This window comes from Phaethon aethereus (assembly GCF_964289735.1).
Source record: "Phaethon aethereus genome assembly, chromosome: 8".
Classification (NCBI taxonomy): Eukaryota; Metazoa; Chordata; class Aves; order Phaethontiformes; family Phaethontidae; genus Phaethon; species Phaethon aethereus.
Genome location: NC_138584.1, coordinates 5,746,669 through 5,978,963, shown reverse-complemented (window position 1 = coordinate 5,978,963; position 232,295 = coordinate 5,746,669). Strand labels below are relative to the sequence as shown.

Here is a 232,295-nt window from a genome sequence, read left to right as displayed (position 1 = left end):
CCCCAGGCAGAGGCAGTGCACGGGGTCAGACCGGGAGCAGCGCAGCCCGATCCACTGGGAATTGAGAGGACGTTTATACACCCAGGCAAGCTGCCCGCAGCAGGTTTTTTAAGCAGTGGTTTCCAGGCCATAATAACGCACTGGATGGGCCTGATTCCAGCGGCAGGGATGTCGGTACCGATCCGGTCTCTTCCAAGCGCTGTCCCAGCAGCCATGACCTCCCGCAGCTCTTCTGAGCTGGGTAAGATGATGCTTTTGCCGCTGTTTCAGGAGGAGCCAGGATGAGACCTGCCAGGAGGGGACGTGCCTCCCTCCGCCTTGGCTGCAGGTGGGTCACTTTACCCGCCAGCTGAATTTGATCCATTGGGACTTGAGCCCGTCACGGAGGTGGATTTAGGACTCAAGATCCCCAAGAGCCACCCCCAGGGACAGGGCAGCCCTGTGTCCAGCTGCCAGCTCATGGGCATGTGGGTCTGTGGGCAGCGGCCATGCCCCGCCGGGTTATGTATCGCCTCCCCTGCGCTCTCCAGAGCAGGATTTGGCCAGTGCATTGCTCAGCTAGTGTCAACGTGCCCGATGCTAAAAATCCCAAAGTCGGGCAACAACCTACCCCTGGCTGCAAGCCCGCCTGTAGAGGCACGATTGCTACCGAAACGCGTCGGGATGCAGAAACACGGAGCAAAATCCAAAGCACAGCCGCTCCCCGTTGCCGGGAGCCTGCCCCGTGGAGGGAGCGGGGAATAAGAAAAAAAAAAAAAACCCAAGACCAAAAACCAGCTGCTCAGACGGTTTGGGGGAAGATGCCCCTGCCAGGTCGCTTCCAGCCCCACTCCTGCGATGTGAGGGGTGCAGTGTCCCCCACGGCCGTAGAGGGGCGAGCCCCGGGGGGCTGCGCTGGCAGCGGCTGGGCCGGGGGCTCGCTGTGCTCTCTTACAACCCGGAGCAGATGGGGGGGATTCACGCCCTTCGCTGGCGCGTAAGTGATTGCTCCTGGATCATTCCCAACACATACATACGTGTCTGGTTTAATTTATGCACGCTTGCTTTGTGCGAAAAGACAGCAGCTGACCGGTGGTTAAGAAAACCGAACACCCCAAAAAGGTCTAAAATTAGAGAAGAAACAAGAGCTGCTTCCTCCGAGCCCCGGAGCTGCCTGGGCTGCTTCCAAGCGAGCCGCGGGATGAGCCTCTGCCCTCCCTTGCTCCGGCCCCAGCACTGCCCCACTGCTAAACCCCCCTCCTCGCCCGTTGCGGCTGCGGGAGAGCAGCGTCCATGCCCCCCAGCTCCCCTCCGTGGCCGTGGCATTGCCCCGCCGTGCCCTGGGGCAGGATGGACCCTTATCCCTTCGGGCTGTTTTCCAGGGGACAGGGGCTGGTAAAGTGCCAAGTGGCCTTGGGACCGTCCCCGTCCTGTTTACCCCAACCTCGCTTTCCTCCTTAAACACGCTCCCACCTCCCCATCGCCATCCTGGCTGCTGGCCCCTTCCCAGGGGGATATACCACACGAGGGGGGCAAAGGAAGGGGAGGCAGCACCCCCCTAAACGCCGGGAAGGGAGGTGACCTGGGACAAGAAACGGCGTCCCCGGAGCCGCTGCTGCCAGCTCGCGCAGCCAACGCCGCCGTCACGCCGGAGCCGCGGCAGGTCACGGAGGAAACACGAGGTATCGGCGCATCTCGGGGTATCGGCGCTGCAGGCGCCAAGCTGCCACAAGCACGCCAAAGCAGCGGCCGCCGCGACCCTCTGCGCTGAACCCGCGTCCCTTAACCAGCAGGTCCGTAACGGCAACAAAAAACCAAGTGCAGGCGAGGTTGAGGTGTGTGGTAATAGCTATGGCAGAATTCTCCAAACCCGGCCAGGCTTTCTGGGAATTTTTGGAAAGCCTGCCATAGCTGCGTGGGTTTTTTAACAACCTCTGAACCTTATCGAAGCGCACAAAAGGCCACAGGCTTCCTACTGGCACCGGCTGCGTTGGGAAAACAGCAAAAAAACTGCCAAACCTGGCTTGACCCTGCCTGGCTGGAGCCCCGCGCGGCGAGCATCCTCGGGGGGGTCCGCTCCTGCTGATGCCCCCACCGCCTTGCAGGGGACGGAGCTTGTCCACAGCAAGTCCGCTTGGTGATGTCCTGGGACAGGACTAGGTTAGGCTGTTTCTCCATGGAAGGTCTTGCCTGGCCTGGAAGGAACGGTGAGTCTCCGTGTCATTCCCTTAGGCAGCGGGGCTGAGCGTGAACCGTCCGCGGGGGCCGTAACGCACGGCTCCAGGTCCTGCAACCTCGGGACAGACGACAGGTTGGAAAGAATCGTTTAAAGCAAGTGGGGACATATCCCAAAGGTCCTCGTGCCACCGGGGCGGGGAGCAAGAGGTGGCACGGCGGCTGTGCCGGGGAGCGGCGGGGCTGAGTCTGTGCTGGGGGGTCCACATCTGTTCCCAGCCAGCCGCTCGGAAAACAACGGCTCCGGTCTCCGACTGCAGCCACGGGCTGGACACGAGCCTTTGTCCTCGTCACAGAAATTAGTCCTGGTGCCGCAAACCGCACGTGGGCAGAAAGTCCCCCGGCATTTCTCGGTGCCTCTGATCGATGCCAGCAGACCTGGCAAGGGTCGCCTCTACAGCCTGAGACCCCCGTCCCCCGCGGCTGCGGGGGGGGTCTCAGACGTTGTCATGATTTTATATGTCTGGCAGGAATTAGGTTAAAGCCCTTGCCCTGCTAACCGGGACCACGGCAGGGGCAGGGGCTCTGACGCCCCAGCTCACCCCCGGCGGGGCGATGCGGAGGGGACGCCGGGCATCCCCCTCCTCCGAACCACCCCAGCCTGCCCGGCCGGGACACGCCGACCTGCAGCCCCAGCCCTGCCCGCTCTATTTTATGGCCAAAACAAGCCATAAATCTCCTTCCACAGAGCTGGAAGGCGTAATTGCTTTTCTGCGGCGCAGGTTTTTCCTCGCACGACTTGTAGCATCACGTGAGGGAAATCTGTAAGTAAAAGTCGGGCTGGAGCCATTTGTAACGGCAGCGCCGCGATTGTGACCGCTGACAGCGGCAGTTACAGGCACTCCCTTCGATGGCTCCTCGCTGGCGGAGAGCGGAGCCAGCCCCAGAGCAGGGAAGGGGTCGGGAGCGGCTTTTCTGGAGCTGCATCCCCTCTTCCCGTGTACCTTGTGCCCCACAGGCGGTGCTCAGGGAGGGCTTGGGGAGGGATATGGGAGACTCCCCAGTAAAGGAAGGTTTGGGGAGGGATGCGGGATGCTCCCCAGTGAGGAGAGCTCCTTGAGCACGCCAGCTGGTGCTCACCTCCGTGGGCACGATGGAGGATTGCCCCAGGGCTGTGCAGGGCCAGACCGTGGGTCCAGGCGCTCGCCGGGGAGAAGTGCTGCCGGTGGCCCCGGATAACCCCGAGGTGGGCTGCAGGTGAGGGCAGCATCTCCGGCCGGGCACGGTCAGGCACGTCTTGCCGACACTACGGTCGAGATCTGCTGCCCGTGAGATGTTTGGTGCACCCAGGGGCCACCAGCCACAGCGGCCGGGGCGCTGCCGAGGGGTTTGGGAGCCGGGTACCAGAGCGATGCAGAGGACTTTGCCTGGGGGAGATGGAGAGCAAGATGAGGGACGTCTGTGGCCTTGCAGTGACAGGGCAGTGACAAACAGAGCCATTACTCGCTGTCTGCTGCCGTGGGGAGATGTGAGACAAGGGGGGGCTGGCAAGAGGCAGCCCTGCAGCAGGGGCTTTCCTGCCCAACGCCTCGGCTCTTTTGATTTCGGGAGAACCGAAACGTCCAAAAGCGAGCTACATTTCATAATTAGCTTAGGCGAAGACAAAAAACCCCTTAAGCGACTTCTTATTTTGCTGTTTTCAAGGAATAAGACCTAGGGTTTTGTTTCAAAACTCAGGGCTCTGCTGCAGTTTTTGCACATGCAGGAAAAAAGGTGGGAAAGGGGATGAATGGAGCTGGAGGCTGAATAAAGTGAAACAGAAATGAAGCTTTCTGTGTTTGTTTTACACCAAGCAAAACACCCTAGGTCAAACAAAACTGAAATTTCTTATGTTTTTTTCACTGGAATTCAGAAAACAAAATACCATGCAAAATTTCAGCTGACTGCCCCAAACTGAAAAGACTTAGTGGCGAGATACCTCTCTCCATGGAAAGATCCACTATTTGCTCAGCTCCGGCTGCAACCTTTGAACCGCCGGCTAGCTGCGGTGTTGCAATCACAGCGTGGCTGAGACCAGCCCAGCCCGCTGCCCGCGTTGCCCAGCCAGGCTTTGGGCACGCTCGGGAAGCGGCGCTTGGCACCCGGCAGAGGAGTTTTTCCATCAGTATTTAAGAGGTTTAATGATATGCCGGGGAGAGGGGAGATTTATGCACTTCTGAGGGGGGTTATGCATTCCTTTTCCATCGCGGCTACTGATTTGTATTCACCACGGCACGGGAATTTATGGAAGAAGGGAATCGATGTTTTATTGATACCTGAAAAAGCTATATGATGGATGTGCTAATTACATGCTTTTCTCCCAGATCCCCTTTATTATACACAAACAAATGGCCCTGGTGCTATCACGAATGCAGGTAAGATGTGCAACGGAGCTGACCTCCGCAGATACAAGCGAGGGAGACCTTGTTTATGCCGGGGCAGAGCCCTCAGCCCTTTGTTGAGCTTCTTCCCCATCCAGTATTGAATTTTGGTTTCCCGCTGCCTGTGATTCCATTTCCATTTCATGGAAATCACCTCCCTCGTCAGGGACAGGGGGGCACGGCTCTCACAGCCACACCGCGGGCTCCTGGCTGCTACGGCATCTATCAGCTCCCAAAAATATTGAGCAGGGTGTGCACTTGCTCTGCCTTGTTTGAGAAAAAAAACCTGCTCTGAGCAGGTTTTTTTTTTCCATCTCTCTGCTAAAGCGGCGAGTGTGTGGAGCAGAGGGGCAGCAGTGGGTGGTCATCTCCCCTCCTCCCTCTCCCACTGCAGGGGCGAAGGCGAGGCGGGTGCCATGACGTGTACCGCGCGTAGCGATACATGTAAAAAAATCCATATTTCAGATGTAAATCACAGCTCGAGACGGGCCCATGCCGCCCCGTCCCTGCCTGACGGGCTGGGCACCGTTCCATCCCGAGCCCCACGCCAGCCCTCCGCCTGCGGGTCCGGGCAGGGAAGGATGCAGGTGGGGCTCAACGCGGGGAGGCGGCTGTGCTCCAGGGTCTGCTTTCTGCACGGGGGACGTGGGGCTTGGGGAGCCACCAGTGAAAGGACCTTCTTGGCGCAGGACCCGGAATAGATGCAAGAGGTGGTAACACCATAGGAAGAGAGGGTGGGATAAAATACGGAGCCCGAAGCATGGCACCGGCATGCCGCCTGCCAGAAAGTCGCAGCACAGCTTGGTTTTTCACAGCGGGGACTTGGTGATCTTGGAGACCAGCAGAAAAGCTCTTGACCATCAGCCTCGTGTCCTGCCAAGAGGAGGCTTTGGTGGGCAGCTGCCACCCGCGCAGCTCCAAGCTGCGTCAGCGGGCAAAGCCTGGCCCAGCCTGGGGGTCCCTGGCTTTGGGGGGGGCTTGGCAGTGCCAAGGGGGGACGTGTGGCAAAGGCAACATGCCTGGGCTCCCCCTGCTCCCCCAGCCCCTCGTCCTCGGGAGGGCACACGCGTCCCCAGCCTGCAGCCTGCTCCTCCTCCATAGAAAGGTGTCTCTCGCAGTAAAAAGCACGGCCACAAACCGACCAGCTCTTAATTGCCTCCTTCTTCTTTTGTTGTGGAAAAAAAATAAATGTAATCATAGCTTAGCTCACAAGGATCCCTTTAGATGTTGCTTCCAGGCTGGCCAGGGTTTGGTGTGCGCAGTGGCCTCTGCCCTCCGCAGAGGGACAATGAGAGGTCTCCAGGCTGACCGGCAGGATGGATATGATAATTATACAGGGATATTTTTTCCCTGCTCGGCACTGCTGGTCACAGCCTGTTATTGTGCTTTTGCGATTGCAGCGCGGGACGGGGGGCTGACCCACACGCCAGCTTGCGCAATGGCCCTGCAAGATTTTTTTTACTGCTTGGTGCTCATAACGCTCCTGGTTTTGAGCACTTTGCAGCCAGGGGCTGGGAGAATTGGCCAAATTCAGCCCACCTCATACTGGGATGACTGGGACTCTCCCAGTCCTGTGCTGCTTCATGTTTGCAGGGGGTGGTTGGTGCATCCGACACACGGGCATCAGCACCAGCATCCCGCAAGCACCCGTCCTGCCCTCTCCCAGGCTGCCGGGGACCAGCAACCAACCAAATATCATCCCCCAGAGCACGCCTGAGCCCAGCATCCCCATCCTCAGCGTGTGCATGCCAGGCTCCGAACGCCTCCGCGGATGCCTGGCGTCACACCTGCTCCCACGCCTGCCAAAGCGAGGGGGTGGAAGGAAGGATCAGGCCCTCGGTACAGTCGCTTTTTAAAAAAAAAAAAAGGCAAGGAGAAAGTGAGAGAGATCTAGCAGAGAGAGAAGAAACCCAGCAAGGCAGCGAGGACTCTCTCACCATGGAGACGAGCCAGAGAGCACGTGGAGGCTGTGCGCTTCGGTTAATTTGCTGCGAGTACTTTTTCCAAGCTGTTCAGGGAGGGTCCCATCCCGCCAGGCTGCCCCTGTGCCTGTCCCTTGCGGAACGCCGCAAGGCTCAGACCAGGTGATGCTTCCCCGCGGCGAGCGGGGCTGGTCGGGGCGACACGGCCAGCTGGATGGAGCCGATCGGCTTCTGGTGGAGAGTGGTGGGGAGGACAAGTTCGCTGTAAATATTGCAGTCTGTTTATGAGGCTGGCTGTTAATCACGCACTGGAGAGGAGTTATTATTTTTTATTTGCAAGCAGCAGAGCCAAGCTGTTTCCATCTTTTGCCCCACTCCTGGTTCAAGCTGGGGCTTCATCCCCCCCTGCACAGACAAGGAGGCTTCGGGGGCTGCAGACCCGCTCGCAGGGCCCCCTCCGTCTCCTCAGCAGGCAGCCCCGGGCAGAGCGGGTGCTTGCAGGCACGCTCCTGGCTCTGGCACAGCTGAGCCCATCTTGGCTCTGGTACTGAGCAGACGGTGGCCACACCGCTGCTCTGGCAGGGGCTGGATGCAGCGGTCCCCTCCTGCTCTGTCCAGGGCTATGGTGGAGCTACGCTCCCACAGTTAGACCCTGACCCCCTTCTTGTATGCACAGCCCAAAAACGGGGACATTGCCATGGCTTGGTGGCCCTGCAGGGCCACGTCTATGGGCTCCAGTGATGCTCCAGCGTGCTGCCCTGGCTGTGTTGGGGCTTTTTGCTCCCCAAGCAAAACCTCCCACACCCAGTGAGGCAGGGAAGGGGCCGAGAAGGGAGTAAGAGAACAAAACCCAGCTTATTTCTGATGGAAGGTCTTTTTTCTACAGCTCCTGCATTTCCACCTACGAGCCCCAGGATGGAGAGACGGGTACGTGCGTTGTTCACAGGCTGCACGAGTGAGTCTGCAGCACCTGGGACGTGGCCGGGAGACCGCGAGCAGCCATGCAGACGGACCACGTCAGGGGTGCACCTTCATCCTCATCCTCACACCCGGGGGAGCGAGAGCGCATCCAACAGTGCTTTGGATTGAGGCAGGAGACCTCCAAAACCACCATGCAAAACCCCGGCTGGCTGCTTGCCCCTCTTTGCCTCAGCGTCCCCACCCGCGAGATGGGGTCACGCTGTGGGGCAGCCCCCCCATGCGACGCAGCGGGCCTGGGGGAGCAGCGCTCCCGGCCCGGGCGGCCGGAGGAGCAGCGGGTCGGGGCGCTGCCGGGGTGGCCGAGGTTTCCCCGCGGGACTCAGGGCTGCCATTTGCTGAGGCCGGGGGTGGAGGAGGGAGATGGACTCGACAGCTGTGCCAGGGAGGGGGGAACTTTCCGCCCGAAGCGGATACCGGGCTAAATATAAACCGCCTCCGGGCTGGCGCTTGGCCGGGACCCCCGGGGTGGCGGGCAGGGCCGCCACCCACATCCCGGGACGATGCTGGCCGCGATCCGGTGCCCGCCGTCCCTCCCCTGCCGCTACCGAGGGCCGAGCCCCCCGCCCAGCCCGTCGCCCGCCCGGCCCGGAGCCGCGGGCGGCCTGCGAGTGCCCTCCAGCGGCAGCGGGGGCGCGGCGGGCCCCCCCACCGGCCCGGCCGCCGCGGGAACGGTGGCACCGGCTCCCGGGACAGGACCTCGAGGGGCGCGGGCCCCAGCCAAGGGCCGGGGGGGGCTTGGGGGCGCGGGGTGCTGGGGCGGGGTGGAGGGCTCACGATGGGCAAAGGTTATAAAAAGTTTGAGGGTGCGGGCGGCCCCCTCGTCGGGTGTTTCTGTTTAATCGCATCAGCAGAGCCGCGGGCGGGGCGTTATAAAAGCCGAGTTTAGGGGACGTCTCTCCTGCTCGCCGACATGCCGCGCTTGCGCCTGCGGCCATCCCGGAACCGTCGGGCACGGCGCGCGTTTCCCGCCGGGCAGCCCGGCCGCGCGTACCGAGGCGTGAGGGGGACCGGCGCGGCAGACGAACTGGGCGGGCGGCGGGCCGCCATGGCGTCGCCCCCGCTGGCGGCGGCCGGCAGCGGCGGTGAGGTGAGTTCGGGCTCCGAGGAGACGTGGACGCCGCCGCCGGGCCGCGACCTGGCCGCTCTCTTCGAGCAAGCGGCCGAGCGGCTGCCGGCGCTGCTGCCCGCCGCCAGCAAGGAGCAGCTGCTCTACCTGTACGCCCGCTACAAGCAGGTGAGGCGGGACCGGAGCGGCCCGGCACGACCCGCGGCTTGAGCTCGGGCACCCCGCGGCCAGCACCGGGCTGCGAGTGGGGCATGGGGCCCGGGGAAGGAGAGGGGGCCGGGCCCGGGGCTCTCCCGGAAAGGGCCTGGGCAGCTGCCGCACAAAATGCGATGGTGCCATGGGGAAGGAGTTGTGTCAGGGGGTTGGGTGCCTCTGGCTTCGCCTGTGGTGAAGGTAGACGAAGCCTGGTGGGACAGTGTCCTGCTAAATTCATCACACTGGTTGTTGTTCCTTGCCTTCCCCCTCGCCCGGCGTGGGTAGCCCTAATGCCAGGCTGATGGCCTCAGCTGTGGAGACATGGGTTTGGCTTCGGGGCCTGCGCGTGGAGGATTTGGCCTTTGTCGTTGGCTGTGACAGGTCATGGGTGGGTTGGTGGCCTGTCACAGTGGCTGTTGAGTCTTTGCGGAGTTACGCGTCCGGTGTATGCGGCTGCCTGGCCTGCTGGGTGGTGGGACAGGTTGGCGAAGGTGAGGGCATGGGTGTGTGGTGCACGGCTTGCGCCAGTGCTCCCTCCCTGTTGGAGACATCTGGGACCTGCAGTAATGACCCAGGTGTGAGAATTAAATCTCTGGAGTTTTGATGTGACCAGGTGAAGGACGTGCCTGTGCAGATCCTCCTGTGGAGGGCCTTAGAGTGGACTGGGAAACTAAACTGCTTGGTTCGAGTTATCACATTAAATGTGATTCTCTTTCCCATTCAGTCCCTGTGAACTGGGCAAGCTCTAGGATGCATCCTGTGGGAATACACGGTGTAGCTTTTTTGCTGCTCCTGTGGGAGAATTTATGTAAAACAAACCAGAAAAAGCACTAATTGAGATACAGAGGACTGTAATAATCACCTAAGCTGGAGAAACAGAAAAATTGTGAAGTGTTGTTACACTTGGAAGACTAAAAAGTATAAAGGAGACTCAGGTGTGTGGCAAGTGGTGCTGCCTTTACTTGAAAACTGAATGTGGAACTGAATCCCATCTGTTTGGATTAATAGTCTAAGCTGGGTGTGTACATCTTCCCCATGATTCTGCTTCTATATGGAGTACCCTTGTCCTACTACTGCCACTTATAAGTGCTTTCATTTTTCAGTGTAATACTTAATTATCCTCTAAGCTCCTAGGCTGTAATTTGTGGACATTAATTGTATTAAAAGCAGATGGGCACGTGAGATTTTTCTTTTCAGATTTTTCTAGTGCTTAAATAGGTCTCCAGGTTTCTCTTTGCCTTTAAAAAAAAAGGAAGGGTAAAAAAAAAAATACTAGGAGACCTTTTAAGAACAAGAAGACCATGCCTAGGATAAGATGAAAGGAAAGGGTGTTTTTTTCTCCTCTGTAATTTTTTGTCTATATTCTCAGGAGACTTGTTGCAAATAACCTCTTCTTTTTCTCTCTGTTGCAAATGCTTTGTAATGTCCTAGGTGGAAATGGGAAGGCGTTGCTTGTGTATCAGCTTGCGATTGTCAACAGACTGCAAAGGGTTTCCTGGTGTTAGCTCTGTAAGACCAGTAAGGTGTTTAATGTTAAAAATTACTTATATCAGAAGCTATTTCACAACAGTTTTGATACAAGTCAGAAAAATATGATAATTACACTGTGTCAGCACAGATTTCCAGTTGCCTTCAGCTGAGAGGAACAGGGCACTTCTGTTCTCTTCTCCACTGTCCCTCTTGTCCCTGGCCAAGCAGGATGCAACAGCCTTTGTGCTCCTTGGTTTCAGGCCGTGCTTGGCTCCTGTGTTTCTGTGCCTTTGGCTGCCCAGTGCTGGCCAGAAAGGTGCTGTCCCTGTTACACAGTGCCTGGGAGGACAGCGCGGGAGGTGGGAGAAGCTTGCTAGCACAGCTACTGCAGCATTATGTTCTGCTAACTTTGAGTTTTGCAGTGTTTTGTGCTTTAAATCAAAAGGAGGGTGCTTAATGCAAGTTTTCTCTATTTAATTATAGCAGCTGTATCAGTATGCATAATGGGCTCCTAATATATTACTCCGGTGGACAGTAGTATTGCTAGCACACAAAAGGTGCTGACTCAGATCTGTCCACTGTTCTTGATTTGGCATCCTTGTCTTTCCTCAGTTTAGTGTTTTATGTCACTAAGGGCTTTGATTTAAGACACAGCACCATCATAAAAGAGGTGACAGTAACAGCTGAGCTCTCTGTTAAAATACTGTATATTATTTATTTCAAACTGTTTGGGTATATAGGCATTTTCCTGGAATTTTATTACCTTTTATTGGAGGCCATTTCAGGATTTTATTACTTTTCTCTCTGATTTTGTTTATGTGTCAGAGACTTGAAAATAAGGGAATTGCTTAGCTGTCATCTCCAGTGAGGTTTTTAGAAGATGTTGCTGAGTTTACGACTCTGCCCCAGAACAGGAGGAAGAACAGACTAGTTGGTAGGGCTCTGTCAGGAGGAGTATGTGCCAGCACCTAAGTAAATGCTGAAAGGTGCAGGCAAACTGGAAACGCAGTGCCACTGGCTAAACGAGGCTTATGGTGTCTGTGAGTGTAGGCTCAAGAATATCATCAAGAATATAATATAATTGCTTGTTCTTCCGTAGGCCCCACTTTGTCAGTTGAGTACAGGGCTTTCCCATGGGATGGGGCAGAGCTTTGGGCAGGAACGGGCAGGAATTCCTGTCTTGCCAAAGAAATTCAGCTTACTTTGGCCCATGTACAGTTAGAACTTATCCCTGCTGTCCATGGAGGTGAGTTCTGTTCTTCTTACTACTCCGCAGGGAGGTTGCAAATATGATTCACCTTACAAGATTTACAATTGGGTAAGAACATTTGGCTGGAACTCCCTGCTGTATAAATGTACTCATGGAAAAATGAGCAAAGAGCCTGTTTCCCTCCAATACCAGGGCCGGGGATCAGCTGTGGAGTGATGGGTAAGGAGAATCTCAAGGTTTACCATGCTCTGGACCAGCAGCTGAAGTTGTATGGGGATGGTATGCAGCGCTACCACAGCTCTGAGCGTCTGTCTATCCCAGCACCCTTCTGGATGTTGTGACCTTCAGCTCTCGGGTGAAGGCTTCATCCAAGGCTTCTAAATTTCCATTTTGGCCACAAATGGAGATGTCTACAGACACTTTCCATTTGGAGCTGCCTGGGTCATTTTGTACGACTCTGCATGCAGAAGCAATACTAGGAAAGTATTTAATGCATTCTGGTCTGGCTGTCTTTTTTTTTTTTTAATGCAGCTTATGAACTGTAAATGAGGAGAGCTAAGCCTTAAGTGAACAGTCAGCCCCTTGGAGACCATCAGTAATTATTTTGTGGACACAGAATGAGAAACTCTGACTTGAAATACTCATACGGGCTCTTGTCTTTCTGCTGCCTATGAAGAAAAACAGCTTTTGACGCCTTCCAGGGAAGTAGCAGACGGGCAGAATCCCTCACAAAATTCCTGCCCCCCCTTAGTATTTGCCATGAATTTGCCCTGGCATATTTAGCAAAAACCTCCCCTTCCTCAGCTGTCAGGCTCAGGTCCTCTCTAATGTTAGGTTCCTGGTTGGTTTCTGATGCATTATGGAGTCTTGCAGCAAAAAGAGGGAAGCCAAAACCTTTTGTTTCTTCTTTCCAACAAATCCATTGCAAGTCTTTTTAATATATCTCAAAATAGCAAACAGGGCATAAGTGCACTTTTTTTTCTCCTTTTGATGGATGAAATTTAACTATTGTTCCTTGATTTGTATTACTATCGATGTTACTAACAGTCTTTCCCGATGCTGGAACAGCCTTTGAATGCCAGATCTAAAGAGAGGAAACTGCTGTCGTGTTTTGATGATGGCAGTGGAAAATTAATATTAAAACAGATGAGATTTTTTTTTTATCCAACTTGGCCAATTTTTGCAGGTTAGATGTTGAACTAAAGAATTGCCCAGCAGGCATTTTCCCTGCAGATAATGAATTTGCATTTTATTTCCATGTTTGTTTTGTTTTTTAAAACAAGTAGTCCAGGCCTCTTCTGAGCACAGGGGAAAACATTTACAGTACAGCATGAATCATGACAGATTTATAGGACTTAACTGTTGCTAGCCCTTTCTTCTATTTCTCCATGAAATGCAATACGTTGTTTTAAAGGCCAGCTAAGATGTTCTAATTTGAATGAATTGCTCACTGGGAGACAGTCAGTTGTACAGAAAATTAATTTTGGTTACAGTCACTCATATCCTCTAACACTTTAAATGAAAACATAGTGTAACTAATAAATATCTCTCAGCATGGGCATGTTCTCTTTAAAGCCTGATTAATGATTCTGTCCTCAGCATAAAATCCCCACCCTGTTAAGGTGAAGAATTGTTAGTTGATTTAAGCACTTCACCTGCCTGAACATTTGAGCATATTTCATAAAACATTTGATGAATGCGGTTTGTTTTTGCTTGGCTAACAAAATGTTCAACCAGCAGCTTTTGCCCACCTGCAGAACAACCATGTTCTCTCCCTGGGATCTGCTTAAATACCCCCCAGTGCTGGGCTTCCTTTGCACTGGGCTGTGCCCTGTGTTATGGGGACTTGCTGTGATAACTGTTTCCCAGGGGCTGTTGCATTTGGAGCTGTGGTTCTCCTCGGGCTCCTACAGTCTTTCATCCATCATCCCTGTGGGATATATAACACTTCCATTTAAAAAAAGAAAAGCAAAAAAAACCCCAACCACCCATGTTTTGTGTAAATTCATTCCCTTGCAATGATCTTTTCATTTCGGGTAGGTTCATTTTTAGCACTGACAACTGTGTGCAAAGGGCTTTATTTTCTATGAGAAGGGGGCACTGATAACAGCCAGGTCTGGTGGGTCCTGAGCCATATTTGCTGGCTCACCCAGGCAGGGGCACATTCACTCATACATTCTTCTAAGCCAACTTCAAAAAATATCTCTCTCGCCCAAATCTCAGCCTGTTACTTGCTCTGTTCTTGAGGCAATTGTCAGCACTGGCCTCATTGCAGGAACGTGGCTGTGCCTTTGGAGCCCTGGGCAGGCATAGTCTCTGTCAGTCCTCTGCGTTGCCCTTTGTGGGTGAGCTTATGGTGGAGGAGATATGGCTGCTAGACCTCCCTGCAGTGAGAGGAAGGGCTTTGGCACGCCACCCCATGGAAAACTGCCTGAATCCCTCTGGCACCAAGTCCATTTTACACTGGCTATAAGATTTTTTTTTTTTTCCCCCCCATTTATCCATCCACCAATTCTGGCTCATTCCCTTGATTCCTTGTGTTCCTTATTTCTCCCCCCACATTTTAATTTGTGGCTTGTTTCTGACAGGCTGGTTCACCTCTGGCACTCAGGCCTTGACTTCTCTCACGCAGTGTGTCCTATGCAGCCAGATGCCTCGGAGCAAATTCAGAAGCTGCTTGGCATTCCTTTGCTCTGAGTTTGTCCCCTTGCCTTCCAGAGGATGTTGAAAATAATTAAGCAACGTCTGTTTACTTGAGCTTTCTGCGGAAGCAGGTGAATTTCTGCCTTAATGAATAATCATCTCTGTAGAAACCCTAATCAACAGAATTTTTCTTGATGCTGGTGGAGGATGAGGCATTTGGCTGGGTAATAAACATAACATTAAATGAGAAATCACTTGCTGGTTGGGTAATGCATGCAGAAGAAATGAACTGCATAACAAAATTGCTTTCCTTGCATCACGCAAAGAAAACACAGGCATGCAGAGGCGCTAATAACTGTGGGAACACTAAAATGAGGGTAACGTGGGGTTGAGTTGTGTCAGTTCTTTCCCTCAAAACCTCTTTCTTTGGCAGAAGAACAAAATTGCCCCGAAACCATCAGAACCCAGTACTTCCTTATCCAAGTCCCTTTGCTGTGTTCTAACAGAAGGAAATTTCCTTTCTTTAGGTGAAATTTGGAACCTGTAACACGCCCAAGCCAAGCTTCTTTGATTTTGAGGGAAAGCAGAAATGGTAAGAGGAAGTTCTTGTAATTCCTAGCAGTTTCTGGCTCTACATTTTGTTGCGTTTTGTCTCATCTGTTGACAAGTTATGGACCTAGAGGGTGTCAGCTCTGAGAGTCTGCCACTGAACTGGTTTTAAAATCCTTTGTTTAACAGGAAAATGTTTGCTGCTACGCCTGATGCAGACATGAAGCACCAGGCTCCTGTATTTACTTTGTTCATCCAGAACTAGCCTGCATACAACAAAAACTTTGAAAATACCTACAACTTTACCTTGTAAACACAAAGTGGTGATCCAGCCTGGATAAGGATCCTCTGAAAGATCGTTTCACAGCAGGATGCTGCACTAACAGTGGCCATGCACGGCTTCAGAGAAAAGTTGACCATTTCAAACTGAATGAGAGATGACTTTGCACCCCCTGAAAGTGTTTAGATGAACCTGTTCACTGTGTTCCACTGATGACACTATAAAAACATGTTGTGCTGTCTCTGAGTGGCTCGCTGGTGTTTTGCTCTCTCTCCTAGGGAGGCTTGGAAAGCCCTGGGAGATACCAGCCCTCATCAAGCTATGCAGGAATACATTGCTACAGTGAAAAAATTAGACTCCAGTTGGAATCCACAGGTAGGAAACATGAAAATATTGTTCAGAAAACAAACCAGCATTTGTGTCCTCATAAAGCTAACAACAGTTCAGCTTCACACAGATTTTTAATTGCTGCATGGCAAACTTCATTTTTGAGCAGATTAAAGTCTAAATTAATTTTTAAAACCTCTTCTTTTGTTATGACCGAGACATGAAGAGCCATCTCTTTCATTCATAATTATCCTCATTACAGTGAGCGCATGCACAGGGTTGGTTTGGCTATAGTGATTTAATTTGTTTTGCTTTTATTGGTTCATGCTGTATTTAGCATGTAAAGATACTTTTTTATCCTTTTCTCATCTTTCTCTTTTCAACTACTATTTAAATGTTGATCAATACAAAGTAATCTCCATGAAAGTGACATGAACTGAATGATCAATTCTAAAAATGTTTCCTTTTTGTTTCGGTGCAGCAAATTACCAAATCTGATTATGATTAGGTACTCCAACATAGCAAGTGTATTTCTAAGTCCTGTATGTGTGTGTTATAGGGAGACTGTACCGTCATTTTAATTAATCTGTCTTTCATCTATCAGCTTTATTACTTGATTGAATATTTAAGGATATCTCCCTGTTTGTAGACTGATTTTTTTTTTTAATATACAATTTTTAAAGAGGATTGCTCTTTAGAAAAAGTAGTGCCTTTGATGGGAGATAGAGTGGAGATATTTCACTAATAGCAAAATGCTGAAGGCAGGGTAATTTCTTTTCACGGTAGGAAATTGATTCTTTTTTGGTCCTGTGCTTTGGAAGCAAAATCCTGTGTGAGCACAAGCTTATGAATCAAGAATTTGATTCTCAGTTGTCTTCTGATGCTGTTCTGGAGACTTAAGAGTAATTGTTTTTTCTTCACTAGTTCATGTTTCATAGCGTTGATCCTGTTTTTGCAGCAAAGAAATATGGTCGTTTAGAGGAAACTCTTTTTAATGCCCTTGGGGAAAATAGTTTTATATGCTGTGCAGTGCTGTTGGCAATACGCTGTGAAGTGCAGTTAGCAAAAGCTAGCTGCCTGCTGTGTAAATTCTTGTCCAATCTAAAATTGTCATACAGAAATAAAATAATTTAAAAAGAATCCACGTACGATCCTGAATGAAGGAAGTGCCTAGCAGTGTAAAGTGAAACATATAAATATTTATTAAACAATAAATAAATTTGAGAAAAAAAAAAAAACACAAAACACCCAACACTTTCCTGAATTTTCTTGGGTAGAGCTTGTGTTTATAACAATGCTTCTCATGCATGGTGACAAGCTTATCTTTGTCCCTTCACTTTCTTGCCTCAAACAAATACTTATTGTCACAGGTGTGACCTTCAGGTTACGAAGCTGTCAGCTAGGAAAGTCCAGTAATCTGCTAGTTTAAAAAATAAAATATTTTAAAGAAACCATGTAGCAAGCAAAGAATGGTTTGCAGCGCTGTTCCTCCCCTCTTCCCCTAAGGTGAGGACTGAATGCGTGTGAGCATGTTTTTCCCACTGCTGTCCTTGCATAAGCCTGTCCCCAGGACTCAGCAGAAGCTAGACCGTGCTGGGTAGTGCTGTTGCACCAGCGTGTTTGCTCGTTCGTGCGTTGCTTCGCTATCCCTGTTCGAGTAGTTGATGCAAGAAGTGTGGGCTTGCAGGAGGAGAGCAGTGCTGGAGCCTGAACAGAAGGTTCTGTGAAGATGGCAGGGCTGAGTTGTCGGAGTCGTTTAAAGAAATGTGATTTTTCTTTCTTTAAATGCTTTTGTTGCAGTGCTGCAATAGATGTGCTTCTCTCACTCATGTAGCTGTGCATATATTTCTTGGCTTTCTGAAGGCAATGATTTTTTTTTTTTGTCCTCTGTGTGGTCTCGGTGCACAGAGCTATAACGTTGAGGAAAATCTGTGGGGTGTTACCTGGTTTACTGTCCCTGCACTGCTGCATGGGTGCCGCATTTCATGTCCTGACTCTTTCCTTTTCCTGTGCCTTGCCTGTGACTGAGCTAGAAACCTGCTAAGAGATCTGAGTGCTTTACATTGAAGGAATATGCTCAGGTGCAGAAAGGCCTAGCAGAGAAGTTACTTTAGCTGAGAATGTAATTTAAAAGTTTAAGTACAGGTGCCACTGCTTTCTTTAAAAGAAGCCACCTGTCCTTCCTACTACATCTTCCTTTTAATTCCACTTTTATATGGCCAAAATGCTATCAGGAGTCCTCTCACTCTTGATCTGTCTCATGGTGCTCTGTACTCTCTCTCCCCTTCCTCCCCCCCCCTTTTTTTTTTCTTTTTCCTTACCAACTCCACCTTCTGGAGCCACGAGAGGGAGCTCTGTTCTTTAAAATGATGGAGATGCATGTGTCGGGGGATGGAGATAAAATAGCTATTTTAGTCTTCAAATTTCAAATTGGATTTATAGAAGAGATCTGTGGGTACATTACAAGGTGCTTCATCACTGTCGTTGTGTCTCCTTTACATGCTCATTTGCTGGGTTCCTTTGAATTTTTCCTACATTCAGTAGATCATGAATGAAGTATTCCTAATCGTTGGTTAAAAGCAGTATAAAGTGCTTGGTACAAATTTGAAAAGTTCAGCTTTCAAATCATTATGAATCATAAATAGTAAATACAGTGCAAGGTGTTGAATTTCCTCATTGTGCAGCTTCATTAATTTTGCTATTGTAAAGTTTTCTCAATACTATCTACATATTTTCTCTTCCAACAGTTCATCTCCTCCCCTAAAGTTTTTCTTCTTTTTTATCTTAAATCCTCCTCAGTCTCCTGTTTCATATATTTGCAAAAGGTTTTTCATGTCTTGATCCTTTAGTACTAAATATGCAAAATTTACAACTTAAAATCACCTTCTATTTTTCATAGGTTCATTTTTTCCCAACAGATTTGCTGCTCTTCTGCAGCTTTCAGGCTGTCAGTATTTTTTAATAAATAGAATCTAACTAAATGCAGTATTTCTTATGCAGTCTGAATAGATCCATGTCTTCATTCCTTTTTCTTGATTCTTCATTGATTCATTCTCTCATATTGACCTTGTAGTTTCTGTATTAGTACAGACTGTAACTGCTATAATTTAGTAATCCTTGCTTGTTTTGGATGTAGGAAAAAAACCCAAACAAAGTAAAAGCATTCTGATGCAGTAGGAGCACCCTGAATTTCTGTTCAGAAGCAATGAGAACACCAGCAGCAGCCAAAATCTGACCTGCTGCTTCCTATTCCTGCATGGAGTTTGGAGTATTTGCACTTTATTAGGAGACAATGAAACATGGAGAGGCAGCGGCACAGCTTTTCTCTGCTCTCTGAGGCTGGTATGCCACTTTAGATAGTAGAGGCACAACTGTTGGCTCATCTCCATGGCTACTTCCAGTGTGTTTTAGTTTCTTCTTCACCCTTGTTGCTAGCAGGCTGTCTGATAGTCATGCCTAATCTTTCCTTTCAGAGCTTTGTCTAAAACCTGGAAAGAAATTATCATACTGCATTTATTTTCAGCAATTTTGTTCACTGGGAAATCTTTACAGTAGCAGATAACCTAAACGATATCGAGGTGAGATCCATTGTCTTTACATTCAGGAAGCTGCAGGAATCTCCTTGCTATATTTATCTTGAACCCAGAAGTCTAGAACCAAAAATCACAATTGCCTTTCTGGATGCTTTGCAGTTAGGTCTTCCTACGTTGGCATGGTCTTACTGTGTTTTGTGTCGTAGGTTTTTTTGTCTCTTATCCAAAAAGAGCGGTGAGTAGGAGGTCAGGACTATACTTTTCCATGCTTGTCTCCATTCTCCTCTTGATGCAGTCTTCCTTCGTCATCTTCTACCTTTTAGCGCATCTTTTGTTTCTTGTTCTTTCTTGTGAGTCATTCCTTTCAGTCAGAAGTTCCAGGCAGTGGAAAGGTAATTGCTTGGACCAGCTCAGCTCTATTTGCATATTTCAGAGACATCACCTGTCCTTCAAGTCTATTCACTTTTCCTCCAGAACAGAAAATAATTGATGAAGCAATTCTTTTGCGTTCTTTATCCTTAAACAGAAATGTTTCATGCCGTCAACACATCCCACTGCTTTGGGTCCTTTAGAGAGGTATATGTGTCCCGGCTGCTTCGTTTCTCATACGTTCACCTGTTGTCTCCTGCTTTTACTGGCAGCAAATGATGTGTTGCTTTCGGAGGCTTTTGCTGATGTGTGTGCGAGTTTGGCAATGATACTCATCTGCGCTCCCTGCCAGCCACCTGCAGCTTATTGCCTACGCATGCTCATCTGCCTGACCCCTCTCTCCCGCTGCTGTGGTGCTGTCCTGCGGTCTCAGCAGTGGGTTTGGTGATTTAGGGAGGTTCACCTTCACAAGCTGGTTGTCTTGCATCTTTATCCAATAACTTTGTTTTCATGTATGCTACAGCCTCTACTGTATAATTTGCCATGTCTAGTACTTGTGGTTTTTGAGACAGTCTTAGCAGCTGTATCTCCATTCCCCCACACGCACTCTAAAATTCTAATCTGTCATGCATTTGATATCACAAATCCCCATTGGCTTTACGCATCTGGATTTTTTTGACATAGGAGTTTGTGTCCGCAGGCACTGACCATCCGGCGGCAGGAGTGGGACAGCACGTCTTTGCTCAGCAGCACTGTACACATCTCTTCAACTGAGTTCATGTCATCAGGGACGTGGGTGGAGGTGTGTACGTGACACTGCAGTGAGGCGGTTCAGGAGCTGTTATTGATTATTTCTTAGAACAAGATGGCTATATGGCACAGCTTAAACAATAAAAATAAATAATTTAAAAAGCATCCAGATTTGCTCATCAGTTTTAGCCTTTCATTTGCTGATTACAGTTTTGGCATCTCTTGATTCTAAATATTTCCTTTTCCTATTTCTTATATTGCATATTTACCAGTTCCAATGTCAACACCTTGTCATGCTTCTAACTTCAGTGGCATCCTTCCCCAAACACTTAGAAGCCTTCTATTTGCTTTGACTGCTGAAACTTGTAGGAGGACTTAATGATTTTCTATTTCTATATTTAAAAATAAATAAAATTGGCATTTTAACTTGTTTGACTCAACTTCACCAGTAATGCACTTAAGATTTCTGCTGTGTAATGAGGAAATATGCGTATTAGGAATCTGAAGAGCAAAGACACATCTCTACGGCAAAGCAGGAAGAGAGCTTGATTTCAAAGAAAGTAGGCATTCACCAGATGTGTTTTTAAACTCTTAAAGGTTTGACGTTCCAGGCTGATGTTTGCAGGGGAGAAAGCTGCCCTTGTTTTTTTCAACTGCTGTTCTGTGCCTTGTTTGAGTAGAGGAGGATTTGTTTCTCTGTACGCTGGACCAAGTAGTCAATAGAAGTAAAATACTTCTATTGCTGTGTTGGTGTGGGAGCACCAAGTCATGCTGTTTGGGGCATCCAGGAGAGGACCCCTGGGGAACAGAGAATCTCATGAAAAAGAAAACAAACTTACAGGTGGATAAAATAGCAAATGCACTATTGCTGCAGGCTCAGAGCAGTCCAGTAAGCTGGAAAACCCGCAGGAATACAGCAAATTGATTTGTCCGGTGGGTGTTTTTGCAGGAAGCACTGCAGGGGGCAATATTTGATAAGGTGGGTGGCCAGGTATGCTGTGCACAGGGCTGGGCTCCATCCCCCCTTTTTTCTGTTGAAATAACCTTTCTCTATCACAGTTTAAATGCAACAAGCAAGTGAAACTGAAACGTGGAGAAGAGAACTTGCAATTCGAGGATACAATGAAAAGCAGGAGAAACAATTTCCAGATTTGCACGGGAACTGAGGTTGTGTGTATGCTTTTTGTAGGTTGCACCAGGTGTTGCTGAAGTATTTTAATGATTGATTTTTAAATTGATGAGCCTCTTGTATTTAAGAAGGGTCTCCAAGGCAACTTAAAATTTCTATAGTGACTGATACAAACTGTGTATCCAAGCATGTTAAAACAGGCATTTGGAAATCCAAACCTGAACTTTTCCTAAATTTGGATTCGTTGCTCAAATCTGGCCTGTTCACGTCTAGAGCAAGAAGCTTCGCTCTTTTGCAGTTTATAGGTTTTTATCTTTGGTCAACTTCTAAGAATTACATTAGCGAATAGTAAATGATACTGTAGTTTTAGGCTGAAATCTGTGGATTTCTTGGTTAGTACTGCAGGCCGATGGAATTTCTTCTGGAAACTAAGAAATGCTGTAGAAGAAAAAACGTGGTCTGTAAACAAAATGAGTGCACCCATCACGTTTTCCTGTTTTGTCTATCAGTCAAACAGATGTCTCCCTTGATAATCTGTCCCAGCAGCCACGGTTTGTGGTTGGGAAAGATCAGCGGAGTGGTGTGGGCAGGATTACAAGGGGGATGGGAAGAGCAGGAAGGGAAAAAGACCTTTTTGGGTCTCTGCCCGTCACAAGCAGCAGTGTGTTTGCATACCTACTGTGCAGTTTGGGCAAACGTCTCAATTTACGGCTTACCATACTGCGAGGTCAAAAACTTTGAAAATAGTGACTTTATTTCTTTGGTAGTATAAAAGCCATTTAATTACATCGTGTAAAGAGGGGCCTAATGGAATTATGGCTGTGCTCCTTAAAGCTCGCCTTCCTGTGCCGTGCTAGTGCCGCACGCTGGGGAGAGGAGCCTCCTGCGTTCCTGCGCGCTGCGCAGCAGCCCTGCCAGGGGCTCTGCTCGTCACTGCGCCCGTTTCTTTCTGGGTTGGTATCGATCCTTGGGTGTCAGTTCACCCATAGAGAATTTCGTGTTTGCCACTTGGATAAAAACAAAAGTGTCAATAATTATACTTTAGAATAAAAATGGAAACAAACCGCAGAAAACAAACTGCACTGTCTGCTATGTATATTTTGAAAGCTCTTATTTCAATGGATGACCCACATTGGAAGAAGCAAATCACTGAGATGACTGATGAACTGTAATCAGGCTTTTCTGCTTTACAAACAACAAAACCAGAAAGTCTCAGGTTTCTTTTTAAATTCTTTTAACACAAAAGGAAGCACTAGAAATTAAGAACAAAACCAAAAAACTGATCCACCCCAGGCTTCTGGCTTTGGGACTGCAATGTCCTCTGGGTTTAAGCAAACTGCAGAATTGTTGGGTGTTTTGTTTTTTTAATTTGTCAGCCATGCTGGGCTGTCGTGATAGTTTGGTTTACATCCTGAGAGGGATTACGCAGAGAGATTCTTCTGCCCTGCTGCCTTTTGCCAGCTGTGTGAGGGACAGCCTCTAGCATGCAAGCAGAGTTAGTGGTAGGTGCAGCCTTCCTGTGGGAAGATGTAATCTGTGCCGTGCATGGCTAACAAAAGCTTGCGGTTTGTGTACGCCTTACTCATACATGCAAGACTACAGGCAGAGTGACCCACCTTATTTTATCCAAGCTGGAAAAATGGCAATTGATTAGCTGCAGAAGTTAGAAGACCTTGAGTGTTTTGCTTTTGGAGCATGCTTTCAGAACCAATTTTTCTTATTAGCAAGGGGATGTTTTCTTGTTCCTGTTGTGTAAGACGGTAAAATATCACGCTACAAACATGAACTAAATTTCCCCGTTCTTCTGCAATAAAGGTGTTGCTTCCTTTGCTTCTCTGTATGCTCTCATGAGGAAAGCATGCTGATGCTTTAAGTACTTGATATAGGTCCTACTCATAAACAAAGCTGTCCATAGGTTATTTGCTACCTCTCTGTCCCTGTCTTTGCACATGTAACTGTTTATCAATTTTATTCCATGCAAGATAGCTCAACTCTGGCACATCAAGTAGGAGGTAGCGTGTTGCCTTCCTGCTTTGTTGTATAGACTGTTTTGCTCTGAGCAGCAAATAAAATTCAGTTTCCTATTTATACTTACTGGTTTTAAAAGCAACGCAGGCTTATGGGCAGTGCAAGTCCTCAGTACTGTGAAGATAACGCTGCCATCCCTTGGCCGCTCTTTAAGTGAGGGAGCGGATTAATGAAACAGTAATGTGTAACTTCGTAACGATGACAGCGTAGATGGGAGCTGGCGGAGCTTTGCCATGAACCTGCGGCCTGAGGATGGGGTTGTCAGAGATGTCCCGAGGATGCTTTGTTCTAGCAAGTAACTGGCATGCCAAGCGTTGGAGTGCTGTGCTGGTGAGGCTGTCGGCCATGGTGGTCTGTGATTTTTTTTTTTTTTTTTTTTTTTTGCCTGTGGAACAAGCTTGATAAATTTTAGGGCTTTTTCTCTTCTGTGGCTGCATTTTATTGTAGAGCACAAAACAAAATGCCAGATCCAGAGTGAAATTTTCAGGTTTTTTGGAGTTGTAGTTCTGACAAGCTGTGCAGAAGTGAAAAAGTTAAAATGAACAAGTGTCTCATACTAGAAATATAAACAGCTGGAATATGTGTCAGCCTCCCACCCCCTGGGATTCTGTTGGATTGTTCTCTTTGATTTTACATCTCCGCAGAAATTTATGGTCTCGGCTCCTTTTATTTATGACATTGCAATCCTCATTCAAGCGATTGATTGAAATACAACGGTGCCAAGCTGCAAGCCTGTATTTTAGAAAGGTTGAAGTTTAGAAAGCAAACCAGCCATGCAAACAGTTGTGTATTGAAAGCTGCACTGGAATCCTGTACAGAGGTTTCACATGTTTCTATGTTCTAAAACTTCTTCAAAGTGAAGAATTATCGTGACTAGGATTTATACCTCTTCTCTCTCCCTCCTTTTAAGCTTCCTGGTCTTCCTAAAAACATACTGTACGTTAAATATGCAGTCTTACTAGCCCTGCAAGGGCTAACTTGTGCTTGTAATGATGTTAGCCTCTGTTTTTCCAGCTCGGATTCAGCAGTGCTGATGCACTATGTTGTTAGTGTACTGTGGGCAGCATAATATATTCTCTCGCAGCTACTTGAATGTAGCAGTAGTTGTTTTCTGGAATTGCAAGCCAGACATTGGGGGGCTCATCATTTTTGGCTACCGATGCAGTGATTTTGGTTAAACATTTAAGCAAAGATGAAATATTTTTCCTTTTGAATTTGTCAGTAAATTAATTTTCATCATCTGGCACTAATTCAAAAAAATATCTTGTACTATCTGGAATGTATTCAGAAAAAAGAATAATTAGAGATGTAGCTCTGCCTTGCTGATGCTGAGTGTGCTGCTGCAGCATAGTGAGGTCTGTGGCATCCCAGCGTCACGATTCCTGGCGTACTGTTGGATTAAGACACTGCATACTAGCCAGATATACCAGAGGCAACTGGAAAAAAAATCAAGTTTAAATATATATATCTCTCTCTCTCAAACTGCTGGCATTCAATGATGACAAGATGTAACAGAATGAGGCAAGGTACTTTACCGTGTGACTTTCTGTGCAGCAAGGACCTAGTTGCTTTTTTCTTTTCCCCTTAATAGCTGTCCAGAAGTAACAGGTTTTGCTGCATGGCTGTAGTGCACAGGTGGCAGTCCCACAGCACCTGGTTATTCTGTGATCCTGCAGCTGTGGGATTGGAGGCATGGAACCCAGCTGAGCTCTGGGATCTTAGAGCTTCACTTGAGCAAGTGCTCTCCTAACTGAGAAAGCATCTTGGTATCAGAGAAGGACCACCAGATCAGGGTTAAGTTGCTGCTGATCCTCTGCTGAAGGTGGTTGCTGCTATGGCTGAGTTAACAGAAAATGGATAGGTGCTGATACTTCCAGGGAGAGCCCAAGATCTTGGCTTAAATGGAGATGGCAAGGTTGAATTTGTTAAGTTCTCAGACCACAAGCTGAACTGGCTGAGGTGCAACCAGGTATTGCCATCTGCCATTTCTGCCTTGAGATGGCAGTTTCCGGCCGGACAAAGAAGTGTTTTAAATGTCATGTGAAGTTTTCATTTGTTGCAGATTTTTACCAGCAACTCCCCAGTAACAAAAATGTGGATAACAGAAGTATTAAAAAGCTTGGTTTTATGAAGAGCTGAGTGCGGCTGGAAGCAGAAAAGAGCCGTGTTGTGAAAGAGCATGAGGAGTCACTCTACCAGCAATCAAAACTTTCCTGTTAGGTTTGTTTCTGTACTGAAACTCCACCGGCTAAAACATATTGGAAAATTAAGTTTTCAGTAGCGCTGGGCAACATTACAAAGTTGGGGCTTGGGGAGGTTGCAGCATGGGCTGACAGGAGGGGTGTGGAACCAGGCGGGATGCTGTCATGGGCTATAGAGACAGTGGAGATAAGCAGGCAGCGAGGTGCAGTTAGGAGCTTGGGGCAGAAGCAGAAAGCAGAGCAGGCTACGTGTCAGCCTGATCTAACAGGAGGTTTGGGAGAGGAGGAAAACCAAATAGGAAGATGCAAGGGGAGGTGGGGAGGACCAGGAGGGTAAGAGGTGCTTCCTCTGCTCAGCCTTAGCTTTCTGCTGGCCAGGTTGCTTCCCCAAGCAGTGGGGAGCCTCTGTGACATCTGTGGACCCCAATATTTTCCTGGGGTGCCCAGAAACCTAGAAGAGCCTGATTTAATGCACCCAAGTCCTGTTGCCCTGGATAGCAAAGCGAGGTGGCGAGGGTGGGAGGAGCGGGGATGGTCTCCTCTGCTTTGGGGTGGGGGGGGGGGGGGGGCGGGGGGGAGGTGGGTGTTCAGGAGGTGAGCTTTGAATTGCAATGCAGCCCACTTCGGAGCTGATGGTAGCCTCTCATCAAACTCTTGTTCTGGCTAGCAACCTACCAGACTGTGCTAACAGCTTGACTGTTTTAAATGGGGGAGGGTGCAACCTCTAATTAAAAAAAAAATCCAGTTTTTCAAAGGATTTGAAGCTGTTGCAGAACTTTCAACTTGCTGTCAGAAGCTGGTAAAAAAAAAAAAAGTCAGGAACTTGGGTAGAAACTATGGGTTTATCTTACTGTAGACTATGTAATGCCTTGATTTTTAGATGTGGAGTTGTAGACATTTACTTGATGGTATTCAGATGCTGGAAGGGTCCATGTACCCTGCTGCTTCACATGGCTATGTAAAGGCTAGTTTAAAAGAGAGAATGTGTTAGTCAAAAATAGCATATGCTGTTGGTTAGGAGAAAACAGCTGGGTTTTTTGTTATGCTTTGTGTATAACATAAGCTATAGCATAATTAAGCTGTTTCTTTAGTGAAAATACAGCTTTTCGTGTTAGAAAAAGGTTAAGTGGTTATGTTTAGCTTGCTCTTTACACGAAGTTGTCAAGGAGGTATTGAGTGTAATTACCGAAGATTAAGATTTTGTTTGGATGTTAGCTAACACATTGGTTAATGTGTTGTAAGAGCTTAGAGTGGAAAAAGAGTTATCCTTTAAAAGAGCACGTATTGTCTAGTACATAGGTACTTGGGCACTATTGTACCCCATTGCTCCTGTTTTAAAAAAAGATGGCACTCCTTAAATGTCTTTAGAACATGCTATAAGTATTTTGAGCTGAACTAGCCAGCACAAAGGTGTGTGAAGGCTCGGACACAGCATCAACACGCAGCACTGGAGGCTGTTTAGCAGGCAGCAGCCTCTGGATCCTGCTGCATCCTTCTGGCTGAGCCTGTGAAGGGTTACACCGTAACTTCAGAAACCTTCTGTTCCTACTGGGGTGCTCTGATCCTTCCCTTGCCGGAGTCTGTGGGGACAGGGACCAGTGAAAATCTTGTCATTCTGCCATTTCTCTGCCTGTAGAGCTCCTAAATCCACCCTCTGCCTTCGTGATCTAGATCTAAGGAAGACTTTTTTTTTTAAAGCGAGGGTGGTAAAACCCTGGCCCAGGTTGCCCAGAGGTTGTGGATGCCCCATCCCTGGGAACATCCCAGGTCAGCTTGGACGGGGCTCTGAGCAACCCGCTAGAGTTGAAGATGTCCCTGCTCATTGCAGGGTGGTTGGACTAGATGACCTGTAAAGGTCCCTTCCAACCCAAACCCTTCTATGATTCGTTGGAGGAAGCAAATTTCAGTGGTGCTGGTCAACCAGCCTTGGAGCTGTTCCTTTTGCCAATGGGGAAATTGGCCCCCGTGTCACTCCAGCAAACAGAGGATGAGTATGTCAACAGGTAGGCTGGGTGTGGGGGCTGATGTCTGTCCTTTACATCTCAAAACCTAAGGTTGCCTTCAGCTTTCAAGCCTCAGCTGACATGTTTCATCCCAAGCTACACAGCCTTTCAGTATTTCCAGTTTGGCTTGGAATGTATTTCTTTCTCATAGAAATGATAGAATCTTGTGTTTGCCACCTGCATATCTTTTTTTCCACTTAAAAAAAGCTCCACAAATAAAAAACTGTTGGAAGCCACTGCGTTAGGTTTTTTGAGCGATTATTTCATTCCATGCATATGTTAAAATGTATACAGTGAGTCAAGAAGTCACAGCTACTAGCAAGCATAAAACTTGCTCAAAATTATTTTAAGTGTTTTACATTTATTTCTCCTCCCCTGACTGTCTTTACTACTAATTTCCAACCATGATTATGGTGCAGTTAATTAATTTGTTACAGGTTAAATGAGTAATCTGCAAGGCCTTGTTTCAGATCACAGCAGTGTTTAACTATGACATTAATTATGGTATGTTTGTGTTTATTTTTTGAATGTAAGCTGGAAAATATTTTCCCTGTCTTACATTGTGTTTTTTAAGAGGAAATTTTGTGATGAGATTTAAAAGAACCAGAAAACTTTTTTTTAAATGTAGCCATTAATAGAATATTAACTGAACTGTGCCTGCAGTATTTAAAAAAAAAAAAAACAAAACCAAAAACCAAAAAACCCCCCAAAAAAACAAAACAAAAAAACCCAAACCCACAAACTAACCAACCCCACATTATCCTGTGGAGCGTACTGCTGTTTTTTATGGGACAGTTTGCTCAAATTGTACAGATCCTCAGCGGTCTCTTGAAAATGCTCCCAGTGCTGAGTCATGGGCATGCTCTCGCCGAGCTGCTGCTGGGAGCCAAGAAGGACTGTTGAGAGAGGAATATTAAAATAGTCTGTTTATGACGGCCATTAATACGGCTGGTGCGGAGGGTACGGCAGCCCTTCATGAAAGGTGGCTTTACAGCGGAGTGTAGCATGGAGGCTGCCCTCAGCCACGGTGTGTTTTTATCTTGTTTGGATGTAACTGGCCTCTGCTAGTCTGTAAAGAATGGTGGGAAGTGCTGAGCTCATACATTTCAGTCGAGAGGGGAGGATTTTATGAATCCTGCTCAAGTGTTTAATACAGTGCCTAATTTTATAGATGGTTAAAAAAATAAAAATTCCTTTAGTAGCATCACCTCTGAAGGGTTAATATTTACCTTCCCTCCTGCTACAGGTAGTGTGAAGTTCAGCTGAGCTGTGAAGTCGGAAAGATACAGGTGGAAAAAACCTTTGGAAGAGAACATTGTTTGTCCTCATTTCATGCTTCATTAGCGGCCCTGCCGGAGGACCCTCCCGCATTGTTACGGGGTCAGGAGCCTCCCGCCGTGCTGGGGGAGAAGAGACATCTCCCTGTCCAAGGGGTCTCATCTTCGGACCACCTGCGTTTGGGGTGGAGAGCACCCTCCTCCCCTTGGCTCTCCTGGCACTGGCCTTAACTAGTGAAGGAAAAGACGGCAGCAATTATGGCACACACAATTAACGAGCTTCTAATCTCCAGCCTTGCGTGTAATTGCTGCTGTCAAATACAATTAGCATCTGCCCAAGTTCCCTTCCCAGGGGGATGGTCGGGCTGTGGCACAGAGGGAGAGGAGGGGGGCGAGCAACTGAAACTTTAGGAGAGTTTACGTTTTCTTGTTGCCTCCCTGATAATCCTCACTTCTCACGAACTGTGTCCAGAAATGTTAATCCAGAGTATTAAGGGGACATGGTGGCCAGCAAAGCAAGTCTTGAGGTCTACCGTTGGGTTAAATCTGTGAAGTGTCTTGTCTAAAACTTGTCACCTGAGACTATACCAGCTTAATTACCATTCTATCAGCACACTTCAGGGATTTACTTTTACCTTCATGTGAGCCTGATGGGGTTACCTGCCTGTCCTGTCATGGCAGCCGAGACTGGAGCTGCTGATCACCTCCCAGGTGTAGTCTGGGGAGTTGGGACATAGGCCAGGGTTTCTCCTGCCCCTGCCAAGCAGACCTCTGTGAACATCAAGCGCTTGCATCTCCTCCAGTCTCGGTGGCTCAAGACCTTTGGTTGCACCCCAAAACCCTGCAGGCACCCTGTGAGGCCAAGGCAGATTTTGGTTGCTTTGGTGGCTGCTGAAGGCTGCCACGTTCCTGTTGTGCAGAGCGTTTCAGTGTTCTGCTGCTGTGTGTGCACCTTTTCTGCAGGCTGGTACGGAGCAAGGAAATGTGCGTGCCTGGCCCCAGTGCTGGGCTCTGCGGGGAAGCCAGGGAGTGTGCCATGCGGACACCTGGGGATGGAGGAATGGGTGAGCTGCAGGAAGGTGAATTATGCAGAACAAATGCAGATTGGAATGTGTGCTCTGGATTTGTTGCTGCGGAAACACTTGAAGTTTTGATTGTGGTAATTTTGTTGGGAATATTTCTTGTCTCCATCCCATAAAGCTAGATATAGCTGCTACGCTGACTCAAGTTGCATCAGGCTCAGTGGAGGAGAAAAATAATACAATAAGTAGCCTCTGAACATAACCTGAGATAACGTCTTCTGTACGCTGCAGTGGCTCGGGTGTGAGATCCTGATGCATAGCTCTCGTTTAAGGTGTTTCACTTCTCTGTTTCCAAGGTGCATGATGATGAAGAACTTAAGTCTTGAGCATTTTAAGGCATTAGCCAGTGTAACTTTGAAGATAAGTATTTTGATGAGATGAGCCTTTTTGCTAATGGCTTTCTCTTTTTCTTAAATGTATATTTACATGAAGCTACTTAAAGGTTTTGGGTGTGGAGAAAAGCCAGCGTGAGATATGAGGGAACTGGGGGGATGATAGATGTGCTGTGCAACACAGCCACGTGCTTTGCCAAATGGCTATTGCTGCTGTGTGTGCTGGGTGTCTAGACATGCAAACCTAGCCAGGCAGAGTTCTCATTTTGCTCTGGATAAAACTGGGATGTCCTACATTTAACCCATGCCTAGGATCTAGCCCTTTTGTTAAATCCAAGTTCTGGGTTTTTTGTTGTTTTTTAAAGCGTTACTGAAACTTGTGCTATTCCTGCTGTTTTGTCGTATCTTAGTAGGACTTCTCTGTACCCTTCCTTCTGTCAGATTCATGAGTCCCTTGCCCTACATATAAAACAACTGTGTACCATTTGGTCCAGTTCTGTCCCAGCTCATCACCAATGGTAAGTTCACTCGCATCTCTGTAATGAGTTCTGGCACATGAGTTTGAAGTGAGTTATCAGAAGGGCCCTTGGAAGTGCCATTTTGTTAAATCTGTTGTAGTCTGTTTTATGTATTGGAACAAAGCTTGGACTTGAAGATGAAAAAATAGTAAATCCCTGTCCTGTCTTTGGGGATGTAGCAGGAGGTTGGCCTACCAAACCAACCCCCAACAGGAAACTCCCGATCTTCCTCTTAAATTATTTTCATCCTGCTCTCCAAAAATGCAAGAAGAGAAATGGATCATGCTGTGGTCATGAGAGACTTTTAAGACCAAAATAGAAGGTGAACTCAAAACCCTCACAGAGAAAATGTTTGTCTCTAATTGTTTTCAGTTTCCATAATGCTTAGTATGACAAAACTATCTTCTCTTTCTCCTTTATTTTTCAATCATGATTAGACTTTAATGTTGTTAAACCTTATAAGTGAGTTTGAGCTACTGTCTCATTGAAGAGAAGATGGAGCTGAAATTGTCAGTGAGGCATTGGACAGGGGTTTTTAATGTGTCTGTCATTATATGTTAACCTCTGAACTGGGATACGACGTCTGTTTTATGGCTGACAACAATTTAAAGGTATACATCTTGACATCGTGGATAAAGGAAGAAGGGGGAGTGGAGAAAAAAATGAATTAATGATGTTAGCAAATATTAGTCCCTGTATTTCCATTTTGTTCAGAAAGTGCTTGTCAGGCTTTGAGGCCGTCTGGAGCAGCATTGTCAGTGACAGCCAGTCGAGATGCAATTGTACCTTGAATCGAGCCAGTCTTTTATTGACAAATACAGTGCACTGAGGCAGGGATGAGGATGCTTGGCTGTCTGTTCCGGGAGGAGTGTGGCTTCTCTCCTGGCATTCCTGGTGACATTTGAGAAGGATAGTTCTGGGCTTAGTGGAGTTCCCTGCGCCAGTCTGTGAGCACATCGGGAGTCAGGGGAGTTGAAAATGTCTCTTAATGAGTATGTATGCTGCATACCAAAGCAAGTATTTGCCTGTGATTTATGCTAGCTTTGGTAAACCAGATCCACCTCTAAAGTTAACTGTCAAGAGTAATAGTGACTTTGAGATCAGCCTTAATTGTACACGAGCAACAAAGAATTAATGGGCAAGAGTTAGGGAAAAACACAAGACATTCCAGTGCCTCTTAAGGCATCTCTTACATTTCTTTAGCACCTCTTCCCAGATCTCTTGCATGCCACTGCTTGTGCTTTGGCACCAGAGTGCAATCCTTCAAGGTTTCTTCCCGTGCTGTCACAAATTCCCCTTTATTCCCACAGTTTTTAACTGGCAGTTTGAGGGCTACCCCCTCACGCTTATGGAGCCCACAGTAATTTTGCCTTTTCTACAGCATCACTCTTACATGGTCCTGACTGCAGATAGCACTGCTGTCATCTCTCTTGGATTCAGGCTGCAAATTATGGGAGCCTGGGATCATGTTATTTCTTAGCTATCATTAGTTACATGTGTATCTGCAGTGCTTTTGGACAGCAGTGCCAACAGTGAAAGAAATTGAGCTGGCTTAATTGAGAGACACATAGTTAATTATTAGTGCCTTTTTTTAAAGAAGAGAGAGAATGTGCGGTGTCAGGTTTTAATTTCATTGTGGTTTGCAGGCTAATGTGACTTTAAACTCACTCATCATTATCTGTGTATACGTAGCATTTCCTTTATCTCTCCAGCCCTAAAAGCCCTTTTCTGCTGCAGAAATGTCAAGAGATTTGAGCAGGAAAGTGCATCTGCCTGTTACTCATCAGCTTGTGTGAGCGACAAATAAAAACACTGGTTCCTGTTAGTGCAATAGCTGTGACGTGGTTTGGAAGGAGCAACTGCTGTCCCCCACCTCTTTCATTACCCAGCTTAGTACGTCGTGCTCAGATACCGCGTGCAAGTCCCTGGCTGGCTGGGTAGTGTGGGCATTGGAAGTGGGCAGATGAGCTCATGGTGTGGGCAAGTTGTCCACGGCGGCTGGAAAGATATCGATTTGTATCTGCTTTGGGGCAGAGTTAACGTTTTTGGGGCAGAGTTAACGTTTTTCGGGAGAAGCGTTCCTCGCAGCCTGGACAGATTCTCCTTGGGAGGTCCAGTGGTGATGAATGGTGGAACCACGATGCTATCTTTCATGGTTTTGCAGCATAGAGGCGCACGTTAAATCCTGAGAGGATAGCTGAAACTTTTCCTGTATGTTTTTCATAAACTTGTTCTGCATATTGAGGGCTGCGAGGAAATAAGCTTGGTTCAACACTCATAAATTGAATATTGAGTTACCTATTCCTGTGTGAAGGAGATGAGATAAAAGTGACTTGGACGAAGTAACCTGTATATGGATTAAAAGCCGGAGAAGTTTTTGCCTGAGCATTTTTGGGAAAGCCGTTATCACTAAGTTTCCTGATGACCTTAGGTGTACTCCATCAACATGATTAATCTTTGGTAGAAATGCATTGGTTGTGCAAAGAAGGTGAACTTAATCCAAGAAACCCTTTTTACACTTTGTGCCTCTAGAAAGATGAAATGTATTTTCTCAAATGTTGTTTCTGACTTTGAAAAAAAAGCAACAAGCAAAAACTGTAGTGGGAAGAGATGAAATAATAGAAATTAAAATTTTCTTATAGTTTCTGATACTGGTTGAATGACCACTGTCCCTCAGTATTGAAGAAGATAGACTAGTTGTGCAGCACAGCATTTTATAGAAACAACTCTTGCATGTACTAGCAGATGATCTGAAATTAATTTTCTTTATAAGTGGTGTGGAAATAATTGATGGACAGTAAGGTTCTCTGCCAAATAATTTTTTAAGAGGTGCATTGCACTGTAAAGACTGAGGCCCTTTCCCTTCAGGAAAGGAGAACCTTGTGTCGCCTTTTACTCTAAATTAGGGAAAGCCTACTTGCCATAGACTAGTTTTCAAAGCCAGTTTCCTTTCCATTTTGTCTTATACAGAAGTATGCATGTGGTATCTGCAAACCCAAATATTACAGCTTTGGGCTGGTACGGGAGAGCTGAAAGGTGGAACTGATTGTCTCAAACTGGGCAGAATGTAGAAGTAAATGTATTACAGGGAAACAGTAAATTGATTTAAACCAAAATCAACCTAGGGAGCAGGAAGAAAGACAAATGTAAACGTGTTTTATTTAAATAAAAAAACCCAACATATTTCTAGGTACAACTCTGATGAGGCAGCAATACTTCTTGGTGTAATCAGCAATGTGTTGCAGCTACTGAGACTGCTAGAGGTTGGGACGGCTTTCCCTTTGCTTCTGCTTTTATTCACCCTGGGTGTGATAATCTCTCATCACAGGAAGCCACAGAACTGTCCGCTGACAACAGCACGTTGCAATTAATGGGCTGGTTTTATAAGGAATTACTGCTGCGAATTGCAAACCAGTTTTGACGGCTTACCTGAAGACCGAGATGGGAGATGCCCTGGAAGAGTTAGAGGTTCTGGTGCCCTGCACCCCCTAACAGGGTCAGGCTTTCAGACAGCAGGCACTTACGCCTTTCTGAAAGGCTGGCATCAGTGTAAAGTCAGCCGATTGAAGATCCCAAGCTGCAGGATGTTTTGTTTGGGTTTGGTTTTTTGTTTGTTTTTTTTTTTTTAAAGGTAGGCCTGAGGCTCCGTATCGATCAATCATTATTCTAATTGTTCATTTCTATTATGGTGGGAATCATTCAGAATCCTAGAGTTCCTGGGAGTAAATCATTTGGAAATGCTGCCCATTACAAAATTTAATTTTAAATCTATATTAAGTAGATTTATAAAGGCAAGCTTTGCAATCTAGTAACATTAGTAACGTAACATTATGCTACCTCACAGAGGCTCGGCTTTTGGGTCCTAAGGGGCCATGGCTGGGAGTGCTGTGGAGGCAACGCTTTGGCTCGTGAGCGGGGTGGCGAGGCTGCCAAGCCTACCTTTCGGGTGACCCTTCTGGGCCACCTTCAGAGGAGCATTGATCCGGTTTGCTGACAGATCCACCCAGCTGTTCTGGATGGATTAGGGTCGTAGGATACCGTCTGCTGTAAGATGAGGCTTCCAGAGGGCTGATCCCATCTCTGGGGCAGGGGAAGGGGTGGGAGATGGCGGAGGGGTGGCACAGGCTGGGATGGGATGGCAGCCAGGATGCTGGACCAATCTTTCTTTTTCTTTCAGGCAACCGAGAAGAGGGGAAAAGAAAACAAAACTGCATTTGGAGGCCCAGTTGTCAGCTCATTATATCAAGAAGAAACAATCAGGTGATTATCTGCACTGGACTTCAGTTAAAACCAGGTTTTTTTGACTGTAATTTTGTTAAGCTTTTTTTTAATATTGCACAAGTGTGGTGGCGACTATAACAGGATAATAAATGACAGGAAAGAACTTTTCAGGTCCATAATCATTTAAATCAATAACTGCCTGTATCATTGCCAGGTAGTAACCTTTCCGTAGCGCAAGATAGGGGGGAAGGGCAAGGCTTCCCATTTTTCAGTTATATGGCTAAAAACGGTAATATTGGATATTTTTAATAGAAAGCTATTCAGGCACTACCTTTTCAAATAGTTATTTCTTTACCAATACATTCATTAAGGATTATTCAGTGAAGGTTTTAATGTTGGACAGTGTTTGCCTTCAGGGAGAGTTTGTACCTTATATCAAATTAATTTTTTCTAGCTTCTGCAGCTAGCATAGCAGAAATGCATTTACTGAACTAGAATGGCTGCTATTTAAAAACTGTCAAGGTGCAAGTAGTAAGTGACATTAGCTACTGAATAAGGACAGCTGGGTTTTCTTGTTTGGTTGGTTTTTTACTGTTCCAGACTACTAATCATGAGTTTAATATTAACTCCAATACCGAAGTGATTACCTGGAGGATCTTTCAGAATACAGCATCGTATTTTTAGTTAAGATGAACGGTCAGGGAAGGCTAAATTTTTGAACAGTGTTTGCTGTCATGTTGCAGTCACCCGCTTATGTTTATGTGATCCCATTTGTTTTATTGAATGTCTTGCATCATTTTAGTCCCAGGAAATTAAAAGGTAAACACTGATTTCTCTACACACAACCTCCGAAGCTTACTGGGAACTTTCCTGAAGTGTTAAAACTCTAACATGGCATTTCTTTGACTTGTCACAAACTAATGAAAAATAAATCTTGAGCAGGTGCCTCAAACCCTTTGCAGGGATGTCAGGTAGAGATTGATATGGCTGTGTCCTGAGTAAGCAAAGAGGGTGGCAGTTTTGTGCTCGGCAGTAGTGCGGGCACTTCCCTCGGTGTTGTGATCCGCTTTATTGCGAGATGGAGCAGTTGGCCAGGAGTAGCCTTCTCTGCCTTGCGCGGAGAGCCAATGCATCTTTAACTCGCACCTGGACCTTGACCAGTGGTGGTCAGGTATGACCTTGGTTTAACACACTGAGGAATAGCACTTCTGCTAGCCACAAGCTCCTTTTTTTTTCCCTGCTCTGCCAAAGTAGGTCTCAGCCAACATCCTTGATCTCATAGTTTGACCTTGTGGTTTAAATCCTGTTCAAGCTGTTCTTTCAGGAGTGGAACATATGAGTGCCTCCCAGTGTTGGGTGCTAAGTATGTGCTATGCTTAGTCCTGCAGTGCTTTCAGAGTCTTGGTTATCCCAAGGCCTGTGCCCCTTGGATATGAAATACAGCACAATATACAGGAAAACAGTTTGCCCTGGTTGGCTTGAGTAGTCTAAATTTTCTTGTCATATTTCTGGTTTTATTTCCATGAGAACATGACTTGTGCAGGACTTGAAGATAAGTACAGCTCCAAATACTTTTTTTTTTTCCAAACATACCATGAGGAATATATGTGCTATATGTGTAGTATAGTATGGCTATACTGGCTGTAGGCAGATGGAGTCTCTGACATAGCTGGAATAGGGTGATTCTGCTGAAAGTGAGTTAAATGAAGTCTCCTGACTCTGCTGTCAGAATGGAAATTCATGTGGTCTGTTAGCACAGCTTGGCTTGCAGGCATCGGTGTCTTCAGTTGCAAGATAGCAAGTGAGCAAGTGTCCTCATAATCTCACCCGCACGCAGGTTGTACAGCTTCAGCTTTCTTGGTGCAGTTGCCCATGTATTATGGCTTTTGTCTACTGTTCATTCTTTCACTAGAACAGAGAACAAATGTGTGCAAGTATAGACACACTATAATGTATATAATATATATAATGATTATATATGTATATAATCATCACTCTAATGGTGATGATTATAATAGTAAAAGCATAGCCCTAACCAGCAAAATTGCACTGGTGCAAAATCTGCAAGCAGATGAGCCAAAGCAGGATGGCTCTAGACATTTGATTTGGCATCCAAGTTTAGCTAGAGCATGGAGTGAATTGGCTTGATAGTAATACCGCTCACCTGAGAAGGGTGGCTATTCTGAGGCTGTGGGTGGTTACTTACAAGAACACAAGATTCAGTAATACTTCAGTGCATTTCTAAATAGAATGTGGTCTTAAAAAAAAATAGTATTTTCTGTAGAGGAAGAAAATTTAAATGTTTAAGGGGAAAGGAAACTTAATAGCTTGAGCCAGCATAAACTTAAACACACTGATAGTTATGGGTAAGTCCTGTGCTGTATGTGTATGCTACCTCAAAACCTAAGATCTGAGAGAAGAAACTTTGATGCAGACTATTTTATTGACTCTTTGGTGGGCCTTCAAAAATTGAAATACAAATCAAACCACTTTAGTCTCAGTTTCCCAGGGCTGTTGATAGGGTAAGTATTTTCTAGTTATAGGATCATATTAAGGAAGCCCAGACTAAGCAAAAAAAAAAAAAAAAAAAAAATCTTATTTTGTGTACTTAAAAACTAAAATTGAGTCCTCATCAGCCCTGGGTTCTGACAGACCGCTGAAAGCAGTTTCTCAGCAGGCATTACTCTGCCAAACACAGCTTACTGTATGTCCTTTAGGATTCAGCTGATGCAAAGGCAGGAAAAGGCTGTGTAATTTTTACGGCACCCAGCTTCTTCACAGCCTCACCTTGCACCAGGAGACAGACAAGAATGCAAGTGCTGAGTTTTGAAGGTTCACCTAAGCAGGTTCACTTATTTTATTCTTACCAGAAGCTTTTGAACAGTTTAACAAGTTATTAACTTCCTCCAAGCTGCTGCTATGTAATAGGAAGATGAGAGATCTTGTTTTAAATAGTGTAAACCACTAGTTTACCATCAGCAGTAAATTACCAAGCAAAGCAGCAATGCCATTGCTTTCAAACCGAGAGTCTAAAATTATGCATAAATAACTCTTATATTCCCTTTGTGGAATGAAAAGCTTGGGGTTTAGGGTGCAAATCTGTAAATGTTAGACAAAGTGGAGTAACCATACCCTACCCTAAAGTCGGGTGGATCAGAAGGAGGAGGAACTGGGATGGTGCCAGGGCTGATTTTACCTTATCACAAATTATCTCAAATGTTTCTGCTTTGAGAACAAGATAGAGAAATGGTCAGTCTGGCTCACAGAAGTATGTTGCACTGATTCCAAATAAATTCAAGAGCATCCATAGGAACAGGTTATACTGATCTAATTAAATCAATTTAGAAAGAGATTCGGTTAAATCAGAGCAATTTGTGTGTCCATAGATCAATCCTCAAATCAGGAGAAGGTCTCTTGAGCTAATGAGGCGTAGCAGTTATTTACTTTGGGGTGCTGGGCACTGGTCATCAATTAGGAGTCATTAATAAACCCTGGCTCAAGTACCCCCAAGTGACTAATGGGGAGCAGTTGCAGAATGTATTAGCGTAGTGCTCTGCCTCTGTGTTTCTCTGCAAATCACTTACCTCACTTCGGGCATTACAGAAAAATAATGCGTGCTGGTGACTGATGATGGGCCTTGGAGGTTCCCCTGGAAGGAAGGATTTAGAAATTATCTGTGATTTCAGGCTGGGTGTAGTGGTGGGGTTTTTTTTTAACTGGTGTATAAAGCTTTATGTCTGTTTTCTGGTCTTGTTACCAGAATAAAAGCAGTAGTAGTTGAGCTCTTTCATGATCAAATAGCTATAATTACAGTTTCACAAACCTGGGAAGTAAGCAGCGATTTGAGGTCGACTGATGTGTCACCAATATAAATCTAATCTAATACACAAACTCAGGGAGATAACAAAAATACTGTAGCATTGGAAATTCAACTTTAAAGTTATTTTAAATTTTTTTTTTTAAAGGGAGGGGGCTAGGTTGTAAGCGTTTCCAGCAAACGAAAGCGTTGACTTGGCAGTTGGAGAATGTGAAATAATGCTGTCCTTGTCCCTTCCCACTTCCACTGGAGGACCCCTCCTGCACTCTGCCATGGGCTGCTTCCACGCGGCCTCGGCATGCCAGGGTGGGAATGACATCCTCCAGTCGGCATGGAGGCCTCCCTGAGCTGCGCTTTACACTTCTGCCATCCCGAGGGATGCTGAAGAAGCCCTTTTCTGGTAGAAACTTCTACCCTTTCCCATAACACTAGGGAGTGACCCTGGTCATAAGTGGGGCTCCACTGAGGATCGGGGCGTGGAGCGGGCACCCCTCATATTCGGGAGCCTGCCTGATGCCGTGTAATCTATCAGAATTGTATTAATCCCACTAACGCAGCCGCCATCTGGCCCCACTGCCGGGCCGGCTCGCACGAGCCCCCGTGATGGATGGCCTCGGGAATTGATTAGTTGTTGTGCGAGACAAATGAACTGTTTTGGCAGAAAATACCAGAGGTCGCTGCGTGTGGTCAGGCACAAAGGATGCTGAATTTTAAAGAGCTGCTTCCAGCATCCATTGCAAGGATGTCGCTTCAGAGCGGCGATGGCTTTTGAGACGAGCCCAATGCTCCAGAGCGTGGTTTGGGTTTTGTTCTCTCCCTCCAGCCCTGCTTTCGGGAACGCCGGCATCGGAAATGAGCGCAGCGCTGCAGAGATGTGGGAGCCGGCATCCTTGCCATGTTGGGAATTATGGGCTCGTGCCGGTATTGTGCGTGCGTTTGGGTGGCTGCGCCACAGACGTCTGTCGCTCGCCTAAATGCCGGGCTGTGCAGTCCCCGCGGAAGAGCCTTCCTGGTTGTGCGGAGCCCGAGCAGCCCGTGGCACGCTCAGCCGTGGCGTGTCTCAAACAAAACACCTGCGGGTCCGGGCAGATGGGGTTTGGGTTTTTTCAGGTCAGTGTTATTTAGAAATGGATGCTCTTCTGGTGATGTTTAGCGGGCAAGTCTGTGACTTCAAGATGGTTGCCAAGTTTATTGCTTCCCCCCCCTTTTTATTGTCCCTGGAGCAGTGACCCTTGGGGCTTTGCTTTGTTGTGCAAAGGGGCGGCTTGGCTCAGGCCTGCCTTCCCTTTGGGAGAGCCATCCTTCGGTGGCAGGTCCTATTTGGGATTTTCACGGCCGCCTCCTCTCTGGTGCTGCTGCTAATCTACCAAAGTGCGTGCGGCGGCGCAGCGACGGGTGGGGAATTGGATGACACATGTCTCGCTATGTCCCGGCTGCTCTCGGAGGGCGGCACGCGAGTGTGCCGGCAAGTGGGCAACACTTCCCCCGGGACGGCCTGCTGGCTCAAAATAAACTTGAGTTATGGATTTATTCAGCTTGTAAAACCTCAGCTGGCATAAATAATTGAGAAAGCAAAGGTTTGTCTGTGGTGCATACCTCAGGGACCCGCTCCTGCCTCCCTCCCTCCCACCACCCTTTCTTATGAAAATGATCCCAGTTGCACTGATAGATAATAACAACACCAAGCAATTAAAAGCTATGGGTGGCTGGAGAGAGGAGAAAAGGTTCAGTTAATGAGCTTTTCCTCTTCCTGTGCCCAGGAGAGCCTCAGAAGTGAGGAGGCGATTAAAGCGAAGAGATAATTATAGATTATGTGAAAATGGGTCCCTTGGGGGCCGAGGGCCTTGACATAAACAGTAAGTGTTGCGAGTGCCTCTGGGCTCCCCGCGCGCTGCTTGCTCCGCTCCGCCGCGCTCCCGCTCGCTCGGCAGCGCCGTGCCAAGCAGACGGGCGAAGCCACCTGTTAGCGGCACCCGCGGCCGCTCCGCAAGTGGGGCCGCTGGGACGTGGCGTGGACCAGCCCTGGGAAAAAGGGAGAGGACGCCCAAAGTAGCACCTGATCGCAGCCCTCTGCCCAGAGCTTTGTGCTGGAGGTAACCTGCGAGGGGGGAGGAAGGGGATGGGGCAAACCTGGAGGATGCGAGGGTAAAGTGTCTGAATTTCAAGTTCTGAATTTCAAGTCTCTTCTGTGCCCTTTTTCACGGCAGTCTCGGTGGCTGTTTAGAAAGCAAGGAGGTTTACAGCTCTCCAGGTAAGAAGGAAGTGAAGCCTGATTAACCTTCAGATCTTTTCTATGAGCTGTTTAAAAACTGCTGGTTCAACACATGTGTTTTGGACAGCTTGTGAAGGCGGCTTCTGACTCCCTCCAAGCTTGGAGGTTTAAGTTCTTCCACATCCTTTTATTCAAGGATGGAAAAAGCTGCTCGTGTTAACTACAGACAAAAGATCTGCTTCAGCCCCAGGTTAAATCAGAGTTAGCATCCCTTACTGGGGATGGGGGAGAGCAGAAAAAAATAGCTTTGGGGGTTGAACATGTGTCAGCAAGGGAGAAGAGAAGCCCTTCTGGCCATCCTCAGGAAACAGCTGTAAACACATTTACTGCCTTTACCGACAGTCAAGTGGTCGCTGACTTGAAAACTCTTTAGCTCAACAAAAAGAGCCGATGCTTGTCTAGGTGACGTGGAATCAGAATTGTATTTGAGTTTTCCTTTTAGTTAACAGGTTTTAAATAACTGTGCACATCTCCATTAGAATGAGTTTCATGGTCTTTCCCCTCTGAAGATATCTTCAATGCTCTATTTTTACTTAAATTGAGATTTTTCTGAAAATACTGATAGAAATGCTATGGGTTTTGTGTCTGGTCCCCCCTCCTGTCTCCCCCCCACCCCCCCCCCCCATTATCTGAGCAATGTCTTTGCAGTGTTGCTGACTTTTGTATTTCTGATGTGCTTCTGTCTGGTTTTAGACTGTTTCTGCCACTTTCTGGGCCTTGCTGCTGACTCTTAACCAGTCTTACGTGGAGTGGAGATTTCTGCTAGGAACCAATCTGATAAAAATACTGCATCCTTTTTGTTTTCTTGTAGCTACTACAGCAAAGGGATTATTCAGTATAGACACATGTGAAATAAAGGCGGGGGGGGAATCAAACCCTGAGTTGCAGGGTTTTCTAGCTATGTTTCTTATTTGTCCTGTGTGCTTTTGAATGCAAAGTGAGCAAATAACAGTAACTTGTCTTTGTTCCATTCACATCATTCATGTGGAGCTTTTTCCCTAGTATTGGTCCCTCCAAAAATGTGGTTCTAACTATTTTGTTTGCAGGTCAAGTGTCTTCATTATGACTGTAAGGACTTCCCTCGAATCTATTCAGGAAAGGGTTCATTTCTCTTTGTTAATATTTTTAGGAAAGTTGTACATAATATGTGCGAATCTTTTTTTAAAGGAGGCATCAGGAGCAGAGGAATGGTTAAAAGCTTGAGAAATAAATGCAGAGTAGACAGATGAAATTTCCCAAAACGTTATCTTCAGGTTGGGAAATTGCTATTCTGGATTAATTCCATTGTGGAGACTTCTGAAATAAAAGTGGTTTTTTGGAAGGAGGATATCTAGAGCATTTGCAGAGGTGATTATTCCAGAAAAGCTAAATCGTATCGGGTCATTTCCCCCTTACAGACAACAGTATCTTCGGGAACAGACTGTAGAAGTCTTGTCTGGAGGCTGTGGTAGGAAAACTGCCTGGTTTTGGTACGTCAGTGTTACCGTACCCTCTCCCTGCTGGCGCAGACCCTGCCGCACGCTGCCCGTGGAGCACAGTCAGTTGCTCTATGGCTGCTGTGTACCTTCTGGTACCTTTGGTCCTGCCGTGCCAGGTCCGGCAGGGCTGAGCTTCCTGGGCTCTGCGGCATGTGGAAATGCCGGTGCCCAGGCTGACGAGGTGGCAGCAGTGCCAGGGATGGAGGGCACAAGCCTGAGCTCATGGTTGTGACATGGAAAATCAACCAGGAGTAACTAAGGGCTGCCGTGGACTTCTCTAGTAAGGAGAGACTGGGCTCTGCTTTGGCGTTAGAGAGGGAGTGATCTGTGATAAGTGAAGTGTGTGTGGCTGTGCAATGGGGAAAAAGCTGCTGGAACCGAGTTACTGTACAGCATTGTCTGAAAAGCAGCTTCCCCCAAAAGGCTGCTTTTGGCAGCCGAGGGTGTGTTTGAGAGGTTGGACTAACAAGGTAGGACTGGAGGGACTTCCCGGCGTATCAAATCAGCCCTTGTTAGTAGGGGCAGGCCTTGTCTCATGACCTCCATCATGAATCTGTCAAGCTCCATCTTGAGCAATATAAGCTTTTGCCTTTTCTAATCCCAGCATGAGATTCTCTTTTCCACAGAATTCAAAGTAATTGCATCTAAAGCATACAGTGATCTGTTTCCCAGGAGCTTGTGTGTAGCGAGTGGACAAGACCTCCAACAAATGAGTTAATGAGAAACTGATTAAGATACTGGAAGACTCCAGTAATGTCCCTAGGCCTAAACATGCAGTGTGAAATCTTCTGCAGCACCCAGCCCTTTACTAGAAAGGTACAACTCAGTTGTTTGAAAGGACTGCTTGCATACAAAGAATAGGGGTGATGTCCAGGAGAACGGTGCTACTAAAGGAGGAAGGAGAGAGAGGTCATAGGAGGTGACTTCTTTGGAGAAAGCAGCACTGCTGCAGGAGCTGAGTATCAGCACTTTTTCTCACCTTTTACTGGCACTGAGGAAGGAGACAGATGCTAGAGTGTAACTTAGCAAGCTAGATGCATACCAATAAAAGACAAAGTCAAAAGTTGTGTCATGGAGCTCTGCCTGTCCTGATGGGAGCAGGGGACGTGGTCTTGGTGGTACTGGTATTTTTGGGTTTTTGGGACTACAGGTTGAAGAGCATCACTTTTTCTTTGTAACCCATTGCTCAAACATGCGAATAACATTTAGGTACTACTTTTGCTTGCTCTGACGTTCCTCAGCCTGTGAGGTTCAAGAGCAGTGCAGATGAATAGGAGAAGTACTGTTGCCTTTTTGCACCAGGGGATCAGTTATCAAACTGCCCCGTTGCATTGCAGAAGCTGTTCTCTCCTGCCTAAAAGGCCGGTGGCAGAACAAGTTCCCTACAGGGTCTGACCTGTTCCAGCAACCTCCCATTTTTATGAGGGATTTCCTTTAAGGCTGTCAGGTCTGAGTTCTGCTGAACACCCAGACTGTCTTAAGGGTGACTGAAAACCGGGGATGTCATGAGAGGCAACTACTTTGTGTTTAACTCTTGTGAAGCTGCCAAGTCCTGTAGCAACGCTGATAGGTAGGTTCATTTGAGCGACAGTTTTCATCTGGAAACCAGAAAGAGAGGGTAGTATGTGGGCTTTTGGTTTACTTCTAGAAAACCAATGACCTCTTTTCTTTCCTCTTCCTAGCAACACAGTCGTATCAGTGTATCTATACGTAAAGGCATTGTTGTAAAGGTGCCTCGTGCTAGTATGGCATAGTCCTCTTTCCATAGAAAAATTGGCTGTGTTGGCATAAGTAACTTTCCACTGGCATACCAGCATGGATGGTAGGAGAGTTGTACTTTCTCAGCAATACTGGTGCCAGTAACTTCCCATCATTAGATACGTGGGTGCAGATTTATACAGCAAGATAAAAATGTCTTGATTCTGCTCTGTCCCTTTTGTTAAAGATTCCTAACATTTGCTTTTTTAACTGCTACGAAGCGCTGTAGCTTCAGTCACTCAGACAAAGCTCTTGTAATGTTTTAAGAATCTGTGAAAGGTTTTAACTTCATTAGAGGTCCTGTTCGGCTGTCTGGTAGGAACAGAAGTTTGAGTGCGTCTGAAGCCAGGGTATTGCATTTAGCTGTGGAAGAAGCTGTATGAGTAACTCAAGCACCTGTGACACCACAACTTGATCTTTCTGCCTGCAAGCAGGCCTGAGCGAGCACGCACTGGCATCCTGGCACACACACGTGCTGGTCCCTCTGCACGCGCCAGCCTGCTGCTCTGAGCAGAGATCACCGTCCCGCTTTGTCTTAACACTGTCAATGCAAAAAGGAGGAGTGCAGTTGGGTCACCTGCAGGCTGCTAAGTAAAAAAAAATAAAAACGAATCCCTGAGATCAGATTCTAAGACAAACACCAAAGATTTCACAAATCTCTGGACAACTGCTTACCAGAGTACCCAATAATAGCAGGCACATGTTTTAAAGCCACCAAAAGAAAGTACTTTTCCACTGTCCACCCCTTCACACACAGAATTACTAAGTGATAGAGCTTGTCCTTTAAAGAGGTCAAGAGTGTGCATGGGTTAGAGCAGAACAGAGTGGAAAAAGGACTTGGAAAAGGCTGATAAATATGCTCACCTGGATGTAGCCTCTAGCTACGGGAATTCTTAAGCCAGTGAGGTTCTGAAGCTGGGAGGATCCAACAGGGATAGATTGCTTTGCGTGTGTTCTGTTTCTTCTGCTTTTTCCTCCAAGCCACCATTAGTGGCCACTGTCTGAGATGGATAGCGTCGCAAGGGTCTTTGGTCTCAACCCAGAAGGGCTGTTACAAGTTTGTATAGTAGGGAGAAGAGTTGTTTTAACCTTTTATCTTCTGTGGGATTGCAGTGATTTATACCAGGACTTGAATGTGGGTTTTGCTGGCTAACTTTATAGACTTCTTGTGCCAGTTCGCAGGAGTAAGCTGACTTTTGTCCTGGCATAATATTGTTAAAAACAACCTTTGTTTTCTGGGAAGCAGGATCTTCTGTATCTTAACTTGTGGAAAAAAAACCCCAACATATTATTTTGCATGTGCAATACTAAGTGTCTTTTTCAGTCTGGTGATAGTAGTGAAATGTCTGTAGCAAAGTAAGAGCATGTGATGTGCATGTGGCCTTTGTTGTGCAATAATGCGGTGCTTCTTTTGCTTCTGTTTCCTGAATAGGGAAGAGGACAAGAACATTTTTGATTACTGCAGAGAAAACAACATTGACTATGTAACCAAAGCCATTCGATCAAAAAAAGTGGATGTGAATGTCACAGATGAGGAGGTATGAAGAAAAAGATAAAGACTCTCAATCTTTTCATTGTTTGGTGTATGAATTCAGTGCCACTGCTTTTCAAAATTCCCTGGTTAGGATTGTTATAACAAGGTGCTACAATAGCTGGAGAAACACTTGGTTATTGAGACAGGGATAATCTATTTGAAAGTAGCTTTCACTGAATTTCTGGTAATGTGGATGTACTAACTGTGATGCTGTAGCATATCAGAGACTTACTTTCTATGTATTTTCAGCAATGCCAGCAGCCACTTGGAGAATGAGATCTGAATACTCCCCTTTCCTCACCTTGTACACTAAATATGGTCAAATAGAAGTAGGAAGTAAGGGAAATAGCTTTTTTGACCGATGAACTCTGTTTACGGGTGAAGTGGGATTTCTGCCACGGCATCAGCTTTTCATCATTCCCAGGTGGAGAGCAAAGGAGTGACACTGGCCTTCCAGCTTCACAGAGACAGTGACATCGTCCAATCTTTCTCTGCTCATCAGACTCAAAACACTGTTTCCCCACAGGGAGATAATACAGGCATTGTCAGAAACCTTAAGAAGATGATAAGCATCTAAAATTCTGAATTGGCTTGATCCTTTTCTTGGTAAATCCCTGGTGAGGACAGTTTTCTGTTCATCCTTCATGAAATGTAGCGGTACCAGCCTTATCACCTTGGTTTTGATGCTTGCACACTGCCACCTAGCCCTGCTCGTGGTCTGTTGTATGTACAGCTTCTTTTGCCCATTGCTTTCCAGCACATTGTGTTTTGGTGAACAGATGAAGTGCTTACACATTCATAGACTGAGACGCTACAAATTCATTTGGGTTCTCCTGTAGCTCTAAGCAGATTTCTGCCCTCTGAGCCATGACAGCCCCGGCTGGGGCTCTGAATGCTGATGGCAGGGCCTTTTATTATTAATCAGGAATTCATGTGAATTAATTTTCAGAGGAGAGGAGGGAGGGTGTTCACAATCAGGGTTGGAATTTCACATCATAAATTCAATGAACTGAAACTGTCATGTGCCACACAGTGGCTGCAACAGCACCATTACTGAGCTCCATCTCTCCTTCTGCCAATCACAGGTTACAGAAGTAAATGTCCAGAGCAGTCCCACAGAACACAGCTGGAGTCCTTTCATTAATAAAAGCTTATTTTTGGGACCACACGCATGCAATAAGTGTAGAATAGCATCATGTTAGCATTGCTTCATTTCCACTGGCAAGACACTCTTTCATAGTTAGCAGCATTCAGAAGGTTGTACCTTCCTTTGTGTTCAAGCAATAAATGTGCTTGCTTTCAGCCAGAGAAGTTTTGTTTTTTAAAAAAATCATAATATTTGGTGAAAGATGGCTGAAATATTTTTGTGCTCTAACAACATAAATGTTTAGACCCAGATCTGAAAACTGTCAGGTGACACCCTCTTTGGGAATTATCCATGAGTCTCTGATAGAAGGGAGGACTTATTTCTGACCTAATGGGTACTAGCCCATGGAATTGCTTCACCACAGATAGGAGCTGAAAACCCTGCCTACCTGTGAAGGGCTTGTAGGAAGATTCCCACTGGTGCAAAATTCCCCCCCAGATGAAATTCTCACAGCCACAGTGATTTTGGCTTACCCCAGCAAATGCTCAAACAGGGAAGTAAGAACCTTTTTTTTTGTTGTTGTTTTTGGAAAGTGGTGGCTTCCTTAGGCTTGACTCTAACTGGTCAAAAAAAGAAAAGTAGCATGCCAGAAAGAAAAATCTGAAAGAAACGCTTATTTCATGTTATGTTAAGGAGCTGAAACCATTACCAATGTTGTTCGGTATCCAAACGTGTTCTTCACAATCTGGAGGGTAGCTTATTTTCCAATATCATGCAGATTGATTGAAGTTTTAGAACCCATTTTAGACTAGAGATAACCCAGACTGAGCCTTTGGTAGGGTGGAGTGTATGCAAGCATAATCTTGTCTTTTTTATTAACTATTTTAGTGTTACTGTATAAATACATCCTGCCGTATCTAAAAGATGCTTCTCCTAGCCCTCTGAACATAACTCACGCTGTCAATCCTTTGATTTAAATGCATATAAATTTAAAATGGCAGCAGGAATACATACAAAGAGTTAACTTGTTATGAAACAAAATCTACTGAAGCACCAAATAGTTTTGTGCTAAACTGCAAAGACGCTAGGCTCAGCCTTGTACAATAAAGACTTGACTGAGGTTGTAAGGTATTCAGATTTTATTTCTGTGTGATGCATTAGTACTGTCTCTAATTGTCTCCCCTCATTTTGTGCAAACCTGAAATAAGTCAGTGAAAGGAGAAAAGAAATCAAGAATAAAAATGTAAAATGGGGACAAGCCAACTTAGTTGAAGCAAAAGGATTTTGGAAAGGGCAAGAGAATTCTCTGGGGTTTAAATAGATGCCCTTGGCAAGTTTCAAAGCTAAGTGGTCTTCTCCCCACAAGAAATAAAGATCTTGATGTACAGCATTCAAGGCAGCATACTTGCTAACAGTTTGGATATAATAAACTTCAATTTAGAATTAAACGAAGAATCTAATGACAATAATCATGTACAAGCTTCCATTTACTGTATCTAAATTGCCCAGAGTTCAACAGAATAGCTTGCATTCACTTAGAAGAAATAGCACAGACTAAAACAACCTGTTTCTCTTACGTATGTCAGCAGGACTAATGAAATAAGAAATGGACTGTGGCTGCGAAGTCACCACGGGCACATCCTGGTAGTGCGGATTGCTTGCTGCCTTTCTGAGAACAGTATTTCTTCAACTTTTAACAAACCAGAAACTGTTCAAAGGCATAAAGAGTTGCTTTTGTTATTGGTGCCAAGGACTGTGGAGGCTGTAGATAGAGATTTTTTTTTTTAAATTGTTGGAGAAATCCCAGTAAACAACCAAGTTACCTGTGTGCAGTATTTAAGCCCTTGCCAAAACTTTAATGAAAGGCATCTGAAATGATGCTCGCTTAGTCCCTGATCCTCATGCTTTAGAGACAGCAAGTGCCAAATTGATGCCAGCTTGCCAAGGAAAGGACAGGCAAAAAAATGGGTTTGAAGAAGGATCACATACTTCTGTATTTACAGGCTTGCTCCCATTAGAAAAACTTCACCCAAATGTTTCAGAGCTCTGAAAGTGATTGACTTCCGAATCAAATTTGAAGTTTACCTGTATAATTGCAACAATGACCCTTCCATTCGCTGTTTCTGCTGTCACAGGGCGATGCAGCCATGCTATACATTTCTTCTTAATTACTGGTAATAAAACACTTGCCACAAGTTAGAGTGGCTCTCATCGCTATACAGCCGTTACAACTGCAACCATCGTGCCTAGAAGCATAGCTTAATATTGTAGCACATCCTTTCAGGTTGGCTTTGTTCTTCTCTTTCTCTGCACTGGCTAATTGATGTGAAAATCATTCCCGTCCGTTTGTCTGCTGAGACTTGGTATATCCGAGACAAATCCCTGTCCTGTGCTTTGTTTGTGAACACCCTGTGACTTGGAGCTGAGCAAAATTGATGTGCTGTTGGCTTGAGAAACTGCTGCAGGAGCTGGCCAAGCTGGCAGCAGTTATCCAAGCAAAGCACAGAAGATTTAAGAGGTAGGGTTAGTGCACTTGGGCTATTTTTATGCTGGTTTTTTTTTTTTAGTCAATACTTCAAAGGCAGGGGAAAATGCATCCTCTCAAGTAACTTCTGCAACAACTGTTGTGTGTTTGAATTGCATGGAGGGAGCACAGTAATGTTTGATTGCATTTAGTCAAGACCTCGCTACTGCAGTGCTTTCCTATATGAAATAATCCATGTTGCTTTGAGTCTCTCACTGCTTAATGAAATAGTCATATGGGAAGTGTTTTGGGAAAGCACAATCTGCAGTCTTAAGGTTTCTCCCATGTTATTTAAACACACAGACAGGTATTACAGGCCAATACAAAGCAGCAGCTGTGCGGACTGAAGTTTTCAATGTGCATAAGTGATACCCATGCTGTACAGAGTTGATTGTACATTCAGTTTAAGTTTGTCTTATCACTAAGTTTTGTTTTAAGGAAGACATGGGAAACAAGTGGACTTTCTAGCTGTATAGCTGCCGACGTAAATTTAGCTAGAGCTCCTGAGCGTTTTAATTTGCCTGATACTATGCAAACAGTAGTGAATATTACCTTGTTTTTAAATACAAGTTTCTTAGTAATGCTTTTTGTTATACAGTAAAGCAGGTTGAGATTCTGCTGCAGGTAGTTTTACTTCCACATCAAATGGTGTGCTCTTGCACAGAAGATCTCCGAAGTCCCTTAGACCCTGTGTTCAGGGTGTAGCATGCTGCAAAGATGCAGACATTTCTTGGGTGGAACGTGTCAGCTTTTTAATAGTGCACAATTACAATGCAGAGCCTTTTAAGGCACTAATTGGAAAATATTGTATCCATTTAGAATTGCAGAGAAAATATATAGGTAAGCAGAGTGTAATTACCCAAAGTGGAATTGGCCCAAGACTTGAAATCCATACTCCTGCAAATAGCACAAGGAGATTTTTAATGACTATAGATGATCAGGCTTCAGTTTCTTGTCTTGTTGAAAAGGCAACATTTGCAGCAGAACCAGCCTTCCAGTGCCATGGGAAGGGGCTGGTTGCACAGTGCTGCAGTACCCCTGAGCTGACAGAATAGGCAGCACTCTCTCTCCCGAACTGTTGGTTTTCCCGCATTGATCTCAACCAAGTTCCACACCAATAAAATGAGATTCTGCTTGTCCAAAGGCAAATGCAAACCAGCATTAATTATAGCCACTAATCTGTAATGTGAATTTTGATATAGAGGATAGAAATGCCTCTTAATTATTCTTTCAGTTTAAGTTTGTCTTAGAGCTAAGGTTTGTTTTAAGGAAGACCCGGGAAACAAGTGGACTTTGTTAGGTAATTGCACAATAGTTACACTTGTGTAATTACAACAGTATTCCTCTACACATGTATAAAGAAACTGAAATCATCTGCTGAAGTATTTATTGCTATTGTGCATATTGCAGATAGTGCTTCTTTCTTTTGAAGTAAGCATCTGTGGCACAAAAAAGTTGGTATTTGTCCAACTGAAATCCTAAGTCTTAAGTAATTACCAGTCCAGAGATGAGTTAGGGATGCTAAATGTGAATTAAAGATCTTTCCATGTTTACCGATTGTTTTAAATTGTACCCTTTCCCCCTTTTAGACTTTGATAGTGGTGTTGAGTGCAAGAATATTAATCATTAAATGGCCCATAGATGTCATCTCTGCTTCTATAGAAAGTCATTGTCAGAAAATTCATTCTAATTCAAGGTTAATTAGTGTAACATTAAAATTACGTGTTACAAAAATTAATTACTTGCTGGGTCAAAAAGTGTGTTAAAATGCTTAATGCCTTGTGTCTGAGATCGCATTTCCTTACGCAAAACCACGTTCTACCTCTGCTGCCCTGCCCAAGAATGTCCAGCAGAAGCAGCGCGCGCTTCGGTTGCATGTGTCTTCTGCCCCTCCTGCTGTTTTGGCACCATGGTCAGGAAATCTGGCTCACCGTTCCCATTAGCAGATAAATGAGTTGCTCACCTTGTTCCTCACTGCTCTGTCGAGAGATTTATAGCCAGGCATGGGATAATTCAACTGATTTCATCTATGAAGTCTGTGACTGTTTTGTGTAGCATACTGGAAAACACAGGTCAGTCTGACTGTGTCACAGCTTGGGGAATGATTTCTTGGTTGTCTGTGGGGTGATTCCCAAGGAACCCCCTGCAAGTGTGCCACTTGCCATCCTAAATCAGGAGAGACTGATGCTAACAGTAAGTCTAACTTAACTATGTACATAGTAAACAAAGAAGAAAACCTTCCATCTCAAAGTACTTTGAGCTAACTTTCCCTTTGGAGTTGCTGATACATAAAAATCTATTATAGTTCATAGAAGATGTCTTACAGCTGCTTGTCAAAAGGCTCTGTTGCTGCTTTGAATGCATTTTTGCATTATAAGAACATAAGCACTCCAGCCTCAGTGCAGGCCTGTTAATGTGTGTGAAGCTATCACAGCTCTGCTGTGAGGTCCTGTTGCAAAAACAAGTGTTACCTTTCACAGGCTTGGCTGTTCAACGCAAAATCAGAGCAGCACCCCTGAACGCAACCCCAAAAGCTCAACTTCACTTCGCTACTTCCGTAGCCCTTTCCGAGGCCAGATGGGTTTTCAGATGTGTGTGTCAGCCCTCCGAGGGGTCCTGAGCTACTTCCCATGTCCTTGACAGGCAGGAAGATCTGAACTTCCATCGCATCCCCTCCCAGGGTGGCAGAGACTTGTAGAAAGGGGATGGAAAGAAAACTGCGGAGGTTTGGGAGGGGCTGGAGACATGGATGCAGCAGCCCGTGTTGCAGGGCTGAGAGGGGAATGGTCATGGGTGATGCCTGCCTCGACGCCCAGTTTTAATCTTCTGTTGCAGCAGAGGCAGAGCCCGTGGGTTGAGTGTTTCAGACCTGCCAGAAGAATGAGCTTCTGGGGACTTGGCATCCGGGTGACTTAGGCAGCATTGAAAATCTTACCCTTACTGTGTAAGTCATTGCTCCCAGAAACATCAGAGGTGTCAAAATCCCAAATCTATGTAGGAAAACAAATCACATCATGGCTCTTGCTTTTCATGCTTTGCTGCTTTACCCCTCTAAATTTTTTGCTAGCTTGTGGGTTTGATGCTAAATTAATGAAAAATTTAACTACATGTCACTTTTAACACTTCTAGCATTATTCTGTAAGTCCAAATCAGGAGCAATAGTGTGTTACATGCTAATATTACTGTAGTTCTTTTTAAAAAGTCTGTGTTAATTTTGTTATTGGTACTCAATGCTTAATAGCAAGACTGTGATTTTTCTGTGCTTTTTTTTTGGCTGGCTTTGTTAATTTTCTCCTGGATGTTGCAGGGCCGGGCTCTGCTCCACTGGGCTTGCGACAGAGGACACAAGGAGCTGGTTTCAGTACTGTTACAGCACGCTGCTGATGTTAACAGCCAGGTAAGAAAGGAATAAAAAGGTGAATTTGATTGATGTGTTATGTAGCTGCGTGACCAAATGTTTCGCACGAAACTGAATTCTTCTTCCAAAACTCCATAGCAAGTACTCTCAGGGCACTTATCGCAGAGAAGAACATCCAAAAAGGTAACCTGGGAAAAATAACAGAATTTGGTTGCATGAAATACATATACTCATAAGGGACTTTTTTCAGTTCCTACTGAAACTTCTCCACACAGTAAAGTTTTTTGATCACCTGGCTGTGGCTTCCAGTGTGACTTGTGGTACTGATGAGAAGAGAGGCTTCCTGCGTACGAGATGTTTGGTAGCTTCCTACATAAAGTGCATTCCCCAATGTATTTTTTTGTCACACTATGCTCTCAGCAGAACTTTGTGGACTAATGGAAAGAGAATCCCACTTTGCCTAGTGGAAAAGCACCCGATAAATGCACAGCACGGTGCAGGCATAGGTGATGCTGCGGGTCACAGCGTGGTGGGCATGTGACAGCTACAGTAAGGGTCTTAGGGCTGACTGAGGGCAAAGTCAAATGGCTTATGCCATTTCCATCCCCACATGCCCACCTCACCTCCCTGGGGGTCACAGTTTCTAGCACAATTTGTCTTAACGTAAAGCAGCTTTTTAGCCACTGCAGTTTGCAGCCCCCGTGTCTGAGCTTAACTAGCGGCAGTTTTAGGCTACCTTAAGAGACCAGGCTGTGAGCCGCGCGGGTTCAGCAACCGCTTTGCAAGTGGTTCATTCCAGCCAGCCAGCTTCAGTCTGCCTGTGCTCATGAGTCAGTGCTCCTAGTTTTGTCAGCTTGTTGTAATTAAGGGCTGACCTGTGTAAATGCGATCGTGTTCGGAAATAATTGTCCAACATATTTCTGTCAAATTATGATTGACTGCTCTTTACCAGCGTGGCACTTATTGGCTTTGCTCTCCTGCCCGGTTTGGACACAGATACACCTCTGCTGACAAATCTGCTAGCTCTTACTGGTGAGATCTTAAGCAGTCTTGCGATAAATGCTTCAGGAATTTGTAAGAGGGGGGACCTTAAGCAGAGTTGCATCTGAAGGCTTGTCAGCAGTCTTGCAGTGTTCACAGGCTGCAAACAGCTATGTTGGTATTTACACACACGTGAAATCATTGCAAAAAAGTCTTTCGTGCCCTTGCCTGGGCAGAATTGCGGGTGGGATGGGGATTAGGAAGCGTGGTTCTGCAGTACCTGGTGAGACATGCTTAAGACCTCGGGGATTTCACTTGTAATAATTTTGTAGGAGTTTTCCCTTGTGTAGAAGAGGGGCAGGGGAGCCAGCACAAATGAGGAGCTTTGCATGCCCCGCTGTCAGAGTAGACCGTCGCCTTTCAGTCAGAGCCGGTGAGTGATGCGTCAGGTACATATGGCAACAAATTTGCCTTGAAATTGGGGGGGAGTCGGATCAGACACCTGCCCGTCCCCTTTGCCCTGGCAGCCCAGGAGATGGTCCTGTCTGGGATGCTGTACCACTGCAGCAGTCTGAAAAGACGCTTCTCTTTGCTGCTTGCCTCATTTCTTTGCAGATGAAGTCTGACTCGTAGAAGAAAAGGCTGAAGGGAGAGTCATCTTATTTTTTCCCTGAACATTAATTTTCTGTTAAATTCTTCCTTTTTTTTTTTCCCTTTTGATGTATTGCACTTTTTCTAACCAGATTATTTTTGGCCAGTAACAAAAGGTTAATAATAGCCATAAAAAGAAAATCAATCTTTGGAATTTTTTTCCCCCCACCAAGGTAGTAAAAGAGAACTCTTTTTATAAAGGTCTCTGTTCGCACGTAGGTGTGCTCCCAGAGAAGGCAGACACATTTTTATTCTCAGCCATATATAAATTGCAATAACATTTCAAGACTTTGTGACCTGATGTTTACTTCTTTTTTTTTTTTTTTTTTTACCTTTAACCTGTAAGAATTCACATCCAAAGCAAGAGAAGAAGGGATTTTAAGAGCAACCAGAAGAAAAAGAGAGAGGGGAAAAACTCTGGCTTCCTAACAGGCCATAAACAGCGCAGCGCCAGCTATTATACATTACCAAATGCACTATCAGTTAATGTGTCGGCTATAAAGAGCGGTGGATTAAGCGTAAGGGAATTTCTGGTGGCTTGAATCAGTGACGCTGTTATTTCAGAGCGATGTGCTCTTGGGAGAGGTTCCCTTCGCAGGCTGCATGCAGCAGCTCTGCGACTTCCACCCGCTGCTCAGGTCTTCAGGTGTTTTTCTGTCGTGTTCAGTTTTGCAGCAGTAACTGCATGCAGGCAGCGTAAGAGAGAAAGAATAAAATAGGGATTGTGAGGGTTATGAGCAGGTAGTGAAGGAGAGAAATGTTATAGGCCAATTTTTTTTTTAAATTGCCTGTGTTTTAGTATGCTTCTAAAAAGTTAGTCAAACAGCACGACAGATTTATGCTGTCTTCCATTACATTTTTAATAAACGCTCTTCTATCTTGGCTCTCTTGGAGCATGCTAAAGGATTTAGCTGCCCTAAGCACACAAGGACGGTGGTGCTCTCCTAGGTGACCTGGAGCGACTCATACCAGTTCACTCTGCCTGTAGATGTGCCTCACTCGCTTTTTGCTGCCTTATTTTAGTTTTCTTTGGACTATCTATTGTCAAAGAGCTTGCAGTCTCTGGATCAAGAGTCTTGAGCAAGAGTCAACTTACTGCTCTTTGTTTATCAACAGCTTGGGAGCAGGAGGAGAGGGCGCCTGGCTCCGCTCGTTCCTTTAGCATACTCGAAACCGCTTTAATTCTGGGAATAACCACACACTCTTGGACTGCAGTGGTCCAGCGCTTGTGCTTTTTGTTTTAAACAGTGCTACTGCAGTTTTACAAGGGAGGTTCGCTAATGTCACTGAAAAGCTGCAGCCATTGAGTTCTCTGATTGTTCGTAATTAGCTCTAATAGCACGTTTGAAAAGAGGTGGTAAGCGCTTGCCATGGGCAAGGGGATACAGAAAGGCAACAGGCTTCTCTACTTCGTTGAAAAGAGGCGTTTTTAGGAATTACCTAAATCTTCAGAGCCAGAGGCCATTTCCAAGTGGGTGGTGGTATGGTATTTTGGAGCTCTGCTGGAAATACCCAGAGCTTGGGGCTTAGTCTGAAAACAGCCTCCTTCCACTGGAACTGTTTGCCTAAAATGTAGGCTTTTAATTGACTGATGAAGTGAAAGGAAGGGGAGTATATTTATAATATAACAGTTATGAAGGAGCTCGGCAACGTGATTATAATATCCATTTCTAGCTTTAAAGTAGATGAAGACATGAATAAGTTTTCCTTGCAGAGGATGAGTGACAAAGAAAAGCCGCCTTTTCCTAGGGAGAGTTTTTCCTTGCAATGTTTTCTCTGGCCTTGGGACGGAGGTTTTCTGGGGCCAGGGGAGGCACTGCAGCGGGATAGCTCTGGCTACCTGAAAGGGGGTTGTGGTGAGGTGGGTGTTGGTCTCTTCTCCCAAGTAACCAGCGATAGAACAAGAGGAAACGGCCTCAAGTTGTGCCAGGGGAGGCTTAGATTGGATATTGGGAAAAATGTCTTTACTGAGAGAATGAATTGGAACAGGCTGCCCAGGGAGGTAGTGGAGTCGCCATCACTGGAAGTGTTCAAAAAACGTATAGGTGTGGCACTTTGGGACGTGGTTTAGCGGGCATGATGGTGTTGGGTTAAGGGTTGGACTTGGTGATCTTAAAGGTCTTTTCCAACCGTAATGATTCTGTGATTCTATGACTGCAAGCTGTGCAGAATTGCACCCCAGCTCCGCGCTCCCCTGCGGCTGTGCCACAGTGTCCTCCGCGTTCCCTGTGCCAACAGCAGCGACTTTATTTGTCCTCGGTTGTACCTGGTGGTGCAGTGCCAGGGTGGAGGAGACAGCAGAACTCTGCTCCGCTCCTGGATGTGAGGTGCTGCCCAACCAGCTCCCAGAGGAGCAACTTTAGTGTGCTGAGGGGTAGGTTTAGGCACTGTTCAGTGCTTGCTTCAGTGCTCTTGGGTGGAAGAGCGCTCTTGGGGCAGGGTCTAAGTCTGGTCACCTCCTCCGGCAAGAGCAAGTAAGGCAGCTTGAAACGGGCTGGTGCAAAGGTCCCACATGATTGCTCATTCTGCACAGGGAGTGTTGCAGGTACACAAATTACTACTGCTGTTTTAAGAAAGATGAAGGGCATCGTGGTGTAGTAATTGTCCAATGAGAGAGAAAAGGACACACAGCATCTCTCATTTGTAACATCAAAACAGTAAACCATAGACTCTCCTCCTGGACTTGCTGTCACTTTGTTCCATTTGTGGGTACCCTTTGCTCCAAAATAATAATCTGCGTGTTAAGGGCGTGCCCTTGGGAATGCAGTGGGGAACCATCCTGGAGTGACTGCCACAGATCAGCTTACTCTGAAAAAGCTTTTCAAGCCTATCCAGCCATGTGAACAAGTCTTAAAATGAATATTATTAGTTTTAAGTAGAACTGTATCACTTGACACACAGGAAAATTAAGGACTGTGTACCTGGTGCAGCAGCCAAGTTAAAATTGTATCTAAATATTATTTTATGATTTTTGAACTACATCATTGTGCAGTTCTACTAAACAGCTTCTCAATGTTATGGTAATCATTTGCTTATGCTAAAATTGTACTATAATTGGATAATATAACTAAGGATGAAAAAAGCTGTAACTGATCTTCAGTTTTTATTTGCTGACCTTTCACTTTCCTACTAAAGGTGCAGATTACTGTACTGAGGTCTTAAACCACTTGTCAGCGAGTTCTCAGTGTTCACCCATGGACCCTCAGGGGTTTGAGAGGGGAACTTGAGAACCAAGGCTGAGAATCATCAGATTAGGAAATCTCTTGCTAGTATATGTGGATTTTTTTATTCATTCCTATACACCAGTAATTTCAGTGAAAAGCATCTAGTGTCTATGCTGCCTGCAGAGAGAGTTGCTTCCTCTGTGGTGCCAATGTTGTATCTGTATCTTGTACCAATTCACACGAGGCTGCGCAGCTCTCTGAAGCCGTACTTGTTAGCGTGTGATTTTGAGTTTGCTGGATTTTATTTTTCTGTTTTGTGTGAGGTTTTTTTTTTCCTAAAATGTATCTCGCATAGCAAGAGCGAACGTGGTTGCCTCCCCAGCTTGTCTTTTTTCCTAGTCCCCTGCTGCACACTTCTAGCAGGCAGCTGCTTCGCTCCTCTCTATTTGCATGCTAACACACTTGAGAGTCAGAGGGCTTCTGGACACAGGGATGTGGAGTAGCCGTCGCCTTGTAATACCTTCACTCACATCCTCATTGGGGAGAAAAAAAAAAAGGAAAAAAATCTTTTCAAATGGAGACAATACAAACATAATAAATGGCATGGAGGGTTCATCTCCCTCATGACTCAATCCTTCTCAAACAACATTATTATTGACTGGCCTATTGGTTGCCAAAAAGGAAAATCAATTGTACTAGAAGTAGTTGCTGGGCCACAGATCATGGTACTAACCCAGCAGAGACAGGTTGATTTTTATCAACTATCCAAAGACTAATTTCCACCATTAGCTAAAAATGAAGTAGAAATTATGGATATGTCGAAGATTGCTGAGATTGGTGGTCTGTTGGTTTTGTTTTATTTGTATGTTTTTCTGTTTTCCTGCCTGACTCTAAGAGGATTGTGTCTGTATAGGATAAAAAGAAGCAAGGAAAAGTCAGGCCTGCTTGCCTGCCTGTCACTGCCCGTTTTCCTTCTTTTCAGTCTTGTTCATTTGGATTTCACATTCGCAAGAATACAAACTGCTTCAGTCTCTGCGTGGGCCTCGTGTTGGGGGCGTTGCATAGACATTTAAAAATGAAGCTGGTCTCGGCAAACATGCATCCCTTCCCTGCCTCCTGCACCCAATACAGCTCTCGCCCTCACTTGTCTGTATCTGTAGGGAGATGTTGAAGAGATCCGTGTGGGCATCTTGACTGTTCTGACCGAGGACCAAAGGCCACAGGCTGTATCTGCAGAGCTTTCCCCCTCCCCGTGGGACGTGTGTGTGTCCGTACAGCCCACCACCTTTGCTGCAAGCTGATGAGTGCAAACACACTTGTAGGTAGGATGCCAGCTGCCAAAGTACTCTGCTGTTATGACTGTTCTCTAAGCCTGGCCGAGATTTAAAAAAGAAAATGTCTGATCTTGTGCCCTTGCAGTTAATGTCCCCAGTATAAATTTCCCCCTAAATATACTAAAAGCCTGGCTCATAAAGCCAGGAGGGACCCTGTCCTGGATCTGATGATTGCTGCAGAGGGTTTGGCATAGTTATGCTCGCAGCGAGCAGAGGATGTCGCAGGTACTGCTGAATTGACCATTGCTGCGGTAAGAAGGTACATTGGCAAACGGCTGAAGACACTAAACAAAGAAAAAGCAAAGCAATGAGAGCAGAATTATTAACCACAATAGTTTCCTTCTTTCCTTATACCCCCCCTCAATCCCTGTCTCACTATTTCTGTAGTCAGCTTTGCCAGGCAGATCTCAGAAGACTCTGCAGGCTCATACCCCTTCAGTCTTGACATTGTTGCCAATGGGTGTGAAAGCCATTAGCCAAAAGAAAGGAGAGATCTGCTTAGTGACAGAGGGTAGCTTTCTACATTAAAGCATTGACATGGTGCCAGTCACACAGTTATTAGAAGTGGCACAGCTCCATGTCTCTCCTGCGGGTGTCTCTGTGGAATGTAGATTGGCAGCAGGTTGAATGTTAAATGGTCACCACTCAGCAGATGCTGATTTTTACCTACTGGGAGAAAAGTCCCTTTCAGCAGAAACATTTGCAAAATATTTGCAGCTCTAAATATATGCTGGGAGATGCAGAGTTTTAGCCCTGGTTTGCTCTTCAGCTTCTGAAGGCACCTCAAACCTCATCAACGCAAACTGTAGGTTGTACAGACGGTGAGATGTTTTTTTTCTACTTGGACAGGTTGGGCTTTTTCGCATTGTTTCTTCCCATCTTCCAGCTTGCCATGTACCGTCTTTGTTTCTTCTGCTCCCTGTAGACATATGAATCATTGCTTCATTGCTGGTGCAGCAAAGCAGTTGGCACCCTTGCTGAGGCAGTGTGAGTGCAGCATTGCCTGCAAAGCAGGCTGACCAGCCGAGAAAGCAACTGCAGGCTTCTGTGTTGTTCCAGCAGTGATTTTGGGGTCCACACTGTCCTTTTCAACTGCTACGTGCAAAACCAGTGTTTGAAAAGTGAAATCCAAGAGCTAATCCTGAAAAAAACTAGCAGTGGTCTCTGTTGCTTTACCCTCAAAATCTAAAGCTGCTTTCAGGGTAATCAAAACACAGGGTTTAAAGCCAGGGACCGAGGACAGGAGCACGTTTTAGTGGATTGCTGTGAAATTGCATGGTTTGTGGGCATCATTTTGTTTTGAGGGCTGTGTTGTGCAGAAGGAGGCCAGTGCTGGTGCAGGAGGAATGCAATCCGGCAGTAGGCACATAGTTTTAGGTCAGGGAGTGTGACCACCTTCTGGATCAGGAAGCCTTGCGCCTGTTCCCATGCCTGACCAGCACAGCTATTTTGTGGTATGATGGCTGCAATCTCTGCCAATGCTCCCAGTAGACAGAGGCCAGCAGCAGTTGGCTTGGCGGTAGGTGCCGGTGGCACCATGGTGCTGCCGTGCATTCTGGTGCAGAGGAGAAACAGGTATCTTACTCCTCACTGCCCCTATATGTCTCCGCAGATGCAGGTAACAGCCTTGCCTTGAATGCCTCCCTGCGAGGACGTGGATGGTCCCGTACCCCTTTGTCTTCTGGTCCCAGGGTCATCTTTGAAATAAGCATGTGTCAAAATACCTGTAATTTGTGAAGTCATTGGTGGAAATGCTTTAGCCCCTCATTAAGGTGTTTGGTTAACTGCGCAAACAGGATACCACTGGCAGCTGAGCTGGTTTTTCAGGTGAACGCATCACCATAGGAATGGTCTCTAATCACCACAGGAATGGTCTCTAGCCTTGCTTCATTTCCTACAGCCTTGGCACCTCTCCCTGCCAGAGGAGCAACCTTTGCCAAGCTATCAGCTAGTCTTTGCTCAGGAGAGATGGTTCCTAGAACATCTCTTTTTGCATTCAGCTGCTTGTAAAAGCTTTCCCTGTTTTGAAGGAGTTAAATTCTGCCATTCACCTTCTCCCTGAGGACTTTTACATATGAGAACGTCTGGGTTTACTTTCCAAATGGAATTTTGTATTCATTTGTTGTCGGCAGTTATCTCTTCCAGTTTGCTTTAAAAAACAAAACAAAACAAACTCACACACAACAAAAACCAACCAAAAAACCAGTTCTGAGTGTATCCTTGGGGCATCTTGAACTTGCAGTCTTTGGTGTGAAGTACTTTTGTTTTTTTTTTCCTAAATAAGATTGTTCTAGCACTTTAAATGTCAGGGGGAATAACTCTTTATCGTTATTTTGTTTGTAGACTTTAAATGAGATTTTTGCTGATCATAGCTGTTTCTTGGCTTCATGGATTGTAAATGGCAAAATGGCACTCGAAATGGCAAAGCTAGTTTAGGAGGTTCCTGTCTCTCAACTCGTACATCTCACTTCTGCATCCATAAGAACAGCTGTCAGCGCAGGAGTCTTTCTAGCTCAGTATTGTGTCTCCAGTGGTGGGGAAGAGTGAATGCGTAGGGGACAGAGTAGGGTAAGCATACAGTGATAATTTCATATATTTTCCCAGAGTCTGTGGCTTGGAGGCTTCCTGAACCATGGGTATTATCTTTGTGCTCCTGGATTTTTCTTTGATAAATTTCTCTCATCCCTCTTTGGATTCCCAACCTTTTACGCCAGAGGGAGTTTTGTAGTTTAACTGTGCATTTGCTTTGCACTTGCCACGATCATTTCATGTGAGACCCCATCGTTCTTGTGTAATGAGAAACAGTAATTGTTCCCCCAGTTACCTTCTCTGTTGTGCTTTTGACTTTATTGGCCTCCTTGACTCCCCTTGATCACTTCTTTTTCAGACTGAGGAGTTTAATCTATTTAATCCTATCCCATTTGGAAACTGCTCCATAACTTTGCTCCTCTTTGTCACCCTTTGAATCATTTCTAGTTCTTCCTTATTTCCTTTCAGATGAAGGGGGTAGCACTTCTCTCAGTGCCCAAGCTGTACATGCAATATGAGGTTTAATGGAGCAATATAATGATGTTTTTTTATTTCCTCTTTTTGTTTTAAATGACTCCTTGTTGTTTGCCTTATATTAACTACCATTGAATACTGAACTGTTATAATAGACAGCTCTATTATAACAACTCATGATCTGTTTCCACAGGGGTAATAGCTAGTTCAGAGCCCATCGCTGTGGATTTAAACTGAAGATTGTTTCTCCACATGTGTATTACTGGTGTTTATTAGCACTGAGTTTCAGCTGCAGTTCTTTCACCCTGTCAATCTGAGATCCTTTTGTAGCATTTTACAGTCAGCTTTTGGTTTAACAGCCTTGGAATGCTTCACTCTCAGCCTCCTTCCCTTGTTCATTTGTGTGGGTTGAACAACCCAAGCCCTTGCACAGATCCCTCAGACTCCAGCGATCACCAGCAATTGTGTGAACTGGGCCTTTATTCCTCTTCAGTCTTTACTTTTGTAATCAGTTATCAAGCAGTGCAAAGACCTTCCCTCTTGCTCTGTGACAGTATCATTTAATAGCCTTTGGTGAGAGGATGTATCAAAAGGCTTTTGGAAATCCATGTGAGCAGAAATCCCCTCCGGTGAGGGGTAGCAGAGGTCTCGGTGGTGCTTGCCTGCACAGGGAACCAAAGGCTGGTGCTGTCCTCCCTCTGCCTCTCACAGAGAGACTGCTCAGTTGCTCCAAAACTTTTTTGCAACAAAACAAGTAAATCCTATCCTGGAGTAACCTTCTAGTTTATTTAGCAGACCAATTGGTTGTCCCAACTTAGTCATCCCATTTTGAAATGGGTCTTCTGTCTTCTTACGGCAATGCTCAGCTTGGATGGAGTAAATCACCCTGTCCTGAGAAGGGCTTCTTATAAAATGAAGGCCTGAGCCTACATGAAGGTGGAAGGTGTGTTGAAGTCTGCCGCATTTGTTCTTGGGTTAGGAATAGCTATCTGCAAGCTGGGGACCAGCATTGCAAGGATTGGTAAACTTCCATCATCTAAATCCGTTTCTCTGGTTCCAGCCAATTAAACATTAAAATGAGTGTGACAAGTAAGTGTTCATTTATGGGTCAGTAACTCCCTAGTATGTCTGTGACACGGCTGGCCGAGACAATTCATTTCAGTACAGTCCTGGGCAACCCGACGTCTCCAAGTATGTAATTGCTTTTATAGGGAAAGAGAAGCAATAAGGATAATGTAACTATCAGGCCCCGACTCACTAGTTCAGAAACTTCCCCTTGCCAATCAAATTTCTTTGGTATTCAACCCGTTTTAGGCTCGTTCCAAAGGCATTACTGTGATGTCAGAAAATATCCTGATGGGTATATGCATTTTCTCCAGTGTTAGATGTTACCTTCTTGAAGACGCTCAGTTTTGTCCACCAGCCAGTTAACTATCTGTATAAAGAGCCCTCGGTGCATGCTTTATGGCAATAGACAGGGTTGCCTTGTCCCTATCCTTTCCTTTCCCCCTCCCCTATTATATATATATTTTCTCTGCACTATTAGATGATTAAATGCTTAATGACTATTCCATTCCAGCTAACTATACTTTTGATGAGCTGCAGTAATAAAACTTTGTAACAGCAAAGTGTGTGTCTGGTTCCTTTATAGGAAGGGCACATTTGGGGAGCTGAAGCAATGGGGGATAAAACTCAATTAATGAATAGAAATAAAAAGAAGTAAATGAGGTAATCAAACTCAGAGAAATTAGTATTGGCAGGTTCTGAATGATGCTCTTGGATGAACAATCTTTCAAAATCCTTCCTTGTATGCTGCTGCCGTCTCTTTATTTATTATTAAAATAACATGATCCATGAGGCGCTCGGGGTGACTCCTAGCCTAGCTAATTCTAATTAATCCAGTCAGGGAGAGCAGCAGGGTAAGTGGAGCAGTCTATCGGATTGAAATTCATAACTTAATTGAGGTCAAAGTCCCGGGTTGGGAGAACAAAAGTCTTTCGCTGGGACCAGGCAGATCAATAGCAATAAATATCTGGCTTGGATACAAGTAGCTTATAGTGACAGATTATCTGACACTGGCCAGAGGTCTTGGTCTTATTCGGGGCAAAGTCCTAAGGCATGTATGGTGTAGGATGACTTTTGTCAGTGTTCCTACCAAAACCCCAAAGAACCCTTAAAGGGCTCAGGGGAGCCACAGAACAAGGACGCCCATAAAGAAGTCCACGTGAGTCATGCTGGATTTGGTTTCTCAAGGTATGGGTCTCTCAGCAGTAGCACAAGGGCATGTGTCACATTAGTGCTGATGGAGGTTGGAAAGAAGTTGCTCAGGTTTACAGGAACTTGTAGCTAAATCACAGCTTGTCCAGCGAAAGACCTTTAGGATTGGGGGTGAAGCTGAGCAGTAGATTGATGTGCTTTATGGCAACTCTGTATTTACAGTATGTTTACATAAGAAGAGAGAGGAAGGTTGGAAGAGGGAAGTGTAAATAATCATTAAGGTAGATTTGCAGCATTAGAGGAACCAGTGAAGGCAGATGTGATCTCTCTTGTTCTTCAGAAAAGCAGTTGGTGTCTTTGTTCTGACCTCCAAAATGTTCCCTCTGCTTGTAGGGGTTTGTATGTTCTAGTGATGGCTGGTTTCCCAAGCCCTTTACCCAAGCATAACTCAATGGTATGACTTTGGGTGTTGACTACACCACTGGTCCTCTAACTCCAAAGCCAGGGGAAGAAGCATGAGGTCCTAACCTGAGACCTGTGGCATTGCACTGTACACTCAGCCTTCCCTAGGAGTGGATACTGAAATATTCATCCATACGAGCAACCAAAGAAGCTTCTCTGAACTTCTACGTAAGTAGGTACTTCAACTGGAGTTCAATATAAAATGCAATCTTCACCCAGTCTGTTATTAATGTGATATTTATGCAGATTTGACTGTTCTGCTCGTATCCTCTTTGCAGAGGACAAATACTGCTGTGGTCAGCATTCGATACATCCCTGATGGATGTTGTTCTGCCAATGTACTTCAACACAGCTTGGAAGAGAGATGGAAACCGCAGCTTGGATGCAGCCAGTGACTTAGTTTGACATACCTGCTCCCCCCATTAACACTGCATAAGTCTAAAGCATCTGTTAATGCCTGACTTGCCAGAAATGTTCACAAGATCCTTTTGGCTCCGCTGTTCGGGTTTAGAGCTCTAGGTCAAATGCCTTGTCTGGTCAGCATTCAGGTTTTAACTTAATGAGCAACTGTTGATATTTCTGTGTGTATAAATCGTTGCTGCACCCTCTGGAAAACCCCTTCTTGCTTTCCACTGCAGGACTTTTGCTCCATATGGACAGAATGTAGTGAACAAGGCAGCCGCTCAGTACGTGTATATATATACACACACACATTCTTGCTATTACTACATACTATTATTACTCTATACTACTTTACTTCTCTCATTCATGCCGTATTCATGGCACAACCTCAATCTCCTTCTAAGTCGGTGGCTTCCCTCTCCAGGTTTCTTCTGCGTTGATTGTGTTCTCCTGCCTTGTTCCTGCCCAGCCTGGACAGGAGCAAAACAGAGTTCCTGAGGCTCTTAAACACTCACAGCTGCAAACAAAATTGTATTGGCAACTGTCGTTTTCCCCACTGTTGGGGGGAGCAGGGGGTTGAGTAATTTATTTTGCGTCCATATAAAAGCTGACAGTAAAATCTAGACGTACCGCAGTGCTGAACCATTCACCACTTAACAGTAAAATGTCGCGAGCAATGCGTGTCCTGAATGTACAGAACTTTGAGATGGATATTTCCCTTTAACTTGCATTATGGCTGTGCTAAGGTTTAGGAGAAAAAACTTAAAATATTAATATTACCCTTTTTTTTCCTCTTCAGAGAGATGTATCTCTGATGCAGACCTACTGTTGAAATTTTCAGAACCAGCAATTGATATAGTTTCAAGTGCTTTTGCTAAACTTCAGACTCCCTCCATCTGGTAGTGGGGGGAGGCTAATTTTATTTACTAGAGAGAATTTTTTTTTTTTTCAACTGCAAGAAATAACAGGATCTGTCCATTCAGAGCTGGTTTATCCACAGTTATGTATTTTATTAAAACACGTAGTGGTAGACATCCAGGTCTGTAGGATCCTTGTTGATTCGGTGAGTCGATTCCCTTTATGGCTGTTTTCAGACTCGAGTTCAGGTTTCTGATTCTCCAGTTTTGCTACAGAATCCTGGCATGACCTTGAACAAGTGACTCAATTTCTTTCTGTCTTGGTTTCCCATTTGGAAAATGGTGGGGCAAATAATCGTTTTTTCTCTCATGGATATAACAAGATTATAAAAATATGGTAGTTCTAAGACCCTTAGAAAACTGATCAAATGAAATTAAACAGATCTTGCAGTCTGGATAAAATGAGATGAAACAAGCATGAAACTATTAGTGAAAGAAATGTTTCTTTATCTTCTACAAATAAAAATGCAAAGTGATTAAGTGGGTCTTTTCTAGCTATTAGCAGTAACAGCTCTAGCCAGCTGACTTCTGTCACCCTTGAAAATTAATTTGTGGGGTACAGTCTTGAATTTAGTATGCTTACAATAAATACCCCTAAAAATGTTGTCGCCTTCTCTGATGCATAATGTTACTGCTGTGATAGTACTGCAATTACTTGCCCTCCAGATAAAAAGTGGCTGCTCTAAGTGAGGTGTTCTAACAGAATGGTTTCCAAATTTCTTTTAATTGATTTTTTTTTTTTCTTGTGATATTTCCTTCCTTTACTATACATCCAGCACTGTTTTTGTGAAGCAAGGGAAAGGGCTGGGAATAACTGGGACTGTTTCACGCACCCCGGGCAGCTGTGGCTGTGCAGCGGAGCCACGGTGAGGACTGACACAGAGATGGAGCCGAGTGGCTGGAGATGGCTGTACCTCCGGGCAGCTTCTCTGCTGAGGCCAACCTGCCATGCAGCTCATGCTGGAGAAAACCTCACGTGTCCCTGCTGCTGACAGAGAGACCGAGCACGGTTAGTGATGAGCTTTGTGTGTGAGATGTTGGGAGAGAGGAGGAAAGCACCAGCTCTGTCTACAGGCATCTTGCTTCCCTGGATTGGTGATCGGATGAGAAATGTCTCCCTTTCAGCATGGCCCTCAAAACAAAATAGTGATTACTGAACAAAACAGTAAAGAAGGACTTCTGACTGGTTGACTTTCTCCAACACAGAAGGAAGACAAGTATTTCAGAAAGCAATAGTCTGGAACGTGCTACAGAGAAACCCTGACACGTACTTGGACTCAGCCAGAGGCAGGGTTACCTATGTGCAGGAAATTTCAATTTACTCTTTTTTTCTCTTTTTCTTTTTTTTTTTTAACTCAAATTTTAATCACGTTCAGACTGTGCAGATGAAATCTGAGTCAGAAGCCAGGTCTGCAAAAGCTACCTGGTTACCTCCTCTGTGATGCCCTATTCCTGTTGCTATTGTCAGGATATTTTCAAGCAGTGCTCACAGATTACATGGTAATTTGGCTTCTGAAGTGGTATGAAATTAAGCATCGCACTTTAAATTCCACTGGTCAAACTCAGAAGAGATTTGTAAAGTTATGGCTCAGCAATTGCAAATGATCAATTTTTCATAGCTTAATAACCGAGTGCTTGTTTTTTGAATGACGGGAAGTGATCACATACAGCCTCGCCCTCCAGTCCTAATTGCAAAGTAAAAGAGGTTAATTTAAACCATGAAGGCAGTTTTGATCTGGATGTTCCACAGCAGCAGAAAAACTTAGAGCTATGGTGACTTCAAATCATCAATTTTACTTCTCGGATGGAAAAGCGCGGATATGGTCAGTTTGCACTTATCAACTGGTAAGAAACAACTTGCTAAGCCTTGGGAGCCCAGTTGCTGGGGATAAACCACAATGTAAAGACAGGTTATAAATGTGTACTGAGTCTAAAATTGAAGATTATATAAACTACTCATTTAGACCTGTTTTAAATCATGTTTTTTTCTTCTTTGTTGCCTGTCAGCTCCAGTGTTCCTCTTGCGCACATACAAATTATAATATGAAGTAGCTTTCTGAATTTACCTAAGAATAACTAGAAAATCATAGAGAAATTGTTTCAGTTTGTTTCACATTTTTGAAAGGAAAGCCCAACTTAAGTAGAAAAGAAGATCTTTTCAAGCTTTTAGAACACTTGCTAAAACCACAAATTTTCACTGCTCTGCCCGGTTCTCTCCTCAGATGCATGAGAGCAGTGAATGTGACTGCGGTGCCTTTCTACGCACCGAGCAAGGCTGACCTGTAAACTGGCACATAGATAATGGCGGGTTTAATTTTGCCCTCAGCTCTTCTACCTTATTTTGTCTGTTGTAGCTAGTAGAAATGCCAGTCTAGGCATCGAGCAAGAGCGAAGACCATCACTATCCCAAAGAGTTCATCTTGGCATCAGATGCAGTGCAACAGGTAGTGCAAATGGAAAAGTTGAGTGAATGGAAGGAAGAGAACAAAACAGAGATCAGCAGAAAAATAGGATTCTTGGCTCATCGCTTCCCCAAGCAATGCCAGACCGTGGTGACACAGAGGGTCAAGGCAGAAGTAGTCTTACTGAAGATATAAAGGATGGTAAGGTGTCATTACTGAGGACTTTCGATGAAGGATAAACACGTGAATTCCCTGCTTAAGTCAATGGGACTTTTATTGGCACATATCTTAGGGCTGAATGTGTCCCTTTCTGCGATCAGTTAAAAAAAAACCCTGCCAGTGTTGCGTTATATTGAGTCCAGTGGGAGATACATCCAGCGACGGGGAAGAGATGGGAGACTTTTCATAGAGAAAAAGAGAAAATTGCTTCATTTGCATAGGAATGTATCACAGCTGTACCCGCTGCAGAAAATGTTTCCTCTTGGGATAGGGTGGTTTGAAAACACAGTCATCCGGCTGCAAAATTGTTTCTGATTTAAGCAGACAGTGGCACTGCGTTTCTGGATGGATGATGCTTCCAACCTTGTGCCCAGCTACTGAAAACACCTGGTACAGCGCTGGTATCCAGGATGTCATCTTCCACTTAAACGTAGGAGTTTGCTGTTTCTTAACCGAGAATATCTGAGCAATAGTCCCTAATTGGGAAATGTCCCTCTAGATTTGCCAACGACAACCCGTCTTATTTGAGGTGACTGCTTGTTAGCTCCTATGGTAGCATCTCCTGCATCATCAAATAGCAGATAAACATCCAACTCGGTGCTTTTCAATCATCATTTTGTCTTTGAGACACTTAGTTTGCAAGCTGGTGCTACACTTCAGTGAGTCAGCTGTGTGTCCTGTGAATCTGGAGTTGTAGCTAGTCACAGATGGTCCAAGAGATCAGAAAATGGATGTAAGATTGTGGTGGGGGCATCTGGTGTGCTTTGAGCAACACTCCCAAATACAAGAAGGATAGCGGTTCCTTTGGCATGTTTGCTTTCAGTGTGTTAGGCAGGAAAGATTGCTGCAGTTCTGGAGAAGTAACAAGGTAGAAAAAAAGGAGGGTTTTGCCATGTTTTCTTGGCTAAATAAATCATCTTGAAAATGTGAGCTGTAGTTACTGTTGCTGCCACCAAGTTTACGTCCTGCTCTAACCCTGAGGAGTTATATTTGCGATGCGGTATCAGGACATAGCCCCATTGCTGCGGTGTCTTGGCCAGGCGTGGTTTTTCCCGTTATCTTCCATTCCAGCAAGATCCTTTTTGCTGCTCCTCTTTTTAAAATACTCAACCAGTTTTCACCTCCATTTCTCTTGTGTGTCCCTCATAGCTACTGGGCAGCTAAGCTACAGGTCTACAAAACATTAAGTGGCTAACGCCTGATCAGGCCTCCCACTGTCAGAGCCTGTTGGAGTGAGGTGCCTAGGTATCCCCAGGAATGAATCCTTTTGTTTTCCTTTTCCTAACATCCTAATTTGCTGATACCCACAGCTTCAGCATTGGATATTTTGCACCCAGTTACTGCGCATTGCTCCATTCTGCTTGTGGCGGACAGCACGCGATTGTAAGCAGCAAGGTGTGTTGCCCTCCCTTGTCCGCTCTCTTTGATACCGCCTAGGAAAGAGAGAGAAATGCAGTAAATGGCTGATCTTTAGCACCCAGGGCTTCAGTTTGCCGCAAAAAATTCCTAAGCGGTGTTTTAGTGTAAGATTCAGAAGGTTTCAAAGAGGCATCAGTTAAACCTGCCTGCTCTGCGATAGCCAACAAGTGGATCTTTCAGATGTCTGAGTGTTCCCTGGAGGTTCACATTATTAATATCTGCCTTATGACAAGGTGGCTGAGCTGATGCCAGGGTTTGGTTTTTTTTTTCCCCAGCCGGCATGATTAATTTTTCTTTCCTTTCTTAATATCTCCGAGCCAGATGCTTCTAAATGTCCTCACAGGGGTGTATTGCTGTTCTTAACCGCTCCTCCTCCCCCCCACCCCCCCTTTCCAACTAATTCATATAATGGCTCCAGAGATGCGTTTTGTAGAGTCACAAAAAGCAAAACTTTGAAAGCTTCCTAAGGTGATGGACTTGACATGTGCAAATCTGGCCTCCTGACGTTCCTGGTGGATTTGAAAGCTTAGTGCCAGGTAGTCTCTCAATAATGTTTCCCATTTGGGAGCGTGCTTATTTGCGTAGCACTTTACAAATTATATCCATGCAGAACTGCTGAAATGCAAGTATTTCTGATGGGGAGAATGACGGCGGGGTGTTGAACTGACGTTCTGGAGAAAGCAAAGGAAGTTTTGGCTGAAGAAGAGGTGGCACACTTGTATTATTTATGGAAAGTGCCGTGGATCTTCAAACACTGATTTATTTTAAAGGCTTCAAAACATTGTGGTACTGAAAAAAGTCTTTATTCTGCAAATCAAAATTAATTCTCCTTCAGGACTCATGTTCCAAAGTGCAACTGCACAAGCTTGGGTTTTACCAGCTCGGGGAGCAGAAGACCTTAGCAAGTTCTACAGCAAATGGCTTGTTTCCAAGGTATTCATACTTTTGCCATATCTATCCATCAGTTTCCTCCAGATAACAGATTTGTGGGTCTTCTGTATTTATCCTCAGCTGTTTTCAGTCATTAGTGCGTTCACCTGCATCTCAGGGGATTTTTCCTGGAGAAAGCAAAACCTAGAAACAGAATAGTTAGTGGTAAATAGATTAGGATTTAGTTGTTTATTTTTGTGTGTGGTAATACTATATGTGAGAGGTAGGTCACTGTATTTAATGATGAAAGTCTTACTTCAAGATTTTTTTTCAATTTAACACTGAGAAAAAGTATAATAGAAAGCAATGGATTTGCTGGTGCAACTAGAGCTATAATTAGGGGAATCAAGCATTTACTTCCAGTCTTTCTTTTTGTAGGAGGATCCTAACAGTAAGAGCAGGAGAGCTCTTACAGCATTCCTTTCCACAATAGATAGCTGGTCATTGCGCTGTGCAGCAGGCAGCCTCAGACAGCAGGCAGCCCTTTAGCCCACAGCAGCGTGGGAATTAAGTTAAAATTAACCTGAGTTTGGAAAACAACTAGCACCACTTTATTTGTCCATTTAATTGAATTATATGACGCTGTGTAAGTACGCTGACCCGCAGACGTAAATTGCTCCACCCTAGCCATTTCCCTCCTTAATTCTTTCATGCTAATGGAGCTGATGGGGATGTTGACTGCACAAGAGAGAGAAAAAAAGACTGGAAATAAAAGGGACGGTACCAGCCTCGTGCAAACCTTCCCCTTCGGTGAAATGCTTCTGAGTGTCACAGCTGCACTAACTGCGCTGTGATCTTTGTTGCCATTAAGCTGATTATATCCGCTGAAGGATTCATCCAACTAATCCCACAATGCTGCAACTGGTTGCTTTATATTTAAGCACAATTTCCACCCCCCACCCCCCCAAGACATAAAAGTCAGTTTGGCTTCACTGGACTCTCAAAATGGGTCAGACTGTTACAGGGACCCACTTTTTTTAATGTTTGGTTGGTTAATACAGGAAAATAGGACACATTAATGGGCTCCACGTGTTAATGGATGCGCTGTTTGGGAGAGGTCTGTGCACGCATTAGGACTCGGCAGTGTCTGGCGTAATTTTGGGTGGGTGTGCTGTGAAGGTGCTATTGCTATCACCATACCTTTGGCACTGCATCATTTCGTGTTTTGCCCGTATGGGTATACCATACAGCAGCTTTGCATCTAACAGTGACTCTAATGAGAGAGATTCTGACAGGTTGGATTGATTTAATTGATTTAATAATCAATTTAAATCTAGTTCTTGGTTATTTTTCTTAAGGAAAGGTTGATTTTCATTGGTTAGTAGCCATTAAAATACGTTCATTTGCAGCTAAATGTAGCCTTTATACTAAATTCAGTTGTTCTTTTTGCTAATCAGATATACAATGTCTGTCCATGTTTACTTAATTATGTAGTTTAACCTAGTTTATTCACATTCTTAGTTTTTACGTTTGAATCAGGCTAAAAATCAGCAAATGTTTCTTCTCTGCTAGACTATCAGTCATTTTGTTTTCACTTGTGTCTTAAGTACAACTGAATGGAAACTAGGTTTTTTTAATTAAATTCTTGCAAGGAAATTTTCAAACACTTGTTAAAAATAAATTAAAGTCTCACCATAAATATGATGGGTTTGGTTTTGGAAGGGGACAAAGAAATAGAATTTTCTTTGTATTTATAAATAACACACTTCTTAAACAAGATGTTGCCTGACACATTCTGGTAGTCAACTTTCCTGCCCAAGTTTTGTTAACAAAATGAAGGATTTTAGCAGCAAAGTGAAGGAGCAACTGGAGAAAGGCGAGGACCAGATATAGGCTTTAATTCTGTCATTAAGCATTCAGTGTTTGATAAAGTTTTATCCTCTTTTCTCATGTTGTCTGTTGTCTACCCTGAGCCTTTGGGCTTGACTTTGGCTGCCGAAGAAGCACACTTCCCACGTTCCGGGCAAACTGAGAGTAGAAAGAACACACCGTGCGTTCAGTGACATAAATTATCAAGAACTGTGCATAATGCATTGCCATGATTTTCTTGCGGGGTTCTGCAGTATTCGTTGAATTTCCTGTTTTCTAAAAGCTATTCCTTCAGACACAGTGTGTAGTTATCACTCAGATACATTCAACTTTTTGCACACATGCAATGCTGCAGACATGGCTATCGTATACCATACATATGGTCATTCTTTCCAGTTCCTCAGCATTTTAAAGCTAGTAGATCTGTTGTCTCGTACTTCATTTTTATCCATTAGTAGTCCAAAGCTGGTCTAATACCTCAAAAGAATGGTTAAAGGAGTTTACAGAGCGACTTACCTGCTCGGTTGTTTGACTTTCTTTAGAGTAGGCATCAGATGTGTGCTGCTTGAAAACATGCATCATTTTTCATTTAACTAGTGATTTTATGGAATTATATTTTGTTGGGCCATTGCTTAGGTTGTCTTAACTTCGGATATATTAGGGAAGTATTTTTTATTTTAGCGGGGGGAAATAATTAATTTTATCCCTCCTAGGCAGCGATTACTTTTGTTCTGTAGGAGCTTCTAAAAAAGAATTTATTCATGATTCCAAGTACAGCTTTTCATATAAGCTTTAAGGTCCCATTAAAACTGGTGGAACAAATTACATTATTTCCTTTGGGATTTTTGTCTTTAACACTTAATTGTTTAATTGACCAAAACTTGTAAAGCTGCCTGCCAGTGGTCCTTGGTAAAAGCAGAACAAGACTGAAGATAACCATCCAGAAGGCATGTGCCAGCATGCCAGCCCTGTTGTGGTGGCTCTCCTTAGCAGCTGGGAGAGATTCAGGTCAGCTTCTGCTTTTCAATTTTTGCTCTTCATTTTCCACCCCCCCCCCCCCTCCAGATTACTAAATGAAGACAAGACTAAACATAGGCTTAGGTGAAGACAGATCTTACGAGAAGAGGGAAGACTTAGTGTGGAAAAGGACAGCATGTCCTGATAGTCCCAGCATAGTGCTGGGAGCTCGGGATCCTGAAACTAATCCTGGCTGTGGGCTGTGTTCCTCGTTTGACCTTGAGTAAGTCAGACAGTGGGGTTTTTTTGCGTGTCTCAGTTTCTATAACTAACATGGGAATACTATGTGCATATATCCCTGGGTCTTGCCTAGATTAATAAATCAATATTTGTAAAGTAAGCCTTGATAAATGCTAACTGTATTAATACGTTTACTTGAACCTTGCGCAGAACTTTGGGGACGCGCCTGCATTTCTGCCGTGCGAGTGGCTGGGGTACGTCGGGGCCCTGGGCCAGGGTGGTCAGCAGCGAGAGAGACCGGTTTGGGTCATTTTCTTCCTCCCAAGGGACTGCCTGTAGCACATATCTGCAAGGAGGTCTTGAATACAACTTTTCCACTTAACATGCTCCCCCATCACCCACTGTCAGCAATGAGATTAAATTCTGTGCGACTGCAGAGGACGTTGCATGATTAAAATCCTCTTTTAGAAATTAATATGTACCATCGCTCTATAGTACTGTGCCTCTTCTCAGAGAAGGGTATTGTCTCCTGAGCACTCAAGGTGTGAAAAGCCACCAAGTGAAGCTATCTATCTTTGAATTTTATGCTGTTGCACAGTTGTTCCAATGACAGCTACAACTGCATAAAATCACAGGGACTTGGGGACTTGTCCCTTCGCAGGGTCACAGAGATGTGGGGGAAGTTTTGCAGAACAAGAAATAGATGAGCAAAAGGAGTGTGTGAGCTAGAAGTCCTGCTGGTCAAAGTCCACATTCACCCATTCTCCTTAGGAAGCGTCTCCCATAACTGGGTATTCTGAAAAAAAATACCCACTTTGCCCCCAGATATTGCACAGCTTTTCCTTCCTGCCTGTGTCAGCCCAGAGAAGTACAGTAATCAGTGCTTTTTCATATCAGATTCAGGCTTCATTAGACATCAAACATTGATGCAGGCCCCAGAAGGGCTTTACTTGCATAAAATTTGCATGCTCTTGGTAGATGTAGGTACGTTTAGGTACGCAGGGCTGCTGCATTCAGTACAAAGTGAAGCTCTTGAGCCATTGTTTCCATTCTGCTTCAGGTGCTGGGAGGCTTTGTGGCATGACCAGGAGGTGCAGTAGGGTGAGTTATGGATGGATTGACAGATTTCCGGAGGAGCTTTTCTGGAAGCAGCTGGTAGTTGAATATCCACGTTTAATACAGCTAGTAGGCTTTGTATTGCTTTCAGGAGGGCTTTAGCAGAACTGCCTGGCTCTGCGGAGAGGTCTCCCTTTCCACTCACACATCCTCGGTAGCTGCAGTGCAAAGCAGCTAATATTACTAAGTCCCACAAGTGTTCCCTGTTAATAGACGCATGAATGTGATTTCTGCCAGTTTAAATCCTGTAATGAACTTGGTGCTCTGAATCCCTGTGTAAGGTTTCAGGCCTCGTTAGCAAGTGCAAATACATCTGCTGGTGTGAATTGTCCACCAGTTGAGAAAGGGCTGATGTCTGCGAGGTGAGTTGTCCTACAGCTGCGGGGACACTTGTGTGAATAAGGGTTTCTCCTACTGGACTCAGTGGCTTCTTTTTAAAAGTTCTCTTATCCCAGCCCTTGCCAGCTGGGATAGGGACTGGAAATAGCAACTGTGTCTTTTTTTATGGCAATTAGTATTTTGTTTTAGAGCTGACTTAGGGAAGACTGAAGCGACGTTCTCAGGTTTGTTCAGGGCTCCCTCAGCTGCAAGAGTTTGTTTTAGGTCACTGTTAGCAGATGGAAATCAGTCAGGAGGATGTTGATCTATTCCCCTTTATCATTCTTTTACAGTATATGAAGAAAACTTTCAAACTGTTCGTTTAAGAGGGAAGGGGGAGAAGTCATCTTCTTTAAAGACAGAAGTCCTAGTTTTTGTATTAATTTTTTTCTCTCAAATATTTTTATAAACTTCTAAATACATATTTCAGAGGGAAGAAATCTCATTTATCAGAATGATTTTTCATTTGAGAGTGTGTAAAATTGTGTCTTTACTTTCTGTTAATGTTTGCCTGCCATTTGAGTTTAAAATGCTCTTGTTAGAGCACTCCTCCCACGCTTCCTTCAGCAGGTGATCGACCGCATTTCCACTCCTATTGCCAAGGCTTTCAAAGAAGATCTCCTGTGAAATTAGATTTTACCAGGTTAGACTTTCCTGGCTTTTTCTAATTTCAGGAGAAAAAAAAAAGGGGGGGGGGGGGGGGGCTGGGGTTTGTGCAGGAAATTCTAAACGTCGTTAAGAAGTCTTTAAAAAACATAAAGTTTGCAAATGTTTTTCTTCCTTTTGTCAGTAAAAGCAAGCTTTTTTTTCTCCATTTTCTCTGCCAGCTTCCCATTGTGCCCGATTCTTCTTTTCCCTGAGTTGTACAGCAGACCTCGAAAGGGACTGGGTTTGTTCAGATCCATTGCTGTAGCACGTTTCCGTGCTTCAAGCAGCCTGATCATGTCCCTCACTTTCCTAATTTGCTACAAGAAGCCTCTAGCTTATTGCTAGTGATTGTGCAGGAGCAGTGGGATTTAAAAGGAGTTTATGTCTCTTCCATTCTCTTAGCGCTGTTGTGTTCTTAAAAGTGAATTCGGCGTGCCTCAGAGAAATAGCTGTCTTCAGAAGTGTGCATGGCCAACTCGGGTATACAGGCCAAGGGGTCCGGGTTAAAAAAGATTACACAGGTTTGCAAGGCAGGCTGGTGTCCAGTGTGTCAGATCACAGGCTGTACACGCACCTTTTCTGTTGGACTGAGAGGCCCTGAACACACCGGTGTGTCCCCTGGCCTGCAGCACGGGCTGGGAAATGAGAATAACTCCGAGTCCTTTTTCTAAGGCTGGGTCTGAAACACTTGCTGGAAGGAAGCATTGATATAATTTTGATTATTCGTGTGTAGTAATTATTCCCCATTTGTGTCTGTTACAATTTTTGTAAGTAGATGCAATTCAGGCATTGCATATGGTGGCTTTAAGGCATCTGTGTGTTTTTAGACTATACTTTTTCATGTACAGACAGTGAAGTTGTTGTCGGGAACTGCAGACTGGTGCACAGGAGATGTTCTCATCAGATAATTCGGTCCCTGTTGTTGAAGCGTACGCCTTAACTCCTGCTCTCCTGACCTGCCTGAGTACTATCTGCTGAGCCTCGGCCAGACACCAGGCCCTGCTTCAGCTTAATTCCCCTTCTGTAGTTTGAGGCACGGGGACAAGTGCTCCAGCTGGAAGGCACATGCCCAGTTACCCATTTTACAGATGGGAAAACTGAGGCACAGAACAGTTGGGGTTTGGCCACTCTTTGTGGCAGAGCTCCTTCGTCTGTGTTTCCCCTGCCTCCGTAGGGAAGAAGGACTGGAGCTAAGACTCTGAACATGGATACTTTTGCCACAAGGACTGGATTATGTGGCAGACTGGATTTGTGCTTGCTGCTTTGTGTTCTTGAATGTGCATTTCTGGTAAAGCCTTTCCCTGGCTGCTGGCAGGCTCCTGGCTTCCAAGGGCTCAGTCCCGTTTTTCCTTCAGAAAACAGAGGACCTGGGGGAATTTGTAAGAATACTAACTCAAAGCAGCAGACACGTGGTTTCCAAAAATGAATCTGACTTTCTGCGGCTTTTAGGAGAAGGGTTGATTTGGGTCAAAATTAATGCAAACACTTGTGTAGACCATTTAACATTTAGTTTATGGACCTGTTAAGGCAGCAGGATAATCCCTTTAGATTACCCGTGTAATTCCTAGTGAATTTTTTTTTTAAGTGACTTCAGTGCCCTTAGTCATTAGCAAAGACTAGTAATACATCTCGCAGCTGCCAGACTCAATACAACAGCATTTGTCAATGGGAGGGTTTTCTGCTTTTGTCTCTTTTTGTTTGTTTTTTAACCTTTCTCCAACTCTTGCCGGCTTAATCCCATGAGCTCACCTCTCATCACAGGGAAGCATGCAAGCTGCCTTTGCTGGGTTGACTTCCACTTGAGCGAGGCTAAGGAGGGTGCCTAATCCTGGGCTTTTTTCTCTGCTGTCTGCCGAGGGTGTTGGGTACACAGCCTGCGTGGGCTGCCGGGGGGAGGACGGAGTACGCTTACGGGTTCAAGGACACGCTCCCGCTTTAATGTGCGCAGACATGCTCCCGCTCGCTCTCTGATTGGCAAGGTTAACTCAGAGAGGCTGCAGCTTTTTAAACTGATTTGATTAGACCCACTACTTTATCCCATTCCCTCCCCCACCACTCGGCCCACCACCTCCTGATCCTTTTAACACAGCCCTTGGTCCAATAACCAGCCAGTCTTGATTCCCCCCCCCCTTTTTTTTCCAATTTTCATGCTGAATTTTGACATTTTGTAAACTAGATTATGCAGCCCTACAGGGAAGATCAGGAGGCAGTGTCTTAGTCTCCGGGCTGTGTTTTATTGTGGCTAGTCCAGAGGCTGGGATTTGCCGCCTCCTCTTCCTCGCTCTCCCTGTCTCTGCTCCTTCCCCAGCTCTCGGTGTGAGGGTTCACCAACCCCAGCTTGGATGCTCATTGCCCTCCAATTCCTCTTCTCCCCGGAAAACCAGGGCTGGGGAGGATTACACAGTCAGCCCAAAATGACTTAGCACCCCAGGTCCTTTACTGCTGTGGTATGATGGCGTGTTCGCAGTGTGCAAAAAGAAACAGGGACAGCGTGCACAGAGAACTCCCTTATCCTGTAGCAGCACAATAATGGTGTATTTTAGTAGCAAACGTTACTAGTTGGCATTACTCTGGGTAGCTTCCAGCTGACAGGCTGGCTGACAAGTGGGATGGGGGGCTTGGAGGGGCTTGGAGAAGCTGTTTTGGCATTAATGCCCGCAGCCATTGGGACAGCAAGGGCTGAGTGGGCACCAGCCCAGCCTTTAAAGAATCACAGAATCATTTAGGTTGGAAAAGCCCTTTAAGAGAGTATGTGACCCTGTTGCTGTCTTCAGCTGGTGTGGTTTAGTGCTTTGTGTGCTGCCAGTTTTCAATCCTGGGCTCCGCCTCTGTTATGCAGCTTATGTTTGTCATATTAAATACTCCAGGGGAATTTGGAGCCTTGTGTACATAAGCGCCTCTTGCCAAGCCTCTCTAGTCCTCCTATAAATAAGTAAATAAAGCCTATAAATTACAGGCACTCACAAAAAGAGAGCGCCCCAACTCACTGACCAAAGTTACTGGAGAGGAACCAGCACTGCTGAATTTTTGGGAATCCCGGACTGATGCAGGGGAAGGCGCATCTCATCTCATTATCACTTGCCTGGTGGTTTCACCAGAACTGATCTAAAGTGGTGTGGACTGGGTGAGCAGCTCGGTGCTGGCAGGGACCGAATCCAGCAAACGGGACCGACCCTACAGAGTCGCCCTGGTGAAACAGCACGGGACATAGACAATCCCCTACACGCACTGTATTAAACCTTGACATACTGCATTACTTAAGGGGTCTCAGGGAAAATTAAAACCCTTTTGACTGGGTTTTGCAATGCAGGGAAAATTTTAGTGACATATAAAAGGTTTCTCTTGTGTTCCTCTAATGGGATAAATAAAAAGGCTTGTTTTAGGCCAGCAAATGGGGGGACAATCCAATTTCCCTGATTCCATCAAGACACTCTTAAAGCATTAGCTTGTGCAGTTTTAAAAAAACCCACAACAGACTGACCCCTCTGCCTGATGGCTTTGAAAAGTGTCCTGATGTGGAGGTATTTATCCTACACAACATGTTTCATCGAGGCACTCCAGCAGTGCTCCTAAATATACTCCTTTGTTATTAAACTGTTTAGGAGGACAGCATGCACAGGAGGAAACCCAAACACCGGTTTATTATTTACCGCAGCAATCCACGCCGGGGCCGTGCTCAGAGACTAATGCGTGATGACGTGCTCTTTAAACTTGGTACTAGGAAGAGAAAAAGGGTGGCATTAACTAGTAACATTTCTGATGAAAGAACGAAACTTAAGCATGCCCTTAACTGTATGTTTTTAAGCAGTGGTTTGGCTCAAGATAAATAGAGATTCCCCCGTGGAACGTTATATTTGCAGTTTGTTTCCGTCGGTCAGAAAGATTTATGTATCAACACTTACTTTGGAGGAGGCTCTGGGGACTGGTAATGGGAGATACGAAGCCTTTCACCTCGAGGTCACTGGTTCAGCCCTGCGCCACGTCGGCCACCACCACCAGTACCTGCCATCTGCTCCTCCCCAGCCGCCCGCCCAGTGCGAAATGGGCTGGTCCCAGTTCTGGGCACTGAGGACAGATGTCCGGCTCCCAGCGGGCTCCCTGGGCTGCTTTAGTAGAAAAATAGGACAGACCCGCTCAGCTCAGCCCCAGATGTGATGGCAGCCGGGGCCTTCGGCTCGGGCTGAGCACCACCGGGGAACTTGACCTTCTGCCGCGCTTGTACGACCCGTGAATGGTGAACCTGTTATTCCTGCCCTGTGCAGAATAACTCATTCCAAAAGCAGGACACCCCTGAACATAAATCTGTCTGTTATAAAGCTGGCCGCGGTTTTCCCTGGTTGCCTCCAGCTCCTGCTGAATTTCATTAGGAACACCTCTATTATACAGCATGAGGAGGGAGCAAGTGCTGCCTCTAGACTTTGAAAGAGCCCTTTAAAGTGAAGATCAATTTTGCATCTCACTAAATAAGCAATGACAGATCAAACTGCAAGTACTTAGTTCAGCTTTATTTTAATAGCACTGTGGCTCCTTGGAGAAATCCCAGTTACTGATACAGTTTGATGTCCTGAGGCAGTTTTCTCCAGACATTTTTCCTTTTTTTTTTTCTTTAGTATTGGCACTTTATTAATAGCTGTTTGGAAACCTGACTCTCTGTGAATAAGTAGCACCAATAAACCTTTTCCCTCTCTATTTATTTCTCCTTTCCTCCACGAGGAAACTGTCCCAATGATCACAGACTGAGAGGGGAGTTTTTCAGAGTCTGGCGTGTAGTTATACTTGGTGGTGGATGATCAAATGAAAGAGCAGCTTCATGCCTTATAAAATAAAAAATGGTAAATCAGCTACTAATACAATTCACGGAGGCTGCTAAAAGGCTGTTGGATGTCAGAAAAACAGCAACCCTTTGAGGTGATGAAATGGGAGCTTCTTAACTCAACACGTGCAGTCGGCTTCTCCCTTGGCAATGGTCCACTTCAGGGCAGGATCCAGGCTCTGATGCCTTCCCCTCCTGGCAGACGGCTGTGAGTGTGTGAACGTCCTCTCTAATTCCAGATTAGCCACAAAGAGGAGTCATCGTGCTTAAGAAACAGGCGTGCTTGGGAAGGAAGGGCTGGCTGGAGGCTGCAGGGCACAGCGCTGTCCTGAGATGCTTTGAGATGTCTGAGCAAGGTCCCTGGTATTGGGTTTTCCTAAAGGAACAGAAAAAAAAAAGAAGTGCCTTTCAAGCTGAGAGCCATGGGCCACTGTAATTCAGCTACCCTGGGCTTACCCAAGCTTGGCTTAATAAAACCCAGATCTCATTTAATGAGTTCAGAGGATGGTTCAGGCCGTACAAACTTTTTAGCAGGGCCTGTTGTGATAGGGTAAGGGGTAATGGTTTTAAACTAAAAGAGGGCAGATTTAGGCTAGATCTAAGGAAGGAATTTGTGACAATGAGGGTGGTGAAACCCCGGCCCAGGTTGCCCAGAGAGGTGGCAGATGCCCCATCCCTGGGAACATCCCAGGTCAGGTTGGACGGGGCTCTGAGCAACCTGATGGAGTTGAAGATGTCCCTGCTCACTGCAGGGGGGTTGGACTAGGTGGCCTGTAAAGGTCCCTTCCGACCCAAACTACTCCATGATCTGGTGATTTTGCCGAGGAAGGTTTACGAGACCAAAACAGAGTCTCCAGAGTCTTTGTCTTCACCAACTTAAAAGAGAAAAAGCTCCGCAGGTTGCGAGCAGCACCTCCGCTCCTGCAGCCCGTGGCCGCTGCAGCGCGACTATGCTGTTATCGCGGCCATGCCTGCGGTCGTCACGGTGCAGCAACCTTCCTGCCGGGGCTCCAGCCGCTCCCACAGGGTTCTCGGGCATTTCAGCTGGCCCTGCCTTTGCCCGGATCGGTGGAAATCAAACTGTGGGTTCAGACAGCCCATACAGGGGTGGTTTCCCTGCTTTCTTCTGTATTTCTTTCTCTCTAATGGCCACCCAGTTGTTGGCTTTAAAAGGACGCTTCCTACGAAGAGGACGTCCTGAAACGCAGAGTGGCAGCTCTGAGCCCACTATAGTTGATAATTAAAAGTGCAACGTCTTCTTGGCCACCCGGGGCTGTGGGTTCAAGCCTGCGTAGGAAAAGAGGTTATTTCCAAGGTCCTGAGTACCTTTAAATAAGTAACAAGCCAGCGTTTGCCTTGAAGTCAGAAAGGGCTGAGGTGAACTGAGCAGTGGCAGCGATGCTCTCTGCTCCTGCTGTCTCCTTTCCAACCTGCTAAATTTAGCAGCTTAATCGAGCTTCCTTCTCTCTCTTTAATCAGGTGGAGCAAGGGGCATGTTGACTTGCTGGTTGGCGCTGGATCCGATCCTGCTCGCAGCATTTCCAGCCCCTCGGTAGAGACCGGGGAGCCGTATGCGGGGGAGCAGCGTGTCTGATAGGCCACCACGGCAGCGCTTCCGCTTAATCTCTCTGCTCCCGTCCACACGTGCTGTCCTGATATCCGACAGCCGGTCCCATGTGGGCACGGTGCCAGCAGTGACTTTACAGGCTTTGTGGCAGAGATTATTTAAAGGAGATTAACCCTTCTAAACCCCTTAGATTTTAATTATTTCTGTATGTATTTATAAAACCTGCAGTCTGCTAGTTTCAGGGCACAACTGCCCCAGTCCCCATCCTTAATCTGAATTTGTGACTATACAGTGCAGCCATATTACAGGACAGGGGCTGGACTGGAGAGGAGTCATTTCACTTACTTATTTATTGCCATTCTGCAACAATTCACATCTGGGACGAAAATGAAACATTACGGTTTCAAATTGTAAAAGGCGCTAATAATTCAAATGACTTTAAAATACTAGCACTAACACTGCATTAATTGAATTGTTTGAGTCGATGCGGCATCTCTTGCTAATTGTTTTGGTGAAGGCAGCTCTGACATTAATGCACACTGTGGCCTCCCCACTGCCCACGTTGTGAACATGGAGCACCCTGCATCCCTCTGAAGACAGGGCTCTCTGTAGGGTTCATGTATCGGCAGCCAGGAGAGGAAAGGCCTGTTTCTTTCATTCCTAGCAAGTATTTTATATGCACATTAATGCTGTGACATAATGAAGTTTGGAAAACTGTCATGGCTAACAGGTACTGTTAAAAAGAAATTAAAAAAAAAAAGGGTGTGCACCTCCATCCTTTCATGCTTTCTCTCCTATTTCTCATGTTGCTTAGTGCTGGGCTAATTAGTTTTTTAGAATTTTTTAGAATTCAGGGATGATGGAGGGAATTTTTCCGCTCTGCATGCAAGCTGTAAAATCCAAATGAAACTGGAAATATCTTATTTCTATTTCACAGAGCAACCTGGCTAATCTCAGGTGATGCACACCTTGCAGAGCTGGGAAAAACAACTAAGAGCTGGTAAGCCGTTGCCACTGAGACTGTTGGGTCAGGGTTACTGCAGAGGCCACCTCTCAGTATGGGTTTACAGTCCTGGCACGAGTGCTGTAGCTCTATTTCTGTATATTCTAGGATTGCTGCTGAAAAATGACCATATTTAAATGTGTATCTGCCTGTTTTGTAAATGCAAGCGTAGAAGGTGGCTTTTAGAAGGAAACAAAACACGCAGCGTTATGGACCCCAATGATCTGAGTGAAAAATAGGTTGAGTACATTCTTAAAATCAGATGATTTTTATTTATTTTTGTCTCCCGAGCAAGGAAGTAAACACAGACAGTGCCAAGGAGCCCATAAATAAATTTTGTTCTTGGAGCATCTCTTTAATACGCACACCATCCTGCTTCTGTAGTAGTGAACATTTGACCAGTAGCAATTAATTTCTTATCACAGTCTTTCTATGAGGTAAGAAAACGTCAGTGTCTCCGTTAGGAGGTGGAGAACAGGAGCTCTCCGAGAGCAAACGGCGTGGCCGGCTTCTCTCCCCCGGCCTGCGGCTTGCCAAGAGGCACCGGAGGGAGAGGGCGTTGCAGCGATGCCTCTCCTGCAACGCGGCTGGGTGCTCCTCTCCAGGCAGATCTGTCCTCCTAATGAAATGATAGACTCAGAAAACATTTGATATCTGTATATTTCAGAATAAATATCATTAAGCTAAAGAGTTTTCAGCCACTTCCTGTGAAGCACACAGTATTTCCTTTAAGGCAGGTGGTAAAATAGAGAAGAAAAAAAAAAATAGTTAAGCTCCCCGGTATAAATCTCTTCTGTCTACAAAGAATGAAAAGAGGGCTTCTTACAAAACCAACCTTATGGAAAATAATGTATGATCCCGTGGCATGTAGGTGATTAGGCAAACCACCCCAAAGGTTAATATCTCTTTTCTCATTCAAATGGGTAGGATCTCCAGCTGAAAGTGCCGGACCCGTGCATTCAGCCCCGTGCCCCAGGGAGGGGGAGCGGGGAAGCAAAGGGTTAAATTTCGGGACTGTAGAAGCAGATTGTGTTTTCCTTCTATGATGTGGGCTGACAAGACATCAGTATTCTATTCATCTGTTGGGAATTAGGCTGTTAATCCAATCAATGACTCTTGAGCGAGCTGCAGCCTGCCTCCCCACTGGGGAACAATCGGATCAGACGGGAGATTGTTTAAGAGCACAGCGCGGTCCCGGTGTCAGGTGGAATTTCCAAGCGTTCCCTAGTGAATTGGGGATGGGAAAGCTGTCTCAGCCCATTTATCCTGCCCCTTAAATAACCAGGTATCTGCCTCAGCCACTCTAAAGTGATAAAGCAGTACAAGAGCTACTAACTTTTACACGGGGAAGGGGCAGGGAAGCACCCTGAGAAGAAAGGTTTTGGCATCTTGCCCTTAGGAATATTGTCCTGTTTGCAGCCCGGGATTGCGTTTGCATAGTTTTGTTGGAGGCTGGCTCAGCTGCAGCGCTGCAACACGTGTTACAGCTCTAGGCAATGGCTCTTTCCAAACACGTTTTTGATCCCTGGGCTGAGGAATCCCGGAGCTTCCCGGCAGATTTATATTGCACCAACACACTTGTTTGATGACCAGAAAGATGCCTGATGCTGGAAGTAAGAGGCAGCAAATATTCTTTGGAGCAACCTATAAATAAATACGTACGTACAAATACACAGCTGTGCTCGGAGTGCCGACTGCAAATTGGGGTGAAAATGCACAGTAGGAAAACAGCCCGGAGAGTTTCGGAGTTGCTGCCTGAGCTGCTGTGTCGATTCAGAAATCAGTTTGTTCTGCAATTAAAGACAACCATGTCTGCGGTGGGATATTGAGAGTCTGTATCTGTGCCAGCAGCACTCCGTGCTGATGATAGTAGATGTGATAAATCCCATTGAAATTGCACTTGGAAATTTAGGTACACCGCCAGTTAGAAACTAGGGCGATGAGGGATTAGCGTAACCCTGGCACGCTGAACTCCTCGGGCCGGTGGCGTTCGGGTGCATTAGCAGATGCGGGCTTCAGGAGGGAGCGAGTGGCAGTTCCTGGGCATCATATTCTCCCTGAGCTTGCTTAGATCTGATTTTAACAGCAGCTTTGCAAGCGAAGGGCTCCTCCAAATTGGTGCCCCTAAATGAACCAGGAGCATGAGCTCAGGCAGCAGGTATGAGTGGGGAGGTCCCCAGATGGAAAGGTCCCCAGCTCGGAGGCTTGGCTTTAAAGGGCTTCAGTGGGCTTCAGCATCCCTCTGCCTTCGATCATAATTTTGAATCAAACAAAAGCTAATGCAATTTTCCTTGCCTTTCACTAGCAGATTGTGCTGTAAGGGTCCATGCCATTAGAAATGTAATAATTGCTTCTCTATGCAGAACTAATTTATCTGTGAGGCACTTAGTAGATAGGCCAAATGATAGCCTGGCGGTAGGCTCTGGAGAAGGGCCCAAGAGTTGATGATAAAGATCTGTCTAGCACCTTCCATCCTTACTGATATCTGCCCAGCACAGTGCAGGAAAAGGTCTGAATGGAAGGAAGGGGGCAGAGGAGAGACCTCTTGGAGAGGGACAGCTCAGTAAGAGAGGATCAAGCCTACCCAAATGCAAGGGAGGCAGAAGATTTAATAGGGGAACGAAACTTGAGGGATATCCAAGCCCTGCACTTGTCAGCCTGGGCTGTTTGCAATCCCCAAATACGAGCTGTTCATGACCAGTGCATCGATTTTGCTTTTGCTTCTGCTGGAGGTTGCCCTGTATCCCTTGTCCTACAGCACTGATCCTTGGGGAGAGCCTGAGGTGCCTTTGAGCGACTGCCAAGGATGCACATCATGATGTCTCACAACAGCCCACCCATAACGTTAACAACCATAACCTTACAACCGCTTCCCAAACACCAGCTAACTAATTGTCCTCGTATGGGCCACCCGGTCTGAAACAAGCAGGTGAAGCTGAGCGCTCGCAAGTATATTTTGCTTTAGCAAAAATAAAAAGCTTGAAAAATGGGGAGAAAACATAAATGTCTGCTTCATTTTTCTAGGGTTGGAGCTATTTGGGACTCCAGACGTTCTGGGTCAAAGCTGTTAGATGGTCATGTTTCTCAGACTGCACTGTCACTGGCGCTGCTTTAAGGCTCAGGAGGCAACTAAAAGCGAAAGTCTAGGTGCATGTGGGTGCACACTGGTCTAAAGTAAGGACTTTAAAAGAGAAGTGTCAAATTTCAAACTAAACCATTGCTTTTCTATGCCAGCGTTTGCACACTGAAGGATCCGCTCGTCTATCGGCTTCGACTGGACAAGCATTCATTTTACGTGTATTCATGGTACGTGGCCATACCCAGGCTGCTGTGTGCAAAAGCAGCAGGTAAATGAAAATGAAAGCTGCGCTGGGACCGTCCACTGTTTTGTCTGGTGGAGTTCAGACTGGTTATATCAGCCCACCTTGCCTGGTTTTACGTATGGGTGGGTATTAGCATGTAAATTCTGGCATGCTTTTAGCTCTAGTTTCACCCTTAGTCATCTTGGGGATAAAATTTCAGAGAGAGAAAAAGAAGATGATGAGGCTAAAGTAAATTGTTGGGAAGTTGAAGTCTAAAGTGGAAATAAATGAGAAATAAAACCCTTTTTAAAAGTGGAGGGAAGTATTTTCCTGCTATTTTTCATCTCCCTGGCTTGAGTGAGTGTGTGTCGTGAGACTGCAGAGATTTATATTCACAGCTCCTAAGCATCAGTGCCTGTTCAGAAGCTGTATTATTCTAGCTCTTTTTATTCACTCACCTTCCAAAGATGTAGTGTAAATATTTATCTTCCCTCTGGCCCATCCATGCTGCCCAGGGCCCAGTGCTGTTAAATACTCTTATCACCTCATCGGTCTTATCTCCTGCGATCCCTGCCAACATTTGGAGTCTGTCAATGGGAACGAGTGTGCACCTTAGAAGGTGCCACAAATGAACAGAAAGAAGACATGATGTGAGGAAAACAGTACCTTAAAGAGTGCATGTGCTACCCCTCAAGAGAGAGGGGTTACTGTGTATGTTTTTTGCTGTGCTTTTCGTGCTCACGGTGTCTGTGCTTGGAGGTGTGATTGAAGGCACAGAGATGAGGTCTCGGTGTGGACCAGCACTCAAGGTATGGGGGTCCTGTGCAGACCCTCGCAGCTGGTGTGGAGGACTGTCTAGCCCCAGCTTCATCACCTGTAAGGGATCTAGCTGGACCAAAGTTCGCCCAGGTAACCAGCATGGTTTTCTTTTTCCTCTTTCTGTACTTGTCCTAAATAAAACACGTGAGATGGAGGGAGAGACAGCGTCTCCCTTAGGGCCACCCTCCTGCTCACAGCGGTGTCTGCACACAGCTTGGAGAGCAAGGGAGGCAGGTCTGGAAGATCGATGTTTATATAACGCTGTTTTAAAGACTGTCCAGTGAAACCAGCAAACGCTGGCACGGCAACACGTCTAAGACCTGCTTGCCATGGCGGGGCAATGGGAATCGTGTTTTATAGCATGTACAGCATCTCGGCAGGGCTCAGCCAAGCCGTTTCCATGTCTTTGCCCCTCAGTCCAGAAACCTTGTGTTAGGTTAAGCAGGGTGCAGAAATTCCCAAGGAATGAACATGGGATGGCAACACCGATATAATCCTATCACTTATAAGACAAAATTGACATGCAGTAGCCATAGTACCACTTAAGGGATAAGACAGTTGGTCCATCTGCGCTCGGTCCATCTTCTCTCATTTCTCTTGCTTGAATTTCTCAGGAGCAGAACAAAATCCTGTTATCCAATAAGTTACCCACTGGTAGTTGGATTTTCATTGAGTGACATCTGTCCGCAGACCACGCACATCGGAGGTACCGGTGATTTTGTAGCATCTTTGTTTGGACGGGTTTGCTAGACGTGGACATTAGGGCTTATTTTTGAAGTGTTTGGAAATACTCTCGTCTCCCTGGGAGGCAGTGCAGTTCAGCTGTCATCCTTCCCTCGCCAGATGTGTCCAGAGGCTGTAAAAGGTACCAGGGATGGCGCACGGCGTTAGGAAGCAAGAGGAAAGCTTGGAATCGATTTGTTGTTGGTCGGTAACTCGCATGTGCGGGACTGAGTGCTCCTACATTTGAATGGTTAATGGTCTTTCCTTCCTTTCTGGTCACCTTCTGACTGCCTGTTCTGCCGTTTCCGTGAGCTCCTCCTTTTTATAGACAGAGTATTGCTAAAAGGGCTCTGGGACAGGTACCGAAAGCAAAGCTGTACAGAAACACGACACATCACTGCTTTGAGCCTGACCTTTTCTCTCTTTTGTGTTGAAGTTCGCTGAAGCAGAGCACTGATTTCCTCCTTTTTAACCTGTCTCGTTGACATTATTCCAGCTGATGTGTGATGTTATAAGGGCATTTCTCAGAGGCGTCCTGGCACAGAGCAGAACTCAGCATTGGCCCTGGAGCTGCCCGTCTCTTCTGCACTCCCTGACATCAGCTCACCTGCTCAACACCTTCACTTTGTGTCCTGTCATGCTACAGAAGCTCATATTGGGGGGAAAAAAAAGCCTCTCGTTTCTTTTAACATGCCTTAGCACAGAAATTATAAAGCACCGTGATTACCTAAGTTTCCATAGGCACAGTTTGGAAATAACTGGTTACAGTATTCAGGTTTTTTATGTTACAGATTTATCAAATGATTGGTTTCAGCGTGTATCGACAGACACTGCGTCTTGTTGTACTTGCAGCTCTGTATGATTTACATTTCCGTCATCTGAAAGCTAAACTGGAGAGAGAAGAAGTAAACAATCATGACAAACATCCCCCTCCACCTCGGTGCTTTGTATAAAATAAAACAACAAATATCCTAATGGGTTTCAATGGAGAAAAATTAGCTGCCCCCACTTGCAAGCCAGGTGAGCGAAACGCTCCATCCCTGCTGCGGAGGATGCTCTCAGGACATCCCGCTCCCGGCTGGTCCAGCAGTCCCGGGCTGGGCGGTGACGGGTACTGGGCAGGGTGCAGCGGGGTGAGGACAGAAGTGGACCCCTGTCCTCTCCCTGTTTGGGGTCATTCGTCGCGCTGGAGTCACGTCCTGGGAGCAGGACACACCGCACCTTGCTTAGGATGCTCCAGAAAGCGCTGCTTTCTGTTGTACATTGGGAAATATCCCTTGCATCGAGGCCAGCTAGAATTCATTTTAAGACCACTTCTATGCGTCTTGTTCCATTGTAAAACAAACATTTCCAGCGATATTCGTCTCACGTAATTTCCACAACGGGAGCTGTAATCCTCACTTTCACGCCCCTCTTTGATTAGTTTCCAGGTGTGACCATTTTGCACCGAAGGCTCCATGTTGCTGTACCCAGAGCCAAGCGCTGTGCTCAGAGCAGCCGGGCACGTCAGGCTCCAATTAGCCCCGGTGCTCCAAAAAGCCAAATCAAAGAGGGATTGAGATCAGCAGCCTCCACAGGGCATTTCAAGGCCCTTAGTGAGTGACCACACTAGAGCTTTTTCCATTTACCTGGATTAAAATTTGTCATAGAGAAAATGCAAGCAAATAGCATAGCATCTGAGAAGTGTAACAAATAAATAGCATTTGGCCAGCCATCAGGCTCAAAGGGGAGAAAAAAAAAATCCACAGCGTAAATAAAGTGTAAACAATGTTTGCGTAACGTTGGATTAGTAGTTCGTTTTAAAAACTATGCTGGGATTAAAGAGACACGTTTTGTATGCCAGGACTTGCACTCTCTTCTTAGCCCAATAAATACCAGAAAGTAGATCTAAGAGAAATAAAAAGCCTCGCTAGCCCCCGGCCTGCTGCTTGTTGCCACTCACTACAAGAAGGACGTTGAGGTGCTGGAGCGTGTCCAGAGAAGGGTAACGAAGCTGGTGAGGGGTCTGGAGCACAAGTCTTATGAGGAGCGGCTGAGGGAACTGGGGGTGTTCAGTCTGGAGAAGAGGAGGCTGAGGGGAGACCTTATCGCTCTCTACAACTACCTGAAAGGGGCTTGTGGCGAGGTGGGTGTTGGTCTCTTCTCCCAAGTAACCAGTGATAGAACGAGAGGAAATGGCCTCAAGTTGGGCCAGGGGAGGTTTAGACTGGATATTAGGAAAAATTGTCTTTACCGAGAGAATGAATTGGAACAGGCTGCCCAGGGAGGTGGTGGAGTCGCCATCACTGGAAGTGTTCAAAAATCGTGTGGACGTGGTGGTGTTGGGTTGATGGTTGGACTTGATGATCTCAGAGGTCTTTTCCAACCTTAATGACTCTGTGATTCTGTGAAGCAGCAGTGCTTTACACAGGCCTTTGAAAGAGCAGCAAATGGCAGTAGTATTCCTGGAGCGGTCCTGTGTATTTGACAAGGAGTTCTGCAGCACAACGTTCCCTGGGAAGGGATTGCTGCTGCACGTCTCCAATCCCGTTCACCTGTGGGTTTTGTTGCCTACGGTTTCGAAGGCCGCCTTCCCATCCCCCAGCACCCCCCGGATATTTGAAAGCTGCCCTTCCCATAGCTCATTCGTAGCGCTCCCACCTCTTCTTCTCCAGCCCCGCTCCGTATTTTGCTGAAGTCAGTGCCGGCCCTGTCACTCCTCTGAGCAGGCATGTGCTTAGGGACCGCGCAGGGGCTCTGGCTGGGATCGGTTACCTTATTAGCGTGGAATAATCGATGGATGCCATCCCTGATTCCTTCAGTTGTTTGCTTTGCGGTATCTTCTAATGACACCCAACCCATTTGCATTACGCTCCCCACAGTCTGGGCAGAAATAGGCTCCTGAAACGAGGCACCTCCAAGCATTGCCGGGAGCGCTGCCAACGGGGAAGGAAAAATCTCACCCCCCACATTTTCCCCAGCAGAGACGTGAAATGGATGTTGAGGCAGCAGATACCTGTTACATTTGGCTTTTCTCTTTTGTCCCTGTTGCTCCGGTGGTTGTCGCGTTGGTGCGGTGGCCCAGAGCAAAGCACGGCACCTTCTGCCCTGAAACACAAGTCATTCCTCAGGTTAATATCAAACAGAGTAACAGGCTGAGAAACCAGAAGTCCCCAAACAGCATCGGGTGGAATTTCTACCTGTTTTCCTGTTGTTCGTTTCCCTTTCGCCTGCTCCAAAATCCATGGCAATCTGCAGAACTTGGACCTTAATCCCAAAGATGACGGTAATTAAAAACTTAAGTCTCCATAAACAGATGCAAATAAATTAAGGAGGCAAAGAACTGAATTAGAGACTAATCCTGGTGGGGCAGTGAAAGCAAAGGGGCCAGCGTGTCTTTCCTGCTGTTATTTCACCTGTTCTTGTGGCAGGATGAGGCTGCAGCACGGCGAGGTGCCTGGGTTTGCACTGCTGGATGTGCCACGCAAGCACCGACCGCTCTCCGGCAAAGCCCTGCCCGTGCTTGCTGAGTCTGGGAAGGGGACGCGCTTCCCAAGCCGTTGCAGCTGATGCGGTAGCGAACATGTTCGGTTGAAGAGGGAGCTGTGTGCCAGCGTCTTCAAATCACGCGGTTTGCTTTGCCCTTGCGCCGCAGGTGTTTCACAAGGAGGAGTGAATTCTGAAGAGCGAGGACCTAAGGTTTATTCAGGTGCTTTACCACTTCTCTTGAGTGGCTGGACAAGGCTGGGCTTGCACAGAAGCATCTTGCACTAAAGCATCAGGATTAGTGAGCGTCCCAAAGTAAGGCCATAGGATTGAAATCCTTCATTTTTATGGGCTGGAAGTGATAACGCTATGAACTGAATTACACTCATGTCATGACGTGATCCATGCACTCTTTATGCGTGGATAGGTATTGATTATCCATCAATATGGATTGATGGTGGATGATGATTCAAAGCCTGGCAGCCAGGTAGCTGGGTATCCTGGGCTGTTTATCTAGTCAATTAAAATATCGCTGTGATTCAGCTTATTTATTTAGAACTGGGATTTACTTGTATCCCCACGGCGTTACCTATACCTCTAAAATCAAGTCTCTCTCTTCTCTTTTTCAGGATGGGGAAGGCCAGACTGCGCTCCATTACGGTAAGCTGCCTTTGAGCTCGGTTGTTCCCTCGTAACAGGATGGATTTGCAGCTGGAGTAAATAGTCTATGTACAGAAAGCAAATTTCAGCAGAAATATGAGCAGGGAAGCTGGATTTGATTAGCCAGCGGCTATCTCCACCAGCAAATGGTATGAATAGGAGCCCTGGAAGAAGCAGCAAGGAAGACTGCTGTCCTCCCTTCGTTCTCCTCTACGAATTTCACCTTAAAGCTTTCCTTTTCCCCAAATTAATGACACGCTTTCTGCAGAGTTTGTCCTATGCGCCTGTGTGTCTCCAGGATGTGGTTGTGCTACCTTCAGAGCCAGGAATGTCTCCAGTTAGGGGATGCTAAGGTTGAGAGGAGGGTCTGTACTGGCTTTAAGAGGTTACGCAGGTAAGGGGAAGGGCACGAGCAAGATGTCCTTCACTTCTATGTGTCCTGGTGACAAATTGTTTGATCGCAGCTGAGAGAGCAGCAGCTTCTCTCCTACCAAAACCAGCAGAGCGAAGCTACAGTTTGTGTCCCTCCTACAGTTACATGCTAATTAGATACGCAATTTTATAGCGATCTTTTTAATTGAAAGATTGTTCCACATCCAAATTAGAAAAGTGGAGACTAAAGTGACACATGCGGTGCTGATGTGCAGGGAATAGGAAAAAAGTATCGATTTAATCTATACCATAATTTTTTCCAAAATTAAGACATACCCGGCTATTACTTTATTCTCTCTCTCGATGCCTGTCACTGTGTAATTAAGAGCATACTTGTCATTTTGAAGTGTTTGTGTCTTTTTCTCTCTTTCTGATCACTCCACAAGGACATTAGCAGGATGGCAAAATTGCTTTGCAGACCATCAGTCCAAGGCACAGGATCTGGATCTAAACTACCAGATTCCAGGCCCCTGAACTGAGGCTGTAATTACAACAATGTGTGATTTCTCCCCATGTGATCTTTCCTGTAGGATACTTTATTTTTCAAATTCATATCATTCTAACTGAAGCAGCAAATCTGTTGCTTAGTGCGGCAGCGTCCACGGAATGACAGCACTTAATGCCACGTTGCCTCTTTCTCTGCCCAGTTCCTTCCACATTTTGGGCTTTCTGTCTCCTGGGGAGACACTATCCCCTGCTCCCAGCTCCAGCACTGACATCTGCCTGCCGAGGGGTACACGGCGGGTTATAGCAGGTTGTGCAAAGTATAGCATATGCGTAAGTTATCCAAGAGCACCTGCTTCAAGCAAGCTCAATATGTGAAAGTAGAGGGTGGATGCATCACCTCAGTGTAAATTCTTTGCAGGTGGATCCCTCTGACTGGTGGCTGAAGCAGATTGTTTAACACAGGCAAACAAACATAGCTGATTTAATTAACATTATTTCAGAAATGGTTTCTCTGATCCACCCTGCCAGCTCAGATCTTTCAATAATGACAGTTTTCCAGAGTTGGTTTTTTTTTTCCCCCCAAATGTTTTTAGTGGTAAAGTTTTTTTCTTCCCCTTGAGTATTATCCCACTTCCTTTCCCTGTATGTCATCCTTGGGGAAGGATGGCCTCGTGGCACCTGGGCTGCTGGCACACAGGTCCGGCGTGCCCACGGGTCCCTGGCTGACCATCGCTGCACCCAGGGCCATCCTCATTCCCTTACTTAGCTGATCTGGTCGTAAATCACCCTGATCTTGAAAACACCTTGTTAAATGAGCGAATGGTTTTGATTCAAGTGGCTATTGGCCCGAAACTAGAACTTACTGAAAATCTCCTGACACCATCTTGGTAAGCGCTTCGTAACCAAGCCGTTAATTGCGGCGGACGGATGTGAGCGCTCGTCTGAAAGCTGTCTCTGGCGGTGCTGAGCAGAGCGGTGCCATTACAAGACCTTCCCTTTTGTTAGAGGCTGTTGAGGGAAGGGTTAAATCCCATGAGCGAGGCCAGCGAGACAGCCACTGCTTTTAGGGTCTCTCCATCCCGTTTTATGAGCCGGCGTGGCCTGACAGCTGTCCTTGTGGTGACAGCTCTCCTGATTACAGCCGGTGTCAAACTGCATCCTGCGACGGGTTATAAATCCTGCCTCCTTCCGATCAGCGCCAACCCCGGCTTTAATCGGAGGTTAAGTGGAGGCCAGCCAGCACCACGGTCCGAAGGCACCGGCTCAGCGGTGGGACCCACGGCCAGACCCACGGCCGGACCCGCTCTCCTCCAGGCTGCAGGCAGCGTTCGGTGCCGTGTTGACCGGTGTGAGCACGGTCTCCTTGCTAAACGGCCCGTTAGTCTTCAGCTCCTCTCCATCCATCCATCCATCCACCCATCCACCCACCCGCCGGGAATACTAAAATCATTGCCACTGCCTCTCCCAGAGGAAATCAAGGCTTCTCTCCGAGCACTGGTGGCCACGTGGCCACGGAGTGGGCAGGCTCTGTATCCTCATGGGCGCTCCAGCTTCCCTGCAAAGCACCATCTGTTCGGCTCTTTCAGTGCTGTGGCAGGGCAGTGGGAGGGGACGCTGGAAGGAAAATAAATAATTAAAAAAAAAAAAAAAAAAGGAAATTCATCATCTGAACCCTGAGGATTAATGGAGTCGAAAGGCGAACTGCGCTGAATGGAAATTCATCTTCACCCGTGCCAGTGTCAGGGCTGCCGCTCCGGCCCTTGACAAATCGAGGGTCCCAGGGTGCGATAAATCCAGCAGCTGTGCTCGTCCCCCGGGGTGTCCCCGACCCGCGCGGGGACACGGGCTGTGCCCGCCGGCGGCACCAGGTGAGGAAGCCACCTTCCCCGCGCGGGCACCAGCTCCCCAAACCGAGGAGCTGCCACCGCAGCTTCCTTGGCACCCCTGGAAGCCCGCTTTCTGCAAAGGTGCTGTGCCGTCGCCCGGGAACGTGTCCCCCAGCCCTTCAGCTCAGCCTCACCCACACCCACACCCGCTTCCTCACCAACCCCTTCTCCCCCTTTTTTCCCCCTTTTTTATCTTTTTCAGTATAAGCTCCAATCACACGTCAATTTTATTTTAATTAAATGTCGCTGCTTGTCCCTTTGGGTCAGTGGAAAACTGCAAAGTAGTGCAAAAGACACTCTAATTACTACATTTAACAGCAAAAAAGAGTTAGTCAGTTATGTTGTAAAAGCACCTGAAATAATACAGTTAAAACCAATCGCTACCAATGCAAGAGGAGGCTGCTGGCTTCGCACTCTCGCAAGGCAGGTTGGGGCTGAGGCAGTTTTTGGCTTCACTAGGATCTGCGTTGCACGGGCTTAAGGGAAAATCCAAGGACTGGGACTTTTGCTGGTATCAGCCAAGCTCAGCTCTTCAGTGTTAAGAGTTTCCCTGTTTTTCCTGCTTCTTTGTTTTTAACATCCTTAGGGAAGGTTGGCGAGGGAGCTGAAAGCTGTTACATCCTTGGGACAGGGAAGAGCTCGGGTCAAGCTCAATGCTATCTTGTCAGAGTAAACTGGGGTTGAAAAAACAGTTGCTGGTGGAGATAGGGGTTAGAAATAGCAGTGGTTTGCCTTTACTGGCTGTCCGTGGGCACGGGCACGTGCCCCGGGAGCCAGTGCTCAGGGAAGGTCTGACCAGCAGCTAAAAACCATCCTAATTTTCCACAAGGAGAAATGACGGATGACAGCGGGGAGCGGGGCAGTACTGACGATGTCCTGCCTGGGACGTGCTGCCCGTGGAGCTCTGGGAGGTTCAGGAGGCAGGTGAGGGGCAGGGGTTTATAAGTGTGTTATAAATTACAAATACATTATAAATTCTGGGTACAAAAGCAGGCAGGGAAGGCTTTCCCAGGAACGGGGACTCTCTGTGGTGCTGCAGTAGCCCTTCCCAGGGCCTGTCTCCAGTCCTGGACGTGAAGGAGCGTTAGCTGAACTGCGCCCGGGCACCCTGTGCGTCATCCCCGGTGATGCCCTGCAAACCGCCGGGGCTCCGGGGCCATGGCTGCACCAGTAACACCCTCTCGGGACTTAGGCTTTTTCATTGCTGTCACTCTGTCTGTTCTCTTTCCTTTGCACTATTAAATCCAAAGGCAAGTCATACACTGAGTACCGAACGCTGCCCCGAAAAATGATCTGCTCTGCCTGGCCAGGTGCTGAGACGGCGTTTTCTGCCCCTGGCACACGCACGGGAAGTCGCCGGCTACAGCACCACTCCAGAAACACCCGTCACCGCCGCCTCGGGTCAGGATCCCCGGACTAACCTTTCCTTTTCTCCCCGCAGCTGCCGCCTGCGAATTTTTGGACATCGTGGAACTGCTGCTGAAGTCGGGCGCCGACCCCACGCTCCGGGACCAGGAGGGTTGCCTGCCGGAGGAGGTGACAGACTGTAAAGCCATCACTTCGGCTCTGCAGCAGCACACCGCCGGCCAGACCTAACCCCGCGGCCACGCGCGGCGCTCTGCAATAACCCCCCTTCTCTTCCCCCGCTGCCCTCCGAAACGCCTTGGGGGTTCGAAGGGGACCTTTTAGAGCACAGGGCCTGGGTGGGCTCCCCAGCACGAGGGCTGGCTGGCTGAGCGCGTATCCTGGCAGGATGGGATCAGGGTTTTGCATGCTCTGACATTTATCAGTATTGGGGGCGTGGGGAGCGAGGGAGGGGAGCGAGGGCCTGAAGAAGGCCCCAAAATATCGTTTTAATGTATTAAACACAAGAACTGCATCGAATGTCTCGCCAGAGCAGCCTGTGCTGACTGGTTGGCTCCTCCGTGGGGAGGGGAGGGCTGTTGGACCAGGTGGGATGCTCATCTCTCCCGTTTGGGTTGAGTTTTGGTTGTTTTGTTTTGGTTTTTTTCCCCTGGGTCCAAACAAAATATTATAAATAAAAGCACAGCATTGGGACGGAGCCTCTGCGTGTTTGTCTTGCAGGGAGTGACCTGATTCCTCGGAAACAGTAAGGATGGGAGGCAGCACAGAGCTGTCGTAGCCCTTGGAAAGCTCTGCTCAAGCTTTCCTGCTGGGGAGAGAGGGCTGCAAAAGCCAGCGGGGCCGCACAGCTGTCTGTCCGTCCCTCTGGTTCTCACCTAACATACGTAAGACAAGTGCTTTACGGCTAACCAACCTCTCCAAGCTGACGGGGCTTTTACCATGTCACACAGCTGCTTTGCTGAATTAAACGGCATTAAAACCTCACCTCCATCAGCAGCTCCAGGTCCTCCTGTCGCGTGCCAGTCCCCAGCATGGCTCGTTCAGGGCCGGGGTTTTGTAAGAGCGAGGTACGGATATAAACCTGCCCTCACCCCTGTGGACCTGTCTTGGACACTTCACGGTCCTCTCAGCTGGCCAAATACCCAGACAAATGGGAAAGATGTGCCTCGTGGCAATGCCTCGGGTGCCAGAGTAGGGGGTGGGATGGCTGCGGGGCTTTCTGGCATTCCCATCGGCATCGCCACTGGGCTGCGGGCTGGACGTGGTCCAGGGGAGCTGCCCGAGACGGGCTTGTGCTTTGGGCTAACTCCTGCCTGGGAGGGATCCTGCTGCGTTGTCCCCCCTGCTGCGCCCGGGGTGGGTGCGCGTGGCAAGAGGAGGCCGTGGTTTTGCTGCGGGGCATTGCCGTGCCGCTTGCTGTTCCCCGCGCAAGGAGATTTCCGGCCCGGGGGGAGCGTAGGAAATCTCCAGCGCTGTGCCGGGAAGCTGCCTGCCATCGAGTCCTTCCTGCCGCGCGTCCTCGGGAAAATAAGTGGGAACGTTCCCTCCGCTAAGGACTGGCTGGGCAGGAGGCACGCGTGGGTGTTGGCCCCTCACGGCGGCTGCCGGCTCCTGCCAGGTTTTGCTAACGCTGACGGCGTTTGCTGCAATGGCTTGGATGCCGCCCGCAGCCGAAGCACCACCGCGGCGCGGCTCACGTGTGCAAGCCACGGGGCAGGCTCGGTGGCGGGGACGAAATGGTTTGGGCAAGTTAACGGGCTGTACGGGCCCTTGTATTGACCACGTCAACTTATTTTCCGTTAACTCAGTATTGGAGGGGCCTGGCGGGCTGGGGAGCTGCGGTGGTGGCCTCCGTGCTTTTGGAAACAGAAAAAAACCTTTTGGGGCTTTTTCTGAAGTCAGTAGGAAACTTGAGCTCTAAAGCTGCTCCCTGTGAACGTCCCAAAGAAACTGCTTTCCTAGCTGGAGCGTGGGTGGCAAAATAAAATCCATTTTGTGCATCTGTTCGCAGCCACCGTGCACGCACCAGCCCCTCTGCGTCGCGGGACGCTTTTGCTGCCCAGTTGTGACAAGGGGCTGGTGAAACGAGCTGGCAGCGGGCAGGCAGGGAGCTTAGGTACATGTGCCGCCTCGGTGGCATGAAGCAAGCTGCTGCTGATAAACATTAATGCTCTGTGCTAAATGCCAGGTTTTCAACATTTAGGGTCTCCGCGGGGCGATGCCTATTCAATGGAAGCGATGCGACGGTCCCCCCACCCTTGAGCAAGACCCCCCGCAATGGCTTCTGCCCCTTCACCCTGCCAAGGGGACCGGCAGGCCGGTCCCGTCGCAGCCACGGCGCCTGCGGTCACAATGCAGCGGGTGCTGACAGCGACGCCGGTCGCTTTTTGCATCCGGATGCAGCAGAGAAGCCAACCCCAAGGCTGGGGTGTTCCGCACGGAGCTGCTCCGCTGGCTTCGGGATGGGGACGTGGTGGCATCAAGGTTGGGGACGAGCGAGGCCACCCTTGCGCGGCGCCGCGGTGCGCGGCCGCTGCCTGGCTCGCTGAACGCACTGGGTAATAAAAAAACCCCAAATCTCTCTTGAAGCAGGGATGGAAAGCGGCAGCCGCGACGCCCGTGCTTTCAGAGAGCACATTTGGGGGCTGAGCGCTCGGCCCTGGAGATGTTTATAGCACTTTAGGTCTGTTTGTGAGGTTGGAGCCTCTCCAAAAAAAAAAAAAAAAAAGCCGGGGGGGCGACGAGAAAGACATATATTATTGTTTATAATCTGCTTTATTCAGCCAAACCTTTCCCCAGCAGCCTTGCGGATTGCTGTTTAAATCCCTCGGTGCCTTTAACTACCGATACAGAAAGTGGTTAATGTGCATTCGGCCTAAGCTTGGCATCTACTCCAGGAAATCACTTTAATTGAGAAGCATTAAATGTTAAAATGATTAAAATATCGAAAGCCAACACACCGGTGCCCATGGAGGGGCTTGGGCACCCCCCCACCCCACCCCGGCATGGCTCCATCTCACCTGCGCCCGCTGAGTGCGGCGGTGGGATGGCTGGGCGACGGCTTCGCCGGCACCGGGACAGGGACCGCGGGCACCCACCGCCCTCGCTGGGTGGTGGCGAGAAAGCTGCGGGCATCTTGGGGTGCCCCGTGGCAGGGACGGAGATGCCCTCCCCAAACCCCCGCCCCGCTCCGTGCCCTCAAAAAGCCGGGGCACGGAAACCGGAGTCGCTGGTGCCATCCAGGGGTGCCGCCTCCTCCCTCCGGCCGAGACCCCGGGAGGATCCCGACCCCAAAGAGCCGACGGGGCCGGAGCAGGCGATGCCGATGGTGGCCGCCGCCCTCCCATCGAGGAAGAAAATCCCAAAGACAGCAGCTGCTAAAGAGCATCCCGAGTTTATTTGACATCGCTTTCCCTCGAGGCGGAGGGGTGGCCGTACACATCTCATGCCAACGCGCAGGAGGCAGGGTACAAAAGCAACGCCCTGGGCCCGAATTCGGAGGAGTTTGGGGGGTGGGGGGTCGATTCTCCCCAAAGACATGGCAATAAATAAGGTTTTATTTTTTGAAAATTTTTTTATTATTGTTTTTGTTGGGGGTTAATTTTTTTTTCCTCCCCCCCCCCCCTCCCCCCAGGAAACAAGACTCTCACTTTCTGGAACTGTACAAAATTTACAGAGCGAAGGGAGGCGGCGTTTGGCCTTGTCGAAGGGGGATGGAGAGCAGCGGGCACAGCTTGCCCCTTTTCCCCCTTCCCACTGGCCGCCCGCGGTGCCCGGCGAGGCCGGGGGCTTGGCACAAAGCAGCACCCAAGGCGGGGAGGGAGCGGGAGGCACATGGGTGCAACTGGGGCCGTTCTTGCAGCACCAGCACACCCACCTGGGGGGGCGGGGGGCAAGGAGGGACAGGGACATAGCGGTGATGTGCTTTCTTGTGTGGCTTCCCCCCCCGCTTTTATTTTTCCTCCCCTTTGCTTTCGGAGCCCCCGCTGGCCGCTGGCAGCAGCCGGCTAACGGGCTCGGCCGCCAGCCCTCCCGAAGGGCAGCCTGGGATGCTCAGCATCACCCCGGAGCCGGGGGGGGATGGCGGGGACCCCGTGGCCGGGGCACCCCGGGCAGCGAGCGTGGAGCGGAGCCGTGTCCGTGGGGCCGAACGGCTCCGGCCGGCGCGGGGGGCGCGGGCTGCGCCGGGGACGTGGCGTTTGAGAAAGGGGCCGGTGCCGGGTGGGCCCAGCCAGACCCCATGGGGTCACGGGCTGTGCCAAAACCACCCGGGTGCTCCCCAGCTGCCTGCACCCGCCCTCGGTCCCACCGGCCCCGAGGCACCAGAGGAGGTGGGTGGCCGATGCCGGGGTCTCACCCCACCGTCCCCTCCGGGCCCCAGCGGGCAGCTGCTCCTGCAGCCGACGAAAGGCCCTTTTGCCCTTTGGTTTTGGGGAAGTTTTTTGCAACACCCTCAGAGCAACCGTTCCCCACCTTCCCCAGCACGTGCGGTGCCTGTTCCCCACCTGCCCCCCGGCTTCGCCGCCGCAGCCCGTTGGCGTTTGGGCATCTCAGGCTGCAGGCTGCTTTTTTTTTTTTTTCTTTCTTTTTTAATTCCTCCCCGCCGTGCAACCAAGGTAAAACCCGCGGTGCCGCACCGTAAGCGTCCCTGCGCGCCCGGGGATGAATCTCGGCCCTGCAGTCACCACGCGACAGCTCCGCTGCCACCGCGCCCGGAGCGGGCAGCGTCACCGCCGGGCAGCGGGCAGCGGCCCTGCCGGGGCAGGTCCCCGGCCTCGCTAAAATAAACCCTTCTACAATATAGACTTTTCTTTCCGCGGAGGCTCCGGGCAGCGCCGAGTCGCGTTTCAACTCCATATTGGAAAAATAACTCTTGAAAATAGCAGCGGTGCTCGGCGGGAGCCGCGCGGGGCGGCGGGACGGACTCTGCCCTCCCTGATTGTCCTTCCCTCCCGCCGGCCCGCGCCGCCGCCAGCGCCCCGCGTGCCCCAGCCCCGCGCCGGGGTCCTCGCCCTGCGTCCCGTGTGCCGACACCTCTCTTGTGCTTACACCCAAAGGCACCCGTGCCCCCCGCCCCGGGCACGGCCGCCCCCGGCCGGCGCCGACGCCGCCCTCCCTCCCTCCAGCCCTCCGGGGGCCGATTCCCGTGGGAAATCCTGGAAAGGTCAATCGCCGGCGGGCGCCCTCGGTGCTGCGCTTGCGGGCCGGGGCGGGGGGAGCGAAGGGGGCTTGGGGCGGGGGGCGAGCGGCGCTTAGAAAGGGGGGTGATCCATGTCGTCCAGCCAGGAGGCCGGGCTGGTGGGAAAGTCTGGGTACCCGACGCTGCTCCCCGTGGAGATGTCGGAGGTGGGGCCCCCCCCGGCCATGGCCCGCAGCGTCTGACTCACCCCCTGCGCCCCGTGGGCCACCAGCCCCAGGCTGCCGTCCATGGCGTAGTCCAGCCCGTTGAGCAAGGGCGGGTGGGACGGCAGGGAGGAGATGGAGGACGGCGACTGGGGGAGGCCGTAGGGACTGCCGTCCCGCAAGTCCTGGTACGACTGTCCCGTCCCCTCCATGGAGAAGCCGCCGTTCAGCAACTGTCCGCCCGCCACGTCCCCCACGGCGCCGTAAACCCTGTTGGTGTGGCCGAGCTCGGAGAGGATCTGGTCTTCTGCCGGGGAGAGGAGAGGGGGGGTGTCAGCACAGGGGGGAGCCCCGCGGCCCCCCCGCCCCGCCCCGGCCCCCCGCTCACCGCGGAAGCTGAGCTCGCTGTCGCTGACGCCGCAGTCCTCGGCCGAGCTCTCCTTCTCCAGCTTGCCGCCCCCGCGGCTCCGCTTGACGCTCTTGTAGAACTGCCCCCAGCGGTGCCGCCCCGCGTCCTTCTTCAGCCGCTTCTCCTTGGCCCGGCGGTTCTGGAACCACACCTGGGGAGAAACGGGGACCTCCATGGCACCCCTGCGTGCCGGCACCCCTGCAACCCCGCACGCCAGCACCCGTGCACCTCAGGTGGCCAGCACCCGGCACCCCGGCACCCCAGCACCCCTGGACCCCCCGATCTTTGCTAGGGACCGGGCGGGGAGGGGCGGCCCCGGGGCCTCACCTGCACCACCCTCATGTCGAGCCCGGTCTCGGAGGAGAGCTGCTCCCGCACGTGCCGGGCGGGCTTGGGGGAGTTTTTGTAGGCGTTCTTCAGCGTCTCCAGCTGCTTGGCCGTGATGGTGGTCCGGGGCCGCTTGGCGCCCGCCTCGGAGTCATCTGCAAGCGAAGGAGCCGCTACCAACCCCGAACCACCAACCCACGCCGCTGGGGAAAAGCTCCCCAAAACCAGCAGCCCCGGAGCCCGTAGCGACGCCTTCCCACTGGTACGAAGCCGGTGCCGTGACCCACGGCCGCCCCTCGGTGTGACATCCCGCCTCGTAGCCCTTTCGGGGTGCCTACCGTTCTGCTTGGCCGTCTCGTAGTCCTCCTTGCAGACCAGCCGCCCGTCCTCCATCAGGTAGAACTCGTCGCCGGTGGCCAGCTGCCGGCTGCAGATGATGCAGGCGAAGCAGTGGAGGTGGTAGACGAAGTCCTGGGCTTTGCGGACCACCTGGGTGGGGGGGATGCCCTGCTGGCACGCCGTGCATTTGGTCCCGAAACGCCTGCAAGGAGAAGCGGGCGACCCTGAGCCCCCCGACGAGGTGGGCTTCGCTGGTGGGGACCGGGAGACAGGGCAGAGTTTAAACCAGCAATCAACCTAATTACGCATGACACTTCACACGGCGGGGGTTTATCTTCCTCGGTGTGAGAGACCGGCCTAATGGAGCCGAGGAAGGTTTGATTTTAATGGTTCTTTTAACTAATGCTTATAGGCTGCCTGATTTTCCCCCGCAAGGACAGTACATATTTCACCCACATTAATACCAAATAAATTAATTACGCCGCCCCGCTAGCATGATGAATCCCAGATTAATGCAGAATGATGGGGCTCTTACACCGTAATGACAGCCCGACGGGTGCGTCAGGCGGGCCAGCTTGGGGTAGGCGTGGGCCCGAGCAAGCCCGCCAGCACGGCTGCGAGGAGCGCGCGGGAAGCGTGCAAGGAGCACGCGAGAACGGTGCGAGAAGCGCGGAGGAGGAAAGAGCGTGCAAGAAGCGTGCAAGGAGCGCACGGGAAGCGTGCAAGGAGCACGCAAGAACGGTACGAGAAGCATGGAGGAGGAAAGAGCGTGCAAGAAGCGTGCAAGAAGCGCGTGAGAAGCGTGCAAGGAGCGCGCGAGAACGGTGCGAGAAGCACGGAGGAGGAAAGAGCGTGCAAGAAGTGTGCAAGGAGCATGCAAGAATGGTGCTCCAAGTGTGGAAGGAGCATGCCAGGAGTATGCGAGGAGCATGTAAGAACGGTGCCAGAAGCGCGCAAGGAGCGCGCAAGGAGCGCGCGTCTCGGCCAGCAGTGCCCGTGTGTGCGGGCAGGAGCTGGGTGCGCCGGTGTGGGTGCAGCACACCGTGGCGGGGTGCGGTTGCCCTGCGTGGACGTGAAGGTGAACACCCGGATCACACCCGGAGTAAGCTGAATTAGTGGCGCGAGGGGGACGCGTGCCACGGGGTGGTGGCACCGCGGGAGAAAGTCAAAAGTACGGGGATGTTCCACTGGCGTTTTCACCAACGGAGGCTGTGGGCTTTGGGACTGACACGGGGCAGGTCCCCACCTCCCACGAAGGCTCCGAAGGGTCTCCCCTGCCCCCCCCAGCACCCCTAAGCACCCCGTCAAAGGGCGCCGGGAGCCCGTGGAGCCGTCCTGGTGTCGCAGCAGCAACCCAGGCAGCAAAGCCTGGGAATAAACCTGTCCCCTGCGCCCCGAACGGACCCGTCGGCTTCGAAGGAGGCAGCCCAGGAAAACCCAAGCCCTTTGACCCCCAGCCCCAAGGCTGCCAGGGCAGGCGGTGGCATTTGGGGGTGCCCAGGGGCTACAGCCACCCCGGGCACCTCCGGCTGCGGCCCCCCCGCCGCCGAGGGCTGGACATCCCCCCGATCCCGCAAAAATCGCAGCTGCCCGTGCCCTCGCACCGCCCGGAAAGCCGGGGCACGGCCACTGAAAGCTGGGTCCCTGGGATGGTCCCCGAGTCACGCAGGTGTCACCCAGCGACGGGCAGCGGGCACGAGCGGCGCCGGCGCAATTTCGGCAGCTGCCCAAAGGGGTGTTGGGAAGAAGGCGACGAGGAGGGAAATCCCTATTTGTCTCTTTTTCTGGGCTTGTATCCTAAAGGGAGAGTCCCTGGACGTCCGCTGGGGAGACCTCAGCTCTCCCAGAGTCAGCTGGGAGGGAGGGAGGGACGGGAGATGGAGGGAGAGGATAGGGAGAGAGGGAGGGAGGGGTGAAGGGGTGGAGGGATGGGGGGATGAAGGAATGGAGGGAGGGCTAGGACAGACAGACGATGCTTTTCTGTGCCCGAGGCCGAGCCGGCGCGCACTCTGCAGCCCCCGTCCCTCCCTCTGCCCACCCACCTCCCCGTCACACAACACTCTTAAAGCCGTTTGAACACCCCCCCAGCACCCCGGGGTGTTTCTGCCCCCCCGCGGCCGGGGCCCAAGAGCTGCCATTTGCGGGAGGGAAAAAAAAAGAAAAAAGAAAAAAAAAAAAAAAAAAGAAAAAAGATGAAAACCCCCAAATCTGGTCTTTTTAGAAGCGGCTCCCGCAAACCTGCCTCTGAAATTGGCCTTTAAATCCTCGCGTCCTCTGCGTGTTACCCACCCTGGAATCAATGAGCGGTTGAAATAAAGGTGAGGCGAGAGCCGGAGCGAGCGCCGAGACGCTATTGATTGGCACCAAATAATCCAGGCAGGACCTCATCTAAGAAAGTCGCTGATCTTTCAACTCTAATTAACATTGATTACCCGCACCTTTTGGGCGACTATTTAAATGACTTGGGGATTAATAGGCTGGAAAATATCAGAAGTGAAGTGTTATTACCCGGGCTGTAGCGGCTGCTTTGACCGTTGCACGTTCCCCAGCTGGGAGGGAGAAATTCAAGATGCATCTTTGGCCCCGATGGCTGGCGGCGGCAGGGGGGACACACGTAGGAGGCCTGAGAGCCCGGGGATGGGCAGGCAGGGAAAGTCCTGCCCGGGGATTAGCGCGGGCCTAATCGCCATCGGTCGGTTTAGCTGGCCGGCCAGCGGCGGGGGCTGATGGGGGGAGCCGGCGCGGACGCAGACGCGCAGGAGACGACGGCGTGGGGAGACGGCCCCTGGTCCCCCAGGTCCTTTTTGGCCGGGCCCCATCACCTGCACCCGGACAGCAACAGGCACCCACGGGCCAGGATCTGGCCCTTCACTGCTGGTAGAGCTGTGCCCGGCGCCGGTGCAACAGCCCCTGCCATCCCTTGGGAAAACTCCCAGATTTCTCCAGCATCCCGGCTGAAAAATCCATTTTTAACGGAAAAAGGGTTGTCCTGTCCCGCGGGAGCGGGGACGCGCCGAGGCTGGGGCATCGCACAGCTCGGAGGCAGCTGCCAACGAAATCCAATGAGGTTTTCACGCTACTGGGAGCAAAAAAAAAAGGATTAAGACAAAAAAAAAAAAAAAAAAGGGAAAAAGACAAGGGGAGAGAAGCGGCGTCGCAAACCCCGGCGAGGCGAGCGAGGGGCTGGGGCAGGAGCGGGCAGCGCTGCCGCTGCCTTGCGCGGGTTTCTCCTGCCCTCTAGCTCCGAGCGGAGCCGGGGCCACTGCTGGCCCGCCGCAGCTTGCCAGCCCATCGGGGTTTGAAACCGGTACAGGGGAGCGAGGGGAGCATCGGGGAGATTTGGGGCTTTCAGAAGGTTAAATCCCAACAAACAGCATCCAGCCTGCGGCAGCCGTAAAACACCAACATTTCCTTTATTTCCACCAAAAAAAAAACCCCAAAAAACCAAAAAACCAAGATAGATGAAGACTTTGGAGAAATAGGTTGTGTGTTTGCTTCGCGGGCGGGGAGACGCCGCTTTCGGGGGGCTGTGCCCCCGAGTGGTACTCACTTGAAGAAGTCCTCCTTGCAGTAGACGCTGCCGGCCCGGGAGAAGCAGCGGTCGGCCAGCTGCATCTGGCAATCGGCGCACTTGAGGCAGGAGCTGTGCCAGTGCCGGTCCAGGACCTTGAGGATGAACTTGTCCAGGATGTGCTGGTTGCAGCCGGCGCACTGGGGGATCTCTGGGCAGCGGGGAGAGAGATGGAGACAAGAGCAGCCGTCAGCCGCCGCGGCCCCCTCGCCCCCGCGCTGGTGCTTTGTGGGGCGATGAGCTGCCAGCCCCCGCCTCGCCGGTCTCCCGGCGCGTCTTCCCTTGCCAACCTTCGCCAAAACCCTCCGGGATAGACAAGGGAGCCCACGGCCCCGCCGCCGCCTCCGTGCACGGACGCGCACGCACACACCCCCGATGCGCTCCCCTTCTGCACCCCAGTTTCCAGGCCGTGTCTTGCTCCCTGCCGCCCGCTTCCCCCCCCCGCCTCTCGCTCCCTGGGGGGTGGCATCCCACAGCCCCCGACCAGGGACGCGGCCGGGCTGCCGGGGTGACCCAGGGGTTCACCGCGGGGTCCCGGCTGTGACCCGGGGGGTGCAGGACACCCACCACCTCCCCGCCACCCGCAGAGGCTTTTTCGACGTGGGCGAACGCCTCTTCCCCCGCTGCGTGCCGAGGGCCGCGAGCCGCCCCGTGCCGGCCGCGCTTTCCCCACCGGCTTTCCCCCCGCTTTCTCCCGGCCAGCCGGGGTGTTCCCGCTCGCTGTCGCTGGGACCGGCCGGGGATCGCGGGCTGGAGCAAGGCCAGGCTGGAGCCCGGCAGCCGGGGGTAAAAAAAAACCCCAAACAACAAAACGGCAAAACCCACGCGCGCAGCCGGCGCGCCCGAGGGGGAGAGACGTCCCTGCGCAAGGGCTGCCTCCCTCTCCCGCCCGGCAGCAAATTTGGGGCGGGGGGGTGTTCAATTTTTTTACGCTGCTACAAGCGCTGGGGAGGCAGGAGGGACCCGGCTGGCCCCGGCCAAAGCAGCCGAGCTGGGGCGTCCTGGGGGAGAAGGGGGGAAGCTGCCCCCCCCCCCCCGGTGATGCCACCCTGGCCAGGCTAGGGGGGGGGGTCGGGGGAGCTCCTGCCCCCTGGTCTGGGTGCTGTGGGGAGGGGGGAAAAAGGGGGGAAGGAATGGAATGGGAAAAAAGAGGAAAGAGGGGGGAAAAAAGGGGGAGCGGGGGGAAAGGGGGAAGGAATTAAAAATCGGAAAAGAGGAAAAAGGGGGGAAAGGAAGGGGGGAAGAGGAAGGAGGAAAGAAGAAAGGGGAAGAGGAAAGAAGGGAAGAGGAAAGAAGGGAAAAGGAGGAAGAGAGCACAGTAGAAAACTGTACTGAAATTGTATTGTTACAGCATTAAACAGCAGCTTTTAAAAATGCTTTGGGGTTCTGTCAAGTATCTCAGGTGGAGGCAGCTTCTGCCATAACCGACGAGGTTCGATGGTTACGATCCCGGCACCCTTCGGACCAGGTTTACGGCTGGCACGTAAGCCTGTGTCGCGTTACCAACACTGGAATAAATTTTTTAAAATAATAATAACAATTAAAAAAAAAAAATTTGTATCATCTACAGCTTCCATAGGTCCCTCTTCTCCTCCTTGCTCTGCAGACACCGGGGTGCCCTGATCCCCCCGGGCAGCACCACGGCCGCAGGTCAGCACCGGCCACGTTTTCCATGTTTCATTTATTAAACCTATTTCAGAGCAACATGAAAGCCGGTGGCACGGCCGGTGGCACGCAGCACAGCGGCAGCCCCGAGAGGAGGTGGCACTGCAAAGCCAGTCCTTCTTATTTATTTCCTAAACATAGATGCGTGTTTAGGAACATGTTTTATATATAAATGGTTATTTATTTACATGTGCATGTGTATACATACAGACGTGTATATATACGTGTATATACGTGCTCTCAAGCTAACAAACACAGCTTTCTCCTTCTCAAAGGCAGCAGCACGGCTTCATTTCAACAAGCAAACAACTGCAGCAGGTAATACAATAGCTCCCTCCAAACTTACAAGGGGGAAAAAAAAAAAAAATATATAAATTTTTTATTTTTTTTTTCAGCAAGAGAGACCTATTTTTTTCTTCCTATTTGCCTGTAGATGTACGGCACCAACCGAAGGCACGGGGGTCAGTGTGTGCACAGAGGTGTGCGAAACTCGCATCGACTTGGCTGCTCTCCCTTGAACTAAAGAAATAATAATAATAATAATGATAATGATAATAATAATGATAATAATAATAATAATAATAATAATAATAATAATAATAATAATAATAATAACGGGGGAGCTGCTGGGTTACCAGGAGGTGTCCCGGCCAAAACATCGGTTCTCCCGGAGCGCGCCGAGAGAAAAGTCCCCAGACGCACCCCCTGCCCCTGCTTCGCGCTCCGCAGCGGGGGACCCCCGCCTGCAGGAAGCCACGCATTTATTTCACTCGTTTTAAGTAAATGATTTGAGATCAGAACAGCAACGCTAAGGGCGTTCCGCGCCCCGGGGCTGCCTTTGCCCACCGGCAGCCCGCGGCTGGCTCTTGGCGGATGCTCCGGCCGGCAACCCGGGGGGGTCGGGCAGAGCGCCCCACGGCCCCCTTCTCCCCACCCCCGGCACCACCCCAGGGATGCAGCAGCCTCAGTGCAAACCTCCCCCCGGATCTGGGGGGGCTGCGTAAGGCTGGGAGGCCCCCCCACCGGCACATCAGCCCGGGGGGAGACACACCGCACAGCTATAATATCTCTCTCTATATATATCTATCTATAGATATATACATCCCATCCCTGCCTCCCCCCGGCGGCTGCCCGGGCAGGATTTGGCCGCGTCCCACGCAACCCCGTGGCCAGCTCTGCGACCCACGCCCCCCGCCCCCAGCACGCTCCCTGGGATTTATCAGCAGCGGGTCCATCTTTCCATCCCTACCTCTCCCCGACGGAACAGAAAGAACGAACGATGGAAACGGAACAAACTCGCGGGTGGTTTCAGAAATGCCACAGAGAAAAAAAAAAAAAAACAACTCAAAATCCCCCAAAAAAACTCCAAAGCCGAGGCCGGGGCAGCGTTTGGGGAGGTGGCACGGACCACCCGGGCACCCAGGCGGCAAAGCACCCGGCTTTCTTTTGGGGATTGTAAGGTGTTTTTTTTAACTATTATTGTTATTATTATTGTTGTTATTATTATTTTTATAATTATAGTTGGTTTGTTATTTTTATTATTGTTATTTTTACAATTGTAATTAGTTTAGTATCGTTATTATTGTTTTCATTCAATAATAATAGTAATAGTAATAATAACAACAACAACAACACCACCACATTTATTTTAAGGGGAAGGGATCGTCACCCGCGGAGACGGGGGTGCTGCAGGATCGGTGCCACGGCAATGCGGGTGGAAAACCGGAGCACAAAGGCGGTCCCGGTTCCCCGGTACCGGAGCCTTGCACCGGTCTTTACCCGCCCTAACGAAACCACCGAGTCAGAGATTGCTTTTAAAGGAAGAAAGGGGGGGGTGGGAAAAAAGACGACTTTCTGCGGGGAAGAAACCTCATTCCTTCACATGGAAAAAAAAAAAAAATAATAACCCTTCCAACGCGTTTCTCTGCAGCGTGCAAACGACTTTCCCAGCGGCGATCCATCAATCCCCCCCAGCCCCTTGGCCGGAGGCTGCAGCACCCGGGCACGATTCCCGCTGGCTTTGCCAGGAGTTTTTACCTCGGTGAGGTTTTGCAAAACAATATTCATAAATAATAGTCGGTATTCCAGTTTTAATAACCCTGTCTGCAAAGCTGGAACTGTCAAGGGTGGGGGGGGAAGGAAGGATTTCCCCCAGGCTCCCTAAAATTCTTGCTGAAGTAGGATGCTTGTAAGACACAGTCCTTGCTAAAATAAGGAGGCTGTGCCGCGGTTAAAGAGAGAGGAGAAAATCTGCCGTTTAATAGTGGTTAGAAATGAAAATGTCGCTTATTTTCATCACAGACACGATGAAATATCGAGGTGCTGCTGCTGGGGTTGGGGGGCTGAACCAATTCCCTTTGGGAAGGTATTCCCTGCCCAGGGAAATACCCTTTCTCCCCTGGAAGCAGCGCACAGGTGTAAACGGCGCAAGATCAGGCCCCCCACGTGTAAGGGCAATGGAACCCGGTGGCCGGGGGCTCGCAGTGGCCGCGGGGCTCGTAGCGCAGGGGCAGCGGGGACGGGGCAGAGCGATTGAAACTTTTATAGCAGCCCCCTCCCCCGCGTAATTTGTCTCTGCCACTGATTTTTGCGCTTAAATAAAGAATCATCATCATCATGGTCATCTCGTTGGGTTACCCCCGCTGCAGTAGGGTGTCAGGGGCAGGGGGGCTTTGGGGGCACCCAGAGTGGCCAAACCGGGGAGCTTCGCGGGGGGCGGTGGCTGCTTCAGGGGCGATTTAGGCACCTAATTTCTCCTTAAACGTGCCCGCCTGCCCCCCTCCCGCCCGCGGGGCCGTGCAACCGGACCGAAACGGGGGGGGGAATGGGGACAGCCCCCCCCCCCAAGCAGGATGGGCACCGTCTTCACTCTCCGCGGAGGCACCCACGGAAAACGAATTACAGCCCTCCGGGGGGCTAGGCGGCCGGGGTGCAGACCCCCCGTTACCCCTGTGTGTCCCCCAAAATGCTGCCGGGCCCCCCGGCACAGCTGCCCAACCCGGCCGGGCTCTCCCGGGGCTCGGGCCCGTCTCTCTCTGTGTCCATGTCCCCCCCGCCCCCGCCGCCGGGGCTCTCTCTCCTCAACTTTCGGGGTACCCCGGGGTGAGGGGGGGGCGCGGGGCATGGCAGAGACGCCCCGCTTCTCGGGAGCCGTTTGAAAACGGGGAGAAATAAATTAATAATAATAATAATAATAATAATAATAATAATAATAATAATAATAATAATAGCAGCAGTACCCGCGCAGCTGCAGCCCGGGGTCGCAGCGGGGCACGGCCGCCCCCGCCCCGCGCATCCATAGGGGTGTGTGTGCCCACGGACTCCTCCCGCGTAGGGCTGGGCCCTATAGAAGTGAGGAGGCTGCCGGCCCCTATGGCTCACCGCGGGGCTGCCGAAACACGCTCGGGGTCCATACACCCGTGGGTACACACGCATCCACGCGTAGGTGGGTGCATACACCCCCTCCCCGCCCCAGACACGCTTATATACACCCCCACAGCACGCGCGAGCATGTGCTGTCACACGAACGCGCTACCTGTAGCTACAGGGCACATAGGTGCGCCTATGGATCTATAGGTGATTTTTGGGTAGGCGCAGACGCGGCGGCATCGCTCCACGCGCCGCGCGGGGCCGAGCCGGGGCTCGCCGTCCCGCTAACACGCCCGTGGGTCCCCTCCCACCGCCGCCGTTCGCCCCGTTGAGGCGCTGCCTGTCGCGACAAACGATATAAACGGGGGGGAGGGGGGATCGCGCGCTGCGGGCCGGGGGTGCGCGGGAGCGGGCAGGGAGCGGGGCACCGCACACGCACGCACACACACAACAGGAGCCGCGGCCGCCCCGACCTCCCCGTCGGGGCCGGGCCCGCCCGCCCCGGGGCGCCGCGCTGCCTTCCGCGCCCCCCCCGGGTTTTACGTCTATTAACGCCTCTACGCACGGGGAGGGGGTAAAAATAAAGGAAAAAAGCAAAGCCCCCCGGCCCTGCGCGCCCTGCCCCTCCGGCCCGGGCCGCCGCTGCGGCGGAGGGAGAAGAGAAAAGCGTCCTTACGTTGCACCGGCACACCGAGGATCTCGGGAAGCCCCTTGACAGCCCCTTCGGCAGCGAGCGCGGAGCTTTGCATCATTTTATTGACCCGGGGGGCGGCGGAAGGGGAGAGAAGAGGGGAGGGAGCGGTGCGGCCCGGGCCGGCGGAGCCCCGCGGCGGGAGGCGGTGCCGGTGCCGGTGCCGGTGCCGGTGCCGGCCCGGGCGCGGTGCCGCAGCTGTGCCCGCCAGCGCCGCCCGCCTCCCATTCATTCACCCTGCGGGGAGCGCGCCTGACGTCACCCCCCGCAGGGGGGCGGGGGCGGGGCCGGGCCGCCCGCGGCCAATCGCTGTCCGTCCCACGCCGGTGGAGGCGGGGCCTAACGGCGGGAGAGGAGGGGCTTGCGGGTCGGAGGCGGGGCCTGCGGGGAAGGGGCGGGGGCTAAGGGGAGCCCTGCGGCCGCGAAGCGCCCCGGGGCCCGGCCCGGCGCCCAGCGCCTGGCGCTGTCGCAACACGGCGCTGTCGCGACTGGGAGCTCTGTCCGACGGGGCCATTGGTGGGAGAGAGCCAAGAGCCAAAGGCCCCAGTCCCGCCTGTCGAGGCTCAGGGACCTTCTCCTGCTCTGTGGGAGGGCGCGGCGAGTCCCCCATTGGGGCACGCAACCCCAGCCCTGTCCCTCCTGCCGCTGGGCACCCTCCCCGGCTCCGCCAGGCACCAGCACATCATCGTCCCCCTGCCGCCATGCCAACGTGAGCTATTTCCCAGCAGCCAGTAACCCCCACGGGCGGCCCCAGCGCCGGGTGAGCTCTGCTGCGACAGGGTGCTGGGACGCACCCGTGCCCTGGGGCCCGTCCCAACAGCAGCTCCCCCAGGGACACATGTGGGCATGGAAAGAGCCAAGCCAACACCCCGGTGCTGCGGCACACCCAGCCCGACAGCCCACCGGCTGCTGCGGCGCAAGGGTGGCGATGCCAAACTCACAGGGCGAAGGGCTCGGCAGAACTACGGCTTCCAGAAGGATCCCCATGGGGCTTTGCTGAGGGAAAACCCTGGGGCAACCCAGCCTACGGCACCAGAGCAAACCCAGCGCATCAAGAGGTGGCGGTACGGCGGCAAAGGGCCGAGGAAGGAAGCTCAGCGGAAGGCAGCTGAAGTTAGCCGGAGTGGGTGCCTCAAGCATCGCCCTTCCTGATGTTCGTGGGGACAATGGTGCCAAACGGCCCCGATGTGCTGTGACGTCCCGCTCTGCCCGGCTAACAGGCGCTTAGAGCCTTCCCGAGCTGGGTGAAACCACCGAGACGGCACACGTGGTAGTGCCGGGAGGGGAGGGAAGGCTGCTCACCTGGCCGAGGGCTCAGCTGCCCTTGGCTCACGTATGCGCTTTCTGTGCCTTCGTTTCCACGCTGAAATGCAAACTAGGAAGAGGTGTTTCCCACCCGAAAAAACCTGAACCGGAAAACCCTTGGGAAACGTGCGGGTGGGACACATCAGCAATTGAGAAAAAAAAAGTTGTTTAAAAATAAAAGTAATAAAACCTAAGAAATGTATTAAGCCTGATGGCTCCATAGGAGAAAATGATAGTTTTTCAATGAGCTGCTGGCTTTTAACCCCAGAGCTTCATTTTACCAGCAAAACCCTGGCTGGCTCAGCTTGCACCACTGGGCAGAGACCGGCATGCACTCATTGCAGGAGTGAGCCTTACCCCCTGCATTCCACCGAGCCCTGAAATCAGCTTCCCACCACAGGGGAGGCGAATCCCGTCCCCTGCCCTTCTCCCCTAAATCAAGCGCTGGCTCTTAAGTGCATTAAGCGCATCCAGGCCCCCGCCGATCCCGGCCACCTGCGCCCCCCAGCCCCTTGGGGCAGGGGCCACCAACCCCCTGCGCGGTCCCCAGCTCCCGGCAAGCGCCGGAGCGCAATTCCCAGCCCGGGGACACAGAAAAACGGGTCCCTAAGGCAGATTTACAGGGGAAGTTTAGCCGGACGTGCGGACAGGCGGACAGACGGCCCCGGCCCCGTGCCCTCCCTGTCCCACCACTTTGCATTTCCAACCTGTTTCCCTAATTATTCCACCGCTGCTGGGAGTCATCTCAGCCTCCCCTCTCCAGCACGCTCTGATTTATCTCTCAGCCAGGCTAACAGCTCCCCCCACCCCCTTCTCCCAGGGGAATTCAATTTTCATTCATTTTTCTGCTTTGCCAGATTGATCCGACCCCCTCTGCCCCGCTCCGGATCACTCCTGGCAGCGGCCGGCGGGCAAAGGGAGTCACGAAGCGCCGAGCCTTCGCCTCAGGGAGTGTCGTGCTGCCAGGGGAGCTGCCACCACGAGTGTCCACCAAAAAAAAATCCAACCCACCAGCATCTTCCTCCCTGCTCTCGGCTCACCACGTCTTCCCAGCAGAGCCTTCATCCCTTCCCCTCTGTTGCGGTATTGCTTTGTCCCCCCTCATCCTTCCTGCTGTTCATCTATTCCTCGTGTTGGTGGGGTTTTGGTCTCGCTTGGAGGGTTTTTTTTGGTCCCTTTTGGGGTTTTTTGGTCTCTTTTGGGTTTGCTTTCCCCAGCACACCCTGGTATCCTGTAGTGCAGGGAGGAGAGGGTGGTCAGGGTGGGCACAAACTACCTGCCCAGCAAACCCCCTTTGTGCCACCCAAGATGCTGCCGGGTCCTGGTGGTGCCCGAGGAGGGGGGGTCATACCTGACGGGTGTGAAATCCCCCCCGCCCCAGCTTTCTCCTCCTCCCAAAGCTACAACAGTGCTAAGGATCAGGGGCGACCAAAAGGGTGACTATCACAACTTTCAGAGGGTTGTACTCCCAAGGCAGTTTTTGGGGGGGTCTCTGGCCCCGCACAGATGCCCCCCTCCCTCCTCCGCATCACCTGAAGCCCCTCAGGCCCTGCAGCCGGATGAAGACACCAGCAGCGCCGTGCGATGATGCAAAAACCCGCAGACAAACCCGCACCTTCCCTGCTGGTATTAATTAACAGTAAAAAAAGCAGGTAAACCCCAGCGCCTTCGCCAAGACACAGACCCAGCCTCCCATCGTGTGGCCCCGGCCCCGGGCACTCGGGCACTGGGGACACCGAGGGCAGCGTGTCACCAATGGGGATGTCGGTGCGTCGCTCCCAGGTACAACAGGGGTGTTTCAAGGTGGAATTGGGGGTGCAAGGAAAACCCACGCCTGGGGGGTGTGAGTGCAGCCGTGTCCCCCCATCAGCAAAACCTGAGCGGGCTTGGAGGTGCCGGGGAGCCCAGTTGACAGCAGGGTTTCATACCACCCATGCAGTGAGCTTGCCAGGTCTCAGCCCAGCGAGGAGAGTCCCCTTGCGCGACAAAACCAGCTCCCCCAGCCCGAGGTCCCAAGTGCGCAGCCCACCGGCCGCCCCCACTGCTCCCCACTTCTTAATTACCCTGATAATCACCCGTGACCCCATCCCACATACACCCCCGTTGCCTGGAGCAAAGACAAGCACGACAAGAGCCAGGTACTCACCAGCGGCCGGAGAAAACCTCTCCCCTTCGCAGGCACTGCTGAACGGGACGTTGCTAATTGTAATTGAAAATTAATCGACGTTAAGAGAACCCCCGGTGATTTTACGGCCCGAGCGTGGGCAGCGGGGGGATGCCGGTGGAGAAAGGCTCTCGCCGGTGCCGAGGAGGGAAAGGGAAGAGGGGCAAGGCGGGAGGGAGCGAGTGCCGAAGGGGTGGGAAAGTGGCTGGGTGCGCGGGGGGCCGACTGCCGGCCTCGCGGAAAATTAAATTGCACTTGAGGGTAAATTGTATTAGGGAATAGCGGCCGCCTCGTGCCAGCCCCCGGCCATTTGGGTAATTAGCCCCAGGGACACCCTAGCTCGCGGCGGTGCGGGGAAGGGGTAACCCCATTGGGGAGGGCACTGCGGGGGGCTTGGTGTGGGGTCACCCCCAGGACAGCTTGTCCCACCCGTGAGCGTGGCCATGGCATAGTTTGACGTTACCCCTGTGCCAGGGCTCAGGAGGGGGCCTGCCCCGAAGTCACCATCCCGGGGGGGACACTCCCCAGGCAGCAGCCTCCTGCCTGCACCGGCCCGTTTGTGCCCTGCACCGGGGCTCCCCAGGTGCCGGGAGGGACACGCCGGTGCCACAGCCCGGGCGAGCTGGGGCCGGGGGGATTGGGACTGCACCAAACAGGATTACGGAAAGTCTATTTACTGGACTCTCTTTCTCCTGTGTGCACGGCCGCTTTGGCTCCCCGGCCCTGTAAATCTCCCCGGCGGGCCCAACGGGGATGCTAATCTGGGCAGCCCTGCCTGCGGCTGCCTGCTAACCCCCCTCCAGCAGCCCCCTCCTGCCTGCCCCAGCACCCCTGCCCTGAGTCCCTGCATCCCCCTAATACCTCCCCCAGCCTGTCCCCGGCTTCGGCAGCCCCACTGAGATATTTCGGGGCCAGGGGTAACCGCGGGCACAGCCCCTCATCACAAGCCCTCGGTCCAACGCAGGGGAGCAGCTGGTGGGGAGGGGGTGCACAGGGGGGTTATTGATGCTGGGGATAAACCCCCCAGGGAAATCAAAGAGAAGGAGGCAGCAGGGCTGCAGCAATGAGACCTTCCCCATCCATCACCCGGTGGTGGGCAGGACCGGCACCCCGCTGGGGGGACGTAGCCCACCTCCACAGCAGGATGAGGCCACTGAGGGCCTGGCTAAGGGACATGGCCAAGGCCAAGTGGGCCAGCAGTGGCAGGGCAGGGGTGCCAGCCCCATGACCCGTGGAGGTATGACCATGCACAGACACCAAAGAAGAAGGAAAGGCGGAGCAAGAAAATTTATTTCAAGGGCAGGTGAGGGAGGAAAGGCCAGAGGAACCAGAACTCCTGGTGACTGGGCAGCAGCGGAGCTGGCCGCCCCCCTTCCCCGTCACAGCGGCTCTCGTCTCCCACCTGGGCAAAGTGAAGATATCAAGAAAAAGGCTCCAAATCGGATTGACACCCCCCCCCTCCCCCTTAATAAAGTTTATTATCGGCCGGGCTCTAATCCCTTTAAATCCCCCACATAGGGGGAAGGGCCGGGATTAGGGAAGGGCAGTGTAATCCCAATGAATTTGTTACAGGGGGATTTAGGCAGCGCCGGGAGAGCAGATGGCCTCGGCCCCAGCTCTGGAAAACAACCATTTTCCGTAATGATTCCTAACAAGGATAAAAGGGCAGAGAGAAACGGGGACAGGCGCAGGGGGTCCGCGCCCACGGAGGTCCCAGTCCCCGCAGGGATGCCCGCGCGCATCTCCCTGCTCTGGACCACGGGCACGACTGGCACCGAGCTGCAGCTCCACAGCTCGCACCAACTTTTTTCCAGCAGCTTCCTGCCCCCCCAGGCTCCCTCCCCACCACCCCCCTTGAGGACAAACCACGAGCCACCCCAGCCACGGGGAAATGCCAGCTGTATGGGGGACAGCTGGCCACGGGTGCATACAGAAGGAAAAAAACAGGAGAAAATATACAATAATAACAATTAAAAATATTTAAAGGATAAAAACCAAGCCAGTGCTCTTCCCAGGGTGGTGGGGGCAGCCGGCGGTGGGGGCACGGCAGGGAGGGGAGGTGCTGCCCCGGTGTGCCTGTGCGGCAGGGACCAGCCGACGGCAGGGACCAGCCGACACAGCAGGGCCGGCGTTGGCAAAAATAATTTATTCCACTAAGACAAGCAGAGAGCGAGCAACAGCGTGGGGAGGGGGCAAGGAAAGGCAGGGGGCCCCAGTTCATGTCTCAAAGAGGGGGGGATGCGTAAAATGCAGCTGAACCCATGTCTGCCATCCCCCACCCAGCACTGCCCATTTTTTGGGGGGGGGGCTAAACCCCACCCTCCTGGCCCCACTAGTGGTTTGACCCCAAAGGGCTGCTCCCCAGCATGAGACTGGGCTTCCCAGTTTGAAACCAGCCCAGCACCAGGGAGCTCCCAAGGGCAGCCGGGTGCTGAGCCACGAACCACTGTCGGCGTCCCAGCTCCTGCGCTCCCAGAAACGTGGCAGCGCGACCCGAGGGGGGGGGATGCTGCGACACCTCCTTCCCCGCAAAAAGAGCCCTCCACCCTCCGCCCCCTGCTCTGGGGGAGGTGACTGCTGTGAGCAGGGCAGCTCCCGGGGGGGATGCACCAAACCCCTTCCCGCTGGGGGACAAAACGCTGTCCCAGGGGTGCCCCGGCTCACCAGCCCACCCACCCTGTGGGCAGCCCCCGGGCCCCGCTCTCAGGCCACGGGGAAGCCGGGGCGGCTTTTCCGTGCGCGGGTGCGGAGGCGGAAGAAGGTGTACATGCCCAGGAGGCACATGGAGGAGAGGAAGTAGAGTGCGACGCAGAGGCTGATGTCCAGGCGGGAGAAGCCCAAGCCGAGCACCCGCAGCCAGGGGCTCCTCTGCACGCTCTCCCTGGCCTCCTCCTCCCGGACCAGGACACCGGGAGCCTGCCGGCGCTCCCGGCCCACCCCGGCATCCCGGTGCAGGGCGATGGTGTCCCGCTTACTGAGCCGCCGGCGCCGGCCGGCTGCCGCTCGCAGCGCCTGGCTCTTGAAGTGCTGCTCGCTGAAGGAGTCCAGATCCACGATGTCCTCGCCCACCTCCCGCAGCTTGGGGTTCAGCCGCACGATGCTGGGGCGCCGCGGCTCAGGGGAGCCCGGTCGCTCCGGAGCTCTCGTCTCACCCTCGGTCTCCTTTTCCTCCTCTTCCTCCTTCTCCTCTCGCAGGCCTTCAGTGCCCAGCCTGGTGTCTGTCCCCTCCCTGGCCATAGGGATGGGGTCTGCCTCGGCATAGTCCAGGTAGATGTTGGCCGGGGAGAAGTGTGCCTTGAGGAAGGTGAGCACGGCCGGCTCGTCCCAGGCGTGCACCCCCCGTTCCTCCTTGTGGCACTGGGGACACATGTCTGGCGGAGGCCACTGCAGCTTGGGGAACTTGGGGTCCTCCGTGTCACCTCCTGCAGGGACCGGAGACAGCGAGGGGGGGACGTGAGACGTAGCCCTGCCCCTCTACCAGTATAAAGACCCCAGAGCATCCAGCAGCTGGGGATGGTGATGGGGACGCGGACATTTGGAGGAGCCGTCTCAGGAGGAGGGGTCCTCCGAGGGCACGCGGGTGCTTTGGGAAGGTCCTTGCGGGGAGCGTGTAAGACCCAACTGCATCGCAGGGGCGGTCTGGTGCGGCACGACCAGCTGCTGTCCTCTGCGCTGGGGGATGATGACAACGGGCAGGTCTCCACTGCTGCACCCTAATGCAGCCTTTTGCCAGCTCCATGCAGGAGGAGGGATGCTCCTCCACGCCGCCTCCCCTTTTCCCTTGGGAAGCCACCCCAGCTCCCCTCCCCGCAGCCCCCCTTACCTGCCAGGCGAGCGTTGACCTCGTTGTGGCGGGACCAGAGCCAGAGGACGGCCTCCTCCCGGCCCGCCACCCGGTCCATGGACTCGGCTGCCATGGCCTCGAAGTGCTCGGCACACTCCTGGCAGCCGAAGAAGTGCTGGACGTAGCAGCGCATGGTGCTCAGCACCTCCAGCGGCAGCTCTGGGGGGAGGTAGAGGATAGAGGGGGACGGGAGGGCGAGTCCAGACCCCACAGTGCCATCACCCCATGGACGAGGTGGCAGCCCCGCACCCTGACTCTGCAGCTTTTGGTCTCCCCATAGACCTGCCTTGGGGCGAGACAAGCCTTTGCCTGCAAGCAGCATCCCTGCCCACACCACCACCTGTCCAGACACCCTCTCCCTGAGGCTCGAACCCCTTTGGGAATGCAAATACCTTTGTCGGGGCCGCTCCGGGCAGCCTGGACGGTCAGCAGGTGGAAGACGGTCCAGAGCCCACAGGGGTAGCCACGAAAGTGGGATTCGGTGCCCTGGCAGCCCACCCAGGTGATGTTGGTGGGGAGCACGGCGGGCTGGGAAGCCTGGAGGACAGACAGACACGGCCTGATGTGGCTGGCAGACAATGTGGGGTGGAGGGACAAGGGGCAGGGGTGAGGAGAGCAGGGGCCAGGGTCCCCGTGGGCATCTTACATCTCTGTTATTCTTCATGGCCTCCTTCAAGGTGCTGCGGGGCAGCTCAGGCTCTGTCCAGTTCCTCAGCCAGCCGTCCAGGGACTGCAGGTAGGTCTGCACACAGGAGCGCCCGGGGAAGTACTGCGGAGGGGGAAGAGGGGTGAGGAAACCCAGACCCCTCCACGGGCAGAGGGGCAGCCTGCTGGTACCCCCAGCTCGCCGGGATGGGCTCTGGGCAGTGCCAGCATCCTCATGTGCCAGAGGGCAGTGCGGTCCTGGCAAGGTTTCGGTGCCCGGCCCAGAGGGGCTGGGGGTTGCGGGGCATCCCCCTGCAGCAGTGGTGAGACCCCTGCGTTTACGTTCAGGCTCCGAACCTCAACCCCGTCTGAGGGAGGCAAAAAGCCACTCTGACCATAAGTCAGCGCAAAGCCGATTAGCAGCGGCACTTTAAAACCGCAGGCGCTCCAGGGAGAGGGGGCAGCCCACCAGCACGTGCCACTGACAGACGGATGGACAGAGGGGGACCGACCCACAGCCCACGGGGAGGATGAGAGCAGCAGCACACAGGAAAAGCAATGAGGAAGCGAAAGGAAGAAGCGTTTTGCTAAATCTGAGCTGTTCTCTGCGGGGCCGTGGGGAATCACACTGAAAGTCCCAAATTCCCAGGGGAATTCATCTGCGACCTGTTGTTTCTGCTGCAGAACGCAGTCCCCCCCTGCTCCTTCGGCAGGAGGCTTTGCCACACGATGCTCTGCTTTCCAGGCAACCACTTCTTTCCACATTAGGATTTTTTCCCCCTTCCTTGCCTTAAACACCTCTTGGGAACGTAACAGTTAAGCCTGGGACCCGCTGGCTGAGCTCCCCCAGCCTCAGCCCTGTCGGGCTGGCAGCAATCCTGGGGATGCTGCTCCGTCCTGTGGATGAGCGAGGCAACGGCAGCGCCAGCTCGGCATCCTCGGGGAAGCCTCGGCACCCACAACCCACCCAGTGCCTCCTGCCCACAGTGGGGAGGCAGTTTTGCCTCCTTGCCAAATCCAGTGCTTGGCCAGTGAGGGGAAGGTTTGTGGAGAGAATTAAAAGCTGATCAAATAAAACCACTGTTGCTTTCCACCGCCTCGGCAAGCTCGTACCCTTGGCCAGGGAGCTGGTGCAACGGGAGATTTATTTCCATAACCTTGAGGTTCTTGTTAAAGGAAGAAATAGTGAGGGCGATAGCTGGGGGCAAGCGGAGGAACAGCTGTGCGAAGTTCTGAGCTGAGGACTTAAGAATCGTTGCACCAGTGGCTTGTGTTTGGAGCTCTTTGCGGGGGGAGAGCAGGCAGGGGTGGGAGCGGGGAGTGTCTCGCACATCAGCAAGAGGCCCAAACTGAGCCTGGGTAACAAAGGAGGGAGCAAAGAAGGAGGACGTGACTGAGTGAAGGGCTGCCAAAGAGCCTGGGCTGGGACAGAGATTGGGATGAGGGCAGGGCTCCCTCCACCCCACTGGTGGAAACCTCAGCCAAAGGCAGCACTCCATCGCACCAGGAAATTAAACTGCCCTGCTCAAAGCTCCTACACACTTCAATTTCACCAAGCCCAACAGAGAAGAAAAAAGGAGACCTTAAATTAGGCTCTTCCAGAGCCTGACGCAGAGCAGGAGTCCCCAGGCTGTCAAAAGAGCCTGCAGAGATCAGCTCCCTGAGCCGAGCACCCAAGTCAGAGTTACAAACCCCTCCGATCACCTCTGCCACCCCAAGCAGGTGACAATCTCTCTTTCGAAAAGACCTGCCTCGACACGACACCTCCGGCAAGCACCGAGCCTGCTCTGCCCACCGATACCTGCACCCTCCGTCTCGTCTGAAACTGTGCGGCACCTACATTCGGTCACCGGCTCCCGTTGGGGCTCTGGGCTGGGTGTGGAGTTCCGTAGAGACGGGGACAGCCCAGCGCCACGTTGAGCACTGGGACACAGGGCTTGCACCAAGAGACCGCCACGCTCTGCTACCTTTGAGCACTGGGACACCGTCTGCACCCTGCAGTCGCATTTCACCTTATAAATAGCTACGGGGAGGCGCAGGCAGTTCCTCTGACACCGAAAGCTCCTCACCTTCACCAGCGTGGCCACGTAGCACTTGAAGGCGGCCAGCTGGGCTCCCGACAGTGTGGCAGCACGGACAGCCTCCACCCGCAGTGAGTAGTGCAGCGTGGACTCCAGGTCGGCCATGTACACCTTGGAGCTGGGGAGGGCAGTGCAACACGATGGTGTCCGTCAGTCTGTTGATCACCACCCCCGGGGACCCAGCCACCATTCGGGATTTTTCCCTGGGGAAAGGCACAGTCCCAGCCCGTTGCCCACCAGAGGCCACGGCACCTCCTCCCCGCATCAGCCTCAGCCTCCCACAGCCCCAAAATGATGGAGGGAGAGCGTGTCTGACCGGTCGGCATGCTTCAGTGGGGACGCAGCGGTCTCGTTGGAAGCACTGTCGGTTGTATTCAGCTTGTAGGAGCCGCGGGTGACGCCCGAGAGCGTGCGCAGGTAGTACGTGTAGAAGGAGCGTGCCTCCACGTGCCTGCGAGGAAGGAGAGGCTGTAAGCCAGACCCTCTTCCATTCCAAACAGCCCCTGGACCCCAGGAGGAACCAAAAGGGTTCCAGCCAGACAGGCAATTTGGACCTCAGGAACAAGCGTGGGGTGCTCCGCACCCTCCGGCCACCCGGTGGTGGGTGTCCTGGCACACGACCCAGAGCAGAGCTGAGCCTCAGGGAGCCGTGCTGTGCCACCTCCAGGTAGATGTGGTAGAGGGGGAGCTCAGTCACAAGCCATTTTCCCTTTTGCCAGCTCCAGGCAGGGCTGGCAGCCCCCTTCAGTGCCCACCAGCAGCCCCTTGCCCCCATGCCTGACCCAGCCACTGTCTCCTTCCTAATGAACTTTCCCACAATTACACAGGAGAGAGGAGAGATGGAGTACAAGCCTGGGACCCCACCCGCCCTATGTCCTGCACTCACACGGGCAGGCGGGAGAAGGAGCCGTTGCGGAGGACCAGGTAGCCAGAGGGGAAGGTGGTGACGCTGAACTTCTCCACGAGCTCCTCCTCGCTGCTCAGCACCCTCCTCACCGCCACGTTCTCGTACTGCAGCATGTCCAGTGCCACCTGCAAGCCCAGCGGCCCCAGGGTGAGGTGGGGGGGTGGCGGGACCCCCAGCCCCAGCAGGGATGCAGCAGGGCTACTTAGCACCCTGTATAACACTTTACACCTGCAAAGCGGTGTGCAAGCCAACCGGGGAGGCTGCTGGGAGAAGAGTTCCCTGCCAAAGGTGCCCAGGAGTTATCTGGCACCAGGCACATGGATTTCAAGAGAAATGGGGGATAAACGCAACTGTACGCACCTCTCTGCCCACAAAGGAGTCGCTCTTCTCAAAGATCAGCGCCAGGTACTGGTCCTTGTTCCTCTGGAAGAAGCTGTGAACTTCCTCCGCGCTGCAGGAGAGAAGAGGATGGCAATGGGGTGCCTCAGCATCAGCCGGATGCTCTGCCCTCTCGCCCGAAAGGAGCTCAGTCCTCATCCGCTGGGATTTGGCAGGGGATGCTGGTGCGGGTTCAGCCCCGCCGAGCGGGCAATTACTCCCTGCTGAAGTTTCCAGCCCAATTTTCTGCTCTGCTTCACAAGCTTTGAGAAAACCCGCTGGCGTCAGGCAAGGAGGCAGAAAACAAAGCACAGGCAGGGCAGGGCAGGGCAGGAGGGAGCTGCACGTTCACCCAGGGGAAAAAACAGCAATGAATTTGAACCGGGGCTGTCGTGTTTTTGGCTAGGACACGGAGGCACTGGAGACCTGAAGCACAAGCCCAGCTTGATCGTCACTTTGGGAAAGCCAAATGCTCCCCCTGGGACAGCACAGCAACTGCCTGCATCTGCCAAAGACAACTCAGACCCCAATAAATTTGTACCGAATCCAGAAAACCCTTTCTCGGGGCAGAAAAAAGCTGCTGACAGCAGCGGCCTCACTTGGCATAGCACGGCACTGCCACATCCGCAGCCCAGGTGCCGTTTGCTCTAATTAAGGCTGATGAGCAGGTTTGTTAGGAGATGCAACAACATGGCCTGTCTCGTCCGGGCCACACTCTAGCCTGCACAGGTCATCCGCGTCTCCCTGGGACATGGGAGATGCAGCAGCTGCTCCATGCTCGTTTTTGGCTCAGGATTTCCCCAGAAACCTGCTCTCCACGGGATGGGAACTGCCAGAGCCACCCCCACATCGCGCCACCCCTACCTCGCCGGCTCCAGCGGAGGACAGGCGGGCGGCCATGCGTCCTGGCTCTGCTCCAGGTTGGCGATGATGGCATGGCGCAGGTCCTCGACGGTGGCGCTGGGATCTGCGGGGGGACAAGACGCCCAGGGGTCAGTCCCAGGGAAGCCGGTCCCGTGGGCTGAGCTGAGGGGAGCTGCCCCCCAGGCTCCCCACGGTCCCAGTACACAGGGGGTGTGGGCAGCAGGGCTGTTCACACCCAGGGTAAAAAACCCCCATGGCTCTCAATACTCACTGGTAATCCTTATCCCATCCTCTGCCTTCTTGCTAAAAGCTCTGAAGAACTGAAAGGGGAAAAAAGAAAGACACAAGGGGAAACTGGAGTGAGAGCGTTTGGAGTGGGACAGGGAGGCAAGGCAGCCCAGCAGGCAGAGGCTGACCCCGGATCGGCTCTGCCTCAGTTTCTCCACAACATTACAGCACGCCAACCGACACCAGCCACCACAGAGGGTGCACCCGGCTGTGTCCCAGTCTTGTGGGCCATCCCTGGAGGGGAGGGATGCAGGCATGGGCTGGAAGCCATGTCCAGTTGAGGGCTAAGCGCTGGCAGGCACCAGCGCAGGCATCTCCAAGGGTCTCTGGGAGGCAGCCAGAACCTTCCCAGACCTGCAAAATACTGTCTCCCTGCTCCAGAGCTTTCACAAAGTGGGAGAAGGGGGTTTCTTCCCACTCCTGGGCTTCCACAGTGGCTCCAGTGCCCGCAGTACAGCCAGAGCAGTGAAACCAGGTTGCATCAGAGAGGTGTTTGCTTTGCAGGCTGGGCTGGGAGCGCAGGCTGTTTGCAAAAGGTGTTTGGCGGGGACAGGGGATGCGAAGCAAGTGACTCCTTGGCACTGCCACATCAGCACGCCTCCCTGCCCCAGGAGATGTTTCAATCAATGTCCCACGGGCAGTGCGTGCTCAGGCAGTGGGTGCTCGGTGAGACCCCAGTGCAGGGCCACAAGCCAACCTGCCTGGCAAACCCCCAAATCTGACCCCACCGTGGGCTGAACCTGTAAAGCGGGACTGAGGGCATGCCTGATGAAACCCTTATCCCCCCAGATCCGTCTTAAGGCGATCCCTGCCTGCACCTGAAGTGCTTCAGCTTTATTGCTTGTGTTGGAGCGAGGCTCTGTTTGCAGTGGGAAATGCTGTGAAATGGCAGCATTGACACAGCTAAGGGGCTGGGCACGGGCCCAGGAGGAGGGACGGCACGTCGCCAGCCGCTGCAGGAGGCTCCCAGGAGAGTCCCATGCAGCCTCCCGCAGCATCTCTGCGCCCTCCTCCAAAACCTGTGCCTGCAACCGCTCTCTGCCCTCCAGCAGCCTTTCCCCGGCATTTGCAATTCAGGTTTCAAACTCTCCCCTGCCCTAGGAGAGATCCAGCCTCTACATTTCACCACAAAGCAGCATTTTGGTTTTCCCCCTCCTTGTTGCTAAATCACCCAGCAGTTGCACTGGCTGCAGCTATGTTTTGGGGAAGGGTGAAACTGCTTCAGCCTACAAAGCCCCAAAGGGAATATTTTGGTGCAATAGCACTGCCAGTCTGATCGAGCAAGAGAGGAACAGACCAGAAGGCAAAGCACAGTGAAACCAGGCAAGAGCCCGGCACACACAGCTCTTACCTTCAGCGTGGGGAAGCCGGTTATCCCAAAATCGGAGCACACTTGCTGGTTGTCCTCGTCAGCACAGTCGATGGCCGCCAGCATCACTGCAGGCCTCCATTCTGTGGGGACAGAGGATGCAGTCAACACAGCTCAGCCCCTCTGCGGCCCCAAAAACCACCTCGCTCCCCACAACCGCTGCAGGGATCTCCCACTGTGCCAGCGCACGGCTCCCGTCAGCCCCGAAACGGCTCATTCCTTGCAAGAGACCAACTGATGGTTTCCAAGCCCCAAATACCTGAAGCCACGGTCTGCACTGGTGTTTGGTGCCCTACTTTTTGTGCGGCAGGAGCGTGGGGAAAGCTGTGCGAGGCGGGACCAGGCTTTGCACGCCCTGCCCTCACCAGTGCAGGAGTGCAGGCAGCTCTGCCCACAGCTGCCTGCCTGTCTGGTTTTGCCTGCCCAGCCTCTGCGCCAGTGGGAAGAGGCCGCCGGGAAAAGGGGAGGGATGGCTAACCACAGCTGGGGGAGAGCAGGGAACCCAGCTCCACCTTGTCTCACCCCTGACTGAGGGCATGGTTGATAACCAAGAGGGAACAACCCAAAAGCAGTGACCAGCACACCACAGCAGAGCCCACCCAGGTGCCAAAGCACCCGCTCCCCCTCTGTGTGGCTCCACCACCACCTCCCCGGGGAGGACCGGCAGGGTAAAAACAGAGATGAAGAAAAGGGGGCATAGAGGCATTTCAAGGAGGGGGCTCCAAAAGCCAGCAGCAAAATAGAGATAAAAGCTCTGAAATGGCTCCTTTTCAGCATAAAGGACACAAGCTGGAGAACGCCCAGCCTCTCCTTCGAGCAGGACAGGGAGGGACACAGCACCAGCACAAGGACAGAGCTTGTGCTGCCCTAGGCAGGAGCCTGCTGGAGATGCGGACCTGCTGGGACCGTCCTGTGTCGTAGGTGATGGAGCAGATGAGTGGCTTCCCACTGCCCCGGCACCAGTGGCACAGGAGGGCCAGTGCGGGCCAGTGCCAAGCACTGCTGCCAGGAGCCAGGCACGCTCCCAGCTTCATCGGCACGTGGTGCCTGCAGGTCATCCTGGCGTCCTTCCTGTCCAGCCCACTCCTGTGAAAATCCACCCGTGGGAACAGCAGCAAGGATGCCGAGATGCCTGCCTCCATGGGCACCCCATTCAGGGTCCAGCCTCCAGAGCGGAGAGCCCTGGGGGGACCCTGTTTTGGAGAGGGGCCAGGAGAGCCAGTGTTCCCCCTCAGGGCCCGGGCGCGCACCCCATTCCTCACATCCTGCCCCATTGGGGAGCGCTGACGGCATCCCCTCGGAGGGACGGGACACCTGCCCCGGCTGGGGCCCTGACTCACCCAGCCGCGACTGTGCTATATCAATTAGCGCCATGACAGGGAGAAGCCGTGAGCACCCTGGGATGCCGGGGGAGGCAGGATGAGCCCCGGGGGGGCGAGGGGCCCGGCAGTGGGGCGTGCAGGTCCCTGAGCGGGGCTGGGCACACCAGCTGGGCCAGGCATCAAGGCCAAAGCCAGGAACAAACCAGCTGGCATCAGCGTTCAGTCCCAGTGCCCTGCCAGCCCCTCCCTACTGGCACTGGGGAAGAGTGGGGAAGAGTGGGGCTGAGGAAGGGTCTGGGGGGGCAGCAGGACCACCCCAGGACTGGGGCAGGCTCAGCCTGAGCTTCTTCCAGCCAAAGGGGCTCCAGGTATGCTGCTAAGCCAGGCCTGGCCATCGCGGGGGAGGCTCGGGGCATCATGGAGGGGGGCCTTGGCCTTCCCACCAGGCCGATACTCCAAGGTGGCTGGGGCAAGGAGGCTGGGGCAGGGACACAGAGGGATTTAGGGGTGCTGGTGGAGGATAAGGCAGAACAGATTGAGAGGTGCTGATGGGGAGGGTGCAGTGGGGGTGCAGGGGCACTGACAGGGCTACGGATGCAGGGCCAGGGATGCAGGGAGAATTAAGAGTGCTGATGGAGAGGAGGATGATGAGACATGGACGCAGGAGGAATTTAGGAGTGCTGATGGGGGGGCAGGGGCACAGCGAAGGTTTAAGGGTGCCGACAGGAGAAGGGATGGGGATGCAGGGGGGCTACAAGGATTGTGCTGAGGACACGGGCGGAGACACAGCAGATTTAGGGTGTGCTGACAGGAAAAGACAGGGACGGGAGCACGGGGCGCGGGGGGGAGAACCAGGGCAAGGAGACAGGGATGCTGATGGGGCAGGCAGGCAGGCAGGGACGCGGGGAAGGGGGACAGGCAGGGCAGCCGGGCCGGGGACTCACCGCGGAGGTCGTGGGCCAGGGCCCGCCATGTGGGCGCGAAGTGGACGCAGTGCCCGCACCAGGAGGCGAAGAACTCGACGGCCCAGGCGCTGGGGGAGCCCAGCAGCCGCCCCTCCGCCTCGGTCCCCAGCAGTTCCAAAGGGTCAGTGGCCGAGTACAGCCCGCGGGGCCGCGCCACCGGCAGCGACAGCGCCAGCACCAGCACGGCCGCCGGCCACCAGCGCCCCCCCCCGCCGCCCCGCGCCCGCCGCCGCCGCCGCCACATCGCCCGCCAGGCCGCCCGCCGCCGCCCGCCGCTTTTAGGGCCGCCCGCCGGCCCCGCCCGCCGGGGGGCGGGGCAGGGGGCGGGGCCAAGAGGGCCCGCATTGCGGCGCCCCCTGCCGGGCGCGCAGGGGTGCAGCCCTGCACACACGCCCCTTCACCCCCCTGCCCCCGGCACCCCCACATCACGGCGGGTGCTCCAAATATCCCCCACAGCCCCTCCCCAGCATCAGGCAGCCGCATCAAGGAGGCCCCAGCGCTGCCCTCCTGTGAGGGAATGGATGGCATAACGTGATAAAATTCTGATAAAGCGAGGAAAGGCGAAGGAGGCTGATTCAGGCCCAAAACCCGCAGTGCCGCCATTACGGTCATCCCTGAGGGGAGCCACTGGCCTAAGGGCAGTGCCCGGGTCGGATGCCCTGACGTGAACCAGCGTCACCGGGCAGCACCTGCCGGGAAACCCTGCGGAACAGGGACCCTGGAGACCCGATTGCCCTCACCTCAACCCTGCCAGGGACACACGTAACAAGGATACCCAATGAGCTCCCAAAATCCACCTCCTCTACCCCAGAAAAAGCAGTCCTTCGTCCCAGGCGGCCCCACATCTGGCCCCAGCCTACCCAGCAGCCCAGCCGTGCCGCTGCTCACGCACACACCCACGTCACCGGCTCCTGGGCGGAAGATGCCCGTTGCCCAGCACCCCGGGGCAGAGCCAAACACTACCGGAGTGGACACGGCCCCAAAATGCATCCCTCCGCTCCCTCCCCAACCCCTGAGCCCGGGGGGCCTCCAGCATTGGGGGTGCCCATTGCTGGTGAGGGCTGGCTGTTGGCTCCATCCCCAGGAAGGCCATTAGCCGTGCTGGGCCCCACCTAGGTATTTTAGGAGGACTTGCCATGCTAGAAAAACAAGCCTGCCAGAGCCAAGCCTTGCCGTGGCAGGGGAGGGCAGGGGCCTCCACATGGCTCTGGGGGAGCTATGGGGCTCCCCGAGAGGGCCTGGCTGTCTGGGGGTCAGACGCAATCCTCGTGGGATTACTGCCACGCATCCTCCAAAGGCCCAGACTGGTGGAAACAAAGGCAGAAGATGGTTTGCTCCAGGCCTGCCAGCTGTAATTAAATGCTTAAGGGATTATCACACCTTGCTGTCCAAGTAGGAGGGAGCCACGCAGGGCTGCTCTGAAAGGTGGGCCCTGGCTCTTGCCAGAGACCTTGCCCCGACTGGTCTTTATCCAGCTGGTGATTGAAAAAACAAAAGTCCCTGTGTTCAGGGATGTCATCACCGTTATTTTACCCTAGGCTAAAGTCCTTATTTTAAGGGCTCATCAGCTTGATTAGGTTATCACAGCAAAGGAGAGGTGCTCAGCACCACTGTAATTGCCTGCATCATCCCTGTCCAGCTCACCCCTCCCTCCCAGGGAGCCCAAATTCCTTGAATCTTTTTTTAGATGCAAAAGCAGCATCTAACCTGAAGGCAGATGGGCAAGAGCCCACACCCCGGGGCTCCGGCTCCTTCCGAGGTGAGCCATGCCATTGCTCATCCGCCGAAGCCCCGGGGTAGGGATGCTCCTGCTTCCGGCTGCCCGGGGAACAGCCGGGGCTGCGGGTGATGCCGTCGACCCTGGCACGCCTCATCCCCGCCACTGCCCGGGGAACAGTCTCCTTCAGCGGCAGGGTGTGGGGCTTTCCAGGCACAGACTTGCCCAAATAGCCTTTTTTCTTTTTAACACTGCTGCAAAGCAAGAGATGAGGCTTTTCTTTCCCCTCAAACTGGGGAAAGAAATCTGGGAAAAACCAGATTTTCATTGCAGAACGCCCTGAGACAGGGCATGGAAAGCCAAAGATGAAGCAGAGATTTTGAAACAACCTGTTTTAAGATGGATTTGAGAATAAAACTAAGATGAATTAAAAAAAAAAATATCAAGAAGGGTTAGAAGTCAGGGGGGGTTAGAAATGCCCTCCCAGCACTGCCTGGCTTTTTGTCCTCTCTTGCTTTGCACCCCCTCGCTGTTAGCAGAACCTGTGGGCAGCAGAGCACAGGGGATGGGTGCTGGGTGACCCTGTATGCCCAGCTGCTGAGCCTCCAGCCAGCCCTTAAGCCCAGCTTTAGGTTCTCGTGGTACATTTAGGAACCTACTTGATTTTCAGCTGCACTGCACAGCAAAGCCTTCAGCACCCAGCTCTGCATCTTTAACTTTGGGAAGAAATGTGCTTCACTCTCCTGTAGCAAGGCCATGGGCTAAGGACCACCACAGAGGTTCCAGCGCTGCACAAGCCCCTGTGCAGCAGCTGAGTGGTGGCTTTAGTTCATTAAGCTCATCAGCTCTCAAATCTCCTTTCCCAGACTAACAGCCAGCAGGAATCTCCTTGAAGTCAATGAGGTGTGGGCAACACCAACAAGCTGAGAGCCTCAAAGGCCACTAAGATCTCACCAGAATGATTTAAGCCCTGCAGAACTTGTTTTGTGCACCCAAAATGGATCATTTTCACAGACACAAAGAGCTACTCTGATCGCCTCTGTGCTGGGTTGGGAGAGGACACAAGGAAAGAGCAGCTGGGTTTTTACGTATTCAGCCCTTGAAGTGCTGGAAAGGACTTCAGAAAATGGGGAAAGGCTTTTACTGTCCATTTTTAAAAGCATGAATCTGGCTGCAAAACACCAACAGCTCAAAATGGCTGGGTAAGCCGACCCAGGACCTTCTCTCTTCCCTTTAGTTGTGAAGGTTCGGGGACAGGGAGATCCTGAAATAGACTTTCTTCCTTTAAAATTAAAGAACACGTTCCTACCTAATTGTGTGATTCCAGGAACTGACTCCAAGAAAAACATGCAACCAATGCAAGAGTCATGATACAATCATGGCAACCCCGTCACCTGGCCCTGGCATTTCAAAGGCCGTTCATAGAAGTTCACATCCAACTTCCGTGCAAGTGCCTCGGAAATAGCAGCTGCAGAGGAGGCTCCATAGTTTTCCCACCCTCTCTCCAGCCTTCGAGAGATGGACTGATGAACTCAGTGAAGCCCTCCTCGATCTGGAGCACAGCACTGCTTAAAGCGTGGTCCTTCTCTAAATAAAAGCCCCGTTTCCCTGATAAGAATCTCCAAACAGTCTCAGAGGGAAAACTGTGCCACCTCCCAGCCAAAGTCAGCTGGGACACTCCAATCCAGGTGGCACTTTTCCACCAGTCACACCTCCACTGAGACATGGTTTCAGACGAGACCTTTGGCAGCCAGATTCTGCGGCTTTTCTGAGACAGGGAATAACACACGGCATGGATGTGAACCCCGACTGCTTCCCATACCCTGCATGAGCTCTGCTGGGCTCATGCCTATGAAGATCCCGAAAACCCCTTGTAGCCCCCACTGGTAGCCAGGAATTGCTGACTATGCAAGACAGGCTTGGTCGGATACAGTTGATTTCTACCTTTCAAGCCCAACCAGCCTGTAATAACAATAGACGTAAAAGAAAATCCGGGGTGCATTCTCAGGATGTGATGAATGTGTTCACGTAGTTTGAGTCTGCAGAGAGACTACAGCAGTACCAGCCCCTTTCTGCTATTCACCCTCAGCTGATTCATCCCCACTCAAAAGGATGGCAGCGACACTGCCCTTGCTCTTTTCAGAGGGACCTGGGGGGACCGGTAGGAACTGATGCCGTCTTTGGTATGTCTGGGTAGGAAATGTTTTACCTGCAAATTTAAGATCTGCTTACAGTCATAAATCATCACTGTGACCCAGGATGCACAGGGCAGATGTTTTCCACTCCAGCTCATCTGCCCAGCTTCCAGGGGCAGATCGGAGGAGGCCACACCGCCCAGATTTGCCACATCATTATTTGGCAGGTGGTTTAATTGCAGCGCATGAAACTGAGAATACCACACGGATGACAACGGAGCACTCCTCTTGCTGTGGCAGTAGTCCTGCAACGTAAGCAAGGTCTCACCTACCGAGGACTGGTGTGCCCAATCTCAGGTTCACTGAGCAGCACTGGCTCCATCACATCCGCGGAGCAACGCAGCAGGACACGGACACTGGACCAGGCTCCTTGACCAGCTCCTCAAGCCAAGCAACACGAAGGGTAGGATCCCCTGCAGCCTCCTTTATTTTGCTGGAATAAAAGAAAATAATATCTGTAGGACACCCCTCAGAACTGGCCTTAATTCCACCTCCAGCAAACACACACACAAAAGCCTAGTTGGAGTCAGCCTGGATTTCACGGGGCAGTGACAGACAAGTCAGCCTGCAAGAGGAAGCCACCTGAAACCAACACCGGGGAGGGAACGCAGCCCAAGGGGCACGGCAGGTCTTGCACAGCTGGAGCAAAGGGCTGGAAAACTAGAGCCAAGAGAAACATTCAGAGCAGGAACCAACCAGACCTGCTCCAGACCATCCTCACACAGCACGCTTGGCAGGCAAAAGGCGGCATCTTCCCCCAAACATCTCCCTGCTACGCCCCGCTCCTACCCAACCCTCACCCTCTCAAACGGAGCTGCCACCCCTTGACAGCTCTATTCTCCTCCTTTTCTCCAAATTTCTGCCAGATCTTATTGGGGAAGAGGCACAAAGTTGCAGAGCTGGGGCTACGGGGTTTGTTTGCTCCAGTTTCCAGACCTCGCAGGGTGTCTTTCCCTCCCCCACAGTACCCACATCCCCGAGAGCGCCCTATGCTTTCAAACCCCATTACATCTCATCTGCATTCCTGCCTGCCAACGGCCCGTGCTCTGGGCTGGGTGCCAGCCGGACCGGGCACCCCCCTCCTCTCCTTCCTGCGCGCTGAAGGGAGCTGCCGGCGTCCAGCAGCTCCCCACCAGCTCCTTTTCTTCTCAGGGCTGCGTTAATGAGAGCGTGGACATTGCAGAAACACTTGTGCTAGGCAGGGCGCAGCGACGTCTGGAGCGGAGTCAACATTTCAAGCGCTCCAGCACTCTGCCAGGCGTTTTAAGACGTGGGATGGCTGCAGCTGGCACCACCTCTTCATGGAGGCATCTGGGAGCGGGTGGCACCCGGGAAGGGAGGCACCAAAACAGTCTCACTCAATCCAGCGTGCCGCTGGGAAGGCGGCTGCCTGCCATTGCCCAACCCGGGAGTTTCACCAAGTCCACGGGTGAAACGGCTGTCAAAGGCAACTGCGCTCCAAGGGTTCTGGGAAGAGTTGCACAAACACCACCATAGAAAGTCAGTGCCAACGTGAAGCAATATAGACTTGCAAATGAGGAAATTAGAGCCTTCATCAGGCTGATTACTGGGCATCCTGGGCAAGGACAGCAGTAGCAATGCGGCAGTTTGCTGTGTCACTCGCCAGAGCGCTGTGGCAGCATTCCCATTGCTCAAGCCATTTTAAAGGGAAGCCAGTTCTTTATCCAGGGAAGCACAGACCATTTTTTTTTTTCCAGTGTAAAACACACTCTAAGTCACTTTCAGGGATAGATGCTGATGGCTGCAAGTAGATCACTGTCCAAAAATACAGGACTTGTGGAGCAACCGATCGCTGCAGGGCGAGGAAAGCGGTGACATGGATGTTCTCCTGCTGCTCGGTAATGAGAGCGCAGAGCCTGCAGCACTACTTTGTCTCGGCCCTTTGGACATCAAACGACCCACTGCCACGCTTTGGCTGCTTCAACCCCCCGAGCTCAGAGGGCTGCGACGTGCTTCTCCGTCTGTACGAGGGCTGTGGACAGCATTCCCAGCACACTCTGCTGAGGATGACTCCTACTGCATGCTGGCACCGCGGGACTGCAGCAAAGCTGCTTCCATAATGAAAGTCCCAGTGCAGCAAGTCTTCCTCCAGGATGAGGTACCTCTGCTAAGGAAAAGCAGAAGAGCAAACAGCTGCCCAGCACAGAGCAACGGTTTTGTTCACACAGGTCCCTCCTGTTTGATGCACACACCTCTCCCAGGCAGAGAAGAACGGTGAGGAGCAGACTGCCACACAGCATCCTCCAGGTTGGGAAGACCACCACTGGGTTTTGTAGACATCTGTCGTAAATGGAAAGCAAAGCCTTATTCTGCTGGGCTGTACAGTAATAAATGGCACCAAAACACAGCAGAGGTACAGGAGCAGCAGCGGCTGCAGGCACTGAGGAGGCTCGATAAAGACGCATGGTCTTACACATTTCATGCTGCCACTTGTTCGCCACGTGCCTGCACGCCTGTGGTTTGGCACCGCCACTGTTCAGCCATCCTCTTCCAGAGCTCCGCGACCTTTCAAATGTTAAAGCAGGGCTGTTTTGTTGGTGGGGTTTTTGGGTGTTTTGTTTGTTTTTTTTTTTTTTTCCCTGAAAAGGAAACAGCAAAGATTTAGGAAAGTTACACCAATACATAAAGTTCCCAGGGAATGTTTGCCCCGTCGGTGAAGAAGTGATCGGTCCTGGTAACAACAGCTGTAATAATGTAGTAGCCTATTTGAGGGATTCGAAACAAGGCTGAGGCTCTCAAGAATTTAATTCCAAGACTGCTGTTTAGCATAAAAATAGCTTCCCGCCCAGTGTTTTATACCATGAGTTTTTAAAACCCATTTTCAATAAACATGTGCAAGGAGTAACTTTTCTGCCACAGATTATGCAGTGCACCCCGCAATGACTACACAAGGCTATTTTCTGGTTTTGATTTTATCAACATTCAGCTTTAACAATAAGGAAATGTTAATGATGTTATGATTATAATTAAGGCAACTCTAATGGGATTTTGTGGACTGTGATTGGCATCCCAAGTACAGCATCAGACAGAAAGGGGACATTCGTACAAGGGACGAATCTCCAGGTCACCTCAGAACTAGCAACTATTCGGGCAATTATAAAGCTCCATTTTATAAAGAACCAGGAAACAAGATTAATTTATAAATCAGTTTATTTACAGATTTTGTTCTCTTAAAGTACATTTCAGTTACCAAAGATATTTACACTGGTGTACACAGGGACCACCCTGGTTATTTTACAATTCTTAATTACAAAAAAAACCCCTCCACATCCTTGGGTCTGTCTACTGTGCAAAGCTGCTCTGGATGTGAACATTAGCTGAAACTGGCCCAAAAACCAAGTTACCAGGTTATTTACACATACACAGTAAACAGGTTTCTTTTCAGCATCTTCACAACACAGTACACAGAGAGACAGAGCCTCCCAAAAGGCGGCTTTGCAAATGTATATCAAAAGGCTCTGCAAAGTCAAGGAGAAAACTAGTAAATGCAGGTTAATTACAGTATTCCTCTTTCATCTGTATATATTTTTGCATTTAATATTTAAATTACAAATAAGTTCAATAGTTTGCTTTTCTCCATTTTAGTTGATTTGTAAACACTTCAGATGCACTAAATACCTTATAAGGTTCAACTGTTTCTCTGCTGAAAAGTATTTATTTTCCTAATATTCTTAAGGTAGCAAAGGGATATGAAAGTCGGAACTGCACACAGCTCCTCACAGAATAGTCACTTAAAAGGTCTCTATCACTGTGCTACTGAAGATCTTCTGCAGGTACACACTTATTCAAGTATTGCAAAAAGCTAAGGCCACTTTTTCAAGAAAGGAAAGTGAACAAGACGGGATTTTCCAATCTCTCATTCCACCCTGTGAGCTCGGCTCAGGGAGCATCCTGCTGTGAGAGGTACTCGCGCTCCTTCTCCTCACAGGCCTGGGCTTTCCCACCTGGCACCGAGATCCTTCCAAGAGGGAACCACAACTCCCCCCCATGATGACAGCCACTGCCCCAAACAGCTTATGGGTCTCAGAAAAATGTCTTAGCTTTGAATATTCTAACGTGGTTGCACCCAGATAACCAGGACCCAGAAATATCCTCTTGTTCTTACAATGGCAAGGTTGGGGAGAGGAGAGAAATAGAGAATTCAGCCTCTGTTTGTGAGACTCGAGGCTTCCCCATACCTCCTCGTTACCAGCCATGAGCCAGACAGACCATTGCTTCATCGTGGTAATCATCAGTCCACAAGTACTCAACACACTCGAGGTTTTGAGTATACACTCAAAGCAACTCAACACACTTGAGGTTTTGAGAAGATAACTCACATAACGTTCAAGTCTTTTTAGGGTTGCTCCTATCAAGAATTGCTACCAAAAATAAACAGTGATGTCTGCAAAGGAATAAAGCCATTACTTGGACACAGCTTCCTTCTGCCCAAACAGCCATAAAAACAGTTACTACTTCTGTTGAGGGTACTAAACTAGTGCTATCCAAGCCAGAACGACAACAGGCGTACGATCTCCAATGGCCCCTGGTACCTCAGCAGGCCAATGGCACAAACCTTCTCCCTGATGGTGGACAGACCAGAAAAGTCGTGCCAGCCCCACAGAACAGCCAAAAAGCCTTGGGAGTGCAGGGCAGCCTTCTCAACACCGGCCACGGCATCTACAGAACAGAAACTAACTTCATCTCTCTGATACTCCAGCCACAAACCTACGCTGCAGGTTTCTGTCCTCTTCCCGTAATTGCTACCTATAAAAATAACAATCCTCCTGACGCAGATACACCCAGGAAAGGGAATCTGAGGTGGTGACCCAATCGCTGACACCATGCTGGTTAAATGCAGCAGCTTTTAGTTTGCTTCTATCTTAAGCATTTAAGAGTTTCCTGGTTCAGCACCGTGACCTTTTACGCGGACAAGTAAATCACTGAGGGAAAAAGTGCTGAACAATGCTCCACCAAGAGCATTTGACTTGCAGCCAGCCAGAAGGGCCACTACTGCCGAACAGAGATGCATACGCCCATTGGAGGTGCTCCTATACACCCTGACCTCCTCCTCATTCTTCCACTCGTTAAGCTCCTGTGAATATGGCTCACCATTAACTCACAAGTGAGATGCTGGCAATACTGTATCTGAGAATTTGCATGGACCGCTGACAAATCCAACATTTCCCAGTGCTGTCCCTGAAGAATTACCAGCTGTGTGTCATTGTGCAAAATGCAAATATTCCAATGATAGCCTCAAAAAAAAAAAAAAAAAAAGGTGTAAAAGAAAACAAAATGGAGCAGTAGCAGAAGCTACTATAGCAGAAGCTATAGCGGGAAGTCCAAGAACGAAGTAGATGAAAGAAATGGTAGAGATCTCCCTGCCACGCCTATCATGCGTTGCGGCATCTTTGAGGCACCTCCAAGGGCTTCAAAGTGTCTTTCTGCACTCCAGTGTGTCTGGAGAATCTGACTCTCCTCTGGGTCTTGTCCCAGGTTAGCAAACAGGGACATCCACTATTAAGGCATCAACGTTCGACCCCAGATTGTCTGTGTTCCTCCAAGAAAAACACAAGAATGGGAGGGACAAGTTAGGGAGGAGCACTCAGCAGAAGGACACTGCAGTTGAACCCAGCACCGAATCAACCACGTAACAGCTGCCCATGGCCTAGAAGTTCTGGGAAAAGAAGGAAAGAGAGCAGGGAAGTTTCACATCATTTTTCAGCTCAGTCCCCTCAACTCTCCACTTTCTCTGAACCAGGTGTGGTGAAGCTCCATTCCTAGTCCTGCCTTTGCTTCCCACCCCTGGTCACTGAGGTTTGGTTCTTCTTGCCTTCCCCTCCCCGTACCTGTCTCAAGAAGCTGGAGGTTTTGTGCGAAGAGTATGGGGCTCTGGACATTTCCAGAACAGATGGTGTCTCAAATTCAGCTGTCTCAATACATAAGACAGTGCAGCCAACTGCACAGGACACTCTCCTACAACCCGATTAATAAATTATCTGAAAATAAATAAAAAACGCACTAGCACAAAACATGCAGACAGTCAAGCACTGGACACTGCTTTCTTTGGTGAATACACTCTGTTCCCTAAATTGTTCAAGTAACAGCTGCTCCGATTTATTAGGTGACCGTAAGGGAGGAAGATGAGGGGTTGAAGGCCAAATTTTTGTGAGGAAATGTTTTCCACTCCTGCATGTCTCGTGCCTGAGAAAATCCTGAGTATCCGTTATCTGGGAGCAGCTGGTGCCCCAGGAAGAGAAGAAGTGCTACACGGTAGGAGGAAAGTTGTCCATGGGCTCATCTTTCATGGTTGACATTAGGCAGCCTTTACCTTGCTCCACCTTGGGACTGAAGCAAGTTACATAGGAAAAGCAGCAAGAATTCTTTACTTGAATGCAGAATGCAACATTATCTAATTTCCCTGGCTGGCGCCATACTTGGTACCACATCACAGAAGAAAGATGAAAACCAGCTTCACAGAGAAGGGAACTAAATGGGCTCTGGAGCAGAAAAAAAACCGATGCACATTGTTAGGGCTGCAGGAGAAGAGGTGTTTATAACACTGTTCAGTACGGCAAGTCTCCGTTTAATGACTAAAACCTGAACAAACCGTTTCTTCTCCAAATTACTCACATTTCTAAAGACGAGTACTGATGGCTGACAGCCGTTCCAGCAAAGCAGCCAATATCCCAACTTAACCCAACCCTTTAAGAGCACAAGCTGAACATGTCACAGCCCCAGGTCAGGGCCCCAGACAGCTGCTGACAGTTATGTGGCATAACTGCATTGGCACACAAACAGTCTTGAAGTGAGCCTCGAGTGAGGGATCAGCTTGTTCCAAACAATAAATCTGGTGCGAGGTCTCTAGTGGCAGCAGATGCAAATTCAGGTTCCTTTAATCACATCTGAACTGCCTCTAAACCCCACGCATGGAAGTCCAGCAGCAGTGCTTGCAGGGTGGAGAGTACATCAGGAGCCAGAAAGGCCTGTGACTTGGTGGTTACGCAGCTGTAAGTTTATTTTCAGCACTGTCAGACAAGCAGCAATCTCCGCTGTTTCTCATTTATCTGGTTCAGTACATCAACAGTGTCTCTGATTAAGGCCTCGAAGATCCCATCTGCCAACTGCATCTTTACACACAGTTCATCCTCGTCGTAGTTCACCCACTGCGCTTCTTCCTCGTGAAGTTCCTGCACCTTGGAGGGCAGAAAGGAAAAGGCAAAACAAGCATTACAATTCTGTTGCTCTAGGATAACATCCCCTGCAAAGTTCCAGAAAGAGTCCAAAACAGCATGCATCTGCCAACAACATATCTGTCTTTGTAAGAGATTACAGGAAACGCTTGGAATAGCAAAATGAACACAGATCTATTTGAACCATGCTATTTCACTGTATGAACGTTTTCTACCTTTGACACTGGTAGCCATTTTAAAGGATTTCATATTCCTGCACAATTTTTTCACTTGAAAGAACCCAGCTAATGGGATATTCTTGGCCAACAGCAGAAGCTCCATTAAAAAAGCCCCTAATTGCATATCTGCAAGAAGCCAATTCCAAGCAGCTTAAACTGGTTAAGAAATCATGCAAAGGCCTTGAACAGGGGAAGGAGAAAAAGAAAATGCTTCACTGCAGTTCACTTTATTTGAGTAAGAATTAGAAAACCTAAAGGAAATAACAAACTTTTCCAATTCTTCCGTATAGGAAGACAAAATGCTGGTATGTGTTGTTTCACAGTATTACAACTCAGTTGCACAGAATAGTCCATGCTTCCTTAAATTTAAGAGCGTTATTATTAATGGAATTTTGTACCATTCCAGCTAGAAGAGTTACTCAGAATATTTTTTTCCTTCTACTCCTGAATCATTGACAAGCAAAATCCTGTTTTACTGGTCACTGGCAAGTAAGTGTTTTAGTAACAGAAATATATAATTTTATTCAGCAAATCAAGTCTTATTGAGAATCTGTCCAAACTGGATATCTCCAGTTAAACTTTTTAAGGATTTCTCTTAGTGACCATTTCAGTATTACAGATACATCCTGACAAAGCTCAAACTTTTGAGAAAAGAGCAGGTGCAAACATCATTCATTTTTAAAATGACAAAGAAAACCTGCTGAAAGCTCTTTCTCTGCTCAGCTTCAGCAGCAAGCTCACCTGAGTGTAAATCTTACACTCTGAACTCAAAATACATTCACACTGCCCACACAGACAAGCGGGCCAGGCACACAGACACTGCCAAAACAAAGTTAAAACATACTGAAAATCCACTAATCCATTATCAGTAGTAATAGTGTCGTTATCTAGAGAGAGTACAAGAGTTATAACCCAACACCCTCTCTCCATCTTTTGCCTGAAGCTAAACCACCCGGAAACTTGTCCGTTTTGAAGGTGACAGCTGCTGTAGCATAATGATGATTCAATAACCCAAACATAGTGTGAAGCCCAAGAACAGGCTGCTATGGGAACCGGCACTGCTTCAGGGTTTGTAGCCCTTCATAAGGCTTCAGTTATACACGGGGTTTCAGTCTGACAGCTCCTTTCTCCCTCTCTTAAGAGAGCTTGGGGAGAGGGGCAGGGATCTCATCCTGCAAACAGCTTTGGAGGACTCATGCTACATGCTTACAAATCTTTGCGCTACCACAGTGAGCACTCCTCTTGTTTCCCATATGGCTGTCAAAGACAAGGTGTTAATGGTTTCATTACGCTTCTTACTAATAAGGAATTAGCAACAATACTGGCAATGAAACTTTGAACAAGTGGTGTAAGTGAAAAATAATTTAAATTGAATGCTAAGAAGCAGCAGATAATTGGGTGTAAGTTTGAAACAGACTTCTGAAAACTCTCTCGTGCAGAAGCTTGCTGCCTAGAACTGATATGTGCTGGTTATAAATTTTGATAAACCCTGGACTAAACAATAGCAGCACATCCCAAATCCTCCCATCAATAAATAGGTGTAAGATAGAAGCATCAATCTGTAGGCTGATCATGTGTTGTGTGCCTGCATCACAGATTATTTGGATGAGGAAAAGCAACAGACAGGGGTCACGAAAAGAAGAGGTGGTACCAAAAAGAAGGGTTTCCAAGATGCAGAAGAGGTCTGGGAAAGAAAACAAAGGCTCCAAAGGGAGAAGGTGATGGATATGGATATGGTTTAGTGGGCATGGTGGTGTTGGGTTGATGCTTGGACTTGATGATCTTAAAGGTCTTTTCCAACCTTAATGATTCTGTGTTTCTGTGATCCTAGCTGGAGGAAAGATCCTGGAAATGGTGAAAGATCCTGGAGATGAAAGAGGTGGGTGGAGACAAATGCTGGGAGATACCCAGGGATAGATGACATCGAAGACTGGTAACCGGGAGCAGCTGCACAGTACCAAGTGATGCAACTTTCTGCCCGACCCTCCCTGACCAGCAGTGACCTCACTGCTGGGAATCGGAGTCAAGACCTAGTGAACCTAACACTGGGGGTGGAGGGAAGCAAGTGAGTAAAATAATCAAGCAGGTTAAAAGCTCTGATCTCACTGACCCTTAAACAAACCCCAATATCCAGATCTGCACTAAGCTGCTGTTTGTTCTGTCTCACCTGCAACAATGTGATGGAACAGTTCCTTTACTGTGCTCCAGGAGGGGGAAAAAAAAGAAAAGATTCATGGGATAAAGAAACACAAGTAAATGGGAGAGGACAAGGTAACCTGATGTAAGCAGAGAAAGGCTGGATGTTAAATAGCAGCAGAAAGATAAAGAAAGAAACACAGTATCAGTGATTAATTTTCTCTTGCCTCTATCAATTCCCCTCTTTCTCAGAGGCACAGTGCACAATTTCCTTTGGCATTAGGAGGATCTCCTTGAGCATGCTTTTGGAAAATTAAGAAAACATGCAATTTGCAGCTGCAGGCAAGTCTTGTTTATAGTGTATTCAGAACACATGTGGAAACTGCCATGCTGCTTTGCAGCCCTAGCTGTAGACATCCGAGCCAAGGCAGTTGCGACTGCTTTTTCTGGGAAATGTCTGATCCATTTGTTGTATTATTACAAACGGCTTCTAAGCAATAGAGACAGTTTGCTTATATTTGGTGACTATCGTGGCTCTCATGGAAGTGGGCTTTGCATTGTCTTCAGGACATGCACAGCATCTAAGTCCTTGCACATTCTCAGGAAAGTAAAGTTTTACAAAAGTAAAACATCATGTATTTGACCCCAGGAAGTAAGCTGTCTATACCTGAGAGAAACTGCATTTGGGCAAGGGCAGGAGAACAACAGTTTTAATGAAACTGAATTCCATCCTACAGGAAAAGATAAGTAGTGACACAATGCAGAAGGCCGTGCAGTATGGGGTTTGTGTGCCTTGGGGTTTTTTAAACACTCAAAGAAAGAAGGGGCCATACACACAAAAGAAAAGTTAGGAGATAATGAGGTAGCATGATCCTGCTGGCCATCTAATAAATGCCACAGTACTCAAAAAATACCACCTAAAAGAAGATAACCTGAAGGAAACTTTAGAAAGTAAATTAGTACATTTCAATTTCTGAAGGTTCCCATTCAAAACCATGAATATCTGCAAAAATATCTGCAAAACCCTGACCCATTTAAGGAGTAACTAGATCATTTGGAGACTGAAAAGTACCAACGTCCAGAAATAAACTACTGCCTTGGAAGAATGCCAGTAGGAGGAAGGCAGGCAGGTGCATTGTCACAGCACCTGGAAATCTTAAAATTGCACGACTGTGCGTACAAGCACGCTTTGATTCTCTTCCTACTGTTGCATTCCCCTTGAGTTTCGATCTCAGGTGCCGCAGAAATGGGCTCTTCAATTAAGCCAGTTTGATAGGAACAGCTTTGCTTTGTTGCAGAATTGAAAACTGCGTGGAGAGAAACATCCTAGCCGTTAAGTCAACAGGTCAGAAGATCAAGCACTTTTCAGCACTCTTGGCAGGCTTCTCTGGTGCGAGAGCTAAACACACAGGCTTGGCAGTATCCTGTGAGCTTTGCTTTCCCAAGCTCTGGATAAAAGTGGAAGGCGGGGTGGCAGGGGAAGCAATGGCAGAGTTTGTGCAAACAGATCAGCACAGGGAGCTTTGGCTGAAGACACAAGTGAAAGAAAACAGTAGTGGAAACAGCCTATTGTTAGCACCTGAACATAAATAAGGATATATAAGGGTTCTTGCTGTAGTTTAAAAAGATATTTGAAAGGTGCAGGCAGCCCTGATGTAAATGCAGCACTTCAGTCTACTCGTACATTTAAGATTCTCCTACAAAGCACAGGCAGCATACATGTGATAGAGATGGCAACACAGTCAGGAGAAGAAAGCAAACACCTAAACATTCAACTTATTTTAAACAAAGGAGCTTTTCATAAACATGAACCTCCTGTACTTGTTTATTGAAAGCCAAGATTTGCTCTAATTGTTAACTGGCATAACTATCCAGCAAACTAGAGAACTCTTACAAGAAATCCCATTACAAACGCTTTCTGAGGATGGAGGTGCCCGATCAACGTTAACAGTGCTGCAAGAAAGGCGAAGAGGAAGGTGGTTTTTTTGTCACGGGCAGAAAAACATGGCTAACTATGTTGGTGTCAATGCTAGAAAAGAGCAGATGAGAGCGAAAATGCAACTAAACATGCAGTGACTGGTGGAAGTAGCAAAGATGAAGGCAGAGCAAAGAGGTGAAGGACTAAGCCATCCTGCTCTCCCCTTAATTTCCAACGGGTGCGATGGCTGACTGCAGTCACCCGCAGGACTCAGCATTACGGAGAGCACCAGCACAGCGCAGGCTGCTTCTACTGCCGTGCCCCTTTGCCACAAGGCTGAACCTTTGGTGGAGACAAGAACCACTGGGAATTGGGACACCTCTTTAGGGCTACACTGTGAGTTACTAGTGGATAGGAAGCAGATCTTGCACAGACCTGTATATCCACTTATGGCCTTGGATTTGTGTTATCACACAACTCATGACATTAAGCACAGGTTGTAGGCTGACTAGGAGACAGAGCTATCCAGATACTTCATGTTTTATAGAGATTTTAATGAAACAAGGTAAGAGAAACTGAACACTATCTCCTTAGGTTTTCAGTTAGAAGTTTCTCTGATAACATCTCACATTACAGTATAAATTTGTTAGCAATGCCACTGAGACTGCCGTATTCCTAAAGCATCGCATGCTGCAATCTTCACAGTGTTATTCCCAGTCCTCAGCTAAAATTTTATTACCATATTCTTGTGAGAACAAAATAAAATTAAACACATCATTTATTAAGCCAAACTTGTCAAAGCTCCATTAATCTTTGATGTCTGGGTCTGCCTGTAAATCACAGGGCTGATCGTCTAAACTTCACTTATTCCACCTAAAGCACTTTGGACACCTTCAACTACAACAATTTTTTCCACTCAGGAACTTTTCTTTCCAGGTATGGTTCAAAGAAATTAAGAAGCTGGTACACAAGTATAACAGCTGTACTATTAGTTTTCCCAGGGATCCAAACATAAGACTTCTTTTGTGCATGCTTTAACACCCTCCATATCCCAGAATTGAGTGTATCCCAGAATCAAGCGTACTAGGATATGCAGGTCCTATACATACATATTCTATTTACATTCAATTAAAATTAAACCCCTGGGAAAAAGCCCGTGTTGGAAACCTTCCACTGATGGGCAATTAAAAGACCACACAACCCATGACTTGAAGTTACTTATATGTGTGCGTGTGTGGAATCAATTTCAGGTATAATTAAGTGAAGTATGGTGTTAATGACGACTCATATTCCCAAGCAGAACCTTCACTATCATTATAGCCAATAAAGATGTTAATCATCCTGCAATAGAAGCCAACAAGTAACTTTCAAAAACTAGTACACAGCCAGACATGCTCTATCTTACACAGTTTTAACACTGAGCCGCCTCTGCCGCAGTGGCAGCGGCGTTCACTACTTCATGACAAGTGCTACAGGAGCAGAAGTCGTGTGTCAGGAAACGCTTAGCTGTGGGTACCATCTGGCAGACTGGTTACCGTGTACTACGGATTATTGTGTCCAATGCAGTCTCTTCAAAGTCATTGCTGTTCTAACCCAATGACTTTGCTGACTAGGTTCAACTGAAAGGTTGCAGATCTGGTCTGTTAAGTTCTTAGTATCACTGTTGCCAGTTAAACAGTATTACTTCAAAATATAAACATTTTAATTTAAAGTAAGAAGAAAAACATATCCCCTTCCCACAGAAAGAGTTCACTTTCAGTCAAACATTTCAACGTTTCCTTCTGTAAATTCATGCTTTAAACTTTTGGGAGTGGGCAGGTTTATATTCCAGTTAAATCAGTAGGCATGAACAGAGAATTCACTCAAGTCACCTTACTTCACTGGCACTGGACTTCTGTTCTTGTCAATAGGGTGCTCTTAAACACCTTCTAGCAAGGCCTCATGCACACTTTGTATTCTTTAAACAGCATGATCAAATACTGAAAAAATACAGTCATATGTCACACTTCAGCCTGGTGGGCAGTATCCGATGTGATTGCTTATTTTCATCCACTGACCAGTATATGATCCACACGGTCTCGTTTCTTCCGCCCAAATTTCATCATCTTCTGCCAGTCTGTTTTGTGATTAGGCTCCTTCCTCAGGCTGAACAACTTCAGTACTTCAGCTGCAATGAAGCTCTACAGAACAGTAAAGGTTCACACAATTATCACATTTGAGCTAAGAAATTAAATGTATGCACAAAGTACATACCCTAAAAACTCACATTATAGAATGCATAACAGCTTTCTGTTTAACCAAGAGACATATGGTATATGCAAGAAAGTTACAGCGAAAATCTCTGAGGCAACATGACACAGGCAGAACAATTATTAAATCCAAAAGTGGGGAAAAAAAAAATTTACACTCACTGCCATAGCAATCTTGAGAACAGAAACTTCCAGTTAGACAGTACAGCAAACAGGAGATTATGACAATTCCTTTTATGCGAGAATATTAAAGAAAAGAAGGGTGGGAGTTTGGTGTCCTTGTCCTGTGCCCCCGCTTTCCCCTGCTACACGTTTTTGAAAGTCTTCTCAACTAACAGAGTGATCTAGATACTATTTCTGTCTTTTCTAGACAGTTAACATGCTGTATCTTCAGCAGGTTAATCAAAATACAGTCAACCCCCTGCTAATTTCAGAAGAAACAGTATAGGTGGAAGTCTTCATTTGTGTCCTGATGAGCTGTATGGAAGGTTCTTTGCTGAGCACTTTCAGGGAGACTTTTTTCCCACCCAAATGTCCAGCCCGGCAAGTTTAACCTAGGTCCAAGTCAGGCTCTAACTTTTTGAGGTCTTGTCCTTTCTTGAGCTCTACCACCAATATGAGGAGACCTCCTCTGGCTTGCCAAATACAACAATGCCCTCACCAGTCAAATTTTGGGTCCCTCTGGGCAACTCCCGCTGTCGTCAGTGAGGTTGGCACAGGTGTGTCTGAGTAAAAAATCCAGCTCATCCCATTTGGCCTGACCCTACTGTTGGATCCATGCCAATATGCCCACACAGAGTTCCACTGAAATGTGCTAAAGCAGCAGTCTGTCAGCATACCAATTTTATAAGACCAAGGTCATCCTGGCACTTCTGCACAGAGGATTAAGGTTTAAAAGCAACCAGTACCAGCCAAAAGGACAAGGAGGCAAACCTACTGAGTAAAAAAAGGACCATTTTGACAAACTCCCTTTCAGGTTTGTAATCTCATTTCTCTTCTCAGCTCATCTCTTCGGATACACCTATCTTTTAACACTCAGGCAAGTGCCAGTACAGTATTTTTCATCACACTTCTCCAGCATGACAAAGGTTTCTTCCTACCTTGATTTCATCCAGGTCATTTGGATCTTTTACTCGGCGAAAGTAAGCAGATGCGATCCTACATGGTTTCATCCAAATAGGCTGATTTAGGTTAGGGTCCTCGGCAAAGATTTCCCCAAAGATCTCTTTTGTTAAATCAAATACCACCTTAGCAAAGAAAGAAGTAGTAGTTAAGGCTTCTGTTGTTTGTGGTAAACATTCAAAGGGCAAGAACAAAATGCCTAAAGACTGTACCTTTTTATAAACCTGCTTGTTTATCGTGTCTGTGTCCTGCTCTTTGAGGGTACTACTAAGATCTGTATGAAGGCTGAAACTTTGAAGATCGTGACCCAGCTCTTTCAGTTTCCAGAGTTCCTCAGCAGCTGCATGCACCATACCTTCCACCTCCACTGCTGTATGAGGGACCGCCAAAGGCTCCTCACATGGCTTTGTTGGCATTTTCTGCGGGTCTACCTTGGGCAGCACTGCTGGTTCCTCAGCTTGCTTTGGCTGGACCTTACGGGAACTCAGGCCATAGTCCTCATCAAACCAGTCTTGATCATCTCCCAGCACACTCAGGAACTCCTGATTGAGCTCTAGCTCTGCCAGTCTCTTGGCAAGCTCTTCCTGACCACTGGCACCAAACACTGGACTCTCCTGTGAATTAAGAGCCACAGAGTAAATATACAAGCAGTGTCACACTGTTGTCTAACTCAATTTACATTTTTAAATGCTCTACTGATGTAACTGCCAATATATGTACAAATACTCAGAAAAATAATAAATAGCCCACAGTAAAATCAGAAATGTTTTGATTCAAATACCTGGAGTTTCTACCACTCCTGATGAATGCTTTCAGAGGGTTCCTACAGAGCTTAAACCACTGTGCATCCTGTCCACTGTCTGTCCTAATGTTTAACTGTTTATGAAAGGCTACGTGGTTAAAAAACTGGTAACGTGACATACAAGTTTTCACTTACCAGCGGTCTCAGATTTAAATTAACAGCCTAAAAGCTTTTAGCAGGTGATGGCTGTTTTACTGACTGAGCGGTGCTCACACTGATGAAATGGGCTGAAGCTTTCTGTGGTGAAATTATATTGCGATCAATGGCAAAGCAGACAGGTTTACTAGGATCTTCAGCAGAAACACCAAGTCCTGTACCTCTATCATTAATGGTTGTTCTGAGGAAACCTGAACTTCCACTACTCACGATATATTAGTTCAGTGGATAGAGCAGTCTGACACCTTAATGGCGTCCACAGCAACTAATTATGTTTGAGGATGATTATTTCATATCAAGAATAGACAGGCATAAGTTTACAGTCTATTTTGTTTTGTCATTTTTTTTTAGAATAAAAACTGAGGGTAAGGGTTAAATACAAATGGAACACATAAGCAGAATGCAACCTAAATGAAGTACTTTTCAGTTTCATGTGTCTTTTAGCCTGTAGTGCTACCAAAATGAGCCATGAACTGGGATACACAAGAACACACATGTAAGACATACATACACAGGCAATCTCCACATCACCAAATAGACTACTTGGGAGAAAAAACTGGTGCCACACAGCATTCCTCAGATTCAATCATCATCAGTCAAAGGAACAATCAACTCTTAAAAATTAATGCAAGATGTCTGTTACTCACTGGTCTGGGACACATATCTGGAGAGGAAAGTTCTTCTCTTTCATCTTCCAAATCAGAACTTAGAAAAAAATTATTCAGTCCATCGGGAATCTGCTGGGATGGGGTACCAGATTCCTCCTTCACATCACAGAGCTCCTGGTTGCTGAGCTGGATTTTCTCATTCCTAACTTTCCTTATTTGCTGTAACTGATTGACTGTGTCTTTCACAAAATCTCTAAGGAGACTGTCTGTCAGCAAACTGACCTGTTCCAGTTGGTCTTTTGACTTTCCTTCCTCTTTAAGTGGTAGTCTAAGCTGGGCTTCTAACTGGTTCTTTTCTTTTGTCAGCAAATCCAAAAGTGGAGTTGCAGGCTTCTCCACAGCTCCGGGAGAGAGATCATCTAACTTTTCAGCACATTCTTCCCCCAATGTCTTCTGCCTCTCCAGTTTTTCAGAAAGAAAATCCGAGATGTCATCCAACTGAACAGTGGAAATCTCATCCACAACACCAGAACTGAGAGGAGCAAGGCTGGCTTCCTGTTTTACAGCATGCTTCAGATAATCCACCACTGATTGTTCTTGGGCAAGTGACTCAGTAGCTACAGAGATCTCCTTTATGCTGGTTGCTTTAGAAGACAACTCCTCATCAACCCTTTCCTCTGCTGAGGCTTCTGAAACAGCTGTGTCTGCAGGAGCTTTATCCTGGGAATAGTTCTCTGTTGCATCTCTGCTCTGGCTTTCATCCTCTTTGGCAGGTTTGGAACCTCCTCTGTCAGCTTGGTATTGCTTCTCCAGTCTATCATCGAAGAATGAGTCTTCATCCTTATTTGTGTCTAAATGGCTATCAATACTTTCTGTAATGTGAGAGATTTTTTGGGGAGGAGCAAAAATACCATGCTTTTCTTTGCAAGCAAAATATTTAATACCATCGTAAGTTCCATTATTGTTCCCTTCAGGTTTATCCAACTCCACGCCAGCCCAAAACCCTTTGGCAAACTTAGTCAGGCCTTTGAATCGCAATGTTCCAGGTTGGACTTTACTCACAAGTACTCTATCACCAATGTTGAAATTTGGCAAACTATCTGTTTCTTCTGCGACTGAAACAGAGGCCCACAGCGGTGATTCGGCAGGGGTCTGTTCTTGCTCCACATCTCTGCGTTCAGTATTTTTTATAAGTTCTGTTGGGGACTTAAGTTCTAATAACCTCTCCGAATGCATGCTGCCAGAGAGAGAGAAAGACCTGTCACTGAGGTATTCACTGATTTCGCCATCACTGCCAAGGCTGGTGGATCTGCTTCTGCTGGTCTGTGTGTGCTGTGACCGCTCTGTCAGTGACTGGGCATCCCCGATAGGAGAGAGAAGAGATGCTTCAAAGTCATCTTTGTAACATTCCCCAGGAAGTGTTTCTTCAACTGATGCTTGTTTTCTGGAAGAGGATCCTTCAAAGTCTTCAAGGTACGATGGATCCTTTTGACTAAAGAGCTGTTCTGAAAGCAAATAACCTTTTTCCTCTGCCGATTTTCTCAGTTTGCGAGAAGACTCTTCTACATTTGGGCCAGTTACAGCATCTTTATCTACTAGTTTCTGTTCTAAGATTTCTTCCATACCATGAAGACTTTCCACAGCCAAACCAAAGAGCTTTTTCTGAGAATGTTCATTTTCGAAAGGGAGGACTTTCTTTGGAAGGATGTCCAGTGAGCTCTCCTGTCCTTTACCTAATGTCAACATGACATCAGAACTCTCCAAAGGCTTAACATGAGAACCTTCAATCTCATATTCCTCAGACTTTATGTATTCCAAGTCTTCCTGTATCTCAGATTTATGACTTAAGGCAGCCTCAGCATTGGATGCATTTACCACATTGTTCATTGACCCATGGGATATCCTGCTAACGTCTTTCATGTTTTTGAGAAGAGATGATGAGGGTACATTATCTAAGGAATCACCAGATCCTGCTCTGGAACTCCTTGGTGACATTAAAACCGAGGAAGATGTTCCAGAAGGTTCTTCTGCATGAACATCTGTCACAGACAACTTCTTGGTGTTCACAGACACAGATCTCTCAGTTCCTGATGACACAACATCTTGAAGGAAAATAAAACGTGAATTACAGCAGATTGTAAAGCCTGAATTGTTTTATTGAAAATTGCAACCATAGGCAACAAAATTAACATCAAGGTTTCTAAGCTAAAATACAACTGGTGCCTTGGAAACATATTTCTAGCTGCCCTATGAACATGAGGAACACTCTTTCAGTTCCAGGGTTCTAACGTTTTCTTTCTGATTCTGTTCCTTCTATCAGTATTTCATAATGCCATACAACACTAAACCCAAGGTAAGGGCTCAGTTCTTTGTTTGCAAGCTGCAAAACCAATCAAGATTAGAACGATAGATAACAATTAGATAATGACTGACAGTAAAACATTGAAAAGTATCTCAAAAAAACCCTATTCCTAAAGCCTTCATTATTTTTGGTTTCCTTACTTTCCTGAAGTGATAAAGGGACAGGAAACAAAAGAAGGGAAAAAGATTGTCGTGTAATTACGTTTTCACAGAAACGTCAGCAAGAGTAAAACTAAATAGTGAATATACAGGAAACAGCAAAAGCAGGAGCCTGCTAAATAAAAATAGTAAAAAATATAGTTTGATCATAATGGTTTTATGAAGTCTGCATGCTCTCTTAAAAGCTCTTCTTGAATCAAGAAGAAAAAGATTAAAGCAGTTTAAAACAGTCAGTCTTCAAGTTCTTAATGTGTAGTACCAATTCTGCCAGTCACATACCTGCATGTTCTGAAATGCATTCCAAAGATGCTCTGGATCGCTCCGATTCAGCCAGTGATTTCCAGTTTTTAGCTGTCTCGGGCCTAAAGTTGAAAAATCAAATTGCATGAATCACGGTTACACCAGAGTGTTGTTTTGTTTTGTTTTTAATAGATAAAAATGGAAATACAGGCATCTATAATTATAATACCACACCAATGATAACATAAACAGTTTGGTTTGTCAGCGTAGTGTGACCTTAGCAAATAGGAATGGGGACAGAAAGGAGAGTTTGGTGAATCCTGGAAAGTAATTTTCTAGAAGAGTAATCAAACCAACCTTTTTTGCAGCCAAAAAAGAGAAAAAGAGAATAACTTTTTTTTTTTTTTACTTGAATGCACTAAAATTGCACCATCTGCTGGAGAAAATGAAACACTTAAAATACAGTAGGACGTGTAGAAGTCAGTTGAATTCTCTACCTTTTGAAACCTAAGATCTAAATCACGTTTAAGTTGCAAAGATGAATGGTTTGCCTCACACAGTGCAGTAGGCATAATGGGTGTCCAAAATGGGAAAAAAATTTGGGTCAGTAATCCATACAACTATTTGGCAGATTCTTGCACAATTGGAAATTATTGCTCAGAAAGAACTTGAAAATAGGATCTGAAAGACTGTGCAGGACAAAAGCGAGATGCATATGATTACAGGGACAGTACATCTTAGCCAGTTTGGGTCCAATGAGACCAGCAAATAGGTCACAACAGGATACTGCCACTGTCCAGTGCTTTGAGGAAGAACAGTTACCAGCTTTCCTTGCACTAATGGTTTCTGCTGAAACAACATTCACCACAGTTTCAGAATAATCTCAGAAAGAAGAAATCCCAGTTACCTATGGAGTGGTGGTGCCTTGATCTTAGGTTTTTCAGCAGCAGCTGAGGATGGCGTTTTAATCTGAGGTTTGGCTGTAGGTGATGCCTCCAGGTCTTGGCTCAGCTCTGCTTCTGTCTTCTTGATAAACTCATCATATGACTGCACATGGAAAACAGTTACAGCTGTTAGTCTACTAAACCATAACTACAATACAGCAATCAAAACCTATTAAATGAATAAAGGATACAGTCTGTTTCTCTGTAAAAGCAATCTATTCAACTTCCTAAGGCTCTACAGTTGTGAATTCTAAAAATTGTAATACTTCACTTTCACAAACAAATTACGTGCGCATCACTCTTTAATCCAAGCTAGGACGCTACCATGTATAAACATACATAAGCCCCCTGAACACTGCTAGTAACCCATTAAAGATACACATTTTAAAAGGGAAGGACACTTTTGCCTCAAGGCTCTGGTTCATTATTGAAAACAGTTAAATAGCCAGAACACAGTCATACTTCTATCACAATAATGTGTGTGTCTCAGCTGTTGATACAATATTCTGCCAACACCACCCATACTGTAATGATTTACCCAAGGCTATCAATGTTTTACTTTGCCCTTCTTCCTACTTTTCCTAACCTCCAGTTGTTTGATCAAACTGGCTTCCTGGGCCTTCAGTCTCTCCTTTTGTCTCTTTTTCTGTTCCTTTTTCAGCTGGTAAACCACAGACTTCCTTTTCCGTAGTTCATCCTTCAGAGCCCTGATCCGTCCTTCAATGTCACTTTGATCAGATGTGGTTTCTGAAAAAGTTTAATTTTAGGCTTTGTAAGCTTGCACCTCACAAAACAGTTCTACACAAAGCAATAAACAGTCATTTAAGTAAATACAAAATACAGTCCAAGCAAAATATCAAAGAATTGAACGTCAACTTGTTAATCTTAACAAAATAGGACTCTCAAAGTAGGATCTCGGATTCACAACACTACTATATAACATACGGAAAAGTGTTGCATCTTATTAATTTAGAAGATATAGGCGCTGACACATAGAATAACTCGTTACTAAACTTGTTCACATCAACCACACATTTATGCTCCTACCTCATTACCTGGTTACCATGCCAGCTGTTGCAGAAATTAATTTTTTTCTGACATATTTAAAAATATGGCAACTCAAAGATGCATACCAAAAATGTATCTGAAATATTTGTTTACAATCACAATATACAGTTTCAAGCTACAGGGTACACTTCCTGGATGAGAATTTCACTTGGAACAGTGGACTCCAAAAAAAGGTTTAGGTTTCTGCTCAGTTTAGATTTTCTGCCACCTAGACTAAATACATCTATGAAATGGAGAGCTGACTGGTCAATAGTTGGAATAAAAGTCAATTTGAACAATGCCTCAGGATGACAATTTATTCAGGGTGAATGGGGGTAGTGTTGAGCTTAGACATGTGGTGGACTACTCAGTAATAGCTTATACAAAGCTACTTGGCGTATCTTTGCTCCAAGTTCAATGTTACAGACCCTCCTATGATGCCATTATTGACTGTAGCTATTTACCACCTGAACCATTTTTTCTTAAGCATAATCATTTATGCTTAGTAATTTTAGTAAGATCTCCTCCATTCCTCTCCATCCCCAGAACTCCCTGCAACCTGGTCTTCCGGTCCTTCTGATGACATTTTACCTCTTTTCTCTTGGGACACTGTCCCCAGATACTTAGATCCATTTTCTGCATGATAACCCCATTCTACCAGTAACTCTGCTACTTTCATTATTTCTGCTGTAACCACCTCTTAGTCTCTCAGACTTTATAGCGAGACTGCCTCAGTGTCTTATTACTCACTCTTTTCTGACCACCTGATTACATCCTCTTGTTTCTTGTTTTAAATGTCCCCAGATTGGTGCTGCCACAATTAAGTATCAAAAACTCTTCAAAATATTTATCTGACATAGTCTTACTGGAGCACCTCCCTGCAGCTGACGTCCCCCTTCCTCTTCTATAGCAGAAGCTGTAGCTCCTAAGAGAAGAATCTTGGGTGGTTTGCTTTTCTAATGCTTGATATTACCTATGATGTTTTCTGGACCAAAAGGCTTGGATGCTCGTCAATGCCAACTGCTTTACTGAACATCCTAGCAAGTAAGTCACCAGTATTATTTGGTCAGCTAGCAGGAACAGCTGGACATTTTGCTAATCAATCTCATTTCTCAAGAAAACAAACCACCATAATGAAGGATTTCACCATTGACAACAGCCAGTAAATACAATCAAACTACTGTATTCTTTTTCCATTAACAACTGTTGTTAACTATTTAGAGAATTTAAAAAAACAACAACACAAAGAGAATGGAATCACACTTGCTAATCAGGAGTACTTTATGATGCGACTGTAATTAACAACTCCTCCCGAGTAGTAAGTGACCACTATGTAATTATAGCTTTTCTTGATCAACTCATAAGGGAAAGATCCCCACATGCTTTCATCTTTGACGATCTTGTCTACGCGTGCATTGGACTGACATAGCAATGACTTCATTACTACTCAGCAGCTTGGAAGATTTGTCCCTTTACAATGGAATGGTGTATTGTGAAACCAGCACCATCCCGATCGACTTCCCACCTCTTATACCTTCCTTCAGCATTTGAAATCAAAGATTGCAAATAATTTATTTTAAGAAAAGCTTATGTTCGATCACTGTTGCCTGCTCTACTTTTCATAATGGCTTCCTTATCTGGTTTCTCATTCAGAACTTGAAAATAACTTCAAGTTGCTGAATGCTTCACTGTGTTGCAAACTGCTCTCCAGACACAATCCTAATACAAATTGACCAGTGCAAATATCTAGGTGTTGGGTATTCATTTCTCTACCCAGCAGAACAGCTGCCTCAAAATGACTGTGTTTCTATTGCACTTAGATACATATTAACAAAAAAAAAACCCACCACACCAAACCCCAACACAAAAGATTAGGCTTGCTACCTCAAGCACCACAAAGACTGGATATGTACACACACCAGTAAGTTACCCGTCAATCACAAGCAACAGTCAGCACATAAAACAGAACCACCTAGTTCTTTTTCTACTAAAGACTTACTGATCATTTAGGAAATTAAAAAAAACAAACAACAAACCAACCAAACATTAGCAAATGAGACAGAATTTTCCTAAGTATTTTATAATGCTGTATTCAACTGCACTGTGGAATACAAGACATTTTAGAGACTAAAAGCACAGAAAGGTTCAAAGCAGATTTCACCGCTTAACAGAACTGATGATGGTGACCCACTGAATGGTGGCTCAGGAAGTCCTGCAATCCACATGACTAACAGACTGTGAGAGCACAGCAAGGAAAGGACTGCTCTGTACCAGTACACTTCTAATATTCTCTTCCTCAGCATTGACCCGTAGCCAACTTGGATAGTGGATTAAAAGACTTCTAATAAAGAATCCATATAGTAAATCCCGTATTTTATAGCTCAAAACACAATCTTAGGCCCTATTTTTCTGCACACAGTTCAAACTCCCCTTCTAAAAATAAAATCCTACGTCCTGAAGCATCAGTTTGTGCTGCATATGCCAGTCCAGGTCCAACGGGCTCACTCATACTGCCATGATAACAGAGTTACACTGTTCTGGAGCCAGGTTGTGTTCTGAAGGAGGACGATCAAATTTGTATGCTGCTGAACCACGTTCTGCTTTCTTAAAATACGAGGGCTGGAGAAGTGTCACCTGTTAAAAGCACAGCTAACCTTGGCATTTTTAAATTCTAGGACCACCTTAACTATTGATCTTTATCTTCTTCACACGTTTGCAGGAATCTGCATAGCCTTCTAAAAGAAGAGATAATAGGTCTTCTTACTCTAAGATCTTCTTAAGCTGAAGTGATCAAATTACATCCCAGGAAAACATGCCCACAGAACCCCAAACCTTGGAAATCTCCAGGAATTTCTGCCTGCCTCCCCACAGCTATGTCTGTATTTCAAGTTTACTTGTTAAAAAGAAAAGCTCTGAAAAAGCAATTTAATCCCAAGCAGATATTACACTTACCTGACTGTGTCATAGATAAAGATTCATCAGACCAGTTGTGAGATACCTGATGAGACTTCACAGGTGAACGTAGCTGTCCTCCAGTTCTGTGGCTGCCTTTGCTGGAATCTTGCTTTGATACAGATATGCTGCTTTTGGGAGAAGACTATGGGAGAAGAAAAGGACAAGTAAGTAATTGCTTGTAAAGCTCAGTTTGAAAGTAGGAGATCATTGTCATCAGAAGCCAGTTACAAGGAAAGAACAGCATGACTAGAGAACCTCTCATAAGCAGTGGTACCTACCCAGCTATGTTAAGAAGAATTTAATCTTAGTTTGCTAGGCAATAAAACAAAAACACCAAGAGCAGCAATAGCTGACTGCTTACTTTGAGCCTAGATTTCAGTAAATCTGCTTAGAATACTCTATTACCACTTAAGTGAACTGACATGGTTATGATGCATAGGTGTTCAATACAGTTTATGTAATCTCACTTGGTAACAACTACAGCCATAGGAACTCCTAGTAAACATATCTGTGAAATTAAAAGGACCATTTCATGTAAAGGGTGCAAAATGACATTCTATATCAGTAAAACAAAGCCCTACTACGCTGAGGCCGGGCAAAAAAATTCTAAGAGCAAATATTTTTCCAAAATGCTGCTTACATTATTACTGTTTGTGATTATTATTGTCACAGAATCAACAGTATACCAGAAACCCTTCACACACCTTGAACATGACCTCTGGTACCTATCAGACGTTCTACCTCACTAGCTTCTCAGCAGCTTTCCAAGAAAGTATTTGTAATAAGTCTAGAGGAGCAGCTCTTTTACCCCCCAGACACTGTTTCATTGAGCAATGAAACATTTTCTGTTTCATTGAGCAAAGGGTAAAGTTATCAGGATGAAACTTATCAAAATTATCAACCAAGTAGAAATAACAGTTGGACCAGAACAATAAACCAGAATTAGTTAGCAAGCAGACATAATCTGAAAGCCAAAGGATTGTGCATGAGTTTACAGCTCTGCTTCTTCATCCTATAGCTATACTTTGGGAGACATTACTTGCAAATAAAGCAAAGCAGAAAAACAGAGCATAGCTCCCTTGGCCTCCAAGAATTTATACAATGGTAACAAGCTAGCCTACAGCTAATTCACACTGGTAAACTGGGTCAGTGTTCCACCACTTAATACTGCATACCTACGTGACATATGCAAAACATTTTGCAAGACTACACAGAAGTTTAAAAATATCTGAACTCTGTGATGAAGCAATTTTTCCTCAAGACTTCAAAGAACGTATCTGATCACAACGTTTATTCACAGTAATGTAAAATGGTATTGCAAACACAGAAAATAGCTTACTCTCTGCTTTGACAACTCGGATGTCTATATTTACAACTTCTCTGATAGCCTTTTACAAGTGTAAGAATACATATAGCATAAAAAGCTCACTCACCAGTTTGCCAGGTGAGGTAGAGGACTTGAACTCTTCAGAATAAATCATTTCTTCATTAGTTGTACTCTGATCTGGGCTTTCTGGCTGTCCATGGCCCATAGTTTCTGATGGGACAGACTCGGCAGCTACACTGCCAAGATCTTCTGGGATAGAACTTTCACTGTTCAGATGAGAGCAAGAAGGCACTGGAGACTCTTCTTCACTAGCCGTTTCTGAGATGCAATAATGAGAGGAAAAAAAACAAAGCACGTAAGAACTTGCACTAATTTATGTGCCTTCAGAGATACTGCTGCCTGCATATAAAGTAGTAACTGCTACCAATACATGTCAAATTGATAAGTGTTATTTCACTCACCTAGACACACAGGGTGGAATATTTAGCAAGAACAAGTGTGTTTACTAGAGAACTACAATTTAGGATTGCCAAACGTTCTTAGTGATCCCTGAATATCTAAAATAAAGAGATTTTCAGGACATTTTAACATTTTTCCAAACAACACACTCCAAAAAGATTATTAGGGAAACTTGTCCTTCCAGTTGACCATGCCCCAGCAAGAGTCACTATTAGTCTGAAGAAGTCATGGAGGAGCATATAATCTGCAAGCCAGATCTTGAATTTAGAATTGATTGCTTCCTTTACAGTAGCTGCAGAAAACATTTTAATGTTATGATTTCATCATGAGTCTCTCAACTGCCAACAAGTAAAATAATAAGTTGGGTTTTCAATATTCCTGTTTACTGAATTCCGCAGGAGTCACAGCATTACTGAAGCAGCCACGGAGAACTATTCAATATTTGAGCAAAGGCTGGGGAGACGAACAACTTCTGAAGCAGGGCCGTGCTCCAATGCCTACTGGTAGATACAATTAATAGAAAGCAAGTGTATTTTCTCATCTATTGATGAGAATTCAGCATTCATGCTGAATTTTTGTTCACTGGAACTTACTGACTCATACACATATCATCTTTAAAATGTCTTATAATGCCTAAAATCCACATGACTCTTTTCAGGAACAAGCGTAATAGGACATAATTCTGAGTTCCCTTTGCACATTCAAAGAACATGCTGCCTGCTGCTTTCAGCACAGTGAGGAAAAAAAAAAGGAAAATTGATTATTTCTAGAACAATCCCTAAAGTTTCATTATTTTCTCCCACTGCAATCCAGTTCTCTGTGCTTCATGCTGACAGCATGGTCCACTTCAGACAGAACAGTAAAGCTGTCGCTCCCAGAATTTGGGAAAACTTATTTTTCCTCACAATATCATCATTTATACTAATTACATCCCAGCACACTTTAGCACAGTTGCAGAATTCAAAGAGTTATGCTGCTTTAACAACAGAGGGAGAAAAAAATGCTTTCAATTTTTTGAAAATGCAGACAGGGGGAAAGCAGTCCCTGATAAGAGCCAGCCTCACCAATAGTAGTAGTAGTAGTAATACTAATAATAGTTCAAAAGATCAGCAAAAGATTATGCAGTATTTTTGACGAGACAGAAGTATAATTGAAATCGTATGTGGGAATATCTGATGGGCCTATGCTGCACTGCTCACTTGAGAAGATATATAGCAAAGGAGGAATACACATATAACTAAGGTGTAAAAAAGGACTAAAAGAACAGGGCAACAGAAGACAGTAAGGCATGCAGAAATCGAGATTTTAAGAGAACCACCACCACCACCAAAACCTCAAAAAAGAAAGCAAGCACAAACCTAAGGAACCATTGTATCAAATTATGTTTTAACCCTTGCCATTTGCATCAGTTCCCCCCTAAGTCTTCTTACCTTTGGGCTCAGTTCTCTGATCCCCCAGGTCTTTCTTGGCTATTTTGGTTTTCAGCAGCTCTTTGTCCCAGGCAGCTAGAGCCTGCTTTTCTATTCGCCGTATTTCTGCTTCCTCTGCATCCAGGCGGCGTTTCCACTCCAACAATTCTTCAGCGTGTTGTCGACGCTGCATCAGCTTCTGTTCTCGCTTAGTTAGGAACCTGATAGACAGAGCAGAAGACAATGGGAAAACAGCCAACCACACTCAAAGGTCCTGATACCCCGATGCTCTATTGCTGCAATGCCCAGAATTTTAGCTGTTCAAATTGTTTTCTAGGATAATATCCACACTACCTACTATCTCCTAGACTTCTGATGTGCTGCTGAAAAAAAAAAAGCCACAAATGGATGAGTTTTTTCTTTTCTTTGCAGTAAGTAATGTCTACAACATACTGTAAACACGCTGCTTACATTTTAAAGATCTTCAAAATCATTAAAAGTGCTACTAATTATTCACTAAAACAAGGGGGATAAGTTCCCAATTTCAGTACATGAAGAGTACCTGCAGTATTAAACTGGAACCCTCAAGAAAGCAGTGACTGTTTTAAAAATGAACCTCTCTCTTGCTAATCCTAATGACAGAAAAACTGCAACCCCAGTTGCCCCTCGGTTCTTTCCAAATACACAATTATAAGAGAAGGTGATCCTGTATTAATAGTTCTCCTCAATTACTGGAACTTTTATCCTTCTTCCTTTAAGCATCATCTCTATGGATCGCCACACTTGGAATGTTGTCAGCTGACAGCATGAGGAAAATAAGGATGCAGGACTGTTTTGTCCAGCTACTAACAGATCTGACTGCTGGTTTAAGAGTAGATAAAAAGTAAAGCTCATGATGAAAATTAGCAATTTTTTTTCTTTCTGACAAAGGTATCTTAAGTGATCCATGAAACCTCAAAAACAGGAAAATTCTTAGAGAACTTTGTAGGTATGAATAGGTTTGTATGCATATACTAGTTCTTTTTGCCAGTTCCTGCACAACAGTATCTCTGGTCTTATTTCTAAACATTGAAGTAACCAAGACCATAGCATTTAACCTTTAAGACAGTAAATGGAAGCAAGTTCAACATCAATTACACACGCTTCCTCTGACATGCCAAGTCTAGAGAACAGTGTACATCAATCCATTCATCTCCTACACTGAAATTTTTAGGATGTCACAGAACCAATCTGTAGAAAATACATGGTTCGCCAGCTAGAGTGAGAGCTCGTCATTGGTACAGAAGGTGTGGTGCCTAAAAAGGCAGAGTCTTCAAAGACTTGTGATATTTTCCTTTGCAAATGCCTTTATAATTGTAATTTTCAAACCATCCCATACACTTAGCATCAGAGTTTTTAAGCTGCAAAGCAGATAATAATTTCATTTGTGCTTTTTAATCTCTCAAGTTTCAAAAAACCCTTTTATTTACAGAGACTGGAATGACCAACTGGCTAATCTGTAGGTCTCGCCTGCTAAAGGACATTTCTTGATTGCTCACTTAGTGTTCATAATGCTCCCTGGAAAGGTGAGCTGGCGGTAGCTCAGAAAGGTTAAGATTCAGGTAAGTCCTTCTCCAAGACAGATTCAGATAAGGTGGACAAGTTACGATGCGAAGATAAAAGTTTTAGAAGCCAGTAAGACATGCCCACAATCTTCTTTCCTATGATCAAAACAAGAGCAGGTGAAAATTGGAAGCACCTCTCAGTCTCTGGAACACCTCTCACCTCCAAGGTGACAGACTCCATGATTTTGTGCATTACTTTATCACTTTCTATACGCAAACATCAAGCATGGGTCTACTCTTAGACAAAACTGACAGATTAATATCATTAAGAAACTAGACTACCAGCAGTAATTGCATTACAAACATGACATGGATAGTCATGCTTATGTTGTGTCTTTCACCAGCACTATCAGATTTATCACCTCTTACTTTCAGATGCACATCAGTTCCAATTCGTCTAGCAGATCATATATTTGGAACTTGTTATGAAGGTCATTATTACAATGATCTTAATGCAAAAGGCAACTGTTTCTTCTTCCTTCACCCACTGTTTGATTTTGTCAGAACGTCTGGATCTTCACAGTTTACTGGATCTCGAGGGAGGCAAGTCCAGTTGACATAAAATGCAAGAGAAAGGCTGAAATAAATGGATTCAAAGGAGCAGGACTCCTTAAAAGCAGATGTCAGATGCCAGACCACCACAAACAGGAGAAGAATTAACTAAATGAAAATCATCACCACACAAAGACTACTTAATAAGAAAGGTAAATCAAAAGAAGTGATGGGAGAGAAAAAGCATTCCAATATTCAACCTACAGGAAGAGGAGGATTAAAGCAGCATGGCTGAAGATGCGGACCCTTTTGTAACCCTGGGGTTTAAAAGGTCAGAGCCACAAGGTAGCATATACACTGCCTTAATGTTTACTATAGAGGGTTCCAGTTGCAACACCAAGGGTACACATTTATCCTCAAAATCAGGGGCAACTTCAGAAAAAAATGCCAAGTCACATCTGGCATCCATGAAGCTGGAAATCTGGGGGAGCAAAGAGGAAGCAGCAGCACTCAGACTACACCAGCATGATTTCAAAGTCTATTTCTCTGATGCTAATTAACATCACGCATTTTGATGTTAGCCATCCATTCCAAATATTAACCTGGAAGCACTAACCTGTACATGCACGTTTATATCCAAGGTACACTGACTTTAGGCCCAAACTAGACAGTTTCAGCAGCTATTCTGAAGTAGTGACCAGACAGCAGGAGCAAAGTGAACCACCTGTCTGCCACTGAGAACACAGTAGGAATAAGAGATTAGAATCATAGAATAGTTTGGGTTGGAAGGGACCTTAAAGATCATCTAGTTCAACCCCCCTGCAGTGAGCAGGGACATCTTCAACTCCATCAGGTTGGTCAGAGCCCCGTCCAGCCTGACCTGGAATGTTCCCAGGGATGGGGCATCTGCCACCTCTCTGGGCAACCTGGGCCAGGGTTTCACCACTCTCATTGTCAAGAATTTCTTCTTTAGATCTAGTCTAAATCTGCCCTCTTTTAGTTTAAAACTGTTACCCCTTGTCCTATCACTACAGGCCCTGCTAAAAAGTCTGTCCCCATCTTTCTTCTAAGCCCCTTAAAGTCCTGGCAGGCTGCAATAAGGTCTCCCCGGAGTCTTCTCTGCTCCAGGCTGAACAACCCCAACCCTCTCAGCCTGTCCTCACAGCAGAGCTGTTCCAGCCCTCAGAGCATTTTGGTGGCCTCCTCTGGACCCACTCCAGCAGGTCCATGTCTCTCCTGTGCTGAGGGCTCCAGCGCTGGACGCAGCACTGCAGGGGGGTCTCACCAGAGCAGAGCAGAGGGGCAGAATCCCCTCCCTCGACCTCTGCTTTGGGTGCAGCCCAGGATTCTGTTGGCTTTCTAGGCTGCAAGTGCACATTGCCAGCTCATACCCAATTTTTTGTCCACTAGCATCCCCAAGTCCATCTTGCAGGGCTGCTCTCAATCCCTTCAACTCTCAGTCTCTACGATACTGGGGATTGCCCTGACCTATGTGCAGGACCTTGCACTTGGCCTTGTTGACCTTCATGAGATTCACATGAGCCCTCCTCAAGCCTGTCCAGGTCCCTCTGGATGGCATCCTTTCCCTCTAGTGAATCAACTGCACCACACAGCTTGGTGTCGTCCGCAAACTTTCTGAGGGTGCACTCGAACCCACTGTCAATGTCATTAATATAAAGATTAATTAATAAAAATCTGAAAACCGTGAGGAAAGCGTTAAAAATGTTCACTAATGAAGAACCTCTTGACTTTCTAAATCTGAACAGAGCATGCTCTATCAAAGAGTCTATCACTTGAGAAAGATACAGTTACCTGACCAATTGGTTGTAGATATACAGCTGGAATTTGGGGTGGAGGTTGGGAAAACAGACACTGAGAGAAGCCCAGTGGTGAGACGTAAAGACAGAGAAGAAGTAGTGAACAGGAGAGCAGTGTCTACAAAATAAGGAGGAAGAGTGTAAAACTAAGATAGCAAAAAAGGCAGAAAGAACTAGAAAAGGATAGCATCTAGCAAAGAACTTTAAAATTAATTGCATTTAACATTGTATAGTTACTAACCAACACCTGAAGTACAAAACCATACACTGTGACGCAGAAGGTAATAGCACACATACACTTACAACACTTCATTTTCCATTAACTAAAGGCAGGCTGCTTTCACACTGCTGTATTTTTCTTTAGATTTTGGAAGGAGTTTTATTACTTTGATGCAGACTTCCACATGCACCAGTTAACATATCTGAACCTGATCTTTTTGCAATTCCAGCTATTCTAACCATTGGCAGAGTATTATTAGCATTAAAGAGCATGCTGGTTTTGCAATATGAACAACTTTGCCACTCAGAAACTTCAAACACGTTTTCCTTCACTTGGCGAAACCTCAGTAAGATTACTTCTCCAACGGCAAGCACCAGTGAAAGGGCAAAAAACCCCCAGATTAAATACCGGATTTTTAAAACATGAGCAATTCCAGGAAAAGTCCAAGATATACCTGTAATTCAACTTCTAGCTACTATTTTGTTTTTTTGCAACGAAGTACAGACTTGGTCTCAGACTACTCATGTATTGCCTCTTTCATTTGAAGCACTAACTGCAGAAAGATAATGCCTACTGTTTTTTAAAAAGAACTACATAAAATTACAGCTGTGCTTAAAATTGTATTTCCTAATGAATTACCATTTTAAGCTAATTCCTAATGAATTATCATATAGAAATTTCTATATTATAGAAAAATACCATGCTCCATAGAGTTCTATCAACTACAATGCAAGGTAAGAAGCATATTAAGGAAAAGCAAAAGAAAAAGAGCATTTAATTATCTCTTCTATTGCACAGATTATCATTAAAGTTGCATATGCAAGGAAAGCAAGGGGAAAGTGGTTAATCCTCTTTGACAGAGCATGCTCCTGTTCACATGCAGGCTACACAGATTGGTCAACTAAATTTAAAACAGAACTATTCCTTCATTCCCCTTTTGCAGAAAAGAAATCTTAAAGCTGCCTCATAAGTAAAAAGCCAAAGGATTTTCACTTTGCTATGGAGTACAGCAAATCCAGCATAGCAAGGTTTCCCAATTCCTTCCTCTAGTTCCTTTGTATTTGTATTCAGCTTCTTTTATTTTGCACTATTTTGCAATCCGATTGATGGCCTTCAAGCAGCAGCCTCCTATCATTATATCCCAAACCAAACGTCTTACTCTATTACATTAATATTATTCTTATGTGTTTACAAATAAGGACATTAAAAAAAAGATACCAGGTTGGCACTGTTTCTCAATCAATAAGCATTGCTATCTCTCTCAAAACACCTGCAAATGGTGTGCAAAAGCTATACGATTAGGAAGATCGCGTTCTAGAGGGTCATGTATGTTTACACAAAGTACTAGTTCCTTCGAACATATATAGCAACCCCAGATAAAACCATAAAACCAAAAATACACGACCACATAAATTACGTCAATTACATTACACAATTTCCACTTGGTCCTCCTAAAAAGCAATTGTTTCAGCTCAAATCCCACTATCCATCGTATTTGCCAGGTGAGCAATATTTTGGACTGACAATTAAAATGTCTTCAAGGGTAGAACATAATTTGTATCTACTATCTCTTGTAGTATTAAGACAATTATTTATTAATATGTAATCTTTTCTGTGATCATAAGTTTTGCTTAGAAGTGAAGGCACTTTGAAAAAAATAAGATTTCAAAATGAATATTGACAAAAACACTACTTGGTAAAAAAGTATAGGAAGTCTTGAATATAAAAGCATATTTGCATCTCTTATAGTAGTAATACAGTATTAGTGCAATCTCAAAATTCGTAAGCTTAGTTTTGTAACACACTATCACTATTTGAAGTTTTGCATGCTGAATCTTGGGTGGAAAATATAAGATAAAAGACCCTCTTTCTAACAAACCAACCAAGCAAACAAAAAAGAAATAGAACCAGAAGAAAAATCTTGTTTTCCTGAAACCCTAGAAGTCAATGTGGCCTACAGAGCACATCCTTTTCAAGTCCCCAATCTTAAGGCATTTACCAACCTCAAAACGTATTTTGAGACAGAGTTTGCTGCTATAACAACGGGGTCGTTTTCTAATGACTTGGAATGACAAGAGTTTACTTTTGGTAATACAACACTTCAGAAACTCTAAATCATTTGTGATTTTGGCTGTTCACTTTACCAAATCCTACCAGAAAAGCCTGACCAAAATAGCAATCAATTCAGGCTAGAAGATGACGACCATGTAACTAGAACATGGTTTTGTTTTTTTCCTACTTACATCAAATCCTCACTTACTACTACTGGTTTTTATCTTCGTCATATACAAATACATGCAAGTGTAACAAATGTGCTTCTCAAGTGACTACAAGCAAATAAGGTGCTAAGGAGCCACAGACAGCTTGCCTTTAAAAAGCAAGCACTGCCATTTGTAATGTTTTATCCAGCTGTGTTAGGAGTTTCAAGAGAGAGAATATTACAAAGATCACCTACATGGACTAAAATAGTGACCTACCTTGGTTATCAGTTAAAAAAAATTGTTTAAACAAAGACGACTACTCCTTGTGGTAACTGGCAGAGGCCAGGTTTTTAATAGGTTAGTCTCAAGTAAGAATTTAAGGCTTCAAACTAAAGAGGACATGCTGGTGAAGCATTTGGGATGTTTAGTTCAGACAAAGTAATCGCTACACTGAAAAGATGCAGAAACAACTTTTGATTCAAAACAATTTAACAGGTGAAATCAACATTATTCAGTCCTAGCTTTCATATCCAGGAACTGCTCATATACTTCATTATTTCGTCTGAAGACTAACAAGCGTTTTCAACATTTTTTCCAACCTGTGGACCACAGAGGAGCAAAAGAAAGGTCTTATTAACTGCCTGTCTTCTCGGTCACACATATACCACCTCCATTAATTAAGAAAATACTTACAGAATTCATCCCTACGTGCTTCTAATGCAATTAGAATTGAAATTCAGCAGCTGGATAATAAGGTAGAGATCACGTGCCCAACAAGCTCAATGACTTTCTGTGAGCCAGATCCCAACCTCAGTCTGTTGCAAAAACTAGTAACTGTTGCTACTTATAACTTATGCTTCAATTCAATATAAAAATTGGTACTGTAATTTCAGACCCTCACTCCCTATATTTTTTCCCCTCTAAATAAAAGGGGAAAATACAAAATACAGGCACCACTTTGACCATTTGACCTCAGGTCTCATTGCAAGAGGAACTCTGACAAGATGTACCATCAAGCTGGAGCCTGTCCAAGTTCCTTGTATGCACAAACACCAAAATCTCTTAAATAGATGTGCTTTTATCGACTCTATCAAGTACAAAGAACATTAAAACCAATCTTCTACAATGAAACCTTGACCACACAGCCTGCCAACTAACAATATCTGAATCTTAGTATTCATGCAAGAATTATAGTCTTTAAAATACTAGATTCAATGATGAATATAGTTCTATTAATGCTTCCAATCAGCTATTTTTCAGGCAACTCAGATCAAAGTGTATGTGATATCAATACCTCTGCAATTTTTCTAATGGCCATTTTTAGTGCATTTTTAGTGGCAAAACCAACTCATTCTATTAAAATAGTAAACTTTTGTATAAGAAAAAAAATAATTAATTACTTTTCATCCATTCTGCTGCGCATTTTTTTAAGTTTTTGCATAATGCTACTAGTCTCACTGCTGGAGATTGAGATTGGGGAAGGGCTGCGTGTTTCTGCATCAGTCGGAAGTGGGCTAGAACCATTGCTCTGCTTGATGTCATCGTCACTGTGAAGTTCCTGCAATTAAGTGTTAAAAAAAGCAACATTAAACGTAAGAAAAGTTATTCTACGATCTTTTTAAAAGTTGTATTAATTTACCTTACTTCTCCCCAGATTACATCAAATACTACTTCAGATAGGCCAGTCCACCTGCAGGTTTAATTTTATTTTCCAACTTCATTTTTATTTGACACAAAGTTTTTTTAGGACACCCTTTTTCTCCATAGTTTAAGTTCTCCCCTAACTGTATCTAGAGAAAAAAACCCCACCAGAACTCAGTTCCCCTAAACAGGGAAACAATCCTTTCTATGTTACTATTATTAAACTTGTGTCTCCTCAAAATTTTGTAAGGAGGCAGACAGTTATCAAAATCTCATCTTGCTATCTCATGAAGCAGATGCAAGAAACTTAGTGTAATGACTCTAACCCACACACACAAAGTAGCAGGTTTTGGGTTTAGCACTTACATTTAGTTCTTTGGGGTCTGACAAATAATCAAACAAAATCAGAGCCTAAGAGATCTAAGCATCAAAAAAATGATATTCCTAAAGTCATTAGTTAAGCTTGAGAATTAACAAACACCATCTACTGCCGAGTTAAAATGTTTAACAACTCCTCCAAATCCATTTCCTTAAACAACACTTTAAAGAAATTGAACATAAAATTGCTGAGATAAAGAGGATGAGACCATCTGCAGCAGACAAAACTTCCAAGCGATAGGTCCAGCCTAGTAGCTTTCCACACCTGTAAACACTGAAGTCAAATACCAGCTGCACAGCCAAAGGGGGAAGACTCCAGCTTCTGTACTGGACACTTACCAGCTTGTTTTCTCCTGCAGACTTTAGTTTTTCCTGCAGTTTCATTGTAGTCTGACGGATTCGTTCTATTTCCGCCTGCTGTTTAAGGATCAACTGCCTCTCCTTCCGAGCAGCCTTGTTAGCCTCTTGAAGACGCTTAATTTCTGCCTTTTAGGTACAAAAGACTAAGTGTAAGAACTGTGACAGACAGCTCTCAAGAACCCACTCTAAAGCTGCCACAGCATTACATGATGAAGTAACTAGCCTGAACTTCAGCAGCAAAGAACAGAAGATTAATTAATACATCTAAGTCTCAACCAGTGAGATTACTGATACAGAAGGACACTTTTAAGCAATGTGTTAAATTCTACCACAATGCAAATAAAACTTATTGATAAGAAATCCCGCTAGCTTCCTATCCAAAAGCCTGGCATGGAGTTTTCTCAACTCTTAGCTTTTACAGCGTCTCAAACATTTAAAGGCTACACAGGGGTTTCAACAGGATTTTCCTTGAGGACATCAGTTACCTTTTCCTGCTGTAATCTCAGCAGCAGACCACGCTGCCTTTTTCGAATAGGAGGCATCTTATCATCCTCTCCCTTGTCTCGCAAATGCCTGCAAACAGATTGGAAGAAAGGATTAAATAAGAAAAAAGTGAATAACAATGAGCCTGTTACTCTTTAAAGTAAAAAAACACAAAACCCAAAAAATTTTTCTTGTTCTTTCTGCCTTTTTTGCTATCTTAGTCAAAACTTAGTTTTAAACTTTTTTTAACCTGCAGAAGAGCATGAGTCTGTACTTAATCATTGGCATTCTCTACAGCAGAATATTTTTGACTGTTTAGTCCAAGACAGGCACAGTTAAAAGGCCAGTATAATAGATCTCACATGACTGGGTAGAAGTTCTGCAGGGGTAGCGTTGCTCGCCATTTGAGAAAGACAAAACAAAGGACGCTTGGGTCACTACCTCATAACCCTTTATCAAACCCACAGTGACAAGCAGTTGGAAGAAAATGTCTGGTAAACAATGGTACTCCCATGCAGAGCATGATCATGGAAAAGTATTATTGATTAAGTCTGGCCACCAATGTTTAGTAGTTCACCAGGTACTTCAGGTGGTATTCCGGGACAAAGCATATTCCAAAGGTTGGAAAAAAATCATTACGGACAACACATATCCAGATTCACAAAATTTGGCCCGAGTCAACTAAAACGACCTCAGACATCAAGCAAATAAAGTTCTAACTGTTTCACAGTTTTATACATTCTTGAATTAAGACTTGTAGGGTAACGCTTGGGAACTACCTTCTCTGACTGACAACAGATATCTGCTGTTCTACTGTTTCAATCTAATTCTCTTCTATCAAACCACATTCAATGTAAACATCAAAACACACTTACAAACTGGGTTCTGTTCTTTCCAAGTGACAGTAACATTTGTATAGATTACTGATGTCAGAAGACTAGTTCAACCATTGACACTTAATAAGGGAGTGGTGGGGCGGAAACAAAATCTTACAAAAAAAATTAAAGTAGAAGTACAAGAAAATGGTCTGTCAGCAACAGTGTATATTCAGAGCTGCCTTACTTCTTCTGGTGTTCCAGCCAAGCTAATTCAGCCTTAGTCTTCTCTTTCAGAGCCTTCTCCCGGAGCCGAAGCAGTGAGGACTGATGAGCTGCTCGCATCTCCTCTTCTTTCATGTACTGTCTTACCATCTCCATGGTAAATTTAGAGAAACTATCTTGCCCCCCTGAGAATGGCATGCTTAGCTCCTGGAAGGCAAGAAAAATTTGACATGATTTGATAATACAGAAATTCCAAGTTTTTTTCAATTATAAACTGTGTGTGTACACAAAGATACACACACACAAAGACAGATGCAAGAAGGGAAGCTGTTTTTCCTATCTGAGCTTTGTACAGATCAGCTTTTTCTGCCCTGGGCAGTGTGACAGTTTTGGGATGTCCCCTCTTGGGCCAGAGAGATGAAGCATCCTCGTCTTGTACTTCCTAGCTGTGTGTAGCCATCGTAGGAAGAATTAATCCACTGGGCTTTTATAACCTACCTCAAAAGTCACTCCTCCAAAGACAAAAGAGAACAGGTACATGCCTGGATGGACTGTTCCATAAGTCAAGTCGTCGCACTTGTACAAGTGACATACAGCATGATTCATACAACTCTATATTTTGAGATGCTCAAAGAACCACAGGGAGGAAAAGAACCCTAAAGTTTGCAAACACAACTAAGAACAGCTCACTTGAAGCTCATCAGCTTAACCATCTCAGTTCCATTAATTTACCTTAACTATGGTTGCTTGACCTACCTTGATAGATGACAGAGCTGTTTTTTCTGGGGAGACTTCCTCATCAGAATCATCACGACTACCCCGTTTCTTCTCCAAGTTATTTCTGCGATGACTTTCAGAGGGCAGCAAAGACCGAAAAGACTTTTCTTCAATCTCATCCTCTGTCATGGACTCATCAAATTTCAGGGAATACTCTGTTGCAACAGAAGCGGAATCTGAGGCAGAAATCAGGGAAGTGGTTTTACGCTCAGGTATGTACCATGAATGCAGTTTTACAGTGTCTCATCTCAGTAAAGTCAGGCAGGAAAGACAGGGAGATAACTACTTGTCCTGGTTTCAGCCAGGATAGAGCTGGTTTTCTCCATAGAAGCTAGCGTGAGGATATGTTTTGGACTGGGGATGAGAAAACGTTGATAAGGTGCTGATGTTTTGAGTTGTTGCTAAGTAGTCAAGGACAGTCCAGCTTCTCGTGCTGGCCTGCTAGCGAGAAGGCTGGGGGTGCATGGGAAGCTGGAGGGGACGCAGCCAGGACAGCTGACCCAGGCTGGCCAAAGAGATACTCCCTACCATACAACATCATGCCCAGTACATAAACTGGAGTTGGCCGGGGGGCGGGAATCGCTACTCAGGGATAGGCTGTCGATCACCAGGTGGTGAGCAATTGTTGTGCTGGGCATCACTCATTCTTGTACATTCCTTTGTTGGTATTATTATTGTTGTTATTGTTGTTTCCTTCTCTCTTGCTGTCCTATTAAACTGTCTTTATCTCAACCCACGAGTTTTTTCCCAATTCTCTCCCCCGTCCCACTGGGGGAGGGGGGGGTGAGCGAGCCGCTGCATGGTGCTTAGCTGCCGGCTGGGGCTAAACCACGATACTACTCTAATGCAGAAAAATGGGTCCTTAGAAAAGTATGACCTTAAGTAAGAGGACATCTTGAAATACTGTTACCTAGCTTCAAAAGACCGAACAGACTTCCGTACACAGGTATAAACACATTTCAGAGGCTGCTGAAACATGTGGTGTTCAGCCTGCATGTTCAGCAAGTGAACATCCCGCTACAGCTAGCACAGCAGAAAGTAGAATGGCCCACAGACTCCATCACACTGATGTGCAGAATTTCAAAGGTTCCCACCGCACTGTGCCATCCTCAGTTATCTCTCAAGAGGCTACCAAATTCTCCTGGGGCTCAGCTTTCTTCACACACATTCCCTCATTTATTTCAGAAACTAATTTTGAAACAGCATGTCCCCTGCCACCCACCTATCCCCTTCAGATTCATCTCATACAAACAATACAGCTAACCTTTTTCATCTGGCAGTGATAAAACACTATCGCTCGGCAAGGAATCATCCACACCAGTATGAGCCTGTTCTTCAATACTGCTAGTAATCTTCTCACGACGGGAAAGCTTCTTCTCGTTCTCCTTAGAAGATGGAACTGAAGGACTCTCTTGGCGGCTGCTGGTACTACTGTGTTATCAAGAGACAATTTTTTTTAAAATTACTTTGCACATTTCAAAATATTTATTGTACATTACTACTGTACATACCATGATTAACAACCCAGTAATAACTGACATGCAGAGGCTCTGGTTTTGTTTTTAAAATTCTGCTTGAATTTTAGCATTCCAAACCTCATCTACTTAAAAAAATACTTTAAAATTCCAAACCTCTTTAAAATTCCAAACCTCATCAAGCTGCTGATTGACAGTGGAACTTGTTATTTTTATTCTACCTTAGAATGCAAGTGGTTTGTAGGTATGCACACCCTCTACCTGGCAATGAGTATTGATGATAAACCGTTGAAAACATCTCTCCTTACAGTTTTTTTTAAAAGGTTGAGCGAGATAGCGATACTATTTTAAATTAGAACAACTACAGAGGACAAAATCATTCCAGTTGGTCAAGATCAGAGAAGTGCTCTGAGAAACTTCATGGGACACTGCTAGATCAGGTAAGTGAATAGGGGAGAAAAAAAAAAGCTAAAAATCCAATATTAAACACAGGCAAGATACTGAAAAATAACACCAGAAATTAGTCCAGTCTAAACTTCAGGCAAGCAGCACTCCAGGCACTTCATGTAAAGCCTCAAGCCAGTGCAAAGCAGCAGTGAAAAAAAACCAACCCTAACAAGATGGCCAGATACACAGAGAACAGAGTAGAAAGGAATGCACATTACAGAGTAGGCAGTTCTACAGGTCCCTGCACTGTGTTTTCAGAACATATGCTCCAGTCTACGTCCTAGTCCATTTCAAAACTACACAAAGCTAAATGAGAAGGGCATAAATCACAAATATTTAGGACAGGGAAAAAGACTCAGATAAACAGAGACTTAAAGGGACCTTTAGGTTACAAAGGTGATGCAATAGAAGTATTGATACAGATACAGTCTCACAAGAGCTAAACAGCAGCGAACAAACATTTCCCTTCACCTGCTTGCTAGACTCTTGCTAATTCAGCTAAATGAGGAAGCAGATGCGGAACTCAATTATTCTAAAGTTAGGAAAGAGATAAGCATCCATGTAGAACCAATACAGTAAGTTCAAAACTGAAGATACTAACACACAACATACTATTACACTGTGGACCACAGTGTAGTAGGATTTTTAATTAAAGGCAGAGCAAATTCTGGTAGGCATGTAAACTTTCAAGCTCCGGAATATAAGATAGGTTTACCTGTTGAAGGTTTAATACTGACTTTCCCTCTTTTAAAAAAAAAAAATTGAAGGAAATATCTTGATATTCCTTTGTACTGTAGTTCTTACTTATAGCAAAAAACCCCTGTGTAATCTAAACTCTTCTTACCTCTGATCATGAACCTTTGATCTTGAGGACTCTGAATAACTATCAAATATCGGTGAATATGTCTGTTTTGAGTCACCTGTCTCTTCTTTACCTTGTGACATGGCAGCAGACTCACATTTCCTGAGAGAGAGAGAAGTGTTTTGGGTAAATCTGTGTTGTCTTAAAGAGTAATACGGTTTTCACAAGCTTTCATCAGTTTACTAGAATTAGTAACAGTTAAAATTTCTGAAAAGACCACTTAAAGCTTAGACTAGTTAAATCATCCCAGAGAACATTTAGAGCATCTTTTACTACTCCTTTATATAGAGCTTCATATCACCAGTTAATGTCACCTTTGGGGTACGCTACTTAGGGCATAAAGATAGAAGAAGAATTTAGATTCCTAAATGCTCACTCGTCGTGACATCTTACAATTTTCTCCAAGAATAGGTGAACCAAAACGTAACTATCTTACTTCTCCCTTCCCAAGATGTGAAACATTAGGGAAAACCTGTTTGTATCACTCCGGGCTCTCAGTTGCTTCATGAACTCTGAGTGATGCTGCCGCTGGTGGTCAAACAAGGTGGTGACTGGAGCGACTGGAGCACTGACAGTGTCCGAGATTTGGGTTCGTGCTAACTCTGTCATCTGAGTACAATAAAAACCAAAGGAATGCAATGAGCTTATTAGCATCAAAATGTTTTTGAAAGAGAAAACAGTCAGTCTCACAGGTAATTTACTGATTTATTGAACAAATGTGTAAGACATGGTTTTGAAATGGTTTGTAATTACATACTTACCAATTTTGGCTGTAAAAAGCGCATACTGCTCTGCAAATTCATATTCTTTAATTTATCCAAAGTGGAATTATTGATATGAAACTACAGACATGAAAGACACTACTTATCGTATCATTCTGATCAACTTAAGCAAACTCTGATCACTAGAACGACTCCAGACCTATCATTACTATTCATTAAAAAAAGAAAGGAAAAAACAAACCCAACAGAAATGATGTTTTTTTTTTCACTTGAAAGTGCATCTTGCCCAAAGAGCAAGATGCTACAGCTGCTACAGGTCAGGAACAACAAGTAAAAAAACTGATAAACAAAACTGAAAACTAATAAATATTCTGTATGCCACAAGAAGAATGAAGAGAGACTCAAAAAAAGAAAAAACTTCAAACTGTAACAAGAGCTCTGCTGAAAATCATCCCTCCTCTTTTTTTTTAATTCATTGGTCTCCTACCTTCAAAAGTACGCAAAATTGTAATTTCTCTGCTTTTCTAACAGACATGGGATCAGTCCCTGACGGATTGCAACTCTTACAAATTAAAGATGATGTGTTCACTATCATCAGTCTATCCTGGAAGAACAAACTTGTTAACAATTCATTAACTGTAAGATCGTAAGGACAGAGATTTAAGGCTGCTGACTGACTTCTAAGTAACAATGACAGAAAAGCTCCTTTAAAGTCCTATCATTTGTCATGTTATGAAGGTGAAGAAGTTGCACTGAGAATGACACTGAACAGAAAATAACCTAGGGGCAAAAAAGTATTCAAGGTAATACTGAAATCAGAGTAGCTCTTTCCTTTCAACTCAGGACCTCACCTCACGGATCTGGTGAGTTGCATCTGTACTGAGAAGTGCAGTTTCCGCCTGCTTGGCTGCAGCCTTGCATGGGGTCTCTTGTACAGCCTCCTGCCGTGACTGGACCAGATGCTGCAGTGACTCTGCATGGACCTATGCCGAGAAGACAGCCAGTTCAGCTCTTCAGAATTTTCTGACTAGAGTAAGTACAGTTTTATTTCTCAAAATCTGGGGGGAAACAGTTTGAAATTGGCCCTGAAGAGCTCTTTTCAGCTATATTAAACCCCTTCAACATCTCCATGTGTTTTAAGAACACTCGTAGGCACGGATTTACTTACAGCATTTTGCCTTTTACACACTCCACATTTTTTGAAGGGCAGCATTACCTGAGCTGCCTTCTGCCTTGCCTCGTCCAGTTGTCTCTGACTTTCTAAAGCTTCTTGTTCGGCTTTGATTTTCAAAAGGGCTAAGTCCCGTTCATGGCGCTGCTGCTGTGCCTACAGATTAGGAAAACAAGTTTTAATCATGTAAGTTAAATGTAACGACCTTTTCTGACTTAGCCACTGTCTGCAACTACCTTTGAAAGACCTAGATCTACTCTACTGGTGGTGCCTCTTCTGCTAAAATAAAATTTTCAACCTACTGACTGACCCTCTCCCTTTTTAAGTAGACAGTAGAAAATGCAAATTCCCCACACTCTTCCACCACTGTGTAGAACAAAAGAGGAGTTGGGAGACCAATTAATTCAACAAAACAGAACAAGCAATCTTATGAACATAGGGAAATTTCAACCAAAAATATCCTTTTCATGAAATAAGACAAATGAACCAGCCTGAACAACTACACCATGTGGGATCAGGACCCAACATCAAACCCAGTAAATAATTAAGATTTTATTTTATTGAAGTACACAACCAAAGCAATGATTCCAGCTAATGGTATATTAACGACACATATTCTAAGAGTCACCAGTTCCTTGGTGTCAGCCTAAAATAAGAAAGACAACAGACATTAATCCTAAAAAATTGACGTTATCAGAGATGCTCCATCATGCCCATTACAATTTCTCTGCACTGCTAACAAAAGCACAACTCACCCTAATTTGATTAATTTTCTTGCAAAATAAAAAAAGGAAGGTTAAGACAAGGAAGTATTTTTCCATTACCTTTAGAATCTGAGCCAGAGAAACACTCTCCTGCTGGGCAAGTGATATGCCTCGTACTCGTTCTACATCTGAGAGCTGTCGCACGGACTCCTCAATAGCACTAAGGTAGTTCAATTCTGCTGATAAACGATGCTGAAGACCAGTAGGGGAGAAGCGCATGCATCCTGCAGGATAAGACTTAATGGTCAACCTTGCAAACTTCAGTAGCCCACATCAAAAAATAAAGAAAAAAAATAATATAAATGCTCTGGGATGGTTTTAAGAAAACAACTCACCACTCGCTGAGGCGGCTGCTGCTGCAGACCTGCTGGTTCCCAGACTCAAGTCAGGGAAGGCTACGTTAGGCTTCAGCCCTGGTGTTGTACTTCCAGAAAAGCCAGCAGGTGACTTGACTCTTTCTGCTGTATTACTTATAGACTCAAACTGCAACATTTTTTGCGAACCCGGAGACGGGGAAGAATTCGGCGTTTTCTGGGATCTTCCCTTCTCTGAGAAACTGACAGCAAAATGAAAAAAGGAAGGAGTCAATATTCTCCTGAGTTCAGCCATTTGATAAGACAATAAGTAATAACCTAGTTCTTCCATTTATATACACCAACCAAAAGACCCACGCAAAAGGCACAGTCCTTTATGGTTTGCATAGGCTCAGTCTGCCTTTAGGAAACAGCCTTACGAGATGGGTTTTGTACTTATATTCCAGTTTAGGGTTAAGTTTCTAGCACACCCTATTTTTCCCCCAAGTATTAAACCTTGTTAGCAAACATAAAAAAAAAAAAATTAACATAGTATCTACATGTTCTACATGGCCACACAAGCAGTTCAAATGCCTCCTGTTAGCAACCTGGCAGTGCAGGATGCACTCACCTGCATGGGCATTTACACATCTGTTTTGAGAGTCCAAGTGAAGAACTTTGTTTTACTCACAGGAAATTAGGGCAATATTTTGATATCAGGACAGTATTTTTAAAAAGTAAACAGGTTAGTTTCAGCATAGGGATGCAACTGAATGTGGTAAGCCACTGCCCTGAGTCTCAATCTCTCATCAAAATGCAACAAAATGCCTGAAGGCCAAAACTTGACTTAGTAAGTCTGATAATACTACAGTAAAATACTACAGAAACATTTCTTTTTAATAGTCAGTTGAAGACATCGCTTTCCAAACATACAGAAAATGATGCACACACTTCTTAGATTTACTATTCCAATTTTATTAAGCCAAAGAAGACTAACAGTGGCTGCTTAAATCCCTTAGGAAGATATTCTGCTTTACTTGGCACATCTTAGAGGAGGTCACAGGACATTTCAGTGCCAATACAGGATATCAGTGAAATTCAGCAATGTAAGCAAACATCTCAGAACTGCTCTATATCCACACAGAATGAGTGACAGACCATTTGTATTATTTGTTGCTTTTTAGAAAAAAGTGCAGTGAAAACTAAGCTCACGATTTCATAACCATCCTCATTGCACAATTAGCAAAAAAACTGCATTCACAGCTACACATACAGAGGATGCAACTGAAAGTATTTTTCCTCTTTTTCTATGTTCTTTTCTGAGGATCAGTTCATTTCTGGAAAAAAAACAAAAACACCCCCCAAAAAAACCAACCACCAAACAAACCTCTACTCACGTTGCTGGATAGGCTTATGAGTATTAGCTGAACATAAGTGGATCCTGCACAGATTGACTAGCTATTTTTTTTCGCCCACACTTCTTACAGACCATTTGTAGAAGTGGAAAATGAAAATTGTATTTCAATGCTCAAGGTACTGAACCTGACAGGATACCTATATTGGCCAGTTATCCTTACAAAAACAGAGGGGTCATTTGGGGAGGACTCACCGTTTTGTATTTTCTCTTACTATAGCCATCTACTTTGGCTTTTCGTATTTAAAATACGGGGGGGAAAAATGTTTTCTGCACACCCATCTTACTCACATTTGATCATTTCTGTTACTTTCCTTTTGCATATCCAAAGACACAGCTGGTTTTGATAACAAGGTGTAACACCACCAAGCGTAGTTATATTTGCATGGAGTCTTATAAGGTTCATGTTACCTCATTAGGGAGTGTCCAGACAAGTTTTCCAATGTGCTGTCTGTATCTGGGTTCTGCTCCTGATCTTTATTAGAAATTCTGCTACTTGATAAGGACTTCTTTGTCTGTTGGGATCCCCACTCTAATTCAGATAGCATTTTATCTTCTTCCACAGGAAAGTGGTGAGAACTTCCGTTGAAAGAGTCCAACCCTAAGAAGCAACAACATTGCGAAAGTTTACATTTGGTATTCTAAGTATGAATATCTTAGCCATCAGGAGCCCCAAAACAAATAACTGAGAACTTCCCACCCCTGCAAAAGATGTCTGAGTTAGAAGTCTATAAATCTAACAAGCAAGAAATGTAAATTTGGCAGCTTTCTACAGGAGATTAAGTTCTCTGCATATTGTGTCCACTGTCAACAAAACTGTCACTCTGCTTTCATTTCAGCACACTATCAGTTTAAATAAAGAAAACAAGCATTTTGCTCTTCAATACTGACAATTAGAATAAAGCCTAGCTTTCTTTGGGTAAGCTAGAGAATTTTGAAAAAACAGGAAGAGATATAATTTGGAATGCCCTATCTTATTTTTATCATCCTTTTATTAACTTTAAAACTAGCTTTCCCTTATGTTATCCACTGCTTACATAGTAGGAGTGTATCAAATATCAAATTTCTTCATGCTTTTGTAATGTACAAGTTACCGTAGGAAGAAGCGTATTTATGAAATTTGAGCACTATGAAAACTGTCTGTGATCCAAAGGTGAAGTATATGCAGGCAAACTTATTGTCGCCTTCATAAATGTGGCCATAACTCAAATTTCTCAGCAGCCTATTGGAATTTCCTCAGTACAGAATCTGAGGATCGTTCCCATACGATATTAAAATTAATTTGTTAGAAGGCTAGTTTAGGAAAGGAAACATTTGCAATACTGTTGTTAATCTCTTGCTTATTTAATTTCGAATGACTTCATTTTAAGGTCAGAGAATAATCAGACTCAAAAAGAATTTAGGAAGGAATCACTGGAGGAAGGAATAAATCCTCCTATTAGTATTAGATTACAGCTGCTACATATGCAGGAAGACTGCAATTTTCATAACAAGAAAACCCTAAAACCTCCTTAAAAAAAATACCCTACAGTCAAGTACTGCACTTACGCTCCTTTTTCCCTCTCTTTTTAGAGGAAGCAGATGAGCGAGAAGATGCTGCAGACCGTGGTCCTGGTGAAAGCTGAGAAGCAAGCTCTACAGATCGAGGTTCATGGGGAGACTTCCTACTAGGAACTTCTTCCTGAATGCTTGAATTACTGCTGCCAGCAACACTAAAAAGGAGCACATTGACAGTGATTAACTACGGACTTCGAACTCCTGCATTACACTGTGCACAAGAAATGCACCACATTTTAAATTAGAGACAGATGGCTAAAACTGCACTAATTAGCCCATCTTGAAAAGCATTGATTTTTGGGATTAAAAACTATGACAGCTAAAACAGTAGGAAGTTTGACATGATATTGAACATATCGAAACATACTTCTGATAATATGAAACAGTAAAAGATGGGTAACAACCATCCTTTGCAATGCTAACTTTTAAAAACTGTTTGACTACAGACTTGAACAACATAAGAATGACTCCAGATATGACCGCATTTTAGATAATCTCTGGGAATACCGGTATCCTCAATAAATTGACAGAATTATAAGTGATTTTCCATAAAGGATTACAAAAGATTTGCAAATAAGGGGGTAATGCACCATACACTAAATAATACCAACAGAAGACCTATCAAGAAGTTTTCTTTTCAGAAAGAAAGCATTTTTTTGCAGCCAACATTTTCAGTGCCCTAAGTGCCTTTTACCTTCTTTAAAGTACCACCAGTATAAACACAGCACTTGCGGCCTTCCCTAAGGTGCCCAAAAGATGTAAATATGTCTCATTACAAAAAAGGGGTCTTAGCAAATTCAGGAAGCCATACGAACTCAGTAGTAATACAGAGAGCCTAGGATTTACAGTCTTCACATTTTAGTCTGAACAAAAGGTTTTAAATGTTCTTACAGACAATTTATGTATCCATTACTAAGCATTACTGAACCCTTACTGAAAGCAATTATAGGCTTTTTATAAAATTTTGAAGTACTGAAGCTATTTTAACTCTTTCAAATATCTTTTTTCTAAATTACAAGGACTAACCAACTGAGTAGTGTAGCAGCCACACAAGTTGGAGAACTAATTTTCACCTGACTCCAAAGGATAAGAACCTTGCTTAAAGGTACCTGCCAGACTAAAGAACAACAAAAATTAGATAGAGAACAGGAACATTTGACTCTAATCCTTATGTCTTAACCATGCTGGTTGCTATGTTAACTGCAAGGTCCTAAGGAAATACCTTATCACTTTGATTAGCACTGCAATACAGCGTAAGAGAAAAGATATCCAAATATTATGAAACACATTTTGCATTAACTATTTTCTATTGAATTCCTCATTCTGATTTTTACAAGACGTCTAACACACAGTTACCTGAGGTCACGTGCAATCTTTTTGTCTGTTAAAGTGCCGCTTCCCTGCGATGAGGCAAAATCATCTTCGTAAGAAACTACGCTCTCTGGAGGGCTCATGGCAGGGAGTAAAGGGCGCAGGAGGGCAGAACCTCCATTCGACCTTTCATCAAATGCTGAAGTATGGACAAAGAAGGGAAAAGACAAAAATTATATGAAAAGCAAATGTGCATCAAACAGGTAATAAAACTGCAGGAATTAAAATGCTTCCAGCCACAAGTTACGAAGACTTCCTTTCAAACACAAAAACGTCAAGAGAACAACAGTACAGCCATCTCATGGCAGTTTTAACACAACATAACGAGCACAGTTTTCCTCTTTTTGTAAATTATTGACTACTTCATTAACAGACTTCCAACTAAAACATTCTTGAAGCGCACAGGGCTTGAGAGTAGAGCCATCCGCAGAAAATCTAAATGCGATCATCTTTAAGGGAAATAAAATTAAGGAAAAAAAGAATCAAGAAAAATCACAAGGTAAAAATCAACCTCTCAAGAAACAATCCTCCTCAAAATGAGGAACTCACGGCAAGGGAAACATTACTCATAAAATGAAGAATACATTTGTACCAAAAATGAAGATCAAACAAAGGATCCTGCATGAGACACTTGTAAAGCATGCCCTAAGACACTAATACTTGAAATGGGCCCATTTAGGCAAGAGACTTTCCTTACTGATATACCAAAACCCTACCTTCTCAAAATCCAATATGGTTATCAGAGTTTTAATTGCTGCACTACTGCGAGACATTATCGAATAACTCATATGAGCAAAGATGCAAAAGGAAAGTCCACATCATTCATCCACTGAAGTTAATGTTTCTAATGATACAGTAAAGCTATATCATTCCTGTGTAGCAAGAACTCAGGATATATGCAAGCACTCATGTTTATGCCATAAAGTGCTGCATAAAACATGAATTTCATCTTTCTGCCTTAACTGAAACAGGAATGATGCATTACTACAGATGATCTGGAGTGCATATACAGTAGGAGGATGCACATTCCAATCCAGAGGGTCTGTTCTCTGTGGTGGAGAGAACCATTTCCAAATGCACGCTGGGCAACTTATATTTAGTATGCAATTTTGGATACAATAAATGTGAACTTTACATTCACAATTCCATAACTGGAATGGGTGTCCTTAATACATGAACCCAGTATATGAATTAGTTCTCGATCTAGAAATACAGAGCAATCTAATAGAAAAATAATCTTCTTCCAGCCCAAAAGTGTGTGGGTTTCTTCTTTTTTTCCTTAGACAAGGCGGCAAAAGAAGGCGGGGGACAATAATTTATCATGCAAAAGTAAAGTGCGAACGCCTTACACAGATTCATGTTTGAGACATCTAAAAGCACATTCCTTACCTGTGAAGTATAAAGTGTAAGGAGTAGTAAGACTGGGAAAATAGTAATTCACAAGAGCTTCGAGAAATTTTTCCATTTTACCTTTTCCATGAAGCTGGTAACTTTTCGCAAAGATGTTGATGACACTGTGGGGACTTCCCTTCGCCAGTTCTTCCCATGGCCCCTTGCTGTGTGCGCCACTTGTCTGAGTGAAAAGTGGCAAATACTTCTCAGCTTCTTTCTGAAACTCCTTTATGGGCTCAAAAGCATTTCTGTCCTGAATGCAAAAATCCTTCTCTTTTAATGTCTCCAGCATCTTCAGTGGCAACTGTTTGTGCTGGCCTCCTTCCTCTTCAGAGAGGTTTCCATCACTCAGAAGAGGCCCTTCACTGATGGAGTCGATGCTGGACTCGTGAGGAATTACAGCTTTGTTTGGAGCGTAAGCCTGGCTTTCACGCCCCGGGGAGTCAGCCTGCCTCTTAGATAAATGTCCTAGTATCCCCTCGTGCCTGTTAGCAGCAGGAGACCTCATTCCAAGACTGACTGCAGCACTATGAGGCCTGATTGTCTCCGGGAGCTTTTTAAATTCACTAAGGTTGCCTACCCCAGGAAGGCTGTCATCAAAAGCTGTATGAGACACACAGGTACCCAACATCTTCTGAATTCTGGCTGAAAATGCATCTTCATTTTCTTCTCTCACGGGAGGACTCACAGCCTTTGCCCACCGCCCATCATCCTGGTTTTCTTGCAAAAATTCATGCTCTGAGTTCCACATGGTACCATAATTGATACCAGCCCCTGCCAACTTTTTGGCTTCACTTTCAATCCTGCTAGAAAGGGAAGCAGCTGTAGCTTTCAGAGCTTCAATCCGATCTAATTTGCTTTTATATTGGTGAGCCGTAGGTTTTACTAAGAGATTTTGCTGTGCAGCTGGTGAATTCAGGTATGGCTGAGGCATCAGGGTCAGCGATCCCACGGGTGCAGCATGGCTCCTCCTGCCTGCCAACATCGCATCACACTCCTTTGACAAAAGATCCATCTGCTCCAGACTCCAGTGCTGGGAGCAAGGGCCTCCACTTGAGCCCATGAAAGCCTGCGGGTGAGAGAGCTGGACTCTTGGGCTCAACCTGTCCGGCTGTACCCATGGGGGCTCCATCAAATCGCTCCTGAAATGAAAAGTCAACATTTAAGTTGATGACTTATGCAAGTACTGTTATTTTAGATGAAAGTGTTGTTGCCACATATTTATTTTTCAGGAAGAAATACTTTCTGGTGGAGTCAGAGGGGCAGGGAAAGGGACAGTAAACAGTTACAGAATATTATTTAAAAAAAAAACAACAGAGCACCTTCCAAATTTGAAATGGCGTTTATGGTGTGTGTTTTAGAGTTGTAACAAGCTGAGTGTTTTCATCAGCAGCAGTTAGCCTTTTCCGAAAGTTTAGTGACTTCAAAACGGAGGAGGTATCTCCCCCCCAACCCCCTTGGAATTTCTTAGCCCCAGCCTTCCCCCTCCAGTTGAACCCAGCCCATGTTTCACTGGAGGTGTCACTTAGGGTAGGCATGAAGGACAGTTAGAGAAAAGGAAGACTGGAGATATAAGGATGTTTAAAGTTCTCCAAGACATCTTTTTTATTTCCAGATAGCTCCCACTTGCATGACAGGAGGTCTGTAGAGACGTTCCTCCTCTAGTATAATTTGCACCTATTTTGAATACTAGGCAACCTGGAAAGTCCCTCACAAAAAACTGCTGCTCTGCTTACCATGAGGGTCTCCAAATAACTTATGCAGCCCTCTTAAGTCTCATCATTCCCCTACTATTAGTACTTACATTTTTTCCTTACGATATTATGCTAGCAATATTTACTACCATGTGGTTTATCAGCCTGTTCTATACACAGTACTACATAGCATTCCTAGTGCTTCCTTGAACTTGTCCAAAAAAGAAAGAAGTCTCATTGAATCTGCAAAGTCAGTGTGGATTTGACCAAGTTAAGGTACAGATAATGAAGCAAGTAATAAAGAGGCAGACATTTATCATGTAATTAAAAATGAAGACACACTTGCACAACAGGGGTATTAAGGATATGTAAGAAACTTTATGATTTTTAGTTCCTTATATTTAAGTAGTTAGTTAGGCACTTTGACTTACAGTAAGAAAAACTTTGATAATACACTGAATGATTAAAAATGGTGAAAGCAGCATGAAAAGAAGTAAGGAAAGGCTAGTTCCAAGCAGAAGCAGAGGTTTTCAGTACTTTACAGACAGTAGCTAAAGGCCTTAATCCAGGACAATACATTAAATAGAAACATTGAACAAATCAAATACGAAAAATCAACAGACTTATTCATATGATCAGCTTCCCTTGCCTGATGGCAATGGCAGAGGAAATATAGTCTTCCAATATGAAATGGGCATCCCCTTGATGTCAGCAAAAGATTAACAGCAACCACCATTCACTTTATTTAGAGACTCACTAAACACCCATAGCTAAAATTTCCATATGCTTTCCTGCATCAGCTTCCTCTTTACTGTGAGGAAATGTTGTAATTGCCATAAAGACAATTCACTCTTGCTAGGACATGAACTTAAGAGCCTAGTCTATTTTTGCCTCTCAGACATGAAAACTAGAATATTTTCTCTCTCTCAAAAGGCCCACAATGGCTCACCTTAGTAGCGGCTGCTGCGGTTCTGAAAGCGACATGTCACTACTTGAAGATGCACTAGGAGGACGCTCTTGAGCCTTGTTTTCTTTGTCAGATTCTCCAGATGGTTGATAACCAGGTCTGGGCTAGAAATGAAGACAAACAGAAAAATGCATTTTCAAAAGCCTGTAGGAGTTTAGAAGCTCTTGTCTCATTAAAATTGAAAAGGCTTACATTTCTCAGTGTAGTATCACATCTTTCCCACCATGCAAAAAGACTTGAAAACACAAGATGCTTATGTTTTTGCCTCAGCAGAACGTACTGGGAAAAGAGCTTTGCTCACATACTGAACTAGTTCAACTGAACACATATTGATATTAGTCTTTTATCATATATCAATCTTCTTTGATATTCAGTTTCTGATTAGCAAACTTACTTAACTCACTGTTGATGAAATTTGTCCACTGACTGAAAGTGACTTCAGACCAAGCCGTTCAGTTTGACTGATGCTTACAATTTTCTTAAGAGCCAACCATTATAGCAGCTCTTAGCCAACATCCTGAACTCTGCTTCCATTTAGAACAGGAAGATGATTTTTCATTCACCTTTCTGGTAGGCCTTGCTGTGCTGAAAAGCAGTTACTAGCAAAGAGGTTCTGGATCAAAATCACTATGTTTTTAAGCAAAAGCTACATAGTTTTCTTTGTATCCTTTCTCTTAACTGATAACCAGACCAGGACAAGTCACGACCTTCCTAAACATAGACCTCCTCTATTCCTGCAAACAACTGCAACACATTAAGTTAGTGAATCAGCTATACCTGCGTTTCCTGTACTGTAGGCAGCTGAGGCGGCTCTTCTAAAAACGTACGTTCCAGCAATAGTTTAGAATAGGTTTCCTGTAACCGTTTGGCTGCTGAAGGCTCAGGAGGAGGCATGTTCTTGACTTTAGTAAAAGCCTCCTTCTGCTTTCTGTAGAGCTCTTGGAGCCTTTTGTTCTTCTGTTCTGTTGCCTCCTTTTGTGCTTTCTTTTCTTCATTCTGCTTCTTCTTCCTCTCTTCTTGCTGCCTGATGATGTACTGACGAACCTCATCTGTATCATAGTGACGTTTCTTAGAGATCACCTGAGGCTCCTCACTGGCAGCTATCTTGTCTGGTTTCCTTTTGGTTGGACTGTGGCTCCTGGCATTTTGCGTAGGCAAAACAGATTTCTGATTCTGCTTTTCCACATCTTTCTCTTGCTTCACACTCATGGAATCCAACTGCAAGTCATCAAGAATTCCACGTATCTCCACGGGCAGGAAGTCCTTATTTACAGGGGCATGATCTTCTTGGTTATCATCTGGAAGAGCAACTTCCAGTTTCTTCAGGTTATTCTCAGACCGTACTTTACTCCTTGACCTTTCAGAACTTCTTGAAAAGGCTTTACGGGTAACATCCAGTCTAGAATCTGAACCTGTCCTTCCAATACAGCCTGCTAAACAACAAGATGTCAAATATTTCAGGTAAAAATCAAATTTGGGAACTACATGCCACCACTGAAACAGCTACAAAAGTGAGGATGAGGGAGGAGTGCAGATCTCACTGTCAATGTGCTTTTGCTTCATTCAGTATCAGAATCTGAATATAGTAGCCTTTCCTTAGGCTGAGCTCACACCCTCTATACTCTTATCAGCCTCACCACCCCACAGGTATAAACAGCACAGCAGCTACCACTGTCCCTTACTTGCCCTGTCTGAGATTCTGGATAAATTCTGAAAAGGGCTGGTGGAGGAATCAATGAAGATTTATGATGCACGCGGGTGACATTATATAGCATCTGGAAGAATCACAATTCCTATAAAACAGGATGCCCAGCCATAGCTTATGTGTTATATGCAGCACATACTGGAAAATTTATCTGGCCTGTGGACCATTTCTAGCCATTCCTTTCCCCAGTAGCTTCAAGATGCAGAGACAGATTTTTTGGTTGCAACTAAAATGCGATCCATTTTTTTTGGTTGCAACCTATCTCCCACCTTTTCCAGAGCTCCTGACCAACTTTGCAGCATGTACTGCCCATCAAGTCACACGGGCAAGGCAGGCTTCCCAGGACACCAAGAAAAGTTCATAATCCACCCAGGAAGAGAGGTTAGGAATACCAACCATGGATGTGAGCAAAATTCCCCCCCCCTCGAATCCCAGGTTAAAAATAGGAGTTATTTTAATAAGAAACTGATTATGTTCTATCTCAGAAGTCTGCTTTACTCTGCGGACATGAAGTGTTATCTAATAACGTAAAATGAAAAAAGTCCAGTGATAAAAGTACAACTTACCAGACTTGGCAGCTCTCTCTCGTCCTGTTCTGTCACTAGATACAGCTCTTCTGTCCTGTTCTATTCTGGGAGCTGGACCCAGTATCTTTTTTACTAGCTTTTGTCCCTCCCGCCAGGAGGATGCACTTATTACATAGTTTCCACCTGCACAATAAGTAATAAATAAAAGTTAAGCACTAGATGGATTTTCCAATGTAAAAAAAAAAAGAAGTATTTCTTGCAACTGTTCATCATTTCTATACCATTTAGTTCTGTGTAAGTGGTACGGCTGCAGTTACACAAAACAGTCGTAACAGTGATGTACCATGAAGACAACAGTTGAATCACACAACTATCAGTGCTTCGTGCCTACACATAACACAATGTAAAAATCCAAAACATACTGTAGCACATTACAGCCCTACTGATTAAATTAATTAATTTAAACTGATTTTAAGAAGAGAAAAGGGTGATACAGGTCTAACACGTGTAAGCAAATGCTACTGGAGGGGAGAGGGGAAATATTTGTAGAGGACTGAGAAGAAGCTGTTCAGCTCCACCTAAATAAGAAAAATAAGAAATAAATTAAAGGATCTAAAATGCTGTAATAGTAAGAACAAAAATAAAAGTGGGAGATAAAAAAAGATTCAGCTTCATATTAAAAGAATATTAGCTGATATTCTAGAAAAAGAAAACACCCCAAAATTTTAGAGATTTTTACAGATAATTAATTGTTGAAACAGGTGTCTTGTGAGGAGGTTAAAAAATACCAAGCATCAATTGTTGTATGCCAATACTAACTCACTGTTCTCTAGCTGGAATTTCTGTACCATGATGGAAAATAGTTAAGATATAATCCTATTAATTAGTATTTAATTCAAGAACAGACTGCCTTGCAGGTGACAGAAACCAAATCAAAATATTATTGGTATTACTTTATCATCCATTTATAATTCAATGATAAAAACTGGGTAGGGTAGATATTGGTTAGATTAAATGCTAGGTTTATTCAATTCCTCTTTCATCCCACTAACTTCCACTATTATCAATCTTTTTTTGAAATAATGACCTTAAAGAGCTTTGGAGAAAAGAGTCATATAAAAAAAAAAGTATTAGCAATCTAATTCAGACCATTTAGCAGTATTTTATTGCTAGAAAAGTAGCCAACTTGAATATCCTGTTTGCAGTTGATAACTAACCATTCAGTTTGGAGTTTCTACCTCCAACAGCGCTGCCTAAATAAACCCAGACACCGCAGCATGAATGCAACACAGCCAGACAAAAGGGGACTGCACTCTGGGCCCTACAGGACTCAGAAGATCTGGTATCAAAGCAACTTCAAGCGAAATCCAGGACAGCAGACCAATGGTGTTTTGGTAACCCCAGTCCTCAATCCCCACCCTTTCTTTTCTTTTTGTTATTTTACAGCAAAAGGAGGAAACCTGTTCAGTCAGAAGTCTGTAGCCCACTATTCATTCATTTACTAACAGTACTCCTTGCTTGCACAGTAAATTTCCCAAGTATTTTATAAATCTGACACTTGAAACATGTCACTACAAGCCTCTCTGAAACAGAGGTATCAGCCAAAGGGGTTCTCCTGCTGAACTCACTGTTCTCAATTACTTCTGTGAGCATTTAAAAAGGCAGTGTCAAGTCTCATCTTCCATTTCAAGTCAGCTGTTTGAATTAAAACACGCTAACGGAGCGGAACATGAGCTGTACCTATTTATAGCCTTGGCTATGTTAAGCAGTTTCTTATTGCTATGACTGGAGGACGACAGACCATCACAATATGCCACTTAGATCTGGTTCTTGTCTTCTAGGGATTTCAGGCCATCATTCTCCTCACATTTAATCCGTTACAGAGAATAACCATTACCATTAAAACTTGCAGCAATCTCTGTGCTCCTCCCTCACTTGGAACTGTCACAAATACGTAAGTTAGTTTAGTATAGTTCCTTACGTATGAATTGATCAGCATAGGAAGGAGCAAATCCATACTTACCACTTACTTTTAAGTATTAGCATTCATTACCAGAATATATTCACATGCAGCTTCATGATTTACAGCATGCAGAAGCACATATCCACTCTCTAAAAACCCTGTGTAATAATCTTTTAAAGCACCTTTTTTTCTTCAACAACATGTTTACTGATTAGGGGTCACTGTATGTAAGGAGAAATATAAAACCTTAAGAGGGGCAAGAGATGCCTAACCTCACATGTATTTAAAGAAAAAAAAAAAATTACTCTGTTAGTATGATTGCAGTCATAACTATTTACTTTGTATGAAAATTAAAACCAAATCTGAAGCAGATGTGGAAGTCTTCCTAATTCTTTTGCTACACACAATATCAAAGATTAACATTACTGGAAAATTAAGCAGCACTGACAGAATGCCACATGTAGTTAATTTCATTTTCTACTGTAAGGCACTGCTCTACAGTAACCTGCTCTCACCATCATCTCTGAATACTTTACTTTTATTTAATAGACAGCGGAAATGTCAGACAACAGTGAAAATAACAAAAATAATCTTAATTGGTAAATATATATTATTATTTATATTATAAATAAATAAACAAACATTCCTTTATAAATATCAAGACTTGTAAGACTTGTCAGGGAACGTGTTTTTACATTCTTTCACTAACTGAAAAAGCCAAGAATGGGTCAAGCCAGAACTGAAGGTGCAGGACAGCAACAGCTTGACACAGGACATAGAAGAACAGCCAGAGAAGGGCCAGAAGAACATCCTGTTCTCTGCTTCCCTGTTGAGAAATCATACAAGGGAACAGCTTTCACTGCAGCCCCTCCTCACAGAGGAGGGCAACTCGGCAAGTCCTGCCAGCACTGATTTTAATATCATCTCCATCCCTCCTCTCAGCATTATTCAGTGAGCTGTAAGTCAGGCACTAACCAGCTTCAACACAAGCAAAACAGAAGCAGGATTCACAACAGGGCTACTGCTACTTTTTGTCTGCGTTGGCCTGAGACACACCCTAAGGGTACCACCTTCTCACCCCAAGAAACACAGAGTCTCCAGCAGTTTCCAGAAGGTGCACACAGCAAGTGGAAAGCAGAAAATTAAAATAATCCAAAAAAGCACACACAGCCAACCAAGCAACAACAAAAACATACACATCCCCAATGCAGCATACAGTCTACAAACACACTACAACAGCATTGTTGCACATCTGAGAAGACTTTGAAAGCAACATGCTTTAATTTTTCTTTATTTCTTGAGACAAAGCTCATCTCTGAAGGACATGTGACAGATGTGACAGTCTTCCCCCTACAGTAGAGTTAGTCACCTTGTTTGGACTCTGGACTTGACAACCGTGTCAGTTTTTGCACTTTCCGTACTGGTCTGGTTGCTTTTTTCTCTTTGTTTCTCTCATTAGGTTTTCCTTTCACTGTTGAATCCTCTAAAAACAAACAAAAGCTCTTAAGTGATACCCCACAGGAAAGAACATAGAAGAACAAGCTTGCTTCAACATTTACCTTGAGGAACCGGAATTCAGAGAAACAATAAAATTCGCTGACTCTCCCAGATTATATACTGAGATCAATTACTCCCAGTCCAGCACTTTAAAATCCTTATAGCATGAAAATTTTTAATCAAGTACTGTTTACCTATGCACTAGAACACAGCAAAGCCACAGCAATGTCGTAGTAGGTCTTTACAAATTTTCAATTTTAAGAGAAATGTTGACAGTTTGACAGGAACAGTTACTGGTTCTCTTCTACTATAAATGCTACATTTTACAGTATTAAAGTTCTGCAGGAACACGTAGTTCCTTCACTCCTGAAACACATGAGCTGCTGCTTCCACGTTAATATGCACGACAGCACATTCACTCGTTGCCTTCATGCCAGCATGCACTCTACTTTGTGAAAAACTTGTCGCAGAATTCACCCAGTGATGCAGAACTATTCCGTATCACCTAAGCCCCCATTTACAAAACAATTAGGTTTTAGAGATGCCAGGAACACTTACCAAAAATAGTGTCATATTTTACCATGTTTTCACATTCGGGTAAAGAACATAAAGAAAATCTGGGACCAATCACCACCCCACTGAGTGGGCTTCCCAGTTGCCTAAGGTACAAAGCAGGGACAAGCATTGCTCAGGAAGGACAGGCAAGCTGTGCATTCAGTCTCCACAGTCTATACTGGACGTTTTCATAGATTTGCTAAAGCACTGTAGTTTACATGCCTTGAAGATGCTCTTTGCTTAATCCCCAAAGTGAACTGCAAAGAAGGAACTCCCTGGCCACTATTACCACTGTTTTCTTGTTCCTCTTCTATAAAGAATGTCATCAGACAACCTAAAACAACCAGGATGCAACACCCTCCACAGGTAGATCTGAAGTTTCATTTAGATGCCAATACTAACCTTTACAGTCCCTAATTTCAGCTGAACCCACTCTCTGATGGATTCCTATAGGAAGCATCAGAGACAGAACAACAGGTCATATTAAAGGATGTGGGAATGGAATTTTTAGACTCTTTCTCCCCCTTGATATCCTTCCCTTACAAACTCTCCCGCCGTCTTTGAGGCTGACAACAAGCGCAGGGAAGACAGAATCAATGCATGGCGTACCAGAGGCCTCAGTGACTACATTTGCAGAAATCTAGCTTGCCTCCTCGCCTCTTTCAGTGACAAACAGTTCCTTCCTGATACCAGGAAACTGCAGGCTGCTTCCCACTCACTCTGTTCATATTACAGCAATTTTGTGCTAGTAAGGCCAATCCTGAACATCTTTAAGACAGAATTACCGGACGCTTGGGGTCCATACGATATCCTTTAGCCTAACTGCTAAACCAAGATAAAGACATTCTGTATGGTCTACGCTTACACGTAAAAAGTTTATTGCAGTAAAGAACAATTCTTCTGTAGATTGGAGATCTTATAGCTTATTTTAGCACTACAGAGCATGGAACAGTTTTGATACAAGTGACTGTACACACCCAAAACTCCACATGCTGTAACTTTAATACACAGTTAACACATGGATAGATAATCCAACAACCTAAAAATACATTTACAGTATATATTATGTGCAGCACCAGCATTTGATTACTTGGAATCAGCTATTTAATATAATCTTTTCATGTCAGAAAGGAGACACGTTCCATGACAGCTGTTCTACGCAGGGCATCAGGACAGGCATATGGCTAAACACACACACAGCTCCTTCCTTTTCTAGACAGAAGCCCACTGAATACAACCCAAATGCCTTTTTAATTGGACCTCTTCGCTGGACATACGAAGCTTCTCAAAAATTTGGATTTCTATAAAGAGCTCATGAATCATTCATATTGTGCTTGTCAAAACTAAAGAAAAAAAAAGATAGTGGAGATGAAGTCTTTAGAGATTTGGCATTAAATGCATAGACTGATGCTGAACAGAGTATTTGCAAAACAATTCTACTGAACTTTTTTGGAGTGATTCCAGAAAAACTCCTCAGTGCTTTGTCAAGCTGTACAAGTAAAAGAATCTAGTAATTTCCACACCAGCCACTATATCATAAACAAAGACACCTACAGGTTTAAAATCTCATAACATTCCCTCCAGTCTTACATATGTTTTGACCAACTAGAAAAGTTGTTTTTAATATGTAATAAGAAAACTCTTATGCTGCAGAAGTAGAGGTTCTCAGGGGATTTTATTTTCCCTTCCCGTCTTTCTTTTAATCTGATCTCTTCCTCCCTCCCCCAACTCAGTCAGTCAAAAGCAATTCAACCTTACAGCACTCCACTGTAACCAGTCTAGCAAATCAAAAAGCACACTTGGGCATCCTACCCTAGATCATCCAGAGATAAGAGCCACCAATGGTACTGCAGTTTTCCAGAGTGAAAAATTAATAAAGATTGGGTCTTGGAGCAGTAAATTTGAAAACAAAGCACATATTACAATTTTTGTCTTTTAACAGCATAACTGTCAAGTAAATATACAGCATTTTTTTATAATCTCTGCTTATATTTTTAAATATCAGAATAATCTTTTTTCCTGTGTTGCCATTTTGCAACAACAATATTTAGTGTTTTTCAAATGACCATTAAACAAAGAGGAATGAGTAGCCGTTTTCTGAGCTTTTAGCATTCAACATTCCCTCCTAGACCTCCCTGGGAAATAAACCCCCAAAGTAACATTCTGTTAATTTACCACTGCAAAGTTACACAGTCCCCCCTCCCATATCCTACCCAAGCCTTACAATACTGAAGGTAAAAGAGTTGTAGAGGAAATAAAATCCAGAGTATTTAAAAGGTTTCTTAAACCTTCTTCCAGTCTACCTATTCTCTCACTCCTCAGGGAATCCAGGGAAGACGTCTAAAAAAGTCCTTGTGTACAAACCTCTGGCAAATTTCTCCAAGAACTTCAGGAGTTGGGTTATTCTGATATAAAGCACTAAAGTTCTACAAGTTCAGAGATATTAAACCAACCTAATGCCATATAATCTCACCTCCACCACACATACCTGAAGGCATACCCTTTTTAGTGCTGGCTACCTACTGCATTTTAAATAAGTATTCACAGAGACTAACAATTCCCCCAGCAGCTTCAGGACTGACAATCTGTTAACAGTATATTGAACAAAATAGAATTCAGGCTTCAATATATGGTGCACAAATCATTTTAGAGGTGGTAAAGATAGCAAAAAAATAGCAAGACTGTTCCCACGAGATAATATAGGTTTCATCAAAATGAGAAAGTGGTTTGGTTTTGTCCTTCTAAACAGGAAATTGCATTCATTCACACAAACACGTATAAAGAAGTTACAAAATTAAACAAAAATTGTGCTAAGACTTCTTTAATTCCTGTTTCAAAAAAAGCCATCGTTTTATTCTTTTCAGTACTGATTTTCTGTTTAAAGTATTTTAATGAGAGAATGAGCAGAAGGATTTTTTTTTTTTCATTTTAGTGTTCGACAAGTTACTCCTCCTGTGAAGAGGAATACAATGTATTTAACACTCATTGCTTCAATTTTTTTTTTCCATGACTTTGTAGACTTGTACAAAATAAACTTCTCTGCCTCTTAGAGAAGGTTGTGCCCAATTCAGTTTGTGTCCCACCTGTTAACTGGAGTGCTATATCTCTATACAGCTCCCGACTAATGTGGAATTCTTCCTCATGCCAGATCTTTCCATTTGGAGTGCGAATCTTTGTTTCAGCAGGATTGAAACCTGAAAGTAAACAATATAAAATAACTGTGTAAAATGTAAATAAAGCTTTTTCAGGGTGGAAGGGATGGGAAACTGCCAAGTAAGAAAGGAACTACTTGAATTTCTAATGCTAAATTAGAAGAAAGCAACATACTAGTCTGCCACCTGCTCATGGTGGAAAAACAGCAGGCTGGATGAAGGAAAGATTATTAAAAATGTGGAAAAACACTTTCTCAATCAATACGGTGCTACTAACCTCTGGGACCATAAAAAAAAAAATCAAAACAATCCCAAACACTAATACAGAGAGCTTCTTTTTAATGGTAATTTGTAAGAAGAGACAGGAAGAATCTAAAAAGAATCCACAATTACGTAAATTAGCAGGAATTTCTTTTCTTTCTTGTCCATATCTGATCAAACCATGCTACCTACTCCTGTATTGCCCAAACCCAGCTATGAGTCATGTCCATGCTTTGACATGTTGCTCAATGAATTGAACTCTGCGCCTTCACCACATATAACCAACCGGGAGGGATTCTGCACCTCCGTACCTCTGTATGATGGAACAGCAAGTGCAGCTGCCACTTTCCTGACTTTGGGAGTCACCGCATTCTCCACGTTTGTGACCACGACAGGTTGCTCAGCATATCCCGAGTGCTGCCCTCTGCCACCTAGCTCTTCAGAATGCTCCCACTGCTTTCGAATCCGCTCCTTCAGCTTCTCCAACTTCGCATCATGCTGCCGCCGCTTCAAGATTTCCAGCCTATGCACACTAGAAGTACTCGTGGCAGAAGGGGAGGACACTTTCAGTTCACTGTCCTGGGATGTGTTACTCTGAGGAGTTTTAGTGCTACTCTCATCTCCTCTGGAGCCACCAGTTTTTTCCTCTTCCAATCTTGGAGGTGTTGCAACCTTAAGAAATGCCTCATTATTCTGCAAGGCATCAATTGCTGGTCGGTCATTCAAATACCTAACAACAGTCTCATCTGCAGCAGAAGAACATGGGCTTTCAAAATCTCTGCTGTGTAGATCCTGTTCCTCTCGGTCATGTATCATACGGCCTGTTATTTCAGTCTTCCCTTCTGCTTCGCTGAGATCCAAACCAGAGAGCAGTTGCTTGGCCTCAAGCTGGCTAGAACTGTGATAAGACAGAGAACTATATGCATCCCTGATGTAACAGAAAGAAAAAGAAAGTCACCATCAGCATCACAACTGTAGAACCAATCCAGCAATCACTACGTTCCTTAACTAAAAGAATGACTTCCTATACCTTGTCTCCACTTCAAAGGCAAGCTTTTTTAACGTTTGATCACCATACATTTAATAGTGCATGTCTGACGAAACTGAAAGAGGTTTATGTTCAAAATTTAATTTTTTACACCCTCTAGCTGAACAGGACTATATATAAAGTTGAGGAGCTAAAATTAGGGCACGTGGAAAAATCAGCAAGCAGTAATGGCACCCTTCACTTTAAAAAAAAAAAAGCTTTAAATAAAAAACAAATGTAAAACTTAAATGAGAAGCATCATTAACATATGTTCTCTAAAACAAAGCAACGCACACATGCACTGTTCCTGAAGAGCATATTCATTAGCTGAGAAAACAAATAAATTGCACCAAAAACCTCTTCCTGTATTTCAGCATTAAAAAAGCAAGCACTGGTCAAGAACTTCAGAGTGAACTGGCTATATCGCAACAAATGTAAAGCCTACCAAGAGCTCAGGAATTCAACAAACTAAGATCTCAGCATTTTCTTCACAGAAAAAACAGACTCCACATTTGAAGAGATTCATGGGACATATGTTGTTAGGACAAAAAGTATTTAATTTTTTTTTACCAGTGAGGTGTTGGAGATGTGAAAATCTGGCACCTAAGCTAGCTGGCTTGCTTCTTCAGCAAGCATGTTTACAGAATTCAGTTAAGCCAGGTCATAGCACTGTACTTGTGAAATCGTCTACCTCTCTTTCTCTAGTAGCACACTTCTGTCATACAGTGTAGCAATCATTGCCAATATAAAAGTTGAGTGGTTTAATTGCACAGAATTTCACCAAAAGTATATATATACATACACATACACATTCATTGTTCTATCCATTATTCTGTTTTTTGTTTTCCTCTGCATACTTTAAGCATAGGCTACAGGCTGTTCTTAGAGGAGTAATGTGTTAATGTAGCAGCTCTGACGTTAATCCCCAAATTAATCCTCCCCAATGCCACACAGTCTTCTTACTGTAAGAAAGCTATGCTGTTCAACTGCATATAATGGCATGAGTCTAGCTGCTCTCATTTTCTTTTTCCCTGAACTTTGTTAAATTTACTACATGTTTTTAAAACGAATAGCTGGTACAAGTAAGTTATTCCAGACAGCGTAGACAACAGAGCCGTTCAGTTAACAAAACTGACCCAAGATTACACAACAGATGCAAACCAATCCCTCATGCAATGAGGAAGAAGAATCTCAACAGATGACACAAGAAGTGGAAAAGAAGAACAAAACTTAGATGTTAGGATAAAAATTATTAATACAGATGTAGTGGAATTAAAAAAAAACAATACCACTGTCCCAGTTCTACTCTAATCAGTCAACAGCTATTTGACTTCACTGGGAGAAGATTTAGAAAAAAATGCAAAGTATGTGTCAGAATCCAATAAAAAACTATTACCAACCCAACCCTGCTATTCATCAGGGATAAGGCCTGTGCAAAGAACACACACTACTTATAAAACACAAGGAACAGAAGAAGGTATGGTAAAAGTCTTCCAGGCTCTGATATTACAGCAAGTTATAACTAGTTTATTTCTGCTGCACGTTTTCTTACTTTTTGAAAGCTTTTGAGGCATAGAACATAGAATAATAGAATTGTTTGGGTTGGAAGGGACCTTTACAGGCCATCTAGTCCAACTCCCCTGCAGTGAGCAGGGACATCTTCAACTCCATCAGGTTGCTCAGAGCCCCGTCCAACCTGACCTGGGATGTTCCCAGGGATGGGGCATCTGCCACCTCTCTGGGCAACCTGGGCCGGGGTTTCACCACCCTCATTGTGAAAAATATCTTCTTTAGATCTAGTCTAAATCTGACATCTTTCCATTTGAAACCATTAGCCCTTCTCCTACCACTATAGGCCCTGCTAAAAAGTCTGTCCCCATCTTTTTTCTAAGCCCCCTTTAAGTACTGGAGGGCTGCAATAAGGTCTCCCCAGAGTCTTCTCTTCTCCAGGCTGAACCCCTCCCAGCTCTCCCAGCCTGTCCTCCCAGCAGAGCTGTTCCAGCCCTCAGAGCATTGCTGGGGCCTCCTCTGGACCCGCTCCAACAGGTCCATGTCTCTCCTGTGCTGAGGGCTCCAGAGCTGGACGCAGCACTGCAGGTAGGGTCTCACCAGAGCAGAGTAGAGGGGCAGAATCCCCTTCCTTGACCTGCTGGCCACTCTGCTTTTACTTATATTCACTACAATACTTAACATAGGCTAGGAAAAATAGGCATTCCATATTTTCCTTCATTCCTCACACAGCCACCATGTTCTCTGGTCTACAATATTCTGTGCCACATTTTCTCATTGATACAGCTGTTCTTATTTGGGTTTCTCACACACACAAAAACTGAACACATCTTTAGTACTAGATCCTCTTCTCTACACTGTCTTATGGTAATACATTTGGGAACACGTCCTGAAGAACTAATGAAACAAAGTTGGAAAAGCATGAAGAAGTACTGGTTTTGGTCCTTATTACTGAAACTTAATACATGTCAAACCTATCAGGCCACTGAGGCCACAGACACATCAACCCGATGATCTGGCCCCATTCCAACACATTTGACTTTAAACTCATATTCACCATACAAAAAATAAATTTGTAACATTTTTTGAAAAAGGAAGACACTTTTGTCCAACACCACATGCTGCTCATGTGGGTGGGTGAGGGGAGGAAGCAAATCAATTTTTGAGTTGTTGTCAAAAACATAATTATTAGCTTAATTCTGATCTTAGCCTATTTTTCTTTAATAGTCAACTGTCCCAGCACTAACCTGTATGAAGCCAATGGTTCACGGAATTCCACGCGATTGCTTTTTTTCACGTTGCTTTCAAGAGTGGTTGCTCGAAGAGGGCTGCGTGAAGACTTCTCCTTGCTTGACTTATTTTGGCTGGAGGACCGGGAAGCTGAAGCACAAACCAAAGAATCCTCTATGCACCTATCTCTCCAGAAAGAGAAAGCTCTTGGGGCTGAACAATTAAGAACATAGTTTTTCTTGGGTTCAAGCAGCACTCCAAAATAGCATTTAAAGTACTCCCTCTCTTTTTCAACAAGCTGATTTCAACAACTAGGAGCAAGGTGATAAAGGCTTGAAACAACGATCATATTTGAAGGGAGATAATAATGCTTAAACATTAATTATAAGCAATTAAATCTATGAAAGTTGACTGTGTTGCCACTAGAGGTCGATCTGTCTGCTCTTCTCCAGTGCCACACTACCAGAATGCTCTAAATAGTTAGCATTTAAAACAAGGGCTTATTTCTTATAAGCATTTGCTTTCCTTGTGTGAAATAAAGGAAGCATCAGATTTAGCATTCTATCAGGGTGTAAGAGTTGACAAACATTAAAGAAATATAAACAGCTAGTCCAGTGTAAACATAGGCATAAACAATTGTGATCCACACACCCCCTCCCTCCAAAACAGGGTATCAGAATGGGATAAGCACTGCTCACCCACAGCGTGGGGAAAGTCCTGTCACTCCCTCTAGCCAGGTGACTACAATAGCACACTTCCTTTCCTAAGCTAAGGGAAGAAAACTTTAGTTTCTCCTAGACAATTAGTGTTTCATGAATAAAGATCATTAGCAGAAGACAACTTGGGGGCAGAGAGGAGAAATCAAATTTTCCCAGAATGCAGTGGCTTTACCCTGCCTTACACGTGATGTCCTCAATAATACATACCCTTTCTACTTATTTTCCTGCTAGCACTAGCAGAGGGCTTCTTGGCATCCATGACAGAATCGAATACGGCCGTGCTGGTGGGACCTATTTCCAACTTGTTCTCTATGTGACGTAGCTAGAATTTTAAGATAATGCACATCAGAATGTTGTTTTCAATTTTTAAGCTACAGGTTTTTTCCCCTAACCTGACAATTTTTTTCTCATTTTCATAAAGAAAAAAAACTACAGGCAAAAGCAACTTCACAAGACTCATGTTGCAAAACTGTATAGCCTTATGGCCAGAAACTACATAAGATTGTTAAGATTTGTTCAAAAAGATTATCTAAATTAGGTTTTGTTGCATAGTTTTGTTTCTCTAAGTAGCCTGTTGTGAAGAAATTAATAATAACATGCCATTCAGAGTCTTAATGCTTGGCCTGAATGAAATATTAATTCCACTTGGAATAAATTCTATAATACTCTTTTCAAAACGGAGCATGATACAAGAGTCCATATGTAAAACCCCACACTAATGCTCAGCTATTAAAAAAAAGAGAGGCTATGGGCAAGAGCTGAATTCCCCAAAAACCCAATCTGTTTGGCTTCACTGAAGCCAGGTTTTAGAAACTAGTGTGGTAACTTAAGCACCTAAGTTCCCACAGAAAAACAGCAATTGTCATGCTCAAAGATGGAAAATTATGAAATACACTGGTGTTGTCCCAGTTTCTGACTGGTTTGGGTAAGCAGGGGAGAGCTATTTTTTTAAGTTTTCAGAAAAAATGAGAAGTTGCCACTTTCTTAAATAGAAAGGTAATAGCTACACTCAAGAATTTGCAGATATTACTATACTAAAGACTAAGATTGCTGTGGCAAAAATTTCTTTTACTGTGTCTCAAACTTTTTCTGAGATACAGCAATGTTCAGTATGCATGTACTCCAACCGCTCACCCTATTTTCAACTTGCTTAACAGACAATCACTGATCAAAATAATACTTTGCTTAAAGCTTTTGTAGCCATTAACTCCTTTGAAAAGGGGTAAGGGGAAAAAAAAAAACCCAAACACAAACAGAAAAAAAAAGAATCAGTACTTACAGCAGCCTTAGTCTGAGAAAAAGTAGCCCATGCTGCAGTTAGATCTTACAGGGCAGAAACAAAGAAATAAGTTTCTCATTAGTACATGGAAAACAATGAAATAAATTGTTGCTTCCAAACAATTTTCGTGGACTCACTAATCAAATTCTTGTAATGACTCAATTCCAGCCTGTAAATCTCCTCTATGAGAGGCTATTATCAGTCAAGACTCATCTTAACAGAGCAATAAGCTATGTAATGCAAAATTTACTGAGTTCACTAAGTTAGGCTGAATGCATTATTACACTTGAAATCAAATCTACCACATACTACAGAAGATGTTTTGAGATAAAATAAAGATTGTTATTTACCCCAACACAAATATCTTGCATTTCTCCATTACATTATAGTTTAACTACTTTTTTTTTTTCTTCTATCTTCTTCTTCAGTAAACTAAGCATGAATACATAGTCACTGAAAGACTCCAAACTTTGAACATGTAAACTTTGAATAGTAATCTTTTTGGACACCCTACAAACAAAATAGAAGCAATGTTTGCGAAGAATAAGCAGGAGGCAATAATCAACTTCAGCATTTTGATCTAAACAGATAGCACAGGCTCTATGCACAGTCCAGTTCAGTAGGAATCAGTAGTATTTTCCTCTAAAAATATTTACTTCCTCAGTTCCCCTCTTCTTTTGGTTTTTAATGGTTTTCTTCTAATCTAATAGCTTATACAACACAACATTCAAAACATTAATGTGCATCAGACCATGGAGAGCAGTAGTATTAAAGTGTTAAAAAAAGAAAAATAATTTTAAAAGATCCTTTCCTTACAGTAAAAAAGCTGCCAATTTCATTTCAGGTAAGATGCAACAACACAAAGCAAGAGCGTTATGGAAGTAACACAGAAACAACTTCGTTTTGACTTGAGAGATGATGCTTCATGTCTACAGTACACCTCAGTTTCACAAGGTAAGTAATTTTAAAAGAAACTGAACATATTGCAGGAAACAATCAGCAATAATGTCCTCTTACAGATAAAATAATAAACTGTCTCTACTTTTAGAATAACTTATGAAGTTCAGTTTTGTCATAGTGGAGATCGTAAGACCTATCTTGAACTACAGACTCAACATGCGACTGAGCTGCTCTATGGACTACAGCTTTCTTCCTCTCAAGGCTGTACTGCAATTTTTAAATTTTTTTTTTTCTCCTTTCCTTTCCTAAATTACAGAGTAATCAAGACAGTAAAAAGCTAACAGAATTTCTCCATCTCAGGGAGACAAAAGTGCTGCAAGTCACCTTAGTGGCGAGGTACTGCTGCTATTCAAGTGTCTTTAGCTCTTCATGACTTTGGAACTGAGTAAGAGTCAGGAGCAACTGCCTCTCAGGCACTTCTTCACTTCTTTCAAGAGCTTGCAGTTCCCAGCTTCTGTTCCTGCACTGCTCCTCCTCTACAGCACTCAAAAAAAAATATTTCACTGTGCCATCTTGGCAACCGTATCGTAGGCTGGCAATTCCTAATGCAGATCAGCAAATAGTCTACAGATCAGAGTATGAAACGGCTATCTCTGCAAAAAGGAAGCCATATAACACATGGTCTTAGATTCCAAATTGAGGCAGGAGAATGCTTTTTATAAAAACCTCCCCAAAGTTTCAAACAACTCATGATAAGACACCTTCCAAAACAAAGCAATAAAATATAGAAAAACCATACCTCTGGTAGAATCCTTGCTTTGGTTATGCCTCGGAGTTTGTAAAGGCACCTCATTTGACTTGTTGCTCCACATCATGTCAATTTATCTAAAAAAAAAAAAAGTAACGTAAGAATCAGAGTGCAATAAACTAAGAACAAATGTATCTTATGCTAAAGAGAACATAACCTTGATCACTATGATGAATGTTCACCTCACATGATGATTTCAAACTTGCATCATGAACAAGATCAGAAAATCAGCACCAAATCACAAATGTGTTTACAGCTTGCAGTTTTTCAGAAACCACCTAATGCAGTGGATAAAGAGAGTTTTGCTTTTGTTCTTATTTGTTACAAAGAAGAGTGAACTTGATAAAAGGAAGCCCAGAGATCATGCAATTTAGATCACAGCCATAAGTATTGCAGCAAGTCTGAAGATGACCACACTAAAATACTGCAAATGAAGGGGTAACAGAGGCAGCACCACATGGCTTGAACCTATAAAGGTTCGGCAAAAATAGCCGATTCCGCCAATGACAGATGAATGTGTTGCCTATCTCTGTTAAAGGACAAGGCAGAACAGAACGGCACAGCAGGACACTACAGTCAGGAAAAAAAAAAAAATGACAAGACAGGAGCTGCCATTGTTTTCCTGTCAGCTTCAAAGGCAAGACTCACAGTGAATCTAAAAAAGTGTGAACTCCGAGTAACAAACCAGGCAGCCACTATCACCAAAGGATTTTTTAATAAAAAGAAAAAAAAGCAAGCTACTCAATCAGGAAAGATAATTTTTAAAAGAAAAGGCAGGTAATTTACACAAAGAGTTATTTCTCATTACTTTTATTGCAAAAGATGGGCTGCCACAGGTAAATCTGTAACGGACTTTAAAGAACTAACATGTAAGAAAGAAAGAAAGTTTAAGAGATCTAAGAGGAGATCATAGAGCAAACAGGAGCTCTGATAAGTCAGTACTGCCGCTACATCCTCACCAAGGACCTCCTATCTCATGGCACTGAACTGGCTTCACAACAGACTGAGGACATTTCTGTTACGGAAAGAAAATATTATGTGACCACAGAATTCACATAGGAAGTTCTGGACCTCTAAAAGAGTCATAAAGGCACATTTTCCTGTCTCTTCTCTCCTGCACTCCCAGATATCATTTTTATTATTTTCTTAATTTCTGAAAATCTCTTTTGTTTTCACTTCCCTACATAGCGTGCCACCTAAAAGGGCATTCAAATATAAAGGTCATTCTTCTGATAAAAGGTTACTGAACATACCACAAAATTAACACTGTGTACTACTTACTGGAACAGATCATTCCTTTATGTTTTGTGACAAGGATTTTTATCATACATGGTTTTAAGGCTACTCACAGAGATCTGCTGTACAGAACTCCTGTAGATGAGGACCTAAGTGTAAACTACCAAGAATATATACTCCAAATTCCTGGGAGAAACTGGGACACACATACCCCCTACACGCTTCCACAAACGCTGTTCCTGTGGGAAGACACTGAAAAGGACTGACAGATCAGAAAGCGCATGAAAAGACACCAGGAAGGAGGAAATGGAAACAAAGAGAAAAACACTGCCAAATAAAAAAAGTAAAATGAGAAACCAGCACTACATTTACTACCAAACACACCAAGGATGGCACTGAAAGTACAACAGATAAAGTCACAAGTCAACATAGTAAGACGACAGCATTTCAAAAGGAATAGGAGATATGAAAGCATAATAGGCTTAGCAAAGGTACACAAAAATGTCAAGAGATGAAAAACTGGGTTGCAAAAAGAGAAAAAGTGGTGAGAGAAGCACAATATAAAAAGGAAGAGAACAGAGAAAGACAGGAAGGAGAAAGCAACTGAATGAACTGTTGAAGAATCAGCACCAAGAGCAGCAAAAAGGAAGAAAAGCAACTGGTATATTGGTCCAATTGTAAAGTTTTTCAAGCACCCTCAGTATGATTTTTTTCTTAGTAGCACAACCTTGATAAGAAAAGGAAAGAGGAAACTCAGAAGTCATGGCACCAAAACAAGGAAACAGGAGGGGAAACTGAATCATACAGATTCAGAAGGCAGCGAATGTCAGCAAGAGATTGCCCACTGTTATTTTCACTAACATTTAGTGGTTATGCAAAAAAACACCAGTATGCATAGGGAACAGTATTCCTCAAGACTGTTTCTTATAAAAACACAAGGGATAGCAAATGAAAGCGATACCACAAAAGAAAGGATGAAACTTTGCTAAGAGTAGGGAAAGAAACAGAGCATTAATATTGACTTCTATGGGATATTCTTAAATGTTTAATCCCCAAAGTGGCTACACACTGGGTATACAGTGCCTGAGGCCAGCAATTCACAGTTTAAGCTACAATAAAGCAGCAGTGCCAATAAAAGAAGCCATCTTTTCTTTATACCTTGGTCTCCCTTGCCTTATTCAGGCAAAAAGTCAATGGGATTATGTGGTAAAGCAAAGCAGACCAGTAAAGTCTGAAAGTAGATTTTTTTTAATGCTTTTCACTTCATTAGTTTTAGTTATGTTGTACCATAAGCCACAACTTCTGTGCAAACAGAAGGAGAAAGAATGGAAGAATTGAGAAACAGCCGGATCCACCCCAGTCCTGTACTAGCTGCTGTCACCTACCATAACCTACAGTCGTTCCCCAAGAGCAAATGCTTGAAGCTGCTACTGCCTTTACCTCGAGGAGAGCGAGTGGGACTGGGGAAAAGGAGAACCATTCCCATCACCTTTTTCTTACCTGTGGAGGTATCACTGGAGCTCAAGGGCACCACGGGAGTCTATACACCCTGCTCCAGTGTGTCCCACTGCACCCACGCCTCGCACAGTGCAGACAATTGGACCACAGGGGAAATGGGCACAGAGACAAATAAAAAGTTTTAGGGATGTTTTTCCTGTTTATAAAGATATTTTAAGTTTCCATGTACAAATAATTGAAAGTTGATTTCTGAATTCCAAAGACCCTCTGGAGTCCCTGTCTGTGGGGGTCTGAAAAATCAGACCTATTTTTCTGAGCCAGTCCACTGAAAGTGATGGTATTTCTATTTAAAGATGCCAGAAACACTTTCCATGTCTCCTCAAATACCAGAGAATACAATTTATGATGATATGCTTGAGTCCAGAATAGAAATACCTTTACCTACTCTTTTTTCTGGAATCTGAGCATTTACCATATTGCATTATCCCATTTAAATGAGAGCTAAAAATATCCATAGCACATTGATCTAAGACTTTTTTTTTTTGTTATGTTTATGGGCTTTTAAAATGTTTTTTGTTACAAGAGTAACATACTTTTTTTTTTTCCCCCTCAACATATTTTGAGAAAACTTTGTCTCTCAAAGCTATTAGATGCAGGTGATTTCCTGACCTTCCTCAGGACTAAAGACAAGTTCCAGCACAACAAACAAATGCATGACACATATGTCAAAAAAGAGCCACATCTCCAGAATCTATAGCCGACTCTGCAGAATCAGACTGGTCCTCCCCACCCCTGCTTTCAAAGCTCATTTATATAAGCATCCTTCAAATGAAATGTATTTCAAGGGCAAAGGTTCTGAAAGGGAGTTAATATTCAAAATCCAAGTACAACTCCAACTGCACAATGCTTCATGGACACAAACTTCATTGTAACACCTCACCATATTATCTTGAGTCTGTAATCTCCACTTTGTTCCTCCAGTGAATTTTTCTTCTCGTGATTTTTAAGCGGTGCTGAGCTAAACAGTCAATGGTTCCAAACTATTCAGAGTGCCTTTATAGGAAGTTTTGCTAGTATTTAATCTGACTGGCTGCTAATACTATTCAATTTAGAAATATTTTACCGGTCCAAATTGCACTGCAGCCCAAGAGCAAGGCTGTTTGCAACCTTGCTCTCGGGGTGCAGTGCAATCTGCATCCATCATCATTACATACAATGACGATGGACACAATTACGTAAAGCTGATGCAAGAAAAAGCTGGAAGTAATAAACACTAACAATGCCCAAGGAGCTTGTGAATTTTAGCTGCTCTGAATGAGTTGCATTTTAGATAATACTCAGTGTTTCGTCTTGTAATGCAAGCAGTAAGTATACCAGAAGAACTCACACTCCAACCCTTATGATTTCAGAAAATAATAATTAGAACCAAAAAAAGCTTAAAAAGTAAAAGAAATATACCAATAAAATTTGATCTGTCATAAACCAGAAAAACATAAAAAAGCTTTTAGGGATATAAAGATAGTACAAAAAAATGAGCAATCAAGATACACCACACACTTGCAGACAGAAAAGCAGTAAAGAATTTCAACGCACATGTCACTACCTCTGACTGTTAACCAGGAAGACAACTGTCATCAACAGTCATACATCTATCGCATATCAGAAAATATAGTAGAAAAATAAGAATGTTTCATGATCTCTAAGATTAAATCACTGGCATCAGTCAACTACTAAATTTTCATCCAACTATAGTGAAGATTTTTCTATAAATGGAACATTACCGAATCTGATTCTCTCCAACTATATGTCGAAGATGGACATTTACAATGCCCTTCTGCCATGAGAAGACATGGCAACTAGCAAACATGTCCCTGCTTCATCACGGGTGATGAAAAAGAGACCTGGCACAAAAACATGGATCAGAGGTTTTACTGAAACTAAAATGCATTGAATGTCTCACTCTGCTGCATCACATGCTAGGAGGTACTCTGAGGAAATCCACTGAAAAGAATGTTGTGACAGCTAGCGTAACTTGATTCATTGTTCGTGAAGAAATCAGAGTACAAAGGCAGAGAGAATGCATCCATTTATTAAGGAGATGCACATGAGGGTTTGCCTATCCATTCAGAAGTTCTGTATTTTGTTTGACTCCAAAGAGTTTTGCATTTATGACAGAAAAAGAAAATAAGCGATACACCCTAGTTTCACAAAGAAACAAAATATTCCTGCATTTGTTTCCTTGGCCTTCAAAACAAAAGTTCACTCGTTCCATCTCCAGTTACTAGAAACTGCACATTAGAAGATTTCAATTCTCACAGCACATAACAAATCCATTCAGCAGAATATGCTCAAATTCTTCAGCAAGTCCCGTCTCATCTCACAAGGAATGCTCTACTGTGAGGGAGTTGTCTTAGAACTGACGGGCAATCTTCTCAGCCAAGTACAAGAACCAGACCTGCCAATTTTGAAAGTCTAAGACAACAGCTTTCAACTGCTCAACACCACCAAGGAAATACAAGCAGAGCAGCAACTTCATCTGCAGCTGTGTCAACTGCAGACTGATCACTATGTTCTTTCAAAGCGGAATAAAGTGCATGAAAACTTAAGGGAAAATGTTCCAAATGTCACTTTCTGAAGTTTGATGCCTTTGCTCTGAAATTGCATTCAGAAGTAGTGTCTGAAAAATGCCTCAATAACAACATGAGACATAAAAAACCAAAAAAAGCCCAAAAACTCACAAGCAGAACAGTGACCACCAGTGCTGTCTCTGATCTGGCATTACTGGCAAGACTGGTAGCAGGGCTCTGCTGGGAACACTTTTTCTTGAACTAGCTAAAAACAGCAATTAAAAAAATTCTCTTATTTAAATAATTCCATCCCATTAAATGCTTTAAGTGCCTAAATCCAGACATTTCTGTTTCAGTATGACAATTCCACCCAATATGTTTGCTAACAGCAAACATAACACATAATGTTAATGTGACTGGAAAATATCAGAGAAAAATGTAACTTTTTTAAACTTTTGTACCTTTTTGCCATGGATCAGACTTAGTGAGATATTCTGCCCTCAGTGAGGACTGTTCTTACGAAGCTAAAACACAGCCAGAATTTCTGTTAGCATGCCGTAAGTTTCAACTGACCTCGTATAATTGATTAGTTCATTTATTTGCTCCATTCTTTCTCCAGTATATTGACAAAGGTTTCAGACTTATGCATACAAGTAATTTTAATCTCAATCGAGTAGTCCATTAAAGTCTATTATATCATTAGCACAACGACACACATACATCTTCCAAGCACTTACATCTACAGATAAATTTTACACTCAGACATTCTGATCCTGCCACATGCTTAATATATTAACTGTATTGAGAAAGTCTTCTCTCTGCACTCAACTACCAAAACCCTTCTGTTATCATTATTGTACCACTAAACCTGTTCTCATATTCGTTTAAATAGCATTAATTATATTAGTTTAAGTACACCAGTAGCACAGCTCAAACAGCACTGTTGTACTGATAAAAAAAAAGTCACATTCCTGATGTAAATTTCTAAGGTAAAGGTGAGCAGATTTAGCAACTCAACAGTGACAGAGGAATGCATATATTCCTCCCTACCTTCCCCAGAAATCTTGCCACTCCTCCGTGCTAGATGCAGTGCTCATCTGACTGCATCACAAGCCAGTTCAACTCACTAACCCAGCAGAAAATTCTTCTCTTTTTCTTTTTTTTGTTGGGTTGGTCTTCTACGAGTTTATCAGACTGAATCAGGTTGCTGCACAGTCAATGCCAGAACTGGTGAAAGTTGGGAAAGAGAAGCAGGAGCAAAACATCATGCTCACTCACCTTACGTTGTCCAGCTTCACCTTACTGCCGTGGATACAGCAATATAAAATGGATCTAGCATTATGTGCACTAATGCTCCTGATTTCAAACACATTTCAAACTTTAAAGATGTTAATAGGACTACTGTGTCAACTGGGCATACTAAAGTCAATGAGACTAATCACATTAATGGCTTTCTGCACACCTGTATTTGATACAACACAACTTTCTAGCAGAAACAAACAGTATATCTGGTAGAGGGGTGCAAGGAGATGCAGAAAAATCATTATACCTGAGTCAACAAAACCTTTAGAGTAGAAGAAGTGGCAATTCCAAGATTAGACTCATACATTTAAGGGATGCTTTTACTCTTGTGGCACAAATAGCCAATGAAGTTCTTTCAAGACACAAAAGATAACGTCTACTTTGGGACTATTAGGTCTGTAAAGTCTTCCCAGCAGTACAGTGGCACTGCTATGCACCAGCTCAGCAGAACAAATTCATGCAAACAAAATATTTTATAGTTTTAAAATCATGTGGTTTTCAGTTACCCCCACACCTAGCCTAGGGAGTCTACCAGAAGATCTACATCAATCAGCAATGTAATTTCTGCAGTACCTTGGCCCCTTGTATAAATGTGTCATTACTACATAAATTAAGTTGCTCTGTTTAGTGGATGCAGCACACCTTTCTTGAAGGTAGCGTCACTCACAGAAACTGAAGCCCTCAACAGTTTACAGTGTTCGCGTGGCCACACCCTCAGTCGCATTTAATTATCCAAAGCATTACCTAATGAAACTGTTGTAGCAACCAGAACTATACGAAAGAGCGAGCAGCTCACGTAACAGCCTGTCCATGCAGACGGTCTGACAGAACATTTTGAGTTCACATGTGAAACAACGAACAAGTGCCCAACCTTCTACAGCTCCACACACGTTTGTCCCAGAAGTGCCATGCTTTTGGTGGCAGTATGCTCCTGAATGAGTGTTCAAGTCTGTATGCTCGGTAGCCTTGTGAAGTAGTTTAACATGATCAAAACACAGAATTAACCAGTCAAGTTGCAAGCTTTCAAGTGTAAGACCCTGGAGCGTTCATCTACACAATTAAGCTATTTGACACATAAACCTCTACATGCACATACGTACACACTGTGCCAGGAGACACTTGGTTGCTGAGATACAGCTTATATCCAAAGACAGAAAGAGATAAACTATTCCAGAAAAACTGCATTAACAGTAGGCATTATATGACAGAAAACTGCATCCACAGAAAAAAAGCCACAGTCATACCAGCATACAAACCTTTATGCCAACAACAAGCCCGAATGAATGGCATCGATGAAGTCAGAAAACGCTTGGGGCAGCTGTGACCCAGGATGTAAGAAGCACTTTCAGCGGACAGACACCGAGCGATGCCGGTCCTCCTCCCCCAGCCCGGCAAGCCCCACTCCAAGGGCGGGAAGCCCGCAGCACAGCCCCGACCACAGCGCACATTTAAACTTGAAAAACACCGTCACAAGCCTGACCCGGTACGGCGGGGAGGTTGCCGAGGGGAGCGGGGGGCGGCCGTGCTCCGCCAAGCCCCGGGAAGCCGCTCGGGAGGCGGACGGCGAGCCGGAGCCAGCACAGCTTCACCGAAAAACCCGGTTTCGGCGGTTTTCCCATACAAGGCGAAAGACGACAGTGAAACTAGAGCTCCACTATCCTCTCCCTTCCTCCGCTACCCCCTGATACAACAACCAGTAGAAAAAAACCTAAAACTAGAAGAAAAAGAGATTTAACGGAGAAGACGGGTAAAGCAGAGGACGCGGGAGCCCGGCAGCGGCAGAGGCCGAGCCAAGTGACAGCCGGCAGCACCGCCCGGCCGCCGGCACTCCGGGCCGCCACCGGGCCCGCCGAGCCCCCGCGAGTGGCCAAACGCGACCCCCGCCGCCGGCTCTGCCCCGGCCCATAGTGGGACGGCAGCCGCCAGCGGCACCGAGCCGAGCGCGGCCTGGGGCGGACGTGCTCCCGGCGCCTCCTCACCTGGTCGTGGCGGCGGCGATCGACGCCCGGCGCCCCGGGGGCAGGTCCCGGCACATACCGCAGAAGCAAAGAGAAGGGCGGCGTTGGCTGGCGGCGCCCCGAGTTCAGCTCCGCTGCCTGCCGGCAAGCAGCCCCCTCAGCGGCGCCAGCCCGCCGCCATTACCGGCCAACGATTGACACAGAGCAGCGGCGGCGGCGGCGCGGGGCAGGGCGGGAGCGACAGGCCACATCTCGCGAGAACCGGCCCGCCACGGACCTTCCCATTATGGCGGCGTCCCGCCGCTCTCCCTTCCCACCGCCCGCGCCTCCATCCCGATGGCGGCCATGTTGGGTGCGGCGCGGCCTCCCTGCCCTGCCCCACCGCCTCTGCGGGCCGCAGCCCATCAGCGGGGCGGCGCGGCGCCGTTCTCCCCCGGGGCGCCTCCGCGAGCAGCACGGTCGGCGGCCCCGCAGCCTGCCTACCTTGCTGAAGCCGAGGCCGGGCTTCAAGGCCAGGCGTGAGGTGAGGAGCGGAGCCCGGCGCGCCACGGCCCCGCCGCCGTGCTGCAGGTGCACCCCGGGCGGCGGGAAGGGCTGAGGGCGGCGCCGGCCGAACGCACCTTTCATGGTGCCCGAGAAGCCCACGCAACGGCGCGCCGGGCCCCGGGCGAGGCGGCCGCCGGCGGCTCCCGGTCTTGGGGCGGGGGCGGCCAGGCCTCCCGGCGGGCCTGCTGTCGCCCCACAGGCCGGGGAGGTTCGAGCCCTCAGGCTTCTCCGGGCGCCAGACCTTCCCTGAACCTCAGAAAAACGTCCTTTTCAAATATTTTCCTCAAAGCTCGTTTTGGTTTTGTTGTTGTTTTTTTTTTTTTTTTTCTCCTTCCCCCACGGTTTTGCAGGCTTGACTTGCCGGTTCAGTCCACATGCAAATCGTGTAAAAATAAAGAGCTGTGGCAGAGCTCTCTGTTTTGATGCAAGAACAGGACTTCGCAATGTTTATTAAACCACCGCTGCAGAGCCGTGCCAACGCTGATGCTGGCATTCCTGAAGCAGCTTCAGTCGAAACTAGGGCACCGCTTTTTAGTCATTTGTATTCATAGCTAAGTCATCGTTATAAAAATAATGTAATTTCTTTTTCAAAATGAAAGCGGCTCTGATTACAGTCTCCCAGTTGCTGAATTTAAGTTTAAATAAACAACATTTGCAAAACTTCAGAGATGATCGAGTACCATGAGCTTAATTTCACTTTTACCAGTCATCATAAGCCCGGAAGAGTTTGTTAGTATACTATCTTCTATTGCATAGATTCAACCCCAAAGATGCATTAAAACCACCCACGTTTCAAAAATAGGTCTAAGATGTTACCCAGCTGTAACAAAATTATTTCCACTGAAGAAGGAAAGTTATTAGAATAGCAAAAAAAGAAATTCTTCCTACAGTTATTTTGGGAATGTCTCCTTCAGGGCTTGTCTACAACTTCACCAGAGTCTGGTTTTCAGTCATTAGTATGATTGTTTGATTATAGATGCAAAATTTCTTGGGGGAGCACGGGGGCGGAGACGTACCTATCCCAACCACTAAAGGATCACTGAAACTACTTGAGCTTTTTTTTTTTTAAATCCTTAACCAAAAAGGATTAAACTTATATAGCCTCTCTTCTTGTGAATGGTCAACATTTTACATATAAATTATTCCAATATGAGAACACCTTACGAAAATACCCTCAACACTGAGAGACCATTACAGCTGTGAAGCTTAGGCAACACAGAACTTAATCATGCCACAATTACAGGATACCCATTTAACCTTAATTTTACATACACAAACTAATTACAGAGTATGTTTTCCAGCATAAGCATACCTCCTTTGAAACAAGAGGTAAGCTTGAGATGTCAGTGGCTAAACCTTTGAAAACAATTTTGTTTTGCCAGATGAGGGGAAAAAAAAAAACCGTGAACACCAGAAGACGAGCACAGCTCCAATGGGAAAAAGTGGTAAGTAGTGCCTAATTCCCTCCCAAGTCCTCAAAGAGCAAGCCTGCTCCTCCCAAATGCAGGAGAAGACATAATAATAATAATAATAATGACAATTTCAGTCAATGAAAACAGTATTACTAGAGTGTATGGGAGCCCTGACAGCAGACTAGGGCAAATAATTAAATTATTACATTCCCCGTCATCACCTCGTGTTTGCTTAAATTTACTGCTTAATATTGCTGGATTGGCAGCCTATTTAAATTATTCAGCACTTTTGTAACACACTACCTCTTTAATTATGATTTTAAACATAGTTTCTCTTCTGCTTGGAAGCAGTTAATCTAGTTTCACGCCTCTCCTTTTCATCTTCAGGCAAACAAGGCATCTCATTAGGATTTTCTCAAACATGAAAAAAATTTGTTTTCAGTCAAATAAAATTAGAAAAGCCATGTTTATCTACTGTTTTTGCTTCTACATGGCTTCTGTTTATATTCTGTATCTGTCAGTGGAACTTAATTGCAAAATTTTAGATTACTTTTTCAAAGATTCCTTACCAATGGGCATAAAGCTGTGACAGGCAATCATCACACAAACAGAGAAGAGGAAGAGAAAGACATTCTTATGGAAAGTGCAATCATCTTGTGAAGTTCTCTAAGATTATAAATAAAGAAACCATTTACCTGCGAACAGCCACAGCTCAGAAAAAAGGAAGAATTTTACACACTCCAGTTTGATGAGCTGCTCACTAAATTGCAAAGCAACAGATAACTGCAGCAAGCACTGTGAGCGGTGGATGCAGACAGTAACTTAAAAGAGCCACAATCTCATCTTACAGTCACTTGGTTATTGCAGCTTTAAGAGAGAGGTTTGGAAAGTTTTCCACTCGATACTACTCTTGCACACCCCTTCTAAAATTAGAAAGGGGCAGCTGGTTATTGCAGCCAAAAGGCTGGAGCCCCCCAGACTCCCTCCCCCCCTGCCTTGACTGACGTGGCTCCCAAGAGCCAGGGAGGAATTTGGGGAAGGGTGCTTCCACCTGTTGGACATGGAATGAGGTTGTCCAGGCATTCAATTATAAATCCAACTGTCAGGAGCTGACAATAAAACAGGACACAGGACAGCTGTGAGGACTAGAGGAACATGCTCCCCCCACCTTCTCCGTACTCGTACAGTTTTGCAGTTTGTCTTACAGCAGAAACAATGCATGAAAAATTGCATGATTTTGGCTTATAAAATAAAGGGATCGCTTCAGATTTGTTCTCATAGATTTCCAGCTGTGCTACAGGGTCTTGGCACAGAATCTGGCACGTTGTTCATACATCATTACACACCTCCGGAACCAGATTCTTTTTTCCTAAATACAGCATGCTGGTGATTGCACTACAGATGGTGCGTATTGCTACAATCTGCACAGCAAATACCTTAACATGGAGCTCACCTCACCTTTGTCACTCGGTTTGAGCTGCATCAATTATTAGTTCAACCCAAGTACATTTTTCAAAAAAAGCATATGAAAACCATGACTTTTTTTTTTTAATTTGTAGAAAATGAGCAAATGCTCTCACTGGTGTGAAAAAATTAGTCCTTTTAATGAACTTGCTTAGCATGCTCAAAACTTCACTGCTCAGCACAACACAACTCAGAGCAAGGTGTGAGAGACAAGGTAACAACAGACAGGGCTGTGCATTGTTTTAGGTCCCTTTTACAACATCCACTGCCGAAAGTAGTGTGTGTATTGCCATCCTCCAGGTGCACAAAAACAACAGCAGGACTAGCAGAAGAGGGGCCATACTCCATCTGGGCTGGCTACCTGAAAGGGGGCTCTTGCCAGCTGCAGGTGTCTGCTCACAACCAAAGGAGCAGTTTGTGACTGCATTTTCCAGGCCAATTTGCAGAGTGCTGGAAATTTTGTCTGCAAATTGGTGCATCCCCAAAGATTGTGTTCTGCCCAAAGTCTGCGTGCTGTAAGCTCACAGAACAGGAAACATCCCCTTCTCCGTCCCAAGGCCAGACCTCACGTCTTTGCTCTACGTAAGCACATTTTTGCTGTCACAGACTATTTAATTTGCTGAGCTGCTGACAGTTGGGGACAGTTCAACTTCAGAAGTGAGATTTCTCTAGAAGAAGCCGAAGTATTTTGCAGTTTGGAAAACATCAAATGGCCATGTTTGCTGCAGGCAATAAAATAATTATACAAGAAGGATAGTAATCGCCTGCCTGTGAGCAACACAGACAGACATTACTCTTCACCTCTGGCTGAGGAGTTACTTAACAAGATCTGCATTAAGTACCTGTGGGTACTTAATGAGAGCCTTTTAAGGACAAAGCCAAACAGCTACAAAAAGAACCTACTTCTTCAACAGCAGAATAGTCTTCTAATCACAAGACTTCCCCCTTCCTCCAGAACAGGCTACTGTGTAGAGCATCTTGCTTTTGATTTATTTTTCCAGACTAAGCAGCACACCGTGTATTTGGAAATACACCTCACTTTCCCTACAGTTAACAAAAAAAAAGGTGATTCTCCTTGTTTGGCACAACACTAAAATGGAACATTAAGTCTTGAGTTTCCAGGCGCCTTCCTATTTGTCTTGAAGTAAAGGGACATAGCTCTTTAATACCCCATAATCTTAGGGGGACAGTTTTAGAAACAGAAAATAACCTGGATTACGTATGTTTTATAAGAGCGTATAATCTCCTGCCTTCATGTCATAACTGAGTCTTTTTTGTGGTTGACAATTCTGCTAGGTATATACTTTTTTTTTTCCCCTAAGCTAGTTTTTAGTAAGATCTGTCCCTCCAGTCAGTTCACAATGCACTAGTTTGCCACAGCAGAGGTACAGGAACAGGCAGCTAGGAGTGGAACAAGAATGAAGTCATCCCTTTTGTCAGCTGCTGACTCTCGTATCAGACTAATGAAACAAGTGAACCATATCTTATCATTAGTGCCAGCTGAAATCAGAACTGAGGAATAGTACAAGAACACCAAGTAAAAGAAAATTCAGAGCTATTACAATTTCCTGAAATGTCCCGAGAGAAAAGACATGATATTACCCAATACATGCACCTGCATCCCCATCCACTCAAGTTTCCTAGAAGTTCTAAATTTTGCAAAAGGTTGTATTTTAGGTGGCTGTATTTAGTCAAAGGTAAAAGGAACAACCTTAAGCATATAAAAAAAAAAGTCTGACCACTTAAAATTCAATGGGCAAATCTTAAAATGGCTTATAAAACAAATTTATTTTTAATGATTAAAATAGTTTACATAATATACAAACTGATATGCTACCAGGACACACTCTGAAATCTCACAGTTGTTTTTTTTTAAAAAAATTTGTCCAGTGAAATGTAAATGCCATCTTTTCCTTCCTGAGCTATTCTTAAAAATCCAGAACAGCAGCACTTCCATGTCTTTTTACTGTTCATATTTCTTCCCCATTAAAATAAAAAGCACTATACATTGCTGGCTTTCAGTAGTTAGAACAAATTCACCTCTGGTTTATGTGACCACAGCTCTGCGTCTCTCAAACTGTGTTCTTTTATACGCTTAAGGTGATTTTGGCCCGTTCCACGTAACACCCCAAACCTTTGCTTGCACGAAGAAGCCAGAAGCTCCAGTAAGTCAAGAGACTTTCCTGGCTAAGGACTTTCTGCAACAGGACAGCTCAAGGGGCTTGTGAGCAAAGGATGGGTCCGAGAGCCCCTCATCTCTCAGCTGTTAGAGGAAAATGTCCTATTAATTTTTGAGCAGTCTTCACACATTCCTTCACACTCAATAAAACCAAATGCACATGGACCAATAGTTCAAAAGCATACACCAACAGCAATGAAATGGAAGTGCTGCAATTCTCTCTTTTTTTTTTTTTTTAAACACAAAATACAATAGAAACAAGTACATGTTTTTAGTCTGGTGTGAGGGATTCTCAGCATGAGGCACTCTAAAAAAATGTATTTTAAAAACATGCATTGCAAATCTGTTCTTTGCTAGAAGCTTATACAGCAAGCAGCAGGTTATATGCAGACACACGAAGAAAGGTTATTTTTCTAGGATACCAAGTAGCACAAATAAATAAATTCTCTTGATGCAAAAATAATTATCTTACTAAAATGAGAAATAACCTACATCTTCCTAAACTTTTGTTTGGAAAGGAGATGCAATAGGTCTTTAGTACACATACGACTGACATTTTATCGTTTCCTCCCAAATTTTAAGACTTGCAGAACTTTGACAAAGAGGAGAGAATTCCTGGAAGCAGCGAGGCAAAGAGGTGCTGAGGGATTATTTAACTGACGTCAGTACTACTAACATTAAGCAATCCTTCATACCTCAACTTTTCTCACTTTGCAGAGCTGTTTAGGGCAGGTTCACTGAAGGAAGAAATGCTTGCTGAAAGGTTCTTTACAAGTCACAAATCGTTCAAGCAATTTTGCCATTTCTAGAAGTTGCCAGAGATCGCTGACATCTATGTTGTGGTCAGATGAATCAAGAAAAAAAACTTGTGCTTAGACTCACATCACTCACTCATCATCATTTTCAGGTTTTGGGGTTTTTTGGGGTTTTTTTTACATCAGAAGAAAATTAAGCAATTCTGGCAAATGAAGGCGATGGTTTTGGATCCTATTACCTTGTCAAACATGACACCAGCTTTATGCACCACCAGAAAAGGATCCTCACAGCAAAGCTCATAGTACACCAAGACAGCTTCAGACGCAGATGAGTGGTTCGGCACTAGTGGACACTTCCTTCTAGCTCCAGGACACCAAGCCTGAATAAGTCACTGAAGACAACTTACCAACAACCAGCAAGTTCCTTGCTTACGTTCTGCAGTTGATTTAGAGAAGTCAGAGTTACTTTAGCAGAAACAACGCTACCAGTTGGTAGAATTTGTTTGCACAGAAAGGACTGTATGCTGTCTGAGCTCAGCAGCTGCAGTAAGTTCTTCCCCGTTCAGCCATCGCAACATACATTTTCTGTCTTCCTCCTTTCCCAAGTACTCTCCAGTAACTTTTAAGTGCATCCCTCCACAGGGAGGCCCTTTTCAGGCCAAACAGGCAACACAAGATGAGATATACGGCTCCACAGTCCACTCAGCTTATCTGTGTCCATGCTATTATAAGAACTAGGAACATCTGAACTGGTAAACTTCACCCAGAGGAAATCTCGGACTTTCTCCTCAACTTCTTGCAAGGTGAGGCTCTTTCTCAGTGACTGCTCATCCAGGAGAACTGTCAGCAGGAGAGCCACATCCTTAAATGCTGCATTTTCATGGTCACAGTACTTGTAAAAGATTAAAGTGGAGCCTGCAGGCAGTAACTCAAATCGATGCACCACTGCTACCTTCTTACCTTCTCTGAACCCAGAGCTGAGCTCGTTATCTACCTCCAGCTTGACAATGTCACTATCCAATATGGCTTTGTCTGCCCCATTAATTTTGATTGTAGTAGCATTCTGGGAGAAGGCAAAAGCATCGGCAATCTCGTTACTTAGGCACTTCAGTGCCTTCTCAGCTTCCCGGCCAGCTGTCAACAGTAGGATGGCCGGCTCCAAATGCAGGTGGGAAGCATTAAGGTGTTTCTCAAGGAACACGTGTGTTCTTTTCCACAGATTGGGGTCCTGACTTTGGTAAGTATTTTTTAGTTTCTTCATCCGAGCCCGAAACGCTTGCAGAATTTGAGTATCTCTACTTGACAAAGTTGCATCTAGAAGACTTGGCATTCTACTCAACAGGACATAAAGCAATGGGACACTAATTAACAGAACCAGTAACAAAGTCCATCTCTTGTGAAATCCACTCTGCGATTCACCATCATCTATAAAAAGGAGGAGCAAACAGGAAGAGAACAATGTTTTAAAAGGAATCAGAGGTCAACAAGTGAAAGGAACATAAAAGGAGACAGTAGAATTCAACGTACTTATCCCACTCTCAAGCTACTGGTACAGTAGTTTAAAAGCATAAAGATGTTCTCGTTAAAAAAGCCCAACACAACTTTGAACTTCTTTAGCTTTAACTTAGTGAAGTGACAGCATTAAAAAAAGTTCATTTTCACACATTTCCAGATTGACTAAGAAATTGGACATTCTTCTGAAAGTTTATCAGTACTCCATTCTATTTAATCAAATCCAAACTAAGAGCTTAAAATGGTTCTGAAAAAGGTCAAGCTTTTTCTTACATTTAAGCTCTGCGGACAAAGCCCTGTACAAAACTTGGCATCACCAGAATGGTTTCTGTGGTGCTATTTATCCTCCCTACCCTCATAAAGACAAAAATGGTTTCTGCAGCAGTATTTGCATCTCAAACATTGGTGATCAACACTATCAGAAAGTATTTGTGGTTCCTTGGATCACTCAGCTTCACAAAGAGTACACACAGCAAACAGTGCATAGGAAGCATATAGAATATCAGGTATTTTGATTTGGTTTTCTATTTGAACAGTTGAATTAACACTTGTTTGACCTACTACAAGCTAAGTCTCGATTCCGTTCCCAGTAAAATTAGTGACAAAATACACAAACGTCCCTGAAAACTGTATACCTTATGCTACCTTTTCATATCCTAACTTTTATCAGGACAGCTACACAACTGTTAAATAAGAACACCACTAGGCCTGACTAGCTTAATCTTGCAGCAAATCTCGTAAACACTACGGAGGGAAAACCTTAAATTCAGGTGGAAATGTTACCTATTATACAAGACTTTTCCTTCCTCAGTGCTGAAAACACATGGCCTAGCAACCAAGTCATCTGTTCTGGCAAGGACCCTCAGTTTAACACCAGCTATCAGGAAATATAATACTTGGACAGGCATGAAAATGGTTAAATGTAACACACACATGAAATAGAAGTGAAAGCAGAAGTCTTACTTTTGGCCCGAGGCTGTGACTGCTTCCCTATACTGGACTGATCTCGAAATGCTCTTCTGCCTGATAAAAGAGATTAAGAAAAGAACATGAGAAAAATACTAAGACAACAATTATAACCAATCTTCCAGCAGGGGATTTGGCAGGGAGTTGAAATCACCAAACTGCAGTATTTTCATTGAAAAGTTGTTCTTAGTTATGCTTTTACATACAAAATTCTAGAAAGCTTACAGGAGGCTTAACAAAGCACCCTGGCAAAACACGTTGTCAAAGCGAATGCAGTCCTGCTAAGTAGGAGCAAAGGCAAGACTGTGACCTCATCCCGGGTAGGGCTGTGTAGCATGGGGCCTTCTGTTCTCTCCTGCATCATTCACCTTCCTGTGCTCAGGCAAGGCTAGCTTTGAACGAGGAAAATGACATGTTCACGGCCATTACTAGCCGGAGTCATCCCATTCAACTGGCAGACTAACTCTCCACCTACACTCTTTGCCAAGTGTCAGTTCTTAAGCCACCTTGACAGTCTTGCATAAAAAGCACAAGTCCCCAACCTATCACACATCACCCATGAAGAGTTTTAACTCTTGAAAAGTTACACAAATAAAAAGGAGGCATTTCAAGTACAAGGTGACAAAATGGCAGATTTAACAACCGGTTATTTTCTGCACAAGGATCCCATGTCCTGATTAAGTTTCCTGATTTTGCTCAAGAATTTGAGGGACAAAAAAATGGAAGCTCAGTTAACACACATATTAGAAAAAGATCATCATGCAAGATACATGTAGCAAAAACAAAGTGGTATGTTAAAGGCATAGTATCTCCTCCATCTAGCTTGGGTCAGAGGCCTTCTTCATCAGCAGTCAGTTTCTTGGGATGAATTGTGCTTTTAAAGCAAAATGCAAGCTTTCAACTTCAAAATATACTTTTGGTCTATTTATTTAAGTGGGTTCAGACAGCAAAGTACAAGAGACATTATCCATAAGAGAGTGTTATGAACAACTTTCCCAAGAGACCAGTATGAATATATACAGTGCAATTATTGGTCAGCATGTTTCTACGTTTAGTCAGTTAATTAAAAAGACATGAGAATTTCTGGCTCCTTGTGAACTACAGCAACTGGTTCAAAGCTGAAGGCACTTGAATAATATATAGCCAAATCAGGATACTGTCAATGGCACTATTGAGAATAAATTGAACAAACATGCCCTGCAGTAGTTATTTCAAGAACACTAAAATAAATTCTATAACCTTGTTTCTGTACGAATGTGATCACAAAAGGTGCTAAAAGCAGCTCTGGTTTAAGCCGGAGCTTAACTGGCTTAATGAGCTACTCTGTTGTGTAATTTCAACCCCCTGCCCGGATAGGACACAGACATGGAGCTTGTAACTGGCTAAGGTTATATAAATCTTCTAATAGTTAACAGATCAAAATCACCTCAATTCTGTAATATTTTACAATGTTGCCCTGTTTGCAGAGACTAGCTTTCACATTTAGGAGACAGCTGTGATTCATACCCTAAAAGAAAAAAATATTTCAATAAACAGACTAAAACCAGACCCTATCCTACCTAAGGATCTTGCCTTATTTACAACACAATTAGCACAAAGGCCAAGCAAATTATTTGTCTTGCCTAACTCAAAAGATGTTAACTTCTGCAGACACCTTAGAGCTTTCAGAGTTTTAAGTGATTTTTCCAACGTTCTTCATCCAACACACAACAGGTCACTCCTGCAGCACCTACTACCTTTGGCACAGAAAAGCACCGGACTAGCGAGAACTCCCTGCATCAATTCGTTTTTCAAAGGCATTTCACAGATGCGCAGCTACCACAAGACAACGGTCTCTTCTGGAAGGCACTGTGGTTTTCAAAAAAATACCCCAAACAACCCCGCCCAGATTCTCCAGATTGAAGTCTGATACAAGACTTCGTTTATCTTTACCTGTTCAGGATAGAAACAAGCACCAAGACATTATGAACAGGCTACTAAGAATTCAGAACTTTCCCCCCGCCCCTCTCAAGTACTCTTCCAAGAGGAAAAAACCAAAACAACAAATCCACAAACAATCAAATATAAAAATCTGAAACACAAGGAATTGGTCATTAGATGAACAGACTGCAGTTTGCCAACAAAGAAAAATACTGCTCCTCTCCAGGAATATAGCGCAACAAATTCAATCATAGCGAGCCACCATTACTCAGGAAAGGCTAGAAGGGAAGGCGATGTGTACAAACTAATCTAACATTCCCTGCTACCAAAAGGGTTTGTTCCCTTCGTCAACTCACCCCCACAACACCACTAGTCCATGCTCTGCACTTACTGATCATCCCATGAGTCAACTCCATTTCCTAACCTAGCTCAAAAATTTGAAAAAATTAAAAAAAATAAGTGGTTCATTTTCTGTGGCCAGCGACTTGAATAACCTCATAGAAGGGCTCTGGCTCATGCTGCCTTCTCCTGCTTCCATTTGGATCTGCCTCCTGGGTCCCTTCCCAGACAGAGTGTCCCAGGGCACAAGAAAAACCATAAGCACAGGAAAAGAATGCTGTACTTTTTGCTTAATTACAGGGAAAGTCTAGGTATCTATTTTTCAACTTACTCTGTGATGTAGTTGAACAGTGCTCTTTATTTTTCTCAAGGAAGTCAGCCTTTCTTTCTGAAACCAAAGCACAAATGAAAGAACTTCGTTATCACATCAGAGGTCAGAATAAGACAGACAAGCCATACATGCTTTTAGTGCTTTCTATGAAATCTTCAAAGGTTATTAGGGAAGGAGTATATGCTGTACTGCCAAACCAAGCCTGCACCATATGACAGCCTCTTGGACCCCTCCATAGATGGAGAAAGCTACTATTATCTAACAGAAATGGCTCAATTTGGCCCTTCACCCTGCTTTTCTCAATATGACACAAAATTATCCTTCTTATTTTTTCTTTAAACAAGTAACAATACAATAATCATAAAATGCAAAGGATGGGAAATTAGCAGCATTAATTGATTGCTAATGGAAGGTACCAGATTTGTAATTTCTGAAACTATTCAGGAGGAGGGAAAACCAAAAATAATCAGCATAAAGCTGCCATCTTAACAACACAGCTATCAGCCCTGGGAGCCTCCAGCAAACATGGGCATTTTCTCAGCTACTTGAGCAAAATGCCCACATGAGCTCCTGGGAAACAGCAGGCTGACGTAGATGTGTTCTTGTGCACCTCTCAGTTCGTGGCTGTATTTTGTCAGTCTGCACTCACAGTTGCTTTCAGTGCTCTCCCATGAACACTGTGTGATTAGGACTGTTACTGACCAAATGAATGCAAGCCACTACCTCACACTCTGACCAGTTACCAGCTCTCCTGAAAACCTCCCTTACATAGTGTATCTATTTGGATGCATTCAAACCACCTGTAGTAACATAACTACTTTCTGCTGGGCTAAAAAGTACCCCATATTTTCTTCCTCATTGTATTTCCCTATTGCTTCTGTAACACACATCGAGAAAAATCTCTGAGCAATGAACAGAAAAAGTGCTCCCTCACTTTGAAGTCAGTTGGAACAGTCAGCTTCCCCCTGCTGAAGTCAAAAGTAACTCATCTTTTTCAAAAAAGAATAGTTTTGTTTTGCTTTGCCTGAGGCAATTAAAGATCCACTGAAGCACGTATGATATTACTCATCTTTTTGTTTTGCTTTTCAAAAACAGACAGCTATGTATTTATCAAAGTTTAAAACTGCGCTTTCGTGAACTTAAGGTTTTACACCCAAGCAGATGACTGTCAAACTACAATCAGTTTTCATTTGACTCATGGGCAGCACTACACCCTGAAAAAAATGTTCTTTTTTTTTTTTTTAAACTTCTTCATTCATTCAGATTTCAACTCAACAACTCCCCCTTTTGTAATAGAACTGAAAGAATGTCATTTCAGCACATTTAAGCAGTTGTTTGTTATGACACAGAAAAGGTACTGATACAACTAGTGTTGTTACCTTTTAACGGTGTGTAAATGTTTGGTTGATGCCCTGCTGGTTTCTCGGGTTCGTTACTGTGGTAAGCCTTTGCTTTTTCCTTTATTGGAGTCTCTTGACTAAAGTAAGTTGGAGAACTGCCTATCAGGACAAAAAAAAAAGGAAAAAGAAAATGGATTGGTATAGGTACAGTATCATTTGTGCTTGTAACATCACAAAACTGAAGGACCAAGACACAGTTTCAGAACATACATGATCTAAATCAGCGATTTTCAAGTTGTGATCTCCCAAGAGTTACTTTCCTAAAATGTAATCAAAAGCAACCAAGATTTGAAAAGCTTATGGTAAATTTGAGTTCACTACAAAATGCAGCTGTGTACACCACCACACACATTATTTTTAGGAGTCCTTGGCTTAAACACACTTAAAAAACAAACCAACAAGACATCCAAGACACCAAATGCTAAGAGCCAAGAAATGCCTTACACTAAAGGGATTCTGTTTAAAGTAGTAAATACACAAGCGTGGGAGTAAACAGAATTTTTCCCACAGCTTTGGGCACACAATTTAAAAATAATAATTGTGCTGTCTTCCATAGCATTAAGCAGAGGGGGAAAGAGAGAGAAGCAAATATAGAACATAAGTCCCCTTTTTATGTAGTCCAACCCATCCTTTAGTTGGGTCTCTTTCCCTCTCTCCTTAACCATAAAGGCAATCTAGGGCACCTGTGCTCCTAACTTAATCCTCTCAGGTAGCTGGGAAGAATCTGAATCAACACCTCTAGGTTGTTTGCCAAATTACACAGCCATTCAGATGCCAAAACCCAACTTAGTTAAGAAAGAATAAAGCCCTGTAAGATGACAGGAGTCACAGAGCAAAGGTCAGGGCTGAAAAGCCAGTCAAAAGCAGAACACAAAGAGAAGAGGTCTGAAAGGATAAAGTACAGCCACATGGTTGCCCAGATTCAAGGAGAGGAAAAAAAAAAGTTCAGGTATGGAAGGAAAGCTGTAGTACAGCTGTGGAACAGAGCCCATGACACAGCAATTGAGCAGAAGGGCATAAGCAGAGGAAACAGCAAAGGGAAGAATACAATTGGTAAAACTTTTTCTCTGTAACATTCATGCTGGGCCCTTTTATTCTCTTCACAGTACTGGGTTCTCTCGGGGTTTAACGTGTTTCTATAGCTCTTTTACTATGGGCATGAGGGCAACGCACAGCTTGCCACACAGTGTTTATTAATTTTACTTCAAGAAAAGAAAAAATAGCCTTTATCTAGTATGTTCTGGCACCTTTAGCATGCCAGTGGATGTAAAGCATAGGGAGGAAAAAGAAAAAACAAACAAACCAAAAAATACAAACAAGGGAGAAAACTATAAGTTTTAAACTAAGATACTAAGTCACAGGTACAACAGTAAAGTATTTGCACATAGCGAATGGGATACTGTATTTTCAAAATTGTCTTAAAAAGCTGTTAAGTGATTGATTTCCCACCAAGCTAAGAATGAAGATACTCACTAAATTACTTGATCTTCAGGAATGCCAAACAACATAGCTGTAGTATTTCACTACGCATTGAGGTTTTCAAGAAAAATCTCACTAGTAGTGGTGGCTAGTAATCACTAAAGAGAGTAACCTCTAAAGAGGGCTACTCATGCAGTACATACTTTTTAACTCCTCTCCCCTTCTTTGCATCAATCAGTACTCTATGTCTCTCAAAGCATTCTTAAAAGTTTTTGTAAGAAGGAAAGATGGCAACATATACAACTTCATTTCTCACACGAAGACAGCTCGTAAATCAGCACCTTCTGTAACAGCGGGCATTGCCACCAAGAAGAGTATTAGTGCAAGCAAACAGCACACATGGCATCCCCTCCAGAGAAAAGTAAACTCCCCCTTCATGAAGTTTAACTTTCCTAGAAGTCCAGACATGCCTGTTCTTTCCTTACAAGGTCTTAAGCCTCCTCCCCAAAGGATTATTCCCGCCTCCCAGGCAGTTAGTGAGGATTTTCCAATGCAGCTTTAAATCTGCTAGCTAGCCAGCCACCTTCTGCACAGTCACCAGCTAAGAGCGTGCTATTTTCTTACCCATTTCATACGCCAGTTTAATCAAAGTGCTTAAGACATCTGCGAGCTCATAAACTACAGGTTTATAAACCAAAATACAAAGCCACTATTTTAACATAGCGGAACGTGTTTCTTTTAAGCCTGGTACATATCTATTCCAGTGGGTTCAGTCTTTGTCAACACAGAGATAAGCCTGCGACACATTTGCTGCAGCATTCCACAGCAACTATAGACAGCACAAACTCGAGTACCAAAAACACCTAGCACTGGCCTTTAACTTGTACACTGTAGCTGCATATTTTAAGACAACTTCAATGGAGATTGCTAGCATATCTCTTTAGCTCATTGATCTAGAAGGTGCCTGATTCGAGGCAGGGTTTGTAGGGTCTTAAAGCTTTTTAGCTCTAGAAGCAAGTTTCCTAATCTATATTTAAAAATCTCTACACAGAAGCCAGAAACCAGTTTCTCAAGTTGTGGTTTTGCTTCCATTCTGCTCTGAGGGAAACATGACAATTACGTCCTTATAAAAATCCTCCCTGCTTGTCCCACTGCCTCACAGACCCTGTGTTCCCCCTGGTCTGCCCTGAACTTTGCAGGGAAAAAACACCCAATACCATATAGCTACAGGTGGGAGGACTGTGAGGGGGGAAATTACTCCTTCGCTCCTATATAAAGCATTAGGGTCTCTCAACATCTTACTTTTATGCCTGTTGTGACTATAATCAAATACTCTGTTAAGACCTCGGGGACATGGGGGGAAATCTCTCCCCCAACCTCATTTTTAGACACATCTACATTAAAAAAAACCAACCAACACTCAGCTGTACCTCCTAAAGCAGCCCAGCCACATTTAAAATACTAAGCATGTTAGCACCCTGTTAGCCATCACTGGGGACAAACAGGTTCCCATGGCTTTTTTCACAGATAAACCTTGGTACTTTCCCAAAGAAACACTCATAACCTTTCTCCTCCTCTCTCAAGATAAGGTTTTTCCACATCTCCTGGAAATTCTGCTTCTGAAGCATAATATTGGCAGCCTTTTTCAAGGGCAATGCCACACAATTAGGGCAATGCCACATAATTAGAGCCATGCAATGCAGCTGTAACAAGAGCTGGGTGACAGCCCTGTCACAAGAATACAGATGGGAATGGAGAATAGTCTCAGGCTAGCCCACCTCATCCGTCTGAGAACTGCCACACACTAATAATGTATATAGTCCAACTCAAAACAGCCCAACAGACTAAAGGGGAAGGAAATACAGACAATGTTTGCAGTTTTTCTGATGGCTAAAGCCACGTGACTATATTACACAAAGTTCGCATCTCTCAAGTTTTGAGAGGAATACAGTTTTCACCAACTAAAGAAACAAGAAGGTGCCACACAGAGCCACCACAACAGCATCCAAGAGCACGTAACAACGTATGCATGGTCCTTCAGAGAAAGGACAGGCAAGCCCCAACCGTGCACGTCCTGACAAGCAATGCTGCTGACTGCACAGAGCAGAGTCTTACAGCGACCTATTTTCGCAGCTCAAGATACTTTATTTAAATTCAGCCTTTTAAAAACCAAACAGTATTAGGGAAATCAGTTCTTTCCCATTTTAATACCCTGACAAAATGCTATTCCAGGTGACATGCTAGGTAAAACAGTTACCTAAGGGCTTCAGCGTGCTTTCAGAAGGCAGAGGAGCGCTCCCCGTCTCTGCGTGGTACAAAAACGGCAGCGGGATTTCCTCACCTGTACGCCAGAACCGCGGCACAACCTGCCAAGGAGCTAAACCCCAATAAACTCCATTTCCTCAGGCCTTGTGCGTTTCAGAGCCTTCGCAAGTGGCGCGCGCAGTAAAGCCCTCCGAGTCAAACCCACCTGCCGACCTGCATGCTTTTATAGGGGGTCGAGTCAAGGAGTCTGGGTTCCCAAAGCGACGTTCATCTCCTGAAACGAGAAAGAGGTGAAGGGCGCGGCGAGGCCCGGCGGATCACTTCAAGCCCACCAGACCCCGGCTCGGCAGTCTTCCAGGAGCACCAAACACCACTTCCAGACGCACTGGGACACCCCGGTGCTTCCAGCGGCTCTGTCCCGGAGGGCACACACACACCCCCCGCCCCGGGGCTGCCCCTGCCTCCCGGCCCCGCAGGCCGGGCGGCCGCGGGGAAGGAGAGGGCGAGCCCGCCCGCCCGCCTCATTTCGCGCCGCCCCCCCGCGCCCTCAGACGCGGGATCCACCGCGGGGCGCTGCGCGCGCCCGCCCGCCCCGCTCACCCTCCAGCTCCCCTCCGGGGCCGGGCTCGGCTTCCGCCTCGGCCTCCTCCACCTGCGCCGCCAACCGGGGGCTCTTCCGCCTGCGCTTCAGCTCGGTGGCGTCCGGCGGAGCCTGCCCGTCGCTCCCTCCCACCATCCTGCCCGCTGCCGCCCCGCGCCGCCGTCGTCGCCGCCGCCCCCTGCCCCGGCCACCCGCTGCCGCCGCCTCTCCGCTCCGCGCGGGACTAAAGCTGCCGCCTTCCCGCGGCGGGGGCGGCTCCGCGAACCTCACTTCCCGCCGGCCCCGCCGCGAGGCGGGCTCAGCGCCCGGCGCTTCCGCCGCCTCCTGCGCGCGGAGGGGGCGCCGCGGCGTCACGTGGTACAGCGGCAGGCCCGCCATGGCCTGCGCGCCGCCGCCCCGCGCGACCGCGACCACCCACACGCAATTCCCCCCCCCACCCCGCGCGCCGCCCCGCGGAGAGAGCGGGGCCGCCGCCGCAGCCTGCCGCTGCCGCCGCTTCCCGGCGGGAGGAGGCCGAGGGAGGGCCAGGCGGCGCGGAGCGGCCGTCCCGCGGCCCGGCTGCGCACCGAGGCTGCCCTCCAGTGAAAAAAATGAGGGAGCGCCCGGCGCGCCGAGCCGCCCCCTCGGCCGCGGCCTCCCCCAGCCCGGCGGGGCCCCGCGGGGGCGGCCCCTGAGGGGAGGCCGGGCCCGGCGAGCGCTCCGGGCGGGCCTGGGCCCGCTGCCGCGCTCAGGCAGGCGGTCCGGCCGCCCGGCGCAGGGCGAGACGCGTGGGCCGCGCCAGCCCGTTTCTCTTACCTTTCCCCCCGCCCCGGCTTTCACCTGAGGGGCCGAGGCGCCGCCGGGCCTGGGGTGACCCTCGGCGGGGTCCCGGGCGGGCGGGCCCGCTGCCGCCGTTAAGGAGCGCTGGGTGCTCGGGGCAGGCAGGGCCCGGGCTGCGCGGGCGGTGTTAACTCTAATTCGCAGGGGCGAGGGCTGTGCGTGGCACCGTTGCGCGCCCGTGTGTGCCTGGCTGGCCCTCGGCAGCCCGCGGGCCCGTTCTGCACCCGCCGCCCAGGGCAGCGAGCGGTTTAGGGCCGGTTTGGAAACGGGTTGCTAAGGTAGTGGAGGTCCTGTTACAAACTGTAAAGGATTTCTGCGTACTGGAAAAGACAGGATTGAGTAAGATGATACTTTCATCTGTAATAAACCTGATGGCAGCGTGCCAATGCTCCCTAATGCTTGCGCTTGCTTTTGTGATGTTATTTGCTGGGCAGGTGCGTAAACGGGGCAGGTGTGTACATGTTCCGTGAACTCACACAAGAAGGCTGAGGGAAGTGCCATTCAGTCTTCACTTCTGCGACTGTCTTGTCTGTATGTATATCTCAAAATAAAAAAGATTTTAATCCTGTACTAATGCACTGTAAATGTTCCAGTTTTATCCAGAAGCAAGTGCATTTTTGTGATATAAATAATTCATACCTCCTTCTCTATCAGCAACAGAGTAAATACTGCTGTTCTTTTAAGATGTAAAAGCAGAACACTGACATGGAGCAATGTTTTCTAAAGCAAAATAAGAGGATATAATAAATACCGCATCAGGAGGTTGCAAAGTACAGCCAAGCTGTCCATTCAGTTCAAATCAAGTAGAAAAAGACCTGCCAGTGACCTGCTTCTGACTGGGCAGAACCACAGCTGCAAGTAGCATCACTTTATTCACAAGTGTCCAAAGAAAGTTACTAAATTATTACATCATGTAAATATTTACATAACGTCCTTTATAATTCACCTAGTTGCTGTTGATTCTTCTGCAGATTGAGAGAAAATGTTATTCCTATTCAAATAAAATCCTCCCTCAAACTTGAGTTAAAAAAAAAAAAACAGATTTGTTACGTTACAATTCTACATTCCAGCTCATAGCCCATGACTCTGTGCCCAGAGAGGTGGCAGATGCCCCATCCCTGGGAACATTCCAGGTCAGGCTGGACGGGGCTCTGAGCAAGATGTCCTTGCCCACTGCAGGGGGGTTGGACTAGATCTTTAAAGATCCCTTCCAGCCCAAACTACTCTGTGATTCTACAAAATGCAATGTTACACAACGCCAACATGCTTTTTTGTAACAGTTTTGTGATGGTGGATGACTTCATGTCCTAGACCCGCTAGTTAATTCTCCTGCCAAACTGCTTTTCGGTAACCAGGTCTTCAACTCATGCAGGCTGAAGCTACCCCCTGATTTTGTCACGCACTCGCCTCTCTTACTTGCCGAGCTGAAGTTCCACCACTAGTTTTCAAAACTTGTGCTTCTGTGGACAGGGTGGTCCCTTTGCCCTCCCAGCTGCCTCCCGTGATGAAGTGACTGGCTGGTTGGATGTAGGGACAGAGGGATGCAATTTGATTTTCATAAATAGAATAGAATAGAATAGAATAGAACACAATAGAATAAATTTGGTTGGAAGGGACCGACAACGATCATCTAGTCCAGCTGCCTAACAAAAGCCCTTGACACCTGCAGCTCCTGTCCGCTTCGGCCACCTCGGCCGTTCCTTACTTCTGGCTAGAAGCAGACCAAGTCAGATGCGCCTCTGGCTGCGGGGTGAGATGGACAGCAGCCAGGAGCAGGGCCCTCACGGAGACCTTGGCCCTTCTACATCAGCCACTCCGACTTTTCCCTTCCTGCTTTGCCATCCTCCCTGCTTTTACAGCCTCTGCTGCACCCGGCGAGAGGTTGGCCATGCTAAAAGAACGTGCTGAATCGGCCAGGGAGGGAGGTGGACTCCCTCCCCTCCCGGCCACCAGCAGCAGGGTGGCTCTGCGGGTCATGGAGGAAGCCGCTGCCTCTCTGCGCCGCTGGAGAGAAGATGCAACCCTGCTATCGCTCCATGCTCTGTGCCCATGCACACCTCGCGCCTTCTCACCTTCCTGATACGACCAGCGTCGGTATCAATACACGTGCGCATCATACTTGCCACTTGTGTGGCGTGACATACGTTTGCGTGTCATAACTCAGCCATCAAGGGACGGATGTAAAATTGGCCGTAGGGCAGGGGGGCAGCTCGTGGGGGCCTGGGGAGGGACAGAGGGGAAGCAGGGTACCTCTGGCCGGTCCTGCCTGGGGGTGGGGGGCACAAACACAGTGGCACGCGCAGCCCTTTTCGTCTTTAGCATCCCCAGTGGGACAGTGCTGGGTGCTGCGGGAGAATAAGGAGAATGCGGCACGGGACGGGGCTGGGATCATGTGCTTCACCTAAATGGCATCTCCCATTGCCAAAGTACAAGTGAGACTCATCCTTTTTTGAACCTTCTGCCATTCCCCTGTGCCAGTAAGCTTTCCTGCACACAGCATAAAGGAGTTGTCTTTTTCTGCCCATTTGAAGAAATTTCTCTTACTTGTTTTACAAGTGTCTCAAGCCCTAGTATTGTGGGATTTAGTGAACACTTAGTAAAATCCCCCTCTTCAGCCTTCTGCTTTCCAAGGTGAGGAATCCCAGCCATTTAGTGCTTGCTCCGTACCAGCACCGTTCCAGTTGCCTCTCCCTGTGCTTCGCCTCGGCCATTTGCCACTGGGCTCCTCTGGGGGTGTCAGTGAAAAGGCTGCAAGCTGAGTTCGAGGGGGTTGTGGTCTCTGCACTGCTGCTCCTTGTGCTGATGCCTCTCCCCCGGCATGCCCTGCCCCATGCCGACGCTTCCCACGAAATGTGTCCTGGGCAGGGGGGAATAGGGAAGGGGTTGGAACGTACCTGTCCCCTCTGTGGGCACAGCAAGGCAGATCCTCATTTTTTGGAAGGGCATTGCCCAAATGAGGCCAGGAGCAGCTACACACACTCTACACACCTTCCCCCTGTTGCAGTCTCCGGACTACGCTGGAAGGAGAGCGCTGAGGGGGTCCCCGTCCCTTGCCCTCCAGGCTGATGCTAAAGACCCTCCATTTCACAGCCCGCAGCTCCCCAGCCTCCCTGCACCTCCTCAGTGTGATATTTCCAGAGTCTGGGGTTTGCTGGCTACGTGTTCGGGTTGTTTTTCTTCCGCTACTTTTCCTAAATCAACTCTGAAATCGGTTCCCTCCTCACCATCATTTAGTTGTTTAAATCTGCAACGCTTTTACTTAATGCAGGAAGCTGCCAGTCATCCAGTATGCCTGAAGGAAACTCTGCACGGCTGCAGAGAGTTTCAGAAATACAGCCAAAAAAGAAGCTATCGTCTCCTGAACGCTCCCGAGAACGACTGCTCTTCACTGGGGAAAAGCCTTTGGTGAGAGGGATGGAAGGAAAACTACACCTCCCAGCAGCCTGCCCGGCGCCCGTGGAAGGACAGAGTTCACTGTCACGTTGACAGCGTAGGATTAAGGGTGCGCGTTGGGGGCACGGGCTGTCCTGCCACCGGCAGGGCCAAGGGGCCTCTGGGAAGGGCAAGCGGAGGGGCCAGCCTTGGCCTCCTCTTGCCACCCCGCCGCTTCGCTTTGCCGCCTCGACCGGCTCCGAACCCCCACGCCCGGGTAAGCGTCCGACTCCGCAAGCCACTTTGTTCCTCTGACGTCCTTCTCCTGCCAGAGCGTCAGCAGCGGGAACGGCACGGGCGGGGAGGGACGCGCGCCGGGCGGCAGAGCGCGGCAATTACCTCCCCCCCCCCCAAACCTTGTGTTTAGCGAGAAAACGCAGCTGTAGAAACAGCGCGGGTGGGGGAAGGCCCCCCCCCCCCCCCCCCCGTGCAAGAAGAGCTGCTGAGGAGATTTTTGTACGGAAATCCGCGCAATCCGCTCTCCAGCGGGGAAAGTTTCTCGGGACACTTCCGTCCCGCCTCGCTTTCCGCGGGCAGGCGTTGCGCCCGTGAAAGCCATCGGCTTTCTCGGGTTTCACCGGCCCGCCTCGCTCCGCCTTGCGCAACTGTCCCATCCCGAAAGGCTTTAGTGGAGGGGGGAGTGTCGCGGGGGGGTGTAGGAGGGTCAGGCTGTGGCTCCAGGTTCACAACACCCGGCCGGGCGCTGCTCGGCCCCCTCGCACGGGCACGGGGTCGGGTGGGGGCAACGCCGCTGCACGGGGGCCGGGCAGTGTTGCTGCCAGCGACTTCCAGCCTTCCGGCACCGCCGTCTCCCCGATCCGACGCGCCGGAGGCAGGAAGGGAAGGTGGAGCAGGCTCAC

At 46.5% G+C, this 232,295-nt stretch overlaps 5 protein-coding genes across 5 annotated transcripts; 1 reads left to right on the top strand and 4 right to left on the bottom strand.

Moving 5' to 3' along the window:
• The first annotated feature begins 8,483 nt into the window (after nucleotides 1–8,483).
• On the top strand, nucleotides 8,484–96,674 carry ACBD6 (acyl-CoA binding domain containing 6). Its single transcript, XM_082002978.1, has 8 exons — nucleotides 8,484–8,711; nucleotides 14,589–14,653; nucleotides 15,169–15,265; nucleotides 34,617–34,699; nucleotides 45,418–45,523; nucleotides 52,438–52,527; nucleotides 92,059–92,089; nucleotides 96,296–96,674. Exons 1-8 carry the CDS (start codon nucleotides 8,523–8,525, stop codon nucleotides 96,448–96,450), a joined length of 816 nt encoding a protein of 271 aa, XP_081859104.1. The 5' UTR covers nucleotides 8,484–8,522; the 3' UTR covers nucleotides 96,451–96,674.
• A 4,797-nt stretch (nucleotides 96,675–101,471) lies between these two features.
• On the bottom strand, nucleotides 101,472–112,265 carry LHX4 (LIM homeobox 4; the record flags this gene model as incomplete). The annotated part of the gene is made up of 6 exons (XM_082003194.1): nucleotides 111,919–112,265; nucleotides 106,188–106,359; nucleotides 102,637–102,839; nucleotides 102,299–102,453; nucleotides 101,951–102,122; nucleotides 101,472–101,869 (listed from the first exon to the last, which is right to left on the bottom strand). The coding sequence occupies exons 1-6, from the start codon at nucleotides 112,163–112,165 to the stop codon at nucleotides 101,472–101,474; spliced, it is 1,347 nt and encodes a 448-aa protein (XP_081859320.1). The 5' UTR covers nucleotides 112,166–112,265.
• A 5,840-nt stretch (nucleotides 112,266–118,105) lies between these two features.
• Nucleotides 118,106–128,309, bottom strand: QSOX1 (quiescin sulfhydryl oxidase 1; the record flags this gene model as incomplete). Its single annotated transcript, XM_082002652.1, has 12 exons — nucleotides 118,106–118,824; nucleotides 119,226–119,405; nucleotides 119,639–119,783; nucleotides 119,893–120,015; nucleotides 121,961–122,090; nucleotides 122,289–122,423; nucleotides 122,859–123,004; nucleotides 123,240–123,330; nucleotides 124,122–124,224; nucleotides 124,393–124,441; nucleotides 125,761–125,861; nucleotides 128,045–128,309. The coding sequence occupies 12 exons, from the start codon at nucleotides 128,307–128,309 to the stop codon at nucleotides 118,106–118,108; spliced, it is 2,187 nt and encodes a 728-aa protein (XP_081858778.1).
• A 10,699-nt stretch (nucleotides 128,310–139,008) lies between these two features.
• On the bottom strand, nucleotides 139,009–202,804 carry CEP350 (centrosomal protein 350; the record flags this gene model as incomplete). Its single annotated transcript, XM_082003178.1, has 38 exons — nucleotides 201,546–202,804; nucleotides 199,847–199,890; nucleotides 198,775–198,889; nucleotides 197,866–197,998; nucleotides 194,394–195,010; nucleotides 193,753–193,863; nucleotides 189,987–190,100; nucleotides 186,694–186,837; nucleotides 185,200–185,852; nucleotides 184,405–184,526; nucleotides 181,840–182,903; nucleotides 180,355–180,508; nucleotides 178,990–179,153; nucleotides 177,853–178,042; nucleotides 176,070–176,290; nucleotides 175,795–175,958; nucleotides 175,016–175,126; nucleotides 174,651–174,782; nucleotides 173,550–173,686; nucleotides 173,060–173,179; nucleotides 171,558–171,724; nucleotides 170,273–170,469; nucleotides 169,539–169,723; nucleotides 168,479–168,566; nucleotides 167,973–168,119; nucleotides 167,015–167,172; nucleotides 163,189–163,311; nucleotides 159,302–159,501; nucleotides 157,519–157,730; nucleotides 156,083–156,227; nucleotides 152,670–152,830; nucleotides 152,047–152,186; nucleotides 151,179–151,261; nucleotides 148,419–150,481; nucleotides 147,026–147,427; nucleotides 146,792–146,938; nucleotides 145,500–145,622; nucleotides 139,009–139,173 (listed from the first exon to the last, which is right to left on the bottom strand). The coding sequence occupies exons 1-38, from the start codon at nucleotides 201,619–201,621 to the stop codon at nucleotides 139,009–139,011; spliced, it is 9,492 nt and encodes a 3,163-aa protein (XP_081859304.1). The 5' UTR covers nucleotides 201,622–202,804.
• Nucleotides 202,805–217,053: 14,249 nt separating this feature from the next.
• Nucleotides 217,054–227,562, bottom strand: LOC309407401 (uncharacterized protein; the record flags this gene model as incomplete). The annotated part of the gene is made up of 6 exons (XM_082002920.1): nucleotides 217,054–217,856; nucleotides 218,907–218,966; nucleotides 221,500–221,556; nucleotides 222,879–222,998; nucleotides 226,789–226,857; nucleotides 227,184–227,562. 6 exons carry the CDS (start codon nucleotides 227,560–227,562, stop codon nucleotides 217,054–217,056), a joined length of 1,488 nt encoding a protein of 495 aa, XP_081859046.1.
• Nucleotides 227,563–232,295: the final 4,733 nt, after the last annotated feature.

Excerpts from the sequence above, each read along its gene's own strand:
- ACBD6 (XM_082002978.1), top strand. The coding sequence starts at position 8,523 with ATGGCGTCGCCCCCGCTGGCGGCGGCCGGCAGCGGCGGTGAGGTGAGT. Across the intron at positions 14,654-15,168 it reads TTTGAGGGAAAGCAGAAATG|GGAGGCTTGGAAAGCCCTGG; the intron begins GTAAGAGGAAGT and ends TCTCTCTCCTAG. Across the intron at positions 34,700-45,417 it reads TATCAAGAAGAAACAATCAG|GGAAGAGGACAAGAACATTT; the intron begins GTGATTATCTGC and ends TTTCCTGAATAG.